At 40.7% G+C, this 288,358-nt stretch overlaps 1 protein-coding gene across 1 annotated transcript; it reads left to right on the top strand.

Annotated features, from left to right (window-relative positions):
• Positions 1-48,630: 48,630 nt before the first annotated feature.
• Positions 48,631-248,178, top strand: KCNJ3 (potassium inwardly rectifying channel subfamily J member 3). Its single transcript, XM_030580728.1, has 3 exons — positions 48,631-50,406; positions 66,881-67,097; positions 246,285-248,178. Exons 1-3 carry the CDS (start codon positions 49,720-49,722, stop codon positions 246,869-246,871), a joined length of 1,491 nt encoding a protein of 496 aa, XP_030436588.1. The 5' UTR covers positions 48,631-49,719; the 3' UTR covers positions 246,872-248,178.
• Positions 248,179-288,358: the final 40,180 nt, after the last annotated feature.

Raw genomic sequence — 288,358 nt, 5'->3', positions numbered from 1 at the left:
GTAAAATACAGAGAAATCAAAATGAAGTATGAAAACAAAATACAACACAAGCAAAAAGGAAAAAAATTAATGAACTAAACCAAAATGAGAAACAAGTACCAAGAACATACAGTGCACAAGATATGAACTGAAAGGAAAGAGAAATCACTGACCTTGGAAAACTGAAAGTACGATATAGATGAATAGTTTGTCTGAAGGCTCTGGGAACAGGTAAGTTTATAATGTAAGCTATCCAGTCATAGAATTATAGAAATGTAGAGCTGGAAGGGACCTTGATAAATCATCAAATCCAACCCTCTGTGCTGAGGCAGGACCAAATAATCCTAGACTGCTGTTAAGTAGATTTCATATTTATAACACAGTCTTAGGTATCTATCCTACTTGACTTCTTATTTTGAGAAGGTGAATCTTGTAAAGTGGCCAGGGAGTTCAGCTGGAGTGTTTTATTAATAGTTTAGCCTGATATTTCCAAAGGAGCCTAAGGGAATTAGGTGCCCAAATCCCAATCAAAGTTAATAGGAGTTGAATACGCAACAGCCTCACATTTCAAGGGTACTCAGGGTATGCTGATCCCTTTGTTAAAATGAAATACTGTAATTAGCTTAGAGGGATGCTGACAACCCCAAATATAATCCTCCCTCCACCACCAAAATCATTCTTTATGGAAATCTTAGATCCCACGTTTGGTCCTAATATAAAGTATTACAGCCAGCTCACTGTATAAACACCGGGAAGAAAGGTCTGTCAGCATTGCAGCTGTAACAGCCTGACAAGGATGCAATGTATAGTAGCTGCATCACTGCTGAAATTCTCATTTACCTTTAAACTTATGTTTAAATGAATTTTCTCCAAGGCAGTTCACAATAAAATATTCCTTGTTATGTGCTATTTTTAGACGATCCATGGAAATGAATGGAGTGGGAGCGTCTAGCTAATCACTTTTTAAAAGCCTACCATTATTCTGGCTTTTGGTGGCCTATGTACAATGAGTTTGGTGGCCTAAGTTGTGGTTCCTTGTCATGAGGTGAACCTCATGCCTCAGGGCCTACTGCCTACTGTGAAGTTGCCTGCACCTGTCTCTGAAGCATCTGGTACTGGCTGCTGCCAGAAACAGGATACTGGCCAGATGGACATATGGTCTGATCAAGTATGTCAGTTCCTGTAGTCACATAACAATAATGCCACTAACACACATGGTATTGGCAGTCTTTGCATTGGCAAGTACTCGACATTATTAGCTTTGACGTCAAGGGGATTACTTGTGTGTTTGACAGTTAAGTGCTGTGCTGGATCAGGGTGGGTAGTATTGTAACCTCACATGGGATTTCTCATCTCCTGGAGCTCCAGTCTGAGTGTGCAGGGGGCTTTCTACAACTAAGTTAGCAGCCAAAGCCCCTTGACTCTATTCTCAGTATGCTTGGAGTCAGTGGTGGGGAAAGAAGAAATTAGAAATCCCTATGGGGGCCAATAGAGAGGTTTCTGTCTGGGGTGATCAGGATGAACAGCCCACTGGACCAATGACAAGTTAGGGCTGCACAGCCCCAGCATGTTGATGGGAGAAGTGGCAGCCTGACTTTAGAAACAAAGAAAGAGAGTTTGAGTTTGCAAGCTGCAGACAGAGTGCAATTCAGTGAGTCTTTGATTTACCTTTTTCCCTCCTGTGTTCTGGACTTTAAACTTCTTGTCAGCCAGGAGTATTGGTATTGATTTCTTAAGGGATAGGATGTCATGGCCAGTATGTTGGAGGCTGAGTCTAGTGGTTTGTAACCTACTTCAGAAAAGTCATGTTCACGTTCCTGGGAAATATGCATGGGGTCAGGCACTTATTTGGGGCATGAGAAGTCAGGCTAAAGCCAGAATACTAGGAATCAGGCAGGTCAGAGTCTGTAGTACCAGGCAAGGGGTCCAAGCATCAGCCCAATAGCACCCAGTTGTGCAGACAACTTCCCATGCTACTTTTTGAATTTAAGTAAGAAGCCCTGGCCAAACAGATATCCTAGTGTTCCTCCAATCAAGGCCCAAACCCTAGTACAATGGGCTCAAACATATGGGAATTACTTCAATATATTGAAAATACAACAGTGTAATGGTATATATAGTAATCTGGTTGTGCATTATTCAAATAGAGAGAGAGAATATGGAGTGGCCAAAGGTCATGTGGCTCATATGTTTGTCCACATACACATATGCAGATGTCCCAACCATATATTGAACTGAGTACCTTACCTGTGAATTTACTTGTATATGAGAAAAGTTAGTGGTTTAGGTTTACAGATTACAGGAGTTAAATTTGTTAATGTTGCTAAGTGATAGGGGAAATGTAAAAGCAAATGGAAGAACTTACCTGGGACATTTTTAAAAAAAATGAAGAACATTAAGAGGAAGAACACCTGAAAGAATGAAAAGAGAAACAAGTGAAAGGGAGAAGGAAATAAAAGTAAATAAGATCCTTGAAACCAAAGCTGCCTACATAATGAAGCTGGAACTCAGAACTCAATGGACAAAGAAAAGGAGACTAGAAGAATAGAAAAGTGATGGAGAAGACCAAATACCATATAAACACAAAGGGGAAAAAAGCATCTGCTTTTGTCCTAATTCACAAAGTAGCCTGCTTTAAAACGAGAACTTATAGTTCACAAGAAACTACTTAAAAAAATTCTAGGGTAGCATGCCCCCTGGCATCCCTAGATTAGATTAGACATCACTCAAGTACTACTCTGTGTTTCTCATTCTGGAAGAAACTAATGTAGCTGCACTGCAGGGATACAACCATCTATATTCTTTCTACTTCTATTTTTGATCAAAAACTGTACACTTCCATAAGAGAGAAAAGGGAATACATAGGTATATTCTATTGTAGGTGTACCCCAGGGGAGGTTTCTTTGTGACTATTCTAGAAGAAACAAAATAACGAAAATGAAATTTAATCCTAGGTTCTATTTTTCATGAGGAAAAAAGCAAGATTACTCCTGATAGCTGTGCATACTTATTTCCAGAGGTCTGTAAAACTGCCTACTCTGTTAAAGAAAGAAAGAACTTTTTTGGAATCATGGTATAGATCATGTAGTAGACTTTTGCACTAGCCTTTTATATTTGGAAATGGAGACAAATCTTGCTTTTGTTTTCAGCTGTGTAAACGCATAGTTAGTCTATTTGCTTCCAATGGAGTTACTCCACATTTACATGAATGTGAAGGAGAGTAGAATTTGGCCTGTGGTTTAAATTCTACATAGGTTTGAGAGTGGCTGGATATTTCACATGTGTTGCCTGCCCACTATACCTGGCTCAAACTAATGCTAATACCTCAGTTTTGTGGGCAGAAATGCACTTATCCACTTTCAAAAAGCGGAGGGAGGGAATATCCATAAAATATGTTTATATAAGGTATTTTTACATTTCATGGGGACATTAAGTATTAGGCCTTTTTCTTCCAGTGCAATTCAAGAGTAACTCCTGTGATGTAAAATTGGTTTAAGTGAAAAGAGAATCAGGACTACTAGAATTACCCCAGATTTACCATGAGTGCAACTAAAAGCAGAATGTGGCCACATCAGACAATGTGGTAAACTGTTACGTTATTTCAATGAACAGAAAAGTCTGATGACAAAGTTCTCTTCAAAAACCAACCATCATACTTAACAAACACAGCAAACACACACAGAGAGAGGGATTACAGCTAAGGAATTACACAGAGAGACAAATGTATGAAAAATATAATGAAATAAATCTGGTTTTGAACAACCATCAAGTGCATTGTGAACTAGCCCACATAGCATGTGACTGGGAGGATGTAATGTATCTATAATATATTCACAGCTGTGCCTCTCCAATCAATGTATATTTTTATGTAGGGATTTTTTTAACTTGTAATGTAGCTTTATGATTACAGTTCCTAAGAAAGGAAACATGAGGTTATTCATTGGATGGAGTAAGGGTGCCAAGGAGTGTTCACCACCACATGCTGGAATCTGTGATACCATAGGTACTTCTCCGACTTGAATAACCAGATAGTTTTGGTAACAGTTGGTAAATGGTGACCTCCAGTCGCTGCACACTGGGGGAGTTTTTAAAACTATTACAGAATTTCTTTCGGATAAATAGACCCATTTATTACAAAGATAATATTTTTATTGTTTATGTCATGAAACAGGCTGAATTACCTGTCAGAGGCTACTTAGTCAATTTAGAAAATTTAAAATAAAAAAAAAAGTTTTTGTATTTTTATGGGAAAATTTTTTGCTTATGCTTAACTTCTAGCAATTTAATTTTAATTTTCAGGAATATCTAGAGACTCTAAATAAGAGACTAACAGATATGAAGCTAGTCTCAGCTTCATTTCAGGCAATGGTAATTCTTGTTAACTGACTTCAAAGGGTAGTATTCTGCTCAGGCATCATTGTCAAAGCAATGTCAAGACTGCCTTGAAATGATGTTGCCTTGCACTGTGCATGACCTACAAGGATCTTATTACTGTCACTGGAAGAAAATATCTACTATTTTTCAGCCTCAGTAACAACCTTCCTTTAGCCAACAGCATTTTCTTGTGATAAGATGATCTCTCGGTACCTGCACTTGTTATCTTAGAGTAAATTGGGAAAATGCTGGTTTACTAATATATCAGATGTGCAAATTGGAAAGTATTTGGGTACCTGTACTCAGATAATAGCCTTTTACACCCAACTTTTCCCAGGTAAAAATTCTTCACTGCATTTCAGCTTTAACTTCTCAACTGGAATCAACTAATATTAATTCTACTACAATGTTTGTAGAACATTTACTTTGTTCATTCCATTTTCTGATTTCAACAACATAGGTATATTTTTCCCCTATCCACCCACTGATTATCTGTAAACATTTGTGAAATGGTACCCTAAACTTTGTGTAGGTTAAAAGTTTACACCATTCATACTTAGTCCTTTTCACTTCCCATAAGTGATTCTTTTTGTATGATGTTTTATTTTAAATATGCCATATGATGCCCTGTGTTGTAGTAAAGTACTAACCCAGTAATGATTTACTGGAATGTATATCAGTTGCAATTTCTCAAGTGATCACGAAAAGGTATAAAAATACTTTGTCAAGAAAATAAAAAAAGTTCAGAAGCCATGCTAGCTGTGAAATATGAATTTGGTAGTGGTTTCTGGTAATTAGGGGGTAGTACTGTTGTATTAATTTTGATGAAATAAATGGGCCAAAGATGTTAATATTATCCAGTCCCTGTCCAACCTTAAAGAGTGTTAAACGAGGTTTAGGGTTTGGTATACAGAGACCTCAGCCTGCTTAACACCATGGCAAACACCACGAAACATCCTTTTAATCTTTTATTAAAGATAAAGAACAGAAGGAAAAACAGTTTAAAGCATCTGAAGTGTAAAATATTAAATAAGGCTTTCATTTTAATGTTTCCTGTCCCCTTCCCCTTTAGCTGGAGAGAGTTTTGGAAGGAAAAGCTCTCTTCTTTGACCAGTCTCTTAGATGGTATCAAAGATGGTAATAATTGTCCTTTTGGGTAAAAGAGAAGTTGCTATAAACTGGAGTTGTTGTTGCCGCTGCTGCTGTTAAAGCCCAATTCCATATGATCTCAGAGGGTGTTTGGAATTCAACCAGCACTTGTAGAGGTGGTGTTGTCATTTGGATCCCTCTCTCACTCCTGATCTGACCAGGACATCTGTTATAACCTTATTCCCAGATTCTGGACCTTAGCGTCCAAAATATGGGGGTTAGCATGAAAACCTCCAAGCTTAGTTACCAGCTTGGACCTGGTACTGCTGCCACCACCCAAAAAATTAGAGTGTTTTGGGGCACTCTGGTCCCACTGAAAAAACCTTCCCTGGGGACCCAAGACCCAAATCCCTTGAGTCTCACAACAAAGGGAAATAATCCTTTTTCCCTTCCCCCCTCCAGATGCTCCTGGAGAGATACCCAGACACAAGCTCTGTGAAACTACGCAGAGTGATTCCCCCTCTCCGTTCCCAATCCTGGAACAAAAGCACTTTCCTCTTCACCCAGAGGAAATGCCAAATCAGGCTAGCAATCCAACACACAGCTTTCCCCTTGATTTCTTCCTCCCACCAATTCCCTGGTGAGTACAGACTTAATTTCCCTGAAGTAAAGAAAAACTCCAACAGGTCTTAAAAGAAAACTTTATATAAAAAAGAAAGAAAAAATACAAATGTTCTCTCTGTATTAAGATGATACAACACAGGGTCAATTGCTTAAAAGAATATTGAATAAACAGCCTTATTCAAAAAGAATACAAATCAAAGCATTCCAGCACTTATATTCATGCAAATACCAAAGACAAGAAACCATATAACTTACTATCTGATCTCTTTGTCCTTACTCTTAGAAACAGAAGACTAGAAAGTAGAAAGTACTTCTCCAAAGCTCAGAGAAGCAGGCAGGCAGACAAAAGACCCTTACACCAACTTCCCTCCACCCAAAGTTGAAAAAATCCGGTTTCCTGATTGGTTCTCTGGTCAGGTGTTTCAGGTGAAAGAGACATTAACCCTTAGCTATCTGTTTATGACACGCCCCCCAAATTGCAGACAGTGGGGAAGCTCACTGGCGGCAATTTCCTTCTAGAACTTGAAAATAAACAGATTAATACAACACATGCACCTTTACATATACTACTAAGTATATAAGTAACAGACTTTTACATTTTAGAACACTTTTTAACTACTGGATTCTGGGAAACTCTCACGGGAGAGTGCATCAGCAACTTTGTTAGAAGCTGCTGTGATGTGTTGAATTTCAAAATTAAAATCTTGGAGAGCTAAACTTCAACGAAGAAGTTTTTTGTTGTTCCCCTTGGCAGTATGAAGCCACTTTAGTGCAGCATGGTCAGTTTGTAGTTGGAACCGCCGTCCCCAAACATATGGGCGTAGCTTTTCCAGGGCGTACACAATGGCATAGCATTCCTTTTCACTGACTGACCAGTGACTTTTCCTCTCAGACAGTTTCTTGCTGAGAAACACGACAGGATGGAAGTTGTGATCTGTTGCTTCCTGCATGAGCACTGCTCCTATACCACGCTCAGATGCATCTGTGGTTACTAGGAATGGCTTGTCAAAGTTCGGGGCCCTGAGCACAGGGTTAGACATGAGCATCGCCTTAAGCTGGGTAAAGGCCTCTTGACACTCATTAGTCCACTTAACGGCATTTGGCTGGGTCTTTTTGGTTAGGTCGGTTAATGGGGCAGCGATTTGGCTGTAGTGTGGTACAAATCGCCTGTAGTATCCGGCCAAGCCTAAGAAGGATTGGACCTGTTTCTTTGACCTTGGGACAGGCCACTTTTGGATAGCATCCACCTTGGCCTGTAGGGGGTTTATGGTTCCTCGACCCACCTGGTGCCCCAGGTAAGTCACTCTGTTTTGGCCTATTTGACACTTTTTGGCCTTAACAGTTAGTCCTGCCTGCCTGATGCGCTCAAAGACCTTTTCCAGGTGTAGTAGGTGTTCGGGCCAGGAGTCTGAAAAAATGGCCACATCATCGAGGTAGGCAACTGCAAATTCTCCCAGTCCAGCTAGTAGACCGTCTACCAGCCTCTGGAAGGTGGCGGGTGCATTTCGAAGGCCGAAAGGAAGGACATTGAATTCATACACCCCCGCATGGGTGACGAATGCTGACCTCTCCTTGGCGGGTTCATCTAGCGGTACTTGCCAGTACCCCTTGGTTAAGTCTATTGTAGAGATGAACTGGGCACGTCCCAACTTTTCCAATAGCTCATCAGTGCGTGGCATTGGATAGTTGTCCGGACGAGTTACCGCATTTAGCTTACGGTAGTCCACGCAAAAGCGTATTTCCCCATCTGGTTTGGGTACCAGAACCACTGGAGATGCCCATGCACTGGTAGATGAGCGGATTATACCCATCTGTAGCATGTTCTGGATCTCCCGTTCTATAGCAGCTTGGGCATGAGGAGACACCCGGTAGGGTGGGGTTCTGATTGGGTGAGCATTACCTGTATCAATGGAGTGGTATGCCCGTTCAGTCCGTCCTGGGGTGGCTGAGAACAATGGGGCGAAGCCAGTGCACAGCTCCTTGATTTGTTGCCGCTGCAGACGTTCCAGGGTGGTTGAGAGGTTCACCTCTTCCACGCCACCGTCTTTTTTCCCGTCGTAGTAGACACCGTCAGGCCACTCAGCATCATCTCCCTGGACTGTAAACTGACAAACCTGTAAGTCTCTGGAATAGAAAGGCTTGAGAGAATTAACATGGTACACTTTAGGCTTTAGTGAGGAATTGGGAAATGCTATGAGGTAGTTCACAGCTCCCAGGCGCTCTTGGACCGTGAATGGCCCTTCCCATGATGCTTCCATCTTATGGGCCTGTTGCGCCTTCAAGACCATAACCTGGTCTCCTACCTTGAAGGAACGTTCTCTGGCATGTCTGTCATACCAGGCCTTTTGCTCTTCTTGAGCATCCTTTAGGTTCTCTCTAGCAAGGGCTAAAGAGTGTCGGAGGGTGCTTTGTAGGTTGCTTACAAAGTCCAGAATGTTAGTTCCTGGAGAAGGCGTAAACCCCTCCCATTGCTGCTTCACCAACTGTAATGGCCCCTTAACCTCGTGACCATACACAAGTTCAAATGGTGAAAACCCTAAACTGGGATGTGGTACAGCCCTGTAGGCAAACAGCAACTGCTGCAACACTCGGTCCCAATTATTGGAGAATTCGTTGATGAATTTTCTTATCATGGCCCCCAAAGTTCCATTGAACCTTTCCACCAGGCCATTGGTTTGATGGTGGTACGGGGTGGCAACCAAGTGATTCACCCCATGAGTTTCCCACAGTTTTTCCATGGTCCCTGCCAGGAAATTAGACCCTGAATCTGTAAGGATGTCAGAGGGCCAACCTACCCTGGCAAAGATGTCTGTTAGGGCCAGGCACACAGTGTTAGCCCTGGTGTTGCCTAGAGCTACTGCTTCTGGCCATCGGGTAGCAAAGTCCACTAAAGTCAGTACGTACTGCTTTCCTCTGGGCGTCTTTTTTGGGAAAGGGCCCAGAATATCCACAGCTACTCGCTGAAATGGGACCTCAATTATGGGGAGTGGCTGGAGAGGGGCCTTGACCTGGTCTTGAGGCTTTCCCACTCTTTGGCATACCTCACAAGACCGGACATACTTGGCAACGTCCTTGCCCATCCCCTCCCAGTGGAAGGACTTCCCCAACCGGTCCTTGGTTCTGTTCACCCCAGCATGGCCACTGGGATGATCATGGGCTAAGCTTAAGAGCTTCCCCCGGTACTTAGTTGGAACCACCAACTGTTTTTGCGGCTGCCATTCTTCCCGGTGTCCACCAGAAAGAATTTCCTTGTATAAAAGTCCTTGGTCTATAACAAACCGGGATCGATTAGAAGAGCTGAGAGGCGGTGGGGTGCTCCGTGCCGCCGCCCAAGCTTTCTGAAGGCTGTCATCTGCTTCCTGCTCAGCCTGGAACTGTTCCCTTGAGGCTGGGGTCACCAGTTCTTCCTCAGACTGTGGACTTGGGCTTGGTCCCTCTGGAAGCGATGTAGGTGATGGGGTTGTTTTCGTTGCTGGTGAACCGCTCTCCGCTGGTGCACCTGAGGGTATTTCAGGCTCTGGCTGAGCCTTTTGGGTATGGCTGTCTTTTGCTTCTGCCAGTTCTGGCTTGCTGGCGCCCTCTGGCGTTGAGTTTGAAGATGTGGTTGCACTTGCTGGTGCTGGTTGCTGTTCCAGTTCCGGGCCTGGGACTGGAGATGCTGTGGCTGTTTCAGTGGTAGGCATGGAATCCGGGTCCACTACCTCTGTCTGGGTCTCTGGTAACACAGACGGGGCGTCTGTGGACGGCTCAGGAACAGGAATGGGTCTGGAAGCTTGCCTGGTTTGGCTACGGGTAACCATTCCCACTCTCTTGGCCCGCTTCACTTGGTTGGCCAAGTCTTCCCCCAGTAGCATGGGGATAGGATAATTGTCATAGACTGCAAAAGTCCACATTCCTGACCAGCCTTTGTACTGGACAGGCAGTTCAGCTGTAGGCAAGTCTACAGCTTGTGACATGAAGGGGTAAATGGTAACTTTGGCCTTTGGGTTGATGAATTTGGGGTCAACGAAGGATTGGTGGATAGCTGACACTTGTGCCCCCGTGTCTCTCCACGCAGTAACCTTCTTTCCGCCCACTCTCAAATTTTCCCTTCGCTCCAAGGGTATTTGAGAGGCATCTGGGCCTGGGGATCTTTGGGGTGATGGTGGTGTAATGAATTGCACTCGCATGGTGTTCTTGGGACAGTTGGCCTTGATATGTCCCAGTTCATTACACTTAAAGCATCTTCCATCTGATGGGTCACTGGGCCGAGGTGAGTTACTGGAGACTGGTGAGGTTGAAGAGTAGGGTATCTGTGGCTTTACTTGGGTGGTATGGAGGGTCTTTGGCTGTCCTCGGTTGTAGGGTTTATGGTCTGTGTGCCCCCTGGGGTAATCGTTCCCCTTGACAGTAGCTTTTTTGCTTTCTGCCAGTTCCATCCATTTGGCTCCAATCTCCCCGCCTCAGCGATAGTTTTGGGATTTCTATCTTGTATGTACCGTGTGATGTCTTCAGGAACACCATCCAAGAACTGCTCCATTTGTATGAGGAGGTTCACTTCTTCCAAGGTTTGAATGTTGTTTCCTGTTAACCAGGCCTCATAGTTTTTTGCAATGTAGTAGGCGTGTTTGGGAAATGACACCTCTGGTTTCCATTTTTGGGTTCTGAAGCGCCGACGGGCATGATCTGGGGTTATCCCCATCCTGTATCTGGCCTTGGTTTGAAAAAGTTTATAGTCATTCATTTGCGGCTTGGGCATTTCAGCTGCCACCTCTGCTAAAGGTCCACTGAGGTGTGGCCTTAATTCTACCATGTACTGGTCTTCGGGGATGCTGTACCCAAGACAGGCTCTTTCAAAATTTTCCAAGAAGGCCTCGGTGTGATCCCCTGCCTTGTAGGTGGGAAATTTCCTGTGCTGTGGAGCAATAATTGGCGCCGGGTTGTTAGGGTTGGCTGGCACATGCAGCCCAGCTTTTGCCATCTCCAGTTCATGTTTTCTCTGTTTTTCCTTCTCTTCATTCTCTTTTTGTTGTTTTTCCATTTCTTTTTGTTGTTTTTCCATTTCTTTTTGTTGTTTTTCCATTTCTTTTTGTTGTTTTTCCATTTCTCCGCGGTGGGCTGCCTCATCTTCTGCTTGTTTCCTTCGGTAGGCCACCTCTTCTTCTTCTAGTTTTCTTTTGTGTGCTGCCTCTTGGGCTGCCTGTTCTCTTTGGAAGGCTGCCAGTTTGAGGCTTTCTTCCTTTTCTTTCATCTCCATCTGTCGCCTGTGTTCAGCGTCTTTGATTTGTTCTTCGGCGTCAATCCTTGCCTTAGAAGTCATGGTTCCTGTTTTCTTGTGTTGGGGTGCCCTCCGATGTTTATCTTCTGAACTGCAGGCTCTCTGATGCCTCCTGAAGTCTGCCTAGCAACAGTGCTTTTTTCCTTTTCTCTCTCTAGCTAATGTTCAATTAAGGGAAACCAGAAAAACCACTTTATCTGCATGCATATAAGTGCTGGTACTTGCCTCCTAATGGGAGGGCTATTGCATGACAAAAGACCCTTAACAGTCTTCTCGCTTAATATGCAAACCACAAACTGCTAGAGAGCAGAGAAAAAAAAAATTCTCTCTGGTTCCCTTTTAAAACCAAACTGTTTCTCTCTGCTAAAAAGCCCTTAGCAGAGAAAAGAAAAATATAATATTCCTACTGGCTTCTGGATTCTGTCTATATCCCGCCGCTGCTACACCATGTTATAACCTTATTCCCAGATTCTGGACCTTAGCGTCCAAAATATGGGGGTTAGCATGAAAACCTCCAAGCTTAGTTACCAGCTTGGACCTGGTACTGCTGCCACCACCCAAAAAATTAGAGTGTTTTGGGGCACTCTGGTCCCACTGAAAAAACCTTCCCTGGGGACCCAAGACCCAAATCCCTTGAGTCTCACAACAAAGGGAAATAATCCTTTTTCCCTTCCCCCCTCCAGATGCTCCTGGAGAGATACCCAGACACAAGCTCTGTGAAACTACGCAGAGTGATTCCCCCTCTCCGTTCCCAATCCTGGAACAAAAGCACTTTCCTCTTCACCCAGAGGAAATGCCAAATCAGGCTAGCAATCCAACACACAGCTTTCCCCTTGATTTCTTCCTCCCACCAATTCCCTGGTGAGTACAGACTTAATTTCCCTGAAGTAAAGAAAAACTCCAACAGGTCTTAAAAGAAAACTTTATATAAAAAAGAAAGAAAAAATACAAATGTTCTCTCTGTATTAAGATGATACAACACAGGGTCAATTGCTTAAAAGAATATTGAATAAACAGCCTTATTCAAAAAGAATACAAATCAAAGCATTCTAGCACTTATATTCATGCAAATACCAAAGACAAGAAACCATATAACTTACTATCTGATCTCTTTGTCCTTACTCTTAGAAACAGAAGACTAGAAAGTAGAAAGTACTTCTCCAAAGCTCAGAGAAGCAGGCAGGCAGACAAAAGACCCTTACACCAACTTCCCTCCACCCAAAGTTGAAAAAATCCGGTTTCCTGATTGGTTCTCTGGTCAGGTGTTTCAGGTGAAAGAGACATTAACCCTTAGCTATCTGTTTATGACAACATCTCTCATGATCAGGATGATGAAAGCCCAGAATCCCAGGAAACAGTGAGGTAGCAGCCAGGACCCCAAGATGGTGAATCTCGCTCCAGTAGCCTCCATCTTTTTCCCCCTCAAAATGTCTTTATTTAAGGACCCACAAAGGGAGTGGAGAATGGAATAGCCCACCCCCTCATTATTTTGTCCACCAATTAGTCCTAATATCTGACACACTAATTTTGGTTTATTAATTTCCAGTTCCACATCTTCTGGTTTTTTTTTTTACCAAGTAGGATTTTAAGATAGTCATTGAGTTATATCAGTAGGCCTTTTTGTTTAGATTAATTCAGTTTTTTTGTCTCCCTTTCATACTTTATGTTGTTACAGGTTATTGTGACATTTTATTAATTTTTATGTACTTTTTACAGTTAAGCTTCCAATTAGGGTACATTTTTCATCCCCATTATTACAACAGTACCTCCAGTACAGCACGTTTAGGAAGTTTTTTCACATGCTCCATGGATGACTACTGTTCTATCATCCTTCTGACACACAGTTATTACTTTAAAATGTAGAAGAAAGAGTGTTGCTTTCTGAGCCTCTAATTACAGAGCAAATACAGATATAATCATAATTACGGCTCATGTATCTTTAGGACAGGGTGTAGACTTGAGTGTCGTCTTATGGCTCAACTAAGGAACAAACGATAATTGTCTTTCAGTTTTACAGGCAGAAAACAGTCTAATGCTTAAGTTGTAACTTAAACTCATGAAAGCAAAGAAATTCAATTAATTCTGTCATTCAGTGCTTTTCCCTTATAGTTGTACTTTTGCATTTTCAAGATCTCCCATATATACCAAATGTGTTGCAACACAGGCAGCAATTGTTAACTACAAAGATGTATGTCTTCTCAGTGATGAATGGCAGGATTTAAAGAACAATATTACCAGCTCTGATTGGCTGCTTCTTAGGATGAAAGCAGTAGATCTTAATGGCTCCAAAATGGATATGATAGTATATTGTGTAAAGGAATACAGTCCTAATTTGGAGTGGGAGGTTGACTTCATTTCTCTAGTGAATCCTCTGAGTCTGATCTCACTTAAACTGGCTCTATGGCAGTGCAGCTCAATGGAACTCAATGGAGCTACTCCTGATTTACACCAGTGCAACTGACAGCAGAATCAGACTTTTCATCTGCTAATTATTCATGTTTTGGCCTTTTACCATCAAAATATCCAAATCAACTTTTTTTTGAATTTTATTCTTCCCCTTTTCCCCCACCCCCGATAATCCAAGAGATGCTAAGTATCCATAAGGAACTAATTTCTGTGGCCTAACTGTAACTATTTGCAGTTGGTATTAGCATTTCCATTACAAACTAAGATGATCTGCATACAGCTCTAATTCACTGGAACAAGTTATTATAATGGAGTAGACAAGTTGTGATTTATAAAGTAAATTCAGAGTTAAGGTTGCTATGGTTTTATAAGCCTGTTGCTGTTTGCATATGCACTCCTTTCATAATATGATGAGATAATACAATATGAAATATTACTGGTAAGTTTTTATTGTACAAATATGAGTTAACATGTAAAATGGTAAAATATTTCATACATTGTTTATATTACATTTCCAGATTATACAGGTTTGATAATTAAATTTTCAATGTCAGTATTCAAAATTTAACCCCAAAATTGTGTGTGTGTACAAATGTTCATGGACGCAGAATCCATATTTTTGTAGATAGCTTAGTAACCAATCTACATATGCCAAGCCCTGTCTGTTTTACCAAATGCAGATTTTGTTTGCGTGACACGGTGCAGTTGTGGGGACTGGCTTTCAGGCTGGTTGTAAAACTGGTTCCACCATATGAGAGCATCACTGTCCAGTTGTCCAACCACTGATGTGGTCCAGCAACATGTCTAAAACTTGTTCTGTGGGGACTCATAGGTAGAAAAGAACTAGAAGTAAGGTGGTGCATATTTAGACAGATAAATCATTGAATTATTCAATCAAGATATTTCAACATAGAAAAATATTACAAATGGAGTGTCTGTCCAGGAACATGCTTTCTCACTATTTATCTATCTATCTAGGTAGTTATATGTGAAATACGTTTCCTCTTTCTCTCTTTTTCTTTCTCTCTCTCCCCTCCCACATAAAGATGCAGTACCTGTTTTCATTAAAATTAGAACAGTGATGAGGCTGTGCTAAGAGACCTAGTCACCAAAAACCTGAGCAGCTTTTCAATTTTGGACTGTGAAACTATAAACTGAAAGCAAGATACCTTTTAAAGCTTGCGGAGGAGGTTGAACAGCAGTGACTGAATCCTTCTGGCACAGATACATAACTGTAACTGTTTCTTTTGGCTGTTCCAGATAAACAGGAACAAGATGAAATGGAAAGGAATGGCTTAGCTAGACAGAACAAAGAATGTAAGAGACTGAAAACAGAAAATTGTTGTTTTTGCAATATACATTATATAATTATCCCTCAGTTTTATGGTAACCCAGATGCAACTTATGGTCCCTTGTCTTCATTGTTCAACGAAGACCAGGAATAGACAAGCTATGACAGCCTTATTTACTTCATTTCAGAAGAGGCAAATGTGATCACTGGGTGGGCTCTACCCCAGCACTTGTATTTTTCTTCCCTGATTGAAGCATTTCTCTGAACCTTAGTGTTCTTATATAAATATAGCAATAGCATCACAAAAGATTTGTTTGATGAAAGGAATGAGACATAATATACAGTGTTACTTTAATTATACATGAACCTCGCCAGCGGTATATTCATTTAAGGGGACTTGAACTAAGGCCCCAGTATAACAAAACACTTAAAGGTGTGTTTAAGCACACGATACTGCTGACATGCTTAAAGTTAAGCCTATGTGCACCCCAGACAGATCCCCACCAGAATTAGCAAGAGGGAGCAGTGGACTGAGTGATCTCCCTAAGGCCCTGTCAGCTTTGAAACTTGCTCCCCCAGTCTGAAACACTGATAGTTTATCAACCTTCAGTACATTCACCAAGGCCCATTTATGAAGGTCTATGAGGGATCTTGTGGGAGATAGTAAAGATCATATGTATATTTTCTGATATGTGTTAATTATTGGTGAAAAGTGGGATTGCAGGAGTAGCCTGGTTTTATAACTATATTTTTTAGATTACTCAAGGAACACCTAGAGTGAAGGCTACAGGATACTTTTCACTGAATGTACAAATCAAAATAAATAATCTTCTGAACATTTTAAACAACTACAAACAGATTGGATGACTTAGGGTTCTGAAAACAGCCCTTCTGGGTGACATGGGATCTGTTACAAAACTCCCACTGACTTTAATGGGAACAGGATTAGGCCCTGGATTACTCAAGGTCTGATCCTGGGAGATGCTGAGCTCCTCTTGCAAGTTGCTGAGTTCTCTCAACTCCCACTGAAGTCAAGTCACTTCTCAGAGGAAGCATTCAGCACCTCTGGACTGGGCCAATACACAATAAGCAGAGCCGTATTAAAATAGCTGTGAATGTAAGTCAGACCATAGGAAAAAATCTTACTTGCATAGAAGAATAAGTATGACCTCCTGAAATGATTAAATTGGCAGGCACTCTGCTTACACTGTCTAGGAAGTAAAATTCTTCACTAGGTTATTGCCTCTTTTATAGACACTCTGGGCCAGATGTTAAGCTGGGTATATTCCATGGAGCTCTATGAAACTGAGCCAGTTTACACCAATGAGGATCTGATCCCATGCTTTCGTGCACTGTGGTTGTCAAGTGTTAAACACAGACTCAGAAAGATACTGACACTTACCTGGCCTCCTCATTTCTGGAGAAATATGTCAAAACTAAAATATAGTCACAAAACGAAAGAAAACCACCTTGTTGTTCTAAGAACTGCTCAGTTCCTTTGGAAAACTGAACTGGGTTCCATATTTTCCTTAGACTAAGCTGAGAAAAAGTCTGTAGAAAAGGATAAATTGCATTCTGCCACTCTGACCAAACAGTATAGATAACAATATATGAGAGATACAGGCTTTCCCATTTTGCACTGAGCTCTCATATTATTGATATGGATGATACTATAATACTTTGCCCTTTATAGTGTGTCTCAAAACGCTCTACAAATATACAATAGAGTATGCCTCTCAACACCCCATTGAAGTAGAGGATTATTATTAACCCCATATTGCAGCTGTAGAAGTGGAGGCAAAGAGAATTCGTTCACCATCTTGACCAAGGGCAGAAAGAAAGCCGGATGTAAGTCCTGAGCGAGTCTCAGAGGGGAGGGATAGCTCAGTGGTTTGAGCATTGGCCTGCTAAACCCAGGTTTCTGAGCTCAATCCTTGAGGAGGCCATTTAGAGATCTGGGGCAAAAATCTGTCTGGGAATTGGTCTTGCTTTGAGCAGGGGGTTGGACTAGATGATCTCCTGAGGTCCCTTCCAAACCTGATATTCTGTGATTCTGGTCTCTTACACCTTCTATGCGTATGTCTACACTGCAATTAAACACCCACAGCTGACTCAGGCTTACAGGGCTTGGACCAGTGGGCTGTTTAATTGCTGTGTAGATGTTTGGGCTTGGGCCTTTGAGAGGGAGAGGCTCTGGGACCCCAGGACTGGGAGGGGGGAAGGGTCCCAGAGCCAAAGGTCCAGTCTTAGCCTGAATGTCTACTCAGTAATTAAACTGCTCTGCAACCTGAGCCCTAGTCAGCTGACATGTGCCAGCCACAGGTGTTGAATTGTCATGTAGACATCTCCTTACTGACTTTACATTCTCTTACTGACTCCTCAGGCTATTTTAACAGCAGTGCATCAGCTGGAGGTTGCAGTTCACTGGCCACACTCATTTTCCTCAAAGCCATTCCCTCGAAATATCTGCTATGCAAGGAGGATGCAAAGGGCATAACATAAAGCTACTCAAGCAGGTCCTGCACCATGCAGAGATGTCTCCATGCTGTGGAAAGCTGTAGGATGCTAGTTAAGTTAGCTGTAAAGCTGCTTTTCAGTGGTCAAAATCTGTCTGTGTACATGTAGAATTAAATTCTACTTACTATGCAAAGGCAGTTTTGGAGGCAATGAAACACATTTTTATGACACAATTAATGTGAGATTGCCTATGTCTGAGAATACAGGCTTGCATGCTATGAACTAGGTATGGACCTACTTTTAGGGAGAAGAGGAGGAGTAGGAGTAATATAAACAATTTGTGTGTCCTTCTCCACTAAGTATGTGGCAGAGTGCAGAGACGATATTCTAAAGTTGGTCCTGGTAATATGTAATTATATAAAACCAAGTGATGCTCACATTTTTGTTTCTAATGCTAAGCTCCAACTATATATACACAAACACACAATATATTAATGTACTACTAATTAATTGACCTGATAGTCAAAGGTTCTGGACACCCAGAGGCTCCTAGTAAGACAAATAGTGTCTAACAAAGAATGCCTTGATGTGGAATGAAGGGCCTATTTTTAGGTTCCCACATTATTAATTCTTAACTATTTTTTGCAAATAATTGTTAAGATTCTGACTGCCATTTCCATTGAACTGGCAACCAATAATATTTATGTTCTTTACAGGGTCTGTTCACTGAGTTTTATGTGAGAAAGGACAATAGGGTCAGACACACAATACAGTGCATCGCTTTGAGCCTATCCCAGAAAGAGAAGAAAAATCCACATAGCTAAGCTTCTTTGAAAAATGGTTCTTGTATCTATAAATAAAAATCTTATTGTAGCGAGGAGGCCTCACTCCCCGCCGCGCCTAAGAGGGACAAGCCAGAACAGGTGCGGCAGTGGGCGGAGCCCTCACCGCCTGTCCCCGTCCCCCGGAAGTCAAGGGGCGGGACAGGAAGTATAAAAGCCCAGGTCTGGTGCTCAGTTGGGTGGAGGCTGCCGGAGAGGACAGACGCTGGTGCCCGAGCTACCGCAGGGCCCAGCCTGCCCCGTGCTCGGTACCCGGAGGAGCGCTGGCCTGACCTTCCCCATGCTCGGTACCTGGAGGAGCACTGGCCTGACCTATCCCGTGCTCGGTACCCGGAGGAGCTGCCTGAGCTCCACGGCGCCCGGCATCTAGAGGAGCTGCCTGAGCTTCCCGATGCCCGGCATCTAGAGGAGCTGCCTGAGCTTCCCCATGCCTGGTACACAGAGGAGTGGCCTGGACTTCCCGACGCCCGGTACCCTGAGGAACCCATGGTCTGGGACCCACCAGACGGAGCCGGAGGATGGCAGGTACCCAGTGAGGGGGAGATTGGAAGTGGCCCAGGGGTAGCCGACCCCAGTCAGGCTGTAGATATACCTGAGCCTATGTCAGTGTGTTGCGGCCAGGACCCCCACTGACTGCAGCGGATCCTTGCTGCTGCTAGGGCCCCGGGCTGGGACGCAGTGGAGTGGGAGGGCCTGCGTCCCCCCTGCCACCCATCCACGGGTGGCAGACTCCCCCTCCCCCATGGACTGAGGAGACCTTTTGTACCGGTTACCTTGCTGTTCAGCCCCTGCTCGGGGGCCTAACTCGTAGCTGTGTTGGTTGCCCCGCCCTGAGCCCGGGCCTGGGCTGTACAAGCCGCCACTGTGTTTGCTCAGCCCAGCTAAGAGGCCTGAGCTTGAACTGCTTGGGGCCTCGCCCCGCTCCAGGGCCCAGTTTATAAACTCACTGATTACTGCTCAGCCCTGCCTGAGGGCCTGAGCTTATTAACTCTGGGAAGCCAGACGGTTACTGCTCAGCCCTGCCTGAGGGCCTGAGCCCATTAACTCTGGGAAGCCAGACTATTACTGCTCAGCCCAGCCTGAGGGCCTGAGCCTATTAACCCGGGGAAGCCCAACTATTGTTGTTCAGCCTTGCAGAGGAAGGCCCGAACTCCCCAGCGACTCAGCATTGTTGCCTCAACCCTGAAGCCAAGGGACCCGGGCCGACAGTGTGTGGCGAGCCGGTGTGGCTCCCCTCCGCCCCTCAGGGAGGGTTGAGCCCTGGTCCCACTCTTGTACACATATATTCTAGATGTTGAAGGTGGAGCAACATATTATATTTTCTTTGTTAAGAATATGAAAGGTACTACTTCTTCACCATGTACGTACCTCTCAGTTTCTCTTCTAAGCCTTTTCTTTTTTCATAAGGTAGAACAGGACTAATTCCCTGTAGAAACAACCATATCAGATTCATTGTATGAGTTGTATACAGAATGGAGCCCACTGAAAATTGCTGTGTGGCCATCTTGGTCTTCAAATTAAATACTTACTATGGTGATACAGGCTAAATATCTGAGCACTTTAGGCACTTTATGTATATTTGTTTGTCTTTCTACATCCTCAAAACACTTTACAAACATTAAGAGCCCATTCCTGCTCCCACTGAAGTCAATGCTTTTCAAAGTCCACAGAACCAGGAAAGGAACCCAGGAGTCCTTAGCTCCCAGCCCTGTGCTCACTTCACTGACAGTACCTTCCTAATGCTGTATTTGTTTGAGGGGGGGTTGTAAATAGTACAAAATCTGATTGCATAAGGTGACCTGTTTACTACTTTGGTGATAGATTCATATTATAAAGTTTTATTTCATGTGACATTGCTGTGGATGGCTTTCCAGCATGCTTTTTGAAAATAATTTTGCTTTGGAATTTAAGGCTTATTTTAAGTTCATTTTTAAAAGGACCAATGAAGCAAAAGATTTAACAATATCTCATGCTGGTTTGAATGAGAAATGTTTAAATAATTGTACTCATTCTGGAACATGTCAAGCAACCCACTTGAGAGCAATGGGACCAGATGTCATTTTTCAGCATGCAATAGGGCAAGAAAAATGGATAAAAACAAAGGAGGCCTTCCTAATGTGGACTAAAAATAATCTGAAAAGAGCAATAAATTTACTGAACATTATATAACATACCTAAATTACAGTAAACCTTCTGAAAATTTAGGTCCTAATTCTTTGTTATTGTCAGATATAATTTTACTAAAAGTTCTGATTTAGAAAATAGCAGCAGCCATAACATACACTGAAATCCTCACTGCAAAAAGAAAATTGATTCATAGTTACTGCTAAGAATCAAACACACACAGACTTGCACCAAGAAACAATCAGATGGGGTCACCATGTTAGCCCTTGGTACATATACTTTACATTTAAGAACGGCCAAGATTATTTGTCTAAAAAATAAGAACTAGCCTGAACATTTGCACTTACTTTGCAAGGAACACTTCTCCCTCTACTCTTTGTTGTTGGGCTCTCTCCCTGCAGCTGATGTTGCTTCTGCAGCTCCATTCAAAGGCTTCACTATCAGCAGTGCTCCAGAGTGCATAATGCATAAACCTTGTATAAGATGCAATGACATTTCTGGCACTCCACTTCCTTCCAAGGCTAAGTGCTCTACGGTTTGTAAGGATGTGTATTTGTACTCTGAGTGCACACTGAAATGCACGCTCATGGTCTTGCATATTTGAGGGCATTTGGCCCTAGTAGGCAGTACAGAAGAGAGCTTGCATTTGTGTTAATATGGAGAATGGGGGGCTGTGGTATCCGTTCAGGACGGAGATGTTTAGACATCCTAAAGATAGTTTTTGTTTTTTAAAAGTTTGGTTTTATTTTCAAAAACTTTTTCACATTTTACTTGTGCGTGCCATGATTTTGGAAAACAAAAACAACCCAGCCATTTCTGGTAAAATGTGGAAAATCTGTGGCATGTTAGCTATCTACAGAATAAGCTAGAAGTCAAGGGGCCAGATTCTGGCTCCCTTTCCAGCCATTTTGTCCCACTCTGGCATTGCAAAGAGGCCAGAAAGCTGTCCTAACTGGATAACTGAGGCTTCCCCCAGGAAGAGTGTTTCAGGGGCATGGCTAGAGTGCGCTGCACTCCAACAATCTCTGAACAATATAACAACTCCTTAGGAGTCATTCAAGCCAGCAAAATTAAGAGCTCTAAGTACTGAAGTGAACCCATTTTGATCCTTGGCAGTCCCAAGGAGCAGCGGAGTGTAACAATGATGGAAAGCCACCTTTGATGTTGCTTGCCACAGCTGCAATTACTAAAGCTGTGTCGTGGCTGAATAGCGGGCTCAAAGCCTTTATTTGTTTATTGAGGGAATCATCCAAAATCCATGACCACATTCCATAGGAAACTTGAGGCCAAACTGGAAGGAGCTGAGGGTGTGGGGGCTCAAATTCTACTTATAAATCCAGGTCCTGAGTTAGAGGAAAGATTTCCATAAGGAGTTAGGGATTAGGAGAAGGAAACACAGGACCAGCTGAATGCCCAAGTTCAGGGCTAGTTATTTTTAAATACAGAGGAAGAGTCTAAAGAGAAGACACAGCACGCTAGGGACTATCACACTAACCATGAGAGAAACAGATGACATTCTGAAGGCCCAAGGACAGAGTCTTTTTTATTCTAGTCCAAGCTGCTACATGAAACGATAGGTGACAGGGCTGCTGTGCTGTAAATGCACTGTTTTCTGGGTCACAAACTCTGCTATGAGCAAGTAAATGGAATGTACTATGTGCATATAACCAAATGAAACAGAATGAAAGAGAATTCTTTTGAATGAGTTTAGAGCATAGTGACTTCCAAAGGTACACACATTTTACAGGAACACATAAATTATGTGCATTGTGCGTGTATAAGGGCATGTCTACACTTACTGGGGATTGATGCTGTGGTGATCAATGCACCAGGAGTTGATTTAGTGGGTCTAGTGAAGACCTGCTAAATCAACCCCATATTGCTCTCCTGTTGACTCCGGTACTCCACTGGAAAAAGAAGCATAAGGTAAGTCAACGGGAAAGTGTCTCCCGTTGACCTAGCATGGTGTAGACACCTCAGAAAGTCGACCTAAGCTACATCAACTCCAGCTATGTTATTCATGTAGCTGGAGTTGCGTAACTTAGGTCGACTTGCCCCCGTAGTGTAGACATAGGCTAAGTGAGGTCTTCTCTACATTGTGTATAGATAATGGAGACAGTTGCCCATCATTAAGGTGGTGATTGAGATACATTGGAGGACCATTATGGAGAAGTCTTGCAGTGTTGTTTTTGCTGTACCAGTCCTGCAGATTCAGAGGAAGACAGGAAGTCAATCTTAGATTATAAATTTTATAATCAGGGACAGTCTTTTTGTTTTTTGTTTGTACAGCGCATAACACAATGACTGAAGACCTTTGATGCTACCACAATATAAATTATAATTAATAATAAACCTTTCACAAGCACTTAGGTCAAAATTTTGGAAGTGTGCCTAGAGTTGAACATCCAAGTCCATATTTAGGCACCTAAATAGGTGAGCTGATTTTCAGCGGTGACAAAGAAGCCACAGCCGCCAATCCATTGTTTTAAATGTTTGTTGCAGTACTCAGCAACTCTGAAAATCAATAGAGTTACTCATGATTTACATTTTGTGAGATCAGAATGTAGTTCCGTATATCTATTTCTATCCTAAGCTTGACAGGTGTATTAGTATATTACACTGACTCTAAACAAATAGTGTGACGAGCAATATAGATTATGTCATATTTTTCAGAACTGCATCAGGGCTTCAAACATGATCAATAATTACAAGCTACTAAATATTGCAGATAGACATTATTACAATGTTTGCCAAGGTCTTCATTTTTGAGAATGTAAAGAAACATTGTTAGCAGCTGAACACAGTAGCAAAGGTCTCTCTTCTTAATTATCTGTTGCTATTTCTAGACTATCAAGATGTTGTAGCACTTGGACGAATATATGTTATGTTGCACTGTGCGTTGAAGTGCATAGGATATGTAGCAATTAGGAAACTCTGAGTTACTGAGTTTGGATCAGAAATTAGCATCCTTGATGTGGTTTGAAGTTATTGCAAAGATTAAGACAAAATGCAAAATTTAAATCTAGATTGGATTTTTTCTGAAATTTAGAGGAGGAGCTAGGATCCAGATTTCTAAGTCATATTCATCTCTACTTGTTAAAGTCCTTTCCAATGGAAACACTCATGTATGTGCCATCATTATTTAGAATCTATTTGCTTATATTGATTCTTTGGTATCATGAGTAATAATATTTCTTACTATGAAATTCCCTATGTTGTTTTTTAAAGTAGCTTTAATAATAAAAAGGTTTAGCACTTATGCGATGATTTTCAACTCTAGATAACAAAGTACTTTATAAAGGTGTTCAGGTATTGTTATTCTCATTTTACAGATGAGGAAATGGAGAAGCAAAGAGGCCAATAGTTACACAATAAGTCAATGACACATCTTGACTTGCACCAAAACAATGGTTTTTGACTCCCAGTATGGTGCTCTCTCAACTGAACTATATTTGACTCTCTTTAGGCTGCTTCTTACATTAAATTGCTTACATGAAATTTTTTATTATTAAAACGCCTACTGAAGTTATAGTGCTTTCCAGCTCAACTGAAAGCCCATTGTGTCAGGAGAAAATTCATTGTAAATAGGATTGCTGTATGACAACCAGTATATTAATTCCACTCAAAAATGAATACTGCCAGCACTTCTGTTTAAGCAGAGATTTATGTAGTTACAAAAACGTTCCAAGCATTAGCTAGTGTACATGTCAAGTAGATAATTTTAAACCACTGTGACTTAATTATTTTTAGAATTGTTTTGGGGTCAAAATATTGGGCAAATATTCAATGCAGCTTGTGTAGCGGAGTGAAATTAAAGCCTTGTTTGTACTTCCCTGAGGAACAACTGAGAGCAGCCTCAAAAGTTGTAGGATGTGTTTTTAGAAGGGTTAGAGATGGAAAGATTTTAATTATCTATGCCTTTATGTCAGATTAAATTTTTGCATCAGAACATCTTTCAAACCAAATTGTAGTTTGATCTACTTTCAAATTGACAGACATTAAACCATGAACATCAATGGATGAATTAATTATATTTATTCATTTTAAACTTTTAAACTTATTTCTTCATTATTCTAGTCTATTGTATTCTATATTGGTGCTTATATTGCACTCATTATGATGGTGTCTTCCAGTAATGTGTTCAGCAACATGACAACACATCTGCCATGTGGTGTTTGTTCTCTCATTTGTTCCATGAGTAAGAATTACTGATGATAACAAAACTTTAGTAACTAAGTCTTTGCTAGCTTAACTCCACAGACTTCAAGTAAAAATTCTTCCCTGCGCTTGTAAAGGACATTGGTTTTATCAAATAAATATGGATCAAAACTCTACTGTAGTCCATTCAGAGACTAATTTACTAATTTGGTCGTATATGTCTTACTGAGCTGTGGCCTAGGAAAAAGTAATGTTTTGTCTGTAATTTCCATTTCATTAATAAAGATGGCACACTAGGCAGGAGTTCAGAAGAATGAGAGTTGGAACTGGGAAATGTGTCCTTTGTTCACTATTAGAAATGTAATGTGTAAAGGGCCCACACTGATGCTCTGAGCTGTTCAGAGTCTTACATAGAACAATAATCAGTGCAGCTGACCAGAAAATAAAAGAGGATTTAATATGCAGGGGGGTTAAAGAGCTTTTTTGTTGCTGTTTTATGTTTTGTTTTGTTTTGCTGTACATTGTGTCATGGATTTTCTCTTTTATTTTCAGTTCATATACTGGGAACGATAGATTGTTTCCCATAGACATAACAGAAATGATAAACAAATTGGAATCTAGCAATGCAGATATAACTAGTAAAAAGAAACAGATGTTATTTAAATGCAGGAGCCAATGTTAAAGATTATTATCTTGCAGCCAAACTAAAATCTCTTTCCAAGAAAACTGCAACTGGCAGAACCAAAGGAATTCCAGGTTAAGCTGCTCATTCTGTCCCTACCTCAACTCACTACTAGCCAGATGTTGGGCCTTCCTACTACTGGTGCAAGAGAATAGAACTGGGTGTAAAGTGTCTCTTTGCTCCCTTGTGCTTCTGTACTCTAATGCTGTTTGCAGCACATGAGAAGGAGCAATTCTGAAAAGCCACTACATCCCACCTCCTGGAGGTGGGCCGGAAGGGTTGGAGGTAGCTCCTCATCCTTACCGTAGTTATGTCAGATGTGTAAGATGGAGACTTAGTGCAGTTCATTCACTCCACAGACCAACTGGGAGACTAAGAGGGAAATTGTAACTCCCTGAGTCACAGTCTCCCAGCCCAAGCTGCTCCATAAGCAGCATAACAGTGCACGACCCTTTACTCTGGACAGTTTATACTCTGGCAATCTAGCCCTAAGTCTGATTCTGATTTCGCTTACTGTATTTTTGTTTTATACCCTGAAGCTCTGTTTATTTCATTGCAAACACTTCGATTTTACACCAGTGTCAGCAAGATCAGAATCAAGCCCAGAATAGTGGTTCACCTTAGATACTGCATCCTGCCCTGCAACACATAGGTACCACTGAGTGTAAGAAAGCCAGAGTCCTAGCAACACTGAGATTTTCTTTACTTTCACTGATTTAAGGTAAAATTAAACAGACATTTAAAGTGTTTTTTTTAATAAAAAGTTAGAAGAACTGTTTGTTTTTTGTTTTTGTTTTGAATTGGTGTTGAGATATAGACCTTTTCACCACCAGGTCATATCCTGAGCAGAAAATTGTTATCTCTTGCTGACATTTCACTGGCTTGTAAGGAAAGAGTCTGGTGCAATGTCCATTTCCTGGTGGACAGCCATCTACATTAGCTGTGTTGGCAGCAATTGAAACCTTGTCAGCAGCATCAGTCAAGATGAGGACTAAAAGTTTAAACCAATGCCTGCTGAAATTAATGGAAAAAACCTGAATTCATAGGCATTAGATCAGGCCTTAAACAGACAATACACCTGAACTACTCAGGGCCGGCTCCATGCACTAGCTTACCAGGCAGGTGCTTAGGGCGGCAACTCCAGAGTGTGGCAGCACTTTCAGGTATTCAGCAGCAATTCAGCGGAGGGTCGCTCACTCCGGCTCTGAGCAAAGGACCTCCCACTGAATTGCCGCAGATCGCGATCGCGGCTTCTTTTTTTTTTTTTTTTGGCCGCTTGGGGCAGCAAAACCCCTGGAGCCGGCCTTTCTCAGTCCTAGATATGGTTCCTTTCTATTAAGAATGAGACTGATGGGTAGGGTTTTGTGGGGGATGATTACACAGTCAGTGCCCACACTGTCCTGTTTTTGTGTATGAAGAGAGTACACCATTCTCTGGCACATTTCTAGAGGACAAAACCGAGAGAAAGAGACACTTTTGAACTGGAACTTGCACTGACATTGCAGTTGTTTCTTTAAAGCCATTTCTGTTGACTTTCTATCAGCTCAGATTCACAATAAAATTTTTTAAAAAATACAGATGAAAACTAATAACCCTTGACTGACACTATAATGGCTTCTTCTACAATTCTTCCCATTGCCACCAAAATAAATCACTTTGGAAATGAATTCAGCTAAACTGAATTAAGGCCACTTTAATTCTGAACAACAGTGTCCCCACAAGGATTTCATCCAGTTTAACTAGTCCACTTCAAATTCACACCTTCAGCTAATTTAAATTAACTTTCCTGCATATCCCCATGTAGAGAAGCCCTAAAATGCTAATTCTACCATTATCCTCCTTATCCCCTCACCTGCCTCATGTTTTGGGGCTGAACGCAGCACTGCCAGACTTGAGGGCTTGGACCAGGGTCTTGAGAGGAGGTAAAATATGGAGAATGGGAGGAATCCCCCATATAAAACCTCCTCTCAAATTGAAAAGTATAAAAGTTGCTAAATCAAGAAGTAATTAAGATTCATACATATCTGAACTGCAAAACCATCTCTTTAAGCCTTACTCAGGCTGATGAGAGGGGAGAAATGGGAACAATAGTTTTGGGTCCCTGAGCACAGGGACCCCCAAAAACGTCTGTAATGTCTGTGTAAATAAAGTGAAATGGAAGGGTGTGGAGCCCCAGCAAACGTGACGTACTGAGGCCACAATTTTCTCTTGAATGGCCTGCTTGGCCTGATGGAGTTTGGACATACTGCTTTCACAGACCTAAACCAATTTTTTAAAAAAACAAACAGCTTTTTGTTTGTTGATATTTTTTCAGTATAATTTCTGTATAGGTTTTGAAATTCTAAATACAAATGTAATGTGTGTGTATCAAGTTCAATGTCTGAAAAACAGGTTTTCTTATAACGTTTGTGAAACAATCTGAATTATTAGTTTGAAACAAGGCTGTAGTAATGAAAATACATTTCACTCATTCAGATAATTTGTTTACTGCAGAATTTACATAAAGAAGTTGCTACTAAATTGTCTTTTAACTGATATGACACAGCTACAATATTAATATATGCTGTAGAAAAAAACAAGTATTATAGCTAAAGTCTTATTTTACCTGTCCTGGAGGAAAGTTGTGCTTCAGTCTTATTTGTCTCTCTAGACACCATCCTTTTTCTTATCCTCGTTTTTTCCAAGTTCCAGAGTATGCATCTGAGTTCAAGTTTTGTCAGACCTGAAATGCTCTAATTTATGACAGCAGTGAGCCCCTGGCTGTCTCCTTACAGGGTGAAAGTAAAGGCAGCATACAACCTGATCACCCCCATGCCTTGGGTCTTGCACCAAGCAGATCTCAGCTAGACCTAAGGATGTAACCAATCTTTTCACAGGTTGTAACTTGTCATGATTTTTGCCTTCACAATTGGAAAGCACTGCAGTCTTTTAAAACTCCATATTAGATCTTCTCCAATATGGCTTCTGACCTCACCAGTTCACCAAAACTCTTTGACTTAAGATCATAGATGTCCTCCTGCTTCCATATTCTTGTCTTTGAGCATCTCTGCTGTCATCATTTGTCTCTTCTTTTTCCTCCCCTCTCTTAGCTTCCATAACTTCATGCTGTCCTGGCTCTCCGACTGAGCTGTCTTCAGCATCTCATCGGTGACTTTTTGTGCTGCTTCCTGTCCAGTCTGTTTGCTTTCTTTATCTTTCTCTATAAGATCTTCAGGTGGGACACTTGTCTTTCTCTGTGTTTATAATATGCTGTGTTAATTTTTTTGTGTTTGTAAAATTTTATACTATGATGCATAAATAAAATGAACTTGAAACCTGGAACAATGCATACAGGAACCTGTCTCTGAGAGTGGGAGAAATCTCTTTAGCTACAGTTAGCTGAATTGAAGCAGATTGGGGAAATTGTGCTTGACAGCAGGTGAAAAGGTGGCTTTGCATTGCCATTTACTTTTCACAGCATAGAAGTCATCGCAATTTAGAAATAAAACACAGTTAAGCACTGTTATCTAATATAATTTATTTACCATCCTGCATTCTTAAAGGATAAATTACATTGTACTGAGGCTTGCATTTTAAAGGACAATACTTTGTGTTGATGTTAGATTCCTTTCTCTGACTGCCTCTCTCTCTTTTTCTGTGCAAATGTCGGAACATGGTTTAGTATTCTGAGTGACAGAGTCATTCCCTTTCCTCACTTAGTGCCAATGATGCAGATTTTACAAGGTAAGTTATGGAGATTCAGTGACATTTAATACTTTTGTTTGAAAGAAAATGTAACCTTGTCAGGCTTGCTGGATAAATCCACTCAACTTATCTTGGCTCTGAGCTTCTGACCAGTCAGACATAACTTGGGTTTCCACACAAGATGGATTATATCACCAAGAGTGATATGCATTTATGTGAAAAAATTAATTTGTTTGTCTGTCACCAAAGAAGTCCTGCTCCATGTCGAAGTATGAAGCGTTCCAACATTTATATTATCTGTCCTCTTAAAGCATCACAGATTTGGGGTGAGATTCTGCCTGTGTGCACTGCATAGAGTACATTGCAGGGGGAAAACCAGCTTAAACAGCTAGTTGTTGATTCCTCTGGTATAATGGAATTCACTAATGGCATACTCAGCTCTACATTACTCTCTTTCCTAGTACCAGTCTAGGAGGCGTAGTTAGAATGCTGATGTTCTCTGGTGATCCCCAGCTGCTTGAATAGCCTGTTGGGGGCATCGACAGAAAATGCAACTTAGAGCAGACTTGAAATGGGGAAGCAGGTATGAAAGGTGTGAAAGTGGCATAGCTTTGTCCCTAGCCGACCCCCCCTCACCATCCAGGTGCTGCTCCAAGTGGAGCTGAGCCAGACCTTGTGGTCCTATGCCATTCTTTTCAAAAGTTGCAGTTTGTAATATTTCTCTGTCTTCTCTGTTGAGTGGCATTGTGTTTTGTGCAGTTTTACAAACTGACCTAGTGGAATGAGTTTATGCTCAGCCAAGCCTGTAACAAAGTGGTGACAGCAACTGAAGAAAGGACATACTATTAGCCAGATTTCTATTTTTGCTAGACCCTGATCTCCATTACAGCAGCGTAAATCCAAAGTAACTCCTGTCATAAACAGATAGTTAAGGGTTAATTTCTCTTTTACCTGTAAAGGGTTAAGAAGCTCAGTAAACCTGGCTGACACCTGACCAGAGGACCAATAGGGGGACAAGATACTTTCAAATCTTGGTGGAGTGCTTTTTATTTTGTTCGTTGTTCGCTTTGGGGGCTAAGAGGGACCAGACGTACACCCAGGCTTTCCCAATCTTTCTGAATCAGTCTTTCATGTTTCAAAATTGTTAAGTAATAGCCAGGCAAGGCAGATTAGTCTTATGTTTGTTTCTTAACTTGTGAATGTTTGTTTTTGCTGGAAGGATTTTTACCTCTGTTTGCTGTAACTTTGAATCTAAGGCTTGGGGGGGGGTCCCTCTAGTCTATATGAATCTGAGTACCCTGTAAAGCATTTTCCATCCTGATTTTACAGAGATAATTTTTACCTGGTCTTTCTTTAATTAAAAGCTTTCTTTTTAAGAACCTGATTGATTTTTTCCTTGTTTTAAAATCCAAGAGATTGAGTCTGAACTCACCAGGGATTGGTGGGGGAAAGGAGGGAGGATGGTTAATTCCTCCTTGTTGTAAGATCCAAAGAGTTTGGATTGGTGTGAAGCCTACCAAGGCAACCCAGGGAGGGGAAAGTCTTGGGGGAAAAGGAGGGGGATGGTTACTTTCTCCTTGTTTTAAGTTCCAAGGGGTTTTGGATCTGTGTTCCCCAGGGAAGGTTTTGGGGGAACAGGAAGTGTGCCAGACACTAAATTCTGGCTGGTGGCAGTGTACCAGATTTAAGCTAGTAATTAAGCTTAAAAGTGTTCATGCAGGTCCCCACTTTTTGTACCCTAAAGTTCAAAGTGGGGGAAAAAACCTTGATAATTCCATTGACGTTAGTGGAGTTATTCCAGTTTTATGGGGATGTAACTAAAATCACAGTCTGGTACTATTCAATTCGTGGTGCTCAATACCTGTAAACAGGCAAAATCAAAGAGCTTGAATGTGAAATACTGTCTATAAAATGGAAAATTATATGGAAATTGTATGACTGCTCCAAGAATGATTGATGTTCTTTGAGCTCAAGCCTGTCTGGTGGTTCTTGGCCTTCATTTTCCCTGCCTACTGCTGCTGACCAGCATTAGGCAATCCTCAGAAGGTATCCGTGTTCAAAATAGCTCAGAGCATTGATGTTTATGAGCTGTTGATTAGTATTCTATATGAGATACTAAACTGGAACAGCTGACATCTTTTATTTAAGCCAAAAAGTGCCTTCTGTTGCATAAAAGATTGCCCATATCCCGAAGGTGAATATTCAAAACAACTTTCCTAGTATAGCGAATCACAATGTTTAAAAAAAATTAAGCATGACTATAAAATGAAAGCACAATAAAAATATGATATAGAGCCATATCTATGGGGCAGACTCTTAGAACTGATAGACATCAAGGCACTTCATTGTTTACAGCCAATTTCTACCTTTACTGACATCCTGGGTAGTTCCATGAAATTGAGTTCCATGTGACTACACAAGGTGCTAAGGGAAAAATTGGCCCACTCTCGCCAGCCTGTAGCAGTTTATTACCATGTTATTTCAGAAGCCATTTTTTATGGTCTATTGAGGAAGAATGTAATGATACACTGAAACAATTCCAGGTTCAGTGTGTGGTCCCCCCTCCCACACACCCGATATCGTATTTCTTCTGATTTAGTCTGCAACAAAGTTTTAATGCAAGGGAAATTTAGCACTGAAATATGACTGAATTTGATCTAAAAGTCATTGTAAACAGAGAGACGTGTGGTGATGCAGATGGCTACTTGTTTGCCCTTCATAATTAAAGCATGTGTTGACGCTCCAATAAGACTAGACATGTGCCACAAAAGCACATTGATTTCAATATAGCCAGTCATCTGACTAAAGAAAAACTAACATCTGTCTACTACTGCACAACACAAAACCAGATAATGTAGATGGATAATATTCACTTATCCAATAAGGTGGTGTCTAAACTAAATGTCTGAAAACATCTTATGCTGATAAAAATAGTAAATTCGACATGATTTTTCTTTAGTATAAGTTTGCTGCTATGTACAAGAATGTCCCTCTCATACAATATACACTGATTTAGCTTGTTAGCAGGAAATATATTTTTTCAAGAATATTTCTATGCAATCAGCAATAAATAGTGAGACTATCCAAGATCTCAATAGGGCAGAAAGGGGGGAAAGGGGGAGAGGAAGAGTATGTGTACTGGGGGCGGGGGGATTAATCTAAACTAGATGAAACAACTGAAGAGAAAAAGATAAATGTGAAAAGAGAGTATATATTAATCTATTTAGCTGTCATATAAACCACCAGCTCTTTGGAAATAAACACAGCACCTAATAGAATGGGGCCTTCTTCCTCCCTGACTACCCTTGCTTTTGTTTTGTTCTTTGTCTTTTAAAAGCTAGCTCATTTCATTAAACTTATTTCTATGTACAATAAATGCTGCACTTCTTACCATCCATCAGACTCTCTAAATCATGAGACAGGCTGGTAATTTGTTGTTGGATAATGAACTGAATGTGCTATGGTTGGAATAAATCATCACTTGTCAAAAAATTGGATAAGACTCTTTAAATGTGATACTGCACTTCAGTCTGACCTCTAACTTATCCAAAATAGATGTAACAGCACTGATGACCTCTGGGAAAGAATTGTGCTGATGAACCCAGCGTGAAATAGCACTGCAGGTCTTGAAAATGGCATTCCATTAATTTTGCTGATGAAGTGTAACTTAAATGTGCAGTGTTAAAATAGTTCATAGTCGTTTTAGAGAGATCAGACCCATTGAACCAGATGGTATGTAGCATTCATAAGGAAATGTCAGGGTTATATTTGCCTGTGTCCAGCCCCTTTAAGGATTGAAGGTCTTCTGAGAAGGAGTAAAAGGGAATGGCTCTGGTTGCAGCAGCAGAGTTGTGTACGCTCTAAGGATTGAGCAGCAATAGGGCTTGTGAAAGCTGTATTTGTTTGGTGTTTTAATACTAAGTTTAATAAAACTCTAGTTTTAACACCAGTGTAATATTTGGCAAGCACAGGCAGGAGAGGCTACATTGCAATGATTTGACCTCTCCAAAAGAAAAGCCTATCTGCAGCTGCTGTAGACTGTTCCAGGAAAAGATGCCAGAGGAAATTTAATTATTTGCAAGCACTATGGCTGGGAAAGAGAGGACCTGCATATGGAGGTCGGAGGACTTTTATACCAGTTCACGGATTAGCATTTAAGAGAAATCTGACTCTCTGGGAATTTCTGAGACAAGTTGTAGTGAAACTGCAACAAAAAACTATCTTTCTTTAATTAAATATATAAGAAGCTACTTAAAAAGGCAGGAAAAATTGGAAGATCAGAGGCTGTATACATTGCTGACATTAAAAGATAAGATTTTACACCTTGTTTCTACATCAGAAAAGGAGCAAACTGGAACAAATGAAGGACAGACAATTCAGATGGTATGCTGAAAAATGAAGATTGCTTGAAATACTGTTTCAGGAAAGCATGAAAGAAATTATGGAAAATCTGTCACCACCACCCCAGCAAACAGAACCAATTGTAAAGAAAGACTTTAAAATAACAGCACAGAGTGGGGACTCCCACCTAAGCAATTTGGTGTATCAGATTGAAAGTGGCATTCAAAAGGGGTACCCTGAGGCAGAGATCATGGCAACTATGATCAGGGCAGTTTGCCCAGGACTGAGCCTCAGGGGCTACTTGGAGGGACAAAACTGATCTGAGCCTTGCAAAACTGAGGTGCATCTTAAGGTCCTATTACCAGGAAAAGGGTGCATCTCAACTTGTCCTGCAGATTTTAAGAGCCAGAAGAGACACCTCAGGACTTCCTACCCTGAGCACTTGATTTGAGACAGAAAGTATTGTTTGCCTCACAAGAAGCTGACTCTGACACAAGATATGACCCTGTCCTTGTACAAAACATGTTCCTCCATTCAGGCCTGACAGGCCTGCAAAATGACAACATTCGGACTGTAATACAACCTTACTTAAAAAGATAATTAGGTTGCAGATGAGACTTTGTTTGAGAAGCTGCACACTGCTGTAGGTGAAGAGGTGAGAAACAACAGAAGTTGGGGAATAGAGCATGTACTAAGGCAGTAACTTGTAGGTCTGTGCAATCACCCTACACAGAGCACAGGTCACAGGATAAAGCAGCACCTCCTCCCAAGAGAAAACTGATGAATGGAACAACAGTTCAGATGAACCGTGTATTTAAAGTAGGGAGAAGGAATGTAATTATCCCTGAAGGAAAAACCACTAGTGTAACATGTTGGGCTCATGCAGGCCTCGATTCTGAAAGTTTAATGGCAATATTTGAGCTAGATGCTGCTGTTCAGTGTTCTGAGGATTTGGACATAAAAAAAAAAACATTAGTCAAAATACCCAAAGGATCATCTTGCTGGATAAATATCCCTGGGAGTAACCTATTAAAACATGACATCATTTTGAAAGGACAGATTGTGCTGGGAAATTTACAGCCAATTAAATCTGAAATTCCAGAGAACATTCCACAGATAAAATCCTCACTGGTGGCATCAATGTTAAAAGGCAGAGATGTGATATCATGAATCAAAGACTGAGCCAACAAAGAGAACAACTTCTAAGAGGAGGTGAAAATCGAGCTCTTTCTGAGCAACCTAAGCAGTTGATCAAAGATGCAAAGGAAGATGGCCCAGCAGATACTGAAAGAGGAGTCCAAAGTTTTCTCCAGAGGTGATGGACACATGGGAAAGATCCCTACGCTGCAGATGCATAGCAAGTTACATGACCAGCAGCCTGTACAGAAGATTTACATCTCAGTGCCTCATCCACTATATAAAGAGGTAAAGGAATATCTGCAAGATCTCATGAACAGGGGATGAATCACAAAATCAAAGTCATCCTATTAATCACCAGTAATGTGTGTCCAGAAAAGAAATGGCAGTTTCCGTCGACTATCAAAATTTAATACCATTCCTTACTATAAATACCAGACAGACAATCCATCCCTCAAATCCAAGATGTTTTGAATGGATTACGTGATAAATCTTGGTTCTCTGTCTTAGATCAAGGGAGGACCTTCCATCCAGGTTTTGTGGCTGAAGAAAGCTGTCACTTCACACAGCCTTCATTACATTAACAAATGCACTTGCTGCCTTCCAGCAGTGCATGCAAAGTGCCTTGCAGAATTTAGGGAAGAGATGTGTATTCCTTACCTGGATGATGAGTATTCCCTACTTAGACAATGTTCTTGTGTAAAGTGGCACTATTGAAGAACATTTGAGGAATGTAAGTAGAGTATTAAAACAGTTAAGAAGCTTGGAATTAAGCTGAAAGCTTCTAAAAGTGAACTCTTTCAGATAGATACACATTACTTGGGAATGGTGGTATGTGTTGAAAGATAAATGGTGGATTCAGCTGACACATTTGGTATTCATGCTCTTGCAGCAAAACCACCAAACACCAGAGCGGGACTTTGCAAGCTGTTAGGCTTCTTTTCCTACTATTGAAGGTATTTGGGTGAATTTGATCTATGAGTGACCTCGTGGGAAGAGACTAGAAAAATTGATGTTGATTATGAAAACAATGGTTCCTAAATGCCAGTATAAATGCATCCACTAGAATCAAAGCAATAGTGTTGACATCATATTGCGGACACCCTCTCTTCCCAACTAATGGTACCCTTTTTGTGGGTGCAATTTATCATTGGAGCAGAATGCCAATCCCAGGCACAACATATAAATCCTGGTGAAGGAGCTGCAAGCGGTGTCTGTCTACTGCATGACACAGGTGTGGCTGCACACCTTCTGCATGCTGTAAGAAGAGTCTATACATACGCTAATATGAAGGAGCACAATATGGTGATCTGGGGATGGGCTTGGTGGGGAGTACAGATTGATATTTACATGGATTCAGTAGCTCCAGTACCCTATGCACATGGCACAGAGGGGCTGCAGCTGCTATTCAAGTCTACAGTAATTGCATCTTGGAGGGATGGGATGAGATTGTACTGCAGCCTCATCACTCTTGCCCTAGCTTGTGAATTTCTCCTTCTTAACTCATACTCTAATCATATGGAGTGATTTTTTTCAACCTATATGAGGATGTATCAATTTAAGCAAGTCTTCCAAAAAGAGTATGGGTACATTCTGTACATAATGTGAAATCAGTAAAATAAATTGTCACCTCCTGGCATATCAGGTACTACTATTCAGCCCATTCAAAAAGTCTACCAGGATTTAATGGTAGTGATGGACATCATGAGTTTAACAGTGTGTCGTTATAAAGGCTAAGCCAATTTGCAAAGAGAGATTTGACATACCTGATATTTTTATTCATCCCTTGCCACTCATCAATGCTCATGAAAATTGCAGAAACAAGTATCTTGTAGAGGCTAGAGAAAATATGATTTGTTCATTCTTACAGTTAATTAAGGGCTAGTCAAATGGTGGGAAAGCCTAAGGAAAGCACTGCATCTACTCCCTGATCCTGGGGCAGTGGGACTAAGGCATTTACCATGAGTTTCTCTATAGACAACAAAACCAGTAGTTATGAAACTCCACAACATTTTTATATTATATTATTATTAGTATTAGTATTATTATAGCTTTGTGGCACTGTATAGCAAAGAACACTAACCATATGGGAGCAATTCCTAACAGTAAGAATGTCATTTGGGAAACAGTAACCCTGACGCAAGGCACATACCTTATTATATTCCTTATTAATAACATAATAAAGAATAGCAACAAATGTTTTCACCAACATTACCTTACTACTCTAAGTGAGAGAGATGCAAGTTCCTTGAAGGTTTATGCATGACCCCAAAGTTCTGGAGCCAACGCCTCTTACTTGCATCTCTGCAAAGTGCTGTGTTGTAGATGTGTGTTTAACTTTTGGCTTGACAGTGTGTTTGGTTTTCACTGGAGTCTATGATAGCCTTATGATCCTTTATGACTCTGCTGGAGACTGTTACAAATGAAACCAGAGCCAATGTCAGGCTTTCTTCCTTTATGAAATAATATTTTTCTGCATCTCTGCCTGCTTTAGCTGGAATAAGCTCCTCTTTCAATATTGTCATATCTTCACAGTTGTTGATTATGAGCCTGTCAATTGGCTCAACGCATCTCTGCAGCAGAACCCAGAAAACCAAAGCAAGCCACTACCTTAGCAGTATGTGTCAATGAGATCTTTCAGGGACAGAACTACTGCAGTCATTCTGACTACAGTGCAGGGCAAATGATGCATCTCTAAGACTTCTCCTTAGGGAAACCAATTTACTAGTTCTGCACTTGAACAAAACAATCCTTAAATAGGAAGTTGTTTTATTAATTCTTTGTCTCCTGAATGAGTACTACCTAGTGATCACAAAGCTGTCTTGCCACTCTGTTCATCTTCCAGCCCCTACCCTCTGCCTATACAAAAAGAAAACAGGAGATGTAAAACAAGCCAGAGTAAGACTTAAAGAGTGCATAGCTCTTATGTCAGAGGCATGAACTACAGACCTCCTTGCTTACTTGTTTGTTCTTATCCCACTTAGAAAGTGGATAAAATATGCTAGAATCAGGGACTGGAATTGTTGAATGTAGGCCACCCTAAACCCTGTTGGGTTTTGCTGGTAACTGTTATATTGACATCCTGATCCTGTAATTAGGTATATGAGGAGGGGCCCCTGTGTCCAAGTAGAAGCCTTTGAAATGAATAGGAATCTGCTTGCATGGACCTGATTACAGATTTGATGTCCCAATTTTGTATTACATTTGTTTACATTAACAATAAATATTTCAAGAGGAACTCACATAGAAAATGACTGACAAAAAATAAAGCTTTCTGATTTTGGTGATTCATAGATTTTTAAGGCTAGACAGGACCATTGTGATAATCTAGTCTGACCTCTTGCCTAACAAATATATTTGAATATTACCCAGTAACTCCTGCATCTAGTCCAACAATTATTTGGGGTTGAACTAAAACATATTTTAGAAAGACTTCCAGACTCAGTTAGCAGAAGCTCAAACTCAGGCAGCCCAAAATTTCAGGGATCTTTCATGGTTTTTGTGTATGAAATTGTTATTAATACTTTTTGATAGTCCCAATGGTCCTCATTGTGGAATGGTCTGTCCTGCATCCTAAAACATTAGTTTTGGAATATTCTACCAACTCAATTTTAATTCAAATTAGAAAACCCCTTCGTGGATCATGAGTGACTGAATGACAATGAGGTTATTTTGTACTGTTAGAATGCAACACTATGCTCTAAATTCCCTAGATGGAATGAAGCTGCTTGTACCGCTAGCAGATCCAGCCACTGAGAAATTCCCATGGTGTAGGTTGTGGTTTTGTGTGTGTGGGGGTTAACTGTCTGTCTCCTGAAACCTGAATTTCATTCATGTATGTGCAGGAACTATGTGTAGCATCAGCAGAAATTAAGAGCTCAAGAATAAGGGTAAGTCTAAACTAGGAACATTACAGCTGCGCAGCTGCAGCTACACTGCTGTAGTGTAGACTCTTACTACAAGAGAAGGTTTTTTTCTGTCACTGCAGTAAATCCACCCCCTCAAATTCTATCTTTGATCTAGCTGTGTCTAGAGTGGGGGTTAGGTCAACCTAACTACATTGCAAAGGATGTGAAATTTTTTACAGCCCTGAATGACGTAGTGAGGTTGGCCTAAATTTTGGTATAGACCAGGCCTAAGATCCAAAGCAAGTGAACTCCAAGGTGGTTGTGTTCTGTCTCTCAGTTTATAGCATGATAGAATTCCCAAGCACTTCCATTAACTGCAGAGTTCTTGCTTGGAAAAAGGAAATTCTTTCCAGGGCATTGGTAATAGCAAAGTATTTTTTTTATTGATCTCATCTGAATGCTAATGGAAATTCTTATACATTTATGAGTTTGTCTTGGCATCCATTCCCATGACATGCTTACCTTTCTGCATATAGTAAGACAGATATACACTTTCATCAATCCATCTATTACTACCTGGAATGATGATATGGATGTGGGAAGAAGCTCAAAAAAAATGTAGGAATACTCTTACAGGTGAGAAAATTGGTACTTCCTCTTATAACAGTTATAGTAACTAGGTACAATGTTCAGCACTTTTAATCCTGCTAAGTAGGCTCTCCTTAGTATAAATGCAGTTTATATAATAATCAAAAGTCTCTGCTGTGCCAAGCAGAATGGCAATGAAATGTGTTATACCCAAAGACATATGCCAGGAGAGACTGGAGAGAGCAGCACAGGGAATGAGAAAGTGCTGGAAAGAAAGACTAGAACTATCAGGACATGAGTGAAGACTGGACGGGACAGAGGAACAGTGACCAAAGGACAAAGCATCCAAAGGTCTGATTCTGGCTTCCATCCACAAATAGGCCCACTCATTTGCGACCAAAAAGGAGCACATTTAATTCAGTCTTCCTCAAGAATCTAGGCAAATGACAATGCCATCTGCTGCCCTGGCCACAATATTTCTTTCTTGGACAAAGGTAATCAATAAGTTGGTTCTGAAAAGACTTCAGGTGCAGCTGACGTTTTCCAGTACACCAGACTCCTTACATTCAGGCTTCACACAGGGATATAATGCAGAGATGGAACATTGGACAAACTCTCCATAGTCACTTAAATAAAATCCATGATGATATTTTTATATATATTGGAGGAGCCTTTGACACAACCAATGATAAGCTCTGCTGCTGACACAGCCAGGAGACCTGACAGAGTTGCGTGGAATTGCATAGAATTCATTCCTTTTCAGACAGATTTCCAAGGAGTGAAATGGGCAGTTCTTCTTGCATGTGGATTTCCATACAACTCAGTCCTGTCCCATGTCTGGTTTATTGTACATGTCTTATACCATTTGTGAGTTTATGAGAAGTAACAGGCTTTGATGTCAGCAATGTGCTGGCGACATTCAACTTTACATTTGTTTCACATCTAATGAAAACAGGGAAATAGGTGTCCCGGTGTTTGGGAGATATAAATGCATGGATGAAAAGCAGCTGACTCAAGTTCAACTGGAAAAAGAATGCTATGGTGCTGACTGGAAGAAGAAAGCACTTTGAGGAAGTTGCTTGAAGCTATGATGTGACCTCCTCCTGAGGGTTTTTGCATTCCAGTTGCAAGGTGTGGCATGTGATCTCTGGATCCTCTTCGAATCACTGCTGCTCCTAGATGTCCAGATAAGAGCAGTGTCATCAAATGCCATTTTCTATCTCAGGCTAGCTAGAAGACTATGCTCTTTCCTACTAAAAGACCAACAAAAGTAACCTATGCTTTCTTCACCCCCAGATTAGACTTCTGCAATGCCCTCTGTGCAAAAGCGTTGAGATCATATTATGTCCTGCCCTAGAGCCTGATCCAAATCTTTATAGTCCTAAATGGACTAGAGATTAGCTATCTCAGGAACTGCCTTTCATCCCAGGCCACACTGCAACAGCTACATTCTACATTGACACAACAGCTGCTGGAACCTATGGAACTCTCTGCTGCTGGTGATCAAAATAAGTGGAGGCCTCTCTCTGAAGGTCTTCATCTGGACAATTAAACTGAGTTGCATAGCCATGAAGAGTATGGAGTAACTGGAGTGGGCTAGATACTCAGAGTATAATCCTTTTGCTTTCCAGGGTCTGAGTGTATTAGGTTGGAGGATTTCTCTGGGAGGGAATCGCTGAGATCTATGTCAAACCAAGTCTTATAATACATTTTTATTAATCATCTGAGGGAGGAGTAAACAGTATGTTAAGGAAATCCACAAATGATACTAAATTGGGAGGTGCAAATCCTAGTGAGGACAGAGAAAAAAGTACAAAAATACCCTAACATTATGTCTACACAGCAATAAAGCACCACTGGCTAGCCCATGTGAGCTGACTTGGGCTTGCAAGGCTTTGGATGTGGGGCTATAAAATTGCTGGTAGTTTTCCGGGCTCTGGCTGGAGCCTGGGATCTGGGAACCTCACCTATCATAAGATCCCAGAGCCTCGCCACCAGCCTGAGCCCAGATGTCTACACTGCAATTTCATAGCCCAAGCCCTGTGAGCCCAAGTCAGCTGACACAGGCCAGTCACAGGTGTTTTATTGCAGTGTAGACACACCCTGTGAAATTAAAAATGTAGGTAGAAAATGACAAAGTAAAATTCATTTTGCAAAAATGCAAATTAATATTAAATCAAGGGAAATAATCCAAAACACATTTACTTAGCAGCAGGGAGAATCCTATAAACCAATAATGCTGAAAGCGACATAGGAATGTTAGAAGACAGAAAATTAGATATTAATTTGCATTATGACACAGCAGCAAAACGATCACTAAATGTTTGTGCTGGATGCCTCGTTAGCATTATATTATGGGGCAGATAGTCTTTCTCCATAGAGCTCTGCTACTACATTCATTTATGGGTGCTTTATTCCCAGAATGATAGATTTACTGGAGGGAGAACAGAAAAGGAACAAATGAAATGGATCCAGGGGATGGTTAGAGGTATACACTTACTTTTTTCTCTTTAACTATTAGGGGCTAATGTGATTGGCCAGTAGGGACTCACATCCTTACATGGCTTTGGGGAGCAGTGGGCACTGTAAGGGGCTCTCTGCTCAGTTTCCTCTTCTGGTCAATTGTTTTTTCCCGAAAACCTTCACTCCCATCCCTAGTTTCTCATTTGTTGTCGTCCAGAATCAGCTGTAGCCCTCATCTACTCACCCTACCCCTGGCCTTAGTTATGGGTGGGCTTAGGCCTAATGTTTTTCCCTAGTCCTATAATAGGTACTTTACTCCTGGGGCAATTCTGTGCCCAAAAATAAAAAAAATTTGCACCAAAAAATTCTGCGCACAATATTTTAAAATTCTTCATTTTTTGTCAAAATAACGTAGTATAATCAAGTTAGTTTCAATTATTTTGGTAATTTATTTAAACCACAATATAATGGAGGGGGAGCACTGGAGGAAATCACCAAACCCTCTCTGTCTAAAAGTAATGTAGCTAGTACTGAGTCTTTACTTCTAGTTATTAGTCAACAAATATATGCAGCCATATGCTCAGTGTTACATCATAGGTAACTGAAGAGCAAGTGAGGACTGAGGACTCAAACTCACAATTTATACTGGCTACTGACCATCTCCAAAAAGGTCAGTAGCAAATAGTTCATGGAGCACATTTTAATAGGAAATGTTTTCAATCTAAAATTTTAGACCAGTTCAAATCACTAAAGCACCATAAGCATTTGTAAGGCCATACTGTCCTTTACAATAAGGCTCCTTTACACTACTCTGGCAGTTTTATACTCCTAAGGAAATTCACTAAGACCAATGGGAACAATTCACTAAGCAGGCAGGCTGCTACATTCTGCTCTGTGTGAGGGAACAAAGCCTGCCTCATGCTTACCTCTTCAGAAACATCCCAAAGCCCTACACCTATATGCCGAGTGTGCCACAATAGCAAGAGAGAAGGACAAAATGTCTTCCTCTCTTTCACATGCACAACTGCCCAGTTCCCCCCACCCCCGGTGGTGATTTATGTCTCTACTGGGTGCTCTGGGTGCCCAAACTGACCTTCTGCAGTGATGGGGATGGGGTGCATAACCAGTTTCCAGCTTCCCTTTGCTTCCCCATTGGAAGTCATTTTTCTGCGGGGAAGCAAAGAAATCTGCAGCGGCCATGAATTCTGCACATGTGCAGTGGCACAGAATTCCCCCAGGAATAGTATTCAGACATCTCTCTCCTCCCCCCTGTCATAAACGGAGTGTTAAGGGTTAATGTCTCTTATACCTGTAAAGGGTTACAAGCAGGAAACTGGACACCTGACCAGAAGACCAATCAGAAGACAAGATACTTTTAAATTCGGGTGGAGGGAAGTTTGGGTGTGACTTCTTTGTTCTTCTCTCGGAGGGTCTGAGAGAGACCAGACATTACTACAGGCTCTCTAAGTTTCTTTTCAAATAGAAGGTAAAAACAAGATGGTTTAGGCTTTTTAATTGTTTTACACTATTTGCATTTGTGGATCTGGCTGGTTAACTTTTATATGTGTAGTTGCTGGGAATATTTTGATTTGTATTGGTACTGGGGGGAAAGTCTCTTTCTGGTATCTGTAAGCTATAGGACCCTGTATATTGACATCTTGAAGTTACAGAGATAATTTTTTACTTTTTCCTTTCTTTTATTAAAAGATTTCTTTTTAGAGAACCTGATTGATTGTTTTTTCTCTGTTTCCCTTGTTTTATCCCAGGGGATTGGGATAACTCACCAGGACTGGTGGGGAGACGGGAGGGGGAGAGAGAAAATATCTCTCTGTTTTCCTTGACTCTGTTTGCTCTGTGTGGAAGGGAAGGGAGATGCCTCTCTGTATGGTGATTTAAGAGGTTAGATCAGTATCTCTCAGAATAGCCCAGGGAGGGAAATTCTGGCAGGGGGAGAGGTGGGGAAATGGCTTATTTCTCCTTGTTTTAAGAACCCAAGGGATCTGGGTTCTTGGGGTCCCCAGGGAAGGTTTTGGGGGGACCAGAGGGTATCAGGCCATGGAAAATTCCTGATTGGTGGCAGCATATCAAACCTAAGCTGGTAATTAAGCTTAGGGAAACTCATGCTAGTACCCATATTTTGGACGCTAAGTTCCAGAACTGGGAAAGAATGCTATGACACCCCCCTCCAGTAGTCCCTCCCTGCACTGGCCAATCTTGTGACCTCATAATGGCCAGATTAAAACAGCTGAATATTTATAGTTTATCTAAGAAGTAATTAAAGGAAGTGTGGGAGAGAGATGATTGTGCAAATATTTTAAAAGTGCAGTGCCAGGAGGCAAAAGGGGAATTATATAGGGTGGCAAAAGTTGTTAGGAATAATGTGAAAATATATTTCTTAAAGAGAGAATGCAGGCTGAATATTAGGAAAGGTATCCTGACAGTGAACTGAATTACATTTGGAACAATGTCCCAGTGGTAGTGGGAAACCCATCACTTGAGACATTTACAAGTAGACGACACAAAACATTGGGGAAAATAATATAGTGACAATCTGGAGTGGCAAGGGCTGGATGGCCTAATCGATCACTGCGTGATGGACTTTCATGAGGGCTGTGCACTGTCTTCACAGAATCCTGTCACGACTGTATTGTAAAGTGCTTCACAGATTTCTACCCCAAAAGACTGACCAGTTGTTACAATACTTCCAAAGTACTTCATTCCTCCTCACTTAGGAAGCTAAAATGTTTCACAGCCTTAACTGTGAACACTTACTTATTAAAAGGCAAAATGATTTAAGTCAGTATGCCATAGCTATAGACAATAAACTAGACAACTAGACAGTTGTTATATTTGTTGTTATTAGTAGGAGACAATATAAGCATATATTTAACATTAACAAAACTATTTTACAAAATAATCTCAAAATTTTTAGAAAAAATTAATTTTTAAATCTGCATAAATACATTGAATATATACAATTTTCTCAGCAACTATATACATTAAAATAATTCATATTATTTGATTTTTTTCCCCACATAATAGCCTTTGCCTATGTAACACTACGTATATGGGAAACCATCTTTATCTTTCAACCTGTGCTTATAAGGACACTGAAAATGACAGCCGAGGTGAGAAATAAAGTATGTTTTTAAGAAATAACTACATGTGATTATATCACATAACTCCTTGGAATCCTGATTGAAAATAAATGTGCTTACTATGTTCTTCAAATTAGTAATTATGTAGATATGAAGACTTAATTTTTATTTTTCTTCACTTTAAGTAATTATCTTCATTTTGGATCAATGTTATCTGTAATTTAATGCAGTTTTTGTTAATTTCCTGTTGTTTTGATAGTTTTATTTAATATTTGTAATTAATGTATAATAATATTCTGAGAAATCAAACTCAAATTTACTCATTAAAATATTTAAACAAAAGAAGGTCTCCATATTCCTCCTCTGCATGCTCTATGAGCAGGCTCAGGAGAATTTACCCAGGAGGTCTCTGCACAGGTTGTTGGGGGATGGGAAAGTAGGCTCTTCTACAGAAGTGGCTGCTGCTATTTATTTGTACTGGTAGCAACTACAAACTCCAGCCATGATGGACCAGGACCCCATTCTTCTAGGCGCTGAACAAACTGAGGACAAAAAGATGGTCCCTGTGTGCCAAAGAGCTGATAATTGAGCTGGGTGTTGTGCTCCAGGGCCAGGGAAGCAAATTGTGACACTACGCTCGCTTCACCTCTGAGCCTGTGCCTGTCCCCTCGCCGCTCCTTTGCACAGTAGGAATAGGCATGAACCGTGACAGTGGGTAAAGGCTCCCATCACCATGCCAGGGGGCAGAGAAGGGGATTTCTCTGTCTTCTCAGGACACCTGACTCAAAGGCAGGGTTGGGGACAAGCTGCCGTTGCCTGCCACCAGGGGAAGGAAAGATCTGGGGACGGGATGAGCACTGCTCTTGGCACCCTGCTGCCCTCTAGGCTCCAGGGAGGGCTGCAGCTATTGCAGACTGAGGAAGCCAGGGTCTCCGGCTATGGCTGCTGTTCACGCTGCCGCTCAACCTGCAGCACCCGCTACAGGCGAGCTCCTCGGGCCATTGGCGTTCCGGACGCGGGCAGAGCTCCGCCAGCAGGGGGCGTGGAAGAGCAGCGGCGGCTGCGCCGCAGCAGCGAAGCGTCGGTGAGTCCGGACCGGCACGCGCCCGTCGACCCAGGAGCCTAAAGGACTTTTCAGTGGGGGCACCAGTGGGCTGCTAGCCGTGCTCCCCCTCAATCTAGTGACAGCTCCCTCTGCTCTCCCTCTGCCAGGTGCTTCTCCCCTCCATTCCCGCCTTCCCATGCTTCAGCTTCGCGTAGCACAGGGCTGCCCCCTTCCCGGGGCAGGTCCCTGAGTGGCCGCGTTTGTGTCTGGAGGGGTGAGCTACAACCTCAGCTGTGTCAGGAGCCCAGCTTGTAACTGCACTCCTACTGCAGCTCCCCAAGCTGTCACCCCTTCTGCCCAGGGCCTCCAGCCCCCTGTCAGCTGCCCACTGGGTCCGCAGGCAGCGTGCTGATCACAGCTACAGGCAGGAAAGCAGGCGCCCAGCCTGGAAGACCAGCAGCAGCCAGCGCATACCAAGCTCTCCCTCAGCCTCCCTAAAAAAAGATGTTATGGAAAATAAGAGGGGGAAGCCAAAAAAAGGAAACGAACGGCTGTGGGCACTAGCAGGTGCACGAAGGGACAGCTGTGTAAAATGTGAGGGGTTAATGGGATTCCCTCAAAAAGTTATGGCGGTAAAAAATAGTGACACTGGTAAAAGGTTATCAATAGGAAATTTTATGAGTGCTTTTTTTAAACACAAAGAAGGTGTTTTTTTAAAGGAAATAACCCAGGGAATTATTTTATTGCAACCTCCACACACGTTTAAACTTTAAGCAACCAGCTATTAAGTTGTAAAAAATAAAAATGTCAGAGCAAACTGCAGCTGTAACTGTTCCTTCCAAGTACCAGAGGGGTAGCTGTGTTAGTCCGGATATGTAAAAGCAGCAAAGAATCCTGTGGCATCTTATAGACTAACAGACAGTATTGGAGCTTTCATGGGTGAACACCCACTTTGTTGGATGCATGATAGTGGAAATTTCTAGGGGCAGGTATATATACATCTGTTAGTCTATAAGGTACCACCGGACTCTTTGCTGTTTCTTTCAGTGCAACCCTAACCAGGCAGTGGTTACCCACACCCTCTGACAGTAGTTGGCCCTCATGCTGAAAAGGTTCAACTGAACTAGATGAGTCCTTAGAATAGCAAGTGTCTGATCAGTCCAATCTAAAACCATAGTGTTATCTCTGGAGCCCAACATCATCAGCTTTTTATTAGAAAAGTAAAAAAGCTCCATGGTGTCCCATTTCTGTGCTGTGAGTATATTGACCAGGTGATTGCATGAGCATTATGTTGGGAGGGGTATTGCTCTCCATCCCCTGACCTTTCATAGGGGGCATGAAGGCTGGAAAAATTCATTGTTGGGTGCTGCAGCATGGGGGTGCTTGTGCCCATCAACTGTTGAACCCTTGGGCTCAGTGGAATGCATCCTTCTGCCTCTAAGGCAGTGATACACAGACCTTAGTGATTCAGGAACCAAATTAGCAATCAGCATTACCAGAAAGACCCACAGTCTTGCGAATTAATTGTTTCCTTCACTATTGTACTATATATTCAACCACACAGTGTTTAATATCATGTGCCATAAAGAGCTGCAGGAGACACATTAAAGATCCACTTGCAGTTCCAGAACTTCAGTCTGAGTATCCCTGCCCTAAGGGTTGTTTTGCCTCCTTCCTAGACAGCTGAAAGGCCTCCCAACCTCCCCTCCCCAAGCCAATCCTGCTAGATCAGAGCAGAGGAGCCAGCCAGGAGACTGAGCTAGACTAGACCACAGGGAGGAGACTGCACCAGCCCCAGGCACTCCTGTACTCCCCTCCTTGCCACCCCCAGGAGGGAAAGAAGGGGAGCTGGCCCATGCACAGCCCCATGCCTGTGAAAAGAACATAAAAATGCCTCTACTAGGTCAGACCAAAGGTCCATTCTAGTCCAGTATCCTGTCTTCCGACAGCGGCCAATGCCAGGTACCCCAGAGGAAATGAACAGAACAGGTAATCATCAAGTGATCCATCCCCTGCCGTCTGTTTCCAGCTTCTGGTAAACAGAAGCTAGGGACACCATCCCTAATAGCTGTTGATGGACCCAACCTCCATGAATTTATCTAGTTGTTTTTTGAACCCTGTTATAGTTTTGGCCTTCACAACATCCTCTGACAAAGAATTCCGCAGGTTGACTGTGCATTGTGTGAAAAAATACTTCCTTTTGTTTCTTCTAAACCTGCTGCCTTTTAATTTCATTTGGTGACCCCTAGTTCATTCACAGGTGGGATACAAGACTGGTAGGAGAGGGAAGCTGAAACCTGGGAAAGGCGAACTGGGACTGGGAGGACCTAGCGAGGGCAAGGTACAAAGAGGAACTGGAGGGCCGGACGCATGGTGGGGGGTTGCTTTGGCTGAGGGGGACTGGGAGGAGGGGCGTTAGGGAGGCAGGGGTATTTAGATGGAAGGGAGAGTGAGAGGCGGGGGCTATGAAGGGAGGAGTGTGGGGAGACAGGGATAGGAGAACAAGGGGTAGGCAGTGCAGGGAGAACTGAGAGGGTTGGGGCACAGCAAGGGGTGTTTGAGGAAAGGGGTGGGCCGGAGGAAGGCGTGTGAGGAGAGGTGAGAGACCTGAGGGAAAGGAGCAGCTCTGGGGTGTGAGACTGCGAAGACGGAGGGAGCGTTAGGGACTATTTGAGGAGGAGGGCGGTGTATAGAGCGGAGAGGGAACATATTGCTGGGGAGCCTGGCGCACTACTGAGATACTATGAGGGTCTTTGGGTCCCTCACGTGTGGGCAAAATCGCGTGGCGACTCTCTCTTATGTTCTGCATTAGGCGGCGAACAACTCATTTGCACGGATCGCTGCCTCTACTCTTGACGATGTGCCACAATCGCAGCAGTTTGTCTGCTTCCGAGCCAGTGATCCGCAAGCCGTAAGCCGCAGCCCGCTTGCCTCCTCCGTGGCAGTTGTTGCTCTGCGGGAGGCGGGTTTGGAAGCCGCTGGGGGGAGCCCGTTGCTCTGGGGGCGCCGGTGCTGCCCGGCACTGCAGAGCCAAGTGAGGAGCAGCAGAGGTGCAGGGCAGGCGGGGCTAGCCGAGCTCCGCCGCTCCCCGCACGCGCCGCCGCGCGCACACCCCAGGGGCTGCTGCCGCCTGGCCTCGCCACGCCGCGAATCGCGCCGCCCGCTAGCATGAGGAGGAAAAAACCCGTGGAACATAATTCCCGTTCCAGCTGAAAACCTGAACGGGAGCAACCGACAGGCTGTAACCCCCGCCCCACGGTGTGCAGAGGAAGGGGAGAAGCCGCCAGCCCAACAGGGTCCTTCTTGCTGAGCTACCCGAGCCGGGCTCCGGGGGTCCCCCCTTGCTACCAGCCGCCGCCAGGGATAATGGGGGACCCGTATCTCAAGCCGTCCTGTAAGCAACAGAACCGGGGCTGAGGGGAGAGAGGAGCAGGTCCTGAGCCGCACTAGGAAGCTGCCTCCTCCTGGGGATTGGGGTGCCTGGTGCTCGCCGATCGCCTCTCCGCCCATGTGCTTGACTTGTGCCCAACTGAACAGCCGATAGTGAGACCCAGCTGGAAAGAGACTCACTTGCTGGGTGGGGGGATTAGGAAGGGCAGGGTGTCAGGAGGCTGCCCCTGCCGTTCCCCGCCTTACCAGGGGTGCACTGAGCCTGGGAAGAGATGCCTTTGTGCCCGGTCCTCGCCAAAGGATAGCACCGTGGAGGAGCAGGAAGACAGGGAGAAGAGGGGCAAGCACCTGTCCTTCTCATTGCAGGCTTTGCAGCTAGTTTGCTCGGAATACATCGGTTTTCCCCCTCTGACATACAGGTGCAGCAGAGGGAAGTGGAATAAGGGAGATACAGAGCGAGCTGCACAAAGGTAAAACGGGACTGCATGTCTTTGTGTGGCTCCTGGTTTTAAGGGGGGCGGGGAGGGAAGGGAAGTTCTGCCTATTAAATAGGGAGCGATTGGAAACTAAGGGGTTGCAAAAAGAAAAAGAGGAAGCATCTGAAAAAAGGGGAGTGAGGGGAGAAGTAGGAAGGGAAAGAAACCAGGAGGTAAGAAGAGAATCAGAAAGAGAAAGGGAGACAGAAAAGTGCAGAAGGGCAGAGAAACAGGGAAGGAAAGAGGCAGGGAGAGAGAAGAGTAGAAAAGTAGAGAGTGAAGGGGAGAGGCAGACCCTCGCCCCCTTGTGCTGTGCAAGCCTAGTGGTGCCTCCTTTCTGGTGACTCTGGCTAGCTCCTCCATATTATGTCTGCACTCCGAAGGAAATTTGGGGACGATTACCAGGTAGTGACCACCTCTTCCAGTGGCTCAGGCTTCCACCAGCAGCAAGCAGCAGCAGCTGCTCCTAGAAGAAAGAGGCAGCGATTTGTGGACAAGAATGGTCGTTGCAATGTGCAGCATGGCAACTTGGGCAGCGAGACAAGCCGCTACCTATCGGACCTGTTCACCACCCTGGTGGACCTCAAGTGGCGCTGGAACCTCTTTATCTTCATTCTCACTTACACTGTGGCCTGGCTCTTCATGGCCTCCATGTGGTGGCTCATTGCCTACATGCGGGGTGATCTGAACAGAGCCCATGATGATAACTACACTCCCTGTGTGGCCAATGTCTACAATTTCCCTTCTGCCTTCCTGTTCTTTATTGAAACTGAGGCCACCATTGGCTATGGCTACCGCTATATCACTGACAAATGCCCCGAGGGTATCATCCTCTTCCTCTTCCAATCCATCCTGGGCTCTATTGTGGATGCCTTCCTCATTGGCTGCATGTTTATCAAGATGTCCCAGCCTAAGAAGCGGGCAGAGACACTGATGTTCAGTGAGCATGCTGTCATCTCCATGCGGGACGGCAAACTTACCCTTATGTTCAGGGTAGGCAACCTTCGCAACAGCCACATGGTCTCTGCGCAGATCCGCTGCAAGCTACTTAAAGTAAGTTCATGGTCCTGTTCTTGCCCTCTCCTTGGTGGTCAGCAGCCTCATGAACCATTCATCTCTCCGCTTCACGGAGCCCATCCAACTCCTCCTTCACTTTCCTCTTCTCTCCAGAACCTTCACACCATCTCTTCCTCCTCCTCTGCATTAACACCTTTTGCACATTCCACTGTTTCCTGGAGTCCTAATGCTGCTTCTTCCTCCACAGAGCACTCACATTTCACCCTTCACCTTCTCCCCAGAATTCTCTCACCTTTTCCTGCACCTTTCCCCGTTCCTTGAAGCACTCAGACTGTCTTCCCCTTTCATCAACCTCCTTCTCCCCAGACCGCTCTCCGCTCCCCTTCTACTTTCCCACCTCTTCCAGAGAGCATTCAAGATGATTTCTTCACCTTACCACTGCTGACTTCAATACCTTCCTCCTCTTTTCTCCAGAGCTTTTCCATTCTTTTTTCTGCTTCTCCTTCCTTTCTCCTCTTTCTTTACAGCACTCTCAGCTCCATCACCTTCCTTCTGTGCACTCTCATTTCCACCTTCCTCCTCTTTCTCCATAGTACTTGCATTCCCACTCTATCAGAATTCATCTTCATTCATTCATCTTCACTTTCAAAGCATTAGATTCCCAAGTCATAGTTAACTTTTAAACTCACCTCCATCCAGCTCAGTTTTTGAAATCAACATTTTTCTTTGTTTGCTTCTTTGTGCCTCAGTCTTTGGAGTATCTTGGAAGCACAAGTGTGTTTTCTACAGTTGGCCTTTAACTTCTGCACCTTTTACACTATAGTTTGCTGTCAATACATTTCCAGTTTGTTTACTATGTCTATTCAGTACTATAATATGTGTGCATTTTATAGACAGAATAGGTAGATTCCTGCCCTTAACATTATACAGTCTACATTTTGAGCTGTTAAGTAAACCGGGTCTATTTTTAAAGAAAGCAATCTCCATTCAGAATCTCTGGTTATTGTTTTAACTTTTGTTTTTGTTTTGTCAATTTTCTGGTGTATCTTTTTTTGAATAATATTGAGGGCTAGTCACGGCGATAAGTGCAGATAGTTCATTAACTTCATGGGAGGCCTAATCTCAAGATAGTGGGTTTTAACATTGTATAGATGATTTGTAAGGAAAACTGATCATTTAACTGACATTGTAAATATAATTTAGCATCCTTATATGACCTAAAATAAACTTAGTTTCAAGTCAAATTTTGTCCAAAACCTAAAAGCAATTTAAATATTTCTAAGGTGTTCCACAAGAAAAATTCTGTGGTAAGCAGTACATATTTTAAAATATCCACCTGAAGTGTTTGCAACTCAGACATTTCAGTATTTTTATAGAGCTTGATCTAAAATCCACTGAAGTCAGTGGGCTTTGGATGAAGCCCCTAGATTATAGTAGTCTGCAAATCAAATTGACTAGAATCTGACTATAAATACTCATCCTCTAGAAAACAGATATTCACTACACTAAAATATTGAAAACTAAAAATATTTTTTTAAATATTCTCAAGGGTTATTGGTAACAAAGGTTAAGATATTGCCGCCCCCAGCCAAATTCTGCTCTCAGTTACCCCTGTGGAAGTCCTTTAAAATCATGGCAGTTCCATGGTTTTAACTAAGGCTCCAATCCTGCAATGAGAAGAGTGTTGGCAGAGTCCCACTGATTTCCAAACAGTGAGTTAAATGCCACAGTATGGTTAAATGCAGAGGCTGCAACTTTATTAAAACATTGTAAATTACCTGGCAGGGCTATTCTAGAGCAGGTTTCAACTATTCATCAATGGCTCCAGCTTGGCAGACATGAGAGTGGAAGTGAGGGAACCAGGGTCCCAACCTGTTTCCCCCACCTCCATGCAGGAGGTAGAAGAGATGAGGGGACCTCATGGTGTGTGAGACATGGGAGCGTACCCCCTCATTGTGCAATGCTATTCTTGGGGTTCTTGCTGAAGCAGCCCCTTGGGTTACATGGACCTCACCTTGGACACTTTTGAGCCCACCAACTGTACTAGAAACTTTTAAAGTCATGACTGTTATTTAAACCCTAAATCTGGGCCTCCAGGATGATGGCTGGAAGGTGAAAAATCCCACATAGAAATTTGACAGTTTTGTCTTATGGGGAAAAATCCCTTTCAGAGCCTGAAGAAAACTTGGCAATCACCTTTCTCATAAGAGATCTAGCTCAGTAGAGAAGGGTGGGCCTGGAAAAAAGCCCAACATGGCTGCTTCCAAGCACCAAACAGACACAGCCTCCACCTTATTACAGCCCTGTAGGGGAGAGATAATCAGCTGGCCCATCCTCACCCTCCATGTCCAATGGCAGCAACAGTAGTAGGCAGGACAGGCCCCTCCCCCTGCCCCACAGCACAGGGAATGGGGATGGGAAATGAGAAGAAGCAGCACCTTCCCCCTCTCCCATACACACATATGCTATGGGGAGGGAGAACCTGGGGAAGTGCAGGAGCTGTGCCCCAGCTGCTCCTGCTTCAGATCTTTCCCTCTCCCCCCCACTTGTGGGGGTGTCCCCGTTGCTCTGGACCCATCAACGATGCACACTGCCTAGCCAGATGAGCACCAGTGCAAGTGTCTCACTACATGGATTCAGTGACAGGATTGTGGCATTTGGACCTGAACAAACATTTCCAAAAGAGATTATTCTCTATTTTCAGTAGTATTTGGAGAACCAAGTCTATAGTTACATACTAATTCATGGTAAAGTCTAACCTCCACACATTGTCCTCAACTTCAGTGGATTTCTCATACGCGTCATAGGATAGAAAAATTTAAAGAAATTTAAGTTGCTTCTTTATTACCTTGCCAGGATAATTTCAGTAGATCAAAATTGAAATACTTAAGGGAGGTACTCTAACTTTCCTCCTTGGCAGCTATTTTATATATTTTTGATAATTAAATCAGACATTAGTTATATATTTTCCATATCTGGTAAAGGGGATTGTTTTCTATTATCAATAGTTTAAATTACTAAAATAAATTATGTATGAAATAACCAGGTTGATGGTGTTCATCTAGTCTTTAGAGGGCACCAAAATAAACCATGGAACTGCTTTACATTATTTGGCTCTGCTGTCCAGTTAGAGGTCAGACTACTGATCTTAGCCTAACCTTATATTTAAATTAATTATTGTAAGGCGTTCAGCCCTGAGGTACATTTCAATAACAGTGCTGGTCTGTGAATTAAAAAGTTCTCCCTTTGTGTAATTTTGGCATGTCTCTGCAAAGGATTATAAAAGCTGAAGCTGCTTTTAGAACTTGCCATGATTCCACAAAGCTTAGCAGATATTACCAATGTGAGTGCAAGAGTCCTTAGTCACTTTTTATGTGTGGTTTAGAAGAGTGAGCCAGTCCATGAGGGAGATTTATTGTGCAAATTTGTTGAATATAAATATTTCTGTGAAGAATCTTGTATTAGTATCAATTTAAATAAAACACCAAATGCATCGTAATATATGGAAATAAAATCACATAAAACCAGGCTACAATTAAAGGCATTATATTAAAAATTGTACTGTAGAATGTTCATGCATACTGTGCCACACAAACAGTAACAGTATGAGAGTTTGTGCATTATAGTAATTTTGGGCAGGATTGTGTCCCAGAGCTGACATGCATAGAGAGTGCTCTCCCCGCACACATTTATCCCTGACTGTGGAAGGATGAGGTGGTTTGTGGAAATATGTCCTTCCTCAATTTTTCAGATCTGGTGGAGAGCTCTCGGTGAGAATGGGGATGTGTGTGTGGTGTGAGCAGGAGCAGCGCCAGGGTTTTTGGCGCCCTAGGCGGGGGTCCTTCCGCGCTCCTGGTCGTTGGCGGCAATTCTGTGGCGGGGGGGGGTCCTTTTGTGCTCCCGGTCTTCAGGGCACTTCAGCGGCAGGTCCCGGAGCGAGTGAAGGACCTGCCGCAGAATTGACGACGACCCGGAGCGCAGAAGGACCCCCCGCTGCCGAATTGCCGCCCTCCCAAATCCTGGTGCCCTAGGCAACTGCCTAGGTCGCCTAAATGGAAGCGCCGGCCTTGGGAGTGAGCTAAAGGAGAAGGGTAAGTTAGGGGCCAGAAAATGGCTAGAAGCTATGTACACTGATCCCAGCTAACTCTGCAGGGTATATTCTGAAAAGTTTGTGAATCTCTTTTCACCATGGATCGTCCAACATGCGCAGGTTCTGGGAGCTGAGCTCAGAGCATGCTGGACAAAACTTGGCTCCTAGACAGAATTATTCGACAAAAAATTCTGCAGTGAGAGTGATCTTGTAGACAAAGGAAAACTTTAACAAAGAGGACTGAAATGTGTAAAGTCTCTTTGAAAAGTTTTCCATTCCAGTATAGTATTTGGAAAACATTTTTCTCTGATTTGTGAGACCTATGTTGGATTTTCTTTATCTGAGGAACACAGGCGATTCATTTTAGAGATTAGTGAAACATTAGACTCATAGACTTTAAGGTCAGAAGACCATTATGATCATCTAGTCTGACCTCCTGCACAAAGCAGGCCACCGAATCCTACTTATCCACTTCTATAACAAACCCCTAACCTATGTCTGAGTTATTGAAGTGTTCAAATTGTGGTTTGAAGACCTCAAGCTGCAGAGAATCCTCCAGCAAATGACCGATGCCCCACGCTGCAGAGGAAGGCGAAAAACCTCCAGGGCCTCTGCCAATCTGCCCCGGAGGAAAATTCCTTCCTGACCCCAAATATGGCGATCAGCTAAACCCTGAGCATGTGGGCAAGACTCACCAGCCAGCACCCAGGAAAGAATTCTCTGCAGTAACTCAGATCCCATCCCATATAACATCCCGTCACAGACCACTGGGCATACTTACCTGCTGATAATCAAAGATCAATTGCCAAAATTAATTGCCAAAATTAGGCTATCCCAGCATACCATCCCTTCCATAAACTTATCAAGCTTAGTCTTAAAGCCAGATATGTCTTTTGCCCCCACTACTCCCCTTGGAAGGCTGTTCCAGAACTTCACTCCTCTAATGATTAGAAACCTTCGTCTAATTTCGAGTCTAAACTTCCTAGTGTCCAGTTTATACCCATTTGTTCTTGTTTCCACATTGGTACTAAGCTTAAATAATTCCTCTCCCTCCCTAATATTAATCCCTCTGATATATTTATAAAGAGCAAGCATATCCCCCCTCAACTTTCTTTTGGTTAAGCTAAACAAGCCAAGCTCTTTGAGTCTCCTTTCATAGGACAGGTTTTCCATTCCTCGGATCATCCTAGTAGCCCGTCTCTGAACCTGTTCCAGTTTGAATTCATCCTTCTTAAACATGGGAGACCAGAACTTGCACACAGTATTCCAGATGAGGTCTCACCAGTGCCTTATATAACGGTACTAACACCTCCTTATCTTTGCTGGAAATATCTCGCCTGATGCATCCTAAAACTGCATTAGCTTTTTTAACGGCCATATCACATTGGTAGCTCATAGTCATCCTGTGATCAACCAGTACTCCAAGGTCCTTCTCCTCCTCTGTTACTTCCAACTGTGTCCCCAATTTAAATTCTTATTATTAATCCCTAAATGCATGACCTTGCACTTTTCACTATTAAATTTCATCCTATTACTATTACTCCATTTTACAAGGTCATCCAGATCTTCCTGTATGATATCCCTGTCCTTCTCTGTGTTAGCAATACCTCCCAGCTTTGTGTCATCCGCAAACTTTATTAGCACATTCCCGCTTTTTGTGCCAAGGTCAATAATAAAAAGGTTAAATAAGATTGGTCCCAAAACTGATCCCTGAGGAACTCCACTAGTAACCTCCTTCCAGCCTGACAGTTCACCCTTCAGTACGACCCGTTGTTGTCTCCCCTTTAACCAGTTCCTTATCCACCTTTCAATTTTCATATTGATTCCCATCTTTTCCAATTTAACTAATAATTCCCCATGTGGAATCGTGTCAAATGCCTTGGGATAAAGTAATAAGATTGGAATTTCAAAGTTATCTCTACAGCTGGTTTTAAGAAAACCTTCTATTAAGATGCTCATTTGATGGAAAATGGCTTTTTCAACAAATTAGAATTTTTCACAAAAATCTAAGTTGTTGAAATCTTCTTTTTTTTTCTTTTTGCTGAAAAAACCAAAAAACTCAAACTAAAAGTTCTGGAAAATGTTTAGTTTTGAGGTTTTTTGACAAAACCCCAAAGATTTTGAAGAATTTTGACAAAAGTGAAAAACATGTCATTTCTGTTGACTCCTTTCTCTCCCCACCCCATTTCCTCTGCCTTAAATATATATTTCCCAGCCTTCTCTGGTTAACTCTGCCCGTCATCATAAAGTTCATTTGAGACCACTTGCAAACTACAATTCTATTGTTTAAAATAATGTAGGGGCCAGACTCTTATACTCTTGTTCAGATTGAGTAGCACCTTGGCTTTGGTAGGACCTCTTGTGGAATAATGGATTATATTGCAGCTGTGAAATGTAAAGATTCTGTAGTGTAACATTAGGGGTATCCTGACCCTAGTTCAGGTACCAAGGGGAGCATAGTGATTAACATCGTATGCAGAGTAGAGTGATTTCATTTCATATCATGATCTGGACACCCACAGAACATTCTACAGCTTTGGCTAGACTTTCTCTGTCTTGTGCTGAGTGGCTGTTTGCTCCGACCCTCTCCCTTCTCCTCCCTCACAATTGCTTCACCTGAGCTTCAATCCACACCTGCACTTCTTATCTTCTTTCCTGCTTTGTCTCTCTCCTTCCTTTGAATATTCCCTCTCCCTTCACTTTTCTTTCCATTTTAGCTTATTCCTCTTAACTAAACCAAACCCCCTTTCTCCCCTCCTCCTGCCTGAAAAAAAATTGTGGAGCTAACATGTTTGCCACCTTCACATTGTTCACTCTGTTTCTTTGTTATACTCTTTCCCTCACTCTGTGTCTGTCTTGTCCAGGGGCGGCTCCAGGCCCCAGCAAACCAAGTGCATGCTTGGGGTGGCAAGCTGCGGGGGACACCCTGTGGGCGCCATGAGGGCGGCAGGCAGACTGCCTTCGGCGACTTGCCTGCAGAGGGTCTACTGGTCCCGCAGCTTCGTAGGACCTCCCGCAGGCAAGCCGCCGAAGGCAGCCTGCCTGCCGTGCTTGGGGCGGCAAAATTCCTAGAGCCGCCTCTGGTCTTGTCTAGTTATCCTGTACGCTCTTTGGAATGGGGATTGTCTGCTACTCTGTTTGTAGAGTGTCTAGCCCAATGGGGCTCCATTCTTAGTTCATTCTTAAGGCACTACTATAGAAGACTTCATTATTAATAATAAATTAGCCTCAGACTTCGTCAAGCAAATTTGAAAAGATCATTGTAACATCTTATTAATATTTATAGTGAACTAGATTATAAATGTTGGGTTTTTAAAAATGCAAATTAAGGCTCTGATCCTGGAAACATGTGAGTTGGTAGGTAACTTTATTCCTGTGAATACTTCGGTTGGACTCATAATGTGCTTAAAGTTTAAGCATGTGCAAAAATGTTTGCAGCAGTAGCCGTTAAAACTGCATTTTTATTAAAACCAGTCTTTCCAGCATAAAATATTGTCATGTCAGAATAAAAGAGCTTCAGCATTAACAGTGAAAAGTTATTTAGACTTTCAATATATTATCAGTTATCAGTGAACTTTTTTTATGCACATAGGCCAAAAATTTCAAAAATAGCCTAAAATTAGGATCCTAAACCCATATTTAGGGAGCTGAGGGTGGGATTTTCCAAAGCACCTAAATGACTTAGGAGCACAAGTCCCATTTACTTCAAATTGCAAATCTTGATAGAGAAATATAGCCTGGTCTAAGTATTTCAGCTTCTTTGACTGGTGGAAGTTTAATATATCAGAAAGTGGCAGACATAACATGGACGTTTCACTTATTGGTTTTGTGTCTGAATTTGTTTTGCTCATAATAAAGGCAGCACTGAAACCTTGGACTTTTCCTTTTCACTACAGATGAGGATTTTAAGTGTGAAACTTATTAGTAAAAAAAAAAAAAAATCCATGTAAATCTGAAATTCCACTAACATTTACTACCAAGACTAATGAAATTCTACCAACACTACACACAGTTCGGAAACTAATTAAACAACCACAAAACAGCTGCATTAGCAGTTTAAAGTGGTAAGAAGGTAAAGAACTAGAAACATGGAAATAAAAAAATCTGATTTAAATATAATCAGTTTAAATAAAAAAATCATTATTTAAAATGTTTTAAAAGTCAAGTTTTAAATTGTTTTTTTAAAAATCACTATTTTTATCTCCATTGACCAGCTGCTGATCCATTAGGACAAGTGGCTGAGGAGGGACAGGGAATGGGTGGCCTTGCTCCTTCAGCCTACCGAGTTGGTCAACCATTTGGGAGGAGGGTGCATGCTATCTATTGAAAGGGTGCAACAAATTGCTCCTCACTTCCAGTACAACCGGGATGCTCCTGATTCTATTCATGGGTTGGTGATATTACATTCTACTCCTTATTTGGGATGTACATATAATGCAGTAAAGGATCAAGAGGTTTGCAAGACTACTAAGTATCATGCATCGGAGAATACTGAGAATATCCTGGAAATCTCAATAAATCAAAAATCCTGAGCTGAACCCTCTCAAGATCAAAAATCATGAAGCAGAGCTCAAAACCTCATGAGATTTGCCCCACAAATCATGAGATTTTTAGAAACATCATTAAACCATGTTTTTTAGTCTGGCTTATGCCTTTTTAATTCCCCTCTACTCTTCTGGGTATGTGTGTGAGATAGTTTCAGCTTGAAAAGTAAACCTTTAATGCACACAAAATGCATGCCTCTTCCCGGCTGCTCAGATGGAGATTCCGCTTACCATCGCCTCACTGCTAAACTGTGGCAACTTCCAGACATTTCCTTTTAATGTCTTAACTCTCTTCTGCCTTGATGCCCCCTGGAGCTTCTCTTCTTTCCTGGACCCAGCAGCACCACTTCTTCAGCCCTCCCCTTTGTTGCTTTGCTGCCCCCCAGGATTTCTCTGTCTGGATCCCAAGCAACACTGTGTTCCTCTGGCTGTTTGGGAGGACTCCCCTTTTCCACCACTACCACCAGGCTGGGAGAGCTGCCATCTGATACCTCCATCTCCCACCCCATCACTGTTCTCTGCAGCCCCTTCAACCTCCCTCCTCTCCCAATTCCCTCTGCAACTCCTAAATTTGCGTCCTTCTCTTCCCCCCTGCTCCCCCTGCCCATAGCCTTTATTAAGGACAGCCTCACTGAACACCACGTGCATCTGTACTGTAGGGAAATGACCATCTTGCTGGCTTCTGCCTCAATCGCAGTAATAGGAGATGGTGGCCATTTTGAATATTTATGAAAATTAATAAGTTGTCAATGTCAGCCTTTCATTATTTTTTTCTGATAGGCAAGTGAACACCCCCGAATCGCTAGTCAAGATAAAATGTAGAGAGGTGGCAATACTGCACTCTCATTCAGCTGCCCCTTGTGATGTATCTCAGCTGAGATTGCCTGTGTCCATCAGGGTTATAGGAGTTGCTGCTGCTGGCCACCAAGGGCTGCTGTATAACCTGCCAAGCAGGCAGCCAGGAGGCCTCCATACCTACTCTCTTCCTGGCCTCCCCCATTGGATCCAGGGGGAGATGCCACTGGGAGGGTTTAGGCAGTGGCTGAAGGTGAGGGGAAAAGCCCAGCTTTATCTCAGACAGCTCCATACAGCAACCAACTATCCCCTACAGCAGGGGCTCTCAAAGTGGGGGTGGGCTCAGAAGGTTGTTATGGGGGGGGTCACAAGCTGTCAGCCTCCACCCCAAACCCCGCTTTGCCTCCAACATTTTTAATGGTGGTTAAATATATAAAAACATGTTTTTAATTTATAAGGGGAGGTTGTACTCAGAGGCTTGCTATTGAAAGGGATCACCAGTAGAAAAGTTTAAGAACCACTGCCCTACAGCCTTCAGCACGCATCATAGCTTCCTTAACATCCCCCAGACTTTCTGCAGCATGCACACCTCACCCCCCCACAGTCCCTCATCCATGACTTTTGAGTTTTGTGTAGTTCCATGCCCTACCTTAAGTGTTAAAGGCAGGTTGTGTTGCTTATAAATTGAAGTTTATGGTTGTATGCGGAGTATTTTCACCTATTCAAAGTGCATACAAAACAGTGGAGCAGCACCAATTTTGGCAGCTATTGATTTATATGCCATTGCATTGTAACCATGTCACCAAGTTAAGTACAAGACTGTATTCAGTTGCATTGTTTTTTTACATTATTGAAGTGACCACAAGACTGCTAACAAAAACAATTTCCTTCCAAAAATGTCCAGTGGCCCACCTGTATGTTTTTGGCAAAAATAGTGTTCCTTTGAGAAGCACAGACAAGGATATTTGTACAGATGTGTTTTAGATGTTTGATTTGATATATTTACATAAAGCTCATTGTTTTGTGGTAGGATGTGATAGCAGAGGCAACTCCGTCACTCCTATGTACAATGGATTTAAATTCATTGTCGTATTGGAATCCTGTTTTAATAAAATGCAATAAAATCTCTTGGGCTTGTCTCACCCCGCCCTCATATTTCACAGCTAAAACTTCAGGACTATAAAATATAACCTGTGATTACATGTGAATCTGAAATACAATTTTCTTAGAGACTGGCTTTAGGATTTTTGGTATAGTTTTAAAATGTACAGGACCAATCCTGAGAGAGGACCATAACAATAAACAGGCAGTTACATCACAGAACAAACATTTTACTGATGGGTTCTGATGATGCTATAAACTGTTATGTTAAAACATGAGTATCCAACCTCAAAATGGAATTATAGCACTATCATTTAAAAATTAAACCGGATGCTTCAGAGTGCTGGACCTGTAGCTTTCATGGTTCTTGCTCTTCTACTGCTCCCATTTTGGTTAACCCTGACATTTCATAGAGAATTCCTCATTTGTGTCTCCCCCTTCCCCCAATTTCCCTTTTCTGACCCTCTGTTCCGCTGCCTATCTGACAGAGTCTTTGGGTTTCAGAGGCTTTTAATATAGAGCTGCCAGAGCAGATTCCTCTGCTGCTCAAAAGCTGGATCTTTCTCTCAAGGCAACCAGTATGACTTCCTCTGGTACCATAATTGGTCCGATTTTGTAATTCACTGCTATGTTGACTATAATACCATCAACACTACAATCCACATACACACACTTTAAATATATGCAGATACAGTTTTATTTTTGTAAATGTTAACAGTCCCAGTATAATTAATTACAGATGCCTTCTGAATTATAACAACAAAAGACATAATTAGAGGAAATAATACAAGCTGGATCTTGCCAACATTTAAGAATGTAACTCTATCAGTGTGTGTAATCCCCTTGATTTAAATAAGACTATCCATGTTAGTAAAGTAGCATGCAAGATCTGGCCTACATCAGCAATGAATAGTTTAAAAAAGTATTACAATATTACTTTAAACCAGAAACTTCATTTTGGTCACTTTTATCAAAAGTTGGTATAGGCAGATGTGCCAGGTTTTGACTTACCTTTTACTTGGAGAAAATAACTTCTCTGTTTTATAAGGTAAAGTCAACAATAAGCTGTGGTTACCAGCAAAAGCTACAGTGATCTGTGCTAGCCAGCATAGTCAGAGCACTAAGAAAGGGAAATAAAGAATCAGAGCAACAGCAGGAGGTGAGAGAGAAGAAGGGAAAAATATGGCAGAGCAGCAGGAAAGGAGGTGTATTGAGTCAATAGGAAGAGAAGAAGGAGGGTGATATATGGTAACAGAATTGCAAAGTGTTCTTTGTTACTATACATCGTATGTAAATTAGTAATCCAAAAATTATATAAAGCTTTAATTTTTTTGCGCGATCATGGCTCTATTAACAAATCATTTGCATTTCACTCAGTTTATTGCCTGAGCCACTTGATACAATTAAGCATATAAAGTTGTTATATTTAGTTACTGAAGGTAGAATAATTTTCTCTTTATAACCTGGTAATTTACGAGGTTAAAACTACTTGGAAATAAAATGGAAGATTCCTTCATATATATTATAAGGCCAGAAGGGACCATTGTGATCATCTAGTCTGACCTCTTGTATGACATTGGCGTTAGGACTTCCCTGAATTATTCCTGTTTGAACTAGAACATATCTCATAGAAAAACATCTTGATTGTCAAATCTCCAGTGACAAAAAATCTAACACAGCCCTTGATATGTTGTTCCAATGGTTAATTATCCTCTCTTTTAAAATTGTACACTGTATTTCTAATCTAAATGTGTTCCGGTCTTGCTTAAATTTACATTTTATACATATGAATAACCACATGAGTTCTTACTCATGGAAGTAAGGCCAAGGGACTACTTATGTGAGTAAGGACTCATCACCTGGGGAAAAGGTTTTCCAGAACAAACCTTAAATAAGTATCATAAACTTGAAATCTAGTCAAATTTTAATAAATGTGTTAAAAGTGGTTTATGATTCTATACCTGCCCTTGAATCCCTCTGCTAATTTTTGTGGGTTTTACCATCACATTTTCCTATTTAAAAAAAAAAAAAAAAAAAACCCAAACATTTTCCCTCCCATCCTCTGTTGCAGAGTAAATAATTTTCACAAACAGAAAGAAAACTGACAAGCTAATGCTCCAAACGTGCCTTTGCACAAGAGGAGTGCTGTGTTCATTCAGAGCCCATTGTAGGACTAAGGCCTGATCACACGTGAAACAGTAAAACTGACTGTATGCAAAATGCTGTCAAATGGACAAAATAAATAAAGTGGAAAAAATCACATTTTGGTCTGCAGTATTTTAACCAATGATTGCTACAATACCTAAGCTTACTGTAACTGAAAGAAAAACAATCTTCCCTAAATTTTGAAATATGTACATTTGAATAATAGACACACAATGCAGCCTATAAAGCAAGAGGTTAAATTAAATCAGATTAAAAAGTGTCTTTCACAGCACTGGAATGATATTTCTCATCTTTATAGTTACAGCCATAAAATATGACCTTTTTTTTAAAGTGTAAAGCTTGGAAGGTTTACGTTTTTTAACCAATGTTGCTGCCTTATACAGGTAGATTAAGATAATCAAAAATGGAAAAAAAAAGTGGCAGTTGTCATCAACATTTTGAAATCTGTGAATTTTTCCAAACTGCTTGAAAATAGATTCCATTTGAAGCTTGATCTGCAGAATTGTCTTTGATATTCCAATTCTGCTACCTACCAAATAGCTTTCATAATGACTTGACATTAAACCTAGAAAGCTTGCATCCTGTTTCCCTTGTTCACTAACAAACAGAATCATGCAAAAGAATAACATGAAGGAGGACATATGACCTGTTTTTGATAAAAGGCAGTTTTAGCTGTTTGTGTTAGTCTTGTGATATATTTTAAATATAAAACAAAGCTTAGAGAAAAATTGAAGGGCTTGTCAGTATTGCCATGCAGTTTGAACTGCGGGGCTATGAACAGCATTGTGCACCAAAGTGCGGCACTGTAACTCCCTTGTGTGGATGCTGCTGGTGCAAACTAAAAGATTCCTAGTTCATATTAATATAATCCTCTTCAAACTGTATTACATTAATGTGAAGTAGAAACCTTTTCACTCACACTTGCGACATCCACAAGGGACTTTGAGTGTAGCACTTTGGTGTACACTGCTATTCAAGCCATCGTAGTCTGAACTGCAGGGCAGTGTAGAAGTGCCCTGAGAATCTATGCATCATATAATAATAACCCCTACAGGCTTTATTTGCAACTTACAATTACCAGTGTACATTTAGATATAGTGAAATTTACCCAGCTTCTTAAGAGACACAGTAGTTCCTAATACTGCAGAACTGCCATGGTTACACTGCATGAGACAAGGACAGAGGATGCCATACTCCTTGCATGCAATAGAAATGGGCTCCACCACTGCGTTGTGAAGGGCAGTGTGAGTGTGGTGTTTTAGTGGCAAGCCTAGCTAGTGCGTTTGAGATTATACAGTTGCTAGTTCAGGTGCTGAAATAAACTTTGAAGGTCATTATTAACTTAAATATGCAGATTTGTTTAAACAAGGTTTATTTGAGCTGAGACTTTGAACTTCAGCATTCAGCTCAGAATATTTTTACAGATTTGTTATGAGATTTTTTGAAACACAGTTTATAGGAAAGAAGTTGACAATCATTAACTACAACAACAAACACGACTCTCTACTCTGTGATTATGCAGTTATGCACACTGAGTATGTAGTATAGAGGGAATACTTTAAAATATGTTTTCTACTCACTTTTACACTGCCATAAGCATTGTCAATCAGCTTCCATACACCTGCATTTCATGGAGCAGTCCATCTACATTTAAATGCAGTAGATTTATGTGTAACCCTTCTGCCCCTCTGAGTTGGCAGCAACAAGGGCCGGGTTCAGTATCTAGGGGTTCCGTTTCAATAACCCAATGCCAAACCAGCTCGAGCCCCCACCCAGTGACCTGGGAAAATCTTACACCTACCCCTAGGCGCCTCAAAGAGGCAATGCTTCCCCTCTCGCAAGCAAAGAGTCTCGGTGTAGCAGAAAAGATTTAATACATGAGATAAACAACAAACACTAAATTGGGAAAAACACCTCAACTAGAGTTCATAGACCAAACCGTGAGCAAAGACCCACCCCGGGAAATTGGGCTGTGTCCTCTTTCCTGGGCTCTTGAGTCCAGCAACCACCAAATCACCCACAGTCCCAAAAGTCTCTGTCCTGGGTCAGTGCAGCCCCAAAGTTCGAGAGTCTATCTGCAGAGGTCTCCCCCCCCCAGCCTGGTAGAAAGGGGCACCTTATGTGGTCCGGGGCCAACTGCCCTGCCTCTCTGTGGGTTCTGCTCCCGCCTTCTCCACGAACTGCTCCGCTTTACCAGCCACTCCACTCTGCTCCTCCAGCTGTCCTCAGAAACTGCTCTGCTCCGCCAGCTGCTCTGCTCCACCAGCTGTCCTGTGAGCTGCTCCAGTTGTCCCTGCAAACTGCTCGGCTCTGCTCGCTCTGTGGGCCGCTCCACCCATCTCACAGCTACTCCGCTCTGCCAGCCACTCCGCTGCCACCAGCTGTCCAGTGATCCGCTCCAGCCGTCCCCACAACTGCTCCACTCTGCCAGCAGCTCTGTTCCACAGTATAGCTTTGGGCTTCCCACTAGTTAGCACAGTACTCAGTGCTCTCAGCTCAGTGATTTTAGCTTTTTAGTGATTGTCAGCTCTTAGTGATTCCAGCTCATAGTAGGGGAGCCCCAGTGCTAGTGCACCATTAGCCCAAAGTGAGTTCAGCTCAGTAACCTGTATTTAAATTCTTAAGGGAATAAAAAAAATCAACTCTGACATTACACAGTGGAGAGAGGAGGGGCTAGAACTGGTGCTTCTGGCTCCACAAGGAGACTGCACCACTAGGCACAGATACCTATTCCCAGCCTCTCTCAATTCTCTGGGTTTTGGAACCCATGTCACTTGTCTAGCAAGTACCACCCAACTGAGGGTGAGCAATTTGTCACCAAGCAGTCCCACAGCTTGGCAGTCTGGGATAGGGTAGGCGTGCCTATGCAAATACACTCGCTGAAATTCTTTCCACCAGATGTCAGTGTAGAGCTTATCCTGACTCTGCTTACATATGTAATAAGTTTATTATAATAGAAGGCCTATACGTGGCCTTGTGACTCTTTTTGGTCTTCTGGATACATTCTATAGCATGCAGTGGTTTTATAGTACATTTTAACATATATACACCAGTGCCAATAGGTTAAACTTGTAGGAGGGGCAATGTAATACACTCTGGCTGCACAGATACTCATTAAGGGCCTGAATCTGCCTCCCTGAGTCTCGGAGTAGTCTCTTACATGTGAATAGTCCTATGGACTTGATTGGAACCACTTGCCTGATAGTAGCAGGGCTCTAATTAAGGGTACTTTTAGAATTTCCTTTCTGCTGTTTTTGTGGCTTTTCAATGAACTCTTGCTGCTTTTCTCTGGGGCCCTCTAGTCAAACATGCACATTTACACTCTAGCCTGAGCTATGGGAGGAGCTGCCCCTGCATGAATACTTCTTTTGACTGAGTGTTCTGTAAAATGAAGGCTGTGAATGAGCTGCAGAATTGGATTAAAGGCACATTTATTTTACTGTGATTTTATTTCCTAACTTTTCAATGTGGCAGTGCCCCAGGTGTCCTGGTGGCAGAACCACCACTGATGGACACCCACTTCTGTAATTTGTGTTAACAGACATTTTGGGGCCAGGCATTTTTCCAAAGCTCATGAGTTAGCTGTAATTATAGTAAGATGTATATCGTAAATAATTCATGCATGTTCCGTATGAACAACATTGGGTTTCTGCCTGGTTTTCTATAACATAGCTGCATAATGATTTGTTTGGATTTTGTCTTGGATGATTGATAGTGCAAAGTGTTGGCAATGATGTGAATTGCTGTCAGGTTGTCTCGAAAATTGCTGTACTAGTGGTGATTTTTTCTCTTTTTTTTCTGCATGCTTGTCTAGTCTCGGCAGACACCTGAGGGCGAGTTCCTCCCTCTCGATCAACTTGAACTGGATGTAGGTTTTAGCACAGGGGCAGATCAACTTTTTCTTGTTTCCCCACTTACAATCTGCCATGTGATTGATGCCAAAAGCCCCTTCTATGACCTCTCTCAGCGAAGCATGCAAACTGAACAGTTTGAGATTGTCGTCATCCTAGAGGGCATTGTGGAAACAACTGGTGAGTGAAAAAACCAACAACCCAGCAAAACATATGTTTGTATATAGTTTATAATTGTGTTGCGTTTTCCAAAGGTGAAATAGATTTTTACAATGGCTTTTACTCTATTGTAGTAGAATGTTGTTAATGCATACAAGGTTACTATACACCTATTTTCAGATGAACTACATATTATTTGAGCGATTGTTTTGAAAATTAAAATGTATGTTTTAATATGCATCTGCATGCCCAAGAGGGTTGATAAGCTAATAAAATAACAGTAAATATCTGTAGAAATTGATTCAGCTGCTCAGTTGTGCCTGTATCAGGCCTTTTGGAATGTAGAAAATAAATGACAATGGATGTAGGTCTGCTCTCATTGCAGTTTTTACTGTAGAATAATGTATTTTATCCTTGCTGCAAGGTACATGCATGATTGTGTTGGAGTTACTAGTGGACAGACTCACCAGTAGGCTTGTGTGCATGCCAATAAGCATAACTTCAATGGGAGAATATTTACAGATAATACATTTAGGAAAATATTCTATTTACTATTTTTTTCAGTTCATATTTTGTTTTTAAATATTTTTGTACTACCCAAATGTAATAGGGGAAAATGTTTAAAGAGAAACTTTTGATATTAGATTCCTTCTAAAGGAGAAAAGTGCACTGTGTGCATAAACAAGGGAGTATATTTTATGAAGAATTTATGGCACTAACTGTATTTTTAATCCAAACATACTGTTTTAATTCTGAACATTGTCAGCACTAATGTAATTTGAATACACCTTCTTTGGTTCCAAAAAATACCAGTTTTTTGAGGATGGAATATTGGATAATATAGGGCCATGAGCATGTGGACAAGAGTCAACGTGCACAGGGTTGTGGCAGGATAGAAGCCAGGGGACCTAAGCTCGCAGTCCTTGAATAAATTTAGTACAGCTTCCACTGAAGTCAGTGGGAGCAGAAGTAGCTCCTCTGTCCTTATTCAACTAAAACTCCTGCTAATGTTAGTGAGTGTTTTGCTTGTGTAAAATCTTAAGGACTGACACTTGGAATGTCTATATAAACAGAACTACTATGCATATGCTATTTATTAGAGATTGGTGATATTGGAAAAAAATTCTGCAAATAATCATTGGAATTTTTAAACTTGCTTTGGCTTTGTTTTCACCCCCTTTTTAATTCAATGTTTGTAAATATTATAGTCTTAAAATGGTCTTCATGTTATCAAAAATAAGCTGCTGGGAGTATGATCTTATTCTGAAAACCCTAACTCACATGAATTTGCAGGATCAGGAGCGAGATTTATAGAAGTAGTCAAAAGTGAGATAAACATAATGAAAAATAATATATATGGATAAAGCATGAAAAAAATGAAAGAGCTTAGAGTACAATAGAGAGAATGTGAGCAGAAGATAGAAGAGGAGAAGCTCAGAGAGAAAGCAACCCAATTCTTGAATTAACTAGTTAGAGATGAAGCAGAATTAGACTATTAGAGTTTGAGAATGGAGAAGAAACAGCGGAATGCATCAGGGAAAGCAGGCTGTGAGAAATTAAATGGGAAAAGGATGGTACTGTAAGAGGAACTAAGAAAGAAAAAAGGGAGGGCCGATTTCATACAAAATACATTTGGCATCAGCACTATGGACAGTTTTTACCGTGAATCTGGTCTATAGAGAAGAAAGGATAGAAGAAGTGATACAAATAAAGAACTGAAATAAAAAGGCAGTCTGGTCTAGTTTCTGGTGCCAAACATATTACTTATAGGGATTTACAACATGTTCCTGGATTGAACAATAAACTGTGTTTCCACTACATTAAGTGAAAATTAGAAAGTTTCTCTCTTGCCTTTTACATTTTAAAAAAAAATCCTTCTCCAGTTTTTTTCCTTCTTTTCCTTCCTACTATCCCTTCCCAAAAATATACTACAAGATAAAAATTAAACAAGTTTTCATTTTTAAAACTGTCCTGTAACATTTTTAAGCATACCAGTTCTGATCTTCTCTCAGGACCAGATTATCACCTACCTGGGAAAAACAGAGTTCCCACTTACTGTCTTCTGAGTTTTTTGGGATGAGAGGCAGGATTTGCCTACACACAGACCTGGAAAAGGGCTTACCCCTCTAAATCTCGGGGATACCTGGCAGAAGCCAGGGCTGTGCACATGGACATCCTTTCCTATGCACTAGTTTCTTGTGATTGCACTTGTCTTGTGATTGCTCCTGAATCTTTCCTTGGGAAGGAGGTCAGTTACAGTGGAAGATGCTACCTGTGTAAGGTAACAGTAACTGATTCAGTATTATTTTGCCTGGGTTTCTGGGCTGATGATGCTGTGGAAAGGTTGTCACGCTCTTACCACATGGTTTTCACATAGAGGGGCTTCTGTGATCTCTGAGACCATAAAACATCACTCAGCCTCTTTCACATGTTGGAGGGCTTCTCCACACCATTTGGGTTCCCCCCACAACACATAGCTTTAGATACTGCACGCTGACTTTTTTACTTATTGGATCCATTTACTGGCCTTTTTAATGGTGTGTTAATTATAAGTTTAACTGAGATCATTGGATTGTCTTTCACCAGTGTGAGCTCTTCCTCGCTCCAAGGAAGTTACTGATGTAATATTTTCAGTAAGGGGAGTAGACTTGGCAACACACCCTACTGCCTTCATATGGTAAATTGAGGCTAATGAGGAACTCCCTTTCTGCTTTGATTTGGGGACAGCATCAGCCCACACATTTGGCCTTAAGAGCATAACTTTAAGGGAAAGGATCCTCTTTTGAAAATATAAAAATTATGTTGCTATGACTTCTGTTCATATAGATGTCACTTCTGCAATGTCATCTAATGGTCACAGTTGAATCATAACAAAGATGCAGGAAACTGTAGTATACAAACTCCTTTGGAAGAGTGACTGTATTTCTTCAACACAGAAATGTACAAAAGCAGTCTTAGGGAAACAATATGGGTTAGGACAAAAGTGACAGATTTCTCTGTCTGCACTAGCAATATGTGTTTTCATGAGGCTTCCCAGCAGATATGGTCTGAAGCAGGAATTTTTCCTTCAAATTTGGACAGCAGGTGCAGCTTGATGTATGTTTACTATAATAAGTGTATCTTAAATTGAAGAGTATCTCCGCTATTCCAGTGGTATTCCTAACTAATATGATGTAAATGATGATGACTATGGTTCCTAAGTGCCCTGCTGCCCAGCTTCAGTTATTGTGAGAGGTTGGGATTTCTCCTTGAAGAACCAGGTAAGGGTTGTATAAAAACTACTCCTTTAATTTTAAAATTCAGTAGAGAAACAAGTGGCTAAAACCAAAACAACCTTCCCCACCCTTTGGGTTTCAACCCTACAAAATACTCCTATCTATGTTAAAAGTGATCTGCTAATCTACAGCTCAGACAAGCATTAAGACTCCTGGCCTCACTGAAATCAGTAACGAAATTCCCATTGACTTCAGTAGGGCAGGATTTCAGCTCAGGCATAACCTACTGCTACAGCTAGGTTTCTGCTTGCTCCTTTGTTATTTTTAGTAGTTGCTTGAGCGCTTCTCCTAGCTGTTCAACTCAACCCTCTTGATTCTGATCTTGAGAGTTGCTGACCAAAGTGGATTGCAGCTATATAGCATCTACCAGGATCAGTCCATACAGAATTGAGGAACAATAATTCCTATTTAGAAGGATTGAAATCTTCCTGCCAAACAACCCCTGGAACCATGAAAAACTACAAACCACAAACAACATAATTGTATATTACAAACATTCCTATAGTAAAATTTATAATCTGTGATGTATTCTGTATATTGTGAATAACAGTTGCAACAAAATGCTACCCAGTTACTAACATACATATCCCCAGAGGCCACATCTAAAGTCAATGTTCATGTTACTCACCCAGCTTTTGGGTGTGTCTGTATCACTTGGAGCCTCAAAGTGGAAGTAGGACACCAAAGGAAAATAGCAGTTTCCTGTGTCGCTGCCTGCTTTGTTAGTAATGGTTTCATGGTCTGAAGAGGAGGATGTACTTCTGTATAAGTTGGTCTTGACACATGTAGCAGTGAATGTATGAGGTGGCCTTGGAAAAATGCCATTCCCACTAACACACATGCCTGCTAAATTTTGCTGAATGTAATGTAACAGCAGAAAGGAGGATACAGGTGAAAGGCAGCGGCTCCACTGGCAGCTACATTAGTGGCTGTAATACCACTAGTACTGCAAGAAGACATACCTGCAGGTGGATGGGGTCTGTGAAGAAACAGTCTGCCACTTTTCCTTCACAGAACTCAACCTGGCTAGAGCTTTTTCTGCTCTGGGTTTTGGGCATCTTTCCTTGCCAGCAGTGTATCATCTGGGGGTTTATTCTAATTGCTTCTTCCCTCATGTAGTGTAGGAGCAGTGCCTTAAGGCAAGAAGTGGCCTTCTGACAAACAACACTTTTGGGTGAACTGGTCCCTAAGCCTCAGCCCAATATGCTCACCTACAACAAAGTGACATTTTGTGCCTTGCTGAACAATGATGGCCCTAAGGGAGTATAGGAAGACAAACAGTGCTAGTGAAAGTGGGTATATTGGAATGTCTGAGACAATTCCCTTTATAGTCCCTGTTTAAACATTGCTGTTCCTGGTGCCTTCTGTAGGATCAACAGCCATGGACTTCACTCATTTGTCCACGAAATTCTCTCAGTGAGGTGCAGGTTCCCAAAACATGATTCCACTGGAATCCCTCTCAGACTTTCAGAGCCTTCCCTCAATTTAAAGCTCACCAGATTTCTTGACCTGTATCTTGGTGGGTTGTCCTGCTGCTAATGATGCACATCTTTTTGGATGAGAGCTATAAATTGTAGGTATCCCTAAAGTGATACCAGTATCTCTGATAGAAAACAAGACTACATCCTAGACTGTTACATGCACGTTTGCTGAATCATAATATTCAGAAATATCCTTGTTATTGGAGGAGGATTTGTAATGTTAGAAATAATTCAATTTGTTAACAAATGAATCCTTTTTTGTGGAAAAATTAGCTTTTACATAATTTCTTCACCCTTTGGTCTTGCTCACACTTTCAATATGGATTTCTGTGTTTTCTTGAGAGTACATTATTATTACCTTACATGATCCTTGACTAATAAGCCTAAAGAGTGGATTGGAGCTCTGTATCAAGGATGGCTGTTAGCTATCCTGGCTCTTGTATTATTCCACCTCTAAATACGTACCTTTACTATTAGGGAAAAATCTCAATAATTTCATACAGACTGGGTTGATTGTCTCAGGAATGAGAGAAAATGAATAAGTTTTATATAAATTGTTTCCAAGGAATTAAATTTGACAGTTTTGGCAAGACAACATTTAAGTTAGGCACAGTAGATTCAAGGAGTAAGAGTAACCACACCACACAGGTTTCTTTGAGTATATACTAATACAGTATTTCAATCTCATTTTCTCATTTAGTAGTAAATATTAGTGAAATAGATTCATTTTACTTATATTTGTGGAAAGAGTATAGTATAAAAACTTGTTTTACTTTAATGTAGTAAAATACATATCAGGGCACCTTCCTGGCTTTTAAACACATACATTATTGTAAATGTTGGCAACGAGGGCTAGAAATTGCTTCTAAATGCTAGCAGGTCTTTCAGAGCAGAAGTGGAGATTTCAGTAGGATTTTATATATTTTGCAACCCTCCCTGCAGAATTTTTCAGGCAAAAGGCTTTTAAAAAACCCTATGTTGTCAGACTATTTGGAATCATCAGTAAAATAGTGTTAGTTGCCTCCAATGTACTGCTTAAATGATGCAGGAATAAACAATGGAAGTTTTAAAATGTCCTGCTCTTTATGAATATACACACTGAAAAGAGCATCAGGCCAGTGGAATATTAAGCAAATAGCTGGAATGGTTCTTGTTGTCTAGAACTAGAATTTCATTTTCTATTATATGCAAAGTAAAGCTTCTTTTCAGCATTTTTCACAAATGTCTTGTGAAATTCAGTGAACAAGTCATTAAGTTTTGTGTTTGAATGAACATGGTTTGCAGATCACACTAGATGGAACTAATGGCAGTATTGGAAAACATCTTGTGATATGCCTCATGTGACCTATCCTAATCAATCTTTGTCAGGCTCGACAGATAGCACAGAACAACTTCAATACTTGTGACTGTTTAGATGGGGAAAAATTGCAATGTGTGTTGATGAAGTTCAGATGAACTTCAGGCGTTTTTGTAAATGACATTGGTGGCAGAATTTGAACCAAAGCATATCCCCCCTCTCTTTTTTTTCCCCTTTGATGAGAGTTTCAATTGAATCTTTCACAGAGCTCTAGTTCAGAGAGGTTTTGTTTTATTTAGGCTGTGGCTCAGTTTAGCTAATTTTTACTTTCACTACTTATCTATCTTTGTCATAAAATGTGTGCTTCTTCTTAATGTGAAGTTTTTGCTGATTGAAACCAAATACTGTCTAACTGTTACAAATGTCTCCTCTCAACAAATACCCTTCAATAAAAATGAAATTTCATGGTGTCCAAGATCTGGTGAATCAAGTTTTTGAAGAGTAGCTTTACATGCTTAATACTTTCACCTGTGCTTTCATAGAAGTCCTTACTTGGTTGACTAAAGAGTTTATTGCTTATCCAATTTATTGATTAGCCAGTAAACTTTACTGCTGCAGTAAAGAAAGGTGGAAAGTATGCAGTATGCCAAGTTTTCTTGTTAAAAAGAATACAGAAATCCTAAACTTTTAAAAAATATACATTTGATAGATCAGTAATTTTAATTGGTTAGCATCAACATTTCATTTCAAGTCTGCATTTAGTGTAAGTTCAAGACCTTTATTTTTGATGTTGGTCATATGTCATATATATGATAAGTCTGTGAATTCCATTATAATCTTCAGTGATGATAATATGAGGTGAAGGTTAGTAGTTTAATGTTTCATTTTAAATGTAATGAAGGATGAAACATTTTTGCTATGTCAAATGAACACATGAGAAGCAATGATTCAGTGATAATCCTTATTGTCCGAATCCGAGCCCCACTGAATTCAATAGCAAAAAGTCTTATTGACTGCAGTGGAATCAGGAATATGCCACATATCTCAAAATGCACATGTAGAAGGGACTGCTTTTTACTACATGTTAATTACCACAGTGATTGCATGATTGAAGATAAGCAAGGGAGTAAAATTTCTTATTCACTAGGATTTGTCTCTGTTGCTACTCTGTCCAACATTGTGTCCCCCTTTTAAGTTCCCACAATGTGGGAAGTGTTCTTGAAGAACTGCTGCCTTAAAAGTCAGCAAGAGTTTTTCTGAAGGAGTTGCAAGCAAGGGATTGGGATAGTGTTTTTTGAAGCTACATTTAATCTAGGTGTGGGTGTCAGCCACTTAGGAAAGAAGCCCCCCATCCCACAGAACCTATTTCCATGCAATGTGGGATTGAAGAAAGAAAGCAGGGCATGGTCTTAACTATAGAATACAAACCTTCCCATCCTTCTCTGTCCAAGTTGCAACCTGTCTGATAGCTGATGGAATGATAAGGGGCGTTATCTTTTTGCTGTAATGGGAAAACCATTTATTAAAATGTTGTTGAATTTGTTACCCCATCTATCCTGGCAAATGGTTGGTTCCTTTTTCCTAAGGCGGAGTATCCAAAAGTCAAATATAAGGCATATGCAACAATGTACTATGCACCTGTTCACATGTTACATAATGCCTTTTTATTATTCTGGTGTTTCTCTCTGTACACAAAGATCTTCTCTGTAGCCATTAAATAAACTATTGTTTGCCTAGAGAACTGCTTTTTTAAAACTTTAAAATCTGACTCTAATTTCAAATTCACAGTTATCAAAATATTTTATTTTTAGTTCAGATGCCTCACTCTCTTCAGAGGATCAGCACAGGGGTGAATTTCAAACGCAATGCATTTATATTTAGAATAGTATATTGCTTTTCTTCTGTTTTGCATCTACCTTTTTTTATTTTCAGACTGATTTTACATGTCAGCACAGAAGATATGATAACATAGTATATCTGAATTTCAAAACATTAAGCAGACCTGTAACATAGTTAGTTTTCTGAAGCTGCTTTCTTTTTTTATAAAATTGACTTGCAGACAGTCATTACCATGGAGAAGAGATCACTTCAGAAACAATAAAATTATCACATGGGGGAGTTGTGTTTTCCCCTTCAGTTGTGAAGAGCTCACAAACTAATCCTTTGTGGTTCATATTAGACTCTTATTCCAGTGCATTTGTTAATACTAACACGACACAATGAACAGAAAAGGCCTTGCTTAGTACTTATTGTTTCTATAGCTTGAGTTTAAATGGAAATTCAACCCATCTGCCTAACTCATTCAGATTTCTTTGTGCTGGGAGACTACAGGATTGGTCCCTATGTTCACAGTACTTTTCAAGAGCGTATTGAGATTAAATTTACCATAAAAAAGAACAAAAACTGAGTTCTATAAATGGGTGGTTTATAGGATTAGGCCCATGGAAGACTTCTACCTATTAAAATCATTCCATTTTAATAATCTAATTATAATGAATGAAGTAAAAAAAAATCCTTAGTTGAGAGAGTGTAAATTACTAAAGCTACTGTGCTGTTTTTAAAGACAAGAATTCTAGTGAACATTTGAAGAATCTTCATTTCTACTATGTATTCAGCATTCTCTGTCATCTCATTGATACTGATATGCCAGATATTGCATCATAGAAAAATCCAGTATATGAGGTTGAAAGGAAGAACGTTATTTCCTTTGGAAAAAAAAAGGCAAAACAAAAACCTGTGTGAAGGAAAATATGGAATTCCAATTATATTAAGAAAAATATGAGAGAGTTGGAGTCACGAGAAAAGTATCAGGGGAACAATGTAGCACTCAGGTTTTTTTAACATTGTGTTTTATATTTTGAGACTTTTCCCTTTTTTAATTCTTACAGACATTTATTTGAAAAGATCTTTAAAAATGAAAAGTTTTCCTTTAATACATGGGCTTAAGCAGAGTTGGAAATAAAACTGTTTTAAATGTGAAATTAATGTGCATGACTTTCTTCCTGTTACTTCAGGGTGACACAGTACAAAATGCTCAGTGACAATACTACAACAATGTACCCTGTCAACAAACAGGGAGAGCCATCAGAGAACAGCTTTATGATCCAAAAAAATAGAGAATACAACAAAGCAGAAGACTTCTCACAGTTGCTCTCGGCACAATGCTGTTATAGAAGGCTAGACTAGGTTAGTGTTTGAGAAGAGGTGATGGGAATAGGTGGGAAAGCTGTCCCAATTAAACAGGGACGGATAGAAAAATTAGAAGAGTTTTCTCCTTTGGGAAGGGAGGCAGGACTCCAATTATGGGGAAGTGGGGTAAAAGAGCATAAAAAGTGCAAAGTACAAATATATGTATCTTCTGAACCTCTGTGCAGACCAGTACATATCAGTATACCTTTTCTGTTCTAAAGGCTGTAACCAGAATGGCTGGAACACTGGAAGATGCACAGGGAAGTAGACTTAGATGATCATATTTATGTCTCTCCTATCTGTAATTTTTAAGTTATGAATTATCAGGAGAAAATCCAAGTTGGTGGTCTTTCTGTGGCAGCTCTGTAAATCCACTGCACTCTTCAGCTAATAGTTGAATTATGAATTTACTGTAATTCCTTCCTGTCATGCAGGGAAATATAACCCCTTTGTCAGGTACTTTTCCATCCACCCACTCATCTGTGAGACAGAAGCAAAATAAATTAGGCAGATCTTCCATTTCTTTATTCCCATCTGCTAAAGCCTAGTCTGTCACTTTTTTAAGAGGGTCTATTCCTGTTACCTTCTGTCTAATGTTAATGCATTTGGAAAGTGCTGAACTGTGATCGCCTTTATTGAAAGGACTAATAGACTCTGAGTATGTAATCGTATCTGGCACATCACAATAATATATTTGGTGGTTTCATGATGTGACACTTATATTGCAGAGGATGCAATCCTTTTTGTCCTTGAAAAGCTTTTGTGTAATTATTACTCATCTCCCAATTCTGTTCCTTATCTCACATGTTGTTACAATACATGTTTAAATTGTGGATAAAAGCCTATGCTTAGGAAATGCTTTGGGAACCTGAAAAAGTAGGTTGCCAACATTTTTGGATTATTCAAAGAAAGCTGCAAAACAATTCCATGTGGCTCTGCCAGCTTCATCAACCCTATCTCAGATGCCTACTTCTGAGATGTTTGGGGCCAAATTTTGTTATTACTGCTGTAAATCTGGAGTAGCGCCATTGAAGTTATGGTGTTATTCTAGGTTTACATTGATGTAACTGAATGATTAGTACTGCCTTCATTTTTTCTGTTCTTTCTCTTTGGTATTTGAAGGTCAGCTTAGCATTACTTTGCTTCTCAAAGATTGTGCAAAATTTGAAAAAAAAAAATAAAAAAAAAATAAAAAAAATAAAAATAAAAAAAAAGGAACAGCTAAGGTGCTCAAGAGTGGCCATGACTCGTGAGGGTAATTTCTAATAGTTAAGGACCTGAAAATCATCATTTGATTGATATATATATATAGTCTCCAAAGTATTAAGATACCCTCATAGACGATGTACAAGTTTTTAAAGTGCCCACAAAGCATTTCTTTTCAAATTTTACTGAAGTGCTGTCCCATTTTTATGAAACGTTGCTGTAATAAAGATTGTTTTTAGACATCTGCTGTTAATATAGGAATAGCAAAACGTCAAGAAATTGTTGCTGGAGAGAAATAATGTTTGAGTCTTATATTGGATTTCCATCAGAGGCCTCAATTGCTACATATACTTAGGCACTCATATCCTTTATAAATTGCAGTATTATCCTGCAATTTACTGATAAGCTACTGAAAGTGTTACAAAGTGAGCATTTCATCAGAATGTGAAACACGTCGGCACCTAGTAGGAAACTGGTTCATGAATTCATTCTTAAAGCTTATTAAATGTTGTTTTTAAAATGTTTAAACAATATCTTCTGAGCACAGAAATCAAACAACCTGTCACATATTAATAAAAAAAGTTAGAATATATTTTTCATTGTTTATAAAAACCATGTTTTCTGAATGATGAAAATTTAGATATCCCCTTCAAAGAGCTTTCTCAAATATAAATTCCTTTCTAATAAAAAAAATGCCTAAGTGATCAATGAAGTGCAGTGCAAATGTGAAAGCTGCGCATAATTTATATAAATACTAGTCTTGTTTTAAAATATGTGAGGCACTAAGTATTGTCCTCAAGGTTACTCTCTTCATATTGTTGCTTAAAACTTAAGGAACTTAAAAAAAAAAAAAAAACTGGTGACAAGCAAATACAAACAAATTGTATTTCCCATTGTTTCTATTTTATTATCCAAGTTGTCATCTCCAGCACAGACTCGGGCACGATGGAGAGGGGCAGGGGAGTTTGTAAAGCACTTGGAGATTTGCAGATATAATAAATGCTAAATGTTTATTATTGATTTCAGCACAAAGAGACACATACATTGTAAGCAACTTCATAAATCCTAAGTAGGGTTCTGAGCCTTCCAGGTGCTGAGTATCTCTTGAGAAATACCCCGTACATTGTTAGTTTGGGAGCTAAATCAGGAAGGGTGGCCAGGGAGAAGCTAATTAGTGTAGTAAGAAATGTGCCACCAGCTGTCTCAAGGACTAGATAAATTCTACTTTGTCCCTCTACTTTTTAATAGACATTGGGCACTAACGTACATACATATACATACACAATTTTTTTTACATTAGTAAATCTCAAAGAGCTTTATAAAGGAGGTAACTATCATTGTCACCACTTTACAGATGGGGAAACTGAGGCACCACCATGAATTGACTTACCTAAGGTCACACAGCAGACCACTGGTAGAGCCAAAGATAATACTCAGGCATCCTGAATCCCAGCCCAGTGTGCAATCCACTAGACCAAATTGTTTCTCATTAGAGTTTTTGTTGTATGCAGTGATGTTACTTGCGCGTTGTCCTAGTGGCAGAAAGTTTCAAGAAGCTGGGACATAGTAGGCAGCCCAAGCCACCTGCAACTTCACTTGACCAGAGAGACATGGTCTGTCTAGTAATGTCCCAAAAGTTGGCAGAGCTGGCTTAGGAGGAGGTGAAACTATGCCCACTAAGAGATGTGCTGATTCAGCATTTTACCTGAGTCCTAGAAAGAACTCAGAGCTGCTGTTCTCTGCAGGCTGATCCATAGTAGGAGGTGGGGATGGTGGTATTGCTACCTGCCTTGTCTCTAGCCTGTCCTTTTAGGGGGCCAGGTTATGAAGAAAGTTGTGAGGAACCACATAATTGGAAAGTCTTGAATGTCACTGATTCTTGTCAGTATGTTTTACGCTAGAATATGTGACAGAGATAGCAATGTTTTCTGTGGTTGATGATCTCACAAAGGCAATGACTGGATATCCTTTTTGATTATTTTATATCTGTCAGTAGTCTGATTGATTTTAAAGAGGACTATGATGGGGTGGATAGGATCACGTTTGATTATTTTCATCCTACCTTTCAAAAATAGTGCTGACGTCAGTGATGTTTCTTGCTATATAGGATTTATTGTATGGGTTTTTCTGGGTTCCCTCTGTCACCTGTCTTATTTAATGTTATGTGAGGCTGTTCAGGAGATGATGAAGTGGTCTGTGATACTATCAGCATGCAGATGCACAGCTGTACATCTTTTCATTGAATAGAGAGATTGCAGTGCTTGCACAATTTTTCTTAGTGAGGCTGTACTTGGACTTTCAGAAAGCCTATGACAAGGTCCCTCACTAAAAGCTCTTAAGCAGATTAAGCAGTCATGGGATAAGAGGGACAAATGGTCAATTTCAGGATGGAGAGAGGTAAATAGCAGGATCCCCTAAGGATCTGTAGTGGGACCAGCGCTATTCAACATATTCATAAATGATCTGGAAAAATGGGTTAAATAGAGAGATGGAAAAGTTTGCAGATGATACAAAATTATTCATGATAGTTCAATTCAAATCTGACTATGGAGAGGTACAAAGAGAGATCACAAAGGGAACTGGGTGACAGGGCAACAAAATGGCAGATGAAATTCAGTGTTTATAAATGAAACTAATACATATTGGAAAACATAATCCCAACTAAACATAGAAAATTATGGGGTCTAGCTTAGCTGGTACCATTCAAGAAAGAGATCTTGGGGACTGTAAGGGTCCGGTGCTGGGGCTTGTCCCTCTCAGGCGCAGCGTGGAGCCAGGGCGCATCCCTACAGGCAGCAGTCCGTGTAGGCCGAACCCCTCAGCAGGGCTGAGGGAATAAAGGGTCTGTAAACAAGGCAGAATCCCAGCCTTTCAGCAGGCTGAGCAAACACCAAGTCTATAAGCCTGGCCCTGGGGCAGGGTGGGGGCAGTAAGCCGTTCAGGCTCAGGCCTGTCAGCAGGCTGAGCAAACACAAAGTCTATAAGCCCGGCCCTGGGGCAGGGTGGGGGCAGTAAGCAGTTCAGGCTCAGACTCTTAGGCAGGGGCTGAGCAGCAGTCTAAACCATAAGTCCATACAGAAGGCCTCCCCAGGCCAGGGAGAGGGGGAAGTCTGCCACCCTTGGAAGGGTGGCAGGGGGGACGCAGGCCCTCCCACTCCACTGCGTCCCAGCCCGGGGCCCTAGCAGCGGCAAGGGTTCACTGCAGTCAGTGGGGAATCCTGGCTGCAACACACTGACATTGGGTCAGGGTCTCCTAGAGCCAGACTGGGGTCGGCTACCCCCGGGCCACTTCCAGTCTCCCCCTCTGTAGGTACCTGTCCTCTGCTGGCATTGTCCGGCGGGTCCCAGACCATGGGCTCCTCTGGATACTGGGCAGCGGGAAGCTCCAGCAGCTCCTCCAGATACTGGGCACGAGGCAGGTCAGGCCAGCGCTCCTCTGGGTAGTGAGCACGGGGCAGGTCAGGCCAGCACTCCTCCGGATACAGGGCCCGAGGCAGGTCGGACCAGCGCTCCTCCGGGTAGTCAGCGCGGGGCAGGTCAGGCCCGGCGGGAGCTCAGGCACCAGCGTCTGTCCTCTCCGACAGCCTGCGGCCAACTGAGCGCTGAGGCCGGGCTTTTATACTTCCTGTTCCGCCCCTTGACTTCCGGGGGGCAGGGACAGGCGGCGGTGACTCCGCCCACTGAGGCACCTGCTCTGGCTCGTCCCTCTCAGGCGCGGCGGGGAGCCAGGGCGCCTCCCTACAGGGACATTTTGCATAGTTCTCTGAAAACATCCACTCAATATACAGTGGCAGTCAAAAAGTTAACAATGTTAGGAAACATTAGGAAAGGGATAGATAATAAGACAGTAAATCTCATAATGCCACCATAGAAATCCATGGGATGCCTACACCTTGAATACCCTATCTCAGAAAAGATATTAGAAATGGAAAAGGTACAGAGAAGGTCAGCAGAAATGACTAGAGTATGGAATAGCTTCCCTATGAGGAGTGATTAAAAAGACTGGACCTGTTCACTTTGGAAAAAGAGACGATGAAGGGAGGAATATGATAGAAGCCTCTAAAATCATTAATGGTGTAGAGAAAGTGAATAAGGAAGTGTTATTTATCCCTTCATATAACACAAGAATCAGGGGTCACCTAATTAAATAAATAGGCAGCAGATTTAAAACAAACATAAGGAAGTGCTTCTTAATACAGCACAGAGTCAACCTAAGGAACTTGTTGTTGGGGATGTTGTGAAGGTTACAAGTATAAGTGGGGTAAAGAAAGAATGTAGATAAATTCATGATGGATAGCTCCATCCCTGGCTATTAGCTAGGATGGTAAGGGACACAATCCCATGCTCTGGGAGTTCCTAAACCTGTGACTGCTGGTTGCTGGGATGAACAATGGGATGTATCACTTGAAAACTGCCCTGTTTCTGTTCGTTCCCCCTGAAGCATCTGGCATTGGCCACTGTTGGAAGACACAATCCTGGGCTAGATGGACTATTGGTCTGACCTAATATGGTCATGCTTATGTTCTTAATTGGGCAGTTAACAGGATTTTAAGATCTTGCCGATTCTAACAACATCTTATCCAGGTAAAACACTTACTGAGGTATTGAGACATATGTCTGCTGAAAAAATATGCTTTCTTTTCTATATTCAGAAAAAAATATAACTCATTGTGTGGTTTTTATTTATCAGGTTTTCCCAGTGTTTTTTTTTTCTTGGACTTCTGTGTTGTTGTGAATTATTCTAAAGTATTTATATTTGAATATTTTGAATATAAAATGCTAAATGAAAACTTTATTTTACAAAGCTAAAAGGGAAACAATGTATATTAGGAGAAAATAAAAAAGTTCGAACTATCGAAGATCTAGAATGGAAGTTGAGTGGGTGGACTCGGTGGTTGGAGCAAATGGTGTGCCTACTGGTTACAATCAGCTGTTATTGATCACTGCTTTTTACATAGTTAAAGTGATAGGAAACAAGCAGCTGAATGGATGAAAGTAGTGAAAATAGATAATTCTTCTAAAATAAAATGTAAATATTTGAAGGTAATGCTATGGAGCCAAATAAAGATTTATGCTTGTCTGAAATGCAGAAAAAATATATTTTTTTGATTTGTGAGGCCATTTTCATGAGGAAATGTAATTGTGAATGGAGAATTGTCATTGAGCCAGTGTGTTTCTAGTCTGCTCCCACAGGGGTTGGTTCTTGGCTCTACACTATTAAACATTTTATCCATTTTCTGTAAGAAAACATAAAATCATCCCTGATAAAGTTTGCAAGTGACACAGAAATTGGGGGAGTGGTATATAATGAAGAGGACAGGTCACTGATACCGAGCAATCTGGGTTGCTTGATAAACTAGGCACAAGCAAATAATGTGCATTTTAAAACAGCTAAATGTAAATGTATACATCTAGGAACAAAGAATATAGGCCATACTTACAGGAGAGGACTCTATCCTGGGAAGCAGTGAGTCAAAAACATTTGAGGATTATGTTGGGTAATCAGTTGAACATTAGCTCCCATTGTGATGCTGTAGGTAAAAGAGCTAATGTGATCCTGGGATCCATAAACAGGGACATCTCAAGCAGGAATAGATACCTGTATATACTTTACATATATATTTGGCTCTGGGGCAACTGCTGCTGGAATACTGTATCCAATTCTGGTGCCCATAATTGAACAAGGATGTTAATAAATTGGAGAGGGCTCAGAGAAGAGCCATGAGAGTGATTTAAAGGATTAGAAAACATACCTTATATTGAAGGACTCAAAGAGCTCAATCAATTTACCTTAACCAAGAGACGGTTAAGGGGTGACTTGATTACAGTCCATAAGTATCTATGCGGGGAACAAGTATTTAAGAATGGTCTCCTAAATCTAGTAGAGAAAAGTATAACACGATCCAATGGCTGAAATTTAAAGCTAAACAAATTCAGACTGGAAATAAGGCGTAATTTTTTAATGATGAGAGTAATTATCCATTGGAACAATTACCAAGGGTTGTGGTGGATTCTCCATCACTGGCAATTTTTAAATGAATATTGGATGTTTTTCTGCAAGATACGCTGTAGGAATTATTTTGGGAAAGTTCTATGGCCTGTGTTATACAGGAGGTCAGACTAGATCAGAGGTTCCCAATGCGGTGCCCGCAGGCACATCTAAATGTGTGTTGCATTAAAATAATGGAAAATGTGAAAGTAAAATCATGGAGGACAGGACAGTTGAATTCAGAATTTTGGGGGTTTTATATTACTTTCACACCAGTTAAGCCAGCTCAGCATCAATTAAATGTGTGTTTTGCACATTCAGTTGTTTTGCTCAAAATATATAATGGGGTAGGTGCTGAAAAAGCAAATAATTTGATGAAAGTATATTGTTATCTAGAGGTAGATGCAAAAACAGTAGTATCTAGTTGGCAGACAAGGGACGTTATTGTTATCTTGTGTTTTACTTACAGAATTGCAAGCTTTTCATTTTGGACAGTGTTTGCATTTTAATGTTTGAAGCATAAATATGCTAATAAGGTGAATTATATAACGTTTTGTGTTTCACTTAATACAAGGTTCATGTATAGGTTATTCCCTTCACTTTTTCCCCCCTCAGACTGATGTTTGGCTTGTTTTTCTGGGTAGGGAATAGCCATAACAATCCTGATGAGACAAAAGAGAGAAATGATAGCAAAGAGATTTTAATATTATGAGTTACAGTCTTTTGGAGCTTTCCTTTTACCTTACATGACCTGAATGCCTGGAAACCAGTCATGTCGTTTAAAAACATTTTGTGCATCCTTTAATCCAATGGTATTTAACCCTCTGGGACTAGCCTTCATTTACTGATTCTGAGGCATACATAACATTGACCGTATGTGGTGTGTGTATACATGTATTTCAGTTTTTTCATGGGCAAGTATTGAAGTGATAAGCATGAGTTAGTAATCACTGCGGGACTGACTTGTGCAATGATCCAGAAAACTTAGGCGCACTAAACTGTGATCTCTGATTGTATCATAAATCTGAGCAATGCTTGCAGCAAGTAGAACATATCTAACAGGAAAATATTAATTCCCAGATCCCTAAGCACATGTGATTTATATCCCTTGTGCAAATGAAGCATTTTTATTTTCTTTTTAAAATATTGTATCTTAATGTAGCTTAAAAGGAGTGCAAGTTAACCTTTAGGTAATTGTAGTAAAATGAAAGCACAGCCATGGCAGGCAATGATTTATTGCATCCTGCAAAATCCATGAACATTGTTTAGACATTTGTATAGAGGAGAAGAATACTTCCATTTCCTCACAAAGTGATTTTAATGCTATAGTGGCTATTTTTATCTCTTCAGTGCTGCAATGCTCATGTCACATTCTGTGTGGGATGCATTTTTATCACATTAACATTGAGAATAATCTTGAAGGTGTGGATTCTACTTTGCAAATAAAGTATTGAATTGCTCCCTTCAAGGGAAAGGAAAACTCCACAAGGAGATCTGTGTGAAATTTCTCTTCTATCATCCTGTCCTTGATGGGAGTATAAATTGGAGCAGCGTGAAGTCATGATTTTACTCTTCTTGTATACTGTGTTTCTTGCTGCTTTTCACAAGTGTGAACTGTAGATTTCCTTGGCAAAAAATACAGAAAGAGTATTTTTGGCTAAAATGGCATCCTAATATGTGTATAAAGAGAATAGCTTCTATGTAGGCTTGGAAAGATTCTGTTTAAATGGTTAGTCATCAGTAAATGTCAATTTTATCTGATATGCAGAAATTGACAGAAATGCATCAGTATAATCAGGAAGCACAGCCCTCCCTCTGCATCTTTCACCTACAGGGATATAGTATCCTGTTCCTCACATGTGTATAGGGCCCCCCCTGGAATCCCACTGTCACTGGCCCCATTTGCTCACTCACCAGCTGGGCGGGGCCTAGTGGTGAAGGTGCAAATTTTCATCGCTACTTGTTGGGTGCAACCCTCCAGGAGGGACTTAAACCATTTTAGTGCCTGACCCTGGACCTGACCCACCTCTCTCACGTGACACAGCAGAATCTTATGGTCAGCAGTGCTGAGAGCTGCAGAGACGTCAAGGAGGATATCCTCTATCTGTTAACTGCAGGAAATCATTCATCAGTGTCACCAAGACAGTTTTAGTTCCATTTCTGTTTCGGTTGTCATCTGTAAGTTCAGGTAAATAAGAGTTGTTAAACTTCTGTTTATCAAACGTATTCTCTTAAAGTCTGCATTACGGCATCTGTTGGGGTCCGGGTGGAATTGGTTAACCACCATGTAGGAATTGAGTCTAACAAATAAGTTTTTTATAATTGGCTATGAGATTGTGGTCCAGCCATTATATAGTAATTTGTTTTCAATGTTAATGTGCTTAACCATTCAGATTCTGGATTAGATTGATTTTGATAAAATTCTTTAGTTGGAATTTATAATCAAATGGCCAGCCATCTTTTTAGAGTTCTTAGGATCTGTAAATATTGATTTTTTTGGTATTTAATGATTTAACTCCAATCCTATATTGAGACTAACTTCATTGGTTTGTTGAATTGATCTGATAGCTGTAATACTTTTAGTTTAGTTTAATATTATTAACAGTAGCTTTGTTTGTTTTCCTGTTTTGAATTTTAATAAAATAAAACAGATAAAATAAAACATTTATTTCAATAAAGCAATGTGAGTATAGAATCTTTGAGGTGGGATACCAGCTTGTCAACTTAAAAGCGTGATCAGTTCCCCCTAATTAGTCTTTGGTTTCCCAATGACTTAATGAGTTACAGATTTCATTATGTGAGCACGGGAAAAAGGCATAACAATACTAAGAGTATTCCTGCATTGGAGTGGAAGGTGTCTCCTTGAGCTGGCAAGCACATACCCTGCTAGCACCAAGTGTAGCCATGGCAGTGTGAGTGGTGGGAGGCGCTAGCGTCCTCAAGTACGATCTCATCCAAAACCCTAGCTACATACTCAGGAATGTTAGCCCCTCCCACCACTCGCACTGCCTTGGCTACCCTTCTATTTTTCGCATACTAGCTCAATCACAGAGAACTGGAGTATGGCTCCTTGAACTGAAAATTATATCTTCCAACTCCAGTGTAGACATACCCTAAGGTTTCCATTGAGATGGACACTGACCACTAGCAATCTTACAAAAGCAGTGAGCATTGCAGGGATCAGACATACTATTCCCTTTTTGGAATGGGGTAATGCCAGCGTATCAGTGTTCTCCTTTTTGATTTGTAAATTTTCATGAGACTTTCTTTGAGAAATACGGAAAATAAAACTAGTAAGTACAGTGATGCAATTTTGTTGGTGCCTTGCCTCCCACATCTTGGCAAAGAAGTGGGGGAAACCATCTTGACTAGATAGGTGATTCAAGAATTTGAGCTTTATTACATTAGCTTCTCCATTTCTGCACAGAACCAGTCTTTCTTTCACCACTCCTTTTTTCTGGGTGGTGGTGGTTTCCATTGTTGAAATTAGAATGCTTAATAACGTTGTTCATCTCTAAACAAAAATCAGTCACATGACTAAGGTAGGTGTGAGAAGCTATAGAGACAGTGTTATGACCTCTTGCATAGACCAGCCAGATTGAATTTCTTAAGTGATGCATCTCTTTATATGGTAGCACAGTTAGTTGTGTCCACTGACGAGTCTTTGATTAGAACAGATTCTCGTATTCAATATGTTGCAGCGCATGCCAGGTTTAGCATTAACAAACCTGAGTTACATATCAGCAGGAAATAGTAAATCTTTTATTGTATTTGGATCTATGTCCTGGCAAAAACTTTGCATTAGCTGCTCATAAGGATTTGGTGTTTTCAGTAGTTAAGGTCTCTGCTATCTGTCATCTATCAAAAAGAAGCAGTAGCTTGAAAACTGACAATGCTATGCCCAAGTGAAAACTATTTGAAGAACTGTCAACCTTCAATCCCTTTTTAACAGGGATGGTGAAGCCAAATCCCAAGGGCTATTGCTGGAAACTTCAAAAGTCAGGTTTCACCAGTTGTGCATGGCAAAGGGCCAAAGAGATTTATTTGTATATTGTTGATCAGTAACACAGTAGTATCATCTGTGATGATAGAACAGTAAAATTTTGTTGTGAACAGGGAGTCAGTTAATACTTTGCCTTTTTTCCCTATGGAAATATTTCTGAGTCCTTTGTTCTGGTGCGACACAGCCTACAGAATCTCGCACATGCTGGTGCATACAATGTATTATGCGCCACATAGACTACAGTGTGTGGAAGGTCAGGAGTCATCTGTAACAGTGTTTTCTTAATGGTGAGTCCTAGGAAGGTTCTAGATTAACCCATCACTGTGAGTGAGCCTGCCTCGCACTCATCCAACAGCAGCCTTCTGTCCTACAGGCTGGGCCTGACTTCCTATTCCAGGCATTGCGACCTGGTGCAGGGGTTCGCGGCACCGCTCAGGTTTGAAAGCTCACCCGTATCATTACAAATGCCCTTTTGCTTTGTTTCTTCCTTCAGGTCAACATGCTGTTGCAAAGAGCATCATTGATTTGATCACTCTGCAACCACCACTGCCTCAAAGATTGGAGTGCTTTGCCTGGACTGGCAGGGAAAAGAGGGTGTGGCTCCTTTAAGGGTCTCCCCTTCCCTTGCGGGTTGGCAGACAAAGTGGCTGGGATTGGGAGACAGGGAAAGGCATCACCTGAACTAGTGGTTGGCCAAATGGGCACCTGGGCACCTGGAGGAAGGTATATAAACTCTGTCCCTCCAGCTGGAGCCCCCTCTCATACCTCAAGTATCAGAGGGTAGCCGTGTTAGTCTGGATCTGTAAAAGCAGCAAAGAATCCTGTGGCACCTTATAGACTAACAGACGTTTTGGAGCATGAGCTTTCGTGGGTGAATACCCACTTCCTCAGATGCATCAGGTTGCATCTGAGGAAGTGGGTATTCACCCACGAAAGCTCATGCTCCAAAACGTCTGTTAGTCTATAAGGTGCCACAGGATTCTTTGCTGCTCTCATACCTCGATTATCAGCTCCTATCTGAGGAATTGTTGTGGGACCATTTGTTGCTCTGCTGTGGGCGTTGCACTAGTGTCTTTTTTGTGTACCGGGAAGACATTTTTCCTCAAGGCCATATTGGCTGAGGTGAGAGGGGAAGGTGCTTTTTGCCTTCCCCACAGCAGCTTGGACCCAGTGGGGTAGGTCAGGAGGTAAGGTTCCAGTTGCTGCAGGTGATAGGTGTCCAGTTCAGGTGCTTGTCTGGTTTCCTGATAAACCAGAACTAGAAGTGGACTTAGGGAAAGGTGTTCCCTAAAAAGCTGTGGAGTAGGAGTTGGGGTTGCTAAGGGAGACAACCCTCTCTCCCCAGACTCTTAACTCTCATAGGAGCGGCATGTGGAGGGGTAGGGGGATGACAGCAGCCCTCTAGCTGGTGGAAACAAGGAAGGAATCATGACGTGCACATTATTGTTGGATAGTTCCCAGATATGTCAGTTAATAAGGCTGCAGCCTAACTAAAACACATTTCTTGCATCTTGTCTTTCTTTCCTGTATTTTCAGGACAAACACTAGCGCTAGCCAAAGATTCCAATGGAAGCCAGTGAAGGGCATGGTGTATTAATTTAGATGGAAAATATATAGGCCCAAACAGTCAAAGGTGTTAACATAACCTATCACTTTCCAACATTTAAACAAGGTTTGGGGCTTGGTAACAGAGGCCTCAGCCTGCTTAGTACATGGTGCAAACACCATTAAAAATCCTTTAAACCTTTTATTAAAAGTACAGGGGAGAAAAAAGGAAGAACAATTTAAAGCATTTGAAATGTGAAATATTAACTAAGGTTTTGATTTTAATAACATCTTTTTAGCTGGAAAGAGGTTTCAGAAGGAAAAAAAACCTCCTTGTTAGCCTTTTAGATTATTTTAAAGATAGCAATAACTGTCCTTTTGTGGAAGAAGAGAAGAAATTAATTGAGATGGGCTGGAACAGTTGTTGCTGTTAAAGTTTGATCCCGTTTCCTAGAAGAGAAAATGAGAGAGAGGGAGAGAGAGAGAGAGACGCACACACATATGCACGCACAGACAGCAAAGATAGAAAATTCAGCATCTATGTCTGTTGTAAATTGTCACTTGTAACCTCACTGCTGGAAAAACACAAGCACAGCACATGATTTTATCAGCCACTTTAAGACCTGGCAAACTTGTGTCAGCATTGGGATGTTTAAGGCATTGCTTTTACCTTCCTTTTTCTGACCACATGGTCACAGCGGTTTTGGCTTGCTAAGCCACTCTTTTTAGAGAGAAGAAAGAACAAGAGAGATAGGAAGGAAAAGGAGATACTGCGGTGAGAGGGACAAACAAACTCTCACATCCCAGGTGGTGTTGGGGATTTAGTTGGAGTCCATGGAGGTGCAATGTCATATGGGTCTCTCAGTCTGGCCCAGTCTAGTCGGGACATCTCTCGCAAATAAGATGAAGACGGCCCAAGGTCTCCGGATGGGTTGGCGTGGTAGCCATGAAGCTCGTTCCAGTAGCCAGTCTCTATCTTTAAGGACTCCAAAAGGGAGTGTTGGGTGGAATAGCCCATTCACTCATTATTTTGTCTGTCAATAAATTTTTGGTCCTCAATTCTTGTTTACCAGAAATGATCCTAACAAAGTCCTTTAATTATATCAGTAGTCTTTTTGATGGGACTAACTCATTCTGTCTGTGTCTCTTTGACACCTTTTCTCATTAATATTTGTTGTCATAGATTATTGTGACATTTTATAAACTTTCAGTTTTCACGATTGAGCTCACCATTAGAGTAAATGTTTAAGTCCAATTATACAACAGGAGGAATGCAAATCCCTTCATTGGGTGTAAAGTCAAAATATACACCTCAGGGAGAGTCTGCTGTACTCATTAATTAAAACTGTAGCTCTTCTTCATTAACAGATGAAAATTAACTGGGATAAAATAGTATATGTATTTCAAAAGAAAAACATACATAAGTCACCTACATGGGAAGAAATATTTGATAATGGGCTCTTTAATGTAGTAGAGAAAGGTATTACACAATCCAATCACTGGAAGCTGAAGCTAAGCAAATTGAAACTGAAAATAGAGCATCATTTTTTAACAGTGAGGGTAATTAACCAGTAGAACAATTTACCAAGGATTGTGGCTGATCAGATGTCTTTCTGAAAGATATGCTGTAGGAATTGTTTTCAGAAGCATTGTATTATACAGGTCAGACTAGATTATCACAATGGTTCCTTCTGGCCTTCTAATTTATGCATATAATTACATCTTAGATTTGAAATAGGATATACACAGTTTGAGTTTATTTCTGTCCACTGTTGTTGAACTGTTCTATTAAGTATGATAGATACTGTTATTACGTGTGAAAAATATTTTTCTCCCTGCCATGAGATGTTTGTTTGTTTCATATTAATGTACAGTATCCAAGGAACATTGTTTAATCTAAAAGCTCAAACTCTGCAGTATGCAACTGATGAACCACATTGAAGAAACCTCAACCTGACTACCAGATTTGTCCCTGCAAAGAAGTGTGAGCTCAGAGATAGAATTTAGATGCCAGATTACTTGAATGTACGTTTTTAGGGTTTTATATTATATATATAGATATAGATATAGATATTACTCCTGAGGGAATTCTGTGCCAAAAAAATTAAAAATTCTATGCACAATATCTAAAATTCTGCAAAATATTTGATTTTCAATTATTCTGGTAAGTTTTTTCAAAATACCCGTCAACAAGAAATACAAACAACACAGAAGATTCATGAAATGTTTTTTGGCAAATAGATTCCTTACTAGGCATCTTAGCACATCTGTATGGCTTCACAGAGCAGATGGCAAGACTGATATTTCCATCTATGTCAAGGACAGAAGATATTAAGGATATGTCTATGCAACAAAGAAAAACCTGTAGTAGGCCCATTCTAGCCAACTTGGGGCTCAGGCTGTGGGGCTGTTTCATTGTTGTGCGGACTTCTAGAGCTGGAGCTTGGGACCCTCCTACCCTGCAGGGTTGTAGAGCCTGGGCTCCAGCCCATCACTGTACAGTCTGGGTCCTGGGGGAGTTTGACTTAGTGGGATAGGGGGGAGGTCTGGGTTCAGGCGGCTTGGTAGGGTTGTCCACACGCAGAGGGGTGGGGTTTGACAGGGTAGGAGTTCCAGTTCAGGGGGGATTAGTGGGGAGGTGGTCAGGGGGTGGGGGTGAGCGTCTGGATAAAGAGGGTGGGGCTTGGCAGGGGTGGTTTGGATTTGTGTGGGAGTCCAGAAGCATGGAGGTTGGGTAGATGGGGGCAGGCCCCATACAGTGACCATGGCAGGGGAGCGATGGTGGCAGAAAATGGATGAAGAGTGTGTGGAGTTTTCTGGAGCCGGGGGAGGTTCCCGGAGTGAGTTTGACCTGTCCTCAGCCCCAGCTCCAGCCCCAGCCCTGAGAATGGCTCGTGAAGGGGAGAATAGACTTCTGCTCCCTCCTTCCTGCCCACCACTTAGCCAGGCCTAGGAGCTGGATCCTGCGGTGGGGTAGGATCCGCTGACTGGGGCATCTCTAGCGCTGCCCCTCTCCGTCTCCAGGCGCACCAAAATATCAAGTGAGAGGAATAGAGTCTTGCATGCATACCTAGCCCCGCCCTCCGAAGTAGTGATTTACATCTCCTCCAGCTGTTCCTGATGTGCCCTTCATAAACAGATAAGTAAGAGTTAATAGAACAGAAGTACTTCATACCTCTTTTGCCTCTAAAGGGTTAACAAGATCAGTGAGCCTGGCTGTCACCTGACCAGAGGACCAATCAGGGGACAGAATACTTTCAAATCTTGAGGGAGGGAAGTTTTTGTGTGTACTGTTAGTTTTTGGTTGTTGTTCACTCTGGGAGCTCAGAGGGACCAGACGTGCAACCAGGTTTCTCTCCAGTCTCTCCGATAAAGGCTCTTATAAGTTCAGAATAGTGGGTACTAGGCAGATAAGGCGAGTTAGGCTTATGTTTGTTTTCTTTATTTGCAAATGTGTATTTGGCTGGAAGGAGTTCAAATTTGTATTTTGCTGAAAGGATTCTAATGTGTACTTGTATACTTAGGCTGGGAGGGTATTCCCGTGTCTATAGCTGAAAGACCCTGTAATGTATTCCATCTTAAATTTACAAAGATAATTTTTACTGTTTTTTCTTTCTTTAATTAAAAGCTTTTCTTGTTTAAGAACCTGATTGTTTTTTTTTATTCTGGTGAGACCCCAGGGGACTGGGTCTGGATTCACCAGGGAATTGGTGGGGAGACAGGAGGGAAGGGGGAGAGAAAGGTTAATTTTCTCTCTGTGTTAGGATTACTTTCTCTCTCAGGGAGAGTCTGGGAGGGGAAGAGAGAAGGAGGGAGAGAAGGTGAATTTTTCTCTCTGTTTTAAGATTCAAGGAGTTTGAATCACAGTGATCTTCCAGGGTAACCCAGGGAGGGGAAGCCTGGGAGAGGCAACGGTGAGGGAAAGGGTTTACTTTCCTTGTGTTAAGATCCAGAGGGACTGGGTCTTGGGGATCCCTGAGCCAGATTTTTGGGGGACCAGAGTATACCAGGCACTGGAATTCCTGGTTGGTGGCAGCAGCGCTACAAGTACTAAGCTGGTAATTGAGCTTAGAGGAATTCATGCTGGTACTCCATCTTTTGGACGCTAAGGTTCAGAGTGGGGAATTATACCATGACAGCCCCCTTCCCTTGGGACCACTACCTGGGAGGTGCGCATGAATCAGTTATTCTGCAGAGAAAGACTAAAATCTGTGGGGCACATTGATTCTGTGATTGCGGAGTGGTGCAGAATTCCCCCAGGGGGAATGTGCCAGGGCTTGGATCTTTAGTTATGGGGTGAGCGCTGTGGCTGTAACCAGGAACAGGGAGTTCCGGTACATCCTCATAGCTAAAGCTCTGAGACCCGGCGACTGCCATCGGGCTGAAGCCCTGATCCCCGGGACTCCCCATGGGGCTGAACTGTGGGTCTGAAGGTGAGAATGGAGGCACGGAGTTGAAGCTGGGGAACGGAGCTGCAGGACTGAAGACCGGTGTCCCAGGGCTCCACCCAGGTCTAAAGCCCAAAGCACCGATGCTTCCAAGGATCAGAAGCCCCAAGCCTCTTCCTCCCTACCCCCGCCGAGTCCTAAGCCCCCCACCCTGCAGCTGCAGCTCCAACCCCTGCCCCGCCATGGATGAAACCTGGAGCCCCCCGCCCTCCCCCCCCCCCCCCCCCGGGCCCTAGATTTTTTTATAGTATGTTGTGGGGATGGCTCTGAAAAAAAAGGTTGAGAACATCTGCAATACATTGTTTGCTGCTGATTTTTCTCCACTGCTGCCTGATTGATTACTTCTGGTTCTACATGACCAGTCAGTCCATAACTCTGGTGGTTGTTTCTTTGAACTTCTACTTTAATATCTTTTATTGGATCAACTTCTGTTGGTGAGAGAGACAAACTAGTTCTGTGTAACTTGAAAGTTTGTGTCTCTCACCAACAGAAGTTGGCTCAATAAAAGAAATTACCTCACCCACCTTGTCTCTCTAATACCGTGGGAATGACATGGCTATAACACTGCATATACGGAAAATTCTGTCAGTTAGAAATTTTTCATTGGTTCCTAAATTGCATGAGGCTTTGTAAAATGAATAAACTGCTCATGAGTTCAGAGCAGGCATTTTTACAATTATAAAGAAAATAAGATCTTCATAGATTTAAACAAACACATGCAAGCAGATTTCTTTCCCACATTGCTCCAGCAGGCATATGGAAGTATCCTGCTAACTGACATGAATCTGTCTTTAGAAGAGATTCTAAGTTAGTGTAATGAACAGATCATTAAGTATTTAATTTTTCCTTCTCTACATTGATTCACTAACTGTTTACTGCAGTTCAATATGTGAGTCTTGATTTATGTAGTGTAATCTGTAGAAATATAAATCAAGTGAGCCTGCTGTCTTCAAGCATAGTTTACAAGCTTCTATTCAGCAAAGCACTTAAGCACAAGCGTAATCTTAAGCATGTGCTTCAGCCCATCCCAGGATGGAGTGATTTAAATCAAAGTGATATAGGTAATTTATCTTATTCATGGTTTAAATCAGCAAGCAGAACATTTGATTTAAGTAATTGATTTTAATCTTGTTTTGTATTCACACCTTTTAGTTATTTTCTTAAACAAAGGGTGATTCACATGTTCATTTGCAAATAACTATAGCCTTTACACTAAATTTCGTGCTGCTTCTTGCTAAGCAGGAGGATACATCACATCTATACATATTTACTTAAATCATTATATAGCTTAATTTACCTATTCAGAGTCTTACTTTTATATCTATTATTATGTTAGAAAAATGCCAATGATGCATTTCTTATTTACTAGATGACTAATTTTTTACTTGTCATGTGTCAGTCTCTATTGGATGGAAATTCAATTAAAAATGCCCCAGAACAGAATTGTAATTGTTTTTATTATTATTAATCTACCTTAAATATGGTAGAAACATAAGGAAGGAAAAGATTATCTAATAATTTATCAAACATTTAAAAATAACTGGTTAATTTAAACAAAGAAAGTGTTATCTGTAGTTAGTGCAATGAACCGTTTGTTTCTGGTCAGTATGTCCTTCAGGGTTTTAGAACTAGTAGATCTCATCATTTCACACCAAGTTTTCATTCATAGATTGAAAGAGGAAAATGAGCTTTCCTGTTTTTTCAGCTTCCAATTGGTTTCTTACCTTTGAATGAACTAGTCATTGAACTGAACTGATTGAATAAACTGAAATGAAGAAAATATTCTCTTTGTACCTGTAGAAGAGGCTACTGCTGTCCAAATCTGTTTTAGCACTTCAGCAAACTGAGGTGCTCAGCCAGTGACTTCCACCAGGTCAGTGGTTTGCTTTCTTTAAAACTTGTCAGCAAACATGTACCACTTAATATGATTTTTTGTATTTTAATTAAAAGATTTTAATAGCTTATAAGTAGTGTAGGCCTTATAGAGATTGTCAATTTCTAATTCAGTTTTTAATAGGTTTATTTTTAATCAATAAATCTGTATTTAATTTAAATAAAATCGGATTATAAAATGAAACTTTTAATTTTTTTCAGTAATCATTTTGTATGTACTGTGGTCCATTCTTATTCAGCGAAGCACTTAAGCATGTGGTTAACTGTTTGGCTGAATTAGGAATACGTTGTGTATCTTTTTAGAAAAAAATAGTGTACTTTAACATTATTTACTGAACTTGCTATGAGTAGAATACATAAGTATTGAAAATATAGTACTGGGTTGTAGTAAAGATGTCTGTCTTTTTTTAATTGTCCATTTTAAAAAATGCTATACCTGTTGTATTTCAACTGGTTATTATTCTTCTAAATATTGTACTTAGTGAACCATAATAGGGAATCATTTGCAGAAAGTTCCAAGAATGCCACGTTATATGGATGGGACATGTCTATCTGAATTGCTCCAACTTCCCCTGATGTTTACCTGGATTGTTATTAGCAGTGGCTGGCAATGATTTCCATCCAACTATAAGGGAGAAACACTGGAGGATAGTTGAGTTAGAAGAGAGCATCCAGACTTCTAAGAGGTCTGTGTTTGCCAGAGATATTAATCGTATACTGGGGATTTACCTGAATTGTTATTGACTAGAATGATAGTGGCAATTTCATTTGAACATGAAGAGGGAAGCCCATGTTAAAATCTTTCAGGTGTTTGCATGCTTTTAGAATTGTTATGGCTTTTTATGTGTTGCTGAAAAGAAAATAAGATTTTTTTCCATATGCTCTCAGTATTAATGTAGATATTTAGTTACTGTTTACCATTTTCAGATTAACATGCTTTAGAATATTTTTGTTGGTTTTTTTTGAGAGATAATTTTTCTGAAAATATTTTACTATCCGTATTGAAATGACCAAATTCAGACAATGTTTTACACATTGGTGCAATTAATCTATCACTTGCATGGTGCTTGGAGACATGAGTGTACTGAGGTTGTTGGGAAGGCCATTTCAGAGCCATGCTAGTATCTTCCATACACCAAACATTGAAATATTGCTCCGAAAGAACTGCTCTTGGTCCAGAGATGGGTGAAGCTCTAACTTTCAGGAATAAAATAGTTTTTGTGGAATTTCACCCAAGTAATCCTTGCTCATGAGAAATGCATGTGAAACCTAGTTTTGTAAGTCTTATGGAGTGAGGCTAAAAGAAAGCAAAAAATGAAACCATCCATTGGGGGACATTACCCCACAGAACTTTGTCTCCAGCTATTGTGCTTTGTATTGTGCTATTGTGTGGCAGTGGGACCTATAAGAGGAGCAAGGTAGGTCAGGGAGAAGAAGGGTAGAGTAACAGAACATGACAGGATTTCTAATTTTCTTTAGGCTTGTGCTGCTGCTGTATGGAGTTTACATGCTGAGATTTTTCTTCAGGCTTATGTTAGGTTTTTATCTAGTGTCTAAGATAGATACTACATCTTCTGCTATGCAGAAGAGACTATATTGACTGTTGGGGAAAATTAGTTTTCTATTTCAAAAGAAGAAACTCTTATTGCTCTATTTCTTTGACTACAATTTGCCTGATGATATGAGCATTTTTTGCTTCCACTCAAGACTAAAACTGGTGGTTGCTGAAATAGAAATACTCTGTAACTTAGGCCTGGTCCACACTACGCTGTTAAACCGATTTTAACAGCGTTAAATTGATTTAACGCTGCACCCGTCCACACTACACTGCTCTTTATATCGATTTAAAGGGTTCTTTAAATCGATTTCTGTACTCCTACAAAACGAGAGGAGTAACGCTAAAATTCATATCACTATATTGATCTAGGGTTAGTGTGGACGCAAATCGACGTTATTGGCCTCATTATTTTACAGTAGCTACCCACAGTGCACCACTCCAGAAATTGACTCTAGCCTCGGACCACGGACGCACACCACCGAATTAATGTGCCTAGTGTGGACGCGCACAATCGACTTTATAATATCTGTTTTATAAAATCGGTTTAAGCTAATTCGAATTTATCCTGTAGTGTAGACGTACCCTTATACAGTGCAGATCAGAATGTGTGGCAGCTCTCTTTTATGTTACTGTGCACAGGGTATAACAGGGTGTATTTTGATCCACTGGGTAAAACATTCTGCTTAGAGAGGGGAAAGTAGAAGCTCAGGGTTTTGAACAGTAGCAACTGCAGAATGGCTCTGCTGATATTCCATCGCCTTGGGAAGAAGGAATTCTGACCGCTGTGACCAATGCCTGGGCAAGGGCCTTTCAGTGCATTTTTATCTAAGTTTCTTTGCACTGCAAACCTTGGGTTGTGTAATGTAATGAAATCAGTCCTAATGGGGGAGAGAGTTGTCGCACTCAACATACTGATACTGGTTTACGTCACACCCAATGTACCCTCTGGTTGATTTTATGGATGGTATTGACAGAGTGTAGAGCAAGGTAACATCCTGATGCAGGGTTTTAGGCAGCTGTCGGGGGAGGGGTGTGTGTGTATCTGTCATAGGAGCATTGTGGGGATGAAATTGGAGGAGAAGAACCTGCATGACTCTCCCCTCCTCACCAAATAGATTATTAAAACATTATTAAGCCATTTTGATGTCTTTTAGTCATCACTGTATATTAGAAGAGGGCAGAATGGCAACAAGCACTTTTTGCTACACTTTTCCTTAGTAGCATACTTTGAGGGATTTGTTTTAGATTAATGTCAGACTCCTACAACTATTTACAGCCTTTAGAGTATGTCCCTCAAGCAAAGGGGTCTTTGTCTAGCTAGCTGGAAGAAAAGGGGCATTGCCCCTTTAGTGGTTCCCTTACATTAGCGGGGAGAAGGTACTGAATCATGCTTCCTGCTGACCAGAAAAGTGGGGGGTTAATAACATCCCATGAAGTCCTAGCAAGGCCCTTTTTTACTGGGATCGGGTTGGCAGCAGCAACCCACTCTTAAATTTGGCAGGAGGATCTGGTTCCTCCTTGATCCACTGCATACGTTATATTAGTTGCCCTTTTCCTTGTAGGTCTGGAAAGGAATTTTTCCCATACTGCCAGATTAGGGGGAGTGTTTTTTTCACTTTCCCCATAGGAGGTCTGGGACCCAGTGGGTGGAAGTAGAGGGATTGGGTTATGATGTTGCAATTTAGTATGTAAAACCTTGTGGCAGACATCCCGTGCAGGTAGTCTGTATGGAAGAGATATGGATATTGGATAAAATGGATTAGAAAAGGATTTCAAGGAAAGCATTCTTTAAGGTAGCTAAATAAGGTGGTTTGGGGTTCATATGCCTGGAATTGCGGGACGCCAACCCCCTCCTTTTACAGTGCCCTTTCACCTTATGCAAGGGAAGGATAGCTAGGCAGGGGTGATGGAACAATTTGTATAGTGGGGGTGCTGACATCCATTAGACTGTATATGCTGGAAACCACTTCAAGACAGGGTGTGGCCGCACCCCTACTTCACGCACCTTTGTAGTTGGAACCTGGCTGGGGATTATTCGAATGTTTAAGGAAAGGAGGGTGCAGCAGCGCAAAAGTAAGGGAGGCAGTACTGCAACCCCTCCAATAACCTTGTAACCCCCCCATGACTCCTTTTGAGTCAGGACCCCTACAATTACAACACCATGAAATTTCAGATTTAAATATCTGAAATCATGAAATTTATTATTTTTAAAATCATATGACTGTGAAAATGACCCAAATAGACCATGAATTTGGTAGGGATAAGAGACAGAAAACCTACATCATGATGTGATCTTCCACCTATTTCTCATCCATATTCTGTGTATGTCAGACCTGTATGTGCCAGGTCTGAACTACACTTCTACCTCAATACAACGCTGTCCTCGGGAGCCAAAAAATCTTAGTGCGTTATAGGTGAGAAACTGCATTATAACGAACTTGCTTTGATCCACCGGAGGGCGCAGCCCCGCCCCCCCCAAGCACTGCTTTACCTCATTATATCTGAATTTGTGTTATATTCGGTCGCCTTATACTGGGGTAAAGGTGTATCTGTATAATATTTAATCTAAGCTTTTTGAGAGGAGCTGTCTTTTCTTACACATCTGTATGCTTCCAAGCAAATCCAGCATTCTGTAAATAATAATTACAATCACAATCCAGATTAGGCTAATTCACAAATAACAGTTGGCGAGAGACAATGGGTCTGTACTGATGTATTTTAAAAGGTCTTGCTGTAGATACAGATTAACTTTCTTTGCTTAGTATTTATTATTGTTTCAGCTGCAGTAAAATAAAAACTTCAAGCTCATTGATAAAGAAGTTAAATATTTGTCTACTTTCACTTCAGGTACTTACAAAAGCTATGTCCTTAAAATGTGCTGTGGGTGGACAGAGGTACATTTTAATTGTTGAACATGAAATAATTTTATTGTAAAAGGGCTAGAGAAACAAGAAATAGTAGGCCAGCTCTAATTGTGTCTCTTACTGCCAGCTCAGGGATGTGACTCCCACTATTTATAGTCATGGGGGTTCTTTTACATACCTTGGGGAACACTGATTAAAACCAAGCAAAAGAATCACAATTATTAACCATAGCCATTATTTAGGAACAAGAAAATATTAAGCAAAACATATGATAAAGAGGTTACTGTAGTGATATGTTTGTAGAAGGTTATAATTTAGAGCCTCCCTCATAAGGGACAGTATTATGAACATAGGAATTTAGAGATATGTCCTGAAGGTGGGGGTTGGGAGCTCTGTATGGCTGTGTGCATATGCAGCAGTTTGCCAGAGGCCCTCCCCAGTTTGTTTTATTAAAGTTTTATTCCTTTCTCTTTCGCTGGTTTGTTATTTGGTGAACTGCAGGATCGTTACTGCTACTTATATTGAAATCTCTTTGTCTCTGTGGAGAGCTGTAGCCAGAGATTACATCTCTGAAAATGGGGCTGCCCTTAGTGAAGCACTTTTCTTTTGGTACATGTTGTTGCCAACCCTCCTGGATTGGCCTGTAGTCTCCAGGAATTAAAGATTAATCTTTAATTAAACATGGTCATGTGATGAAATCTCCAGGAATACATACAGCCAGAATTGGCAACCCTGTTGGTACGCTGAAACCAAGGTCTGATTGCCCAATGTGATTGAGTCCAAGCTTAGAGTACCACACAAAAGCAAAGGCTGTTTATTAATTAGCAAAAGAATTAGTTTAAGGGCAGGTGAGCTTGTCTGCTTATTGTTAATCACCAGACAGTTGATAGATGAGCAAAGTAAGCAATCTTAACTAAATCTTATGAAATCAAAAGCTATTTTAATCAGTTACTTAGGAGAAACCATTCAAGGAGCTGTCTTATGATAGACCAATTAACAAATATTAAGAGTCTTAAGTCCAATTAAATACCAGTATTTCTGTGTTAACCAGTGATTAGTAGCCCCTGCCTCCTCTTCAAGAATATAGGATCTAACATTGTGGTGATTAATAACAGAAATTGTTAGTATCTTAAATTACAATAGCATCTCTGAAGGGTTAAAATCCATGTGCATTTTGTAAAACAATCTCAATATTCCAATAAAATAATTACAAGAGTTATTAAATATAGTTCATAGGCAGTGTCTTAGTTAACTTTTACATAAATTGGTAAAATGAAGTTTTGAGGAGGCTTTCCTTGGATTGGTTTCTTCTTGAGTCTTTTCTATTTTTCTTAGCTATCTGTGGCAGCTTGGTTATGGAGATGACATAGTGCGTTGGTTTGAGTGCTCTGTGTCTGAGAAGGGTAGCAGAGTGTTGTGAGGGGGGCTCACTTCAAAGCTTTGTACTCTTCTCCTTCCGACTTTCTTGCAATTATAGGAAAACAAACTTCTTCCAGGCTTATTTAGTTTTATTGTTGGTTGCTGTCATCCTTTCATTGACTCAGTACTTTCATGGGTTGGCCTTAGGAGTGTCTTCATCTTATGAATATATAGTTTTGTTAATACTATGTGTGCATTAGGGTTGTAATTCTTCCTTGACAGTTTTATATTTCCTTTGTCTCTCTGGTGGGAGCATCTCAGAACATCTTTAAATATAGACATTTCACTCTCTTATTCAATCAATTTTCTAAGAGATTTCTTCAGTTTCCTTAGGTTTTACCAGGAAAGGAAATATTTTCAGAAAGTCCAAACACACCTGTTCTTTAGATAAAAGCTTTCAATTTTCAAAACAGTTTTTTAAAATTAAATAACTATTAGAGAGTCTTTAGCTTAAATAGTTATTAAAGAAGTTGTTGATTCTTTAACAATTTTGGGGGAAATGATGCTTCCTATTTACCTGAAGTGGGTGAAATAGTTGCTTGCTTGCCAGATAACTAACTAACCAATTCCCCATTCATATCAATATTCTATATTTAAATGACTTCTTATATTAATAGTCTGTTTAGCAAGGTCATTAGATTTCAGGTTGGTACATAAATTATTGTACTATTTACATAACAGTGATATTAGGAAATTATGCTGGAAGTTTTTAATATAGCTAATATATTTGCAAGTCTGCATTTCACAGAGGTGTTCACCATTTCAACATCTAAGAAGAAACAATAAAGGCTGTAAACATTTTCAACTCAACATGTGTTTCTTAGTGGCTTTTCTTCACAAAGAGGGTGAGGGAAGGGCTCACTTTATGGCTTAGCAGATAACACAGCCCTACATTCCTCTTTAGTATATGCAGAATAAGGAGCATCCTCACATTCTTATTAATGACCAGGTATTTCCTAAATCAGAGGTTCTCAGCCTTTTTCTTTCTGTGCCCTCCCCCCCCCCACAACATGCTATAAAAGCTCCATGGCCCAGCTGTGGCACAACCACTGGTTTTCTGCATATAAAAGCCAGGGCCTGCGTTAGGGGGTAGCAAACAGGGCAATTGCCTAGGACTCCATGCCACAGGACCTCCCTCCCCATGAAGCTAAGCTGCTTGGGGTCTGGCTTCAGCCATGCAGTGGGGCTTCAGCTTTCTGACCTGGGCCCCAGCGAGTCTAATGCTGCCCCAGCTCGATGGGCCCCTTGAAACTTGCTGGTGACCCCACAAGGGGCCCCAGACCCCTGCTTGAGAACTACTGTCCTAAATCATCATCTTTGCAACATTCGTTTTCTTGAGATAAAGCTTGTACCTGTACCAATCTGGTATCTCATATAAGAGGGAGATAGCCTGCTCTTGATAAGAAATTCTTTTGGTGGGTTAATGTCCAAAATATAAAATCCTGGAAAGCATACCCAATTGAGGGACTTCCTGTCATCCACAGCAACCCACTTCCCCAGGAAAAAGCCTAGGGGAAAATGAGCTTTGCTGCCTGAGTTCAAGATCGACAAATTCATGCTTCAGCAAATTGAGCTGGGAAAGTAAGTTCCAGGGGAGAGGAAACTTCATTGAGAATGCCTTTCCTCCAGTACCTTGTGTACTGCATTGACTGACATTCCCAGGAATCGCTTCATCAGCAGAAGGGCTGAAGGTTGGTTTGTTTGTTTTTTTAAACAGCTTATTTTGTGCAGAAAATAAAATTTGTGAAGCAATCCCAAATCCGCAGCAAAATGCAGAATCTTCAGTAATATTCTGGCACACTGAAGTCAATGGGAGTTTTGCCATTGACTTAAATAGGGCAAAAAATTGTGGCCCCATGCATTCACAGTGCCCCTAGTGATGGGCAAACCCCTCAACAATTGCAGGTGCGCTTTGGCTTAGATAAGCTTAGAGAAGTGAGCTTATCTGAACCTTTTGAAGTTGCCCTTGTCCTTCCTTTCCACATCCCATATTTCTTTTCTGCAGATCCCACAAGTCCTGACCCATGTCTCAATGATGGTGGTAGGAATAAAAATTGGCAAGGGCACAGGGTCTGACACTTCTCTGCTGTGCCTTGTCCAATACTTAGTTTTGCATGTTTTGTGCTTCTTCAAAGTCAGAGCCACTCCAGACTCCTGTGTTTCTTCTCTCATACAAGTGAAATTGATTTTCAATCACAAGTTAGCTCAGTAGAAACAGACAATCCTTGGTTAAGACTCTGAGATGGAATTTAGCATAGGTACCTGGTTGGGAATCAATTTAGGGGCCATGGTGTTACCAATATATGATAGGTTCAGTTTGGTTTCAGTTGTGGGCTAAGCTTCAGACTGGCTCCCCCCCCCCGTATGACATAGCTCAATTATGTAAACAGTGGATACTGCTCTTGAAAATGTGGAACAGCAAAATGGTGTCCTTTGTTATGTATGATCCTCATGCATTTTCTTCAGGGCATGCGGTGCTGTGAATTCTGCACATAATATACACTTTTTAATATCCTTCTTGACATTGTTGCCTAGTGTAGTTTTATAAATATCTGTTTCTTTGATTGCATTGGAAATTGGGTGACAAATTGGAAGATAAGTGGTTCTAAAATATTTTGTACACTTTAGTCATTTTAAACAATAAAGAAAACAAATTCTTCCAGAAAAGTAGATTCTGATGTGCTGGAGCTTTTAGGTAGCATTAGTCTATTTGACAGAAACTATGCAGGATATATAGATATAGATAGATATATAATAACTTACTTGTTAATTAGATATATCCCTAAATATGTTGATAATATGCTTTGCATAGAATATAATAAGTGGTACATTATTTATATTAAATCCTGTTGTAGATAGAGATAGACAAACCATTTTGCAAAATATTAAAACCACAGCCATTTCCCAAAACATGTTTAGTTTTGAAAAAGTTTAAATAGCTGCTCTCCTTCCTTTTCAGCTATTCAATATTCTTTCCCTGTAGGTAAGCTAGCTTCAGATTCAGACCTGCCACGTCTGCCCAGCTTAATTTGAAGATCTCATTATGAAAGTTAAGAGATCTGTTTCTTTGATGGAGTTTGGGGGAGAAGTCTGAGGTTTCCTCGCTAGAGGTGTCGGAGTGTTTTGGTGCATGGCTTTGGATCTTGATGGCTTTAAACTACATTCTCATAGGGGTTTGGGGCCTTATGGTTATGTCATAGGCATGGACCATTTCCCAGTGGTGCAGTGCATGTATTTCCTAATGACATCATCAGTGGGAGGATAAAGAAGGGAGAAATACCTACACCAATTATTTTAAATTGGTGAAAAGAAAGGAGAAATAAAGATACACATTACTCTTGTTTACCTCTATTTTCTGAAACCTTGTCCTGCCCCTGAACATTCTGGGTGTAGGCATTTTGTTTAAAACTGTACATGCTTTATCTGGCTCAGCAGCCAAAGGCTATAATCCCACAATTTGCATGCCAACTCCTTTTCCACTGCACTTCTCTCCTTCCAGCTTCTTCCCATCTTCAACAAATGTTCCATCTTAAACTGAATTTGGAGCATTGAACCAGTTCATGATTCTACAGTAAATGTTCATTTAAATTCAGCCCGGCGCTCCACTTCCCATGATACTCTTTGGACACAGAGAACCTCAAGGGTTTGACAAACAACAGCCCCATGGCAGCTGATTAGCACCCTGCCCCATATAAACCCAAGGGGCACTACAGGAAGTGTCCAGGCAACAGCATGGATTTTCTGTAGTTGCCATGATCATGCCTGCTTCTTGCTCTTGAATTCTTGGCTTGACCTCGGCTTGATTTGGATTTTGCCTCCTGACTCAGATCCTGAAACCTGATGCGGACTCTCACCCTTGGTATGAACTGTTGCCAGGACCTGACTATGAACTCCTCAGCTATTCCTAGTCAAGAGTTTGCCCCTGCTCTGACCCTTGGCACCGACTGCTCATGTTGGGATCCTGACGCTACTGAGAACAATCTTCAAATGAAAGTTTACCATAGGAGGCTCAGTTAATTAATATAAAAATACAGAAGGAAAGGGAGAAGCAGAGGAGGAAAAGAGTGGCAGTTTGAAATTGTTTCTTCTTCCTCTTCCCCATTAGTTTGGCTTCTCTTTCAGCCTGTGGCCTAGCAAACTCCGTGAAGTTGACGTCTTTTTCCCCAGAAAAAAATAAAACGTAGGCTCTTACTTTAGCTTAAAAAAAAAGATAGAAAGTGAGAGTCAGATTTATCCTTTGGGACACACATTGATAGGGCAGAGATGTTCATATGTGAGAAGGAGAGGGTGAAGCAGAGCATGTGTGTGTGCGTATGTATGAAGAAAAGCAGAGACTGAGTCATTCAGGCAGATTTGAGGAAAAGTTTTAAAGTATATAATAAAAAGAGAGTTTTGCTTGCTGTGTGAGATAAGGAAAGGAGTGGCTTCTTTGTTATTGGTCTGCATCATCTTGCCATGGAATTTTTTTAATCCTCCCTCATACCTCCATTTCTTATTTAAAAAGAAAATCTGAGCTATTCAGTTTCTGGAGTTTGCCACTCCTTTGATTTGTAGCTGCTAGATTTGTGGAGCCTGTGGCTTCTGGATCTGGAGCTATATGTGTTGGTGCATCTTGAACCTAACTGATCTTTCACTGAAATCTCCCAAACCTAGCTGTTCTTAACTCCATGGCATTCTTAACTCTGTATCTGTTCAAATTTTAAAACATACAATAAAGTTGGCATGAGGCTGCCTGGTATTGGACACAGCTAAGAGTGCCAATCTCAGGTGAGACTGCTATAAAACAGGGCACATTCCCCAAACTGGTGGTATATTCTATCATAAAAATTCACCAAGCCAGTAACAAATGTGTGCTTCCAAAATCCTGTACTAGTTATTATGAAGCCATAGAGAATCTCCTTCAGGAACTTTAGCCCCTCATGCACCACCCAGACAAACCAGACTTCTATGATAAATGATTATTAAAACAAAAAATCACATATATTAGGTGCTTCCGGTTCCAAAGAACCATGAGAGAAGGAGAGGGAGCACTGAACCAGTTTGACATACTCCAGGTCAAAATATACTTTAGATATTACCAAAAAACCAGACTGGTAGCCAGTCCTTTAGTAACTGAAAACTAAAGGTTTAAAATATAAAAAGGAAGAGAGTTATTTATAGGTTAAAAGGAACCATATGGGTACAGCTAATTTCAGAGTTTATAAATCAAGATAATATCAGTGATGTCTAATCTGCCAGTTTGTAATGAGTCTGTCTAGTTCCTCCCAAATATTGAGGTCCTTGGTCCATTGTTCAAAGGTTTTCTTTGTTAGATATCATAATCCAGAGAAATGGAGCAGGAAAGAGGAAAATTAGTAATGTCACAGTCTCCATTTTTGTATCCTGAACCCATGTGCCTGGAAAGTTACTGGCAGGAACATGGAGTCTTGGATCACGTGGCGTTGCATGGCATTGCTGAGTCATCGGGCATCCACTGTCTAAGTGCCTTCCGAGGCATCTCCTTAATGGCCCATGGCTGGCTGGTCTGGATGTAAATCTGTCTCATGGGTGTTACATGTTTGAGCTACAAACACACAGCAAAAATTCATAATGTCATACACAGTGCTAATACACACATATAAACAAGATAACATTGTTCAACAGATCACAACTTTTCCAGTGGTACCTTACAAGGCATACTTTGCATAAGATTTATCACAATTGTGCAACAATGGTGATACATCAGTGGTTATACCTTAGTATACATATGGTCATTTCTCTTTCTATATGGTGTCACGAAGACCAAGCATGGAAAATGTTAACCTCGGAGATTGTGTTTGAGAACATCATAAGCAGCTGAAATGGTGGGCTTAAAATGGAAAGTGAAACTCCAGCTTAGAGGATTCTGACATATTGGGCCTGATTCTCAGCTGGCATAGCTCCATTGACTTCTGTGGGGAATGGAGCTGAGAATTCGGCCAAAAAGGTGTTACTTATGGGGAAACTGCTAGCATGTGAGATTGGAAAGGAGAAACTGACCTCAAGCCAAATAAAGAAGCTGGATATCTGCTGGGATCAGCAAATGTTCCACCCTGCACCCTCTTCCCTACAAAGGGCCTGGAATACATACAGAAATGAGTAGGAACCTCTTGGGGTTCAGAGAAGGGAAGAGGACTCTAAAGGGTTAGACAAACATCTGAACATGGGAGTATCGACCCAAACCAAAAAAGCAGATTCTCTGAGGTTCACATTCTGACTTTTAGGTGGGAAAATTATAGTATTAATATTTCCCCCAATAGGTTTATTGTTTTTTTATTTGTTAAAGCTATGTTGTTTAAATTATCTAGTCACCTCCCACATAGCTGTGGTCTCTTGCTACATTTTGTTTTATAATAGATGAAATGTGCACCAAGAACTACAGAAGAATTAAAGTGAAAAACATAAATCTCTACTTTTTTGGCGAGTAGGACCTGCAAGTAAACAATACAATCTATACCCTTCATGCTGTTCAATGATAATTCATGTTGTGAATGAGAGAAGCCATAGCTCTGTGGTTTAGCACTCACAGAAGAAGAATGTATTTTGTCTGAGAGTTATGCAATTTGAAAGGACTAGGAAGATGTGTTTTTTGTTTCACTGATATAAACCTATTTATTCTGCTCCTCACACTCTGTTAAATGAGCAGTTTAAAATGAGACTTCTGAAGAGAAGTGTAGTTTGTACTTGTTATACAAAAATCATACTTTTTAGTTGGTATCACAGTTTTTATACATTTATAAGTGTGACTAGGGCTTTGCTTTTATTTCTAGAAACCTTTTGAATACGTGAAAGATTTTCCTGTAACTGAGAGGGGGAAATAGAGGTGAAACCTTTTAATGGAATTTTAGTGACAAAGTAAAGCTAACTCATTTAAATTACATGTGCAGTTAGAATATTATTGGTATTCTTCATTTCCTGTCTTACACCTTTTCTTTGTTTGTGCTCTGCACATGTTCCATTCCACAGTAAGAGAAATGATTTCTATTTGTGTGTGCAAATAAATTTGGCTCCCTTATATTTATAAAAGAACATGGAGGATCTGATGTAAAATTACAAATAGTCAGTTTCGCACTCTATCAATATTTTATAATAAACTCCCTGTTTATAGCAATCATCTTTCTGAAGCACACAAGGCATGTCTCCTCCTAGCTAATGTCGAGGGAGCAATATTGTATATAAACTTACTCGCTGTTTTGAGTTTTCTGTAATATCCAGACACTCAGTTGGTCAAACAGAGAAGGAAGTTTCAATTTTAACTATGAATGTTTTGCATTGAATCTGATTCTTAAAGGTATTAGAATAATTTATTTGCTACAGTATGTAATCAAATGCCAATCAGCTTTTGTTGCATGTAAATTGATTCATCTCACAGGAGAACCACCACAGGAGCAACTGTTCTCAGTTGAAATTTAGAAAAATTAGGTTTATAGGGGATGGAAAATGATTGTATTGAAATGATAGAATGAATTTTCTGTGTGTTTGGTTTTATTTCAGATAATTGTACATTCTATACTTTGTACAAAAGTTGTTCCACAGACCATAGCAACACTAGGTAGATTACAGGCTGCTATTGAAAGACTAAAGATAACAAAACATGAGCCAAATTGTTCCCTGGTGTAATTCCATTGATTTAATATCAAAGGTGAATTTAGCTTTAGGATTTTCGTACAGCTCAGTTATAGACACTTCTCCCCATTGGGAACAGTGAGAGCTCCCCAGTCCCACTGGTGCTATACTCTGTCAGGGATGCAGCATATTTCCTACTGTGTACCCCACCAATTGTTTCTCCCTTGTGCACCCGGGAGCAGCTGGGCACATTCATGGTTCTGTATGTGTAGAAAGTGGAAAATACTGGAAAGCATGTACAAATATATGAAGCCCAGGACAATGAGCCTCCTCTAATCTAAATACAGTAGTTAACAGTAAAATTGCTAGGATAAATTGTGTAGTGTCATGGTCCTTATTATATAACACACAATATAGCACATATATAGCAGATTTGTAAAAATTGTTTTCTGCCATTACATGAAACAGCACAAATGATAATGAAAGTGGAATCCTCCAACACTAAATCTTGCAGTAAATACAGTTCTTTAGTAAGACATCTTTTTACTACTGATTTGAAACCATTTCTAATCAATCTGCCAAGTCAGTTTACTGAAGCTGTGTTGATGCTTTACAGCATTAGTCAGTGCCCATCGCCTTCTTTAGTGCTGTCACTCACTCTAAGCCTGTCAAAAAGCAATAATCTTTACTACAATTTTGCTCCAGTTTTTAGAGCAGATTCATAATTGTCTATTCCTTTACTCAGTTTTCTGATCTGGGAATGTGTGTGTATGAAGTGATTTCTTCCAACATTTAGTGTGGCTTATTGGTACTGAATTGCAATAACCCAGCATGATTCTTACAAAACATTAATGCAAGTCAACTTTAAGGACATCACATGGAGTAGAGATCTATTAACATTTATAGTGGTTTCATAATCACAATGTGGAATTTGTTGAAGGGATAAGAAATTAAATTCAACAGGATTAAGGAAACATCATAAAATGATGTATGTTCCAGACTGAGAAATTATTTTACTTTCTATATACTACTGCACTGATTACTATACAAATGAAAGAATTACTGTTATTTTTTGAGCTCATGATCAGAATATACTGTTCTTGTTTAGGTTGAATAAAACTAATTGTTACAGTTATGGACAATTGCATGATATAATTTTTACCTGATGTGTATTTATAATCAAATATAACCATGTCATTAAATTTACGTAAGTTCTTCAGTTCATTATTCATTTTTTTTTATGTTGGGGAAAGCCATAGGCTTGGTAACCACCCAGACTGAGAGATCCACTTCCAGGAGTGACCAAGTTTTCTGCTCCTTTGTTGTGGTGTCAAGTTTCTTTCGGGGCTGTCCAAAATCCATATACTCCACGCTACCAAGTTCCTATCTTCTGCACAGTCCCCAGCCACGCTTCTGATACAGCCTGATATGATGATACAGAATGGAGGGCTGATTCTACATCCAGATACAGCGTTTCTGTACCTCACAGCTTGGATGTTGGCTGGCTGACATTCATGGACAGAGCCTTTTTCACAGCTGTTCAGAACATTCTTGTTTGTAGTGGAAGAGATTCCACTACATTGACTTAATCAGTGAAATGGAAGATGATCTATATCTGGACAATAATAAGCAACTATTCCCATTAGAAACCCCAATATCAGATATTCTGGATTACTTACTAGATTTGGTGTTCAAGATTCTCCACCAGTTTCATAAAGAGTCCACTAGGCAGCTATTTCTGTTCTTCCTCCTCCTACGAGGTCACATATCTTCTCACTTCCTACAGTTACTAGATTCTTTAAGAGCCTAATTCATCATTTCATAGAGTTTTAAGGCCAGAAAGGCTCCATCAGATCACTCACTGAATCTGAACTTCTCTATATCATGGGCCATTGAATTTCACCCAGATTACTAAACCCAAAGTTAGACTATATCATTTCAGTCCACAGGAGACTTTGTTGTTGTGTGCACAGGCAGAGATCAGGAGAGACCAAGGTGCTACCAATGCCTGAGGTCCCTGCAATGACAAGGAGTTGAGATATGCTCAGATGAAACCAGTAGGCAAACCGTATCTCATGCTACAGAAGAAGGTGAACCCTCCCCCTCCCCATGTCGTGGCCAATCTGACTTGGGGGAAGATTCCATATAGGCCACAGAATCTCCCCCAGAAGCTAGATTAAAGCATGGCTTTTTAAAATCTGTGTAATCCCATTTTAAAGACTCCAAGCAATGGTGTCTTTAGTCTTCTCCAGGTGAGCTGTTCCAATGAATTAATTACAGTCACAGCTAGGAAATTGCATCTTATCTGAAGGCTGAATTTATCTAGCTTCAAATTCCACATACTGGACCTCGTTATGCCAATGTCAGCAAAAAGCCTCCCTCCTTGCTCCCCTTAGTGTCAAGTATATTTTCCATCTCTAAGTACCCATACACAATGATTGTCACCTCTCAACCTTCTCATGAATAAGTTAATCCATGTCTTTTCTTCAGTTGGAGAGACTCCACCTTCAGGGACCTCAGTATTGTATTATTGAGATTAATGGGGCTGCCCTTTGAACCCATGACAACCTGTTCTTTATATCACCTGTCCATGAAGGCAGCTTTCTTAGTGGCTATCGAAAAGAAAGGGAGAGATCCCCAATCCTGGATTCTTTAGCTGCTACTGCAATAGAAATAATTAATCACTATTAGTATTGTATAGTATTGTCTATACACTTCGAGTTATAGCCTTGTTTTTAACTTTACAGATTAGAAATTATAGGTGAAGCCTATGAGACTACAAATGACACTGCAATGAAGTATCTGTGAAGGTCTTTCATCTCCATGTTGTGGCCTTCTTAGCAAAGTTTGAGCAAACTTGCTGATTTTTTTGTGAATAGGAGATCTGTTCAGTGATTGAGGTGAATCTTTTTGGAGAGGGTGATTCAAACTTTTATTTTTAAATCAGAAATAGATACTGGTACCTCTGAAAACAGAAAAGACCTTTCTGCAATTTATTTTTTTAAAAAACAAAGACCACTTGGGTTTCTTTTTTCCTGTTAGGTTTTCTTTTTTGAAAAAGGCTAAAGAATTAAGGAATGAAAGAATCCATCACTTGAGTGTATTTTTGAAGCTTAGTTTCAGTCCCTGATATTTTGATTAAATCAGTAGAAACTGTCATGCTTAATACTGAGGAAAGGTTTAGCACCCCAGATTCATTAATGCAGCTGAATCTGAGAATATTCCCTGGTTCTCTTATTTCAAACATCTTAATAAGATGATTCTCATTTTTTGAGTTGTTTCACCTACATTTTAAGCAAAGGCAGGATATTGTCAAATACTGCAACATTTTACATATCTGTGCTTTCTTAGTTTTCTGGAGAATAATAAACTTGAATATCAAAATTATAATTTACTTAAAGGACTGCTCTGCCTTTTAAATGTTGAGAACACATCAGGTTGGCTACTTATTTTTCTCTATTGCTTTGTGCCATTATAACATCTGTCTCAAGTTGCAGATTAAATCTCAGTTTTGCCCTCAGATCCATGTCTAGGATCTGTAAACACTGGACTAACAACAATTTAATGCTACCTAATTTTAGCTTCTGAGTTTAACCTTGCTGTGATTTTGTGAGGTTGTCTGCCATAGATCCACAAATTATCACACAGTAGATGTGTTCCAGGCAATTAACACGGTGGTGGATCTGTGCTTCCTCCATTTTGGTTACAGAGTCTAATTCTGTCATTGTGAAGACTCTTTTTTTCATGGGGCTGTGGATCAAGTTACTCAGATTTTGAGTCTCTGCTTTTATGGTGTGGGGGTGAGGGAACAGTGGCTTAAGGGACAAGGCTACTTTTTGGCTTTTCTGGCCAGGTTGCTTACTGTGGTTCTAGAGATGCTCCATGCCAAAACCTGTTAATTGGATCCCTGTCCTTTGTGGCTGTTGGAAGGAGAAGGGTGCACATTGTCCTTGAGGAAGCTATATTGTAGCCCCTGCATAAGCAATCATTGCTTAACATTGACAGTTTTGCCACTTCTTCACCTGCAGCACATCTGTTTTGGATGAAAATCATTGAGAAGGGTGTGGCAAGTTAATTCTGGCAATTTCTGGAGTCTTCATATTTTCCAGATCCCAGTCATTTGGATTTTAAGATGGATTTGAATAGGAATGGAGAGATCAATTGAAAAAAATATTAAAATAGCTTGTGGTAAGAAAGTACTTTACTGTCCTTCAAAACTGTGTATAAGAGATCATGTCTCTTTCACCTTTGCAATAGTGGAGCTCAAAAAAGGGATGAAGTTTGAGCAAAAGTAGTTGAATATTGTATAATCTATAAGGAGGGGGTGGTCAAACTTATTGACCCGCCGAGCTGCATACGACAGTCTTCATAAGTGCGAGAGCTGTGCCCCGGCAGGCACACCCTGCAGGGGTGAAGCCCTGAGACCCCCCACTTCCCGCTGGACAGAAACCAGAGGTGACACACACGTCAGGTCCTTCCACCCCCACCCGATTTTTGCCACATGGTCCCTCCCTGCACTGCAGTGTAGATTGCCATGTAAGAAAAATGCAGAGCTGTTATTTACCAGGCTGCACGTGGCAATAGACTGTATAGGTAAGGGATGCAAGGAGGATATGGGTCACGATGCAAACTGCAGGCACACACACAACTAAAATTAATTAATTTAAAGTTTTATTGGGGATAGTTACAAGGGGTAGGGGAGCAGCGTATGATTAGCTAATAGGGTTAATGGAACTTAAAATATACAATGGCTAAAGTATTTACTATTAAACAATATTTATAAACAAAGATGCAGTAAACAATATTTATAAACACGGATGCAGCATTTAGTAATAACCAATACTTACGAATACAAACCAACTCCTAACGACCGGCAAATGTAGAAACTCTGCTTAAAACACGTGAGCTGAGAGAGGCTTCGATGTGATCTGGCTCGGTTACGGGTGTGCACAAGGTACACAGGATTCGTTTTTCTTTCTCCTATCCTGCCTGCACATGGCAGACCAGCCTAAAATACCCACTATGACATCATAGAAGTGTCATAGGGGACGGGGCCCAAAAACTGTGTGTGTTCGTTTCTGATTGGTACAAGCAAAGTTTACACCAAGTAGGGGAGCAGGTGCCTGAAAGTCTGGCTCCGCCCCCAAAAGGTGAGGAAATGCATATAGTTCAGAATGCCTTTAACACTGAATGACAAAGGAAGAGGCCAGGGCAATACCGGTATGGGCAAGTTTTAGGATGCAGACAGGGACTTAGCTGTGGCTGCCAGAAGAAACCGTGGGAAACAGCTGGGAACTTCAGGGAGAGCCGCTGCTTTTGCTGCTGCATCTCTAAGTGGAGCTAACACCTGGGAGCTGCAGGGATTGGCTGCCAAAGGTCAAAGGGGGGTATGATTGCAGGGGCATGACTCAAGTTGTTGGGAGGGCTGAACCTCCCACTCTCAGCAGGCAGCAGTTATCTCTGGCAGAAGCCCCGATCTCCCTCCCCAGCCTAGTAGGTGGAGAATGGGAGTGGGGGGCGAGGGAGCTCCAAAAGCCACACTTTAACGGTAAAAGAGCTGCACGTTGCTCACAAGCCGCAGTTTGGCCACCCGGGTCTGTAAACTGTGCACATATTGCTGTCTGAAACAAGCAGTCTGGTGTTGCTCTAGTCAAAATAAGCTACAGCCAACTTCATGTGGAACAGTTTATGAGCCTGCATAAATGTGGAGCCAAAAGGAAGTTGTCTGGCTGTAACTAGTTGGCAAGTTCCTTCATCTTGTACTTGCGCTGAATGACAAAAGCAGGAGCAGATGACTTATTCATAGTTACTTCTAAGCCGAGTGATTCTAGCATTGGCTTTTCTCTGTGACTGTTGAAAAATATATCAGATAATGGCTCTTTTCTGTGACCAAATCCCAATAACCTTTGGTTTCTCAAAACTTCCCCTTTGGTATCTCGTACACAGTTAGGTGTGAGCTGTATGAAAATCTTTCAATTGCACGTTCAATAAAAAAAAACATTGTAGTGTTGCCCTCTATGAACATTTAATAGCACAGAGATCAATGAATGTTAAATGGTGCAATTCCACGCTAAAAGGATAGCTCATTTTACATTTTGCCCAAAACTTAGGTATTGTAAAAATAACTTTGAAAAACCTAAGATCTACGGATTTGTGGAAAAAAATATTTCCTATGGAAATTTTTTTTAAAAACAAACCAGCTTTCCTCATTCACAAACATTGCAGCACTACGCCAGTGTGAAATTGAAAGTAAGCAAAAAGGAAAGGTGGTTTGTCTATTTGCAAAAATAACAGGAGTACTTGTGGCACCTTAGAGACTAGTGAATTTATTTGAACATAAGCTTTGTCTATGCATCCTATGAAGTGGGCTGTAGCCCACGAAAGCTCATGCTGAAATAAATTTGTTAGTCTCTAAGGTGCCACAAGTACTCCTGTTCTTTTTGCGGATGCAGACTAACACGGCTGCTACTCCGAAACCTGCCTATTTGCATTTCCCAGTCTGAGAAATGGGGGGAGAACATGCAGAGGGAAAATTAGATTACTCTGCTAGTTAGTTCAGTTTCAGCGACCTGTGATAGTAAAGTTTAATATTTGTATAGCACTCACTCTCGCCTTGGTGCTTAATAAGCAAGTATGAAGACTGGGACCTTGTTCCAGCGAATTTACAGTCTTTAGTATAGTCCTGTAGCCTTAAAACTCTATTTGTCTCCCAGTGGTATATTACCTGGCAATATGTATTTTATTAGAGAACATTGAGGGCCTGAATTTCCTTTATACTCAGATTCCCTTACATTGGTCTGGCACAAGAAAGGGGTGTTAGTCTTGGAACAAATGAAAATTAGGCCCTCAGTGTTATCCAGTGGAATTCACCCAGCTATGGAAGAAACAATGGGCAGGACAAAGAGCAGTGTGAAGGAGCTTTAGTGTAAACGAAAATCTAACCCTCCATTCCTGTAAAACAGTGGTTCTCAAGCAGGGATCTGGGGCTCCCTGCTGGTCCACGAGCAGGTTTCAGGGGGCCAGCAACAGGGCCAGTGTTAGACTCGCTGGGGCCAAGGGCAGAAAGCTGAAGCCCCACCGCATGGGGCTGAAATCCCCAGTGCTGCACCTGAAGTTTGAGCAATGAATCTGTGAGAGGGTATAACACCAATGAACCGTGGCTATCGGCGGGTAGGATTGGACCTGGGACCTCTGGAGCTTAGTGCATGACTCTACTGCAGGAGCTAAAAGCCATATGGCCGTTAGCTAAGGCTGTAGAGCAGGCTCATTAATCTCTCTCTCTAAGTGGTCTTGGTGCCACTAGAGGAACAGAACACCACACCTAGGAGGTGTGTGGGTTACATGGGGCCCCAGGCAATTGCTGTGCTTGCTAGAGCTTGCTACCCCGTACCGCTGGCTCTGGCTTTTATATGCAGAAAACCAGTTCTTTTGGCACAGGTGGGCCATGGAGTTTTTATAGCATGCTGGGGGGAAGCCTCAGAAAGAAAAAAGGTTGAAAACCCCTACTGTAAAAGACATGCCCTTTCTGTAGAGCATATGGAATACTTACTCTTCCAGGACTGAACTTATCCATAACGTAAGTGGATTTTTTGAACAATATGATTTTTTTTTTTTACCTGGCAATGTACCTTTTATGTGGTGGTTCATTATGATCAGTGGACAAATGAATAGGGAGGGAATGACCGAAAGGGAGACCTGAAGTCTTTGAGGACTGAGGTACTTCTTTGGGTTCAAAAGTGAGCTCAGTCCTAGGGGCTGGCAGAGTATGGTCTACTCCAGGGGTGGGCAAACTTTTTGTCCTGAGGGCCACATCGGGTTTCCAAAATTGTATGGAGGGCGTGTTAGGGGAGGCTGTGCCTCCCCAAACAGCCAGGTGTGGCCCAGCCAATGCCCCGTATCCAATCCCCCCTGCTTCTCGGCCCCTGACAGCCCCCCCCTCCGGGGACTCCTGCCCTGTCCAACCTACCTTGTTCCCTGTCCACAGATGGCCCCCCTGGGACTTCTGCCCCATCCACCTGCCCCCCCGCTCTCTGTCCCTGACCACCCCCAGATCCCCCGCCCCTGACTGCCCCTCGCTGTCCCATCCAACCCCCCTCCTTCCTGACTGCCCCCCGGAACCTCTGGCCCCATGTTCCCTGCCCTCTGACAGCCTGGACCCCTATCCACACCCTTGCCCCCGACAACCCCCCCCGAACTCCCCTGCCCCCTTACCGTGCTGCCTGGAGCACCGGTGGCTAGCAGTGCTACAACCGCGCCACCTAGAGCACCAGGACAGGCAGCTGCACTGCCTAGCTGGAGCCAGCCTCACCACTGCACAGCACAGAGCACCGGGTCAGGCCACGGCTTTGCAGCTGTGCTGGCGGCGCAATGAGCTGAGACCTCAGGGGGAGCGGGAACAGTAGAGGCCCGGCTGAGGGCTTGGGGCCAGGCAGGAGGGTCCTGTGGGCCAGATGTGTCCTGCAGGCCATGGTTTTCCCACCTCTGGTCTACCCCAAGCTATTGGTTAAATGCCTACTATGCGAGAGATGGGAGGGTTGGGCATGTAGCACCTCCTTCTAGTATGAAGTTAATAAATGGCCTTGTGCTTAAATCCATCCCTCTATCTGTCTTCATTTGCCTGCATGTCATAATCAATATCGTTCAGGGGTTCTCGGCCTTCTGTCTGAGTCCTCCCTGCCAACATGCTATAAAAACTCCATGGCCCACCTGTGCCACAACAGCTCTTTTTATGCATATAAAAGCCAGAGCCAGTATTAGGGGGCAGCAGGCTAGGGAATTGCCCAAGGCCTCATGCCACAGCTATATTGATCAGGCTTCAGCCCCAGATGGCAAGGTTCAGGGCCCTGGGCTTCAGCCCCGTGGAGCGGGGCTTTGGCTTTCTGCCATAGTGTGTCTAATACTGGTCCAGCTTGGTGGCCTCCCTGAAACCTGCTTGCGGCCCCCTCAGGAGGCCCTAGATCCCTGGTTGAGAACCACTGACATAGTTAATGGACAAAGTGTGTAAGTATAGATTCAAATAGGCCCTTTAATTATATTAAAATACTCATCATATCTGGCAGAATTACGGATCTGGAACCTGCCCTCTGTCATCAAAATATACACTCCGGCCTGGTCTACACTACGCTTTTAAACTGATTTTAGCAGCGTTAAACCGATTTAACGCTGCGCCTGTCCACACAACGAGGCCCTTTATATTGCTCTAAAGGACTCTTTAAACCGGTTTCTGTACTCCTCCCCGACGAGAGGAGTAGAGCTGAAATCAGTATTACCATATCGGATTAGGGTTAGTGTGGCTGCAAATCGATGGTATTGGCCTCCGGGCGGTATCCCACAGTGCACCATTGTGACTGCTCTGGATAGCAATCCGAACTCGGATGCACTGGCCAGGTAAACAGGAAAAGCCCCACGAACTTTTGAATTTCATTTCCTGTTTGCCCAGCATAGAGCTCTGATCAGCACGGGTGCCGATGCAGTCCCAAATCCAAAAAGAGCTCCAGCATGGGCCATACAGGAGGTACTGGATCTGATCACTGTAAGGGGGGGAAATCTGTTCTATCACAGCTCCGTTACAGAACACGAAATGAGAAAGCATTTGAAAAAATCTCCAGACTATGATAGACAGAGGCCACAGCACAGTGCTGTGTGACAAGCGTAATGGAAAGCCAAAGAATCAAATGAATGGTCATGGAGGGAGGGAGGGGGTACTGAGGACTCCAACTATTCCACAGTCCCCGCAGTCTCCGAAAAGCATTTGCATTCTTGGCTGAGCTCCCAATGCCTGTAGGGTCAAACACATTGTCTGGGATGTTTCAGGGTATATGTCGTCAATTTACCACCACCATCCCCGCCGTGAAAGAAAAGGGAAAAAAATCGTTTCTTAACTTTTTTATATGTCACCCTATGTCTACTGCATGCTGCTGGTAGACGCGGTGCTGCGGCAATGAATTAGCAGCATCCTCTCTTCTCCCCTCCTCTCCCCTCCCTGGTGGCAGACAGTACAATGTGACTGCTGTCCATCATCATCATCAGCCCGTGAGTGCTCCTGCCTGGCCTCAGGTGAGGTCGGCCGGGGGCGCCTGGGTAGAAATAGGAATGACTCCCAGTCATTCCCAGTAGATGGTACAGAACGGCTGGTAACCATCCTCATCATAGCAACTGGGGGCTGAGTTCCATCAGCCGTCAGCCCCCCCCTTTCATGTCTAAAGAAAAGATTCTGTACTGCCTGGTCTATCATAGCAGCGGTATGCTGGGCTCCTCTCCCCCCCACCGTTTAATGTCCTGCCTGGACTATCATAGTAGCTGGAGGCTGCCTCCCCCTCATTTTATCTCACTAAAAAGTCAGTGTTTCTTATTCCTGCATTCTTTATTACTTCATCACACAAATGGGGGGGACACTGCCACGGTAGCCCAGGAAGGTTGGGGGAGGAGGGAAGCAACGGGTGGGGTTGTTGCAGGGGCACCCCCCGTGAACGGCATGCAGCTCATAATTTCTGCAGGATCTGACATGATGCAGCTGTGCTCTCTGGTTCTCTGATACACTGGTTCTCTAGTACACTTGCCTCATATTCTAGGTAGGACTGAATCTATTTTTAGATACAACATAAAGGAGAGAATGGCCCAGGGGGTCATTCCCATTTTTGTCTTTGTGCCCCAGGCCGACCTCAGCTAAGGCTGGCCAGGAGCACCCATGACAGCAGCAGATGGTACAGAATGACTCATAACCGTCATCTCCTCTCCAATTTACAATGGCACAGCAGACGGTACAGAATGACTGGTAACCATCTCTGCTCCCTTGCAATGGCAAATGAATGCTGCTGTGTAGCACTGCAGTACCGCCTCTGTCAGCGGCATCCAGTACACATACGGTGACAGTGACAAAAGGCAAAACGGGCTCCATGGTTGCCATGATATGGCGTCTGCCAGGGCAATCCAGGGAAAAAGGGCGCAAAATAATTGTCTGCCGTTGCTTTCATGGAGGAAGGAATGACATTTACCCAGAATCACCCGCGACACTGTTTTTGCACCATCATGCATTGGGATCTCAACCCAGAATTCCAATGGGTAGGGGAGACTGCGGGAACTATGGGATAGCTACGGGATAGCTACCCACAGTGCAATGCTCTGGAAATCGACGCTAGCCTCGGACCATGGACGCACACCACTGAATTAATGCGCTTAGTATGGCCGCATGCCCTCGACTTTATACAATCTGCTTTACAAAACCGGTTTGTGTAAAATCAGAATAATCCTGTAGTGTAGACATACCCACGGTAATAATTGTAATATTAAATACCTGAGTCTGGTAGCAGATCTACTGATATTTTGATGTCCCTGCATAGATCATCACACGTACCAGTTTGACTCCAAAATTGCACTCTAGTCTAAGGGCCCAAGGTTTACATTTCTAAATATTAATCTAAGCACTAGTAAATTTGTTATTTTAAGCATGCAAGCGTATTTGTAAACATTCTGAGGAATGGTAACATTTTATAATTTCTGTCTTTATTCACAAATGATCAGTCAGTAGGTACCTGAGTGATCTTGTAGGTTGCTGCTTTGGAAAAAATAAATATTTAGAATGTTGGTATTTTACTGAGCCAAACTTCATGAGCAAAGATTGTAATCAAAAGCTATAATTGTACTACAAGCAATCTTTATTTCTGTTCCGATTTTGGGGGAGAAGAGTTTCTTTTTAATTCAGTAGAAAATGGATGTTCTGTTTAAAGGGGTGTGAGGAACTGGGACTGTTCTTACTGTGGTCTGTGAATGGTGAGTGTGGGGGTGTTGGCCTGGGAGGACGATCTGCATTGGGGGGTGGGAGACTGGCTGGAGGGAGAATACCTGAGCATGTAACGTGAGAACCCAGGAAGGGGTTAGAGGCCAGGTGACACCTCTGCCTGGGAAGCTGAACAAAAGCTGGAGAGTGAGAGGAGTTTCAGGAGCTGGCTGGGGAATGGAGGGAAGGACAGACAGGGCTCTGACCTCCCAAGGGGTCTGTGATGCTCCTGGGACCCCAAGATGGACCTAACTGGGGAGGATCCTGCTGTCTGTGCCTGCGAAACCCGCTTTGGACTGTGTTCCTGTCGTCTAAATAAACCTGCTTTGCTGGCTCGCTAAGAGTCATGGTGAATCACAGGAAACCGGGAGGGCAGGGCCCTGACTCCCCCACACTCCGTGACAAGGAGGATTCCTGATCTTTTTTGAAGTGTTTTGTATGCAGCATACTGTAGCTTTTAGGGGAATTTTTAAAATTGCCTTCACTTCCTGTAAGGCTCAGTTGCTAACACTAATTTTTGGACTGGAAGAGGAACAGTTGTCCTGTCATGTCTCACCCCAGGATTTGAGCTACTTGCCAAGGCCCATACCGCAAAGTTGAGGGGTGAAAGAGGTGACCCTACATTTGGCAAAATATTAAATTGAGGTTCCTTCCATCTGTCTCATGTGCTGTCCAAATAAAATGATGAGCTGATTGCAGGGCAGGAACTGAACTTACTCCTTAAACCCTGCACCACCAACTAATTATTATCCTGAGCTAGGTTTCCTGGGCCCCTATCAAATTCAGCTTCCCTGTGGTACACCCTATCTTTGTTGGGGAGTTTGCCACCAAAAGATCTTCTAGGGAGGACAAACCACTGGAACACTTTTTATCCCCAGGCAGGAGAGGCCAACAGCATTATTTTGCTGTACAACAAACTAGGTATAGTGTTAGCAGCAGCTTCTCTCTTATTTCTGTCAAGAAGAGGAAGACAAGTAGCAGGGGTCCTTAATCTACTCATTTTCTCTTAATTCATCCTAGTCAGTAGCTTAACATGGGGATTTGACTTTTGCAATTGCTGTTTGCATCAGCCATCAGCACTCTTTGAGCTTGTGTAACCCACTAAACTTTGGGTACTTGTATAATCACTATAATTCCATTTTACAGCAGGAATAGTGAGCATGTTTGGTCTGTTTTGACAGCAGAACTCCTGTCTATGAGTAATAACACACCAGATAAATATGCAGATTTGGACTGTCATGGATGCACATACCCTGAGTTGCTTCAGTTTGGAATAAAGACACCACAATGTCAGACTAAAAATCTTTAAGTTTATAAGAGGACAGTTTGCAAATACTATGTAAGCAAAAAATAGTATCAAACATACAGATGTCTCCAGTACGAAAAGATACACAGACCACAAATCCTATGTATTTAAAACATGCACCATTGATTTGGCATTAATGTCATCACATTGTTCTGAGCTGAACAAGCAGCAAGCGCCCAGTTGTTTGAATAGGCTGTATCCTTCTCCTTGTGGCTATCTTCTTGCCGCAATTAGTAAAACCAGGCCTTTCTGCTCTCAGATTCAGCAGATCTTACAGAGTAAAGGAACAAAGAAGCTGGGAAGCAGACAATGTGTTGCATGGGTGTCTGATGGCCACTTGGCAGCTACTGAAGAGCACCCCCAGCAAGGACCTCTGAGCTTTGGACTGGGGGTTTTCACTGACGGAAAAAGAAGATAATGAGCAAAGCTCTTTAGCCCATGCCTTTCTCTGCCACTATCAGAAAACCTCTCTTTGCTGAGGTTATGTGATGAGCTTCCCAAACCTCAAATTAGTATTGCTCCTGTCTTTTGAAGTGTGTCCAGGAACACTGGTATTTTGGCTAACAATCTCTCTCTTATTAAACCATTCTAATGTCAAACTGTGTATGAGCTATTGCTGAGCTCATGACTGCTCTGTTTGTCTACACATAAACTGCACCTCCAGAATTTATTAGTCATTACTTTATTGTGAGTGCCAATGCACTGTACAAAACCAAATTCTGTTCTGTTATGTAATTGAATTCTATTGCTGACAGCAGAAAATGTCATCTTTGTCAATAAGATTTTTGGAGAAGAAAATGTGCCTCAAAGTAGCCTTAAAACTTTCCTGGAGCTGGGCAGAGAGATTCAGGTCAAACAGGATAGAGTGATATAGCTAGACTTTTCCAGCTAACGTGAATAAAAATATAGGTTTACCTCACCTAGCAGTGCTAAAAGTGCTGTAGGGAAAGATAAGCAGCTGTTTATTTGATTTTTTTTTAAAGCAAGTTTAATTCCCATTCCACAACCACAAAATGAAAAGTTGTTACTATCAGCAAAAGCCAGTCCAGTAGATACTGAATATATGGGAAATGCAGGCAGTATTTGATTTCTTTTTGAAGAATCTTATGCATATTAACTTGTGCAAACAACTTTGGTCTGTATATGGAGCCTCAGCAAACTAAAATGTCTACTTTTATGGTGTGATCAAATGGTATCGTCTGAAAGAACAGTGAGAATTATGAGCACTAGGAAATGGGTAGAATTTTGTATAGGCAGCATATATTGCAAGGGCTTTGACATTCCTATTCGTGTTTTCAGGGCAAGTACTTCTCAAGCAGAGCCCATATTTTTGAAAAGCACTTGTCCAGTAGAATTCATAGCACAGCTTCTCTCTCTCTCTCGATTTTCAAATATGGAGCTAGAACAAGCCAGAGAAGGAGACAACTTAAAATGAAGGTGAAAGAAATAAAGATGATGAAAAATAATATAAAATAGGAACCTCAATAAATGTTTAAAAGAAACCAATCAGTTCAAGGAAAGAAGGAGGGGGGAGAATAAATGAGGGAGTGAGAGAGTAATAAAGTAAAGATAAAGAAAACTTGATATAGTTTTTATTGAAATTTTATTTTATTGACAGTATGGCTTCAATTAGCTAGCAGTTTCAGGAGAATCCAAAACCTTCAGATAGCCAGGCTGCCAGCTCTGCAAACTGAATTCAGGCTTATTTTGCATAGCTGACAATTTCTATTGTAGACTACTGGGCAACTTCCCCCAAAAGAAAACTTTGTGCTGAGGCCATTAGACACTTAATGGCTTTAACTTCTGAAGGCTGTAATTTGACAGCCTCAAGGGTACAGTAGCAGTAGGACACATCAAAGTGCCCCAATCCAAACTATGCCCTTAACCATACAACCTTGGAAAGTGTATGTCAGTCTTTATAAATATCTGCACCTACTTTATCTCAAAACCTATTATAACCCTGTTTTGGGCAACAGAGGATTTCAGATAAGCTTTGCCAAATACCTTCTCCACTTGTTATATTCCTCTAGAAAATGGCTCTCGGTTTTTCTTATTTGGAAGGAGAAGTGATGATATAAATGAGGTAAAGTGCTGCTGCTGTTTAGCGTTTGTTTCTAGCACAAGTTATTAGGCAGGTCTTTTTAAAAATCCCTACCAGGGTGACTAGTAGCTTTTTCTCTGAATTTCCAGCCTTCTTTGAAAAAGTGTGTATTCCCTGCAATGGTTTCACTCTGATAAATCTATTATTTTAAAGATCTGTTTACTTTAGTGCTTTATTGTTCATTTTTATTTTTATTCATTCTCAGCTTAACTTTTAAAAACTCAGTTTAAAACTTAACTGAAAAAGAACCAAACATTTCTTCCAACTGGAAAGAGTTAAATACCTTACAATAAGAGCCTGAATCCATACTAGTCATTTCTAATCTAATGAAATATCACTGTAACTTTTACATATTTTGTATGTTGCAGTATCTCAGTTCTTTTAATTTTACATTTAGGACTTATTAAACACATTTGCACCTTCAGACATACAGATGAATACAGATGGACAATGCAAGCTTTTACTTTCCATGGTGGAGACATGTTCACAGCCTAATCTAAATGCTTGACTGAGACTAGAACCCATCAGTAGTATTAACTTTAAAAAAAAAAAGTGTAAGTTTAAAAAGAACAGGTGGCCTTTTTTTCCCCATCTAACCTTAAACTGTCACAGTATGTGAAATATGTTGCTCTTACACTGCTGAAATTTCATTTATTTCTCTTTTCCACTGTCATAAATAGATGGTTAAGGGTTAATGTCTCTTTTACCTGTGAAGGGTTAAGAAGCTCGGTAAACCTGGCTGACACCTGACCAGAGGACCAATAGGGGGACAAGATACTTTCAAATCTTGGTGGAGGGAAATCTTTCTTTGTCTTTTTTTGTTTTGTTCGTTGTTCGCTCTCAGGATTGAGAAGGATGGAATATCATTCCAGGTTTTCCCAATCTTTCTGAATCAGTCTTTCATGATTCAAAATTGTAAGTAATAGCCAGGCAAGGCGGATTAGTCTTATGTTTGTTTTCTCAACTTGTAAATGGTTCTTTTGCTGGGAGGATTTTTTACCTCTGTTAGCTGTAACTTTGAATCTAAGGCTGGGGGGCGGTCCCTCTAGTCTATATAAATCTGAGTACCCTGTAAAGCATTTTCCATCCTGATTTTACAGAGATAATTTTTACCTTTTCTTTCTTTAATTAAAAGCTTTCTTTTTAAGAACCTGATTGATTTTTTCCTTGTTTTAAGATCCAAGGAGTTTGGATCGGTGTGGAGCCTCTCAAGGCAACCCAGGTAGGGGAGAGTCTGGGGGGAAAAGGAGAGGGATGGTTAATTCCTCTTTGTTTTAAGATCCAAGGAGTTTGGCTCTGTGTGAAGCCTCTCAAGGCAACCCAGGGAGGGGAAAGTCTGGGGGGAAAAGGAGGGGGATGGTTAATTTCTCCTTGTTTTAAGACCCAAGGGGTTTGGATCTGGGTTCCCCAGGGAAGGTTTTGGGGGAACAGAAAGTGTGCCAGACACTAAATTCTGGCTGGTGGCAGGATACTAGACGTAAGCTAGTAATTAAGCTTAGAAGTGTTCATGCAGGTCCCCACTTCTTGTACTCTAAAGTTCAAAGTGGGGAAAAAACCTTGACATGGTCAGCAGCGGTTTGGGATTTCTAGGAACTAAAAGCCGGTGAGATTTTTTTTCTCTCCTTTCTAGCTGCTTGGAAAGCAGCCTGAAGGCAGAGGTGTTTAGTTTTTAATAAGGGTCTTTGTTAAGAGGAGGCTTCAAGCTGTGAGCCAGCAGACAGCCAGCGAAAGGCATTTACAAGTCGAATTGTTTTCTTTCTACCTCTCGGGCACAGCTAGTTAGAAAATCTCTGTTAACCAAGCAGCCCTGAGCTGAAGCATTCCAGTCAGTATCTGCAGAGGGGGTGCAGCCAGCACAAGAAAGCAGAAAAATGAGTGCCAAGAAAGCAGTTAAACAGGAAATGGCTAGGCTGGACACAGAAGAGAAAGCCAAAGAGGCTGACCACAGGAGAAAGCTAGAGATAAGAGAAAAAGAGATGGAGATGAAAGAAAGAGAAGAAAGGGCCAAAGAGGCTGACCACAGGAGAATGATGGAGATGAAACAAAAAGAGATAGAGATAAAAGAAAAAGAAATGGAGATCCAACAGGAGGCCTATCAGCCGGCCCTGGAATTAGAAAAGGCTAAGCAGGATGGAACAGCCAACCCTAACAACCCTTCTCCAGGTACTGTTCTCCATCCCAGGAAATTCCCCACCTGCAAGGCAGGTGATGATACTGAGGCCTTCTTAGAAAATTTTGAAAGGACTTGCCATGGGTACAACATCTCTACAGACCAGTACATGATAGAGCTGAAGCCACAGCTCAGTGGACCCTTAGCAGAGGTGGCGGCTGAAATGCCTAAGGAACACATGAACGATTATGAACTTTTTCAAACCAAGGCCAGAATCGGAATGGAGCTAACACCTGAGCATGTCGGTCGGCGGTTCAGAGCCCTAAGATGGAAACCAGATGTGTCATTCCCCTGACACGCCTACCACATTGCAAAGAATTATGAGGCCTGGATATCAGGAACAAAGGTTAACAATATGGACGAGCTGCACCTCCTAATACAAATGGAGCAGTTCTTAGAGGGTGTTCCTGAGGAAATAGAAAGGTACATCCTAGATGGGAAACCCAAAACTGTAACCGAAGCGGGGGAGATTGGAGCCAGATGGGTGGAAGTGTCAGAAAAGAAAAAAGCTACTAGCAAGGGGAGCAAATATCACAGAGGGCAAACCGAAAATAAACCATATCACCGAGGGCAACCCAAGACCCCACCTACAACCCAAGGAAAGCCCCAGACACCCTATTGTCCCACTTCATCAGTCTCCAGCAACCCACCTCGACCTAGTGACCAGTCAGCTGGGTGATGTTTTAAATCTAATGAACTGGGACATATAAAGGCCAACTGCCCCAAGAACCCCAACTGAGTACAGTTCATTACACCACCATCACACCACAGATCCCAAGGCCCAGATGCCTCTCAAATACCCTTGGAGCGAAGGGAAACCTTGAGAGTGGGTGGAAAGAAGGTTATCGTGTGGAGAGACACGGGGGCACAAGTGTCAGCTATCCACCAATCCTTAGTGGACCCCAAATTCATCAACCCAGAGGCCCAAGTGACAATTTACCCATTCATGTCAAAATCTGTAACCTTGCCTACAGCTGAACTGTCTGTCCAGTACAAGGGCTGGTCAGGAATGTGGACTTTTGCAGACTGTGACAATTATCCCATCCCCATGCTACTGGGGGAAGACTTGGCCAACCAGGTGAAGCGGGCCAAGAGGGTGGGGATAGTTACACGCTGCCAAGCCAAGCAAGTTTCCAGACCCATCCCTGTTCCTGAGCCGTCCACAAGGGCCCCGTCCGTGTTACCAGAGACCCAGACAGAGGTGGTGGACCTGGATCCTCTGCCAACGACTGCAACAGCCCCAGTGCATTCAGTCCCAGAACTGGAAAAGCAACCAGTACCAGAACCGTTGCCAGCACAAATGCCAGCACTTGCAAACCCATCTCCAACCCCAACGCCAGAGGGCACCAGCGGGCCTGAACTGGCAGAAGCAGCAGACAACCCTACCCAAGAGGCTCAGCCAGCCTGAAATATCGCATAGTGCACCAGCGGAAAGCGGTTCACCATCAGGGAAAACAATCCCATCACCTACATCGCTTCCAGAGGGACCAAGCCCAAGTCCACAATCTAAGAAGGAACTGGTGTCTCCAGCCTCAAGGGAACAGTTCCAGACTGAGCGGGTAGCAGATGATAGCCTTCAAAAAGCTTGGGCAGTGGCACGGGGCACCCCACCGCCTCTCAGCTCTTCTAACTGATCCCGGTTTGTTGTAGAACAAGGACTTTTATGCAAGGAGACTCTTTCTGGTGGACACCAGGAAGACTGGCATCCGCAAAAACAGTTGATGGTTCCAACTAAGTATCAGGGAAAGCTCTTAAGCTTAGCCCATGATCATCCCAGTGGTCATGCTGGGGTAAACAGATCCAAAGACAGGTTGGGGAGGTCCTTCCACTGGGAAGGGATGGGCGAGGACGTTGCTAATTATATCCGGTCTTGTGAGGTGTGCCAAAGAGTGGGAAAGCCCCAAGACCAGGTCAAAGCCCCTCTCCAGCCACTCCCCATAATTGAGGTCCCATTTCAGCGAGTAGCTGTGGATATTCTGGATCCTTTCCCAAAAAAAGACACCCAGAGGAAAGCAGTACATACTGACTTTTGTGGACTTTGCTACCCAATGGCCGGAAGCAGTAGCTCTAAGTAACACCAAGGCTAAAACTGTGTGCCAGGCTTTAACAGACATTTTTGCCAGGGTAGGTTGGCCTTCTGATATCCTTACAGATTCGGGAACTAATTTCCTGGCAGGGACCATGAAAAATCTGTGGGAAGCTCATGGGGTGAGTCACTTGGTTGCTACCCCTTACCACCATCAAACCAGTGGCCTGGTGGAGAAGTTTAATGGAACTTTGGGGGCCATGATACGTAAATTTATAAATGAACACTCTAGTGATTGGGACCTAGTGTTGCAGCAATTGCTTTTTGCCTACAGGGCTGTACCACATCCCAGTTTAGGGTTTTCACCATTCGAACTTGTGTATGGCCATGAGGTTAAGGGGCTATTACAGTTGGTGAAGCAGCAATGGGAGGGGTTTACGCCTTCTCCAGGAACTAACATTCTGGACTTTGTAAGCAACCTACAAAGCACCCTCCAACACTCTGTCGCCCTTGCTAAAGAAAACCTAAAGAATGCTCAGGAAGAGCAAAAGGCCTGGTATGATAAACATACCAGAGAGCGTTCCTTCAAAGTAGGAGCCCAGGTTATGGTTCTGAAGGCGCAACAGGCCCGTAAGATGGAAGTGTCATGGGAAGGGCCATTCACGGTCCAAGAGCGCCTAGGAGCTGTTAACTATCTCATAGCATTTCCCACCTCAACCATAAAGCCTAAAGTGTACCAAGTTAATTCTCTCAAGCCCTTTTATTCCAGAGACTTAAAGGTTTGTCAGTTTACAGCCCAGGGAGAAGATGATGCTGAGTGGCCTGAAGGGGTCTACTACGAAGGAAAAAGTGACGGTGGCGTGAGAGAGTTGAGCCTCTCCACAAGCTTGGAACGTCTGCTGTGGCAACAGATCAAGAAGCTGTGCACTAGCTTTGCCCCATTGTTCTCTGCCAGTTCTCAGGATGGACTGAACGGGCATACCACTCCACTGACACAGGTAATGTTCACCCAATTAGAACCCCACCCTACCAGGTGTCTTCTCATGCCCAAGCTGCTATAGAACAAGAGATCCAAAACATGCTACAGATGGGTATAATCCGCTCATCTACCAGTGCATGGGCATCTCCAGTGGTTCTGGTACCCAAACCAGATGGGGAAATACGCTTTTGCGTGGACTACCGTAAGCTAAATGCTATAACTCATCCCGACAACTATCCAATGCCACGCACCGATGACCTGTTGGAGAAATTGGGACGTGCCCAGTTCATCTGTGCAATAGACTTAACCAAGGGGTACTGGCAAGTACTGCTAGATGAACCCATCAAAGAAAGGTCAGCCTTCATCACCCATGCAGGGGTGTATGAATTTAATGTGCTTCCTTTCGGGTTGTGAAATGCACCCGCCACCTTCCAAAGACTTGTAGATGGTCTCCTAGCAGGATTGTGAGAATATGCAGTTGCCTACCTCGATGATGTGGCCATTTTTTCTGATTCATGGCCCGAACACCTGGAAAAAGGCTTTGAGTGCATCAGGCAGGCAGGACTAACTGTTAAGGCTAAAAAGTGTCAAATAGGCCAAAACAGAGTGACTTACCTTGGACACCAGATGGATCAAGGAACAATAAATCCCCTACAGGCCAAGTTGGATGCTATCCAAAAGTGGCCTGTCCCAAAGTCAAAGAAATAGGTCCAATCCTTCTTAGGCTTGGCCGGGCATTACAGGCGATTTGTACCACACTACAGCCAAATCACTGCCCCACTAACAGACCTGACCAAAGAGACTCAGCCAAATGCAGTTAAGTGAACTGATGAGTTTCAGAAGGCCTTTACCCAGCTTAAGGCGACTCATGTTTGACCCTGTGCTAAGGGCCCCAGAGTTTGACAAACCATTCCTAGTAACCACAGATGCAGCTGAGCATGGTGTAGGAGCAGTTTTAATGCAGGAAGGACTAGATCAAAACTTCCATCCTGTCGTGTTTCTCAGCAAGAAACTGTCTGACAGGGAAAGCCACTTGTCAATCAGTGAAAAAGAATGCTACGCCATTGTGTATGCCCTAGAAAAGCTACGCCCAGACGTTTGCGGACGGCGCTTCCAGCTACAAACCGACCATGTTGCGCTAAAGTGGCTTCATACTGCCAAGGGAAACAACAAAAAACTGGTGCGATGGAGTTTAGCTCTCCAAGATTTTGATTTTGAAATTCAACACATTTCAGGATCTTCTAACAAAGTAGCTGATGCACTCTCCTGTGAAAGATTCCCAGAATCAGCTGGTTAAAAATTGTTCTTAAAATGTGAAAAGTCTTGTAGTTTACATAATTAGTAGTATATGTAAAAGTACATGTGTTTTATTAATCTGTTTATTCTACAGTTCTAGGAAGAAATCACCGCCAGTGTGATTTCACACTGTCTGAGATTTGGGGGGCGTGTCATAAACAGATGGTTAAGGGTTAATGTCTCTTTTACCTGTAAAGGGTTAAGAAGCTCAGTAAACCTGGCTGACACCTGACCAGAGGACCAATAGGGGGACAAGATACTTTCAAATCTTGGTGGAGGGAAGTCTTTCTTTGTGTTTTTTTGTTTTGTTCATTGTTCGCTCTCAGGACTGAGAGGGACGGGACATCATTCCAGTTTTCCCAATCTTTCTGAATCAGTCTTTCATGTTTCAGAATTGTAAGTAATAGCCAGGCAAGGCTGATTAGTCTTATGTTTGTTTTCTCAACTTGTAAATGGTTCTTTTGCTGGGAGGATTTTTTACCTCTGTTTGCTGTAACTTTGAATCTAACGCTGGGGGCGGGGGTCCCTCTAGTCTATATAAATCTGAGTACCCTGTAAAGCATTTTCCATCCTGATTTTACAGAGATAATTTTTACCTTTTCTTTCTTTAATTAAAAGCTTTCTTTTTAAGAACCTGATTGATTTTTTCCTTGTTTTAAGATCCAAGGAGTTTGGATTGGTGTGAAGCTTCTCAAGGCAATCCAGGGAGGGGAAAGTCTGGGGGGAAAAGGAGGGGGATGGTTAATTTCTCCTTATTTTAAGACCCAAGGGGTTTGGGTCTGGGTTCCCCAGGGAAGGTTTTGGGGGAACAGAAAGTGTGCCTCTCATGGTATAAATCCCCAATCTGAACCCTTAGATTCCAAAAGATGGGGTACCAGCATGAACTCCTCTAAGCTTAATTACCAGCTTAGATCTAATAGGTTGCCACCAACCAGGACTTACAGTGCCTGGTACACTCTGGTCCCCCCAAAACCTTCCCTGGAGACCCCAAGACCCAGATCCCCTAGATCTTGACACAAGGAAAGTAAACCCTTTCCCCCACCGTTGCCTCTCCCAGGCTTCCCCTCCCTGGGTTATCCTGGAATATCACTGTGATTCAAACTCCTTGAATTTTAAAACACAGAGGAATTGCACCTCCACCCTTCCTCTCTCCCACCAGTTCCTTGATGAGTACCGACTCAATTTCCTTTGAGCCTTGACATGGGGAAAATCAATCAGATCTTTTAAAAAGAAAACTTTTAATAAAAGAAAGAAAGAGTAAAGATCATCTCTGTAAATTCAAGATCCTGTATATTACAAGGTCTTTCAGCTTATAGATACTAGAGAGAAGCCTTCCCCCAGCAAAAGTACAATTTAAAATACTTCCAGCAAGATACACATTTGCAAATACAGAAAATAATCAAAAGACTAAACTCGCTTTTTTCCTGGTACTTACTAAAATTAGAACAGAAGAGATTTTTTCAGAAAGATTGGAGGAATCTGCTTACATGTCTGGTCCCTCTCAGAACCCAGAGAGAACACAGACAAAGAAAGAACACACAAACAAAGACTTCCCTCCACCGAGATTTGAAAGTATCTTGTCTCCCGATAGGTCCTCTGGTCAGGTGTTCCAGGTTCCCTGTTTGTTAACCCTTTACAGGTGAAAGAGACATTAACCCTTAACTATCTGTTTATGACAGTGCCAGACACTAAATTCTGGCTGGTGGCAGCGTACCAGACGTAAGCTAGTAATTAAGCTTAGAAGTGTTCATGCAGGTCCCCACTTCTTGTACTCTAAAGTTCAAAGTGGGGAAAAAACCTTGACATCCGCAAACTGCTCTACATTTTTAATTCACAAAGTAGAAGAAATCTATGCATTAATGGTGCTCACACATTCCTTAATTTATATGCCTGCTTGTACTGGGGCCAAATTCTGTGTTTGAATGCATATGGATGTATCCCACTGATGTCAGTGGGAGCTTTGCATACATTCAAGGAGAGAATTTGTCCCTGATCTCCCTTTTTAATAACGTTGTTTATTTCTAAATGACTTATAAAGCAAGAATGATTATTAAATTACAGCAAAGCATTCTTACGGTATTTCTACAATGCCTGAATCAGTAAAATATTTTCTGTTACAAAGAGTCGTAAAGTTAATATTTTAATGTAAAGTTCTGGGGGTATTTTGGTTATAGTCCTTGAATACTGACAACAGACCATATTCTTTCTTCTTTGTCCAAGGAAGAGGTGGTTATGTGTGATTTCTGTATTTCTTACTATTGATAGTCCTCCTTAACCGAGCTAGTATTTTATTTACTGTATTAGCCAAAACCTTGGTTATTATGGTTACATGGTAGCTTAATAGGTCAATAGGGAGGGTATATAGTAGCATCTTACTGTGGAAAGGATTATTATAGAGTTACTCTCACTAATGCTGTAAGCTTCTCCCCCATTAGTATAGTATTTACAAATGTCGGTTAGTGGGCCTATTAACACTTCTTGAAAAGCTTTGTGAAATTCAGCAGGCTAGCTGAAGCAGAGGCTTTCCTTGGTTTTATATCTGAGTTGGAGGCCCACACCTCACCTCCTAGCATAAATGTTACCTACTTATGGATATTTTTATTTGGGGCATTATATTTTTCTTGCAAAACTCTTTAACTTCCAAACCCTAAGTCTGCCCATTTTTTTTTTTTTGATATTTGTTTTATTTATCTAAATTCTTTTTCAGTTTGAGTCTATTTAATTGCATCCTTGTATTTTATAATTGTTGAAAAAATTTCTTTGAACCATTTTATTTATATAATTGGTCCAGATTAAGTACATTCTTATCCATTTATCTTGTCTTTTGTGTCTTCTTTAATTGGGAGCATCTGCTAATTAACTGACCTCTCATTGCAGCCTTCTCTGAGTCTAGCGAACAGACCTCTGTTAATTTTATCTTTAAGTTCAAAGTATTGAAGGAGCTCTCTCTTTTTTGACAGCTTCTTTTCTCTGAGGAAAAGAAGCCAGTTTAATCACCATGAATTAATCTGGGGAAGACAATTTCTTAGGTCAAGTGAGGCTGGGCCATTGATCTTACCTTATGACTGTTCCAATTGTGCTGCATTCAGCTCATTGCAAGAGAGAATGTAGAAAGATTTGTTATATTAGGTATGATGAAGGATGTCTGGCTAAACCCTGTCCTGCTTCAGTGTCTGCTGATTCATTTGTGTCTGTAAACCATGCTGCCTAACCTATTAGCAATAATATATGTACTGTAAGCGATTCCTAGTTCAGGGTGTGTAGGGTTGGCTTCTGGAATGGAGGCAAAAGAGGCTCCACATGGCCCGTGTGCTAGACGAAATCTTGGGAGCTTGGGAATGCTGGCCAGTCAGCATCTATCTCCTCCAGCTGGCCAATGGGTGCCAGAGAGTCTCCAGGTAGAGTATCACCTTTTCAAAAGGCAAAAGTGGGAAACATGCAGTAGCTCTATCCCCCTCTGTGGCCCCTACCTCTTATCTCTGTGAGGCCTGGCCAGGTCCGAAGCCAGAGTCATGCTGTGGTAAGAACCACCCAGGAAGCCCACGACCTTCCACCTGTCCTGGGTAGGGGGCTTGGCTGGTGCTGCCCCTGAGTCTTGAGCAGACGCAGATTGGCGCTGCAGGATATCTGGGACAAATGCTGTCCAGGAATCATTCACCCTGGGACCAAGACGTTTCGGGACTGTCCCGCCCAATTTGGGACACATAGTCACCCTACTCCCAGGGGGAGGAACTACCTATTGTCCCTTGGCGACTGTCTCCATGTTTTGCTACTGAGACTCTCCCCCTTTCACTGCTGTTCCCCTCAATTTCCTCCACTTGGTGATGAGGGTGGGTGGCATCTAGCCAAGGTTTTCAAAGGAAAAGAGGGTCCATTCTGATCTTTATGGTTCTATGGCAAAGGAAATGTGTTGTAGTGTGCAACTGCTAATCTAAAACCAAAATACCTTATCTGTTAAAAATAAAGATACTAAGGGTCAAGTTTTAGCCATCTGAAATAAGTCAGCATACTGGTTTTCCTATTAACTTGAATGGGAGGAGGATGAAGTCCGTAATGAGTAGGAAAGAAGTAAGCTGGGACTAATGTTACTGCTGTATTCGCTTTTCAGCAGAAACCAACAAACCATGGCGACTAGAGATTATGCAGAAAATGTGTTCAGATTAACCTTACCTCATCAAAACACTCCAGTCCTGTTTGTTTGTTAGCATCACTTTTTGCTTTTGGTCTTAAATTTAGAATTGTAAGTTGTTTGGAGCATGGACTTTCTCTTACTATAGTTTCTTGCTTTGTACAGCACATAAGGTTGAAGAGGTCCTGATTTTCAAAATAGTGGTGTAAAGTTTAATTATTTTTTATTTTTATTCTTATTTTTATCATTAAAAAGTCTCCCTGTTTTTCCTTCATGGAATAAGTCAAAACAAGCTTAAGTGACTTTTTGCTGAATTTCTTGAAAAGGGGTAGGTAGAATAAACCTGCTGTGTGAAGTTTCCGGATGTGGAAAGGTTGTTGAATTCCAACATTATATTATGTTTTCAGAATGGTTGATGGGATTTTAAATATGCAGTTGCTAATAAATGTGTGTCTCAGTGCCAGCACCTCATGTACCATTTTGAAAAAGGCTTGAGTTACAGATAGTCCAAACTTTCCACTTTTGAGCATTTTTGTTTCTTGTCTGTTTTTTCTTATTTAATGTGTATATTTTTAATCATCAGCATAAGAAGAACATTGCAGTCAGTATTTATGGTCATTAAAGCCTACAGTGATTTGCTTTGGGGGTAAAGTAAACTCTTCCTGAATAGGGGATATAGCAGTGTAACAACTGCATTAGCAATTGTTTGTTTTTAAAATGTTGCTGCTGAGAAGATGGGCTGCCAGCACAGTGAACGTTCAGTGTTGAGAGCTCATGCATTGATTACATCTGTCCTTTTGATGTTTTGCTTTTGAAGAAAAGTAGTATCTGTTAAAGGTTAAAACCAGATTTAACTACTAGTTCATTTGTGAACACTACGCTATAATTTTCTGATGCAAAGGCTATCCCTCTAATGGCCTTTTAAATACAACTGTTTAGTGTGAAACCAGAGCTTTTAAAACTCATTTTTATTATTGACTGGTTGTTTTTTTTCATAACCACATTCTTCAGTAAATGTCTAAAATGCCACCTCATTCAAACTGTTTAAAAGCTAAATGTATGTTCTGGAAAATATTTGACCTGTAGCTTCCCTGATGCAATAATTTAGAAATTACTAGGCAGTAATGTCTAAGAACTTACAGAGCAAGCATTATTCACTTCTCTGATCCTTTTTGAACAGAATTATTTTTAGTAAATTAATTTTCTTAGATGAATGAAATAAAAATTTGGCTGCTGTTCTTAATGTTTTTTGTATTATGATAAATATTTATGTAGTCTGTTCAACATAGTTTAGTACAGTCTTACTGAAGATATGTCAGACTTTCTATACTTCATGCAAAGCCAAACACTTGAGTTTAAAAAAAATGTGAGGCAGAAGAGAGGCAGGAGATCCTCAGCTGGTGTAAACTGTTATACATTGACTTGAGTGGAGTGATGACAATTTACACTAGCCGAAGATCTGCTTGTTACCTTTTTATATAATTAAAGCAATGCACTGAGGGACATAATCTGATCTAAGACTAATAAAGTTAATGATGATGGTTTCCATGAAGTTACAGTATATTAACTCTTAGGCCCTGGACCTGAAAGCTGCTCATGTGTATAGAGTTGTTGTTATGTGTTTGTCACCTGCACAGAATTCCTGATGAGTGAGTGTTTGCAGGATTGGATTCTTAGACATAAGCTATTACATAAATTATGATATACAGAAATCATTAGGGCCCTGTAATGGGGTATATAAATCCCCTCCTGGTCTAGAGGAGGTTATCTTGCTTCCAGAGGCTCAATTAACCCCTTCCCAGGTGCACCTGTATTAGCTATTAGGTCTGGGTGAAGGACTTAAAAGCGAGGGAAGCTAGGAGGGGGAGAAGAGTAGAAAAGCTTCTGCATCCTGGGGTAAGCTGGAAGCCTGCCTGTGTGGGGCTCTGGTGAACCATAGCCTGCCTGAACCTCTGAGTAAGAGGAGAGATTATGCCAGCTTCTGGACCATGGGGTTGATCAAGACATAGGTGCCTGTGGTTAGACAGGAGGGCAGCTGCTTGCTGCAGCAGCAGCATGCTGTAATGGGGTGGCAGTAATTTGAGCCCAGCCAGGATGAAGGTTTGATTGTTTGTATATTTCTATTGCCCTTTATTAAAAAAACCAAAAACTTCTGTTGCCCTGGAAAAAGGGCTGGTCTCTGTAAAGTAGTCTGGCTGGTGATCCAGGTTGTTCCTATGGCCAGAGAAGGCCAAAGTTAGTGGGGAAAAACTGAGGCAGTGTTGGCACATCACTGTTTGGCCAGAAAGGGGTGGGCTTGAATGGTAACTTTGCTACAGGCTCCAATTCAGGCACATACATGCTTAAATGTTTCTCCAGACTGAAGCATTGTTCTTTTAGCCCACGTCCAGACTAACCCGCGGCATCGGCGGGTTAAAATCGATTGCTTGGGGATCGATATATCGCGTCTAGTCTGGACGCGATGTATCGATCCCCGAGCGCGCTTACATCGATTCCGGAACTCCATCAACCCGAACGGAGTTCTGGAATCGACATGGAGAGCCGCGGACATCGATGCCGCGCCGTCTGGATGGGTGAGTACCTCGATTTTAGAAATTCGACTTCAGCTACGTTATTCACGTAGCTGAAGTTGTGTATCTAAAATCGATTTTAATACCCTAGTCTGGACGTGGCCTTAGTGTGAACAAACTTGAAGTGTTAGAAATGTGTTGAGTATCTCTTCTGAGATGATGAGCCCTTTGTTCATTTTTAGTGCTACTATGTTTTGAGAGTGGTTCCAATATGTTCCTGTTTTGTGGATATCTGATTCACTATAAATAATGTGTGTGTAAAAATGTTTCCAATGTTTCATATTTTTATATACATGTGAATGAACAGTGCAGTACAACAGCACTGCAAGTGTGTGTGTGGTATATGTGGAAAACTTGAGGAGTTCTGTGTAGCTTGAAAGCTTCTCTTCCACCAATAGAAGTTGGTCCAATAGAAGATATTACCTCACCCACCTTCTCTTATATTTTATCTCAGATTTAAAAAAACTCTGTCTTTTAATAGCAAAATGTTTGGTGTGTTCATAGAAAGGTAGTTTCTTTACCTCTCAGTTAACAATATAAGTAAAAAAAAAGAATAGCCTGGGCACAGATTAACAAGTCCAAACAACTGTTTTAATTAAGCAATACCCGTAGTATCCAGTTCCGCACTAGATGAATTAATGATGCCAAACTTCCTAATTCTTATTCAGTCTTTGAACTGAAAATTGCAGGTTTTGGACCCTACTATGTGAACAAATAAGAGGGTTTTCCACTGTTTCTGTAACCTCTTGTGGTGGTTTTATTTATTTAGAAGGATGATGGTTATTAAATAGAAGACAATTATAAGAGTAAGGATTTTAATACTTTAAGGGCTGAATGCTCATTCTGCATGTAAAGATGAAGTTAAAGGGGCTCCATGTGGCCTGTGGGAATCCTCTATACCAGCGGTTCTCAAACTGTGGTTCAGGACCCCAAAGTGTGTCATGACTCTGTTTTAATGGGGTTGCCAGGGCTGGAGTTAGACTTGCTGGGGCCCAGGGCTGAACCTGATCCCAATGCTTGGGACCAAAGCCTGAGCCCAAGGGCTTCAGCCCTGGATAGCAGGGCTCAGGTTACAGGCTCCCCTGTCTGGGGCTGAAGTCCTCGGGCTTTGGATTTGCCCCCCCTTACCCCCGCCTGGGGTGGCGGGTCTCCGGTGGGCTCAGGTTTCGGTTCCCCTGCCTGGGGTCCTGTAATAATTTTTATTGTCCAAAAGGGATCACAGTGCAGTGAAGTTTGAGAGCCCCTGCATCTATACACATTCTGCCCCAACCAAGTCCAGGGCATGGAGCAGCTGTGCATTCTTGTGGCTAATACTGCAGTCTTCAGGCTGAAGTAGTGGCATCAGCAAGCTATTCTGCTCCCCGCCCCAACTCCCACCACCTGGGTATTTTTGTCCCTAGATCTGTGTAGTGTATTGACCTTCTGGCTGTTGTTGGGGAGTAACAGTGGGAAACTGAGTCACAAGTCCACTTAATGTAGGCTTAATCATTCTTTGCCTTTATCTATACAATTTTAGACAGAATTTTTGTCACTTACAGTGTCTGGACATGTTTATTGCAGAAAAATAACAGATAAGATGGAATTGGTAAACTGGCCCAGGTCACTGCATTCCAAGGCACCTGGAAGTCCTTCCACCTTCCATGATAGTCATTGCCTTCTCTGATTCCTTGCTCTGGTCCTCTAATCCGACCCTTCATTTTCTAGTCTGGTGTTTCTCCAGTCTGGGCCCATGTCTAGTCTGGTGTTTCTCTGTTTGGGCCAATGTTCACATAGGCTTTTTATCTGCATTAGATTACTTAATTCTTTATCCAATTGGCTTTTAACACAATAACGCTTTGGGTTTTAGGCAACCTGTATATTATGGATATGTGAGCTTCAATTACCCAACTTCTGCATTTTTTCCTGCTGGTTTTGCATTTTCTGGGTCATGTTATCCTGTCCTGGGTCATCCCTGAAAAAGATCTTTTTGTTGTTACATGTTTGCATGACTCGCCTTTTTTTTTTTTTTTTAAACATCAAAACCTCCAGCGCAATGTTACTTTTGTTCTGTCAGTAATAACATTATTTTAAGCAACAGAGCAAATCTATGTAAATAGGCAAAACAGCACTTATGCCAGCAAGGCCTTGGCCTAAGTGTTACCTGGTCTATACTCATTCACTACCTATAATTACAAATCATTAAAATATAACTGGCAAAGCTTTTAAGATTACCATTTAGCAATCCTTCACTTTTATATTTCAGTGTTATAAGTCAGTATATGTATCCTCTTAACCTATCTGGGGAGGGGAGTTTGGAGAACATGCTATGATTCTTTAATGTCAATGGTTCATATCTTCTTTAAACATAGTGTTTTCATTCAAAGTTCAGTTTTGTTCATGCATCATGACAAAAACATTATTAGAAATTATTTTGTGAATGCATTTTGATACATGTCTCAATTTTATGGCCTTGATATTTAGTTGCTTTTAATGATATCCCAACATGGTCTCTCTTCTGGCTTCCTCTCAACACTCCTCTGTGCTTCCATGGACCAAGCCCCTGCAGAGCAGTGTTCAGCAGGTGCACCATGCATTACTTCTCTGACCCTGTTACTTGGTTAAGAACACTTGGTAAACACTTGGCACCAAATTTTATAATCTATATTCTTTGAAGCCTGCTTTCTGCATGGCTGATATTTGGTGGTTCCACTGATTTTTGGGTCCTTAGATGCTTATTCTGTGGATGGCTCACAGAATTTATCCCTACATCTGAGATTGGGCAGTTGTTGTAGATTACATGGCTAGAAAAAAATGTAAACAATGCATTAAAATGAATTTTCTATTCATAGAACAGTATTCTCCAAGCTTAAGCATTTGAGGAAAGCCTTGCATGATGTCCTGTTGATGCAGCAGTTGTGCCACGGGACAAAGAGATACATACTCACAAAATGCTGGAAACAGAAATTTTTGGTGGTGCAAACATGGCATAGCCAGCTTTACACAACCCTTGCACCTTCCGGCAAAGGGGAGAAATGGCAGGAGAGAGCAGGTGAGGTGCACGTTGTTCATGGCCAGTAGAGGCTGTATAGGACAGCGCCAACTGGCATAATTTAGAACTGTCAGTGTCCTCTGATTTGGGGGAATAAAAAGGTGTGTTAGAGGCACTTTCTTCCTCCCTTTGTACCTCCCTGAGCTGTGCCAAGTGAAACCTTGGCTCAGTTGAGGATCTAGTGGTTTTTCACTGAGAGGTACCACATTTGTATTTTTCCATAGGTATAAATACAAACCAAGAGAGACTTCTCTGAATGAAGTAAATAGAAGCTGTGAAGTGTAATTCTAATTGCTGCTTCTTAGGAAAAGTCCTTGAAACTGTATTTTTTTTAATGTAATGACGCTATAGGAAAGTAGCCCTTTTCCCATGTAACATTAACACTTTATCCTAGAATATAGAGAAATTACCAAATACAGGTTTGAATCAATTATAACAATTGCTTTTTTATTTTCCTAATTCCCATGATTCTTCTTGCATAGTCCAGGTTTCCATTTAATCTGCAATACTTTCAGGAGGACTTAAATTTCTTTTACTATACAGACTCAGATATAAAAAAGACTTGTTCAAATCACTAGGGGGCGGGCTGTCGATTAATCTCAGCTAACTCATGCGATTAACTCAAAAATTAGTCGTGATTAAAAAAAATAATCTCCATTATTTGCAGTTTTAATTGCATTGTTCAACAATAGAATACCAATTGAAATGTATTAAATATTTTGGATATTTTTCTACATTTTCAAATATATTGATTTCAATTACAACACAGAATACAAAGTGCACAGTACTCACTTTACATTATTTTTATTACAAATATTTACACTGTAAAATTGATAAACAAAAGAGAGATTATTTTTAATTCACCTCCTACAAGTACTGTAGTGCAATCTTTTTATTGTGAAAGTTCAACTTACAAACGTAGATTGTTTTTGGTTATATCACTGAACTCAAAACCAAAACAATATAAAACTTTAGAGCCTACAAGTCCACTGAGTCCTACTTCTTATTTAGCCAATTGCTAAGAGAAACAAGTTTGTTTACATTTAGGGGAGATATTGTAAATAAAATGCAGACAGCATTGTCACCTGAAAGTGAGAACAGGCATTCACATGGCACTGTTGTAGCTGGCATTGCAAAATATTTACATGCCAGATATGCTAAAGATTCGTATACCCCTTCATGCTTTGTCCACCATTCCAGAGGACATGCTTCCATGCTGATGATGCTCATTAAAAAAAATGCATTAATTAAATTTGTGACTAAACTCCTTGGGGGAGAATTGTATGTCTCCTGCTCTGTGTTTTACTTGTGTTCTGCCATATATTTCATGCTATAGCAGTCTCGGATGATGACCCAGCATGTTGTTCGTGTTAAGAACACTCTCACTGCAGATTTGACAAAACACAAAGAATGTATCAGTGTGAGATTTCTGAAGATAGCTACAGCATTCGACCCAAGATTTAAGATTCTGAAGTGCCTTCCAAAATCTGATCTGAACAGGATGTGGATCATGCTTTCAGAAGCCTTAAAAGAGGAACACTCCGATGTGGAAACTACAGATTCCTAAGCACCAAAAAAGAAAATCAACCTTCTGCTGGTGGCATCTGACTCTGATGATGAAAATGAATATGCATTAGTCCGCACTGCTTTGGATCATTATTGAGCAGAATCCAACATCATCATGGACGCCTGTCCTCTGGAATGGTGGTGAAAAATGTCTTCTATTTTCACAGTGCAAATATTAATAATAAAAAACAAAGTGAGCATTGTACACTTTGTAGTCTGTTGTAATTGAAATCAACATATTTGAAAATGTGGAAAACATCTGAAAATATTTATATAAATAGTATTCTATTGTTTAACAGTGCAGTTAATCGCAATTAACATTTTTAATCGCTTGACAGCCCTACTAATGATTATAACACACACAAGATGAGTAATTGCAAGCTCAAGCTAAAGCTAAAAAAATAGTGGAAAATTCCATTGGTTGTTAGACTTCTGCTTAGTCTTATCTTGCTTGTTAATTTTATGAAACTGAAATGACTAAAACAACCTCATTAAAGTGAGTACAGTATAATGAAAAATCTACTTCTAAGCAGGTCAACTTTAGGGATTTTCACATAGAACTTTCATGCCTTGTGTTCTACAGGAGTTCATAGTGAGGCTGTTCTCTTCTGGAAATGCCTCGTTTGTCTGTGTGGCACCTTCAGTTAAAAGTTATGAGTGGCTTATTTTGCTCATGTGATCAATTAACTCCTTTCTTCCCAAATGACCGTGGATGGTGATCTAGGACATCTTTTGGTTTTCTTTGGACGTAATTTTCCTTTGGGGTCTGGTCATATTGCAATATATATGAGAAACTGGACCTACCTGACAGTATGCAGAGAGTAAACATCTAAGTGGTGTGAATTATGCTTCAAAATATTTGCAGGCACTAAAAAGGGAGACTGTATGAAAAATGTAATTGTTTCTTTGTATTTATGTGTTTGTATGTATTTGTTTTGTATTCCTCCATAAGTGTAGAAGATACCTAATGGGGTGAAGAGCCTGGTGGGAGGGAGGAATGGATAGAGTGCTGCCTTTGCAGTGTCACTCCCCTGTAGGGACTTCATTAAGACTATTAATGCTTATGTATTTTCCTCTGCCATAGAGCAGGCGATTCTAGGGAAAGTGGTCAACCAGGGTAGGTGACAGCCCCTGTAAAGCTTCAAACAGGACTACTCAAGTAATTAAAACAAGCAGGATTTGATACACAATTTTAGAAAAAGAAGGCATCTACGAAATTCCCTTTTTGATTTTTGTATTTTGAATGATTCTTCTATCATTACCAGTTCTGCAAATTCAACTTTCCTGTCTGTAGTTTAATTCTGATGAAATGAAAAATCACTAACTCTAATGTATTGGGCTACAGAAGATCACACATTAATCAACTCCTAGAATTACTAATGACCTCGGAGTAATTGGTATATTTCTGAGAATAAATACCCAAAGTCCACACGGGACTGAAAAATCTAAAACCATTTTGGTTCTATCATCCCTCCTCTAGAGGGATGGATTTACTGTATAGTGCCACAAGACTTTACTAGCTGCAATGTAATCAGCATGTATATGAATAAGCTATTCTGTTGGATCAAACATATTTGAACGTACAGCAGAATACAGTGAACTTTTCTTATACTTCAATAATATAGCTATCAATCTATGAGATTTAATTTGGGTATCTTGTTCCATACTTCAATCACTGGTTTACATTTCTACTGTTTTATTCCTAGAAAGGTAATGATTCATCAAATGACTGTCTGTTATTTGAGCGACGTTTGAAATATTTGACTAAACTATATCTTTGTTAAAAATAAAGATTATTTGGGAAGAACTGATGTGGGAAAAATCCCTACTTACCCAAGATGTATACAAAATTGGAGTTTTAATAAATTTCAGATACAGATTATCACACCGTTAGTTTGTAGTGAAATGCTTTTTTTGGATTCCAATATTGTGGTAAGAGTATACCAGGTTTTTGTTTAGGTTGGATGCTAAGGCATTAAGGATGTACTGTGCTAGCTGGTTGGTTGTTTTTTTCTGTGTGTGGCACTGTACTTTACAAAGTTTTTTTTTAAATTAGGAACGAGCAAAATGATACAAACTTCTCTTCAGGTGTGGGAAAGATGAGATATAATCCCCTCCCCCTTTCACCTTACCTTTGGCAGTCCATCACAGGGATGATGATGGGAATACCCAGGGTCTTCTCTCCCCACATCTTTTTCAGGTGTTGAAAAAGAGAAAGGAGACAATTCACAGTTTACACCTGTAGTGGAAGAGCTGGTTGATGGTGTCAAAAAGGCTTCTTCAAGAGGTATCTGTATATTTCAGTGTATGGGATCTGGTGCCTCTGGCATCAATCTGTTGAACTTTTCTAGTGAGCGGTATCTGTTGGTGCCAGGTGCCCCTCCACATCCCTCATGAAGGATTCCAAGGATACAAGAGGGAGAGTGGTTCCAACTGCCCTCTAGTTTTTTAACCATTGAAGGACCAGTAAGTTGGAATCATACACATGTCGGTCTTGTGTCTCAGCCTGGCATTATGTATTATAAATCAAGCAAGTCTGGACTAGGCTTCTTTAATATTAAGCACAACACCCATTGTCTTCAGCTCTGCTTCGAGGTCAAACAAAACCCAGTGTCATTGGCAAACTCTCTCTTTGGGTGGGGCGGACTAGAATCAGGAGTTCCTCCTCATGTTCCTTCTGATTTTGTTGGTTCAGGAGGCCTGCTGAAATGTTGTCATAGTTTGGTTCAAATAGCCTAGTTGTAAAATTAGCAACACTTCCATATTACTGGGCCAGTGTCTTCAGTTTGAGGTAAGAATCAGCACCCAATCGTGGATTGCCTTGGATTACGCCCTAACTTCTAGAGGTTTTGAATATTCAGGATCATCATATGAGTTCTTCCATAGGGGAAGAGTTGTCATGGAGAGGAGCTGTGATTTCAGATTCCACCCTCACATGCTCAGTCATTGTAATACTTTTAGTTTGTGGAACCATTGCATCATGTGCCACTAGGGTTACTTGTGTCTTCGTGACTGCATTGAAAGAATGTAGATTTCTTTATAGCGGTATACTCAGTTGTACTACATCAGAAATATATGCATTTTGCTGCCCACAGAGTACTGTCTGGTGAGATACAGGCCAAATGGCCTTCCATATGGGAAATGTGACTTGGTCGGGGCCTTTATTGCCATTTCCAGCCTCAAGTCACTTATGTTTTCATGTCAAACCCGTCATCTACTACTACTGGTATGAAGAGAAGAAATGGCTGGAGCCCACTGACTGTCCCCTCCTGCAGCCTTACTCTGCAGATTGGGTTTTGAGCTGGTGTATCAGCACTGTCCGTAGACTCATCCACCACTGTTATGGCCTGAATACTATTTTTTTTTTTTTTTTTTTTTTTTTTTTTGTCCACCACCATTCCTTTGCACTGAGTGGCACAGAACTGCCCATGGGTATTTTTGTGGCACTATACAAGAGTGTGTAAGTGAAGATGATTCCTCTGCATTTTGACCTTTGCTTGGCTGTGTGAGGGGAAGGAGGCAGGATTTCAAGAGAGTACATCTTAAAGTGGAAAATATTTCCTTTTCTTATACGGCTTCACTTTAACAAAAAGAACAAAATAAATAATGAAAATTCAAGTCCACTAATTATTGAAGAAAATGTTTGTAAAGACTTCTAATAATGTAAACATTACCCAAAGCCTAAGCAAGACTATACAATCTTTATAGAGAAGAAGCTTTGGAGGGCCTGATCTTGATCTGATTTTAAAGCACTAGGGAAACTCCCATTCATCTCACTGGCAAGCGAATCAAGCCCTGAATGAAAAACTCTAAGGGTTCGATCTGCGAAGTGCTGAGCACCATTATTTACAAGGTGTTGAGCACTCTCTCTTTTTGTTTGAAATCAGTAGGCATTGAGGACACTCAGGAATCTGCAGCATCTAGCCTTAAAAACGTTTGAAGGCACAGTAGGATCAGAGTCTAAACAAGGCAACTAATTGCATAATTAAATTTTGGCAAGAGAAAGATGAAAAAAATCTTAATTTGGCAAAATTGTTACATATTGGGAGGTGTTATGGAGGCTAAATCAATTTAAATATAATTTTTTGGGGGTGGGGGTGGGGGAGATAGGTATTTGTGCTGAGAGCCTTCCCAACAATTTCCAGCCAAAGTGAATTAAAAATGTATTATGCAACTGGAATGCAGAAAACTTCTTAATTGTAGTGGCATTGACGTTAGGTCCATAGAGTGGAAGAGAATCAATTACAAGCTTTGTAACTTTCACTTATTGTAGTTGCATATATTATTCATGCTTATATTACATTCTTGAAAAGTAAGCAATAAAAATAAATGATGAAATAGCTGTATACTCAGTTACAGCAACAACCTGGATCCCACAACAACCTGGATCCCGCATATATTGGTTTAATGTGACTGAACACACACGCTCCCTCCGAAAGCATTTTTAACATGATGGTCCTGACTGGGCTTCTCAGTTGCATGTCTGTAATTTTCAGTTAAAATATTTTTGGAATAAAGCAGCTGGTTTGCTGCATGCTTTAAATGTTCTGTACCTTTATAATGAACATACTATGAGCTAATTGAGTTTAAAAATCTCTAGAAGCAAGTAAACAAGTTCTTTGTTAATATTAGTTGTTATACTGAATTGTGTGTAGTTAAGCAAAGTAAGGAAAATAATTTGAGTCTTAACACTGCTATGCTCAAACATCCATATTACTGGAAATGAGGCCTTAGAAATGTGCCATAAGGGGATAATGATAAATCTTATTATCTCCAATCCAGAACTGGCCTGGTTTAAGGGTTAGTCAGATGTTTTTTATTATGGTCCACCATTTGTGCGGAAATTTTAAGGGTACTTGCTTAAGGTCTAAGTTTTAAATTCTTAATTACATATGTTAAACTTTCTATTTTTATTAACTTAAACTTTCAGGGACTCTTGCATTTTGTTTTTTTAACCGTACAAATTTCAAAACCTGTTTTAACTTTTTATCTTATTTGATGGGCAATATGAGGTTATAACCAAAAATCTGACTGAACAAAAATGTTCAAATGAGCCAATAATCTGTGATTTTTATTATGAAGGTATGCATAGTAGATCTCTGCTTTTCTATAATATTGTTATGCAAAATCTTATTATAAATGTGATTTTTAATATGGGTTATTGCTTTCATAAAGATGTAGAGTATGACAGTAAACGGTACATCCATTGTTTAGAATAGTTTCTAAATACTCTTGTGAGAGCTGCATAGTGATGTTCATTGTTATTTCATTACTTGTTGGGGATTGCCCAGATGTTACATATCATCAGCATAAGAAAGCAATGTCTATGCTAAATTATATCAGTATTCTAATACTCATTTTTGGCCGTAGGGAATGTTCTGCCCAGTTTGGATAGGAGTGTTCTGTCTTATGGACACAGTTAGATATCAGGGCCATAAGGATTGAGTGTCAGGGTAGGGTGGCAAGGCAAGTTAGTGGGAAGCTGCAGGCGCTCAATGATAAAGAGTATCCTGAAAAGTGATTGACTGATATTTCCATATTTGATTGCTATATCTGTACAGATCATCCTAGGGGAGGAGATGCAGTTGCATATCAGTTATGTACAATGGCTAAGGTGAGGTAAAACATGGGAGGTGGAGGAAGAGGGAGAAGACAGGCTATGTATTGGGAGGAACTGCAGAACTGGCTCTTTGTAAAGAAAGGCTTGCATTATGGTAGGACTGAAAGCTTTTGATCTGATCTGTTCCTGACATGCCACTCTATACCAGACTAAATGGTTAAGAATTTGGGGAGTTACCCCACCCTGATTGTGTTTAAGAATTTTCTTTATTGTGGTTGCTGCTTGATCATATTGAATTATGTGATTTTTTTTTCTATAAAGGGGACTGAGTCCTGATTTCAACTGGCCCCTGGTTTTTGTTCAAGGAGGGCGTTACTCCTTACCTTTTTCCTAAATTGGTAACTCTCCATAGGCCTTCATGTTGTTTGTGAGGTAGTTCAATAAATTGTAAAGCTCGTGGAATAACAAACTCAGTAATATATCAGGTGCCCAAGTGTGTCTGGAGATGAATAATTATGGAATTCATAGAGTTACCATTGAAGAGATAATAGTTGGGAGGTTAAGAGTGTTGCTGTGCTGTTCTAAATATTGCTCCTGGGGGCATTCAGTGCCAAAAATTAAAAATTCTACAAATTGTATTTGTCAAAATAACACTGCATAATCATGCCAGTTTCAATAATTTTGGTAATTTATTTCAAAATAACTATCAGCAAGTATGTTTGTAACAATCCAGACACACACCAAAATTAGGGTTGCCAGCTTTCTACTCACAGAAAACCGAACATCCCTGCCCCAATGCTTCCCTGAACCCACCCCCTATTCTGAGGCCCCACCCCTGCTCTCTCCATCCCCTGTCCCTCTGTTGCTTGGTCTTCCCATCCTCACTCCCTCATTTTCACCAGGCTACTATGGGGGATTGGAGTGTGGGAATGGGTGAGGGCTCTGGGCTGGGGTGCAGGAGGGTGCTCTGGGCTGGGACTGAGGGGTGTGGAGGGCAGGGGGGAGATTGGGGCAGAGGGGTTGAGGGGCGCAGGCTCCGGGCGGTGCTTACCTCAAGTAGCTGCTGGAAGCAGCGGCATGTCCCCTCTCCAGCTCCTACACAGAGGCATGGCCAGGCGGCTCTACACACTGCCCAATCTGCTGGTGCCAGCCCCGCAGCTCTCATTGGCTGCGGTTCTCAGCTAATAGGAGCTGCAGAACTGATGCTTGGGGCAGGAGCAACACACTGAGCCCCCTGGCTACATCTAGAGGCTGGAGCGGGGACATGCCACTGCTTCTGAGAGGCATTCAGAGCTACAGCAGGCAGGGAGCCTGCCTTAGCCCCACTGCACCACTGACTGGACTTCTAACAACCCGGTCAGCAACAACCAAGGTCTCTTTTTGACTGGGTGTTCCAGTCAAAAACAACCCTAACACAAATTCCTCCAGGAATAGAGATAAAGAAACCCCTAAGATAACCCAGTTCCTGTTTCTCTTCCCCCTTCTCTCCTCCCCATCCAGATCCCAGCAGGGGGCCAGACACCCACAACCCCTCCACCCAGAGCCCACATGTGGGGTCCCCCCAGCCTAGATACCCACATCACATTCCCCCCACAGCCAGCCGTGGGACCCCTCTGGCCCAGATATCTAACCGCCTTCTCCCAGAGCCCAGCTGCAGGCCCCACCCTTCCCCAGACACCCATCCCTGGTCCTCGAGCCTAGGGCTACAGAGGGAGAAGCAGCTTGATGCTTAGTCCCAGACTTGCATGGCGTTTCCTGCACATGCTGCCCTCTCCTTCCCTCAGGGCAGTCTGGGAACTGCAGCGGCCAGGAATCCTCTAGCGCCTGTCCTTTCCCCTGGCAGTGTCTTCTATGCGTAAGCTGGACTCTGCTGAGTCTAGTGATGGCTAGCAGCACTGCAGCCCATTTCTGTGGGGGAAAGGAAATTCTGCACGCACAATGTTAATTTCTGCAAAATTCTGCATTGTGCAGTGGTGCAGAATTCCCCCAGGAGTAGAATATGCTTTCATATGCTTTGTTTGGAGTCCTCCATATGGAAAGGTATTTGGGAGCACTTCTATCCTTTGGTGCTCCAGACTCTGGGTTCCAGGCCTCAAAACAGAATTAATACTAAGATGAAAAGTGAATTCTTCTTTAGCTCACTAACTGCTTTTGATTATGTCCTTGGTCACCCTTGTGTTCAGCACTTTTCTACATCAGGTTTTGCGGCTTGTATTTTTCTTCCTAGAATGTTTACTCATTTCCTGCTTTTCCTTTATAGTATATCTGGCTGAAATGGTACTTTAATTCTAATCCCCTACTTTCAGTGATTTATACTTTCTAATACAACTACTTTTAGTCTGATATTTCTCATGCTTGTTCTCAATCCAGAAGATTTTTTTTTTTAAAAGTTGATAGAAAATTCACTTAGCTGTTTATAAAGATCACATAAACAGGCACATTATGACTGAGGATACGATTTAGTCACAGATGTCACGGACGTCATGGATTCCAAAATTTTACCAGACCTGTGCGGGCTACAGCTGTCAATGGCTGCAGCCAGGGCCAGAGTCAGGATTGCGCGTGTACACACACTCACCCGCTACAGCTTTGCCTGGGTTGGAGCTAGGGCTGTTCACCCTTGCTCCATAGCTGCGCCACCCCCTCGCCACACACACACAGCTGGGGCTGCGTGCCCTCCCCTCAAACCCCCATGGATGGTGGGACTTGGGCTGTCAGTCCCTCTTCTATGGGGCTCCAGCTGTCCTCTCCTCCCTCCCCCCAGTTTTTAGTAAATTTTAAGTGGACAGGTCACCACTCCCCTGCCCTTTTGTTTGTTGCCCGTGACCTGTCCATGATTTTTACTAAAAATAACCATGACAAAATCTTAACCTAGTTGGTCATTATTAAGGTTATTTTTTTATACTTTTTAACAGCCAAGGAAAGTAAATACAAAAAAGGCAAAGTTGCACCAAGGTTTAAATTTCCTTTCATAAAATAAGGAAAATTCAGTTATGTTTCTCTTAGCAATGTTACTTCTGCCTCTCAACACGGTGGTCTTTCAATTACCTGAGCATCACACAATACTGAGCAGTATTGCACGAGTAGACATAATTTCCAGTATATTGAAATGGAAAGGTACTGCGTTCTTTTCTATACTATTCCACTGATAAAAATTTGGGCCCTGATCCTACAAGGTTTTAGCCACATAAGTAACTTTACTCATGTGACTAGGCCATTGAACTCAGTGGAACTGCTCTCATACTTACGTGTCTGCAGGATCAGGGCACGTGTAAGTAGGTTACGTGGAAAAAATATGATCAGATTTTTCACATGCCGAACACAACAAAGGACATACAAAAGTCACAACAAAACAGAAGGATTGCCTTGCATGGCGTAAGGGATCCACCTTCATAGTTTTCTAGGAATGTTGCAAATTTGAAAGAATTCTGATATGATGTCAGAAAAATCATTTCAGGAGTTAATAATCCAAATCTTTGTTATCTTAGAGCAAAGTCCTGATCTAACGAAATTGAACAATCACAAAAACCTCATTAAAATCCCTTTGCCTGCATGACAGTAAATGTTTTATCACTATGGCTGAATACAATACCTACTATGTGCTGTACATAAACAGAAAACTTGGCAAGATGTAATCATTCCATTAGTTTAATTGCTGAAGTATTTGAGAACAGTCAGAGGAAGATGAACTGCTTTTTTTAATGTAAATGTAAATTGTAAGAGTAGATTTAATCCATAATGTAAACTTCCTCAACTCTTGCTCTATTTTCTTACTCGTACTTACCCAGTATAGTGAATGCTGTCTTTGTTTAATAATTTAAGATGTCAACAATTCAATTTAATGTTAATAAAAATTACTATAGCATTTTGTATTAGTACATACTTTTACTAAAACTGTGGTGCAGCCCCCCATTTTAAATGTATAGAAAAGGTAACATTTTGTTACAGATGCTGTGGTAACATGCATTTATTTTCTAAACCTTAAAATGAATTAACATATCCAGATTCTGCACTCATCCTTTGCAACCACATGAAATGTAACATGGAGACACAGGTGTAACTTGGGTCAGAATCTTATAATAGAAACAAATTTAAGTGAACAATGCAGAACTTTTGTACATAAAAATAAATTGGATAAACTCTCAGTCCTTACTCTTTAGTGCTCTGGTGAAACACTGTACTAGTGATAGCATCAACATTCTGCTCAACTGAAGAGACTGAGCATATTGTGATTAGCCAGTGATGTGCTGCCAGAATGTTAATGAGGGACTCTCAAAAATATATTCTCTTGTTGTTTTTGATTAAACCCCCTCAGCTAGGTAAGTATGCACCATTTGGGGCACTAATAAACCTCAGTGGAGTCTTACCTCCCACAGATTACCCATTATCTAGCAGATAATTAGGTAGCTTCAGAGAGATTACTTGCATGCATGCTTGCATGCATGACTAAAAGAATCAGAGGTCTGGAAGAGACCTTGAGAGGTCATCTAGTCCAGTCCCTTGCGCTCATGGCAGGACTAAGTATTATCTAGACCATCCTTGACTGGTGTTTGTCTAACCTGCTCTGAGATTCCACAGCGTCCCTAGGCAATTTATTTCAATGTTTAACCACCCTAACAGATAGGAATTTTTTCCTAATGTCCAACCTAAACCACCCCTGCTGCAATTTATGCCCATTGCTTCTTGTCCTATCCTCAGAGGTTAAGAAGAACAATTGTTCTCCCTCCTCCTTGTAACAACCTTTTATCTACTTGAAAACTGTTATGTCCCCTCTTAGTCGTCTCTTTTCCAGACTAAACAAACCCAACTTTTTCAATCTTCCCTCATAGGTCATGTTTTCTAGACCTTTAATTATTTTTGTTGCTCTTCTTTGGACTTTCTCCAATTTGTCCACATCTTTCCTGAAATGTGGCTCCCAGAACTGGACACAATACTCCAGTTGAGGCCTAATCAGTGTGGTGTAGAGTGGAAGAATTACTTGTGTCTTGCTTACAACACTCCTGCTAATACAGGGGTTCTCAAACTGGGGGGTCAGGACCCCTCAGGGGGTTCTGAGGCGATTACATGGAGGAGGGGGTCATGCGCTGTCAACCTCCACTCCAAATCCTGCTTTGCCTCCAGCATTTATAATGATGTTAAATATATTTAAAAGTGTTTTTAATTTATAAGCGGGGTCGCACTCAGAGGTTTGCTATGTGAAAGGGGTCACCAGTAAAAAAAAGTTTGAGAGTCACTGTGCTAATACATCCCAGAATTATGTTGGCTTCTTTTTTTTTTTTCAAACAGTGTTACACTGAAGGGTCATTTTACCAAAACAAGCTGCAGCCACTAATTGAATTTCTCTCTGTTTGCCTCAAAACATGAAGCATGTATCAAAGAACCAATGATTTTTGCTATGTATTCAGTGTCATTCATGGTACATGATACCCACTTGATCACTTGGGTTTGAATAACCAGGAGTAAATAGAATATATGCTTCCGCAGATTCTCTGAGGAGCAGAGACTAGAGTACCACAGCTGCTGCTGTGTTCAGAGCAATGGTGGTTATAGCAAGAAAGTAAATTTTCATTGATTTTTTTTCTGTATAAGAAAAACTGGCTATATTACAAGTAGCCCCCACCAAAAAAAAAAGCCCTCTCTGGACACTGCAATTCACCTACTTACTGCTTCTGATCTTCAGGCTGCTTTTATTAATGAACACTTGAATCTGAGCCTTGTTACCACCTATAGCACCACACCTCAGCACCTATTCTTCTGCAAACAAAGCCATGAGAGATAAAATTATGAATTTATTTATAGTTACAATGTACCACCACATCTCTTGTGCTGTTAGTCAAAGAAGATTTAGTGTTCATCCAAAAACGAAATGGATATTGGCACCCTGCCATTGTCATAAAAGCAGCATCTATTGGTGGAGCGGCTCCAGGCACCAGCACGCCAAGCGCATGCCTGGAGCGGCAAGCCCTGGGGGAGGTCTCTACTGGTCGCCGCTAGGGCGGCAGGCAGGTTGCCTTGGGCGGCATGCCTGCAGAGGGTCCACTGGTCTCACGGCTTCGGTGGACCTCCCGCAGGCTGCTGCCGGGCTTGGGGCAGCAAAATACCTAGAGCTGCCTCTGTTTATTGGCAGATCCTACTGCATGCAGACTGTGCTGATGGATGTGAACTTCCTTAAGCATGATGTCTATGATGAGGTTGATACAGATGTTAGTTCAGAATTGACAGATGCTTTCATTTCAAACACAACTCCTGCAGTAACCACACAAACTACCAGTGTTTGCACAGCTGAAAACACAGTATTCACAGTTGAATGGTTTTGAGTTTCCCAAGTATGGCAGTTAAATTTGATCCTAGCTGAAACCCGGAAACACTTCAAGTGAAGCTTGGAGGCGTTCTAAAACAATGCTGTCAATTGTCAACTGGGTTTCCCTTTGTTTGCCTTCTGTGGGAACACTGAGGCTTCCCTTTTGCCCGTTAGCCCTTAAGGGCTTGTATCTGAACCTCCTGGTTAAGGAAAACTGGGCTTCATAGTCTTTCAATACTCCTCCATAATTGGTCAGAGGGTCACAGGTGAACAGTGTGAGTGACATGCCACACATAAGGGCTCGGCTCATTGCTTATGCAGTGCTCCAAGACTTTAATTTCCAGGAAGCAAGAGGTTGGGACATAGGCCCCACCATATATGAGGCTAACAGTTCCCCTAGGTTTGTTTATCATCTACAGTATTGATTAATCTGTAATTTTTGAACTCCAACATACAATAAATTCAGGTAATGTTATGGGCATCAGTGAGCACAACCCAACTGACTGTGGGGCAAATCAGAACTCTGCACCAGCCTGGTTCACAGGAAAATCAGGACCCCTAGGATGCCTGGTACTACAGACAAAGCAATCTCGTAGTCAGCCGTTCAATTTACCATGTAGGAAGAGTGTCTGTCTTTCTGTAGCCTGGACTCATAACAAAAATAAGGGTGCCTTACAGGGAGGATTTGAAGGAGAGAAGTGGAGACTGGGTTGTGAGGCAGGATTGTGGCAGACCCTGGCTTTGAGGTCTGCTGTGATAAAACAAGCAGACCATAGATATCAAGTGCCACTGAAAGGATTTGAGCATTTTTATACAAAAGTGTGAGTATAAAAATGTAAAACAAAAAAGTACATACATATGGTCATCCTGCCCCAGGATGGCTGGTGGTGGCAATTAATTGCTAAGACAACTTTGCAGGCAGCGCTGGATGCTGCTGATCTAACTGCAAGATCAGTGTCATAATACAGAGAGCCTCTTGGTTGGTTGCTTCTGAGATTTCAAAAGAAGTCCAGGCAAAAATAGAGGACTTATGATTTGTTTAGCTCAAAAACTAATGAGGTGTTACTCACTGAACGATACACAATCAACCCACCATTGTTTAGGGCTCTCTGCCCATCACACAGTAGGAAACAATTCAAATCTCAGATGACTTTGAGGCAAAGACCAGCTTCTTAGTAGTTTTACTATCAGAAACTGACCAATTCTTCTAAGAGACCATGTTTTCAGAAAAGAAAGGCAGCCCCCCCCCTGCAGATTTCCTGTTTCCCTGCAAAAAATGGTGGGGAAACAAAGGGAAACTGCGCCTGGGGGGGGAGGGCGGGGGACAACGATGGGTGCAGTTTTGGGGAAGGGATTGCCTGCCTCCAAACAGATGTGAGGTATGGGGAGGCCCATGGGGTTATATACCCCTGTGCCCCCCCGTCGCATTCTGCAAGCACAGAGCTGCCCATCTGAAGGAGGCTGACTCTGCAGCTGAACGCCGCCTCCTGAATCCTCGTGCCACTCTTGTTCCCATTGTGTGTGTGGGAGCCTTCCTGTTTTCTATTCTATGAAACAATGAGTGCCCTCAGTGGGGCTGGGTAAGGGGGGTGGCAGGGGAAGAGGCAGTAGGGAAGGAAGTAGGTGGAATAGGGCAGGGGCAGGGGAATGTGGGAGTGAGGGGAGAGGAATGGAGAAGAAAACGGGATAGAAGAATCTCGAGGGGGTGAGCAGGAGCCTGGCATGTGGCAGCCCCTTGGCAGCAGCTGGTGCTCCCCTGTTAAGCAGGCTCATCGGACCCTCATTCTGGCAAGCCCTACCCCGCTACACCTGGACCCCTCCGATGAGTTCCCCGCACCCAGACCCCCATTCCACTGATCTCAACAAGCTGCACCTGGACCCCCACCCCATCAAGCCCCACTCCCCCAGCACCTGAGCCCCCCACACCCAGACACCCCCCCAAAGAGCCCCATCTCCCCACACCAAGCCTCTCCTACTGAGTTCCAACCCCCTTCACCTGAATCCTCTGCACAGTCCCATTGCCCCTGCACCCAGACCACCCCAATGAGCCCCTGTGCATCCAGATCCCCCACTGACCCACCTGCACTCAGATTGCCCCACACAGAAACCTCTCGCCCCACACCTCGATTCCCCCCCCCCCACTAATCCCCTCCACACTTGGATACTGCTGGGCTAAGCCTGCCTACCCACACCCGGTGTACCTAGCACAGAACTGTTTTTTGTGCAGGCCCAGCCCTTGAACTGTGTCAGGGTCAGGTGCAGTCTCACTGCTGAGTCTCTGAACCAGGGAGGTAGGGGCTTCAGGGTCATCTCCTACCTCAGTGCAGTCAGTGATCTGTGCTCCGCACTGCCATGCTGGAGCCACGTTTATTGACATAAATTTTGCAGAATTCTAAAATGTGTGCGTGTCATAAACAGATAGCTAAGGGTTAATGTCTCTTTCACCTAAAAAAAAAAGTAACCTGAAGCCCCTGACCAGAGGACCAATCAGGAAACCAGACTTTTTCAGATCTGGGTGGAGGGAAGTTTGTGTGTGAGTCCTTTGTTCTTGGTCTTCTGCCTGTATGCTCTCTCAGCTATGAGAGGATTTCTATTTCCTGCTTTCTAATCTTCTGTTTCCAAGTTGTGAGTACAGAGTTCATAAAAACAATAAGGGTTATTGTTTTTTTTCTTTTGTCTTTACATGTCTATAGTTGCTGGAGTGCTTTGAATTGTATTCTTTTTGAATAAGGCTGTTTATTCAATATTCTTTTAAGCAAATGACCCTGTATTTGTCACCTTAATACAGAGAGACCATTTTTAATGTATTTTTCTTTTTTTTATATAAAGCTTTCTTTTAAGACCTGTTGGAGTTTTTTCTTTAGTGGGAAACTCCAGGGAATTGAGTCTGCAGCTCACCAGGGAACTGGTGGGAGGAAAAAGTCAGGGGGAAATCTGTGTGTGTTAGATTTACTAGCCTGACTTTGCATTCCCTCTGGGTGAAGAGGGAAGTAATTCTGTTTTCCAGGACTGGGAATGGGGAGGGTGGAGTCCCTCTGTTTAGATTCATGGAGCTTGCTTCTGTGTCTCTCTCCAGGCACACCTGGAGGGGGGAAGGGAAAAGATTTATTTCCCTTTGTTGTGAGACTCAAGGGATTTGGGTCTTGGGGTCCCCAGGGAAGGTTTTTGGGGGGACCAGAGTGCCCCAAAACACTCTAATTTTTTGGGTGGTGGCAGCTTTACCAGGTCCAAGCTGGTAACTAAGCTTGGAGGTTTTCATGCTAACCCCCATATTTTGGACGCTAAGGTCCAAATCTGGGACTAGGTTATGATAGTGCGTACTTTTTAATTTTTTGGCACAGAATTTTAATTTTTTTGGTGCAGAATTCCATCAGGAGTAAATTAACCTGGTACTTTCCTGTGTGTGTAAATCAGCATCTTTGAGACCAGCGCAGTTCTAGGAACAGTACTGATTTTTATAACCATTGTTTAAGAGCCAGCAAAAAGAGCTGAACAGTTGTTTCTTATGAGTCCTGCAAAAAGCGACAGTGTCAAGTAATTGTATATAAATTTTATTTTATTGTTTTCATCAGTTTCTTGCTGTCTGTAGTGCTTAAAAATACCACATTCCATTAATAATCCTGTCATTTTCCACTCGATAACCCTCAAGATTTTTCCTGTGTCACATACAGCTGAAATTGCCACTGCTGTCTTTTTTTTATAAACAGAACTATCAAGTTACATAAGACATTCTCCTGCCAAAACATTTTTGTGTTTTGAACCAGTGTCATCAATTGATCTGAACACAGCTCTGGGAATGGAGAATAGCAGCTGTACAGCTAGCAGTTGGAGCAGTAACTGTAGTCTGTATGGCTATCAAAAATGGTGGTCCCTATTTTAAAACTTAAAGTGATTTTTTTTACAGTAGCTGTGGAATACAGTGATTGCATCTTTCCCATATCTGGAAAATGGGTAGTTCAGAATCCTTTCTAGAGAGAACTTTTTGAGCATGTTTTGGGAGTCCATTGCCCCTAATGTCCTACACAGCGGTTCTCAAACTGTGGGTCGAGATCCCAGAGTGAGCTGCGACCCTGTTTTAATGGGTTTTGCCAGGGCTGGCGTTAGACTTGCTGGGGGACAAAGCTGAAGCCTGAGCCCCACCTCCTGGGTCCAAAGCCCAAGGGTTTAAGCCCTGGGTGGTTGGGCTTAGGTTACAGGTCCCCTGACTGAAGCTGAAGCCCTGGGCTTCAGCCTTGCCCTCCCACCCCCAACACCTGGAATGGTGGGGCTTGTGCCTTCGATTTCCCCCTCCTGGGGTCATGTAGTAATTTTTGTTGTCAGAAAGGGGTCATGATGCAATGAAGTTTGAGAACCCCTGTCCTAACACAATGCCCAAACTGTCTGACATGTCAATTCTTGAGATTAGTCTGGGAGGTTGCCTGGAGACACAGAGGCTTAGCAGTGCAAGGAGAGCCTGTAAGAATGAGGTAAAGTCTCCTGGTCAGTGCTATATTTTGTTGTAGTTGCTTGAGGGAGTTCCCCTGTACTCTTTGTCAATTTTGTAGGAAAATAGACCCTTTTATACTGTTATTTCAGAAGAAAGGAATCCTTCAGCTGCAACTGAGTGATTCAGGAGAAGATAAGTGTTTCTCCCTCTTGGGTAATTAAACACAAGCAAAATTGGTCAGACTGTGCTTGCGACTAGGGCTCATCTATATCTCCATGTGGAATTGGCATGTGTTTGTGTTTGTAGCTTGTAAGTCTTTTTTGCATCAACTGCTTTTAGCAGTTCTAGAGTTTCTGCAGCATGAGGTGCAATGCCTGGAGTGGCTTCTCTGGGGAGAATATACTTGAATATGCAAGCAACCTAGATTTTATTTTTGTGGTGTTCTGATAATTCTGATGCATAACCTTTCTCTTGATGAGCTATGGAGCCAACATCCGTTGCCTACCAAATTTTACACTCAGAAGCCTGTAAATATATTGGGCCTGACTGTGCTTTGACCTACAGCCAAAGTAGCATAAATGAGCTGTTAAGCCAGCAGATCTGACCATAAAATAACCCAGATGTAGACTGATTTTTCCCCGGTTCGCATACGGCAGGCAAAACGGCTCCATGGGCTCTCCAAGCCCTTTCTTACCATTGGCATATGGGACTCCTAGTGGGTGTGGCTCCTTTCCAGTTAGTTTCAGCTGCCTGAGTGGCTCTTGGGGCCAGGGCAGCTTATTGTAAGTTAGAGCCGCTCTAAGGCTTTTACAATGAATATGAGCAGCTGATCCCAGAATACAGAGAAGGTTGAAGGAGGCATTAAGTAGAGCTTCATATGACGCTTGGTCCATAAAATATCTGAGATGCTTTGAAAACTTGTTCTCCCATTGCTGTTAATTTATGTAACTCCATAAGTTAGTGAACTTTGCTCTGCCTGCTCCCAAGGACATTCCTCTCTCTCAGTGCTTGCTTTCTACAGAACATCTTTTGAGAGGATGTGAAGACGATTATTTGTTGCCTGTATCCTCAACATTATTTTCCCTTGTTAAGTTTATTTTTCTTTTGCATACCAAAATATTCCCAAGTATGGTTTTCATTTGTAGTGAAGTGCTCAGTCATCACAGAGTGAAGTATTCTCTAGTATTTAAGGCATTTTCACAAAGCTAAGACATTGTTACAACTGCTTGGACTGACAAGAGAAATTTGTACCCTGGAGCATCATGTTCGCTGAGCCCCATCCTCTTCCATTTCACTTTATTTTTACATATATTTTTGGGGAATAGCCTAGACTCAAGGCTCAGGTACAACTGCCCCCCCCATTATCTTCTTCTCCTTAGCCATGCCGTATGGGTTTGTACACCCAATACTTTAATTCTCCAAAAAATAATAGGATTAAATCCACTTAAAGTCAAAAGGAGCAGATTATGCTATGGTACCAGCTGAGTTGGAGTTCCAGATTGAATATAAATTGACATGTTAGATTGTGCACCTGTTTTTAATATTGTAAATATATCCTCGATCACAAAGACACATGCCATATCTTGTTAATAACAAATACAACTAAACACAATTCTTCATAGTTATTATAGTGATGATTGCTACTGGAAACAGAAAGATCATCCATTAACCCAACAGACAGGCGCTCAGTTATTCAGTGAGATGCTGCATTGATATACAGGATACTGAGGGGGTACTGGAACAATTTTTATAGTGGAGTCTTGAGAGCCATTGAACCAAACACTGAACCCACTTCAAGTCAGGAGGTTCCAGCACCTATAGATACTGATATAGATAACTTTTTAGTTAGGTTTTTAGTACACAAAAAAAATCATTAATCATTTCTAGAACACTTTTTTAATAAATATTTTTGGGAAACTGTAAAACCTTTAGAAAAATGAAAGATGTTTCTGTTTTGAACTAGGGTTGTCATGTGATTAATTACCCTGTTAAACAATAATAGAATATCATTTAATTAAATATTTTGGATATTTTCTACATTTTCAAATATATTGATTTCAGTTACAACATAGAATACGTGTAGAGGGCTCACTTTATATTTTGATTATATTTGCACTGTAAAAAAGTAGTATTTTTCAATTCACGTAATATAAGTACTGTGGTACAATCTATCAGGAAAGTTGAACTTACAAATGTAGAATTATATACATAAAAACTATTCAAAAATAAAACAATGTAAAATTTTACAGCCTGCAAGTCCACTCAGTCCTACTTCTTGTTCAACCAATTGTTCGGGCAAACAAATTTGTTTACATTTGCAGGAGATAATGCTGCCCACTTCTTGTTTACAATGTCACCTGAAAGTGAGAACATTCGTTCTCATTGGCATTGTTGTAGCAAGTGTTTCAAGATATTTATGTGCCAGATGCGCTAAAAATTCATGTGTCCCTTCATGCTTCAACCACCATTCCAGGGGACATGCGTCCATGCTGATGACAGGGTCTGTTTGATAACAATCCAAAGAAGTATGCACCGACGCATGTTTCTTTTCATTATCTGAATCAGATGCCACCAGAAGAAGGTTGATTTTCCTTTTTGGTGGTTCGGATTCTTTAGTTTCCTCATCAGAGTGTTGCTCTTCTAAGACTTCTGAAAGCATGCTCCACACCTCTGAGATTTTGGATGGTGCTTCCGATTCTTAAACCTTGGGTCAATTGCTGTAACTATTTTCAGAAATCTCACATTGGTACCTTTTTTGCATTTTGTCAAATCTGCAGTGAAAGTGTTCTTAAAATGAACAACATGTGCTGGGTCATCATCTGAGATTGCTGTAACATGAAATATATGGCTGAATGAGGGTAAAACGGAGCAGGGGATGTACAATTGTCCCCCAAGGAGTTCAGTCACAAATTTAGTTAATGCGTAATTTTTTTAATGAGCGTCATCAGCATTGAAGCATTGCCTCTGGAATGGTGGCTAAAGCATGAAGGGGCATACGAATGTTTAGCATATTTGGCATGTACATACCTACAAAGGTGCCTGTTCTCACTTTCTGGTGACGTAAATAAGAAGAGAGCAGCATTATCTCCTGTAAATGTAAACAAAGCTGTTTGTCTTAGCGATTGCCTGGAAAAGAAGTAGGACTCTATGGACTTGTAGGGTCTGAAGTTTTACATGGTTTTGGTTTTGAGTGCAGTTATGTAACACACAAAATTCTACATTTGTAAGCTGCACTTTCACGACAAAGAGATTGCACTACAGTACGTATATGAGGTAAATTGAAAAATACGATTTTTTATCAATTGTACAGTGCAGATATTTATAATCCAAAGTAATATACACTTTAATTTCAATTACAACACAGAATATATATGAAAATATAGAAAAACATCTAAAATATTTAATAAATTTCATTTGGTATTCTGTTTAACAGTGCTATTAAAACAGCATTTAATTTTTTAATTGCGATTAATTTTTTTGTTAATCGCTTGAGTTAAGTGTGATTAATCGACAGTTCTATTTTAAACACTTCACACTGAAAGAAACTTCAAAATTATGAATTTTTTCACATAGGTTATTATTTTTCAACAAATTCTGCTAGATAGGATGGTATCATCAGACTGCCAGCCTCTGAGCAATTATGCCTTTGCAAAAGAAATTGCCAAGAGCCCATTTTGGATCATACATTGATTCACCTGTTCAATTTAAATTTGAGCCCTGATTCTCCACTGTCTTGCATCTTTTATAATTACACCTCTGCAAAGTGCTACTGCTATGATTTTGTGTGTGCTTGGTGCAGGTGACTACACAAGGTGCAAGGCAATGGAGAATCAGGTATATAAAATTTAAAAACTATATCAGGTGAACAATTAAAGGGGGTAAATTCAGGCTATGCTTTATTAGATTAAATAAAAAGAAATAAAGAGTGAGATACACAATTTATTCAGAAGAGTGGATGGATTTAAATTACTGAATTTAGTCTTGGTTTAAGTCAGCAAGCAGGAAACCTAAATCTAAGTTGTCGATTTTAATCTTTTTCTGCATTTTTAATTTTTAGTTACCTAAAGTAAAGTTTGTTCTAGCTGGTTGGTATATTCATTAAAACATGCTGATTTACAACTAAATATAGCTTTTGCACTAAGGGTATGTCTATACAACCTGCTGGATCGGGTAGTCTAGATGCAATAAATTGATCCCCAAGTGCTCCCCCATCGACTTCTGTACTCCACTGGAGCGAGAGGTGCAGGCGGAGTCGATGGAGGAGCATCAGCAGTCGACTCACCGCAGTGAATACACCATGGTGAGTAGATCTAAGTACATCGACTTCAGCTATGATCGATTTCCCTCCCCCCAACCAAGTGTAGACCAGACCTAAATTTGGTACTTTTTTGCTAAACAAGGATACATCCTATACACATTTAAATAAGTTAGCTTTATATTCATTCACTCAGCTCTGACTTTTTTATTAAATTAGAAAGTGGAGAATGAATCTAGTAAATTTCTTACTTACTAGATAAGTATTTACCCTGGATTTAGGTAGAACTTAATTTGGATAGAAAATGGAATTCAATTAAAATTTTACAAAAATAGCATTTAAAAATATTTTTATTAGTTAAAATTGCCTTTAAATGTGCTGGATACATAAGGGAAAAAAAGCTTATCAAAATTTTTCATTCAAAACTGACATTAAACAAAGGAAAAATTAACTGTTGGCGAATAGATGGATAGTTTCTGGTTGCTGTGGGCCAGATTTCCAAAGGTAGTTAGGTTCCTAAAGATAGATGCCTACTGGAATTTTCAAGAGCATCCAAGCAGCTTCGGGGCCTGTTTCCCTTTGATTTCTTATCTGTGTCATTAAGTGCCTAAGCAGGTTAGGTGTCTATCTCCCATGGAAATTAGACAGCCTTATGTCCCTCAAGACTTTACAGTTCTCTCTCATCCTCTCCCACCTGGATTTTTCTCATAAATTGGAAAAGGAAAATAAGCTTTCCTGCTTTTTCAGTTCCCAACTTTGAATGAATTAGTTCAAATAAAGAATATATTCTCTCAGTATCTGATAGCTAAACTGAAACAAAAAGGAATTAAAGCGAACCAAATTAAAGCCCAACTAACTGAAACTGCTTGCATTTGGAAAAAGGTAAACACTGGTATTCCCTCCATTGTAAAGCCTGTAAATAATAGATATTTAGTTAGTGCAGGTGATATTGTGGACATTATTAAAGCTCTAGTTGACCTCAAGAGTTAAAGATGTTGTTTTCCTCTGAGATTTTAATATAAAATTTAAAAAGCAGCACTCTTTTTAGCTTATTAAAATTTGAAGAGTGCTCATTGATACAGCATATTCTATTTAAATGATTTTGATTTTAGTAATATTAGGCCTTAACATAGTTTAAAGTTATGACAACTTATGTTTATTTTTTAAAAAGAAAATTTATTTCATTTAAATAACATCCATAATTTAAATTGTTTAATTGTAAATGGATTTTTGTAAGTTACATAAAAACCAGACTGGATTCACTTTTTTTTTTTTAAATCCTTAGCCAATGAAATGGCTCAAACCCAAAATAAATTATTCAATTTCAGTTCGTCTGTATTGATTCTAAACAATTCAGATGCTTGGGATGGCGGACTGTGTCATTGACTCTACCGTGTACATATTCTCTTGTGCCTTAGGATGGCGGACTGTGTCATTGACTCTACATTTTCTCTTATGCCTCTAGTGGCAAAGAAGGATTTCAGACAGTTTCTGGGGTATGAATTTGGTGCACTCCTCTAACTGATAACATTGGATGGATTTCTCTGGAAATTTTGCTGACAGATCTCATCTCGTACCTGCCAATTTTGTTGACATGGAAGAAAAGAGCATAGGAAGACAGAAAATAAGATTAAAATTATTTTTAAAATATCAGAACATGCAACTGAAATGAAATAGAAAAATCTGTTAGCAAATACTTTTTAGTTTTGTAACTGAGAGCAAAGAGCAACCTTGATCTGAAATTTTGAAAATGAGACTATACCAATTGCTTTATTTATACAGAGGCCTACTCCCTTGTCAAAACCTTACAGTTCCATTTTTATTACCCCCAAATGGGAAAATCATATTTTAAAATTTAGATTACTGTTGTAAACATGTGTCTAGCCCCATTTTCTTATGATTTATAGTAGTTACAGTAAGTGTTTTTCACTCCTGGAAATTTAACATACTAGTAAAGAAGACTGAATGTTATAATCTTGATTGCATCTGCATTATGGGGCAATAATAGCACACAAGGATGATTTCACTTGAGAGAAACAAAGAAGTCTGCTTTGTAGTAAAATTACCTTTTCAAGACAGCACATTTTGTCAAAAATAGTTTTAATATAGACCTAGCACATTGAGGATATCTAGCTCGATTCAGTCTTGAAGAGGAAATGAAAAGGGAGTGTTGTTTATAGATTTCTAAGTGTGAAGTCCTGTCCCTTTGAAGCCAATGAGAGTTTTGCTGTTGACTTTACTGGGGTCAGGCCTTCACTTTAGGACTAAGCCCTCTACCTCAGCATGCTGTCTGCTAAAGCCTGAGTACTCAACACAACAAAGTTTGTAGGTGTTTAGATCCAACAGTTTGCTTTTGCTCATCATAAAAATACAGGCTAGCTGTGAAATTTTGAGTCCAGACACAGTTTCAGATTTTTAAAACCTCCTGTGCCAAAGTTTTGGTGGTTAAGATTTGGGATTTGTTAAGGACCTTTCTACAGATTGGGAGTTGCCTAAGTTATGAGAACTATTCCCCCTAAAATAAAAATAGTATAAACATTTTAGGTGTAACTACTGTAGAGCTGTACATCAAGCTATCCCTATTTCAAACATCATGCACTGGAGATTTATCATATTTCAATAGAAATATTGATCACGTAATGACGTGCACGCCTATTTCTTCCTAACAACTGTTTCCTTTGCTTTCAGTACATCGTTTGTAAACGATATTTTATGACAGCTATTAAAGTGGTGTCTCCTTTGCCTTCAGGAATTTTCCTCATAAAGAAGCTGTTCAGATATTTCATTTATAGGCATCAAGAATTACTTAAAGATGTGTAATCAGTATTGGCTTCCTTTGTATTTATCTTAAATGGTTGGAGAAGTGTCAGGCAAACTGATGTTTAATTAGCTACCTTAACACTTGCTTTTTTTTTCATTTGACGTGATTCCAGTGAGTTTCACTGTTTGAAAGACTATGGAGCATCTGGTAACAAGAGTTTAAATAAGTTGCAAGATTCTGCATAGGCATTTTTTATTCTTCACAACATTTTATATTCAGATTTTCGTTAAATAATTTTACGTCAAGTAAAATATTATGCTAGTTAAGTGGTAAGGTATATATGTGGCTGTTGATTCTTTAAAGACAAAGATAACTTAGGATATACTATATGGGTGAAATGCTGGCCTTATTGAAGTCGCTGGAATTTTGCCTTGATTTCAGTGGGGCCAGGACGTCACCCTAGATATACAACATGAAAACAGTCTGATTGGAATTATGGATAAGTTAAGCATAATTGTCAACTGCTAGATCATCTAGTCCATATCTGTGCCAATGCCAGCTTGTTCATCATGTAAAATTATCTGATGATTTGTCCAGTCTGTTTTCCAGTGCTCAAGTAATAGGGCTTTTACCAGACTATACAAAATATGTATTTCCTCTTATGGTATGTCTACACTGCACACCTCTAGTGGTGTCATGTAGGGCAAGAATAGCTACAGGCTGCAGTGAAAAGTAGGCCACTTCCATGTGTGGTGTGTACCTACACAAGCCTTTCCGTGCTGTCTCCTTCATGCCAAAGCTTTTCCACACCTGAGAGGATTGCCAGAGCCTTTCCCTGCAGCAGGGGAAGGCTCTGGCAGTGCGGAGGTTACAGTTGCTACACTGCTAAAAACAGCAATGTGGACAGGGGAGGCACTGCTTGTGCATGTAGGGTACATATCCATAGAGTTCAAGCATGTCTTTACTTGCCTACGCGGTGCCTCACCATATACACTGCTATTTGTACCCGTTCTTGGAGGAAGAGGGCATGTAGTGTATGTACTCTACACGCTGCTGAAGAGTGTGCAGTGCAGACATATCTTTGAGATATGCCTGCACTGGGGCTGGAGATATAATTTCCAGCTTGGGTAGATATATCTTCTTTAGCTCTGGTTGAGCTAACAGCAGTGTAGTCACAGATGCATGGTTGGTGGGATGGGCTAGTCACTTCATATGTGTACCTAGGGTCTCCCTACTTGAAAAGAAATATTAACTTATAAAGCTATGCTATTTCATCATACCAGGCGAAATCAGTGTTGTTTCGTTGTGGGAAATGCAATCCTCATTGCTGCATACAAATTTGAATTTTAGGCTTCTAACTCAAACTGCAAATGTAACAAGAAAGATGAATTATCCCACAATGAAATAAACAGTCAAGGATAGCACAACTGTGTGTGCCCTATGCAGTGACTTAATCTAATCAAATACTTCTCAAGTGTCTGGTAAAAGAATAACATCCCAAAGCATAATTTGGATATATTTATATTTAGAGAGAAACTCTCTGGGATCTTATCTATAGCTCTTATTTTGCTAGATTCTCCCATGTTGTAAATTGACTTAGCTGTTTTGGTTTCAATGTTAATTGAATGTTTCATTATGAAATAGCATAGTGCTATATTTAAACTCCTTGCTAGAAAAAAAGTTATATTAAAAATATACTAATATATGTTTCCCAGGGCATTTGATTAGTCCAAAGGCTTACTCCTTGAAAGACATAACCTATCCACTTTTCATATATGGCTAGGGCAAGTTATTTTAATACACAATATATATTTAATTCACAATATAAAATTTTCACTAAAAGTAATCTCAAGATAAAAATTTGATAATGCCTTCATTCAGCCATTTTCTGTGAATGAATCACCATCACAGTAAAGAGCTTTTGCATTTTTAAAACATGCAAAGCATGTCTACCGTTTATACACGTACTCCACTAGCCCTTTTTATGGCTCCTGTTAAAGGTTAGAAGAAGGGTACAAAGACTAATGAATGATCATGTGACAATTTTTAAAAGTTACTCAGGTTTTCCCTGCTTTCCTACATGTACCACAGCATTGAGAGGTTAAATAGAAGAGATACAGAAATGGATCTCCTCACTAACATTAAAGAAAAGGGATCATATAATTCCCTTAAGTTTCATGACACAAAGAGAATGAAAGCTGTAATTTTGATCTAGCGTCTCTAATGCCATCGACAACAACACATTATTGTTTCCATCTTAATGAACAGAGGCACCTCGGTCTCAGTGAGGTCTAAAATCGAATTCCTATAGGAATTAATGTTGACATTATCAGTAGTTTTTCTGCATATTTTGCTCCTGTTTTATGACATCCCCCTGTTTGGGAGTAGGAGCAGAGAGGAAAGGAGTGGCAGTATGGCTGTGACCACTATGCTGCTGGGGGAAGGAGGCCCAGAACAAGTGCAAAGGCACCTGCTCTTCCACAAGCACACTAGAAAGAGAAATACTTTCCTGTGTAGCTTTGCTTTTTCTGCATGTTTTTCCACTTGATGTAGGCCCCCAAATCACACCTTTTTTGTTTTTAAGAACTAGTCCCCTTACAGTAAAAACTTTCAGTGTAGTCATAAGTCATAAAACACTGAATGGCATAAGGGTCAACTGGTCCTAATCCTAGTGTGATTAAAACATTAAGTGTATTTCTTCCTAGTTTGTTTCATATTATTCATTTAGTTCCATTCTGCATATTCACCTCCCATTGGCCAATTTGTCTGGAGCTGGAAGGAATTTGTGTAATCTACTCTGGCTGAGCAGTGCGTCTATCCTTCCTTCTCCCAGTGCCCAGCTGATCACTGGGACCAGAAGGAGAGTGAGAGGTGCTCCTTAAGTAGATGCAGTGTACTGAATGGGGCCCCCAAGAGATTTTTTGGGGCTGAGGAGGTAAAGAAGGCTTGCAGGTCTGGGCTACCTACTTTGGCTAGGTCTGGGACAAATTAACTGGTGCTGATTTACCTAGTCTTGTTAGGTTTTCCTAGAATTCTGTGAAGTTCTCTAGCTTTGAGTGACAAAAATAATGATGTGTATATTGTCCAGCTGTCTAGAGTAATGAGTGCCACGAATGTGAGTACCAACCTTTGTCTGGCGTTGAGTTTGATGATGTGGTTGCACTTGCTGGTGCTGGTTGCTGTTCCAGTTCCGGGCCTGGGTCTGGAGATGCTGTGGCTGTTTCAGTGGTAGGCATGGAATCCGGGTCCACTACCTCTGTCTGGGTCTCTGGTAACACAGACGGGGCCTCTGTGGACGGCTCAGGAACAGGAATGGGTCTGGAAGCTTGCCTGGTTTGGCTACGGGTAACCATTCTCACTCTCTTGGCCCGCCTCACCTGGTTGGCCAAGTCTTCCCCCAGTAGCATGGGGATAGGATAATTGTCATAGACTGCAAAAGTCCACATTCCTGACCAGCCTTTGTACTGGACAGGCAGTTGAGCTGTAGGCAAGTCTACAGCTTGTGACATGAAGGGGTAAATTGTAACTTTGGCCTTTGGGTTGATGAATTTGGGGTCAACGAAGGATTGGTGGATAGCTGACACTTGTGCCCCCGTGTCTCTCCACGCAGTAACCTTCTTTCTGCCCACTCTCAAATTTTCCCTTCGCTCCAAGGGTATTTGAGAGGCATCTGGGCCTGGGGATCTTTGGTGTGATGGTGGTGTAATGAATTGCACTCGCATGGTGTTCTTTGGACAGTTGGCCTTGATATGTCCCAGTTCATTACACTTAAAGCATCTTCCATCTGATGGGTCACTGGGCCGAGGTGAGTTACTGGAGACTGGTGAGGTGGAAGGGTAGGGTGTCTGTGGCTTTACTTGGGTGGTATGTGGGGTCTTTGGCTGTCCTCGGTTGTAGGGTTTATAGTCTGTGTGCCCCCTGGGGTAATCGTTCCCCTTGACAGTAGCTTTCTTGCTTTCTGCCAGTTCCATCCATTTGGCTCCAATCTCCCCCGCCTCAGCGAGATCTTTGGGTTTTCCATCTTGTATGTACCGTGTGATGTCTTCAGGAACACCATCCAAGAACTGCTCCATTTGTATGAGGAGGTGCAGTTCTTCCAAGGTTTGAATGTTGTTTCCTGTTATCCAGGCCTCATAGTTTTTTGCAATGTAGTAGGCATGTTTGGGAAATGATACCTCTGGTTTCCACTTTTGGGTTCTGAAGCGCCAACGGGCATGATCTGGGGTTATCCCCATTCTGTATCTGGCCTTGGTTTGAAAAAGTTTATAGTCATTCATTTGCTGCTTAGGCATTTCAGCTGCCACCTCTGCTAAAGGTCCACTGAGTTGTGGCCTTAATTCTACCATGTACTGGTCTTCGGGGATGCTGTACCCAAGACAGGCTCTTTCAAAATTTTCCAAGAAGGCCTCGGTGTGATCCCCTGCCTTGTAGGTGGGAAATTTCCTGTGCTGTGGAGCAATAATTGGCGCCGGGTTGTTAGGGTTGGCTGGCACATGCAGCCCAGCTTTTGCCAACTCCAGTTCATGTTTTCTCTGTTTTTCCTTCTCTTTATTCTTTTTTTGTTGTTTTTCCATTTCTTTTTGTTGTTTTTCCATGTCTCGGCGGTGGTCCGCCTCTTTGGCTGCCTGTTTTCTTTGGTAGGCTGCCTCTCTTTCTCTCTCTCTTATTTCCATCTCTGTTTGTTTTATTTCCAGTTGTCGCCTGTGTTCAGCTTCTTTCATTTGTTCTTCGGGCTCCATTTTTGTCTTGGTAGACATGGTTCCTGTTTCTTTGTGTTGGGGTGCCCTCCGGTGTTTATCTTCTGAACTGCAGGTTCTCTGTTGCCTCCTGAAGTCTGCCTAGCAACCGTGCCTTTAGCTAATCTTGAATGTTACGTAAACCTGAAAAAAACCACTTTATTTGCATTTATATAGGGCTGGTAATGACTCTCAATGGGAGTGCTATTGTGTGACAAAAGACTCGTGATAGCACCTTAACGACTTCTTGCTTAACATGCAAGCCACAAACTGCCAGAGAGAGCAGAAAAAAAAATTCTGTCTGGTTCCCTTTTAAAACCAAACTGTTTGTCTGTGCTAAAAAGCCCTTAGCAGAGAAAAGAAAAATATAATATTCCTACTGGCTTCTGGATTGTGTCTATCTCCCAACCACTGCCACTCATGTTATAACCTTAGTCCCAGATTTGGACCTTAGCGTCCAAAATATGGGGGTTAGCATGAAAACCTCCAAGCTTAGTTACCAGCTTGGACCTGGTACTTGCTGCCACCACCCAAAAAATTAGAGTGTTTTGGGGCACTCTGGTCCCCCTGAAAAACCTTCCCTGGGGACCCCACGACCCAAATCCCTTGAGTCTCACAACAAAGGGAAATAATCCTTTTTCCCTTCCCCCCTCCAGGTGCTCCTGGGGAGATACACAGACACAAGCTCTGTGAATCCAAACAGAGTGACTCCCCCTCTCCGTTTCCAGTCCTGGAAACAAAAGCACTTTCCTCTTCACCCAGAGGGAATGCAAAATCAGGCTAGCAAATCCAACACACACAGATTTCCCCCTGATTTCTTCCTCCCACCAATTCCCTGGTGAGTACAGATTCAATTTTCCTGAAATTTCCCAGTAAAGAAAACTTCAACCGGTCTTAAAAGAAAGCTTTATATAAAAAGAAAGAAAAATACATACAAATGGTCTCTCTGTATTAAGATGATACAATACAGGGCAATTGCTTAAAAGAATATTGAATAAACAGCCTTATTCAAAAAGAATACAAATCAAAGCACTCCAGCACTTATATTCATGCAAATACCAAAGAAAAGAAACCATATAACTTACTATCTGATCTCTTTGTCCTTACACTTAGAAACAGAAGATTAGAAAACAGAACTACTTCTCCAAAGCTCAGAGAAAGCAGGGAGGCAGAAAACAAAGACTCAGACACAACTTCCCTCCACCCAAAGTTGAAAAAATCCGGTTTCCTGATTGGTCCTCTGGTCAGGTGCTTCAGGTGAAAGAGACATTAACCCTTAGCTATCTGTTTATGACAACCTTACGGCAGCCTGTTTTGAACCAGGGCACAAACCCCAAACTGGTTGTGTGGGTCTGTAATTGGATTTCACCAACCTAGTATCAAGTGTGACTTCTTCAGGCACTGTAACAACCTTAACAGGGAGTCCCCTTGTATACTCTGGTCTATCTTGCCACCTACGCAGATTTACATTTATTATAGATGGCCCCTTATACAAAAAATGTTCTGAAATGTTCATAACTATGAAAAAAACATTATGGTTCTTCTTTGAAAAGTTTACAACTGAACATTGACTTTATACAGCTTTGAAACTTTACTATGCAGATGAAAAATGCTGCTTTCCCTTTATTTATTTTTTTAATAGTTTACATTTAACACAGTACTGTACTCTATTTGCTTTTTTGGTTTTTGCTGCTGCCTGATTGCATACTTCTGATTCCAAATGAGGTGTGTGGTTGACTGGTCAGTTTATAACAAGGCCGGCTCCAGGCACCAGCATTCCAAGAAGGTGCTTGGGGTGGCAATCTGCAAGGGGTGGCAGTCCATGTGTTTTTGCCCCCAAGCAGCGAACCAAATTGCCGCCACGGACGGCGGGGGCCAGTCCTTGTGCTGTTAGGGCAGCACGTGCGTTTCTGCGGTGGCGGCAATTCGGTGGCAGCTTCTATGTTCAGCTGTCCATGGCAGCGCAGCTTCTGTCTTCTGGCTGAAGACAGAAGCTGCCGCCGAATTGCCACCGCCGTGGAAATGTGCGTGCCGCCCTTAGGGCACATGGACTGCCCCTGCCGTCCACAGCGACAATTTGGCGCGCTGCTTAGGGCCACAAAAACAGTAGAGCCGGCCCTGGTTTATAAGTCTGGTTTTGTAATTCTGAGATTCTACTGTATGGTGAGAATAAACATTTAATATCACCTTATAACATAGAGTACAGGTGTTATAAGTAAGATTAACACATGCAGCATCCTATAAGCATTTCATAAAGTCTAAACACATTCTTATAATTCTCTAATATCTATTTTAACAATACCTAACACACAAGTGAGCCAGGCAGGTTTCCAACTATGCATTTGCCAGTGTTCGGTAAAGCTTGGGGCCTTGGCATGAGCTGGCACCTGGTCTGCTAGCAGCACATATTTACTATGGTAAAGCATCACATGCATCTGTAGAAACACATTTTTTTATATTGTGTTTTTATGGCTGCACATCAATTTTTGTTCACCTACATTATGCTAAAAGTATAGCCTTCTGTAAAGGCTTTTCCCCCATTCTGTTATTGTCTACCATAGCAGCAGCAGTGCATAGTTATAAACTTATAGCATGCCCTACGTAAATAAAAAAAATACAAGTAAAACAAGACAAGATCCAATTAATACGACTTCATTGCTCAAAGGAAAAAATAGCAACAGATTCCAGCAAAAATAGTTGAATGTTGATACTGTAATTAATCAATTTGCAAAACTTTCTGGAATTAAAGCTATATTCTGAAAGTTTTCTAGTTCAGATTAAATGCTTTATTAGTATTGAATAGATTAACTTGAGAACACCAAAAAGTAAATAATAATAATAATAATAATAAATAATGACATTCAGATAATGCAGCTTGCTATTCACAAAAGCATATTTGACAGTTATTCTAACTTAGGCTAAGATAGGCTTAGTCCAAAATAACCTGAATTTGGCAACTTTCTGAGAATGCTGCTAAAGATTTGTTTGGTGGGATTTTTGGAGAGGGCTGGAGGGTATGCTTCTCAGAATTATGAAAAGCTGGGAAAAAGCTGCTGCCTTTCGTGATGATGGTGGTGATAGGCAATGTTCCTTTTTGAATAATTGTTTCAATCGTGCTGGGATTTTGTTGTAGTATTAAGTATGTTAGGGCACCTACTCCTTTGCATAGTCACTTTATTATTTTAATTAACATAGATAAATGGATCTAAGCAGTAAACTATTATACCCAGCAATAACTGCAGCAATTATATTAAATCTATGGAAGTGAGGTATAGAGATGCTTACTATGGTGATGGTGGAGAGGGGATCTTTTAGAACTGAACTGCTAACTCAAACAATATAATAGATTCTACACTTCCTGGCCTCTCCCATCCTAACACTTCTCACACAGCACCAGAAATGTCAGATAAAATTAAGACCGGTTTTATAGTTAATGCAAGAGTGTTCAAAAAGTTTCTTCACTCTGCCCAAATTCACTTAATGAGTGAGAGGGTTAGGAAGGCATAATGGGGAGATAATTGTAGGTGTTAAGTAACTAAGATAAGAACACATTTATAGTCACATGCAATAATGGAAGGAGAAAGTATGGGTCCTAGTGGGACATAAAGAGGAGTCAAAAACTTCCTGTTAAGCAGGATTATGGGTGAGCTTTCAAGCATCTGTTTTTGTGCCCCTGAAGCTCTTTAAATAAACTGAGGAGAGAAAAGTCCAATTTAAAGACAAAACAAAAAACCCTTTGTTTTGAGTAAACTTGTTGGTATGATGAATGAGCCCTGGTACTTGCTGAGAACAGATGCTGTTCAAGGTTTCCTCAAATTAGCCAATGCTTTGTCTGTATTTGGCATTGTTTTGTTTTTTTTTTAAGATAGAAGTCTTATCAATATAAACCAGGGAAGTCTGAAACTAGACACTCTACCAGTAAGACTTATCTTTTGAATTAAGTTCCCTGCTCCTCTACATGGTCACTATAAATGCTGTTCCCAATTATTGAATGTTAGCAACTATTTTTCTTTGTCATCTTGGTGCCCTAGCCAGAGGTCTGCTAATGGTAGCAGCTGGTACACTTCCTGCTGCCAGGGGCCTTTCCCAGGGTCTGTTCTGGCAGAGCTCTGGCCAAATCTGGCACACCATAGTTGCATGTAAATTGCTATGTTAGGTTGATTAGGATGGCTGTGTGTTGTTTTGGCTACTTACAGTTGACTCTAAAGCTTTAATGCATGCTGTTCTTGCTGTTAGAAACCGTGCTGGATTGAGGTAGATTTGTAGCAACTGGGTATCTGTTATCACCAACTAAAAGCTTGATGGTCTTTTTTTTTTTTAACTGCCTTTCGTGCAAGGACTTGTCTAGATGCCCAAACAGGTGGTTTGCCAGCCAGTTAAGTCTTAAGTTCTCACTTGTACTCGTATGGAGCTTGATCTATTTTAACGTCTGATTCCACATTTTGCGCTTTGCAGAAAGGATTTATCCCTTCAAAACTCCATGTCAGAACAGTATTGACAATGTGCTGTGACCGTTATACTACCATTTCTTTCTTGTGTAATGAAAATGAGGTTTTTCTCACCTGTTTTTGCTATGCAAAGACCTAGCCAGTGACTCTTAAAATGTCATACTGCCTTGAAATGCAACATAATCAATGGAGGACATAGACGCTTTACAGTTCCCTCAAGCACTAGACGCCAACTGCAAAAGAAAGAGCAGACAAATTAGCACAACTGCAGGCTATATAGTATCTTCACTTTCTGCTTGTCATTGAGTGTCTACCGAGGCTTCTAAAAAAAAAATACACAACCACGAGCAGGTACAGTAATTATAGGTCAGTGAATAAGACTCAGGACAGACTTCAGATGAGAAATATTTAAAGATTTAAAAAAAGAATGCTCACTATTGTAGTTTATTTTGGTTCAATACTTATTTAACGCTGTTCCTCCACACGTTAACATCAACCTTAAGTTTTTGTTCTTAAAAGGAGTACATCATTGGTAACGTGACCATTATATAAAGATACTGTGGAAACTTAGGAACACTGCCACATTTTGTTGAATCCTTTCAGTATGTGAAAGTCAAGAATTTCCTGCATGTGCTCTCAAAATCTGTTTTTCTGTTGGCAGTGAAGGATTTCAATTTTATTCTCAGGCATGTTGTTTAATATTTTTTGTTTTTAAGTCATCGACTCTAGCCTTTTTAATGGCAAATTTATGCAAGACTGTACATATCAGAAATTGTTAAAACTCAGTGTCTTAACTTACTTTCCAGTTGTAATTAGTTTGGTTTATGAGAAATGATTCTTCTCTGTTGAATCATACACTGTATAATACAACAGTTTTGTAGTTTCTTTGTGATACTTGTCATGTAACACAGACTGATCCTTACTTGCAGTAACCAGACAAGGGTCAGTGCCACAAATGGTTCCCAGCACTTTGTAAACTTACAATCAGCAATTTTGGAGATGGATGACTGTACCTTCTCCTTGACCTACTTCCTATTTTTTTCCTCTAGTGAGTACCATTATAGCTGCTAATTAGTAATTACGTTCTGGTCTTTACCCAGGGCTGTGATCACACTCCATCCTCACTGTTATCATTAGACCTTGGTGCATATCTAAGATGTTGTTGTGTAAATGTTTAAGTATGTTTACTATTTACGACAGACTTTATTTTTTCCTGTCTTATGAACACACAGCTTCAGAGACATGCAGAGAAGCTTATTGAAAGGAGCAGTTCTCAGAGAACATAGAGAGGACCAGAGTAGTAACTACATATACGAAGTCTGTTGAGGGTCCTAGCTCAACCTGACAGCAGATTATGCAGAAGTGTCAGGATGGCAGATGAGTGGAGGGCTGTGGAGCTATATGACTTTGTTTTATGTAGTAATTTTAAAGAAGGTTCTGGTTGTCCAAAATGAAAGTTTACACTGTTAGGACCACACTCACAGTAGTAGATTGCTGTGTCTGGACCAATCAATTTAGATTAGATTCTAGAAACAATTTATCCCATTCATAAAGATGTTTTAATCTATATCCAGCAAAGTATCATGATGTACTGTGACATCCACTGTTTGTACTCTGATAGAATTGGGTCTCCTGATTAAACCCATTCAAGAAGAAAAATTGATTTTGTGAAACAAAAGATAATATAATAAGGACATGCAAACAGTAATTGTATAATAATTCCATGATGTATATAGATACTAATACTGTCCTGTTTTTTCATCAATCTGAGATGTGCAAATGCACAGGCAAAAATATTGTCTAATGTGCTCAGATAACTTTTGCAGCTGAGTACATGGATGAAAAGATAGAGGTCTCTTTTAGCACTGACAAATCCCAGGTTTTATTGAAAATCATTGTAAAATAATAGCATAGTAGCACATGCAGATTTTGCATACATTTATGGATGCATTTGTGTACATATTTGTAGGAAATGTGTAAAGCTGTAGGGAGTCAGAGAAACAATCACACAGAATAACATTTTCAAATGAGCTCAATGGGAGGTAAGCACCTAACTTGTTGAGGTGCCTTGAAAATTCTATTAAGTCCCTATCTGCATCTTTGAGCACCCAAATTACTTCTGAAAAAAGGGATTTAGGCTCCTAAGTTACTTATGTCCTGATATTTTTTTCCAGAGGTCTTTAGCTACCTAAAGGTGCAGATTGATTTCACCTATTAGAGTTAAGGGCTAACCTGCACAGGTGATTAGTGGGATTTTCAAAAGCACTTGTCTGTATCCTAAGCATCTAAATACTGTAGAAAATCTGGGCCTGTAATACATGAAGGGGGGTGGGGGTAGCACCCTTTTATGAACACCTGGCCAGCCAGTATCTATAATATCCCTCTTGTAGCTGTTCTCTAATTGCTCTACCTGTAAAGGGTTGTCTCACTGCTATGCATAGGTAAAAGGAAGTGAGTGTGCACCTGGCCAAAAGAGCCAATGGGAAGGCTAGAACTTTTTAAAATTGAAAAGACTCCCCTTTTGTTTGTTTGTCTGTCTGTCTGTCTGTCTGTCAGTTCTCCTGGGGAGAGGGGATGGGCAGCAGCTATGCTGAAGGAAGCTTGGGCCAGGTATGAAAAAATCATCAGTATCATACCTAGAAAACTACTCATTTAAAATCCCAGATATGTAAGTAGATCAGGAAATGTCTAGGAAGACATGATTAGGTTTGTCTCTTTTATTTTATGTCTTGATGATTCCTCTGTGCTAACCCCGGGTGCTTTTGTTTTGCTTGTAACTTTAAGCTGGATTTCAAGAAAGCTATTCTTGGTTCTTAATCCTTGTAGTTGCTCTTTTAAAATCTAGCAATAGCCTGAGTTCCTGGATGTATTTTCTTTCTGGTTTTTTATTAATAAAATTTACCTTTTTTAAGAACAGAATTGGATTTCTGTGTCTTAAAAGGTTTGTGCACATGCTGTTTAATTAGTTTGTGGCAACAGCTGATTTCCTTTTCATTTTTTCTTTCTCAGCTCTTCCCTGGGGGTGGGGGTGGGTGAAAGGGCTTGAGGGTACCCCACAGGAAGGAATTCCCAAGTGCACCTTCCTGGGCTCTCAAAGGGGTTCTGCACTTGGGTGGTGGCAGCATCTACCAATCCAAGGTCAGAGAAAAGCTGTAAGTGGCCAGTATTATATGGTCTGGAGTGGCCAGTATTAATTTTTAGAATCTTTGCGGACCCCACCTTCTGCACTCAAAGTGCCAGAGTGAGGAATTAGCCTTGACAGGCCCTGAGGTACCTGAAATTTACCCCACATTCAGAAGAACACTGTTGGGTACAGTCAGTATCATTTCCCATTGCTCCTATGTACCTGGGGTGAAATTATTTCATTCAGGGGGCTCAGAGAACAGATTACGTGGATCCAGTAAGGTGAGTGATTTAAAATCAAACATTCACTGGAAGAATTAAACATACTAATGGGCAAGACTGAATGTTTGAAAGAGAATCTTTGTGTCCTGACTGTTTTTCAAAGAAGTGGCCTCTAACTGATAAAGGATCAGAGTCAGCAGGTGGGAGTTGTCGCTCCACTATCTGGCTCTGGAAGTAGACAGCTGAATGTGAATCAAACCCAGCTGGGAACAAAGTAACTGTTTAAACTGTCTACTTTTGTGTCCAGTGTCATGTTGGTATGTGTGGTTTATTTATTTATTTATTTTTGCAATGCATTTCTGTAGATAGGGACCAGATTCAGTCAGTGACTCAGGCCTACTGCTCATGGGTTTCTGTATGTTTTCTCTACTCAGTTTTAAAATGTATATTTTGTGTAATCTAGAGTCTAATCATTAATAATTTTGTCTGAACTGATCTGCATTCATGATTTTGTCATTGGATGTAATGTCTCTAATTTTTATTGTTGTTTTTTGCCTTTTACTTTCTTTAGAAAATTAGTCATTTAAGGTAAAAAAAAAATAGGAAACGAGATCTCCAAATACTGTCTGTTTTGAACGTTTGTTTAATTGTATAGGTTCTTAGGATGCATTAGTAATAAAAATAATACTGCATGTTTACTTATAAAAAGTCATACTTCCCTAAGAATAAGGTAGCTATCTGAAGAATTTCAAAAATTCATCCTGCCCCTTTAACATAGGTACAGTATTTGAACTAGTATAAAAATTCACCAATAATTTCCTGCTCAACAGTTGATAACTCTCCACTTAACTATCCCTGTGAAGAAAAGGATAATTGCATATTGGGCTAAATTATGTCATGTAGTATTTACAGTGCTTAGCCTGCTGCACTCTAGGTACTACACACAAACCCTTGTAAATGGACAAATTTCCTTTTTCTGAAGTAAAATCTTCATTGCTGACCTGCAGAGATGATCTTCTTCCCTTTAGCCAAGCTGGTATGGGTTGATACCAGTTTAGGCATTGGGATTTCTTTCCTAATAGATTTTAAAGGTATATCTGATGTCCTTAACCACTTTGGATTCAGTCCAGGATCCTGCAACCAGCTCTTCTTGTATTTTGCTGTGGCACTGAGCCAAAAATGCAGTTACTATCTTAAAAACCCATAAAGTTGGGCCAGCAAAGCAGCAACTCTTCTCATGATTCAGTTAGACTTAGATTACTCTGATAGAGTATCTACAATCATTTATTTCTCTTTATTTTATCCTAAAAATATTTAAACTCTGTTTCCAGATGAGCTGGAGAAAAGAATTAGGAACAAGCACTGGCAGGGCTGGCTATGGCTTTTTCGCCAGCCCAAGCAAAAAAAAAAAAAAAGAGGAGTGGGGCGGCCGGAGCAGCAAAGCAGGAAAACAAACAAACAAAAAACCCTACGGCAAAGGAAGGGGAGAAAAAATGTTGCATCCGGAGCAGCAAAGCAGGGGAGAAAAACAAACAAAAAACCTGCAGCGCGGCAGGAGCCAAGGTGCAGGGGGAGTCCCTGCGCTGCAGACATGCCCCGGCTAGTGGAGGGGAGTAGGAGGGGGAGGGAGAGAGAGAGAGAAATGGGGCGGCCAGGGCTTCAGCGGGGCGCCCACCACGCAGCTCTGACCACTGTGCCCTGCGCCGCTCCAGTCAGTGGGGAGGGAAGGACGCGGGCTGCCCGGTTTGCTGCAGACCTGGCACCAGCTGGGGCAGACGAAGCGCCCAGCCCACTCTCAGCAGGGAGCTCCCCTCTTCCGCACCACCGCCCCTTACAGGGCGGCCGGATCGGCAAACCAAAAAAAAAAAAGTGGCTGTGCTGCCCTAGGATTGGGCGGAATGCCGTCCCGTAGAATCTGCTGCCCCAAGCACGAGCTTGCTCGGCTGGTGCCTGGAGGCAGCCCTGAGCACTGGCCATCTGTGAGGCCTAACAAACTTGGTAATAGCTGGTTGCTCAATAAAAGAATATAAGTTCAACCTTAAACCTTCTAAAAACAACTTAAAGTTAACAAAAGAAAAGTTTAAAATATATTCAATTGGGGTACAGCCCAACTGAAAAAGGATACAACCTAAAATGGAGGACAAAACACCAAAACGTGGTGGTTGGAAGTCACTTGTAGTATTACACTAGAAGAATATGAGCCTCATCAGTAGATTGATATGTAGAGGCGTGTAGGCATCATCTAATACACATATATGACAAGGATTATCAGGAAGTGTCTTACTTGTAGGTCCTTTGAGGCTCCATGTCTCTGCAAGGTTAATGCCTCATAGGGCCACCACTCGTGCTACACCAGCTCCCTATCTCAAGCTCTCAAAACTATACCAGAATCCTTAATTTTCTTGTAACCTTGTTTCTTTTCTGACATGCATCCAGAATGCTGAAATCTTTTCTTTAATGTAATATTTCTGTTGAAACATAATTCACATCAGTATAGTAATTCCTATTGCTGCTGTGAAGGATTTGACTTGAGGGCTAATACATGCCATTCAAAACTATATTTATTAAATTGGCTGTAATGAAAGTTTATTGTATCTAGAAGCATTCGGGAATACTTTTTGTAATGTGATTCTGTATTTCTTTGAAGATGACCGGAGGTCCTGGAGTTCAGACTCCCATTTTCACAATAAAGTTTAAATCGGTGCATCAATAATTAGTCCAGTTACATAGCACAGGGTGTATATCTACCAGTGAGCTTTTTTGTATTTTTCAGAAGGGAAATCCTCTGGCTTTAAAATTGCGCTTTGACAGAGAGAAGTGCAGTATCTCATGGAAACCATGCAAGGCTTTCCTACCTGCTGTGCTTAATTTCAGAATTCAATGCTATCATTAAAGTTATCATTCTCGGGGGAAGGGAATCTATTTGCTCTTTTATCTGTGTGCCTTGTTGCACCAATTTTTCTCAAAACTCATGTTTTCAGAGTGAATGCCCTCAGGAACCTCAAGAATTTAGGGTCTTTGGTTTGCTGTGTAAATTGATTCTATTTATGCATGATGTGAAATATGTCATTTTCTCCCTGCAGAGTGGCGGGGGTCTCCCTGCCAAGACCTCTAAAAATTCCAGTTTTCTCAATAAGCCTACTCTCTGCCTTGAATTGTAGCACTCTTCTTCTGGCATAGGTGGACTGAACAGCAACAAGATTGATTCTTTGCAGTCAGTCAATGCTGCTTTTTAATTTGCTCTTGGGGTAGATGGATCTTTGCTGAGCAGTTCATGATTCTCTCTGCACACAGGCCAACTGAACAGCATTCATGGCACTCGCACAAAATTTTTTTCTTGGGTTTAAGTGCTGAGCAGCATGATTTAGAAAACATGATATTAGCATACATACATTTTTTAGGGGACCATAGCCTATATAGGAGAATTATACCTGTATTTTGAGGGGCACTTGTGATAATCCTGGAAATGCACATATTCATAAATGACCAGTACCAGTAAATGTTATTGGCACTATTTTCAAACCTAGATGCCTAACTTAAGGCACCTGTTCCAATTGGATGCTGACATTGGGACCTGTGTGCTCAAATAATCATATTAGCCATTCGGTCAAATGCTGCTGTTACATCGGTATAAATCTAGAATAACTATTGAAATCTTGGAGGCTGAAATCAAATTGACATCTATGTAATAGAGAACAGAAAATTTCTTCTGCATGCTAATTTAAGAAACAAAAGGTAGAATTAACCACCTTAACGCAAGTGTCACAATTGAAAAACTGGGATTCTAGTATTACTGTAAAAAATTTCTATTGACATAAACTTAACTATTATAATTTATCATCATACATTAATATCATTGCTTATAATCTTAAGCAAAAGTTGGATCAGCATATCTGTTATAAAGGCAATCCTTCTTCCTATAGTTTATATTTTACTGGTTTTACTTAAATCTGAAATTGAAGCTGTTACAGTCTATTGGAAGCACAATATTATGCAGAAATAGGTATACGTATTAATTCACTCAACAGATCAGAAGAGCAGAAAAAGGTAGAATGCATTTGATTGTTTAGACATAATTATAAATTTGTAATTAGAACTGGTTGAATATTCTTCAGATTCATTGTTTGATTGTGTGTGTTTATCATCAAATAATAATGTTTAGCCAATTTTATTAAAACAGCTCTAGTATTTAATTGAGAAGGGAAGAAAATACCCTGGCTCTCAAGAAACTCAGTGAAGTACTTCACTGATATGCAGGAGACAGGGCATACAGTCAGGACTAACCAAAGAGAAGTGTCTTTCCTATCATAGTTGCAATGAAGGCCATGTAGGTATATCCAGGGGCAAAATTTTGCTCATTACAAACAGAGAAATATATATTTGGACATCTATTGAACTCTAGCCAGGATTTCAGTTCAGCTTCCCTGCATTTATTATGTACGTTTATAAAATGTCATCTAAAGTGAGTGAAGTCATACCTTTGCTATTGTGTCTTATTAACGTTAGTAAACACCCCTTCTCCAAATGCTAATAACATTTGCTACTGTAGGTCAACGTTCTTTCTTGGTATTTTCTTTTGTAACTGCCACCATTATTAAATTTTACTCATGTTATTCATTAAAGCGGTCTTCTATGTAATTCTCTTCATCACTGCTTCATGAATATCTTTTCATACAGTCTCTTGGAGCCTAACACTTCGCTTTTTCTGTATGTGGCTTCTTGGCATACAAGGTGAATTTCATTGATTTTAAAAATACCAACTTTCCCTGTCTCCAGGACAGGGTGAATTTATAAAGTTCTGAGATTTTTATGCTTTGAGACCTTCTATAATATCTCATGGCACTCACAGGCTTCAGAATTCTGTAACTATCTCTGATGGATCTGGCCTACTTACAAAAAGTGTTTGGTGTTCTTTTGTACTAGAATTTCAGACTTCAAAGGAGTAAAATTTAGCTTCCTTTTCCTGGCATAAATAGCTTGAGATTATGCTTGTGGTATCATTGCACATTAAGTGGCACAAGCAAAAGTAAAGAAGACGGAAGGCAGCCAGGTCATTCAACAACAAGAGTGAGATGTTCAGAAAGAACGAATTTCTTTGTCATCATTTGAGAAGAAAAAGAAGGGAAATTTAATAACCACTTTGGAACCTTATCTCCTTTTCCCACTCTGCACTCATTGCAGTGCTTTGATAGGAGTTGGAGTCCTCTTCTTCTCTTGTGAAAGATCATTATGCTAAAAGGGAAGTAAACAGGATATGCTTTCAAACTGAGGTATGCAAACATATCATCTGCTACTTTTAGCAAATCACTAGGATCAGGAGAAGTATTTAGATTTGAGAATTGCATTAGATTTTAGTTACATCTTCCATCTTGAAAAGATTATTTTTTAAGTTAATACAAGCTTTATATAGCCACAAGCTTGCCACGGCTAACTGCATTTGTTGTTGCTTTGCTGAGCCTCAGATCAGGTCAGCTGTAAGTCTTTTACTTGTAATAGCTCACCTTGTTGTGCCTATGAAGGAAGACTTGTAGATTTTTAATCAGTCTGCTTGATGGGGAGAAAAATGGGCATATTGTCTTTCATTGACAGACCTAAATGCTGCTGATCTGTTAGTGTCCTTAGATTCTTCCACCTTAGGTGACATGCTGTTCCTTAATGTACACTGCAGCAACCTAGGAGAGAGATTTTTATATTGAGATTGCAAATTTATTATAAAGATGTCACCAGTTGGTTTAAAATACATTGGCTCTGTATTAGTTTTTATTTATAGGATATGATGGAGGCCATCAGCCTTGCTCATTTAAGTGGTCTCAAAGTCTCAGGATAGTTTGAAACCTTTCCATAATTCTCCAAACAATGTCCAAATCAGCCTTCCACAGTCTTTAATGGTAAAGAGCGGGCATGCTCACTGTAGTTGACACGTGGACATGCTCTCTGTACTTACAGCTTCTGAATTTTATGTAAATGTAGGTTATCAAATTAACCTGAAATTATATATTAGCAGCCAGATTCTGCCACCCTTACAAGTCTTCCCATTAACTACTTAATGGAGAAAGGTATTCATCAGCATTAGTAAGTGAGACTGAATTAGAACCTAAATGAACAGACCACCGGTCACTGATGTCAAAAGTCACATTTGCCTGATCATTAGAACCAAGAAACCTGATTCTAATCTTACAACTGATGTAAATTAGAAGCCAAAGGAGTGTATGGAATAGTGTAAATGAGTTCACAGGCAGGCTCAATAAAGCTTAGGCAGGAGAGAGAGATCAAGGACTGAGACACTAGAAGTCACACCATGCAAATTCTACAACACGTTGAGTGTAGCATGGGATGCCTCGTACGGAACCAGGCCGAGTGTAACTTACTTTTGAACATGAGTTGGAGTAATAAATATTTTGCATTTCTGTAGTACTTTTTCACCTAAGCATCTAAAAACACTTTACAAACTTTAAGCCTCATAACATCTGTGCGAAAAATACAGGCTACTTAGCATTACTTCACCCAGCAGGGTAATAAAGTTGGTGGTTAACAGCACAGAATAACAGTACGTAACATTTTAGGATTAGCAATGAAGAGTAGGAGAAAAATTTAGGTAAGTAGAAAACAATCACTTGATTTAGAATTTGGCCAGAATACTAACCATTTCAAAAACTGCCATAGGATCTGTAGGCCAAAATTTCCAAAGAGGCTTTAACTTGGCCTTATATATGCACCTTAATTTTGGATATGTAAATTAGTTAGCTTCTGTGATTTGAATCTACAAATGCAGGTTTTTCCAAGAACAACAACTGATGCAGTGTAGAATTAGAAGCCGCTTGGAAAATGTGGTCTTCTATTACCAATTGAGTGGACCTTGGTTTTGTGATTTTGTCTGAAAACCTCAAGTTTTTCTTGGAGTTCAGTAAACCAAGTATTGACCTGGCCTTACCCTGTTTAACTTGTGAGATCTGATGGAACCACAGCCAGAGGTGGTTTGGCTTCGGGCCCAATGTGAAATTTATCTCAGTAGTGTTTAAGTGGATTCACAACAATGAAAAATATATGTAGTGAGTAGTCACTGAGGTTATGATAGTCTGCTTGCTCAGGTACCTTAAATGTCTTTAGCCTTATGATTTTCTTGGTATGTTTGTTTACCAGAATTTTCTTAGGGAAGGTCTACACTATCACTTAAGTCCATCTAACTTATGTCACATGGTGGTGTTAAAAAGCCTCCCTCACCTCCTGAGTGATGCAAGCTTTGCGCTGTCCATGCTGGTGCTCTCTCGCTGACATAGCTCCCACTTCTCGCTGAGGTGGAGAATTATGCGGATAGGAGAGTGCTCTCCCATTGGCATAGCGCATCTTAGCCATATATGCTACAGTGACACAGCTGCATCGGTGCAGCTATGCTGATATAGCGCTGTATGGTAGACTTTTCGTCTCAGGTGGTGTCAGTTATGTCACATTGAAAAAATTGCAGAATTAGAAATAAATTAGTGAAGTACTCCATTCAATAGGTAGTCTTTGTGAAGCAGAAATCAGCACTTTAGATTTGTGCAAAAAGCAGGTATTCTTTAGAACAGTGAGCTATATGCAGGGAGGGGGGAAAAGGGACTCTTGTCATAGGGCCTGATCCAACTCCCGTTGAAATCATCGCATTGATTTCACTAGAAGCAGCATCAGTTCCATGGTGAGCTTACCCATCTTTGCGTGGTATTATCTAATAAGAAATAACTCAATGTTGCTTTAGAGTGGGAGTGAGTCATGGACTTGGTTTTAAATTAAACCGGCATTTGTCCTAATTTGAAAAGTACAAAATCAGTCTGCTTCTAGCAATTATTTCTTTACCAAACAGAGCCCATTGTAATGCACTGTGTTTTTTTTAAATACTAGTCTGGTGATGAAAACACACAGCAGCAATACAAATTGTGGCTGACTTGAAATCATCAAGCCACATTTCTTTTAGAACAAATAACTAAAATTACTGTCATAGTTTAAATGATCTCAGGATGGCCTCAATCTGTCCAATAGGGTAGATTTACTGCAAAACCTTTTATGCATTGCATTTCTTCAATGCAATTTGAGTTATACAATGTATATAAATGTACAGATAATTTTCTGAAAACCGTGTGATGGAAATATCGCAGATTTTCTATTAAAACATGTTTAAAATTAAGTCAATATTATTGTAATGTTATCTTAATGGCTTTAACAGATCTTGATCAGTGTATAGAGAATATAGACTGAAAAATCCTGTGTTCTGCTCAGAATGTACAATAATGTGTAACCTGAGTTGCTGCTAATTTATCTATTGATGTTTTTCCTGTTGGCTGAAAACAAGTACCTACATAAATGATTTGTTGAGAACCTTTATAAAGGGAGGCAGATTTTGTATTCAAACAATGTCTCTTGATTCAAGTAACTAAGGATTGTAAAGTACAGTATATTTGCAAATCCATTTAGACTACAGTTTGAATTATAGTAAGAGGCAAGACCATGACAACATAACATGTATAATAAATCATACACAGATACACAGATGTAGACGCATTCTGAGTAGTGGCATGGGATATGCTAGTAGAGTTAGTATTAGTGACTTATTTAATTGAAAACATGAATCAATAAGATCGACTGTACCGGATCAGACCACTAGTCTGTCTAGCCAGTAAATCTATCTCTGACAGCGACTGATGCCAGATGCTTCAGAGGGAATAAACAGAATACTGCAATTTCTAGTGATCCAACTCCTGTCATCCAGTCCCAGTTTCTGGTAGTTGAAGGTCTAGGGAAACCCAGAGCACAGGGTTGCATCCTTCACCATCTTGCCTGATAGCCCATCCGTGGACCTATCCTCTTTGAATGTATCTAATTCTATTTTGAATCCAGATATACTACTTCCCTTCGCAACATCCCATGGCATTGAGTTATACAGGCTGACTGTGAATTGTGTGAATAAATATGCCCTTATGTTTTAAATCTGCTGCTTGTTAATTTTATCAGGCGACCTCTAGTTCTTGTGTTATGTGAAAGGGTAAATAACACTCCCTTATTCACTTTGTCCACCCCATTCATGATTTTATACACCTCTATCATATCCCCCTTAGTCATCTCTTTTCTAATCTGCAGTCCCAGTCTCCATATGGAATATGTTCCATATCCCTAATAATTTTCATTGTCCTTCTCAGCACCTTTTCATATTCTCATATATTGCTTTCTTAAATGAGGTTACCTGAACTGCATGCAGTATTAAAGGTGTGGGCATACAATGAATGTATATTGTGGTATTATGCTACTTTCTGTTTTATCTACCCTTTGCCTAATGGTTCCAAACATTTTAGCTTTTTGGACTGCCCCTGCACATTGAGCACGTTTTCAGGGAGCTATCCATGATGACTCAATAATGCTTTCTTGAGTGGTAACAGCTAATTGAGACTCCATTTTATAGCTAGGGTTACTTTTTACAGTGTGTATTACTATGCACTTATCAACATTGAATGTCATCTGCCATTTTGTTGCCCAGTCATCTAATTTAGTGAAATCCCTTTGTAACTCTTCACAGTCAGCTTTGGACTTATCTATTTTGAGTAGTTTTATATTGTCTGAAAATTTTGTCACCTCACTGTTCACCCCCTTTTCTAGATCATGTACGAATATGTTGAACAGCACTGGTCCCAGTACAGGTCCTTGGGGGATCCTGCTATTTACCTCTCTTCATTGTAAAAACTGACCATTTATTCCTACCCTTTGTTTCCTGCCTTTCAGCCAGTTATTGATTCACAAGAAGACCTTCTCTCTTATCCCATCACTACTTACTTTGCCCGAGAGCCTTTGGTGACAGACTTTGTCAAAGGCTTTCTGAAATTCTAAGTACACTATAGCCACTGGATCATGCTGGATAAATTGGTGAGGCATGATTTCCCTTTCAAAAGCTGTATTGACTCTTCCCCAACATATTGTGTTTATTTGTGTCTGATAATGTTGTCCTTTACGATAGTTTGAAGCAATTTGCTTGATACTGAAGTTAGGTGTACCTGCCTGTAATTGCCTGGATCGCCTCGAGAGATTTTTTTAAATAGGCATTACATAGCTACCCTCTAGTCATCTGGTACAGAGGCTGATTTACATGATAGGTTACATACCACAGTTCTGCAATTTCATAGTTGAGTTCCTTCAGAGCTTTGAGTGAAAACCATCTGGTCCTGGACTTATTATAGTTTAATTTATCAATTTTTTCCAAAGCCACCTCTGACACCGTGGTCTGGGACATTTCCTCAGATTTGTTACCTAAAAAGAATGGCTCAGGTGTTGGGATCTCTGCCATATCCTCTGCAGAGGAGACCAATGCGAATAATTTATTTAGCTTCTCTATAATGGTCTTGTCTTCCTTGGGTGCTTCTTTAGCACCTTAATTGTCCAGTGACCCTAATGACAGATTGACAGGCTTCCTGCTTCTGATGTACTTAAAAAATAACAGCAATTTTTTATGTCCTTAGAATTTCAAGAGCAATTAACTTTCTTGGCCTACTGTATTATACTTTTAGCCTTGACTTGCCAGAGTTTATGCTGCTATTTTCTTCACTAGGATTTGACTTTCACTTGTTAAAAGTTGCTTTTTTGCCTCTAAATAACTTTTACTCTGCTGTTTAACTAGGGTATTTTTTTTATCCTCTTACTATTCTTTTATTTACAGTATACATTTAAATTGAGCCTCTGTTATGGTATTTTTAAGTAGTCTCCATGCAGTTTGCAGGCACTTCACCCTGATAACCGTTCCTTTTTAGTTTCTGTTGAACTAGCTTCCTAATTTTTGTGTAGCTCTCCTTTTTGAAGTTAAATGATGATAATGTGATGGGTTTTCTTGGCATTTACACACCTACAAGGAAGTTAAATTTAATTACATTATAGTCACTATTACTGAGCAGTTTAGCTATATTTATCTCTTGGACCAAATCCTGTGTTACACTTAGGACTAAATCAAGAATTGGATTTCCCCTTGTGGGTGCCAGTACAGCTGCTCCTGGATGCAGTTATTTTTGGTGTCTAGAAATTTTCTCTCTACATCCTTTCCTGAGGTGACATGTACCCAATAAATGAAATCCCCCATTATTATTGAGTTTTCTGTCTTTGTAGGCCCTCTAACATTTCACAATCGCCATCACTTCCACACATTGAGACTCTGCAGTTTTGCCTTTCTAACTCACCCTGCATGCAGAACTGGAAGAATTTCAGAGAATGCTACCATGGAGGTCTCTTACCTAGCCTAAATCAGGCCTCTAAAACCTCTCTCCCATAGTTTCTTACATCATTCATATCTACATGTACCACGACCAGTAGCTCCTCCCTGGTGCTGCACATAGGTTTGTCTAGATGTCTTGTGAGATCCACAGCCTTTGCACCTGACAGGCAATTTACCACATGGTTCTCCTGGTCATCACAAATCCAACTATTTATATTGTGACAAAGTTCCTGCTCTACCTTGGTGGGTCCTGCGCTTATTGGTGGATTTGTTCACCTGAACCCACAGTCTGGGTCAGCTCCTCCTGTGTCTGATCAGGAGTTGGGAGGTTTGGGGGGAACCCAGGCCTGCCCTTTACTCTGAGTTCCAGCCCAGGGCCCTGTGGATCACAGCTGTCTATAGTGCCTCCTGTAACAGCTGTATGACAGCTGCAACTCCCTGGGATACTTTCCCATGGCCTCCTCCAAACACCTTCTTTATCCTCACCACAGGACCTTCCTCCTGGTGTCTGATAATGCTTGTACTCCTCAATCCTCCAGCAGTACACACTCTTTCTCTTACTCTCAGCTCCACACACACAAACCTCACTGACTAACTGGGAGGCTTTTAACTAGTTCCAGCCAGCCCTTGATTGGCTGCAGGTGTTCTAATTAAAGTAGCTATCTCCACTGCCTTCTAAAAAGATCTTAATTGGCCCCAGGTGTCTTGATTAACCTGGAGCAACTGCCTTTTGGTTACCATGGTGCTAGGGATTTGGTTAGCCTGGGGCTAACATACCTGTTCCTTACTACTTTACTGTAGCCGTCTGGCATTGCCCCATCACATTAATTACTTTTATCTGCCTCTTCCTAGTTTAAGTAGAGTCAGGATGAGCTCTACCCTGACATCTGGTGGTGAATTGTGGCGAGTTGTGGAAAAGAACTTCAGGGGCTGATCTTGTTTGCATAGGCGCTCCCACCCCGCCTAGCATGAGCCCAAATGGTCACTTTGGCTGCTGTGGGACCCCAGGTTCTCTGTTATTGGGGCAGGAAGAATTAAGCATTACCCTGATTATGTGAATCAAGGACAATGAAATTGTTTTATGACAGAGGGACTCATCATCAACTAAGTAGCACTCGCTAGACAAGGGACATGGGTTTCAAAACCCAGTGAATTGAGAGAGAGGCTGGGGACAGGTATTTGTATCTGATGGCATGGGCCCCTTTTGAGGGCTTGAAATACTAATTCACCACCTTCTCTCTTTACTGAGGTATATCAGAGCTAATTTTAATTCCATTAGGAGTCTAGTTACAGGGTACTGAGCTGAATTCATTTTGGGCCAATGGGCTAGCACTGAGGCTTCCCTACTACAAGCTGAATGAACTCACTAAAGAGCTGAAATCACTGAGTGCTGGGAGGGGGCCTGAAGATATGTTGCTGAGCAGCTGGTGAAGCAGAGCAGTTTGCAGGACAACTGGAGCAGCTCGTGGGACAGCTGGTGGAGTGGCAGTTGGCCTTGGACCACGTAAGGTGCTCCTTAACATTACTGCCCCCTTCTCCCCCCTGCTCCCTTCCCCCAGGCTGGGAGGTAAAACTCTGCACATAAACTTTTGAACTCTGGGACTGCACTAACCAGAGACAGTTGGGCTGTTGGACTTTTGGGTGATTTTTGAGTTGCTGGACTTAAGACCCTGAGGGGAAAAGGATACTGCTAAACTTACGGGGAGGTGGGAGGAGGCTTTTGCTCATGGTTTGTGTTATGAATCCTGTTTGTGGTGTTTCCCCAACATAATGCCGCATTGTTTTCCTCCTTTATTAAAAGGATTTTGCTACACTTAGACTCCATGCTTGCAAGAGGGGAAGTATTGCCTCTTAGAGGTGCCCGAGGGGTGGTATGTAATTGTCCCAGGTCACTGGGTGGGGGCTGAAGCCGGTTTTGCATTGTGTTATTGAAACGAAACCTCTAGATACTGAACCCAGCCCTAGTTGCTGCCAACTCAGATGGGCAGAAGGGTTACGCTAGTAACTGGGGCTACCTCTCCAGGAGGGGTATCCTCAGTGCAAGAGGATACCGTGACATCATCTAGACAGAGGCTCCCAGCGATGGGATTGTTTTCCCTCCACTCCAGTTTAATGTTCTCCTTTACTGGGACTTTAACCCTCCTTAACAACACAGAGGCTGTCACACTGGGAGTGGGACCATTCTATTTTGTCCCTGAAAGTCTTCCTTATCTACCTCTCTGTCTCCCTTAACTCCTCCAGTTCAGCCACTCTGACCTCAAGAGCTGGTGCTGTGTCTTTGAGAGCCATGACAGAGTGCCAGGCATTTAGGTACACCGGCCCCTTGCTCTGCAGCAATCATGCAGCCTTATTCCACCACCTAGATACTTAAGAACTGCAGAGGGGACACTGAGGCACCAACACAGTATTCAGAGAAAACATTAAGAACATTCCCAGTTTGTCACAACTTACCCTGCCTGCATTATTTTAATTCTTGCTAGTTGTAGATTTTTTTGGCAGAGGGGAGGAGGGCATTATTGGCCTACATTTAGAGTATGGTTGTTAGGTGTATCTGCCTCTTGCACTCCATTGCAAAACTCCCGGGTTCGCTACCTCCTGTGATTGCTTACGAGTTGTCTTTTTAATCCTGTGTTCTCCCTGATTTAGCCCCAACTCCTTGTCAAGGGCCACTAAAGGGGTTAGGGATCAAAGGATGGTGGGCTTGGTCCTCATTAGTGAGCTCTCAGCCTAGCCTGACAGAGCCCCCCCAACAGACCACTATAATTTTTAATCAAGCAAGCAAACAGACATAATAAACAAACAGAGAGACTCACCCCAGTCGTTATGTAGTCTCTCCTCCTTCACCTGGAAAACTCCCTCACAAAACTCCCTTGTTTGCTACTCCCATAGGCCAGCAATCAACAGCAGTCATCTGTTTGACTTTCTTACAAAAAGCAGTACATAATTAGCATATTGTTATCTACCCATTATCTCACTGACACTTTCTCAACAAACTGCATTGCCTAACAAAGGTGGCAATTGTTCCATGTGTGCCCAGAGAACATATTTAACAAAAGTTGCTTCTTTCCTCTGAAATGGAACACAGAGCCTCCATACGTTATAAGGGGATTTCTTATTCTGGTATGACTATGACTAATGATTAATAAAAATACGTATGCCCTGAGTCTTTTTAAATGGAGGCTCTTATAATGTTTTTGCACCTACATGCACTGTATTAAGTTACTTTATGTTCTCTCTTTGCATGAATTAATTATAACGGGGAAGGAAGTTGCATAAAGAAAAGAATATTGTTAAAGAACCCATGACTCAGCTCTTCCCTGTCAGGGTTTGCTCCAGGAAAACCTTGATTTCATAATATGAAAAATAATTGGAGAAATTAAAAGTAACTATATGACACATTAGAAATTGAGGGTTAACTGTAAACTATTAGTCTTTTTTAAATGGACCTCTATCCAGGAGTCCACAAATTTTGACAGTGCAGCGGTGTATATGCATACACACCATATTTGTCTGTAGAAACCAGGTAGCTAAGCATACCTATACCTTGCTTGCTTTAAGTAAATGTTTGAAAGCAAATATAGAGGTCTGTTTGACTGTTTGGCCCTGAGAATATAATTAAGAAGAATGAGAATGTACCGGGACAACTTTCCAAGCAGAAACGCAGCTCTCTGGAAGGGGAGAGGAGTGAGATTTGTATTTACCCTCTTTGTGGGTTCATGTTTTATATCTTTTTCTGGTGGTAGGAGATTAAATTTGAGGGGAGAATATAAAGGCCCAGAACAGAATTGGTTCAGACTGTGTGGTATTTTTTTGTTCAAGATTATGGTGTTAAATCCAAAGCATCTTAAATGACCACAAGTGGTCAAGACTTTGATTGTACATCTCTTTTGAAAATGTAGCACAGTACAAACTGTAGCACAGTACTTAGAATCATGCAGATGGTTTAATTATGGATTCAAAGAAAAGAAGGCACCTACTGAAACAGCACCACCACACCCTGTGCAGCCTACCTTAAGGTCCTCCCTCCTAATATGGATCAACATTTATCTTGCTTAGTTATGAGGTCTGGCAAGCTTACAGCCCCATTATAGGTGAAGTTCACCCTTTTCAAAGTTCTAGCAAAGGACCTATGCATCCCTTAAGTCCTCCCTTAAGGTAGTAAGGTAAATGCTGAATATTGTGGGGGTTGAAAATATGATTGAAATGGAGCATTATACAATAGAAAATTACTTTGCAATGTTGTGTTTGTCATCTTATCCCTCTTCCTCATTACACAGCTGAAATTCTAACACAAATTCAGTGTATCTACATACTACCCAATTCAGGCAACTCTTTTTATCTTCTCTGAAACTCAGTACTAGTTGAAGATTGTTTTTAAATTATTATATTAGCTTTCTGTTTATTCTTCAAGGAAGTGTGTGTGTATTAGACCTTGTAACTAAAACTATTTATTTTCTTGAAGAATCAACAGAAAACATTCTAGTTTATTTTTTTTCTTGGAAAATATGCCTGTTTCCTTCTCTTCTTAGGGTAGGGACTAGTATTTTATGCTGAGAAATGAACTCCATGTTCTAACACAAAATAATGGGGCAATTTATTACTCTACTTTTTATAGTCATAGCTACCAAGAGCTACTACTAATTATGTCCCACTGGGTTTCCATGTTTCAGCTGTGGCTCTTAGAAAAGTTACAGCAGTTCAGCTAATATTAATATTAAAAGGTATTCTTAAAAAATCTTAACTTCATCATCTTCTGTTTGAGCCATGTTCATATAGTTAAGTTTCTCCTAAGTCTGCCTTGCAAAATTGATAATTCAATTCAAATAGCATGCATTGTTGGTTTTGGACTCCAATATATGTAGAGCTGTTGGCACAAAAAGGAGGATGAGAATGTAGAGGTGTTGCCTCCTTTATTAATAGACTTAAAAAATTACAACAGAGTTGAAACTTTTATATTTGTATTTTATTTGATAAAAATATGACAAAACTGAGTCATATTCTCACTGATCTATGCTTCAATGTATAGTCATAGCTACCAAGAGCTATGCTTCAATGTATCAGTGAGAAATCTGGAAAAGGGAGAATAGAGAATTTGGAAAGGGAGAAAACCCCATGTGAAAGTATATTTGGGAAATTGTATCTGCAGTCTCATCCCTTCGTCATTGCTCTCTGTGCCCTAAAGACTAGGGGCCAGATCCACAAAGGTACTTAGACATTGCAACACCTACCCCCTAGGTGCCCTGCCACCTACAGAAATCCTCAGCCCTGAGTTAATTGCAAGGCTCCCTGTGTATTGTATGTCTATGAAAGAGATCCTCAGAATTTAGCAAGCTGAACAGGGAGCCAGCTGAGCAGGGAGCCACCTAAGCTATCCAAGAGTGAAATACACACCTACAGGGTCAGGACAAGCTGGCAGGATAAGTCATTCTCATTTGAGAACCCCCCCAGGGCTTTAGCAGATTTGTGCTGCCTACTGGTGAAAAATAAGGCATCTGGTCAGTTTGGCAGTGATTTTAAGAAAGGCACCTAAAGAGGCAGTTAGGCCCTGATAGCCTTCGGCCCTAATATGCATGCAAAGCCCTGGTTGACTTGCTTCCCGAAGTGGCAGTCTTTGCAAACTGTTTGACTGAAAGTGAGAGGTATTTTTCTAGGGATGGTGGGGCTTTTTGTATTTTAGGATTTTTTTGCCCGTATTTCAGGTTTAGCATTCTTATTGTCATTGCTACACATGCACCATTTCAAACAGGCATGCCCAGGAATCCAAACCTCATCTCACATGTTGACTAAAGTAATCTAGCTCATTTTGTAAAAGAAGAAAATTTAATGCCATGATCAAAGAAAAGAAAAGCTAATTCATCTTAAGTTACACGAAATATGTGGTGCAGCATGTAAGGCAGGCTTCTGTGAGGAAATGTTCACAATAATCATGAATTAAAATAATATAAGAAGATTTTTATAAGCTTGGTGCAGTCATTCATGCTGTGGAAATTAAACACCAGTAAAAATTATTGATTTAAAGATAAGAAAATTCTGTTCAAGATCTCCTATTAAAATCAAATTTGTTTATTTTTATTTTTCACTTTAGAAATATTAAAGGTAGAATTTGGTGGGAAAGATCTCTCTCTCTTATTTTGGAAATTAAATGTACTTTATTTAATGCATTATAATAGGATATACAGACTCCTGTCAAATCATGGAATTGTAGGACTGGAAGGGACCTCAAGAGGTCATCTAGTCCAGTCCCCTGCATTCATGGCCGGACTAAGTACCGGTATTATCTAGACCATCCCTAACAGGTGTTTGTCTAACTTGCTCTTTAAAATCTCCAATGATGGAGATTACTTTTCTTCTTTCTTCTTCGGCTGTCCCTCAATGAGAGGATGATGTCCGCCAAGGGGGTTCATTGGTGGGTTTTTAGGTGTCTGAGGAGCCCAGTTTATGCCCTGCAGATTTTCCCACAGAAGTAACAGGTGTAATCTTGGAGGAAACATAGTTGTTGGCTGAACTATTGTGCCCTTTCTTTCCTCCTTTGTTGCTTCTCTGTCTCATGAGCATGTCCGTTCTTCTCAAGTCAGCTGTGGGTTGGTGTATGGTGTGGCGCCACTATGTTCTGTTCCACGCTGAGTCCTCCGAGTTTGCTGGGTTGATTCCTCCTTTTTAAAGGGGTACTTTCAGTATGTCTTTGAAGCACTTCTGCTGCCTTCCACGAGCCCTTCTTCCCTGACTTAACTGTGAGAAGAGTACATGCTTCGTGAGGCAAGTGTCAGGCATACGTACACACTTGCCAGCCCAGCAAAGTTGGAGTTTCATGACCTGCATTTCTTTACTGCTGTGAGAAGAGTACATGCTTCGTGAGGCAAGTGTCAGGCATACGTACACACTTGCCAGCCCAGCAAAGTTGGAGTTTCATGACCTGCATTTCTTTACTGCTGATGTTAGTATGTCAGTCTTCTCAGCGGATCCTGAGAATCCTCCTGAAGCAGCACTGTTGGAACCACTCCGACCACCTGAGATTGTCTGTAGGTTACCCAGGTCTCACACCCATTGAGAAGGGTGGGGATGATAATTGCCTTGTAAACCAAGATCCTGGTTTACTCCTGCTTGCAGATCCCTATAATTGAAGACTTGTTTGAGTAGTCTTCCGAAGGCTGTGCTTGCACAGCTGAAACTGTATTCAGTACAGGATCTGATGGAGATTCCAGAACCTGCCTAGGCAATTTATTCCAGTGCTTAACCACCCTGACAGTTTTTCCTAATGTCCATCCTAAACCTCCCTTGCTGCAATTTAAGCCCGTTTCTTCTTGTCCTATCCTCAGAGGTTAGGGAAAAGAATTTTTCTCCTTCCTATGTGTAACAACCTTTTATGTGCTTGAAAACGGTTGTCATGTCCCCCCTCAGTCTTCTCTTCTCCAGACAAAACCAAACCATTTTTTCCATCTCCCCTCATAAGTCATATTTTCTAGACCTTTAATCATTTTTGTTGCTCTTCTCTGGATTTTCTACAATTTGTCAACATCTTTCCTGAAATGTGGCGCCCAGAACTGGATATAGTACTATTGTTGAGATCTAATCATGTACATATCTAAAACTGGCACCATAAATAAAGGGACAAAACACAGAATGAATAACTACAAACCTACAAGGACAGTGTGTTGACTTTAAAATATTAGGTGTGACCTACTGATTTATGGCTAAAGCAGTTTAAAAATTATTTTCACTAATAACAATGTTAATGTTGCCTTGTTGCTGCTTTTAATCCATTCATATGTATTTATCATTCTCCTACATATCCTGATCAAGCCACTGTTGTTCTCAGTGGGAGCTGATGGGTATAGATGACTTCTGAAAATCTCTTACATTCATGTAGATGTCAAAAATGGGAGCTAGCCTCTTCTGAAAATCTGGTCATGAATGTAGGTGTCTAAAGAAGAGCCCTAGGGTGCTGAACACTTTTGAAACGCTGAACCTATAACAGTAGTATGTATTTGGTGTAATTTTAGTGTACATGTAAGCATTAACAAATAATGTATAATGTATTAAATGTAAATACAAGTGTTCCATTAACAATCTATGAGCCAGAATGTGACACACACCCTGCAACTCCCAACAGGGAGCATTTACTAACACAAATAGGCAATGGAGTTGCTCTCATAAATTACTGCTCACAAATGTGATTTATAGGGCGAGATATTGAACCTGTCATTTTAATGACAACACCCTTCTCTTCTATGACATCCCACTCAAAATAAAAAGAGTGGATCCTAATGTGCAATATATCAGTTAGTTACTCAAAGGTAAGCGGAAAGTCTGTCGTAGCTCTGCGACAAGCACCCACACTTGAATAGCAGGGGGCAGTAGGACACCAAAACCAATACAGGGACTCTTCATTAAAACAGTAAAGGGTATTACCAGTCACAAAAGTCTGAGTCCCCAGCCCAGGCATTGGCATTTGAACTTGGGAAACACTGCATAACAATTTTTAGTATAAATTAGCTGGACTGCTTTTTAAAGAATTACTGGTAATCTTACTGCTTCACATCTAACCACATATCCTCTAATTTTATGAAAGTTTGACAAATCAAATTAGTCTCCCTGAATGAGGTACACTTCAATTTTGTCTGGAAGCTGTTTGTTTCTGGCAGTGTATATATATATGCCCATAATGTACATATATAAAGGCACTGTACATAAAGGGATAAATAAAGGTAAGCATTGTTACTTCCCCAAACATCTACAATCTGGTGATGGTGCTTTATTTTCCAGTACCCAGCATGACCAGAATTGACAGAACCTGAGTCAATTTAGTCATTATGAGCATTAGTTTCTTAGAAGAACTTTTGTGCCTTACAGTATTTTCAAGAAGTTTTCTCAATTAATATCAGACTACTGAATACCATGCAGCAAAGTCTGTGTTTAGTTCAAAGGATCCCCGGTGATGTACTGCGAATGAAGTCTAAAAACATGACCCTAGCTGTACTCTATTGGGAGATGCTCATTATGATAGAACTGGTAGTTAAGAATGCCGTTTAAGTAGAAAAAGAGCATCCGAACATATGGTAGATGCAGATGAAATAGTTGCAGATGAAAAGCTAGTGGAAACACAAGATCAGAGATTATTGGTCTCTTGTAGCAGGAGATAATAGAATATTCCCTTCAAGATATAAATTACTATTTTGGGATCCTTAGGTTAAATTGTGAAGGTGAACTTGATAATCTTAAAAGTTTTGCATAAACACTAATATTTCTAAGTATCTGTAATGTTTGTCATCTTAAGGAAGGAGGGAAGACATGCAGGTCCAAATTCCGTCCTCAGTTACTATGAAGCCAGAGATATTGGGCATGGGTATATAGCCTGTAAGCCATCGAACTACATTAGAAAAACTGACCTATGGTTCTTAAATACAATGAGATTTGTCGCACAGTACTTCAGGTTCTATATTTCTGGTTCAGGATATCAGATTTTGAATGCTAGCTTCTTGGGTTGAAATCCATGTTACAGTTTTTGAGAGCTGAGAGGTTGTCTTGTACTAAATACTTGTAGTCCGATACCAGCATTGGAAGCAATACAAAAATATACAAAATGGACGTTAAAATCTTATGGCTTATGTTTAAATAATTAAATGCAATATGTATTAAAGGAGCTATTATAATTTCCCTTGGTATGTGACTATGGTATGTGATTGAGTTCATGAACTTCTTTAAAATATCTAATCCGTTAAAGTAATACTCGTGAAGACAATTATGCATTTTGGATTAAGATTATTTGATATTTATTTTTAGAGTCAGATCCACAAGCACAGTACATTATGATCAGCTATTCTCTTCCTCGCATTGAAGCCTGTGGAGATTATTAGTGTGACTTATGTCATCCAGAATTCCAAACCTCCTGAGGTTCTAATTGTTTATTATAATCAAAGCTTTATTCACCTCAGAATTTCATGGAAGCAAATATACTGTAAAATGATTAAAACAGCATGTTTTACTTTTGCTTTCAGCAATGAATTTGAAGATTGATTTGCACAATTGCTTCATACTGCTGTATTCTAGATAAAGTGTGCATATTAATATAATTAATGACATGGCACAATGTCAAAATAATAGTATCAAACATTAGTTATGATTATCTGTCCTTTTATGCAGGAATTATTTTGCACAGGAATAAGTGGTGAATTTTCAGAACTAATTAATGGCTGATAAAGTTGCTAAACTCATATTAAACAATATTTTAGCCACTATAAATAAACTTGCTTTCTTTTGGATATTGCTTGAAAAATATAGTCTGTAGATTTCTATTATGAAGAAAAAGTCATCATAAGTGCATATGCTACTGCTTTTTTGTTCCATACTGTTTTAATGATTTTTAGCCAAATCCATCCTTTGTATAAGTAAATTGACTTCAATAATTGTTGAATGTTAACCTCCGTGAGAAGAATTCAACCAGTTATACACTCTCTCTTGAGGATATATGCTTCCACAGGGTCTGCATCAGAGTGAAGAGATTTTCAAAACATATAATACACCTCTACCCCGATATAATGCAACCTGAGATATAACACAAAGTCGAATATAACCAGTCAAGCAGTGCTCCGGGGGAGGGGCAGGCTGCGCACTCTGGTGGATCAAAGGAAGTTCGATGTAACGCGGTTTTATCTATAATGCTCCCGAAGACAGCGTTATATAGGGGTAGAGATGTGCAAGATGCTACCTTCCACTTGAACACATAATTGCATGCATATGTAATCAAAACACTGTACTACTATGTGAATTTTTGATATCCTGATCTATTGCTATTCAACATCACTATTGAAATTTCAGCTTTTTCAGTTTCATTGATTGTAACTGATCTTGTGTGTGGAAATTGTGTATTGCATATCCCTAAAATATTTAATTTAGTAAATATTTCACTATAACTAGAAAAGTAAGTCATTTTCACAACTTTACATGACAAGGATCAAATAATGAGCAGATTTTAAAAGAGTAATCTTCAGTTTGGTACAAAAAATATGCTAGTTTAGAGATCAAGAAAAAAATAACTGATGCAGAAAATTGTTTATCATGTAATTTCCCTTTGCTCAATTCAGGCTCTCTATCATTACTCCCTCAATGCTTTTTAATTAAAGATATGTCTGTTTAAAATAACTATGATAATTCAGTCATAATAATAATAATAATCAGAACTCTCTTCTTGTAAATAAACTGAAATTCAGACATTTAAATTCTGGTTACATCTTTGAATCCTAAATATCAACAATATGTTGTGATGGATTTTGTTTCTTTAACATATATTTCCAGAAAGGTTTTTTTTCATAACAGGAACCTCAAAATTGCACTAGCATGGAAAATGCTACATTAAAAAAAAAACTCCATATTTTTAGTACACATAACTGTCTCTGTGGTACTCAGTTTTTGGTCTCTGCTTCCCGCATTTTATATGAAATATATATAGTTCTGTTATACACTTTTGTGTCCTGGGGAGTTGTGGCATGTAGCAGTCAAAAGAGAGCCTCAAGTGAGTAAAATTGTGTGTATAGGCTTGGAGGATTGGGTCCCATAATAGTTACATCACATTATACCCAACTGTTTTTAAAATAAGAAACAGACAAAATATGTATGGCTGGCAGACCAGCAGTGTAACATTTTACACTATGCGATAGATAAACTTGAAAAGGAGATGGTAAAAATTCTACACCATTTTAGACAGATTTCAGTATATTCTTGCAAGTTACACTTTATTTAAAACCCGGCCCACCAGTGGTTGATGATTTTCTTTTTGTGTGTATCTGAGGTCATAATGTAGCAAAATGTACATTGCTGTTCTTTCTGTGTTTCTATGTGTCTGCTATATATGTTTTTCAACACAGAAGGACATTATTTAACACAAACTTTTCACTTTATGCGCATGCTCCATAAAACAAAAGAGAATCTCCAAATCTGTGTGTTGCCATATCTGTGTTGGATGTTGTGACTTGACTAAAGATAGGTGAAATTATTAAAATAATTCAATAATAATTTATATTATCCAAAATGAGTTTAGTTGCGTCCACATTTCAGTATAAGGTACTGTCCACTTCAGATGCAGTAACTTGCAGTCTTGATCATCCTTGTAGGGTATCAGCTCTGCAATCTTTGATTTATTCAGAATTGTGGGGGTTGGGAAGGCAGGGAAGCAAAAAGTACTTTTACCTTTTATCTTTAACTTAAATGAAATTGGTAAAGATTACGAGAATTTCTACCAACTTCACAGACCTTCACCCTGACCCTCTGGGCTGAGGGTGAAAATTTAAAAGTTGTATAGTCGTGGATCTTTAATTTGCATTTAGTTTGATAGAATCCTAAAAAAATTAGTTCTTTTGCAGTGCATAGATTCTAGAAATTAGATAAATTGATGCATTTCCACCTTTCAGCTGCTCTCAGCTAGAAGAGTGATCATTCTACTCGCTGGATTCTCGGGGATGGGTGTGGGATGGACGATCTAGTAGTATGGTGGCTTTCATGTTCTGTGCACATGGGGTGGAGGGGGCAATTTTCGCTCTAGCATGTGGTGGAAAGTCTCTTTGGACTGACTGGGGTCATAGCAGTATGATGTGAAAAAGTGTTGACTGGGCACACCAAAAGACAGACAGACAGGAAACAATGGATGTGGTTTAATTAAGCTGCAACTTAATGTCTAGGAGTACCAGTGGGGTGGAACTAATGAGGGGTGGGGCAACCCCCCATCCAGCAGCCTTTCAGTACACAAGTGGCACCTTCCCCCAGCAGGATCTCCTGTCCTGTGCGGCTGTGCCTGGTTCCCCTCTCTGAGTATTGTATGCATGGGGGCGCGGTGTTAAGCAATCTGTGCACCATGTCAATCTTGCAATACAACATGGTCAAATGGGGCCTGGCCGCCCATCCACCTCCATCATAATGGAGAGGTAGCTGGATCAACCCTGAACGGCTCTGCAATCCTACATGCTCGGTCATAATGCCCACGGTGGGACAGGTGCTTCTGCTTTTAGGTGAGTGTGGGATGAGGTTGCTCTTCAGACCACCACTAATGATCCATTACGCTTGTTCCCCTCTCTAAACCTACTGAGATTGAAGGGGAGTAAATTCCCCCACCCTCTCTGCGTACTAGTGAATGTTCCATGTACTAGGTTTTTTCATTAAGGCAGAATTGGTTGATAAAAAGAGCCCTGCAAATCCACGAGTGTCGGCTTTGTATCCATGGATATCTGCAGGCAATTTTTGTGGATCATGGATCGGCTACAGATGCACTTTTTTGTATCCGTGCAGGGCTCTATTGCTAAAGACCCAGGCTTCCTGAGATCTTACTGTACCTGAATGGTTCCTGATTGAGTCCCTGTACCAACTCTCAAATTCCACCCACCTCATAGTCTGAGTGTCTTGAAGACCTGGCCATTACCAATGTGTATCCCTGCCTGACTTGAATCCTTTGCCCCTCCCTTCACTCTTGTAGGTAATCGCCACCACTCGGACAGGAAATAGCTCCCACAGGATTATGTTCCTGTCACTTCACGAATCCAATGAGTACCACTGAATTTTCAGTCTGAGTCTGGCACCCCATCCTACCTATGAGGAAACCCTGTTGCACTGAAGGATTGTCCAACAGTCAATAAAATCTCCATCTCTTAATTTTTCCTCACTAAATTGGGTCTGGCCAGGAGAAGGGATGTGAAATTGAAATGACCGAGCATTTAGTTCATGCAAAATAATCTTGGATGCTTCAGTCCTCCGAGCTAACACCTGTGGTCTTGCCAATTCAGAGATACTGGCCTTTCTCTAACTTATTTCCAGATAAGTGAGCCTGGTGGGGTGAAACATTCTGTCTTTCGTTTTGCTGGCAGTACTCTTCACCTACAAGCCAACGTGCAATAAAGGAAACGGGCTTGTGTCCTTTTTTTAAACTCCTTTGCTTCAAACAAACCTGTATCCAGGTGGCCCATCACCACATGCAAAGCTGGTCTTAAGCAAACTGTTACACCTGGCTTTCAGTTACTCGGTCTCAGATGGGGAAGGGATTTATCCCCCCACCCTTTGGCATGCCTTCTTAGGGATTTGGCTCTGCCCATGGACTGTGTGTATCTGAGGAAACCATCTCCCCTCTTTTTGGTTAACACTGTGTTCCTTCCTCAGGGATAGCTTCCTCTCTGTGCCCTGCCTCCGTGTGTGCTGAAAGTGTCTTGACTGACCTGTCCCATAATATCCATGACCACCTTCTGTCAAGGGTCCTCTGTTATAGAGTGCAGACTCCCACGGGCTGCACACATCCCGTGCCTCAGTTCCCCAATTTTGGCTGGTGCCCCAGTTTCACCATGTGCAGGGAGGGGGAATATGATGACTTTTAGAAGGAAACAAACAGTATAGTGAAGGAGGAGGGAATAAAACATAAATCAAAGTTGGCAAAGGTTTTATTTTATAGAAAGTGCTGCCAAAACACGCAAACAATGAACAGTATGTACAATAAATATTCTTTCTTAGTCTTGAGAATCTTGTATCTGTGGCATCCATCTGGCTTTTTTCCACCTATTTTAAAGCTATTTAAAAAATGGAAAAGCACTCATTCTGACATGAATACAAAGGCTTTTGGTCTGCTAGTCATGTAAATGTATGATTGTAAAACTTCTCTTAGGTCTGTTGTGGTAATGGCAAATGTCTGAAACCATTGCAGGTTCGAGTAAGTTTTTGATCGAGTGAGGAAAATCAAAATGTGACAGATTGAAAGTTCAAAACCAAGTGGCCATTTATTGATGGGGGATAAGTTGCAACTTGGGCTGGGAAGGAACGCATTTACTAACTAACAATACTATTAGAACAAGAATATTTACACAACTTGAAACAATCTGTTTACAACCAACAACAGGAAACCAAATGATCTGTGATTAGCTGCTCACCAGAAATTAGAGCAGATACACCAAACTGAGTAAACTATATACATTAACCAAATATTGTAAAGTACAACAATTAACCACAATAGCAATCAATACAACAATTTAACTTTCATATACTATATACATAACTTGGTACCAAGTAACAACAATATATACAGTTCTGTGCCAAATAAGGGAGGGAAAAAAAGAAGAAACTAAGCAAACAGAATATTCACAGAAATTAGAATACAAATACCACACTCCACGTGCAACTGACCAGCAGTACAGACACCAAGGGCATGACGAATTGGGAGGACACAACACGAGCTGGCAAGATACACAGGAGACCCTTCTGGCTGAAAGGGTGATCAGGCCTTCCAGCTAACATGCGGAGACTCCTGCAGATCTTGGCGTGGACATGGTTTTATTCGAAGGCTCTCTTACTCGTTTCAGCATCTGATTGGTCCCTAGCTCCTTTGCCTTCCAGGTTCCGAGCTGGAGCCCTCCACGTAGACAGGATCTGCACACGGCACACTACCCTTATGCACACGGCACGCTGGTATTTTTGCACAAGGCACTAGCCTGACCCCTAGGTGACCAGGCAAAAAGAGTGGGAAAATGCACACGGCACTATAATGTTGCACACGGTACCGATGTGACCTTTTGACCAACAATTGGCCATACAGATGCCATGTTTGAGCATAGGCTTAGGGCTGTGACAGTAAATAGCAAATTGCAACTATCATCAGAATAGAGGCATTCTTGTCATGTTATTTTGGAGTGCAGGCTGCTAATGACTCAGAGTATATTAAATCTTTGAAATTGTTATTTACCTGCAGAAACCATAGAAATTTTATCACTATGCCTCCCCCTTCATAGCTCAATTGTGCCACCCTCCCACACAAAGTTATGCCTAGCCTTTGTTATACCTACTACTTGTACACATTTGTGGCAGTAGCAGCAGCAGATTCACATGGCTATGATTAGGGCTGCCAGTCTGTCACTGAGGTGATGGATTCCATGACTTTCCAGGACCTCCGTGACTTCTGCAGTGACTTTTCAGGCCACTGCACCCCTGTACCCTAGCAGCAGCAGGAGTTTGCATGTGAGAGGGGGCTTGCAGTTCCCAGCCAATGGGAGCTGCAGAGCCAGTGTTCGGGGTGGGGGCAGCGCACAAAGCCCCCATGACCACACCTCCGCCTAGCAGCTGAGGAATTTTTTGCCTCTTCTGTGGGGACGCATGGTGCCACATAGGGAGCCTGCCAGCCCCACCTGCCCCCACCAGCAGCACTGGGGTTCTGGGACACCCCCTCCCTAGAGCACCCACAGTGCCCCAGGGCACCCAAGATTCAGTCTGGGGTATATAGTACAGGTCACAGGCCATGAATTTTTGTTTACTGCCCGTGACCTGTCCATGGCTTTTACTAACAATACCCATGACTAACACATAGCCTTAGTGGTACATAAAATGGATTTCCATCTTGAATGTGCCTTGCAAATTGTCTTCCTTCAGCAAGAGTTGGAATGGGAGGATTTAGGCCAGTGGTTCTCAACCAGGGATTCGTTTACCCTCGGTGGTATGCAGGGGACTTCTGGGGGTACATCAACTCATCTAGATATTTACCTAGTTTTACAACAGGCTACATAAAAAGCACTAGCAAAGTCAGTACAAAGTAAACTTTTATACAATGATTTATTTATACTTCTCTATATACTATACACATAAATGTAAGTACAATATTTATCTTCCAATTGATTTATATTATAATTATATGGTAAAAATGAGACAGCATATTTTTTAGTAATATTGTGCTGTGACACTTTTTTGTATTTTTATGGCTGATTTTGTAAGCAAGTAGTTTTTAAGTGAGGTGACACTTGGAGTGTGCAAGACACATCAGAATCCTGAAAGGGGTACAGTAATCTGGAGATTGAAAACCACTGATTTAGGCTTCTTAAATCCCTCAAAATTTCATCTTCCAACCTCATTCTAGGTCAGCCTTGTCCTCTACTTTCTTCAACCTCAGGTTGATAAACTTTCTGTAAAAATATACCTTCTTCTGCAGGTTGGACATGACCCAATTCATATATGCAGTATATGACATTGAACTTAAATTCACAATAGAGCAATCTTTTGGATTATTTGCTAGGTGTAAATACATGTTGGCCCTCTGCATAGGGATGAATTTCACTTCTCTTCCCAGTCCTGATCACTCGGTCCTTCAGAATAATGCTAACCTCAGCATCCTGTTTGTCCTCTTCTTCCACGACCATCTCTATAATTCTTACATCTCCCCTTCCCCAGGAATCACCCTTCCTAAGGCGGTCCTCAAAGCCCCTAACTTTCCCTCCACATGCCTACCCAAAACTTGCCAATTTAAATATCTCATTTATTTTTCTGTGGTTTTTTTTTTTTTTTTTAGCCTTTGCCAAGTGCAAGCTCATTGTCCTTCCTCTTCTGCCTCTCCTTATGGTTTTATCATCTGCCATGTCTTAAATTAATTTGTAAACACCTTGAAAAAAGGACCATTTCTTTTCTGTAGTGGGAGGCAACTAACACACTTTTGAGTCACTGTTGCTATAAATAATAATAAATTGAAGTTTACCACCTATGGAGAGAAGAGAGGGCCAGTGGAGTCCCCACTCCTTATACTAGCCAGGATAGAGACTTGCTTGCTTGTTTATGTTGAATGTTCAACCTGTAATGACCACATACAAATTAGGAGTGGGAGTTAACAAATCTAAAGCTACATTAATAACCTGCAGTTTAAGTAAATTTCATGATTTTTCTTTGGGGGCGGAGAGGCGGGGATGTAACTCATGTTTTGGACACTTAAGGTTGGCAATCCTGTGGAGCAGTTTGGCTAACAAAGATATAAATAATGCTTCCGGCTATGCTAAATAACGGAAGCTTATTGTAGGACATAAGTACATGGTAAGGAAAATACCTTCTACAGACACAGTTTATGGTACCTAGTGATAGATTATTTTCTAGTAATACATACTACTTTCATAGTGTTTTTCATGTTCAGAGGTTTTTCTAAACGTTGTCTAATTAAATCCCCACAGCAGTACATTGAGGAAGTACTGTCATTCCTCTTTTTGCAAGTAGCTTTTCTTTCTCAATTTCCTTAGCTTGTTCAAGCTCACAAGGAATTAGTGTCAGAGCTAGGAATAGACCTCAGATTTTCCTTATTCCTGTGCTTAAAACTTTCTCTGAAACGAAGCAATTAAGAAGCAAATTTTATCATTTTCTCTGACCTGAAAAGAAGTGCTACATGTGTGGCAGTACTAAACAGGACTACAGATCACAATTTTCAACATATAGGTAAATAAAGAGAGTCTATCATTCCCAGAAGGGTGATCCCTTGTGTGAAATATTTCTTCAAATTCAGTTGTTTTAAATCCAACAAAGAGCTGCATATTAAAATCAATGTATTTCATTGTCCCAGCAACGTTCAAACCAGTGGGCAGTTAGAGAGGTGTAGAACAACTGAAGAATCAATTTATTCAAACGTAAAGAGCTGTTCTTCATTTTTGTTTTTCTTGCCTCAGAATTAAAACATTTTTAGTGCATGATTTTTTTTAAAAACTTCTTTAATTTCCCTTTCTGAATGTATGATTGCTGAATTTCTGTTAAGTGTTTATCTAGTTCAAAGTTCTTGATAAATTAACTGACCTGAAACAGCATTTTCTGGTCAAAAACTCTTCCAGATGGAAAATCTGGAAAAGCACAGAAAAGTACTGCATTCTTGGCTGCGTTGCTAATCTGGGATGGGTCATATTCTGTTCTCAGCTTCACTTGTGTAAATACAAAGTAACTCTATTAACTGCAGAACACAGTTTGGTCAACTAAATGTCCTGATAAAAACTGGTTTCAGAGTAAAGGACGTGCAGCAGAGAACTGCATACTCTCTTAGCTTCCCTATAGGGAGTCAAAGAAGACGAATGATTTATGAAGCTTCAAGTTTAAAGGGAGTTCACTTCCAATATTAAATTAACATGGTGATTTAGACTATTCCCTCCAGATATTCTGATATTGATCAAAGGTAATTTAAAACTGCTCACTGCTAAAATCAGAACTTGCTACTGGTATAGTGATGGTCTTTTATAGTCAATGTAGATTGTACACAATTTAAGAGCACCTGCAAATTAAAAGAAAAAAAAATTGGAATACATTTGCAGTATTTTGCTATCACAAGGAGGTATGTCCCTGTATTATAATGCCTTCTCATTAGTCTGGCAGCAGATTGAATCCTGCAAGCGTTTTCCACCATAGTGCTCGGTACTGTAGCTAGTCCCATTGATCAGACAGACCCTTATCCAGCGTGTTTTACTACATAGAGTTTTCATAACCAGGTAAACCATTCATGAGTCTTTTTAAATGGTATAAGATGTAGTACAAACCTGGGTTTAGAGAGGCAATGGAGCAGGCCTTAATGATGGCTTGAGGCTCAGTGCAGAGGTCCTCTAAATGTAAAGTATTTAAATAATTATTTTGCACGACAGCCAAAGCTGTCAACGTTTCAGAATCAAACCTACAGTCACATTATGTGGGTTCAAACTTTATCGCAAAGAGTTTGTCCCGTCCTTATTTCAAACCAATTCATATTTTTTTCTTACAACCTCTTCCCTGAGTAACATAATTTTTTCCCAGTAACTCTTCTTTGAAGATTTGCATTCATTTCCCCAGAGTTTCTCAGGTTGAAAGGGAGGGGTTTCTATTGAGACTGCGACTCAGTACAATCTACAGAGAAATCCTGTCTTTGAAAAACCTGAAGCCTATAAGCTTTTAGGTTTTCTCAGGAAAAACCAGCGTGGAATATAATAGTATCTCGGTTTCCTCTTATCTGAAAAGACTAAATACAGGATGTTTTAATCAGAGGGGAAAAAACTCTAAAATTTAAGAGAAGAAAAATAATTTGTCACATTATAAAGATTTTTGCTTCTTCTATACAGAGGCAGAGTTGCTAGTGCTATTTATATACTTGGGATGCTTCATGTTACTTTTGACATTCTGTTCTTCCTCTCTATATGTTAATTTAAATATATTGGTATTTTTCTTTAATTATCTTTATTCACATCGTTTGTTTCAGATTACTTGGGCTCATTTCAGAGCAAGACACACTCTAATGACAAAAAGCTACATCTCCCACAGAGGAGAAAATCCAGAACTGATATTGATACCTCCCTGATCCCTTCTTATAGGGAGGGAGGATTATGCTGAGTGAGCCTGGGTTTCTGCTTCAGTGTCTTGGAGGAAGAAGTTTGAAACGCTGCTCCATCCTTTCTCCCATTTAGTGTGTTTGAGTCATAAGAACGGCCATACTGGGTCAGACCAAAGGTCCATCTAGCCCAGTATCCTGTCTTCCGACAGTGGCCAATGCCAGGTGTCCCAGAGGAAATTAACAGAACAGGTAATCAAGTGATCCATCCCCTGTTGCCCATTCCCAGCTTCTGGCAAACAGACACTTTGAGCAGGGGGTTGGAGTAGATGACCTCCTGAGGTTTTCTTCCTACCCTAATCTTCTGTGAGTCTATGTAGCTATAAGACCTACAACCAGTGCAGTTAATGGAAAGTCTTATTTTTTCAGCAGTTAAAGGCCTGAGATTTTTTGAGTGGAAGGAGAAAGTTGTGTTCATGTATCCCTAGTGATTACACTGTGGCCACAGTGTGCACTATAAATAACTGTGCAGCCATAGAGTCATTGCAATTCACAAGGGAATATGGCAGATAATCTAATCTTTTCCAGCTTTATTTTCCATTACTTGTCTTAAATGATTATGCTTGGATTTATTTTGGCATAAGTGTCGGTGCAATCCCTTAGGTCATAGGTGCAATGCATTAAAAATTAAATAAATAATGCACAAATCCTTACAACAAAAACAATGCAACACATTATATAACCTTAGGCCTTGTGTTTGTTATTGAGCTCTCATGATCACTATTTTCCTAAGTGACATAAGTGAACTGCTCATGTTTGAAAGATGTATTTTTTACCCCTTTTTCTTTTACTTCTGGATTTCTTATGTGATTGAACATGCAATTGCTTAAAGAGAAGAAACCTTATATTATTGTATGTATAGCTCAAAAGTTACTGTATCATTAATTCTGTTCTGTATATATGATGACACTTTAGCAGTTCTAGTTCTATTATAAATAAAAATAGAAATTGGTTGTCTGGCAAGTAGGAGGGAGGAAATCCATTATAATTTATGCTAAACTGTACCTTTTGTTCATGCCATCTTTTGGCTGTTGTCCATTTGCAGTTAATACTAGAAAAGAGCTATGGACAGAAATATCATGAAACAAAAATAAGAATTCTGGTGAGTACTTGGACCTTCCATTCATCTAGTTATAAGCCCTCCATATCTTGGTGGTTTATAATAATTTATTTTTCACTGCTTCAATAACTTAGTCATCTTTTTTATATATTTTTAATAGAGCATACTGTATTCAGTATGTTTTAATCTTTTAGGTTAATGAAAGTCTCCTTTTTGAGGGATTCTGTCCTTTTCAAATAACACACTCCTTTAGTGCATAGCTGAGTGGATCTTCCTTGAGAGAAAATATTATGCTATGTAATATAACTGCATTGTAGAGATAAATAATTTATAACTCCTATTACTCTACATACAATGATTCCTAATGATAGTGCCATTAAATGACTAGAAAATAACAAAAGGATGAATGCTGCTGGTAATCTGTCAAGAAGCTGAATATTTTTAACATCTGAGCTCTCCAAAGTATCAATACATTGTAAATTAAAATGTGCAGATTTGTTTAGCTTTTTAAATAGCATGTGTTTGTCAGTCAAAGTAAGGACTATAAAGTGCATATCTCACAAAATTACATCGTGCTGGTGCAATGCATGTGTCAGACTATTATTTGGACAGTGCCAGCAATACGTCATTATCTTTTAAAAAATCATGATCTTAAAATGTATTGAAAATATGAGAATAGATATTTTTAGAGATTATATTTGTGTGGTATATGAAAAAGAAAGATCCACTCAATACTTCTGGATATCATTATCATTTGGGTGAGAGTGATTCAAGATACAAAATTAAATGTTTTTCATCTCACTCCATAGTTGACTGCATTCTGTATCAGAGAACAGCACTTTCAGAGTATATCCAAGAAGTCATCGATTAAATTAAAAATCATGTAAGACAGCATGTGTTGTAACTCCTGCCTGTTATCTGGCATATGGCTACATCTTCTCCCTCCCTGTTCTCTCTTTACTCCATGTTCCTTTTTTTTTTTTCCCCTCCCCTCCCCTCCACTGGCCTCGGCATTAGTTGCTTGCTGTCTTTTTACACTGTGAGTCTACTGTTGGTACTAGCAGGAAGAAACTAAGATCCCTTTCTCTGAGGGATCCATGATGACGATCTTTATGGATCAGGACATTAACTACTTTTCACTCCGGTGCTGCCACTCATTTGAGTAACATACCAGTAGTAGGAAAACTGCAAAAATTGGTGTGTGACAAATGGGCCTTTAGACATATCTGCTCAAGTATGTGATTGAAGGTGCCTGGAACCTCAACCTACACTTACCCCTCACCTTCTGTGTATAGGGTAAAACCAGCAAAGTTGATAAAATGGCCCACAAAACATTTGTGTTTCTTAATATGTTCTACATAAGAGGAATTCTGGGACAGGTCCTCAGCTAGTATAAATTGGTGTAGCTCCATTGAAGCCAATGATGTTATGCCAGTTTACATCAGTTGAGAGAGTATGGTCCTGTGTTCTTAGAAGTGAGGAAACTGCTACTGAAAAGTGCCAGTCCTGAAAAGAGAGTGTTCTTTTACAGCTGATCATTATGTGGTAAGTGAGGGTAACTCTGATAGTAATAACTAAGGCTAAGATTTTTGTCATGGTTATTTTTAATAAAAGTCATGGACCGGTCACAGGTAATAAACAAAAATTCACAGAAGCCATGACTTGACTTTTGCTTTTGCGGCTCCATGGTTTCTCTCACCACTGTGGTGGCTGGGAGCTGTGGTGTTCCCCCTCTGCCTGTGTCAGCTGAAAGCTGCAGAGGGCCCTTCCTCCATCCACAGGGCTGGGAACTGCAGGGTGACCATGATTCCCAAAGAGAAAATGGGACACTTCCAGCTGCTCGCAGAAGGCTTCTCTGCTCCCTCTCCCTGTGCGTGAAGCTCTTGCTCATTGCTGGAACCCTGAGGAGAGTCCCCTCGGGAGTCTGTCACCTGTTGCTGCTGTTGCCTGTCATTGGAATCCTGCCAAGGCCCTACTGACTGCCAGCTCCAGAGTCCTGCAGCCCCTGGGGCTGAAGCAGAGAATGTCACAGAGGTCTCTGGATTCCCTGACTTCCGTGACATAACATAGGCTTAGTAATAATCAGTCCAGTTTCTCTTTTGTAGGAACAGTACTTAAATTTGCACTGGAGCTTTCTGACTATTACTAATATTCTGTATGTGATGCTGTATGGAATCTGGGGGACACTTGAGGATATTATTAATATTAATATTGTAAAATTGAGTTATGCCAGATATACCATGTAAGGTATCTGCAAAAATTTTATGACTTGCCAGATATGGTGATCTCATTTATGTGTTTGTATCACCTTTGTATTATGAGTTATAGATATGTATGTCTGTATTTCAAACTTGTGCTGTACTTCTGGATGTCATACCCAGATAGTTTGGGCGTCAGCTCTGCCTAGCCTGCTTGATGGCCCATTAAGGACCATCAGCTATACAACTGACCCATTGAGAGAAGGCAGGTATACCTTATGACCAGGGCCAGTGCAAGGATGTTTTGCGCCCTAGGCGAAACTTCCACCTTGCACTCCACCCCCACCCTGAGGCGCCCCACCCCGCGGCAGCTCCCCACTCCCCATCCTCTACCCTAAGGCACCCCCCCAGCTCAGCTCACACCGGCTCCGTGCACGAGCACCCCGAGCACGCTGTCGCTGCTTCACTTCTCCCACCTCCCAGGCTTGCGGAGCCTAAGCTGATTGGTATCACAAGCCTGGGAGGCGGGAGAAGTGAAGCAGCTCACCCTTGCTCCGCCTCGTCCCCAAGCATGCTGTTGCTGCTTCACTTCTTCAGCCTCTCAGGCTTGCGGCGCCAATCAGCTTAGGCACTGCAAGCCTGGGAGGCGGGAGAAGTGACGCAGCCACGGCGTGCTCAGGGAGGAGGCAGAGCAGGGGTGAGCTGAGGTGGGGAGTTCTCCTGTGTGCCACCCCTTCCCCCTTACTTGCTGCAGGCGGCCCTCCCCGCGCTCCCCTGCCCCAGCTCCCTCCGCCTAAATGCCGACGGCGACCGGGACTGCCGAAGATCTGGCCACCACGGTCGCTGCCAAAGAAAATGGCACCCCCCACTGCCTAGGTCACCTAAATGGTTGCACCGGCCCTGCTTATGACTCAGCAAGGCATGCAGGGGCATGCCTACGGACAGAACTCTAAGGCCTCCAAAGCCATGTGCTGGGCAGCTTTTTTGTTTGAAACAAAGGAAGCACAGGCCACATGGCAAAAGACTATAAAAGGCAGCTGCATCTTCTCCATTTTGTCTTCAGTTCTGCTTCTTACCTCTGGAGGAACTTTGCTACAAACTGAAGCTCTGAACAAAGCACTGAATGACCCATCTAAGCTGTGCGTGTATTCCAGAGGGATTTTCAAGCCAGCAAACTCAGCAATACTGCTAAGAACCTGATATATGGACTTTTTGAAATTTTTGTATGTATGTGACTGTATTACCATTTAATATCTCCCTCTTCTTGTTTTTTTTCCTTTATAATAAGTCTTTAGTTTTAGATACTAAAGGTTGGCTGGCAGCGTGACATTTTGGGTAAGATCCAAACCTATACTGACCTGGTAACATGGGTGACCCTTTGGGTCAGAAGAACATTTTGTATATGTGAGTAGAGTTTTAAAATAACTTCTCACTGTACTGGACTGAGGTGCCGATTGGGATCCAGAGAAATGAAATGCAATAAAGGGGAATGTATTATTTATTTTTTGCTTCTTGATAACAAGGTGGGGGATCAGAAACACAGTTTGTGACTGGTTGGGGCATTTAAGCTCAGTGTAACCCACCAGTCTTGGGAGTATCTGCTCTTCCTTTTGCAGCCTGCCCTGACCTTGGCATTTCCAGTGAGGGCTGCCCTGGGCGCCCCCAGTCACACTGTGCATGTGTTAAAAATGTATTATTGTAAACACTAATAATAGCTAGTTACTTCCCTAAAAAGGATCAAGACCAGCTATCTTTAAGGCCCCAAAAAATGATGGCTATATTTAGAGAGTGATTAAAAAAGGTCCTAAAAAGAGGATAATATATTTGATCAAAAATATCTTGGCTGTCACTGCTAGGTTTTTTAAGAACTGAGAACTCCTGGGAGAAAACTGCAATTTGAACAAGCTAGGAATGTATTCAGAGTACTGGAGCATAAACAAAGCATCTAAATTGAGCTGCAAAATAAAAGGTTCAGTTTGCTATGCAGCATGATGGGAAATAAAATATAGCAGCATATTGTGATGTTTAAAGTTAGTGATCTGAATGTATGTATTTTATTCCTTTTTTACACTTTATTCGTTTAAAAAGTGGTAGAGCATCTTATAGATTTCATTAATAAAAAGTGATTAGGCTAGGCAGGACTTTCTATGAGCAGCATGCTGAAGATTTAAATTCCAAAGAGAACTAATAAGGTTTTCTTTCTCAAACAGTAAGCCATTTTACCTGAGGCATCGTGCCACATCAGCGCCATGCCTGAGACATGATAAACTGATTCATGGGAAGAGGCAGAATTAAAGCATGATCCACTCACTGCAGTTAAAAACCAACATTTTTTCTGATAATCTGGAAACTGCCATAGTTCCCCATGTTTTTAGGTTTAACTATTGTTCCTTTTTCATCCTAAAGATTCATAAGGCATTCAGAAGCCCTAATATTGTAATTCATCACAAATCAATGTATCCCACTGTGACACTGAATTTAGATTTACATTTCAATACAGTATATCTATATCTGGGATGATTTAGTTGGAGTTGGTCCTAATTTGAGCAGGGGATTGGACTAGATGACCTCCTGAGGTCTCGTCCAACCCTAACATTCTATGATTTTATGATTCTGTGATCAGCAATGACTATATGGATCTTGTATGAATTCTATATAATGATTATTGTAGTAATTGGGTTTTTTAGGGGGTTTCACTAGAATGATGAGAATCTTATTGACAGAGATCTTATCAACACTGAATTCTGAAGAACAAGCTAGAAAGCTCAGTGCTATTCCTTATTAGCTCACAATGAATAATGATTTAAAATCTTTCAACTGAGCTATCAAGCAGTTACAGAATTTCATAGAGTCCTAAACTATGTTGTAGGCCCAAACATTGTGGAAATTATAGAGCAACTGCAGGAAAGGTCCTCACAAGTCTTCTCTGGAACCGTCATCTTCCTCTTGCCAAAGACACTTTTCCTGAATCTCAATGTGGGTTTAGAACATCTAGAGGCACTAATGACATGATCTTCACTGCTCATCAGCTGCAGGAAAAAGGTATGGAACAACACAGACCACTATACCTGGGGTTCATTGACCTCACAAAAGCCTTTGACTCCATTAACAGGGAAGTGTTGTGGAAAATCCTTCTGAAGTAATCCACTGAAATTTTGTCATGATTCTTCATCTCTTTCATGATTACATGCAAGTGGTGATCCTCTGTAATGGACCTACTACAGCACCTTTTAAGGTTGACAGGCATCAAGCAGGGCTTTGTCATTGCTCGATAGTCTTTGCTGCAATGCTCTATTTTGATCACTAATAAGATCCTGGTAGGAGTGCACCAAATCTACCAAATGGAGACCGCTTCTGATTCAGAATCAAAACGTTGCCAACTTCAGTCATCAAGCTTCAATATTCTGATGATGCGGTAGTGTGTGCTCACGCAGTGAGAGAACTTCAGGTGATCATCAGTGACTTTGCTGAAGCATATCAGAAAATGGGACTGACACTTAACATACAGAAGACAAAGGTCCTCTGTCAGCAAGTTCCTGGTGCACAATTCCCAGCACCAGCAATACAGATCCACGATAATCCTGTAGAGAGAGTTCCATATCTCAGAAGCCTCCTCTCACTGGTATTGATAAAGAAATCCAGTACTGGCTCAAACGTGCAAGACAAGCTTTTGGTCATCTGAACCAAAATCAAGCTCATGGTCCATACAGCTGTTGTGATCCCTACCCTACTGTATGGGGCTGAAATGTGGACAATATTGTTGAAATATCATCAACTATATATATTTAAGATTCTCAAAATCAAATGGGATGATAGATGCATTAACATCAGTGTCCTCTTGTAAGCCAATATTAGAGCATCAAGGTGGTGATTATTTATCGTCAACTGTGCTGAGCAGGCTCTGATGTCCAGATGCCTGCTACCAGACTGTCAAAACAAGTCGTCTTTTCTCAACTCAGCCAAGATAAATGTGCTATAGGAGGGCAGAAAAAACACTGAAGGGATGTCCTCAAGGCCAATATGAGGAAATGCAACATTGATATCAACTTGTGGGAACATATAACACAGGATCGACAACAGGGGAGGAACTACTTGAGGCAGGGAACTCAGCATTTCAAGAATCAGATGTTACTGCATGTAATGGAGAAATGCAAGTGACAGAGCATTTTGTGGCTGGAACGAATACCCAAGGTTCACCCATGCTGATCAAAAACACATGTCTGCCATGTGGCAGAGTCTCTGGCTATTGATGAGGCCTTATTAGCCATCAGCAGACCTACAGATATTTTAAAACGGACAATCCATAAAAGAGAATCATCCTGGACTTTGAGGGATTCCTGATGATGAGGCCCAAATCTTGTAGCCCAGCTAAGGGTTACAGACAATTTGTAATGCAATAGAATCGGTATAGTTCTGCTGCAAGCAGTGTGGTGAGTATACAGTATATGGACCCTCTGTATGCAGCAGCACAAAGCTTTTCAGTAGCTCTGTGGACCCTACTGGAGAGAAGTTTGGGATATGGTCAGTGCCAATGGATCTGCTTCTTGTGGCTCCATATGTGTATCCCCATGATGGAGGCTTGGTGATCTGTGAGAGGATTTTTTATCCCTTCTCCTTCAGACACCCCCCCCCAGCACTTAGCACATTTACTTAATCTAAGTCCTGTGAAGAGGACAATTAGAGAGCAAAATGAGCTATGTGTTAAGTCATCTATATACTATCTAGGATAATTCTCAATATTATACAGTGCTTTGGCCATTAAAGTTTTAAGTGACTCAAGCAGTTGTGTTTCTTCCACTTAGAAAATTTGACAGCCCAATAGATCTGATATTCATCCAAAATATCCTTCTTAATCCTCTGGTTCTCAAGTTTTGTGGGCCAATGGTGAGCTGCAATTCACTTACAAGTATTTCATGGACAATAAAAAAGCAATGAAGAACATAGAAGGTGGACAAATAGTGGTAATGAGAGGAGGAGGACAATGGACAGAAGGGAAAGGGATGAAATAGGGAGGACATTTGTCCACTCGCCAACTGTGGCAATGATCTCTTTGTGAAGTACTCAGATATGGTAATAAGTTAGGCACAGTGCAAAAAATTAGATTGCAAATATTCTTATCCAGACCTGCCCCTTATATCTCAATTCCTGTACTCCCTGGTCATTCTGATTCCCAAACTGCTGCTCTCCACTCCATGTAGATACACTGTCAAGAACATCTGTTGCCCCAAATATATCAACATTGCCTCTGAATCCTTGAGTCTGTTTTTCATTATCACCTTTTTATAAAGCTTCATGTCCTCAGTTCTGAACTCTGCATCTACCTCTCTTACCTGGTCTTGTCTCATAGTGCCTTGCCTTTATGCCACCAGTCCACCAATGATGCCAGACTTGTTCACTTGTTTGTCAGTTTCTCATAAAATGACTTGATGTTCTTACTTTTGCTGCCATGGGTATAGGGCCACTACCTCTGTCCTTCAGATCTCCTCTTCTCGAGATCTACTTCTGCTCTTATAAGAAATCGGCCAACCAGTGATGTCTAGGTTGAGTGACAATGGGGGTAGCTGACTTATTTATTTATTAAAGTGGGGGAGGAGGGTATTCAAGTGATTTATAAGCATCAAGTTGTGAAATAGCATCTTCTTGTTACCATTACCCTGCTTTCCCTCACTGCTTCCCCTCTTACCGTTTGTTGCACTTGCATGTTGCGTCTTTCTTCTGGAAGGTCTTCAGGGCAGGGAACCTGACTGTGTGTGTTTGAACTGTACCTAGCACAATAGAGCATTTAGTGTTTTAATTGGGGGCAATTCTGAAGTGTAGACAGATCTATTTTATGTTTAATCTGTCAGTGGTCTTGCACATTATGTGAGGCTTTCCATTACCACCACCCCTTTCACTGCATATAAAACACCATCTGTTCTAAGGTGGTCTTTTCAGGTTCTCATAGCTTTCATTTAAATCACTGTTTTTATTAATTATTCCTGATGACCTACTCATCATAGTAATTTTTATTTTGCATCTGTCCCTGACAGTGGTACAGGGACTGAGTCTGAGTCTGCATGTAGCTTACATAGAAATCTTCTTGCATAAAAAACAATTCATTTATTTTATAAAATGCCTACCCCTTTGGAGTAAGACAACATAAAAAGGCTTTGTTGTGTTATTTTCCTGTTTTATAGACTGAGTATCACAATACATAAATGTTACCCTTTGCTATATATCACAAATTGCCGACTATAATTTTAACAAAAATATCAGTAGATGGAAACAAGGAAAACGAAAAAGGAGCTACTGCAGTGTTTTCATCTTACTCTCACAGCATTTAGAGATCTGACATGTTATGTGAATTAGAACAACTTTGTATATCATGTGATATCATTTAAATTATATTTAGTACCAATAAAGAGCTGCAGTATAGTAGTGAATACAGCTAATGCTCCCTGTCATATAACAGAGAAATGAATACTCTGCCTTAATGAAGGCTAGTTAATCTAGTAACAGCAAAACACGATTGCTAGTTTATGAAGTTCAAAGATGGGTGTAGCCTCCAATTAAGCAGAATTCACAAATCATTTACCTACTGTTTTTATTTTACAATAAACAGAGAAGGGTTGAATCCACCTGTTCAGCTGTAGTGAAAAAATCTGGTATAAAAGGATCTCAAATGAAAATCTAGTGCATAAGTGAGTGCAGCTGTTTTCTTAGGAAAGTTTCATTAGTGAATTGCAGATAATTATAATATGACTTGGTGAGTTTCATATATATAAGCACTGCATTGGATGTTTGTTCTCCATCTTCTCCTAATAAGAGGAACATATTAGAAGACACTATTCTATAACTAGGTACAGTTATTGGATAGCTTCTGTTATCTTTAAAATGTTTGTCTCTTACATTTCAGTAAACTTCTTAAATCTTCCCCATATATAAAAGTCTGTGTTGTAAATACATTGAAAAATTATGCCAGTAATAATCAGTACATTCACACACTATCCATCAGTGCATGCAGAGGTAGTCATCAATGTGAGAGTGGATTATCTATCTCAGTCCTACTGAAAAGAATCAAGTTACAAAAATGAAAGCACAGCAAGATGATACTGTTAACAAAGTATAGCATACCTAGGATGGGTAGCCACAATTTAACCCAAAGTACTTCACCGTGCTGGCTCTGATTATTCTCAGTCTAATACACAGCATGTTCTGATAACAAATTATGATAAAATATTAATGCTAGAAATAGCAAAACTTCATCAAAATAAATGGAAAATGTTTACAGTTTAGATACTGACTAGCACCTTAGAATTCCTTGGCTAGATAGACTTCATAATAACCCCTTCTGTGGGTTGCCATTCTAAAATTTAATTTCAAGGGTTTTCATGGTTAAAATCAAGTAAAGGGGTAAAAGCATCCATAATGTGAACCTCTTTGAAGACAGAGCTCTGTGAAAATTTTGTGACCTACTAAAATTTTCTCTTGGTTATGGAAAATTTTCATATTCACCTGAGTAATCGGGGACTTTGAATTTACATTTCTTTACCTCTGTTTACAATGTCTCTGTTGTTGGCCACAGAAAATACATAACAGAAAACAAAATATATACAAGTGAATACTGCCATAGCTGGTGGAAGCAAAGGGCATAGCTCACCATAGAGTCCAGCAAGGACATTGTCTGATATTTGAGTGTAGAGGAGAGAGTGTTTGAATTTCAAATACTTTGTTAACACAGAATCCAGTCTGTTAATTTCAGTATAATATTTGGTTTACAAATAAAGGACTGGATTGTTAAGGCTGTTACCCGGCAATGCAGGACTTACTGCCCTACTCAGCCCAGTCCAGATTATGACTTGTGCTTCCATAATACTCCCTGCAAGTGAGTGAGCAGGGAGGGGATTCTGGCCTCTCTCCCTTCCAATGCCATGCTGACTCCCCAGCCAGAGGAGCTGGCTGGGTGCTCACAGGGAAATAAATAGCTCTAGAAGCAACTCTCGACATCAGGGGAGGAATTCAGGAGGACTTGTAATAATTTGCCCACCACTCTGTTCCTGGGTGCAGCTATGCTTACGTAGCGCAGATGGTAAAGTTACCATCTAGGCCAAATAAGTCACCTGTCCTTTTACTTTTTCCTGTGATAATATGTTTATAATCTACTTCCATAATTTTGTTTTCTAAATCAATTATTTCCCCATGTACATGTGTGTAGTTATGATAAGCCATCATAAAGTTTATTTTCTTGGGAGTATATTATGTCATCTTAGGACATTGCAAGCAGTGAGGATTCACACCCGAAATTTAAAAAGAAAAAATCTAATGCATGCCTTTTCCGGGCTTATCTCACAATTCAGTCTTCAGTGCCTAAACTCTGTCTGCTTTAATTAATTCAAAATGTATGAGAATGTGAGCATGATCAGATAATTCTGGTTGTTGGGTTTAATGTGCAAGAAGGGTGCCTGGCAAGCATTTGTAACTAGATGCATTTCAATCCTATTATTTGGCTGAAGCAAAGCCATTGCTGAGTCTGAAGGTACGCTGAGGAACAGAGGTTGTGGTTAATAAATGAAACACCAGAAATTGAAATGTTGGTGGCACCACTCTCGAGTGGGGCTGGAGGAAAGAAGCAAAACAGGCGTAGTTGAAAGTGGTAGTTGAAGGGGGGGGGGAATGTATCATGGGGGGCAAAGTGTGGTACAAAGTGTTGGAGTTGGAATTCCTAGTTTCCATTCCAGATTTCACCACAAACACACTGTTTTACCTTGCTCAAGTCCCTTAATATCTCTGAGCATTGGTAAACTCCTCTGTGAAATGGGCATGCCTACCTCATTAGGAGTATTCTTTTACCTAAGTAATCTCAGTAAAGAAAACTTAGTAAAGCCTCTTGAGATACTCTGATGAAAGGTAGTACATATTAGTAAAACAGAAATGGCAGTTAATGAATGATATGATATTGGCTAAATTCAGTATTAATGGGATATACATATACCATCCATATAATAATATATTATGGGTTTTAGAGATTGCTTGAATAGATTCAGCTCTATATAGATACTTCAGAATTCAGGAATGTTTTGAGGCTTATAGTAAGACAAACATTTTGATTTAACTTACCTACAAATTTTGGCATAATCCTACTCCCCTTCGAAGTCAATGACAAAATTCCAAGAAAAAAGAACAGGAATACTTGTGGCACCTTAGAGACTAACAAATTTATTTCAGCATGAGCTTTCATGAGCTACAGCTCACTTCTTCGGTTGCACAGAACGGAACACACAGACAGAAGATATTTATACATACAGAGAACATGAAAAAGTGGAAGTACGCATACCAACTGGAAGAGGCCAATCATTTGAGATGAGCTATCATCAGCAGGTGTTCTTAATAAATGTGAATACAGACTAACATGGCTGCTACTCTGAAACCTGTCAAAATTCCAAGAGACTCCATTGAAGCTTTTGGGATGTTGCTTTTTTTATTCTTTTGCAACTGCAAGAAAGTACTGCATCTGAAAATGGATATTTGCTGAATGACAGCACAGTGAAAAAATTGGTGATATCATTCGCAGAAATGTTCTCTCTAAGAAATACTTTCCAGGGAAAGCACTGAGTTTTTTCAATCACCCTTAAGGTTCCATGGTTAGGTTTTTAGTACTTGTCCATGGACATTTTAATCTAGGATCATATCTGATCAGTTTATATGAAGTACTCATCATTGTAGTGACCCCACCTAATACACTATTTAACATAATTGTACTAACTAGAGTTAGCACAAGTTGCTGAGCCAAAAATCAGACCTCAGGTAAGTGGGTGCCACTCCATTAGAGTCACTGCAGTTAGATCCACTTACAGTCAGTTTAAAACTGTAGATTTACTCATGAAAATAATGATTCACGGTCATGGTAACTCACATAAACTTAATGACTCTTAGGTTATTTTCTTAGCAGTAATTTTTATTACAGTCATTTTAAAGTCTAATGATTATTAAATTCCCAAATAATTTCGAAGCTCTTGTTTTTCTATTAGGCACTTAGCTCATATTTTACTTAGAAGCAATTAGGCTAGATACACTGTAAAGACTTTGGTCAAAGTTACCTCTTCTATTTTTATTTAATTATTTGTATAAAGTGCCATCTAATCTAATTCTAATATGCTGTGCTGGAATATTTGCATAATCCAACCTGTTTTCTGCTCATTGGTGCCCATGGGAAATATGATACTGCATTTCAGTGGTGCCAAAATGCCATGAAATCTTAACTAGCTCACAAGAAGATAAAGGCTTAAACAGTCTACTGCCTGGCTGAATTTGAAGTAATTACATCCAATTTTTCAGTCATGACTGGACTCATAGATCTTCTGTTCTGAAGCCAAAAAGTTCTACCTCATTAGATGTAATAATTTGTAATTAATCATTTATAATTTGGCAAATAGATGCATTATGCAGTAATGAAATTGTTTCTTACAAATAAAGCACATAACAGAAAAATAGATAAATGTTACCGGGAAGGTAGATAACATAATCATCTATGAAGCAAAAAAGCTGGTCGAAACCCCACCCTAGTCTTCCAGAATTCTTTTTATTTTCTTAAATTAAAACGGTGAATGGAAGTTCTGTTCAATGTGAATATTTTTTCCTGCATGCCTTCCCTGTTACTCACCCCTGTGTTATGTGCCATTCTGAACAAAGGAACAAAAGATCAATATGATTGGACACAAGGGACTAAATTAATCTTTAGTGAATATACTTTTAATTAAATGGATTTACACCAGTGATAAATCTGAGTCAAGGTTTTCAAAAGCAGATCCTGGCTCTCTTCTGTCAAAGAAAGGATAACAGACATAAGAAGGGGTTGTACACACATAATCACAATGGTTAGGAAAGGTCGCATTGCCAGTGCCAACGCTGTTCCTGTCTCCTCTGCCTGCACCTGTATCCAGACCAGTGGTTCTCAAACTTTTGTACCGGTGACCCCTTCACATGTCAGGCCTCTTTAGTGTGACACTTCCCCGCCCCAATAAATTAAAAACACTTTTTTCTATATTTTACACCATTTTAAATGCTGGAGGGAAAGTGGGGTTTGGGGTGGAGGCTGACAACTCGTGACCCCACCCGTAATAACCTCATGACCCCCTGAGGGGTCCTGACCACCAGTTTGAAAACCCATGATCCAGACAGAGAGCCTAACCATGAATGCCTCTATCCAGATCCTGGTATGGATTTGCAGAGAGTTTGGCCTGCATTTCTCACTCTCGAAAGCCAGGTTGGGGGGACCGTCCTGTGTGATAGGTGTCTGCTGGTGGAATCTCAGAATGCAAGTGTGAGAGCTAAAGGAGAAGGTGGCTAGGTTGAGAAGCATCCATGCACATGAGGAATTCACTGAGAATATTCATATGAAGATGTCCAAGGCTAAGGAAGCTACTCAGCTAGAGAGGACTGCTGTTACGCCACCTGGGGAGGATGATATAGCTCTGTCACGGGAGGACACTGGCTCCTGGTTATTTCTGCCAGCAGGCTGTGCTCCATCCCTACTCCCAACCTGCCACCATAGTAATGAAGAACCATTATGCAGACATGGCAATGAGGAATTGTCCCCAAAGGTAGAGGAAGAGAAGCCATATATCTCCAGGACTGGGACGAGTACAGCCACCACTCCCAGGAGGAAACATACGAGAGTGGTGGTTGGTGACTCTCTTCTGAGTGGGACAGAGGCACGCAGATTTTGGCCTGACACGGCATTCCAGGAGGTATGCTGCCTGCTAAGAGTCTGTATCTGAGATGTTATGGAGGTATTGTTGAGGATCATCCAGCCCTCTGGCTACTACTCCATGCTACTCATCCATGTGGACACTAATGATACTGCAAGGTATGACCCTGAGTAAGTCAGAAGTCACTACAGGGCTCTGGGAGTAAGGGTGGAAGGAGCCGGTGGTGCAGGCAGTGTTCTCTTTCATCCTTCTGGTCAAGACCCAGGCAGAGACAGATGCATCCTGGAGGTGAATGCCTGGCTGCAAGGATGGTGTAAACAGGAGGGCTTGCTTGACCACAGGATGTTTGTTCTGGGACGAAAGACTGCTGAGCATAGATGGGGGTCCACCTGTCAAGGAAGAAGAGCATTATTTGAAGACTGACTGGCTAACTTAGTGATGGCTTTAAACTAGGTTTGATGGGGGCCGGAGACAAAGGGTCAGAACCTGAAGAGAGCATGGGCCATTGTAGCAGGGATAAGGGAGAGATGAGAGAATAGAGGGGGGAATCAATCAGTATCTTACGTGTCTGTATAATAATGTGAGAAGTATGGGGAATAAGCAGGAAGAACTAGAAATGGTAGTTAATAAATAAGTATAACATAGTTGCAGTGCTTAATTTGTTATGAAAGAGATGCCAGAGCTCAAACAATTAAGTAGGGGCCAGGGCTCAAGCCCTGGGTGATGTCATGGTAGGGGTTTACTACAGACCACCTACCCAGAAAGAAGAGGTGGATGAGGCTTTGTATAAACAACTAACAAAATCATCCAAAGCCAAGAACTTGGTGATGATGGGGGACTTCAAATACCCAGACATCTGTTGGGAAAATAACACAGCAGGGCACAGATTATCCAACTAGTTCTTGGAATGTATTGGAGACAGTTTTTTATTTCAGAAGGTAGAGAAAGCTACTAAGGAAGAAGCTGTTCTAGATTTGATTTTGATAAATAGTGAGGGACTGATGGAGAATTTGAAAGTGGAAGGCAGCTTGGATGAAAGTAATCATGAAATGGTAGAGTTCATGATTCTACGAAATGGTAGGAGGGAAAACAGCACAATAAAAATAATGGATTTCAAGATGACAGATTTGAGCAAAATCAGGGGAAGCAAATCTAAGGGGGGAAATTGTTCAAGAGAATTGCCAGTTTTTCAAAGAGGGCACGAGCAAATTATCCCACTGCATAAGAAATATAGAAAGTAAGGCAAGAGACCATGCTGGCTTAACCAGGAGATCTTCAATGATCTTCCACTCTCCTCTGCACTGATTAGGCTTCAACTGACCACCTTGGGAGGGGTTACAAATGCTTTGGAAGATAGAATTATAGTTCAAAATGATGTGGATAAATGATCTGAAGTAAATGGGATGAAATTCAATAAGAGCAAATGCAGAGTCCACCGCTTAGAAAGAAACAGTCAGTTGCAAACATACAAAATGGGAAATGACTGCCTAGAAAGAAGTGCTGCAGAAAGGGATCCATGGGCCATAGTGGATCACAAGCTAACAATGTTTTATGTACTTGATCTCAAAGGTCTAGAACGCATGACTTATGAGAGAAGATTGGCAGGGGGGAACTGGATTTGTTTAGTCTGGAGAAGAGAAGACTGAAGGGGGGCCCAGTTCTGGTAGCTTGGGTTTACTTCTAAGTGAAAATGACTGCTCCTCTTGTATTATTTAGTACATGATAAAGGATTTCTAGGCGTTGACATGTTAGGAAAGATTTAGAGAAGTGAATATGTATAGATTGGAAATAAACAGATTAAAATGTGACATAACCATCTGTAAATATCTGAAAGGTGTCAACATCAAAGGTGAAAGAAACTGTTCAAAGTAGTGCCAGTAGCAATAATTACAGTTTGAAATAGCATGAAGGAAAACTTAGATATTGCAGCCCTGATCTTTAGAGGCGATGAGCACCTTCTGTCTATTGACTTCTTGGCTTCAGGAATGTTGTTGTTCTTAATAGTAAGAAGAGTGAATTTAAAGAACTGGCTACTGAATTCCGTTGAAGATTCTCTATCACAAGTAAGTGGAGAACATGGAGACCTGGGAGATGGGTCAGAAATAGGAGGGAGTTTGGGCTATAATGGCAAAGAGTAAGGAGGGTCAGGGCAAAACTGGAAGGCAAGATCAAATCAGTATCTTAGATGCCTATATACAAATGTGAGAAGTATGGGTAATAAGCAGGAAGAACTGGAAATGCTAATAAATAAATAAAACTATGACATTGTTGGCATCACCGAAACTTGGTGGGATAATACACCTGATTGGAATGTTGGTATGGATGGGTACAGCTTGCTCAGGAAGGATATACTGGAGGAAAAAGGGAGGAGGTATTGCCTTATATATTAAAAATGTACACACTTGGACTGAGGTGGAGATGGACATAGGAAACGGAAGTGTTGAGAGTCTCTGGGTTAGGCTGAAAGGGGTAAAAAAACAAGGGTCATGTCATGCTATGAGTCTACTACAGGCCACATAACCAGGTGGAAGAGGTGGATGAGGCTTTTTTTAAACAACTAATAAAATTATCCAAAGCCCAAGATTTGGTGGTGATGAGGGACTTCAACTATCCAGATATATGTTGGGAAAATAACACAGCGGGCACAGACTATCCAATATGTTCTTGGACTGCATTGCAGACCTTTTTATTTCAGAAGGTTGAAAAAGCTATGAGGGGGAAGCAGTTCTAGATTTGGTTTTAACAAATAGGGAGGAACTCCATGAGAATTTGAAAGTGAAAGGCAGCTTGGGTGAAAGTTGTTATGTGACGCCTCTGCTCAAATGGGATTGTAAGATCTGTAACTTGTATCATTAAGTTCTGCAATCTTTTTGCAGACTTTGTAACTTCAGTTATTGTTAGCATAGCCTTTTAAGTTTTGTAACCTTTGCAAGCTCTGTAACCTTTTCAAGTTACCACTTGTATGAACTTCCAGGCTGTGTAGTATCCCATCACACAATCAGAGAGAGTGTGAACAAGGGAGTGTATGTGGGACTGGGCGGAGAGGAACTGCAAGGAGAAAGGAGCCCAGAGACAGGAGCCAGGTGTGTCTAATATAATTTGCCCTGAGAAGGCAATCACGGAGTGCTGTAAAGAAAAGAAGAACCTGGTATGCATGAAAGGAACTGGTCTGGGAACGCTTCTCAGTGATGGACACAGAAAGGAAACTCCGTGTACGTGACAGGAGCCACCCAGTTCCAAAATAAGAAGATGACGACATGCACACAAGCCCCTACTTCTTGACCTGCTCAGCAGCCTGGATTCGTGACTGCAGGCAGACACATCAGATCTACCATGCTTCGGCTTCTCGGCCTCCATGCTGTCTCCGGTAACTCTCCGCCTGTGTAAGTGTGTGGGTGCATGAGGGTATGAATACAGTGAATGTGTGCGTGTATGAATAAGCTTCATCTCTTTTCTATCTGACTTAACAATGGCATTGTAATAAAACTAATACAAGTATGACCCTGGATTGGTTTTTAGGGGAACAGAGGTAACAAAAGTGATCATGAAATCATAGAGTTCACAATTCTAAGGAAGGGTAGGAGGGAGTACAGCAAAACAGAGACAATGGATTTCAGGAAGGCAGCTTTTGATAAGCTCAGAGTGCTGATAGGTGAGGTCCCATGGGAATCAAGCCTGGGGAGAAAAACAACTGAGGAGAGTTGGCAGTTTTTCAAAAGGACACTATTAAGGACCCAAAAGTAAGCTATTCTGCTGGGTAGAAAAGATATAAAATGTGGCAAAAGACCACCTTGGCTTAACCATGAGATCTTGCTTGATCTAAAAAATAAAAAGGAGTCATAAAAAATGGAAACTAGGACAAATTACAAAGGATGAATGTAGGCAAACAACACAGGAATGCAGGGGCAAGATTAGAAGGACAAAGGCACAAAATGAGCTCAAACTAGCTACAGGAACAAAGGGAAACAAGACTTTTTATCAATACTTCAGAAGCAAAAGGAAGACCAAGGACAGGGTAGGCCCACTGCTCAGTGAACAAGGAGAAACAGTAACAGGAACCTTGGAAATGGCAGAGATGCTTAATGACTTCTTTTTCAGTCTTCACCAAGAAGTCTGAAGGAATGACTAACATAGTGAATGCTAATGGGAAGGGGGTAGGTTTAGAAGATAAAAATAAAAAAAGTACAAGTTAAAAATCACTTAGAAAAGTTAGATGCTGCAAGTCACCAGGGCCTGATGAAATGCATCCTAGAATACACAAGGAGCTAATAGAGGAGGTATCTGAGCCTCTAGCTATTATCTTTGGAAAATCATGGGAGACAGGAAAAGGGCAAATATAGTGCCCATCTATAAAAAGGGAAATAAAAACAACCCAGGAAACTACAGACCAGTTAGTTTAACTTCTGTGCCCGGGAAGGTAATGGAGCAAGTAATTAAGGAAATGATCTGCAAACACTTGGAAGGTGGTAAGGTGAAAGGGAATAGCCAGCCTTTTTTGGTGGTTCAGGTTCTGTAGTTTCCACATTGGAGTGTTGCTCTTTTAAGACTTCTGAAAGCATGTTCCACACCTCATCCCTTTCAGATTTTCGATGACACTTCAGAATCTTAAACCTTGGGTGAAGTGTTGTAGCTATTATTAGAAATCTCATATTGGTACCTTCTTTGCATTTTGTCAAATCTTCTGTGAAAGTGTTCTTAAAACAAAAATGTGCTGGGTCACCATCCGAGACTGCTATAACATGAAATATAAGGCAGACTTCAGGTAAAACAGAACAAGAGACAGACAGTTCTCCCCCAAGGACTTCAGTGACAAATTTAATTAATGCTTTTTTTTTTTTAAACGGACATCATCAGCATGGAAGCATGTCCTCTGGAATGGTGGCCAAAGCATGAAGGGGCATACAAATGTTTAGCATACAAATGTTTAGCATAACTGGCATGTAAATACCTTGCAATGCCGGCTACAAAAGTGCCATGTGAACACCTGTTCTCACTTTTTCAGGTGATGTAAATAAGAAGCAGGGAGCAGTATCTTCCATGAATGTAAACAGACTTGTGTGTCTTAGTGGTTGGCTGAACAAGAAGTAAGGCTGAGTGGACTAGTAGGCTCTAAAATTTTATATTGTTTTGGTTTTGAGTGCAGTTATGTAACACAAAAATCTACATTTGTAAGTTAAACTTTCACAATAAAGAGATTACACTACAGTACTTGTAAGAGGTGAATTGAAAAATATTTCTTTTGTTTATAATTTTTACAGTGCAAATATTTATATTATTTTTATTACAAGTGAGCACTGCACACTTTGTATTCTGTGTTGTAATAGATAGAAAAACATCCAAAATATTTAATAAACAATAGAATACCAATTGAAATTTAATAGTGTGAATAATCGTGATAAACATTTTTTAGTTAATTGCATGAGTTAACTGTGAGTAATCGAAAGCCTTATTTAAAATATAAATTCATATTTAAACTATTTTCTTTACCAAGAAGATTTATACCTTTTCTCATTCACTGATTTGTTATTTAAGGAACCCTGAGATCATTACAGTTATGCTATTGCTTGTGGCTTCAGTTTCAAAGAAAGGTGGTCTCTGAGTCAACTTCCTAACTTGGACTTTGCATCACAGTGTGATCAGTTGTCTGTGATTATGTCACAAGTTATTTTTCTTCCACTCCATCCAATGGAATGGAATTAGCAATCCTATAAATGTGGGTTGCCACTGTGGAGAAAGGCAAACTGGTAGCTGTAGGAGGCCTGTGTTGTTAGAGTACAGCTCCTTCCTACCCAGCATGAAAAAGAGAGTTTGATATATTCCTTGGAATTGTAAGTGAATTGAAACTTTGACTAAGGGGATGCTTAAACAAGTTGAACCTCAATACTATAGACAGGGCTGGCTCTAGCAATTTCGCCACCCCAAGCACGGCGGCACACCGGGGGGGCGCTTTGCCACTCGCCGGTTCTGCGGCTATGGTGGACCTCCTGCAGGCGTGTCGTCCCAGCAACCGGCAGAGCGCCCCCTGCTGTGTGCTGCCCCAAGCACGCGCTTGGCACGCTGTGGCCTGGAGCCGGCCCTGACTATAGGTATATTTCTGTTAATCTCAGTTCCTTGATACAGACCCTTACAACTGACTTATCTTAAGAATCAGGCTTAGACTGTTGTTTTGGGGGAGAGCATTGTCTCTGTCACAGAGTGGGTGATCCCTTTAAAGGGAGATGGGCCTCAGTCGACCTCTGAGAAACTTCCCTCATTGCCCCAAGTGGAGAGAATGAGTAGTAATGAGTAAGGCTACATTTATGTCACGGAGACCTGTGTGACATTCTCTGTTTCAGCCCCAGGGGCTGTGGGACTCTGGAGCTGGCAGCCAGCGGGGCCCTGGCAGGCGACAGAGCTCCCTGCAAGGTTCTAGCGACAGGTGACAGACTCCTGAGAGAGTCCTCAGGGTTCCAGCGATGGGTGACAACCTTGAGTGGGGGGAAGAGGGATGCCACGGGAGAGTAGCTGGGGATGTCCCATTTTCTCTTTGGGAAATATGGTCACCCAGCAGCTCCCAGCTGCTGTCGGTGAAGGGGGGCCGCCCTGCAGCTTCCAGCTGCCATGGGCAGAGGGGAAATCCCACAGCTCCCAACCACAGGAGGAAGAATCCATGGAGCCGCAGCTGTCCATGACTTTCACTAAAAATAACCATGACAAAATCTTAGTCTTAGTAATGTGTGATGTCTTGTGACTAAAATGGGATCTCTGGCTGTAAATAAGAGGAGAGGTCTGGAGAAGCATTGGGGGAAATCGTTATAGCAGTAGAATTAGCACCTGTAGAGGATCCTGGAATGAGGGCCAGGCCCAGAGAGACATCCCTGGACCAGTGTTCCTAAGGAGGAATGGGGAACTGAAGTGGATCCCAAGAGATGGAAGGCTAAAGCTCAGAGTGGGCAGGGATTTCAGAAGTGTCTGGTTTCTTTGCAGTCTTGAGTTCTACTGAGGGACTCCCTGGAGAAGCCCTGGGACCAGCTACTCTGCAAAGAAGAGTGTGATTAAAGAAGAGATGGGGAGGAGAAAGGCATGGTCAAAGAGGACTTCTGTTTTGAGATTCTATTTAACCTGGAAAGACTTTACTGTTGGCTCAGGTGGAACTGGGTGAGAGGAATCTGAAGAGGCCACCTGAGAGAAGGCAGTTTAGGGCCTGAGCAGTTACAACTGCACTTCAATGCCCTAAAAGTGTATTGAATTCAGAAAGAGAACCAGCTAGACGGCTGAGCAATGGGAATTCCTGAGACAGAGGGACAATCCTGGGGCAGTGACACTGCAATTATCTCTTATGATTTCACCCAGACAGTAGGGAGAGCTCAGGAGGCAGCAGATGGTTACATTCTCAATGAAGTGTTCTATTTTAAGAGAGGTGGTTTAGTTTAGTTTTTTACCAGAGATGGGAAGGGCAGTTTTCATTTGGACCAAGGCTTAGTCTAGGATTTTGGGTTCAGTCACAGGCCAGTCAATGGCTTGAGGTTGAATCGAGGGTCAGATTTGATAGCACAGAAATACTGGTTGCTGTTCTTGCAATATTAAACCCAAACGAGGGGTGAGTTTGTGGAAGACTTTTAGATTGTGTCAGTTTGGGACAGTTTTGGATATAGACATTAGTTTAGAATTCATATGAATTTTATTTAACTCTGTACATGTGCTCAGATAGGCAATGTTGTTGTGTATTTGACCTGACTGGTTAATCAGTATTCATGGCTTTGTAGAGTTATTTCTGTCAGGATGATATTGGGGAAAAGGAATCAGTTAAATTTTTGATGTAATCATCATTGTTTACAAAAAATGCACATGGAGTCCTGTTTCCCTGAATCCCATAGAAACATATAAACAGCAGGCATTGTCTTTGTTCAAACATCCCTAAATCTGCCACTCCACTGACCTCTGTGCCCAAGAAGCTCTGTCTCTCTGCTTCCTCGAGGGGTCATGCTCAGAACTACGTTTCTTGGCATTTTGCCTACAATTAGTATTCTAGCCCCAATTAATCTAATCAGCCTGGTTTAGCCCCACTTAAGCCATGCAATTTAGTCCCTCAGGTAATAGCCTTCACTGTCTCAAGCTGTTTAACTAAAGGGGTTTCACTGCTTATTGAATTGAGTTTGAGCATGCCTGGCACACCCATTGGCTTTTAACATAGTCAGTATAGTCTTTGTTTCAGCATAACAGGAATATTTTAAATAAATAAAAATATTAAAACACAGAATATTTTCTGCATGATATTTTGTTGTTTCCTGTGCATAGCAAAGAGAAATTCTGAAGCAGTGTAGAAAATTGCGTGCTATGGTTTATTTGCAGTTTAAATGTATATAAATAACACAACAGTGAAATAGTGTGCTTACTCCCTGTGACTTTAGAAAGAAAAGGTCTAAACAACTGCTGAGTTGCAAATGTTGTTTAATATTTCGTGAGTCTGTAGACGTATAAAAAGAATATCTGAATTTCTGTCAGTGGAGGAGGCTAGAAGAAAGCTTTGACGGTAATGAAAAATAGTAATTACAATATATTTAAATGTAATGACAATTTGAAAACAAAGTAGTGTTGCCAACTCTTACGATTTCTTCTCCAGTGATGTGATTTTTGACTGGGACTGGAGTGATGAGGGGCAGGAGGGAGCTAAAGAGTCCAACAGCTCAGGGTAGCTCCCCTCCTGTGAGCAATGGGGGCAGGACAGCACCACTGCTCCTTCGTCCTCGCCTGCAGCAGCACATGGCCTGGAAGGGGGGGTGAAGTACTCTGGAGCTGCCCCCACCAGTCTGGAAGAGGGGAAAGAGGATCCTGTTGCAGCTTCTGCCCAAGTGTTTGAGAGGGAGGTGAAGAACCTCTTGAAGGAGCGGACATGGAGGTGGATTGAACTGAGAGGTGGGGGCTGAACTGATGGGACTGAATTACTGGGCAGGGAATAGGCAGTTGTGGGAGTGAGAGCTCCTTCAGCCTGGCCCACAATCAGCTTATTCATTAAATTTGGGAGAATGGGCAACAGTAATTGTCATATACTGAGGATGAGGAGGGCAATTTAAACATACAAAAGACCAAAGCGCCCCCCCCCAAAAGTCTTATGATTTCTGGGCCAATCTCATGATTTTTGATCTCTGAAGTTTGGCAATACTGGCATTGTCTAATGAATACAGTACCTCAGCACCTGAGAAACTGAAAAAATTAAGAGGAAAAGTACTTTATATAAAAATATTGCAGGATCAGGGCCTTTATTTGTAATTTGTCGTATTCACAAACATATACAAGGAACTGACCGCTCTGACAGTAAAATTGAAACTGTTTGTAGGTCTTCAATACTAACACCTGTTGTCATGCTACTCAGACTGCTATTATTACTTGCAATGCCCTTAACAGTCAATACCTCCATCTCTCATTTGCTATAGAGATGTTGACTCTGGCCACCAATCAGCCCATGATAGCAGCCTCAATCATCTACTTGTTAAATTTTCAAACAAGCATCTTCCAGCTCTCTCCCATGCTGTCTCTCATGCTTGGGAGGAGTGCCTCATAAACATCCACAAAGCTATCTCATTATCCACCCTCAAAACTCTCCTTTGCTGTGATGTCTTCTAAAAGAACAACAGTGGTTAGGCTGTTGGGGTACCGAGACCACTGCCTGTTGTGCTGACCACTAGTGTCTCATTGTTTCCCTATGCTCATGTGTCGATCTGTCTCTCCATCTGTTGTGTCCTGGTTTAGACTGTAAGCTCTCTAGGATAGGCTCATCCTTGTTCTGTGTTTGTACAGTGCCTAGCTCAATGGGGTCCTGGTCCTAGAGCTGAGCAAATAATTGAACCAAACAGAAACATTGCACAAAAAAATTAATTTGATCTGAAATTAATTTTTTCAGGTCTTCATTTTGTCATGATTTTGGACTTTTTTTTAAACCATTTTTTAAATAATGCAAAGAAACTGCCTGTGTTTTGGAACAGATCATTTTATGTTTTGTTTCATGCCTGTTGATGCCAGAATACATTGGGCCTGTGATAGAATTAGGCCATACAATCCTCACAGTTCTTCTGTTGGTTGTGATGGAAGAAAGTTTTAAAAGACTGTAAATAATATGGCGTGGCCATTTCACACTGAAGAGTTTGTCAAGCCTGCAGACTACTTTACTGAGCCATTTGTTTTGATTATTATTTGGGGGGACAATAAAGATAACACAGACATATGCAAATTTTCAGTAATCTATTTGTTATATCCTGATAAATTTAAGCTATACATTCTAGAGTACTTTATGCAAGATTGACTACTAATTGCAATATTCAGCCTACATTTCTTCACCTATATAACTTGAAGAAAATCTAAAGCATATTAACAATGGACATAAACTTTGTATGTCAAATTCTCCTTATAAATTCTTGAGTGTGCACGCTACTTCCATGGAATTCAAAGGGATTTGTATGTATGGTTCAGAGAACGGTTAACCCTCCTGAAATGAGAGGTGGCACTTCTATGTGTCTCCACATCCTTAGTGACTGATTCGTGTCTCGTTGATTTCAGTGGGAACAGGACTATGCCGGAGTGTGTAATTAACATAAAGTTATGTATATGTGACAATGGAACATGGAAAGATAAGAGATGATTGAGGATATCCATTTGGTGCTCATCACCATAGTGTCTGAGCACCTGTATTGTATCTGGGTGCATCTTAAATAGTTGTAACATGCTGACAGTAGAGGCCTTCAGGAAGCATTCATTGGTTTGTCCACCTGGAAGGGGCCGGGGGGGGAGAGAAGATTATCAAGAATGAATTTGTGATACTGGACTTTGGGTATATTAGCAGTCTTATTATTTAATTGATAAAGTAAATTGAACTAATTTTGTTAAACTGGAAAAAATTGCATTTATACTATTCCCTTAGGCAACAATTAAAAATGTTTACTAGTCTGTAACTATAAAAAATGACCTCAAACATGATTAAACCAAGACCATTTAAAACTGTTCTGTTTTATTAGAGGCTAGATGGTCATAAACTGATATTTCCTTGTGATCTGTCTGTCCCCATGGTAACCTGATTGCACATTGTTGTTAACACACACTTCCTTACAATAGGTATAAACCAAGTTTTTATCATAGTTTAGAGGGCAGCAAAACGGAATTGAGAGAGATGATTTAGCTGGGCTTTTTCATTACCCTACGTATAAAGATAGAGCTGTATATGATGGCGAATCGATGTCAATAAGTATTCAAACAGTGTGATAAGATCAGATATTAACAATGTAAAACTGTTGTTTAAAACTCAAGGTAATGGCATTTTGCAGTGTTCCCTTTTGGGTACAAATACAAGAGAAATATGTTTTATGTTCAAGGTATCTGTACTCTTTAAAGCTGTGAGCCACAGAATCTCCCAGGATATTGTATTCCGGTTGCATCATGTTGTCCATAAACTATTAGAGCCTTTTCTCACCATGAGTGAGGTTCACGTCTGTGCAGTAGACCAGCACAAGGCCCACTGCACATACATTAGTCCCATGTAAGAGGGAATTAAATGGTACACAGGGCATGTGCCAGCTCTCAGCACAGAGATGATGTTCCCCATCTCATTATTAAACAACTTCAGGTCTAGAGATCTGCCATCACACAAAGAACCCTAATACATTTACAGGAACCCAGTGATGTGATTTATTTGGCCAAGATTTCTGCACGTTGGTGACACTGTTAACACTTTGCATGAGGGAACAGAGTCAAACATTTTGTACTATCAAAAAAGATGTCCATGAAAGCTGCTTTACAAAATGTATTATTTGACCATCTTTTCATGTTTGAATACCGGTTGCTTTTGATTCTCTATTACGTATGATAATTGCTTTCCTTGTCCTGTAGAATAGTGTGTAACAAAATCACTACAATAAATTCCCATTTATCCAAATGGCCCAGGGGACATCAACAAGTTTCAGATATCCAGGCATTCCGATGAACAGCACTGATTAGCTAACCTGGGCTACATGGGGGATGCACTGATGGATTCAGATAATGAGAATTTTCAGATAAAAGGAATTGGGATAACTGGAATTATACTGTATTTATCTAAGTTACATTTGGCCACTTTATGTACTGGTATAAGACTTTGTTCAGTTGCTTACATGGTGTGACAGAGTGTGCAATAGCACAATTACATAATATAATGGCACACGGGGAACCATTGAGAAGAACCTTTATGCTATCTCACCACAGCTTTCTTTAATGCTATGTGACTGCAAAGGAAAAATGTAGCTCCAGGAAATTCTGAAAAACAATGCATTTGGTTATAATTGGGTCACTTAAATATTTCAGTTAGAATGTTCTTTTTAGTTACTCAGTTACAGTCCTGAGTGATTGCAGCTGCAGCTACTTAAGGGGGAAATTCATTAATGAATTTTTAGCCCATAATTCTTCAGCATCCATCTGTATCCATAGTCCAATCAAGTTGGGAAAACTTTTTCCTTGGTCATAGGCAATAAACGTTTGTTAATTGTAGCCTAAAGCAGTGAAATAAATATAATTTTTTTTCAAGCGTTGCAAAACAGATTATGTTAAGAGATTAGATTAAATGCATGCTTGCCAAGATATCCATCAGATGACAGTCTTACACATGTTTTTATCATCGTCTTTCTGCCAGTACAAATCAGTGAATACTGCATGTCTTTTAGCTCTCTGCTTATCCGCAGCTCAGTTTGCTATCTGTGACCTGTCTCCTGTGAGAGGATAGAACTCCCTCATAGTTACATGGATTACTTTCATGCAGGAACTTTTTATTTCAGATTTTTATTAAAAACTAATAAAAATTAAACTAGCCAACAAAAAACAAATTCAGATCCACAAGCATCAGTTGATTTCTTTGTCCCTTAAGATTTAGGGTACTGTCTGCACAGAACCACTTTGTTAAAGCTTGGTTCAGTTTCCTTCACATGCAAACCCCTAATTTGTTTTCAGTGTTTCACGTTTTAAAAAATAAAGTAAGGATTTTTCTGCTCTTCTGTTGGTGTTTATGAAGTTTCTTTCAACGGGAGAGAAACTGCCTACATATGCCTAAACCAGGGTAATATTGTTCAACATATTCCTCACACCTCTGGCAGGTGCATTCCAAAAGGGGACAGGACCATTGTCCTACCTTTTCCTCACCCTCTTTGGCCTGGTGCATCCTGGGAGCATACGAAGAGAGTGATCAGGTGGGGACTACAATTGTGGATAGTCCTAATGTGGGCTGCACAAATGAGAGCGTGGGTCTTTGTACCATTCCTCCTCACAATCTGATCCTAGGTTCCATTCATTTATCCTTGTGTAGTGCTATTGATGGCAGTGGAGTTACACAGGTGTAACTGAGAACCTGCAGAATCATCATTACTGGTGATGATTTGCAAGATGGAAAAGATTCTGCTTCACTCTTAGAGCTCAGCTTGAATTTGCAGGGATGACAGCTATGGGGGGAAAAACTGTACTTGTAAGCTAAACACACTTGTTATAACTATCTGTGATCGCAAGCAAACCTGTAATCTGTGGTACCATGTTTGCAAAGTCATTTTTAAAGAAGAACTAGACACTAAGGATTAAGTGAGTTTAATGTTCTTTTTTTAAAACTCTCTGGGATGTTTGAATGAATGGTGCTAGGACAGTGCAAAGACTTATCTCATTTGCTCAATAATAAATGCTATAGCTATAAGTAAGCAAAAAAAAAAACCCACTTCAATTAAAACTCCTTGTTTTAACTTGTTCATAATTTTCAAGGAGCCAGTGTTGGTGTAGCTTCCTTGACGGAAATGTGTCTCATTGAAAAATTACCATGCAGTCCCCTGCTGTGTCCTATGTCCTGAGTAGGACTGAATGATAACTCACCCCAGCCCTCCTGCATCTAGCCCCTGAGTAGTTCTCACCTCTCAGGGTGCAATGCATAATAAATACACTATCTGAACCCCAAAATGCCCCATTTAGAGCTCTCAGCTCCCAGGAAGGACTGCATAATAGCATAGGAGAACCTCAGAGTTACCAACACCTTGGGAATGGAACTTGTTCATAACTCTGAACAAAACATTATGGTTGGCCTTTCAAAAGTTTACAACTGAACATTGACTTCATACAACTTTAAAACTTTAGCATGCAGAAGAAAAATGCTGCTTTCCCTTTATTCTTTTAGTAGTTTGTTTGACACAGTACTATACTGTATTTGCTTTTTTTCTTTCTCTCTCTCTGTGCTGCTGCCTAATTATGTACTTCCATTTCCAAATGAGCTGTGTGGTTGACTGGTCAGTTCGTAACTCTGGTGTTCGTAACTGAGGTTCTACTGTACACCCAACCAAACATTCCTCGTAATCTCCTGATGTTCACCTTCCTTTCTTTTTGTTTAGTGAGTATGCACTACATCAGAGAGGCCCATTTGTGGCCACTGACAGCATCTGTCTTTTTAGTAGTTTCTAGAGACAGAGTTGTTTCTGATTTCCATTACTCCAGCAGAGAGACACAACCAGGTAGCTGGACACCTACTTAAAGTGGCCAGAGCACTTTTGGAGAAACAGGTGCGAAGACAAGTGAGGAACGAATGACATATGTTTAAACGTGTACACCAGATCAGAAGCTGCCCAGAACCATTCATTGTAACAGAGCTGGAACAGACGCTGGGTAGCATCAAGTGTGTAACAGCTGCATGCTATGACAACATATTTCCAGAATTCCTGAAAAACCTTGGTCCCCGCTTGGTCCTACAGTGCATGTTACCCGACATGGAGAGAATTTTGAGCCCTGACCAAGCTCTCTTTCACTGAGGCCGTAGCACATGTGACTAAGTATTTGCGCTGACCAAATTTGTTGAAAATGGTTTCCAGAGAAACTTGAAAACAGGTGCTGTTTTCATCGACCTAACAGCAGTGTATGAGAAGGGGGCGGTGGCGGAGAAGATGAGTGCTTGGAGACAACAGAGCAATGAGTTACCCCAGGGCTCCGTGCTTTCTCCCACCCTGTTTAACCTTTACATCAATGACTTGCCAATAACGGAGTCATGAATGTTCATTTACACAGATGACATCTGTTGCAGTACCGAGGCCCAGACATTTCACAAGTTTGATGCCACCTTAAACTGGGACATGATAAAGTTAGGTGACTACTTTAGAACTTGGCACCTCTAGCCAAGCATCATAAAAACAATCTCCAGTTTATTCCATCTTCATGACACCAGCGCAACCCAAGAACTGAATGTTTATCTGAATGGTCAGAAGGTGAAGCATGAAGTAGAACTAGCCTATCTAGATGTGACCTTAGAGCGCACACTAAGTTACCATGCCCACCTGAAGCAGACAGCTTCTAAAGTTAAGTCGTGTAACAATCTTCTTTGCATGGCTTTCAGTTCTGAGCAACATTGATCTTCCTAGTATCAGATGAGAGGTTGCCGCTGGCAAGTTACTGGAGAAAGTACGTGCCAATACACGCCTGCCACTGCACAATGACCTTTTTAAACCACCAGCTGCACGTTTGCTGTCACTTTGCCCATTCTGGTGAGAGGAATGGATATCTGCTATAATCCCCAACCAGGCCCTCATCGCCGACTCCACAATCTTCCTGCCTGGTTTTGACCTGCCCTGTCACCAGTGGTCCCTGTTGAGCAGGTTCTGGACTGGGCAAGGTCTCTCTGCAGCCAACCAGGATCTCTGGAGCCTTCGTGACAGCCCTTTGTGCAGCTGCAGCACAGCACAGATGATGCACATTGACAATGAATGCCTGCTGACTAGGTTCAGTGGTGGCCTAGAAGAACTGCATCACGCCACTGAAGATGCCTATGCACACGCTCAATAAAATAAATAATTCCAGCATATTACTTAAGACTTATCTACACTTAAAAGGCGGCAGAGGTGTAGCTGCACCAATGCAGCTGTGCTGCTTTAGTGCTTCAGTGGAGATGCTACCTACACAGGTAGGAGAGCTTCTGGCATAGGCACTCCATCTTGCTGAGAGGAAGTAGCTATGTCAACAGGAGATGCCCTCCCATCAACATAGTGCAGCCTACTGGGAGTTAGGGGTATAACTATGTCATTAAGGGGTGTGGATTTAGTAACACTGACATAACTGCTAGTGTAGGCCAAGGCTGAGTTAAACTTAGATAGATGACACTGTCATTTTTGATTACACAAAAACTTCTGTTTGTAATTTACGAGTTAGTGACTCAAAAAGCTCTATGCAAGTCATCTTACAAAAATAATTAATACTGTAAAATTTGTGCTATTTTCTAGTCATCAGTGTACACTAGACAGTAACTCTTGAGCAGTTCCTGCTTTGTGGCTCACTAAGGTGCCTCTTTCATAGTAAATTAGATATAATTTGAACCGCATTGTCAAAGCCCACAGTTTTGGTGTGTTGTCAATTATCTCTTTTGTAAAGAGATCTTTTCATTTTATGTAATTTGTTAACTACACTAAACAAAGGTCAACAGAGCTGAACAACCATGTTTGTTTACAGTGATCACAGATCTAATTTCCTACGCCACTGTATTCATTTTCCATATATTGCTTACAAACACCCATCTACTAATGAGTTCCCTAGCTAACATGAGATAAAAAGAAACTGAAGTTGAAGGTTGTCGTTGGGATTGTTTTTTGGCTGTGCCTCTGTAGATAATGAACAACTGCATAATAAAGGACACAGATGGGCCACGTACTCAACCTAACTAACACTCTGCTAAAATTTATTTCATGATGCTCTGTTGTGTGATGTGATTCTTTTCCACAATAATTTCATAACAAAATTGAAAGGCCCTGGGATAAAAAGAAAACTGGTCATTAATCTAATTTATATACATAAGACATTCACTGCGTATAAATAATATAGCTTACCTGAATGGAAGATGTCCATGGTTGAAGATTTGTTGTGCAACAGGACTTTTCAATATCATACTTTCTTTCACGTTATTTTAATAAAAAGCAGAAATGACCATGAAAAGAATTAAACAAAACTGGCAGAATAATACTAGTATGATGCACTAAAGCATATCTGTTTGCATTATTATAATTAATTAATTTGAAAATGAAAGATATGTTTCCAGGAAAGACTGTTCATCAGCAAAACGGTGGATTCAGTAAGACTTTATCAGAGATTATATTCTGACAATAGGGTTTGTTTGTTTGTATCTTTCAAAGGCTTCATTTAACCTTTTTTCTCATTTTTGAGTGTTGTCCTTTGCTGCTGCCTAAACCAGGGATGTATGCTCATGTATGTGTATTTTTCTCAAAACAAATTAGCCATTCCTACTGTTCATAATAATAAATAGTGTAAAATTGCAATTAAGAGTTGCAAAACACGTTGATAGATTTAGAATGTAATTATGTTCACAGATAACCGCAAATAAAAAAGTCAAATCAAACCACCCATGGGAATCAGTTACAATGACTGATATGAAAATGTAGCTGTTGAAAATATAGCCTGTTCCTTACACTCAGTTCTCCTTATTTCTCCTAAATCTTCTGATAAAATCAGTTTTCTACCATAATATACTTTTAATTTCAAATTTTCAGGTATGTGAATAGGCATGGCATCAGGCACTGAGTTGACATTAGCAGCAAAACATTAGAGGAGGAACCCTATTTTTAAACACTTGATTATAACTTGTAACAGGAGCCAATACAAATGTTTTGAGATTAGCAAAAGCGCAGTACATAAGTGAATTACCATATAGTACTGTACAGTGCATAAAAGCGATTACAAAACAAAATTTAGCCATTGTTGAACAGATAACTATTTCCGCCACTTTTCTGGGTCCCAGAAAATTCTTACTTACTGTGCCCAGCCCCCTGGCATACAGCCTGAAAGTGTGGGGCCACTCTACCCATTAATTCTCCAGCCTGGGCTGTGTTTCTCTCAATGCTTTGCCAGTGACAAACAGCAAACTCCTCCAAGTGCTGTTCTCACAGCCACTGGCATACAGAGACACAGCCAGCGAAGTTGCATGAATGCTTTTTAAGCCACTCATGAACTGCACAGAGGGAAATGCCAGCAAATTCCCTCCAGATCCCAGCCTTGCAACCCAGAAATGTACCCTCTTACACTGTCCAAGACCAAGCTCATTAATTAGTTTGCTGCTTCATAGTGGACATGCACCAGCCTTTGTAATCTGAGCAAATTCCCCAAGCATTTTAGACAAACTCAGTGGTAAAGATAAAACATTAAAATAAGTGTACTGACTACAGAAAGATAGATTATAAGTGGTAGGCATAAAGGTCAGAGATAGTTACCTAAGAAATAAAAAGTGTAAACATTCTAAATCCTAAACTTTATCGGACTCATTAAGCTTTTCTCACCTCACTGGATGTTGCAGGCAGGTTACTGTTCTTAATACACAGGCTGAGTTCCCTTCTCAGCCTGGGACCAGCCTCAGCAGTTCAAAATCTCTGTCTTGCCAGTGTTCTTGCCGCTTTCAGAATAGATGGGGGAAGTGATCTCATGATGCTACTGGCCCCTTTTTGTACTCTCAATTCATGGGCTTGAAAAAATACTGGCCCAGGCATGTCCTGATGGGCTTTGCTGAGTCACAAATCCCCACTGTGTGGGGCTTGCATAACTGTCTCCTATTGAATTGTAAATCTCTTGTTTATAGTTCCCCTGCTGGTCAATGGCGGGTGATGGTTGTTTAACAGCCACCTGGGTATGGGTCACCGCCTTTGTTGCCACTGATGAGCTAGCTGTGGGCATCTCCTAAACTCACAACATATTTCAATAATAACCATATAGCAAAAATCTCATAACTCCATATATAATGATGATCTGTATTTTTTCACAGAACAATGAGTTTTAGAAGATCATGACCTTTTATATGATACATTACAAGGCATTTGTTGTAAAAATAAATAAATAAATAAATAACCATACACTAGTATTGGGGTTACAGGGCGTACTTTGAGGTACCTATGGGCTGACTGAATTGTGGCTAGTTTTCTTCCATGAACATATAAGTGAGCATGCTCTCTAGCAGCCTCAATTCAATTTTGCATCTTTTAGTTTTTGCCATGACTTGTGCTTCTCTTTTTATACTTCCTCTAATTGGTTTTCCATGCCTGGAATCTCTTTTGGCTCATATGTGGTCTTTGTTATAAAACATGCAGCTGCTAATAATTTCTCTACTTCTGTGCAAAAGCAGATGGAGTGGAATAAATTCTTAGTAGAATACTGTGGCTCTGAGCTCCAGGTACAGGGCTCCAGTTGAGATACTGAATGGACAATGGTAACCCAGAAAAGGGATTGGATAACCAGTTCCAGGAGTGATTCCCCCTTTGTTGTTGCCCTACACAGCCCATGCTGCTAGTTGCTCACTATTTCACAGTTTTCTCTCTGTGGCTTCACAGAAGGAAATGGCAGAATACATAGTAGAGAGTTAATGCTCTCAAAGTAAAGTAGGAGAGCCGAATCACAATAATCTGTTAAGAGTTGTGTGGATTGTGTAGTTAGATGAGCAGGGCAGGTGCATCAAATATTCAGTGAGAATGTTTGAAATTCAGTGAATATTAGGGCAAGTTCTGCAAAACTGGGATTATTTTTATGAATAATCTGGCCAAACGTACATTTCAGAAGTGTGCAGGTATTTATTGAAGTTCCTGCTTTGTGCGTGCGTGTGTGTGTGTTAATGTAAATTCTGTGGAAAAAGACTAAGAATTTGCCAGTTGGGGGGGGGGTTGTTTAACTTTCTTTTTAATGCATTTCAAAATCTAACAATGTTATATAGCATGCTGGATATGCCAATACATCAAAATATGTTATAAAAACATTATAGATATAAAACTTCTTTAAGAAAAATTTTTATCATTTGTGTGCAGTTGGTAGAATTTACATAGGCAAAACCCATTACCTGTGCGGGCGTACACTCATCATGCCGATATACTCTCACAAGTGACACGCAAAGGGGAACATGTTAAAAATATGGCCTGTAAAATGCTACATAGAAATAATAATAACAATACTTAGCATTTATTTAGCATATTATATCTTCAAGATGCTTACAAATGTGAATTGATTAATCCTCGCATTACCTGTGGGGGATTTAAGACAAAGGGCAGTTAAATGACCTGCTACATTCTGTATCAGTGCAAACCTGGGAGTTCTTGGCTCTCAAAGAAGGTTATGTTCCTTGGATAGCAAGATAACTAATCTGTGTCTAGTTCTGCATTGCAGATGGTCTGCTCTCTGAAAATATAAACAAAGTCTCTTTTATGCTGAGATGGGAGTAAACAAGAACTTTTAAACCCTCAAGATTTGGTACTATTCATTTAAACCCTGAAGAGGCAGCTTAATATTGTTACATTAATGTTTGTCACTTTCTAATTCAAATCTAAACAATTGGCCATTAAACTACATTACTATTTTATCTACAAATTTGGAAACAGAACAGCCACCACATAAACAGTCATTGTAACTGAAGTCAGGACCAGCGCCAGGGTTTCTCGCGCCCTAGGTGCATGGCCATTTCGCCGTCCCCCGCGCTGAGCCCGCGGCTCTTGTGGAGCTGCTGCAGGCATTCCTGCGGAGGGTCCGTTGGTCCGTGGCTCTGGTGGAGCTGCCACAGGCATGCCTGCGGCAGCTCCACCAGAGCCGCCTGCTGCCCCCCCCTGGCAAAATGCCGCCCCCTCAATGATCCTGGCGCCCTAGGCGATTGCCTAGGCTGCCTAAATGGGAGCGCCAGCCCTGACTGAAGTACACTGCTTTGAGGTCAATATAAAGCAATAATAGAGGAATGAGAGTGATTTTTTTTTCTCACAGCATGTTTCTGGACTTTTTAAAAATCCATGTATCTATTAACAGTCATGACCCAAACTCAGATTGCTATCTGCCCCTCTGGTAGCTGGTATCTGTGGGACAACAATGTTTAGTGCAGTTTGTTCTTTTGTTTAGTGTTCACTTCTGCAGCAGCTACATACTTCAGTTACAGAGATCAAAACAGAAATGAGCAAAAACAACTAAGAATAAAAAATTCAGTCAAGTGCTAAACAAAATAAATGTGTCTTGTATTGTGCCTGAATTGCTTGCTAGGTGGGCTGCCAAATTTAAATACATAACATAATTGGAGAGAGAAGGAGCTATCTGCTCATTCCACACTGCTATACCCATTCCCAAAGGAGCTGTGGAATTGCTGTATGCCTGTGTATGTGTAGTCCTAATACAGCTGTACTTAACTCCTGATGAATGACCACATTTACTTTACTGATATAAAGCCCAGTTATTTGGGGTCTATACAGGGCTGGGTTTTGGATTAGGCACAATAGGCTTAGGGCCCAACATTGAGTCATCATGTGATAATATCAGAATGTATGGTTTAATTTTTGATAGCCCTCATGGTTGCAAAGAAAACTTAAAAATGTGAACCAAGAATCTGTAGACAGCCAGAAACAATAGCTCTGAGAGGTATGAACTGGAATCTCAATGGGATGTTAATTCCAGAGCTCACTGTGCTGGGATGCCCTGCCAACACCATTTCAAGGGACAGGAGTCTGCATAACTCCTAACTGTCAGGGTAGTTAAACACTGGAATAAATTGCATAGAGAGGTTGGGGAATCTCCATCTCTGGAGATATTTAAGAGTAGGTTAGATAAATGTCTATCAGGGATGGTCTAGACAGTATTTGGTCCTGCCATGAGGGCAGGGAACTGGACTCTTATGACCTCTCAAGGTCCGTTCCAGTCCTAGAGTCTATGAATCTATGAATAAGAAGCATACAATCAAAAATAAAAAATTATGTATTTCAACTATTACGTTAATATGAAGAAAAAATAAATAATTATTCTATGAGAAATAGTTATTCTATTCTCAAAGTAATTTCTAGGTTTGAGCTCTGCCTAATCTGTCTGTCATTTTGGTGTAACAGTCACAGTGGTAAATCTTTGTGCTGGTACCAAGTTAGGTTCTGATCTGCAATCTTGTTTGCACATGACTCCCGTTGGAGAAGAGCAGGCTGCAAAATCTGATGAATTGTTTTTATTCAAAAATGCTTGTGACATTTGTTTTCTGTTCACTGATGAGCTATAGATTTAAATGTATTAAATGACAAAAGTAAAAATTCAATGAAAAACAGAACTGAGGTTGTTCACACACACACACACACACACACACACACACACCCATTTTCTGACCAGCTCTATATTGGAGACGCCAGTAATTTTGATTCGAGAGAATTATTTGATTGGGGATATGCAAAATGTGCAGGTAAGTGACAAAAAAGGCCTATGTAGCCATCTTTCTGATACAGGAACATATCTCCAAAATAGCTAGTCAATGATTTCAGCATTTAATTAGCACTGGTGTGTTAAATGCCTGAAAAAAGCATAACGTGTTTATATGACATATTACAAATCAAGATTCTATACATTCAAAATCAGGTTAGATTTGATTTATGTAATTTTATTTCTTAATAATTTATCAAGGCTTTTGTTCCCTTTTTTGTTGCAGGGATGACATGTCAAGCCCGAACGTCATATACCGAAGATGAAGTTCTCTGGGGTCACCGTTTTTTCCCTGTGATTTCCTTAGAGGAAGGATTTTTTAAAGTAGACTATTCCCAGTTCCATGCAACATTTGAAGTCCCTACTACACCCTACAGTGTGAAAGAACAGGAAGAAATGCTTCTTATATCTTCCCCTTTAATAGGACCAGCTGTAAGTAACAGTAAAGAAAGGAATAATTCTGTAGAATGTCTAGATGGTCTAGATGACATTAGTACAAAGATACCCTCAAAACTGCAGAAAATGACTGGAAGGGAAGACTTTCCCAAAAAACTACTAAGGATGAGTTCTACAACCTCTGAAAAGGCCTACAGCATCGGGGATTTACCTATGAAACTTCAGCGAATAAGCTCAGTTCCTGGCAACTCAGAAGAGAAACTGGTATCTAAAACTACAAAGATGATGTCAGATCCTATGAGTCAGTCTGTGGCTGATTTGCCACCAAAGCTTCAAAAATTGTCAGGAGGAGGAGCTAGAATGGAGGGAAAACTTCCACCCAAATTGAGGAAGATGAATTCTGATCGCTTTACATAACAAGAATAGACATTTAGATATTATTTAAAGTTTGAATTATTAGTCAATCCAATTTGGGCAGGAAAGCAAACTCTCTGAAGAGGGTATAATAGCTAAAAGGTGAAAGTTTCCTAAGCACTACATGCAAACTGGGACAGCAGTGTTCTTCCCAGATAATGATGTACTGTAAGTATAATGTTATAAGGAAAGACCTGAAGTCCTGACTGAGGTCATAGGAGAGCAAATATTAATTGGCATGTAGTATCACAACAAGCATGCAATAATAGTGTGCAATTTTTGCATATAGTTTTCTGGCATGATTCTTACTATATTTATATTGTATATTCTGAAAATATGTAAAGGGGCGGGTGTAATTCTCCCCTCTATTTCTTAAGGGTAAGTAGTAGGTAAAACATGAGTAGGAAAGTTTCAGGGCAAGTTATAATTTAATTTAAAGTGTATTTATTTTTTCTGATGTAAATTGTGATGTTTTGTTCAAACGAAGTAGTTATGGTGCATGTTTTCTTTCTTAAAATAAGGCTATAAGCATTAGTCAATTCCAAACACCAAATTTCTTAGCCTTAAATTATTTGCTTTAATAATGTCTTTGTTTTTTTCCCTGCCATTACAATGCTGGGAGAATTTAAAGTGTACTTCATAAGAGGTATTAGCAAAAAATTGTACTATTTAGGGCTGGGCAAAATATCTCAAAGTTTGTGTTTTAAGTACAAAATGTAAAATAAAATCATGAGATCATTTTCATGACTAATAATATTAGTGTAACAAAACATTCAAAATGGGCACATCTGCTTGATTTTCTTATGTAAGTGGTATCAGTCTGATAGGAAAATGTAAAATCGACTACTTAGACTTTGAGTGAAATTTTGTCCCAATTACATTAAAGGCAAAATACCGATTAGCTTCAATGGGGCTGGGTTTTCACTCTCCACATTTGGGACCCAGTCATGCAAACTGTTACTTGTGCATCAGTGGGACTACTTGTCTGATTAGAGACTACTCACTTGAGTAAGAGTGTGCAGGATCTTTTGCTTTAGTTTTCCAACCAAATTGGAATCTCACAATCAGAATTATTTTTTCTGAATTTTCAAAAATTGCTAAATCACTTACTGAAACGGCAAAAAATGTTAATGCGCTCTTATTGTCGACAAAGTCCATCTAGGCAACTTTCTCCTCTCTTTTAGGGGAATTTTTCTCTCTTGCTTTTTGAAGTGCAAGAGGTCAATTCTTCATAAATGTATTTTTGAACTTGTTTTATTTTTCATTTCACTTCGTTCTAAATTCTCTTGGCAGAGATGAGCCAGCCTGGGTAGGTAGTATTTTGGTACCGATCCTCTGCTTGGAGTTGTCCTAGTTCTTCCACTAAAAGTTGAACTTCTATATAGCGTACATCACAGCATCTGGAAATACTCATTCATTGATGCCATATCATTACTAGAAGTGGTGCTTTGGCATAGTATCTGTATCTGGTTTGGCGTTTCAGGAATAGGTCTGGCTTTTGGGGTATCTTCAGGCAGTGAGTATTTCTGTGTTGGCTCATATCTATTCTGTTCATAAAAGGGTCAGTGTCATTAATTTAACTATAAATGTGTAGCTGGTGCACTTTTGGAAACAGGGTCATTAAATAAGACAACAGCAAAAATAATAGTAATAATTACTATTAATCCTGATCTCAAAGTGTGGGATGTAATTTTTTTGTAATTATCCAAAAGTATGGTAGTACCACAGTGAACAGGAATCTTTTTACTTTCAGAACATACATTGTTATTTTGATAACTGTGTGGTGTTAACTGATTTCAAAGGGCGTTGGACCATCTTAAGTGAGAGAGTGCACATTCGTAGTACTGTGTAAAGAAGTAGTAATAATAGCAGATCTACCAATATCTGGAAAAAATATTTTTTTATTTTATTTTGTAATTGGTTGTAAGGAATGAAAAATAGGGAACCTACATTGCTAGAAGTGTTGATCCAAATATAACAAATGATACACAACACTGTTCACCATCTGCTAATTGTGTACTTATGGATTTCACATTTACTTACTGAGTTTTTCAGAGTTTATAATGATCTTGATCTACATTGCATGCTTGTTAGACTTTTGGCTAAACTGTCAGCTCTTTGCACATTATTTGGGGTGTGTAGTAGTACCATGCTGTAAATGCCTGGTGAGCAAAACTGTGATGCGTTAAAAGATTAATTCTGACAGCTTCATTGTCCCTTTGGTGTTGATACTTTATGACAGGCATTCTTACAAAATACATTTGACATCTGTGCCATTCAGGTCTCAAAAAGTCCTGTCAAAGCAATTTTTGGCACCTCTTATTCCATTGTGTAGGTTTCTGCAGTGTGGAATTTTTTTTTTTTTTTTTTTAAATCTTACCCTTAAGATATTAACTTTTTAGCATTTGCTTATGGGAAACTTTGGAGAAAGTTTGTGCAATATCATCAAGTATATTTTAAAAAAGTAAATAAATTATGCTAGTGGAACCTGAATACAAATGGTATGAGAATTAGAACTGTTGATAAAGTGCAAGTGAAACACAAATTACTTAGGTTGTGTCTACATGACAAAGTTTGATTGGCGTGCAGCTGCAGACTTTTGAATACACTTGGGCACGCACACACTTGGGTGCTTGTGTTGGCGCTGTGCATACTCACCATAAGTGTAAAATGGGGTGCACCAGAGCTAGGTATCCCAGTATGCCCCATGGCACCATCTGGTGCAATGCCTTGTGGGATATTTTTACTGGGCTTTGTGAAATACCAGGGATTTCTGGGAACTAGGGGTCAATTTTCCACCATGCCACTTTCTTCGTCCTTTAGTGCTTGCCCCAATCCCATAATTTTTGCACCATTTTAAAAAACTTCCACAGTCCTGCAAACTGCTTTCCTGTCTCTACCATCTCTTGCAAAAGCCTGGACCCTGCACAGCTCCGCACAATTCTCATGAGTGTTGCTAATACAAGGCGAACAATTCTCCTGTATTTGCAGAACTTGAATGAGTACTACTACAATTGCTCATGCAGTGAGGAAGATGCAGAGATGTTTAAGCACAATGACTGGATGGAGGTAGCCATAGCGGGGGGCTGGGAGTAGAGATCCAGAGCAGCTCCACATGGTGAATCTCTGTGTCTGGGCCTGAGAAACTAGTACTGATTGGTGGGATTGTATCGTAATGCAGGTTTAGGATGACGAACAGCAGCTGCAGAACGTTCAGATGCAAAAGGCCATGTTCCTGGATCTTTGTGGCAAGCTTACTCCAGCCCTCCAGTGCAGACACACCAAAATAAGAGCTGAATTGACAGTGGAGAAGCAAGTGGCAATTTGGATTCTGGAAACTTGCAATACCAGATTGCTATCAATCACTGGCCAATCATGTTGCAGTTGGAAAACCCACAGGGGGAGCCACTGTCAGGCAAATGTGTAAGGCTGCACAGGACTGTGACTTGGCAATGTGCAGGAAATAGTGGCTGGACTTTCAGCAATGGGGTTTCCAAACAGTGGTGGGGTGACAGACAGACAGATATACTTTTAAGTGTGGCTGATCCTGTGGTTTTCACAGGTCAGTGTATGTGTAGCTATGGCTCTCCTGGTTTCCCCCCAGTGTGGCGTGGTAGCAGTAAAGATGTATACCATATTGCCACTTGTTACATGGGGGCGGGTGGGTATCAGACCATGGTGTTTTCCAAGGCCTGGAAAAGCTACTGAGTCTGAGGTCTCTGGGCATATAGGTCAATAATGCTCTGTAACATCTAAGTTTGTTGTCCTAGCAAACCCATCATGTCCTAATGCACTTCCCAGTATGCCTTTTGGTCCTTTTCCTTCTCCGGCAGCAACCGCTTTCTCCATTCTTGGTCTTTCTACATTGTCACGGTCATATGTCTTCTCCAAGCCCTGTGTTTACAGTCTGAGTTTGTAGAGGATTGGAAGATCTCACAGAACATATTCTCCCTAATCCATTTCTTTCTCCTCCTGATCAGGATCAAATATTTAGCAGATCTGGAGGGGGCACCTCTCAAGACTACCAGGTCAGAGGTTGCTGATTAAAACAGACCGATATTGCATTAGATTTATACCTACAATGGAAAGGGAATGATAAGTCTAAAATCTCTCATATATTATTTCCTGTAATAAGAAATCCTGGTTGTCACTTCAGTTTTGGAGCGACTCGCTACAGCACCACTCTGCAGCTCAAGCCATGGTGAGTGGGGTTGTTCTTTTGCATGGAAGGTTTAAATGCTAGGTGCCCCTGGGTGTGGGTATAGGCAAAGTGCAGTGAATATTGGCAGTATTTTCATAGGCAGTGATAACTTTAGCTGATATCTCGGCACGGACAGCCCTACTGCCAGTGGCATCCCAAAACTACCTAGGCCCATATGCTGCACAGATAGCCTATTTACTGCAATGGTGCCAGCCAAATGCAACACAGAGTGTCATGGAAAAATCTCTCATCGGGGGTGAAGAAAAAAGGCTATCATCCCTAGCAAGGTTTGGGAGAAGATCGCAGAGGTTCTCCATGACATCACCGTTCAAATTAACAAAGTTCTCTGCATGACCCCTGCCCAACCCAGCAAACCAAAGAATAGAAAAGTGGATGCCAATTCTATCTCTGATTGCTCTTCCTCTGCCTGAGCACAGAGCAATAATCTGGTGTGAATTGTGTAACCAGACTGCCATATTACTCTCTGAATTTATTCTCTACTATTTTTTTCTAACATTATACCAGTTTTTGTTCTCTACATTTGCTGATGAGATGGGCACCCTTTTTTAAATGGTGAAGAAGAGCAAGATGGGAGGGAGATGAGATTACTGGCAATAAAAAAAGGGGAGAAATGATTATAAAGAATAATGTCTGTACACACTTACTAACACTCCCTTCCTATCAGCCAGCTCATCTGTGTTCAGATGGTGGGACTGGTTTGAGTCTGATGGAAATTTAGACTGCTTCTGGCTTGTGGCATGGTTTTTCCCCTTCTCCTTACAACAGGTATGCAATTCAGGCTCCTGCAAAACATCCACAGTAGAATGCAGGGTGCTGGCAGGGTCACTGCCAAGTATGGCCTGCAGGTCATTCTAAAAATGGCAGGTCTACAAGTTAGCATCAGATTTCTTGTTGCCTCCCTCTCCTTCTGGTATCCCTGGCAAAGTCACTTCATTTTCACACAGAACTGCTGGTCATCTCTGTTGTGCTGCAGTTTCAGTATCCCCTGTGCAATTTGCACATAGATGTCTATATTTCCACAGCTATTCCATAGATTTTACAGTCTCTTCTCCCCACAGGCCAAGGAGATCCAAGACTTCTTGTTTACTCCAGGTAGGAGCATGTTTAGTAGCATCTGTGTGCAGAGCCAGCATGGCCAGAGGCACACAACAAAGGTAGGCTGGTAGGTGTGCTTGCCAAGGTAGGCAATCAGGAAGAGTCATTTCAGAATCATATGGGAGATGCTAATAGGGAGGTGGGATGGTTAATGGATTCCAGTCTCTGTGACTGTTGGCACTGGAGTTCAAAATTGTTACGGGGACATGCATATTACGAGACAGTTGTTGGACGACTGCTAGGATCAACAGAGGTAATTCAGTATTTACACTTGCACTGCATCAACCTTAGTAGGCCCACCATGGCTTTCTGACACTCGAGGTGGTGCTGTGTGGTGGGCACTTATTTTTGTAGGAGATAGGCATTGGTTTAGACACATGCACAACTAGGGTCAACACAAGTGGACTTAAGTTGACCTAACTTTGTAGTGTAGACCAGGCCTTAGTAATCTGAAGAAATCATGCTTTGAAATTGGAAAGTACTGTCCTTTTTATGTTATGTTTGATGCTGCAAAATATTTTGATAAATATTCAGTTATGATTAATTCAAAATACCTAATTTTTTATACAAAACCTTCACCCTTCCCTGCTGGGAATAAGGCTGCTGAATCCTGTGGCATGTACTAGAATATAATGTATGTTAAGACTAAAATATTGATAAGTGCAAACAAACTTGAATAATATAGTTTGTCATTTTTTTTTAAGCAACTGAAGTTATTCTGGGTTAATATTTAATTTATTAGCATAGCCACTTCTCTCATTTCATTTTTGTTTTTGCCCAGCCCTAGTGCTTAAGCTAAAAAAGTATTTCTGACTGACTGCACAGCAGGTCTGTGTTCTCTACTGCTGAATTTATGCTTGAATTATATTGTAAATTGTATATATTCAAATTAGAATAAACTAATTGCATTTTCTGGCATGCAATCTATAATTGTATAAATGTACAAGTTTTTTTGGATTATACAAAATTACAAACTCTTGTATTCGTTAATACTGCAAGCTCAGTTTTATCTAAAGCTATATTAAACTTTAAAAAATTGTTGGGTTTAAACATCAGTGTACTTGTCATTTATCAAGTGTACCCTACGTATATTTTTTAACAAATGAATAAATATTCAGCGTTTTGATTTTTGTACAATTATTTAAATGATGAGGTGGTAATCTTATGATTTGGCATATACTATACAAAAATGACAGGTCCACTTCAAATTAGGAAACAAGAACAGGACTTCAGGTGATTCAGTTTTTAAGCAACAGTGATCACAGCAAAGAACATTTCAGGGGGGGCTTTGGGCCTGGTCCATCTCCTATTAAAGTTAGTGGAAAGACTTCAACTAACTTCAGTGGATATTGGATCATGATAACCAGCTCAGTAGAAGTTATTGCTCATAAATTGTATGATATTGCCTCCAGGTAATTTGACTTTCTGTACACACGTGCATCCCTCTATGGCACCTCATATGAGTCAAGATCAAAATTAAGTTCTAAACATGGAACCAGCAACAGGCTGTCTTTGGCACAGATAGGTGTATCATGTCTCTTTAAGAGCATTATTAAAAACTACTTCCTGTCCCCCACATGTGATGTAATTTTTAAGGTTCTTCTGGGAGGAAAACTCCTTTTCCCCAAGCCTGTGTTAGTAATAGGCCAAATACTCTTTGAAAGTGGATTCCTGATATATATTCATATTGACTTTTCTTTAATATGCAGCCCTTCTTAATAAAGCTGTTTACTTAGAAAGTTACAGGATGCGGTTTCAGTTAACCTAGATACTGTGATTAATACAGGTCCATTTCAAACAAAGTCTTTGAATATCAGACATTTCGATAGTTCATTTTCTCTTATGAGATGGATTTATATACCTACTACTTTCTAGAATTCTTGTTTCATTTTAATAAAAATACTCTACACTGAACCAAAATACCTCATACCACTATTGTAATTGTTTAAAAAAAAATTACTATATAATATGGTAGTGGGGTTTTTTTCCAAGTCATCTAAATTTGCTGGTTCAGGAAGGAGAATTAGTTTTGATATGAAGGGAATCTGTGAATCAGACTTTTTAGTTGCACTGTCACAACCTACCAAGCTGTTCCCATACCATGCTACCCAAGCCAAAAATATCTTCCTAATGCAGCCTCGGATGTTGTTTACCTGCATATGATTTGCCATCCATTGCATCAGTGTGGAGGGCCTTTATAAATAAAATTTTTCAGTTACAACGTAGTTCATTTATTCTTAGTGAGCATACCCTAATGTTCAGAAACATCCTGCTGATATCATTCCCAGATGTTTTGACCTGGTGGTGCACAAATTCTCTTTTTGCAGGGATGAAAGCAGGAACCTAATAAAATAGAAGTTTAGTGGACTTGATGTAGATCCATCATAGAACTTTCAGACAGAATGGAGCTGTCCAAAAGACTTTAAGCTTCACACTGCTATAAATGAGAATTAATTTAATGCTATGTTTGAAGGTATCATTGTTAGGCCCTATATTTCTTTACATTAACTATCATACCATCTGCACAAAAGTGGGGAGTTCTGCTTCTGTGGCCTACTCTAACTCTGAAAAAATCAGGCACAAGATGCCTCCAAAAATCAGTGGCCACTTTTGAAAACTTAAGCATTCTGAGCCTCAGTTCCCCAATAGTACAATGGGACTAACAACACTTTCCTGCCGTACGGAGGAAATTGTGGGGTCCTTGGGCACTAAAGCCATTGGCACATGCAAGTAAATGGAATCAGGTGGGTTAACTCCAAATTTTTCTGTAGTCAGCAGTTTTGGAGGGAAACATGCCACTTTTTGCAGTTACCCTGCCTCCTCTAGCCCTAGCCACTTTTTCCATGTCAGATCTTTGCTGCCTGGATATTTTGTGAAGAAGTTATATGTGAATTTTCTCCCTTTACAGGTGAGGGCAATATTTGTGGGCCATGGATAGATAGGGACAATTGTACTGAGGTACACTGTGGGAAGACTTAAACTTCTGTATTTAATGCAGAGGCTGTTTCATCTTCACATTATTATGAGAAAAACCCAATTTGCATCAAGGATTTATAGTCACAATACTTTGGGAAAAAAAACAAATATTGATGTTAATTTCATTCATCTTTTCATCCCCTTGATGCTAGAAAATGCATGATCAAGAGAGAAATTGGAACCAGAACTTTCAGATCAGGTAGGATTATTTAAAGGGGAAAATTATTTCTGGGACATTTAGGCCTTGGGTCTGAATGAGGCTTTGTCCTAGAGTAAAAGTAATGTTTGTATAACCTTGTCTGGAGGGTAGGGGCGTGGAAATTATGGGCAAACGTAATTTTGTAACGGAAAAAGAGAGAGTGGGTGAAAAATTTTGCATGACATATTTATATACACCAAGAAGAGAGTGGTAATTTTTCACTGGATGTCCACGAACATGAACTCGTTGGAAGAAAACTGAACTTCTCTCTGACTGTATAATCTAAGGGTAACATTCCAGTTTCACTGCAGTCAATGGGAGTTTTGCAACTGGAAAGTGAAAACCGCACTGCAGGCACCTGTGTGTATCATTTGGTACCTTAATACCTTTAAAAAACTGGCCCATAGTCACCTTTTGAAAGTGGAACCTAGGCTCCTAGCACTTAAGAGCTTTTGAAAATGTTACCCTGATTCAAATTACACTTGCAATAAGTACTTTAGATAGGATTTTATCTTTAATTAAAAGATGTAAACAGAACTTAAATGTTAAGACAAAAATTCTAACAGCAAAATATAACAGGCAAGTTTGGAGCTCAAAAATCTGATCTTTTTTGTTCTGCAAGATACAGTGAAACTTTTCACTCTTAAGGGAAATAGAGAATATATAGCAGTTTGGTGTTGTTACAGACATCACCTTATTAATCACCTGGTGTAAACTGATTGACTGTCATGATTTACCTTCACACTTTGAATGCAATCCATAACATTTCATTAATGGCCAAGTGCTGAGAAATCCAGGTATCTGAAGATAAACATTTTCTATACATGAAAATGATTAATTTCCTTTCTCCATTTATAAATTAGTACAATACTTTGATTTTATATACATAGTATATATAAAACTGATCATATATACAATCTCCCTTTACATTATTTTTCCCCATTTTGAACTGAAAATGGAATCCTATAATCCATAGCTTCTTTTAGCATACCAGCAATACTTACTACCTCAGCCATCTCTTACAGCTGAATCTGATGTGCTGTAAGTGTGCCTGTGGTGTTTTGAGATTGAACTGACCCCAGGAGAAACCCATGTTTTCACACACTGCTATTTTAGAGATTTACATTTAAATTTCATCTTGAAAAGGCAGAAATATTTTTCTTTAAATTGCTATTTCTACTCCTGTTATGACTTACCATTAGTAATTACATAATACTGGAAACATGCACTGTGCATTACAGAACAAATAAAAAGACACGTCTTGCCCTAGAATAATAGTTGGGCTAGATTCGGTAGTGTTCCTGTGGATTCACACTGGTGTACTGAAAGTAGAATTTGACCCTCCAATCTGAGACAGCCAACACCATTGGGCAATTGCAAATATTTGAGGCCTGCCTAATTGTCAAAAATAAACAAATATCATGGTGATAGATACAGCATAGGAATATGAACAAAATAAAAAGAATGTGTTCATAATTTGTGGATATAGACAAAATTGTTCATTTAGTCAGTTAGATACATAGTTGCACACACACAAGTCCCTGAAAGTGGCAATTGCACTTGCCCATTTTTGAAAACCAGGCCCAAAATCTCTGCTGTAGCTTCAATTAATACAATCTGCTCCCACAGAAGTAAGTGACAAAACTCTGAGTGGATTTAATAGGAGCAGGAATAGATCCAGCAGGTGAATTGCCATGGGCACAAATAGTGCTTTATAAATGAAGATGAATCCCTGCTCTGAGTCACTGGTCAATTTAAATTGTCATTTAGTAAAGCTTTCATCCAGACCTCTTTATAAATAATATTTAACCATCTATATAAAATGGGAATTGGATAGCAAGAAGTGTATGTTGGGAAGCTGATCTGAAGGATTTGCTTGATTCACAGTAAATGATTGGATTCATGAAGACATATCCAACTTAGTGATGTTGTGCCAGGTTTCAATGGGAAAACATTTTGTTATTTTTTGTCCTTCTGATTTAAGTGAAGAATTGTCCTCCCAGATTCAGTTTCTTATCATTTGTGTTAATTTAGAGTCCATCCATCCCAGTCAAGATTTGGGTTCTAGTGCGCTGGACTCTGTACCACCAACATGTTGAAAGAAACAGGTCCAGTCCTTAAGCTCTCACCATAGAACAAGAGGCAAGAAGAAGGTGTGACAAAGAAACCAAACATGATGGTAACAGAGGTGGGCAGATGTAGTTACATAGATGAGGTATGTGCACAATGCATGCATTGAAGCCTGGTGTGTGTGTCTTTTCTTTTTTTTTTTCTTTTAAAGGATAAGGAACTCAAAGTACCCACTTTGTCAGTTCCTAGGCAACCACTGAGCCATAACAGTGCACTAATTATGGGTACAACAAATTTAAGGATCCCAATTTTTAGTTACTATGGGTGAAATCATGGCCCCCACAGCTAATGACAAAGTTTCCATTAATTTAGGGTGAAATCTTGGCCCATGTGAACAACATGTATACCACAATCTATGATTTCCTGAGGTAGATCATCAACTTTATAAAGCAGGGCATACCAGGAATGGAATGTACCCATTTCATTATTTTATTTACTGGTGTTATTTCCCAGTACAAAATCAATTAAAGCTCATTTGTATCACCATGATAAGATCTGATGATCAGTGTGCTGTGGAGCTTCTTTGTAATGTTTCATAGGTATCTGCCCAGCTATACCTCAGGAAAAAAATGTTAGAGCTGAGGCTTCTAATGCAAACATAAGTGGAACTGGAAAATAGTCTTTGAAGTAACATTATGAATGAAGTGAAAAAACACATTGCATGATACTATCAAGATTATTTGTGGAGCAAAATCTGTTGTTGAAATGGGCAGATGTTTGACAAAAAGAGATCATGATGCTACAGAAAGGTATCGGTCATTTTGTGTCATAAAACATAAGACATGTTGGAATCTATTTCCTCAGACATGTACGTTACCAAATGAACTGGCGACATTTATTCAGATTAAAAAAACAAAACCTGAAAATACTGATGGGTTAAAAATATTTATTTCAGAAGAATACAGCCTGGGAGGTGAATGTGAAGGAAATTGGAGTGAAAGTGAACCACAAAACCTGGTAAAATAGTAAGCCAAAACCTAGGTTATCGGCCCAATTCTGCTCCATTAGCCTCAGTTAGGACAGAAGTAGGCCCCTAATTTTCCAAATTGTTTAATTACCCTAGAAAAGATGTTTGACCTTAGATCTAATATTTGTTTAAATAAGCACACTGAATAAGAGATTTTCTGGATGCTGATGTTAAAATATATTTAAAATATTTCTAGAATCCAATCTTTTAAATAAATGTGTACAATCACTCATGAGGATGGAATGGCGCAGAGAGTAGGGTAGAAAGAGAAGAAAAGAATCCAACAACTTTTAAATAAGGGCTCTGAGTTTGATTCTGTGTAGGAGAACAGGGACGTGCATTAGGATTGCCTCTAGGTGAGTTAGATTTCTGGGACACCATTGAGCCCCACATGAGGCCAGTGGCATATCAATGTAGCATTGACAGTACCGATTTTTCTCCAAGCACTGCCTGTGTTCATAGACCAGTTATTCAGGGAAAGACGGGTGGAGTCATGCTTTTAAAAACATTCACTATTTGTTTATGATAAACAAAATTACTATTTTCATAGATTCAAGGTAACTTATGTTTATGCATTTCACATTTCCACTTCAAGAAGAGAAAAGAAAGAAAATGGATCCTTTTATGACAGCCTAATTTTTGTGTGATTATAAGTACTATTTAACACAAGTGCAATACTGGTTTTGTTAATCTGTTTACAATACTTCCAAGTACTCTCTGATTGCTATGAAAATGAACTTGAATTATTATTCCAAAGATAAACATCTGTGCATCTTCTCCTATCAGGAGGTGAAAAGGCCCAGCCTACTCTATTATGGCATGGCTTTATAACCAGCAGGATGTCTCCATATAAATAAATCTAATGCGCTTTGATTTTATTATAGGAATCCTGGGAAAGCCTTCTTGTTGATGGAGTGAGCAGTTAACTTTTAAGTTGTGCTTCTAATGAAAGTAATTTTTTTAATCAAAGGTTTATATTCAGACATTTTTCTGTTAAATGTCTCTTTTCCTATCACCTACAAATTATATATACACAAGTATTAAACTCCATAATCATACAACAGTAAATCGGAAGTTACATATAAAGAAAGACATCTGAAATACAAAGAAAATGGTGTACAATAGTTAGTCACGTGCAGACAAAACAAAAGATGTCTCTAAACACCATAAATTCTTCATAGAGATCATAGAGCAAAAGACTTTGAGGCATATATATTAGACTTAGCAAGATAATCAGTTGTGCCCAGCAGTGATGAACATGGGAGCTATCTGTCTTAGATTTATAACATTCATAAAATTATCTCTGTGGGCTTGCTGGTGGTTTATATTTCTGGGAAAAGACTAAATGAGAATTAAATCAGGCTCAGTTAAGTTTGCAGGAACAAAATATCAATGGCTGTAGACTGTCCTAATGGCTCGTACTCAAACATGGATGTTATAATTCCTTTGAGGTTTAGCTCTGCTAATGTGAAATCAGCATGTGGTTGGTCCAATCAAGGTGTGTGGAGCTTGAAAGCAGTTAAAAAGCAGATGCTATCAAGGAGCAAACCTTGTCTCCTCATAACAAGGAGAACAGGGTGGGGGGCACCAAAGCTATCTAACTACATTAGGTAAATTTTAGATAATCCTTAAATACATATTATTAATATTGTCTTCTTGTTTTAAGTCTTCTCTGTTTAAGTTCCTATTGATAAATAATAATTTGTTTTGAGCAAACTATTCTCTGTCACTGCATTTTCTATCTGGTCATAGCTCCTGGAGTGAAGTATATGGCTGGGTCCAAAGGCAGTTGGAAATGCTGAGGTGATACAGTTGGTAAGCAAGGGATGTTGAAGCCTGGGGATTCATTCTAAAAGTGGGGTGAATCTCAGGATTCCACTGTGCAAGAAGTGCAGGTGTAGGCCTGGCACTTGGAAAGGATGCCGGGAGAGAGATTAGGGGGGGAAGTCAAAGGTACACCTAGCCCTGGAATCCTAAAACCAGGATGCAAGATAATTTTTATATATTCCTTAAGGCTGTAAGATTCCCCATTGTAAATATATTTTATACATTATTGTACTACATGCTCAGTGGGGACAGGGCGTTGACCCAAAGCCCACTGAAGTCAATACTTAAACCACTTTCCTCTTCCTTTCACCAGCTGGGAAGTTGAAATCACACTCCAAACAATGAACCAGCTTCAGTTCTCTTCCCTGGGCATTCTGTACTGAAAATATTCAGAACACCACAAAACAGAACAGTGTCACTGCCCTGCAGCTCTTAGCATGTGTTTCCAGGGCTTCACCATCCTTACAGCCCTTCTTCCAGGGTTGACACTTCCCCCAGCTGTTCTCCTGCAGGTGTTTCCCTCTCAAGGTTTTCCACCTGACTGGTGTAGAGAGCCTTCTCGGTTCCCCATCCTAAGATGCAGGAAGTCCTATACGTAATTTCCTGTAGGGCACATGACTAGGAGCCAGCAAATGACCTGCAACTATAGCTCCCAGTCTGAAATGGTCTCAGATCTGTAACAGGCAGAGTGAGATGCATGCAGGTACCCTAAAGCCCAATGCCCTGTCAGATCAGCCTCCCTGTCAAATTGTTAGTTCCATTAACTTTCCAAACACTCACATTTTCAATTTTGGTGTCATTTTTTTTACCCCTCCCCTAACATCCAAACTATTCCCAACACTTGTTGCTTCTCTATGAACGTTCTGCCCATTCACTTGGGCTTTGTGCAGGGAACCAGGAGCTCTGTAATTTACGCCTTCCTGCATGCTGTCTCTTCTGAATCAGGCTTGTTGTGTTTTACAGGAATCCTGGGGTTGATTTTATAAATGTTCCTGGTTAAATATCATCGATGGGTAGAGGTGAGTTAAAATTTTTGGTGCCAGACATCCTTTGAGCCTCACCAGTCATAGCCATTTCTGGAAAACAATGTGTCATTGTTCCCCTCATATAAGCAGAATGACCTTTTCTTAATATCATTTTTCAGGTAACCTGTTTGAATATTTTTTAAATATCACAGAAATATGCTAATAAGACCAAAGCTAACGAATTCCTGTATGTTTTATTTGAGCAAAATGTAAGACTTATAAAAACTGTATTTTATATCTGACAGTCTCCAGTGAGAGGGCCCATACTCATGGCTGCCTGCTCCCAGCAGTCATCTGTGCTAATTGCTTGACAATATCTCTGTTCCTAAGAGCTTTATTATCTTCATTTTAACTCACATTTAGACAGAAATAACCTAACATTTTTTTTTCAGCTACACACAGACCTAATCAGCTGTGTAAAGTGCACTGCAAGCAACAGAGTAGGAAAGTTGGAAAGGATTTTTTTTTAAATGCGAAGAATTCTAGTTAAGAATATTTTAATTTCTGCCTATGTGAAAGAGCATTGTAAAACCTGTAGCATGCAAAAAAGTGAAAGTTGTTTGGATGGTCTCTTTTGTTATAGTTTATTAAGTTATTACAATGGGATAAATGTGGAGTCATCTGATTTTAAACAGATTTCATTGTTTTCTACTGGAAAATAAATCGTGTACTTAAATTATGTATAAATTCATACCATGTGTGCTATAGCCTTTTAATTTGCCCTAGATAATATTGATCATCCTGAATTACACACATTCCTTTTACAAAAGAAATTTTTCCTCAACTTTTATTCGTATATGTTAAATATGTAGCATTTGAAAGCTGCATGGTGCTTAATAAATGTGCACTGTGTTTAATATATGCTCTGGACTGGACAATTTCAGTATTCATCAGTACTTGATCCTTTTGGGATTCATACTCTAGTATCCATAAATTTCTATAGGGTTATTTCTGAAACCAACTCATGAGAAGAATTTTACTCTGGACCTAGTTGTTTAAGCGGAACTTGTCTCTCCCTCTGTTTTATTTAGTTTGTTTTACTGCTCAGTTATCAATCGCTTACCTCTTATCTGCTTCATTTATCCCTAGAACAGATCAGCGCACCCCACAATTGTTTAAACACAAAGTGCAATAGGACAGGGAAAGTAAAATCTCAACCTAATGGGGCTTGAGACCTCATCTTGGGATAAATCTGTTGTTTTCTAAAACAATCATCTCTGGAATTTTCTGTACCAAAATTATTCCATTACTTTTATTCCATTTGATTATGAACTCTGTGTATGCATCTGTTTCAGACTGAAAACTCCATTTTGATTGGAAGGCTGATTTTTATTTTCCTACTGTCTGTTGACCTCCATCTTGTGCCAGAGGGTTGCTGGCACAAGGCTAACCATAGACTGTGAAACTTTGTCATTTGGATGGTCAGTCCTCGGAGATGGCAGCTGCTGCTCAGGGCAAACCAGTTTTTCAAATTTGTACTTAGTGGGGGAGAGAGAGAGGTCACCTTGGCAGTGAAATGATAAATAATCCCAAGCTCAGTTTGCTGCTTTGCTTACATCAGAGCATGGCAATAGGAAGGCCTCTTGCCATGCAGTGGAAGGGATCTTTTGTCCATTATTGTGATATCTGAAATATTCATTTGAAGCAACAACGGCATTTCTGCAACACGTTCTTTTTGCTCTCTCTTAATTTTCTATGGGGGAGAATAAACCAGCTGTCTGAGGTTCTGGACAAGATTTTGAACCCATTCAATTAGCAACATTTTGAGGCAGAGTCTCAGACTCATTGTCTGGATTTTCACACTTATTTTCATGACCAGACTCAAGAGGACTGGATTAAAATATCATCGATGGCTAGAGGTGAGTTAAAATTTTTGGTGCCAGACATCCTTTGAGCCTCACCAGTCATAGCCATTTCTGGAAAACAATGTGTCAGGAATGCTCCTGAAGTACTATTGAACACTGTTAAATCAGTTATAAAGCACTATAAATATATGCTGTGTTTTACCAGCATAAAATAATTACACATTTCAGCCTGTTATTGAATTATTTATACTGTGCTATCAGTGTGTATAGCACTTTACACACACACAAGATTATGACAATGTCCCTAAATGAACAAAAGAAGTTAGTTTGGATGAGGAGAGAGAATTACATTGCTTAGTGCATAGGAAGTAAGAGGATTTTCCAGGTGCACTATCTAGCACAAAAGAGGCACATGGCTTGGAGGAGGCACAAGGAGCATTAAGAACATGAAATTGGCCAACGAGGGCTTGGGGAAGATGTAGATGGGAATGGAGCTCAGTAGAGCCTTGGAGATAAGGTCAAGGATCATGTTTCTGGTTAAATGCCATCTGTTGCTAGAAGTGAATGCTAGTAAAGGAAGTTGAGGAGGGTCTGAGTGTTGGAGGAGAGGCATATATATGGAACAGCTGCATTTTGAATAGACTAGAGAAGCTTCAGCACTGTGGTTAGTTTCCCACCTCTTCGCTCTCTAGTCTAGGGATCGGCAACCTTTCAGAAGTGGTGTGCTGAGTCTTTGTTTATTCACTCTAATTTAAGGTTTCGCGTGCCAGTAATACATTTTAATGTTTTTGTAAGGTCTCTTTCTAAAAGTCAATAATATATAACTAAACTATTGTTGCATGCAAATTAAATAACATTTTTAAAGTGTTTAAGAAGCTTCATTTAAAATTAAATTAAAATGCAGAGCCCCCCAGGCTGGTGGTCAGGACCCGGGCAGTGTGAGTGCCACTGGAAATCAGCTCACGTGCCGCCTTCGGCACCCGTGCCATAGGTTGCCTATCCCTGCTCTAGTCTGAGACCAGAAAAGGAGGAGGCTGCAGTAGTCAAGGTGAGACATAATCAACACATAAACAGATGTAACCAGATGTGACTCACCACTGCAGCACCACCTGCTGGCTGTCCTGGGAATTAGCTCTGTATGTTAGTGCGCCCTCTTCAGATTGTGCTTTGCCATCATCACTCTTGCTCCAGGACCCATGTCGACTCTCTCCAAGGACCACAGCATCCTCTTCAGCAACACAGTCCTCTGGCCGTGCCACACCCTGTGCTCCTGCCTTCCAGGGGACCTGAAGTCCACTGTTCAGCCACTTCCCTTAGTGGCTACTGGCCACTTCCTCATGGCCCCAGCATCCTCTTCACCCTCACCACAGGGTCTCAGCCTGCAAACCCCAGCTGTCAGCCAGCTGTATCTCACTCTCCCACTCCCTGCTAACAGCACTGCTCTGTCCAGGGTGCTGGCAGTTCTTATTCCTCTGGAGACACAGTGCTTCCTCCCTGGGCTCCAAGCAGAGAACTACCCTCCTTTACCCTGTAGCTCCCTTTTTATATGGGCCTGCTTGGCCCTGATTAGTTGCTCCCTTCAGCCCTTCTCTGATTAGCTGCCTCGTGTGCAGCCTTTCTAGGGCTCTATTAACCCTTTAAAGCCCAGTGTGGAGCAAGCGCCCCATCACAACAGGGTTTTAGTGGTACGGATAGAGAGCAATGTTGCCAACCCTTGAGATTTTATCACGTCTCACGATATTCAGTGTTTTACTTAAAGCACTAACTCAGAGAGACGTGCTTGTGTGAGACTCCCAACTTTCATATTTAAAACAAAAGTTTCTACCCTCCTTTGTGATTGCAGAGAAGAACTTGAAAACCTGACCCAAGTTCTCCCTAAAGGCTTTAAAACTAAAACCTGAGCATTAAACCTGAGCAAATGGAACCTATATTTGTCATCTCTGATCCTCAAGATGAATGTCACCTGTCAATTAGCAGGCTTCCTATCTCACTCAGGGAAGGAGTCACATCTATATACTTTGAATCAACTTGTACAATGAACAAAAAATCCACTTGTATTTAAAAGCTAACTTTATTGTAATGTAAATTAACATGTAAAAAAGCTCATTATATTTAGCAACTAAAATAAGCATTTTCTGCTTTTCAAATTGTACAGTGATAGTGTTTCAATCTCCTATGAAGTCGGCAAATGCTTCAACATTTTTTCAACAAAGAGAGAAATTAATAAATTATTTGCGGCAAATTTTCCTCTCCACTCTAAACCCCTGAGTGGGAAAAGAAGGTGTGCAATTAACCTCTGTTTCCTCTCTCGGTTCAGTACTGGTGATAAGAAAAATCCCTAGGACTTGTAAATTGAGGCATGTTGGGTTGGGACTAAATGTGGAGTGCTAGGATTGAAAAAAAAATACTCAAATTAACAACTGTCATTACAGTTTAATTTCATTGTCAGAACAGGTGAGCTATCTTGTGTGAACAGCACTTTATAAAAGTTCAGTGTTTTGTTGCCTGAATTGTAAGACAGATGCAGCAATCTTCTGAAGAACTCCTGACTGGAGTCTCTGACTGAAGTGCACCAGCCTGAGGACATTTAAATATGATGCTCATGCCACTTGCAGACATATTTGGGAGTAAAAAGGAAAGCAATGCCACATAAGACAAAAGCCTGTAAGTACATATGCGAAAAGAACAAGGATCTGTTTCAGAAAACACAATATCTAAAAATAGAAGACTTCTCTCCCCCCTTCCTCCCCCCCCTCCCAAATCTTAAACTCAACAGTTAGAGGTCAGGCACATCTGGAATATATTTCTAAAATACAAGCACTCCTCCAAAAAAGCATCAAGCCTGATTCTCCATTGCTGTTCATCTTATGAATTCATTTACACCTGGGCAAAGCATTCTAAAACTGGTGTAAATGAGTGGAAAATTCTAATTTGGTAGCATTTAAGATTCATTTTGTAACTGACTACAAGTGGTGCAGGGTAGAGGAGAATTTGTATGTTTAATTTTTCTAGGAATTAACCAGAAACTACTAGTTGCTGTCTTGTCTTGCTGCTATCATGCTATTCTATTGAAACTTACAATTTATTTTACAAGTCATTTTTTTCTAGCAAATGTCAAAAAATTAGCAGCAGATTTTCAGAGTTTGCACTCGAGCTCAAGGCCATGTCATGATCTTAATGTTGTATGCTATAGCTAAACAATTTACAAGCTACTATACCTGCAGAACTAAAAAGTGACAGTATTCTCAAAGAGTTGAAAACATATGTGGAAAGTTACATCTAATGTATCTAGGATTAGCTGTGATGTGAGCTTGGGGAAATCTGCTGCTGAACAAAGCTCACATTGAAGATAAATGTCCTAAGCTTACCAAGTTTATGAGCCTTGAGTGACTTATTGTGGTCTGCAGCCAGGACACTTTAGTCTTCAGTAGCGCAAAGAGCTTGGCTTGGGCAGACCCTTATGTCTGTGTGGCACCCTTTGCAGGATTGAGGCCTAAGTCTGTGATCTTGCTATGCTGCCAGGCCTCATTAGTAAGTAGGTAGGAGACTTCCATATACATCCCATCAGGCTGTATGGAGTAGTATTTATTGTTCAGATGATTGAAAGCTTCCCTGGAATCTGACCCAACAATGAAACCAATGGATACTGTTCTGTGCATATGTATATAAACGATACATGTTATACCAATGATATCAGTGTGATAAATTACATAGGCACATATGATAAAGGTAACTGATCTCTGATCCATTAATTGATCTCTGAAAGACATAGTCTAACATTACCAAACCACTACCAGCATTTTTTTTTTAAAAAGCCATTTAAAATAAACCAACCTGCTAGGAAAACATTTCCTCTTCCTACCACCAAACATGTGAAAGTGAGAAGGGGTGCAGAAGTTGGCAGGGACCACCACCTTGTAACAGCCTCCATCAAACTAAACCTGAGAAATGTGGGTCCACCAAAGAAGGGACATAGACGTTATGACACTGACAAGCTAAACTCCCTTGAAATACAGAAAGCCTTCGTTTTGTGGTTAAACAGGTTTCAGGCACCTGCAGACCTTGATGAAGAGCAGGGGAATGCAGATGAGATCAACAAGAAGTGGAACAAAGTAACAGCAATTTATGAACAGAGCAGTGAAGCCTGTCTAGGCTACAGGCAGAAAAGGAGGAAGGAGTGGATTCCACCCAACATATGGAACGCCATAGACGAGCCCTGAAGAAAAAAGTTTTAGATACAAAATCCCAGAAGCTAAAGGACAAATATCACGAGCAATATAGTAAGGCATACCGGGAGGTCAACCACCTTGTGAGAGAGACAAATGGCATTATACTGATAATCTGGCAACACAAGCAGAGGATGCAGCTGCTCGTGGTGAACAAGGAACCGTCTACAAAATGATGCAGTTTATCAGTGGTAAATGGCAGACACCAACAAACACTCTCATCAGGAACAAACAATATAACAACCGAAAAAGAACAAGAAATGCTCTGAACAGAATTGCTGAACAGGGAGCCACCTAAAGAGGAAGCAAACATCCAAGAGGCAGAAGAAGATCTTGCTATCAACACAGACACCCCAACTAAGGAAGAGATCATTCAAGCCATCAGATCCTTAAAAATGGGAAACCTCCTGGCAAGGATAACTTGAATGCAGAATTGTTCAATGTAAATCCTAAATTAGCAGGATCTATCCTGAACCCTCTATTTACATCAGTCTGGGAAAGGGAAAAAGTGCCAGATAGGGTTATAGTGGGTTATAGATAGGGTTATAGTGAAGATACCAAAGAAAGGAACTCTCAGAGATTGTAATAACTGGTGTGGTATCACACTTTTCATTCAATCAACAAATTGGACTGAAATCAATCACAATAAGACAGATATCATGACCTTTAATATTGCCTCACTATCCCCGGTACAGATAGAGGATTGTGTTCTCACCAATGTAGAAACATTCACGTACTTGGGCAGCACCATCAGCCAGGACAGTGGAACAAGCCAGCACATTCGGAACAAAATCAATAAAGCCAGGAACACCGTAAGGAGCTTAAATACAGTCTGGAAATCATCAAAATACAACACCAAAACTATTCAAGATTTATCGGAGCTGTGTACTTTCAACACTACTTTATAGTGCAGAGTGCTGGGGAATGAGAAAGTATGATATGTCCAAACTGTCATCATTCTGTACAACCTGCCTCAGAAAAATCCTCTTGGCCCAGAAAAATCTCAATCCAAGATCTATTGACACAGTGCAGACAAGAGGATCTGAGCACCATCACTGCCAGGAAGCGCTGGAGATGAATCGGCCATCTGCTTCAGATGGAAACTGATTCCATCAGCAGAGTAGCAATAAGATGGACACCTGAAGGCAAGTGAAAACAATGCCACCTAAAAACAACATGGTGAAGAGCTGTGGAAGCCAAGCTGAAAAACCTGGGGCACAGCTGGGGAACCATTGAAAGACTTGCCAGAAACAGACAGGAGTGGAGGAGCTTCGTCATTGCCCTAAATACCAGAGGCGTAATAGGAACAGGATGATGATGATGACCACAAAACATGTACTTTCCTTACCTCCAAATTTCCCCTGCTGAATACACAAGTTGGGCAATTTTTAGTCCTAGCCCAACAGGAGCTTCCTTTGATACATAAACCATCATTGCTTTAAAGTCCAATTGTTCATGACCCTACAGGCTACAAATGAGCGCTACATGTGCTACAGGAAATGGCAGAGTCCCCTCTTTGTTATAGGACCTATTACTTATCTCTAGCCTTGGAACATTTTTATGCATAGAAAGACTAGTTATAGGTCTTTTTTCACTTTTACTCTGTCTGAGCCTCACTCAGATCATAGTAATTAAAGAACATCACTTCATAGCTGGAGGGATCCAAGAAAGTACTTCAGAATAGAGCTAATCATAATTTTTCAACATTTTATATTTTAAATTTCAGCAAAAAAAAAAAAGTTCTTTGACCAGCCCTATTTAAAAACACTTGGAAGCATAATGTAACATGGGTCATGGATATGTTACATGAGAGTTTGGTGTGGTTTTAAGTTTTTATCAACTCTCATTGGTATTACCTGCATAACTCATTCCTGATCTCACCCCAAATTGATGCCAATAAAATCTTTTATATTATGCTGCATTGATATATTAAATACTTGTGTATGTGTGTAGCGTTGGTTTCTAAAACCTTAGAAAGCCAATGTGAAAGAAATGACACTATAAAAATGTAATCTGCTTATAATGCTTAAGATTGAAATTAATAGAACAGAAAGTTTAAAAGTGGTCTGATAACTCAGAAGCCAGAACAAGTCAAAATTAGATGAAATATTGCAAAAGGGTCTTTATGGGTTTAGGTTGTATGACAGTTATGCTGTTTGTTACCACATTAAGGTAACACCCCAATATAGCACTTTGTTCCTTATATGTACGCAAAATAATACTGCTTTAGCTGGCTGGCAGTCCGTCTCTCTCTCACTTTTTTTTGCTTTGCTCTTTCTAATAGCAACTGATTTTGAAGTGCTCTCTCTTCTCTCTCCCTCTATGTGATGCACATCATCCTGCCCTTGGGCTTTTAAAAAAAAAATACACAGAATGAGAATAAGATTCTGAGGCAGTGATTTTGTTCTGCAGATTAACTTCTACTTCACCAGCACCAGTGAATCCTGTAACTACAGTGTTTGATGGCTAAGAAGAGTGACAGTCATCTGCATTTGTTAAGCTTATTATCTCTCAGTATGGACACAGTTGGATTTATGATGAAAATGCTCAATAAGCAGCAGAGAGCACAAAGAATGTGAGAGGTTAGTTCACCAGAGTTGTTGCCGATTGCTGTGAATAGTTTACTATAGCTGTAATATATATAGTGACTGGAAGTCAGGTCTAATAATATATATATATATATATATATCATAAAGGCACTTGGAGTCAAGTTAGGTGAATTTATTTCTGAGACTTACTAAGTAAGATCCAACTTTGCAGAATTTGAGGCACTGCTCCCACAATACTGATTACTGAAATTTTATTCTTGGTGCACAAAACTCATTGGCGTTATATCAGGGATAAATTTTGTTCAAGTGTTTTGAATAGTCCTTCTTTACTGAACATCCCATAGGAAAAAATCTTTTAAATAAATGCTTTAGCATTATCATGACATAAAAAATTCTTTCCCCAACTTTTTGCGCTTTCTTCATTAAGAGATGAAGATCATCATTAAAGGGCTGAGAATCTATAATATTAGACTGTGATGGGCAGGGAAACTTCTCTCCAAAACTCTATGCCAGCAAGTGTACCAGGCAGCCCTAAAACCGGTGTAGCTTTGTTTAACACTATTGAAACTAAGGCCTTGGCTACACTACAAACTGAAGTCGACAGAAGTTAAGTCGACGTACAGCCACTGCAGTAATTAGGGGTGGTTCATGTGCACACTCTGCTCCTTCTGTCAGTGGTGCATGTCCTCACCAAGAGCACTTCCACTGACTGAAGTGGGGCACTGTGAGGCACTGACAGCTGGAGCCTGTCTCTCCAGGGTGTGGAGGGAGATCTCCAGTTGTGAGCCCCACACTAGGCTGACAGCCAACAGGGGATGTAAGTAATGCAGTATCTACTCAGACAGTGTCGTCTTAATAACATCCACCTAAGTGCTATGCCTCTCGCAGAGGTGGATTTATGAAGTCAATGTAGTAGTCAGCTTACATCAGCAGGAGCACCACGGTAGTGTAGACCAGGCCTAAGTTTAGCTTCAAATTCAGCTAAGGCACTAGCTTTCTTCGGTGGAATATAGTCACATTGGTTGAGATACTGGCTCCAATGAAATCAAGGGGAGTTTTGCCATTGACTTCAGTGAAGCCTGAATTTTACCTTTTGATTATCATGTAGATTACATTAGTGTATGCTATGCAGTAGGCAATTCCCACAAACAATAGAAGACATATGCCCTTCTCTGAAGAGTGTATAACTTAAGAGAGACAAAGGGTAGGGGAAATGAATACGCCATAAAAGCATTGTGATCAGGGTGCTGATACGTCTGTATCCTATTAGTAGCAGGGCTTTAATTTGTTTTGTTTTTTTCTAAAGTAAACGTTAACTTTACCTTTTCTCATCCTTCCTCCACAATTCAAGCCCCTCATTTCCCCCCACACACTCATTGGGAGAGACATGGATGGATATGAAGCTGAGAATATTTGATTCTTTCCCTCAACAAAAATGAACTGCTCACTCTCAAGATAAATTGATGAAACAGGGTTGGCCATCTTCATGTAGACATGGAAAAAATGGACCTTTAGGACGACTATAAATGAGGTTTAGGATGGCTCCATGTGTGGACACCTTACCTCTTCTAGAAAAAAGTACTAAGTCTTAATCAAATTCATAGCTTACCTAAGTTTGGAAAATAGACCTAAACTTAAATAAGACACGGACTGAAAATCATTCTTTTTAAATGAGAAAATCCTTTTCTTAGAGGCTAGGAAAAAAATGTTTCAAGGTCTAGTATCCTTAGCTAAGGCAAAGAAGATTGCAAAATGACTATGGGCCTTAGGAAAAAGTTAAATGATAAATTTTAAAAAGGAGGCTAATGAGAGATTGGTGACGTCTCAGAGCAGACTGCTCTAGGAGACCAAGATAAGAGCAAAGCCTTGGCCCATTTTAATCCTCTCATTAACATCAGTTTTTGTCACATCTCCTGTTTGTTTCCAGCATGGGTGAAAGAAATCTCGCCTTCCTTTAAAATGGTCTCTACTCCTAACTGACTCCATAACTCTTCTAAAATGCCATTTCTCAGAAATAAGACACTTGTCATAAAACAGGCAAACACTTGTCACAATGATGAACCATTGTCTATGATTCTAAGAACTATTCTCAGGCAAAAGTTTTTAGTGCTGGACACTGTCAAGTGCATAAACTAATCGAGTTGGCCCCAATTTTAATGTCCACCAAGAGAACTAAGAATAATGCAAAGAAATAAAAATGTCCAGTTAAGGCTTGTTTAAACATCTTTTACAGTTAAATCTCCTCTGTCACCATGCATTTCATATTATAGTTCGTAGCTCAAACAACACATTATGCAAAGTCCAACAAAATCATACATTTACAAACATCTTAATTTGAAATGATTAACACACATTAGTTATATTTTTCTTTGGTGTTTTGTAAATAGAGTGATTTCTAATACATATTCATAAAAAAGTAGAAATAGCAAACCCTTATTAAAACTGTCAGCTTTAATAAGAACTGATGGTAGTTTTTCAATTCCACCAACAGATGTCATTAGCAATTTCTATCTTCGTTACACAATCAAAATATATTCCCCAAGCCTCTCAGTTTTTCCATGCTTGGTCTTGGTATCTCTTTCCCCACCCTATCAAACCTATAGAGTCTTCCTCTATTTTGTACTGTAATGTCTCAGTTTACATGTATTTGCAGATATAACTTTTCTGATGCTAGCTATGCTATGTAGAAAAAAAGCTAATTGTATATTAGCATATCATACTTGCATTTAACGAGCTTGCTAATTTCTTTTTAAACTTTGAATTGTTTATTTAGCTTTAACACCTTAAAATTAGCTAATATTTAGAAACAGAAAAATGAAAATTTCAGGCTGCAAAAATGTTTGCTTATAATGTAGAAAATTCGCTGTTTGCTGAGTAAGCCCAGCTCTTCTTTAACTATACTAGAGTTAGTGCTCCTTCATAAACAGGCCAAATCCTACCGCCCTTAGTACTGACTGAATCCAAGATTAAATTGGGACAAAATGTGCTGAGAAGAAGCAAATCTCATTGGGCCAAATCTTGAATACTTTACTCAGTGGGTAGGTGTTACTGTATTTAGAAATGTCATGTCTCCATTTCTGAGTGCTACTCATTAAGGGGAGAATTGGCAAGATTACCACCTGCCTCCCTGGCTAAAGGGGTGACACTACCATCTGTGACTCAGTTTCATGATCCTGGAATTCTATGAGACTCTCAGCTGCTGGTGAAAATTCAAATAGCAGATGCAGCCAGATAAGCAATTTTTTTTCATCTGCATCTAATTTAATGTTTCTTTCCTGTGTGGCTCTTGCTGTCGTCCATGGCTTGCCAGTGCTAGACGAGATTCCTGTAGAGTTCTCTGCACAGGATGATGATTGGCCACTACTTGGAAATTTAAGGTAGTCTAGAAAGTAGCATGCAGGGAACGTGCAACATCCATACTTAGAGAGTTTCAATGGCTCCTGATATATTTCTGAGGGGAGTTCGAGGTGGGTTTTAATCTATGAAGTCCTGATTTGGGACTGTTCTTTCCTTCTTGGCCTATACTGCCATGACTGTGATGAATGGAAGTGCTTAAATTGAAGCACACTCAATGTAACAGAGAGAGCAACTGGCAGGATGCATCCGGGGTCTTTGAGTCTGAAGTTCTCTTCCTTTGTCAGTCCAAGAGTGTTATTTATGCCCATTTTACAAATGTGTAAACTGAGGCACAGGACTATTAAGCTCAAGGCTTTTCCCACTGTTACATACACACATGCTCTAATACTAGAAAACAATGGCTCAAATTAAAAAACCAAAATACATGCAGAGACATGGATACAATCTCAAATTGCCTTGAGTCGTGCAAAGATCTGTCAGCTTTTCTTGACAGTTTGTTGACTACTGCTTTTCTGCCCTTTGCAAAGTTTGGAAGGCTTTAAATGATTTATATAACCACTATAAATATTTTGCAGTCATTTTCCTCAATAGTCATCTTACTATGAATAGTTGAAGGGAAAAGTCATGATGACTTTGTTTAAATAAGAGATAAATGTAATGCATATTTTACTTATAAACCCAGAATTACTTTTATATTCAGAAGTATCTCACCTGATGCTCCTTAGGATTGTATCCAGTATGAATGGCAGTAGAAATGAAATGAAATATTAAGACCACCAAATACAATGTCTCTTCATATTATACATACTAACCACTTAGCTGAAATATTTAGAAATGAAGAGCTGCTCATTCATTCTGAAAAACATCTGTCAAATAATGCTTATGACTCTCGCTTTTTAGTAATGGCAGCTCCAGGCACCAGCACAGCAAGCGCCTGCCTGGGGCGGCAAGCCCCAAAGGCGGGGGTGGCCAGCCGGTTACCATGAGGGCAACAGTCAGGCTGCCTTCAGTGGCTTGCCAGCAGGAGGTCCGCCAGTCCCCTGGCTTTGGCGGTGGGTACACCGAAGGTGCGGGACCGGCGGACCTCCTGCAGGTGCACCTCCGAAAGCCGCCTGACTGCAGTGCTTGGAGTGGCAAAATATATAGAGCCACCCCTGGCAGCAGGCTAATCAGAAATATGTTCGCTAAACATGAATGAAACTTGAAAAGAATGTTTTTTCTTTCACGAATTGTCGATGGTGTCCTCTCCCCAGCTGTATTTGATAAACTTATTTGGGGCAGGTATTGGGGGAGACAATAGACAGAGTGCACAAGAAATGTATCTACCTTAAACTGACCTGAAAATGACCCTACACCCTTTGTAATCTATGGCCCCTATCCTGCCAAGATTTTTGCACATGCCGAACTTTATGGATAAGTCCATATTTAATATTGGCTTAGGCCCTGACACAAAGCCCACTGCGTACAGTAGAATTACTCTTTTAGAAGCCTTGTGGTACCTTAGAGACTTAGTCTTACTGACACAGACTAACATGGCTACCCCTCTGAAATCTTTCAGACTCATCTCCCTTAAAGAATCAGTAGTTTCCTAGAATCATCACACAGTACAGTCATAGTTCAGAGCAACTGCACCAGTATTACCTCCTCTGTGGTCCACTGAGGACACTCTTAGCTCCCAGCTCCCTGTATGTCTCCACTCTGGGGTAAAGACTTGCATCTCTCTCCCTCCTGATCAGTGTTTTTCCAGCTGCACAGTTCCCTGTCTGCATTGTGATATTCCTAGGCAAGGCTGACTGGCTAAACAGCCCAGCATTTGTGCTATGCTTTCTCTTCAAAGATTATGAACAGCATAATGTCCCATCCTCATAAGTTACCACAAAGCTCTTTCTAAGTAAGCTAATTTATTATGAAGGTGAAACCATTACAGACAAAGCATATTAAAAACAATAAAAGAATCTACACACTTGCCAAAAAGCTTACCAGAGGTCACCCCAATTCCAGCCTCTGGCTCTGGTAGGTGTCAGGCCTTGAAACCTACTGAGTTTTTCCCAGTTCATAACTGTCTCCGATTCTGGCAGCAGGCCAGGCTCTTATGGTATTTTTTTGGGGGGAGAGGGGTGTAAAAGTGCCAGCTCCATGCCTTATCCTGTACCCTATTCCTCCCAGTTCTATAGATATCCCTCTCCAGGTGCTCTGTGGGGATGAGGCTAAGCTGAGGGGACCCATTCATCCCCAGTCACTATGGCTAGCCCCAGTGTAAGTTAATGACTACTGTCCGCATTAAGGGACAAATTGTGCTCCCTTTGAATGCAAGGGAGTTTTTCCATAGTCTTTTATGGGAGTGCAATTAGGCTCTAACTTACAGAGGTTCTGCTCAGTGCACAACCAACACTCTTCGCCCTGAGGGAGTTGGAGCAAGAACCCAGCAGGGAGATATCAGCATCCAGGTATTGGAAAGACCCACGATGCCACAGACACCAGAGTCTGGAAGACAGAATGGAGACCCGGTGCCTTCACATAGGTGATCTGCAGATTTCACAGGTTGAACCCTCTTTCACAGAGCTCTTTCTTGCCTCTAGTACCTATCAGGCAGAAACTCAGAGGTCAAACTCTGAATCCTTCACATATCCATGAGCAGGCAATTTGACACCACCCGCTTATGTCCTTTATCGGCTACAGTCTAATGACCATCATCTAGCTTTTCATCTTTAATAATTCAATGTCTTTCTATACTAACATGAGGATACTCCTTCCTATGTTTAAGGATGCCCATTACAAGAGTGCTCTGTATATGTAAACAGTTGATAGATGAAGTGTCTGTAGCTGGTGCCCAGGAACCTGTATCTCAGCTCCTGGGTTTTGTAGGACAAGTAAAACATCTTGTGCAAACCTAGTTAACATTTCTAAGTGTTAGGTACCGTGTTCACTTAGAGACTTAGGCTATGGCTACACTACCACTTATATCGGTATAACTTATGCTGCTCCGGGGTGTGAAAAACACACATCTGAGTGACAAGTTACTGACGTGTGCCAGTGTGGACAACGCTATGTTAGCGGGAGAGCATCTCCCACCAACATAGCTACCTCTGCCCATGTGGGGGGGGAGAGTAATTATGTTGATAGGAGAGCTCTCTCCTGTCAGCATAGAGCAGCTATACAAGAGCTCTTACAGCGGCACTGCTTCATCGGTACAGCTGTGCTGCTGTAAGCTCTCTGTTGCCATAGGCCCTGTCTACACTAAACTGTTTTCCTGATACCCACAGTGTCTCTCTGAACAGCACGAACTGAATGGTCACTGTTAAAGGGGTATATTTTCCCCGTCTATCTACAATACATAGATTTGCAAGTGATTGTTTACAAATTTTCCTATTATGAGAATTGTTTCCTTCTCTCAGGCCTCTACAGTTGCCTGAGCATTAATAGTATTAAATCAAGTCACATTTAACCCATCAGTCTGGCCTACAGGATCCACATGAGGACTGCTAAGACTACCACTGGATGGGGATTAGTAAAAGTCTGCGCTGCTGGACACTGTGCATAGTCAGACCTGTCCTTTGTGTTGCAGAGCAGCTGGAGAAAAGGTGGGATAAGGGGCAGGCAAGCCTGGACTATACGGATGAGTTCCATTCAGCAAAAGGTTAGTGATGTTGGGCTAAAAGGCTTCCAGGGAGAGAGAAACCATATGCTTAGCCAGAGAGAGAGGCAGGACAAGGCTGCAAACAAAAGATGCTGTTTCTTGGCAACAGGGCTTCACTCACTCGTGTCTCAGCTCAGCAGTCTGCAAACAGAATTGTCTGTGTGCAGTTTTGGCCACCAGTGTTGAAAGTGAAGAGCCCCGTGCATACCTTGTGTAACTAACTAAATGACACTGGAAAGTACCATCTGCCCGACACCAATCATCTTTCTGCTAGCAGGAAGCTGAGCCCTTGCAAAGGCCCAAATCCATTACGGCTTCCAAAGGGGATAACACCATTCACTGTACACTGCCTCACTCTTAACCTAGATGAATTGCAGGTAGGGGGCTAAAGCTGTCTTCTCACCCCATCAGCCCAGGTCTTCCTGCTGAAACTACCACACCTGGTAGAGGGGGTGGTGGTTATGTAACAGAACATCTATCTATTAGAAATGGACTGGCGAGCACTGACTCGTGTACAGCCATTGAATAATAATGAATCCAGTTATCACTAATTTGGCCTGCATTTGAATCCACTATGCAGAGGTAAAAGGCTTCATAGCCTATTATGGGTACCCTGTGTTTTCTAGGGTTTCTGAATTCCTCATTTTATATTACCATATCTAGGTGAAATATTCACTTCTTAAAAAGCAGGGGGAAGGTTTCCACACTTTGGACTATCATTTACAAATATTATGGCTCCAGAGTGATAATTCTAATAGTTTAATAAATCTTCCAGCAAATTTACAAGTGCCTAATGCAATGCACTAGAGGAAAAAGTTTATTAGTGAAAAGGTAATGCTTTGTAAATGAAACAGAAAATCAGTCAGCACGTCCCACATTCCTGCTCCACTATTCCCCCTAGATCCAAGGGACCTCAGAATGTGACCTTAGAAAGCTTGCTGAAAAAAAGCAGTCTCAGTTAACCCTTCTAAGAGCTCTCCTTTTCTAAAGGAGAACATGGAATGCAATGCTCCATATGCAGAACTTCATAGAGGGTATAACATGGGACCAGAGAGTCCTCTGAATAAAGCAATGTAAAAGTATACCCCATATAACATGCATGCAAGATACAAATTACAAGTTAAAGAAAAGAATCTTGTAATCCCTCCCCACTTGCAGTTCCGGAGACCAACCGGGCAGAAAAACAGGTCATTTGTTACTGAATCTGCTCTACTATGCAAGGCACCATCTAATTCATAATAGATGTTTTATGTTCAAACACATAATCTAATTAGTTGAGTAGCCCTATATGTTTTATTTTGTACTACAGCCATTAAACATTTAGGGACAAATTCATCCCTGGTGTAACTCCACTGAGTCCAATAGAAATACAAGAAGACTGGAATTTGACCATTATAGTTCACCCAACAAAGCAGAAAAGGCCACAGGAGCGAGAGAGATTGTTAGATTTCCATCCTTTCTGCTTTTGTTCTCCATTCACCAACCTTGATTATGGCTTTTTTCCCCCTCAGTGTCAAAGATAAACTGGACAGGGTTCTGGTATGCCACTGGGAACATAAATCGCCTTGAAGTCATGGGCCTCTTTTACCCCAGCAGAAAATCTTGTCTTGGGCTGAATCCTCCACGGTCAGTTCATATGGGCAGGTTGTGTGCAGCCCTGCAATTACTCAAACTCCCTGCAGCTTTCCAAACAACCCTATTTCTGAAGGTTTCTGAAGGTTTTTGAATCAGGGGTTTACTCCATCTCTCGGCATGAAGATTTATTATCTCCTCAATGCACACATCTTGCATTCAGATGGCACTGGGAATGATATGCATATATGGAGGGGAGAATAAACTTGTATCATTTAACTATGTTGTGAAGAAACTATTATATACTATTTCAAAAGCTACTGGAATTGAAAAATAAATGGACAATTGATCTGGACTAAATCTTAAGCAGAGATGCAAACAAATAGGTAAGGAAACTGCTTTGCTCCACTCACTGATTACCAGAACTATTTTCAGGTAGTTAACCTTTATTCTGCTTAATACATTTCTCCATCATTATTTTTCTGCACCTCTCAGTTTGAAGATTCTATTCCTTAGTGAGACAACCACTTAATTGAACTTGTCATGGAAATCCATGGCTGAGACTGAGCTGCACTGTTCATTTGTCATGTGACGGCAAACAATAAGGAACATAAGGCAAGGAATGTTATCTGGAACACACACACATGTGGATGAACTGTCCCTTGGCTCTCTTGCTGGATTGGCACATACTGGTTCTGCATAGATGAATGTGTGAATATGTCTATGGTGCCCTAGTTCTGTCTAAACCGGCCATATTATTCCCCCTCCATGTTTAGCTTTTAGGACAGATTCTCCAGAAATCTGCTTGCACAGCAGAGAAGTGGCACTACCTGATTCTATACCAGCCCTGTTGCAAGTTAGAGCTGCCTGTCTGGGACTGTCCACTAACTAGTGAGCACACTCCAGCCATGCCTTTCTATGCTGGGGGTACAGAGCGTGGGGTATATAAGCCAACAATTCTGGCATTACGTACTGTAGATCTGCTGGGGTGGTCCTTAGCTGGAACATTCAGGCAGTTTCCATTCTTTGTGCCAGCTGATTAGCATAAAGTGGAGTGGAACTGGGCTGTGAATCTGGCCTGTAATGGTTAATACACCTTAGATAGTTGTCCCCTCCTCCTTTCTTCGCATATTTTAAATCCCAAGAAAATCATGCACTTCTTATGGGGAGTCTGAAAGTATTGGAGGTGGAACTCATTACCCACTGCATAAAGAGTAAAACCCCACTGCATTCTGCAGCATCATCTTCTCCTATCCCCGTGGATTTTTCCATTGGCAGAGGCAATGTGGCCCTCAGTTCTTGTTCAGGCAAACTCTTATATAATGAATCCCAAAGAAGTGCCCTATGTCCTGGGGAAGACAAACAGAACACACTTTGAAGTGGACTAGCACTGCAAACCTAATGTACATATGCAGAGTCTAAACACCACAGTGATGGACACCATAGAACAGTGTTTCCTAAACTGGGCTGCAAACCACCAGTGGGTTATGGGAAGGCTCTAGATGGGTCACAGTCTGCTGTGGTGGGGAGGCCAGGGGAAAAAGAGTGGGGCTGGAGGGCGAGCTTCCCAATTCAGCATTGTGACCTGGTGCATGAGGCTGCAGCGCTACTCAGCTATGGCCTGGCTGCCCTTCCATCATGACAGAAGGGCAGCCACACCAAATCTGAGTGAGTGGCATTGCAACCTGGTGTACAAGGTCTCAGTGCCACTAAATTTGGCCCAGCCACCTTTCTGTCATGATAGAATAGGGCTGGGCCAGACCTCAGTGGCGCTGTGAGGCCACAAGCCAGGTTTCAACATGCGGCATGAGGAGCTGGGCCCAGTCCCATAGGACAGAAGCCACAACCACAGGGTGAGCATGGAGTGTGCTCACTCTCAAACCCCCCTTCCCGCCCCAGGGCTCCCCTCTGTACCAGGCCAGGATCAGGGCTGGGGTGTCAGGGTGGAAGGTGCTGCTGTGGGTGGTTGGTGCTCCATTGGCAGGGTAATGAGGCAGAGGCGAAGGATGCAGGCCTATGACTTTGTATCCTCCCCCCACCATGAATTTGGACCTTGGGTGGGTTGAGTCTGGTGGTTCAATTTAGTGAAAAGTTTGGAACCCACTGCCATAGAAACCACAGAGAGATTGTATGGAAATAATAACCACAAAAAATAAAATATTGCTTGACATCCAATACTAACTATTTCAGCCACACAGAACAAACTTTTTCAGGAATTTGGGCATAATTCCTGCTAGAATCCATTTCAACACATAACATTAGAAAGGAATCTAGATTTCTAAATTGTCCATGTACTTATCATTGGCAGCTAACAAGTATTCTGCATTGCCATAATAGTTGATGTTCCTGGCATGCAAACAGACAAATGAGATAAAAACATGAAATGCTGTTGCTAAAAGGTTGCAATGTAGGACTACTTTATTTCTGAAAATCCAGAACATTAACCCACAACAACTAAAAACAGAGAGAGCGAGCATGGGCTACTCCCTAAGGCAGAGAAGCACAACTCATTCCATCTTGCTTTAGGTGGGCTTCTTGCAGACTAGCTCCAACTGCAAGCTTCCCTATAGCCACTTAGCCTGCCAGCAGGACCAGAACTCCTCACCACACACATACACACTCTCAGAGCAATAGCTTGCAACTCCAACAACTATCCTCAGTTCATCACACTATGGGCTGCTTAGACAATCACATGGAAATGTTTTAGCAGCTGCCTGTCATAATGTGGCTATAGTCATCAACAGATGATTATCATCTATAACGTACTTGCTAGTTGTCACACTAGTGGAATAGCAGATTATACACCCAGCATGCAATCTTCAACTCCTAAGGACATCTGTCATAATGTGTGGCTATAATTTTCCAAAATAATTTATATCGTAAATACACTGCATATACACTAATAAAAGTCCCTGCTTGTTCTCTTCCTTTATTTGGCTGGAAACTGTTTGTTAGCTACATGGAGTATGTAGTCATGAAACACTATTTGAACTAGAGGTTGTTGCAGCCCACAGCACACCTCCAAGCTGGAATCTAAGCTGATGGAGAAAGCTTTTTTTTGCAAGTCATAGTATCTGCTCCTGTATTGCCCTTGTCTGAGGTCTTAAATTTGAAATCAAATTGATTCCTGTACTTCTTGTTTCCTCTCAGTGTGTGTTTTATAGCAGAAATACATTTCATGGTCTGTAATATTATCCATGCAGGGTCCAGTCGTACTATCTTTAGCTACAGGTGAAGTGGGACCACCACATTGTCAAACTATTAATGAAAAAATAGTTTAAAACTATCTGCTGGATGCTTTACGTCTCTCCAATTGTATTTCCAACAGAGAATGAAATAATCCACTGGGAGCTGCATGACCAACATCTACCAATTTTAAATGAAAGTCAGGCGGATAGATCTTTACTGGCTAGGCATATCTTTGCCTGGTCTCCACCGCAGTTGCTTGCATGGATGTGGCATCTGTGGGTTTCATTGTGCTACAGCCTAGTTTAAGCCATCTTCAGTCTTCTTACAAGACATAAGTGGAAAGGGCTCTAAAATAAAAATTGCCCAATAGCTGAATCATTTTTTTAAACTAGTTTTATAAAATTGCGCCATCTGTGGAATCTTATCTGTTTCTATGGTGACAGATAAGAACAAATGGGACACAGCCCTAGCTGTCGTCTACTTTGTTTTCAACAAGGTGTCCATTATCATCACTGAAAATACAGCACATTATTTCCCAAATATCATAAACTGAGAGTAACTAATGAGATCATAACAAGCCTTAGCATGTGAAGACTCACAGTAGCAGAACTGCAGATGGGAGTAGTAGCCTGTTTCATTAGAGCTAACAGCAATTACCGCCTTGCTCTTAGGAATTTGGGAAATAAATAGAACATGAATTTATATTTCTGAGCTAGGCCCTTGTGAATCACATAGGATAAATATTCAGGACTAGGGGACAGGAACATCCCATGATCACTAACAAACCTGTGAATTGAAAAATCCACATCTGCCCTCCATGTGTGCACGCTCACAGGGAAGTTGTTTTTTTTTATTATAGGTGTGTGAATTTTAAAAAATTGTCTAAGTTTGCTCTGCTACAGATCAGCTCATTTTAATGCCTTTTTACATGTGCTGTTGTAATGTCGACAGACCCAAGTCATTTTCATGTGGGCTCAGACCTGGAGTCTCTGAAGTTTAATGCATGAGCCTCTACTGCATGAGCTAAAGGACACCTCTCTTAGCCCACTCTAGTTAGTCTAGTTGCTGCTAGAGGGGGACAGAGTGCCACACCAAGCAGGCATGAGTTTCATTACACTCTGTGCCAGTGGTCTCCAAAGCAGGATGCGCAAGAGGATCCTTGGGGGTGCGTGGCAGGAGGCGCACACGTTTTTTTCTTTTTCGCTTCGGCAGTTCGGGCGGGAGTCCGAGTAGTGGTTTATTTTTGCGCTTTGGCAAAAATAGTAGAGCCGGTGCAGCAGGGGGTGCATGATCAAAATTTTTTACTGATAGGAGATCACAGTCGAAAAAGTTTGAAGACCACTGCTCTATGCAATTAAGACTTAATCCTGCTCTCCTCAACATCAAGGGGATTTTCCCCGTTAATGGTGAGAATTGGCTATTATACTAAGTTTCTTAAAACATCTATGGGTTTATAGATTTAGCAGGATGCTCAAGTTAGTCTTGTCTCTAGATTCACAAATTGAGTAGAAGCACTAAAAAGATTTTGATGTGCGTGAACTTTTTCTACCTATGACCTTAGAAGGAAACACAATGACTACCTTGCCTCTAGATTTTTTCTCTCTGATTTTGGATCTGTGACAAACAAGATATTTGGGAAGGAGGTATGGGATGAGGTAAGCCAATGCTGAGCCAAAAGTTAGATTTCTATGTTTCAGACCAAAATGGAAGATTTGGAATCACAGGTAGGTAGTTTACTGACCACAGATTTTGCACTGATGGTGGTGGTTCAGGCTTGCCTGCTTTAGGCCTGTGTGAAGTAGTAGATTTCTGACAGTGCAAGGCTGGATAAATTGATTTAAGAGTGTCAAAAGTATCACAAACTTCTGTGTGAACTAAATCAGTTTTAAGTCAGTTTTTGGTTAAACCAGGGCAACTTGTAATAGAGACACAGCCAAAACTTTCCTGGAACATATCCAGACCCACAACACACAAACAAAAGCCCTGTAATGCAGCTAGTTCTGCTACAATCTGGGAAGGGGGAATGCATGGAGGGGAGGGGAGTTGGCAGGTGGAGATGAGGGAGGGAAGGAGAAAGAGAAGGAAAGAAAGAAAAAAAAAGATTATTTTTAAAGACTTGGGATTCACTCAGATATTTCAGTGATCAATGCCTTATATATAACTAGATAGATGTCACTGTGAGCTGAAAGAGCAGAGGGAGGGTATTTCTAGGGCATAAAATTCTCTTGCTCAGTAAAAATATAGCTTTCCAAACATTCCCAGACTCCTGTACTGTGGAGATTGTTCAATCACTTTGTTTATTTTGAAAGCACCAGTGAGACAGGTGGTAGAATCATAGATAATTAGGGTTAGAAGGGACCTCAGGAGATGCTCTAGTCCAACCCCCTGCTCAAAGCAGAATCTGTCCCCAAATGGCCCCCTCAACGATTGAACTTATAAACCTGGGTTTAGCAGGCCAATGCTCAAACCACTGAGCTATCCCTCCCATCTATACAATACACCTAAGAACAGTATTTATGCACACATATAAAACAATTTTCTTGGGGAAGAGGAGAGTGTTTGGAGGAACATCTTATCAGGAAGATAGTGGTGCTCTATGTATGCTTTTCTTTTTCATGGGGAAACAAAGATCAGTCCATTCAAAATCTTAATCCACCTCTGAAAGACTCAGTACCTAAAAATTTTGCCTCCACATGCATACCTGGCTCCATAAGAGTTCTGTGTGTTCACATACATATAAATTGTATATGCTGTTCCTGGATTTCAAATGAAATATTTTTATCACAGAAGCCAATTGTGAACACTATACTTGACTAAAAACTTCAAGATTTGGCATATGGTATTTTTATTACTATGTAACCTAAGTGCAGACATAGTGCCCAGTATAAAACATTATTATTTAACATATTAGAAGTCACACCTCTTTCCTAATGTGGAAAATCTCAACATAGCACTCTGATTTCTCAGCAAAATTGCCCTTTGCATCAGGGTATAATTTGAACATTTGAATCTGCTAAAATTTTGAATGGTATAAATTACCACCTGTCTCACTTCAGTTTTCAAAATAAACAAAGTGATTGTTCAATCTCCATAGTACAGGAGTCTGGGAATGTTTGGAAAGCTACATTTTTTACTGTGCAAGAGAATTTAATGCCCTAGAAATAAATCGCCCGCCCCCAACACTGGAAAAGTTCAGAAACCATCAGTAATTTCAAGCACAATTTATCCTCTGGTGTCTTTGCATATACAGTAGTACATCCTGAACAAGGGGTGCCAATAAAGCTGCTCTGTACACATAAGCTTAATATCATGGTATTAGATCTCAAAATAATCTGATCACCTTTAACGCTAAGTCTCTAACCCTACAAAGGTTTATGTATGTGCTTAACTCAGTGGGACTACTCGTGCAAAATTAAGCATGTGTATAAACTTTTCCAGGATTAGGATTTAGGTGTGCTCTCTAGCAGAAAATAAAGGTTCAAAGTATCTGAACATCATAGGAGGAGAAAGAATGTCCCAGCCCAGCATCGGCAAGTGGAAGGGGAAGAATGTTCGATTGGACTAAAAGGAATGATGCTTAAACTCCCGAATGGGGGAGTGGGAAAGGAACAAAGGGACCCCTCCTCCTATATCAGTGAGGAACATGCATGAGGGAAGAGAGGGGGTTGTCGCCCATTGGCCCGCCAGGAAGTGGGGTGGGTGGCGGGAAAAGGAATTAATTGTCTATTATTCCCCCATTCCCTCAAACCTGTCCAGCCTTGCAGAAGCCATCTTACTTTTATGGTTGCCCTGCCCTCTCTGCCTTCCTATAGTTGTTCTGTGCTTTTAGGATGCTGTTGGCCTGGCTGATCTTTTCTTTTGGGGCTCAGGAAGGAATTTTTTCCCGTTAGGCCAAATTGACAAAAAAAAATGGCAATTTTTTTGCCTTCCTTGCAAAATTGTGGAGGATCAATTATGTTCCAGGGGCAGGAGGATGTATTATTGGGAGATAATATAGAAAATTGTATTCATTGCAATTTGCAGCTGGTGTCCAGGGTCATAAAGGCAAAAGGGGGGGCAGCTCCCAGATGTGCCCCCCAGTGGACTTTGTTTTTGTAAAGTAAGAAGAAGGGGAAACCTGCGGTCTTCACAAATGAACTCCACGTTGGTATCCTTTGCCTCCTTCATGAATGAGAGGGAAAGGGGATTCCAAAGAAAGTTGAGATCTACAGTGAGGCTGAGAGGGTCATTGGTGGTAATACAGTGTGTAGCCTACAGTGATGATGCTTGTTTATGTTATATAGAAATGTATTCAAATGTAAGTAAGCCCCAAAATCTATTCTTTAAAAACAGGTTTGGCAAAAGTCAAGTGAGGCCTGGTAAAATATGGTGTTTATGCAGATGTTAATTAAAATTATGCTTAATATTAAATAGCCAATGAGAAAATAGGGAATATTTAATTATGCTAGCAGAATATAGATATGGTAGAAGGTAGATTTAATGTTAATTTTAATGTTAACACCCCTTAATTAATTAAAGGGATGTTATTATCATTGATTATGAAAAGGGCAGTTTGCCAATTTTAGATAAGTGCAACCATCCATCAAGGTACGAGTAGGGACAGATTATACCTGTGTGAGGCTGGCAGACAAGGTGCCATGTCTTGCCAAAGATTTAAGCCTCAGCTGAGCACTGACAAATTCATTGCTGGAAACGAGCCTGTTTCACCTGTGTGTTAATACGGTTAAGATGGGTATTAGACTTATAACAATGCGTTTAGTGTTTAGACGTTATGAAATGCGTGTAAGTTGCTGCTTGCATTAATTTCACTTATAATATCTTTATCATTTGCTATAAAGTAATATTTCATTTGTTGCTTTGTAACTGTAAAATATGTTTGTTCTGATACTGTGAATCCAGTCAGAGGGATCATCTCCTGCCCCTTAAGAAGGCCTATCAAAACTCAATGGGCTGTTATGGGAAATTACAATAAAAAGACTTTGTTAATTGCCCTCTCAAATCCATGAAGAGGTGAGATACAAAAGGGCTCATCCCTTCGGGTTGAATTATGGAACAAGGAAATAAAAACAGCTGACAAGAAAATATTTCATCTTTTGCAGTTTGGACTCACAGGCGGGAGCGATGGAAACACCCTAAAATTGGAGGGAGCTGAGGGGCCTGAACTGTTCCCCCACCTTTCTTCCTCAGGCCCTGCCTCATGCCACTCATTCCCCCCCAAGACCCTGCCCCCACACCATCTCTTCCACCAAAGACCCCAGCCCCCACTTGCTCCTCTCTGCCCTCTCCCCTTGTTGTTCACTTTTATAGCCAGTAAAAAGTGGAAGGAGGCATGGCTTCCATGCCCCCCTGTTCCAGCATCCCTGCTCACAGGCCTGGAGCTATGAAACAGAAGCAGAGATCCCCAGGGTCAACTTGGTTTTGCCCTAAAAGACTTACAGAGCTGAAAACTCTGTCACCTTTTGAAACCATTGACTGTAACTCATTTGTATATATGTATTTGCCTACTTTAAACTTGTAATAACCCTCGTTTCTGTTCTTAGTTAATAAACCTTAGATAGCTTACATTACTTAGTTAATAAACCTTAGAAAGCTTAGATTACTTTGTGATCTTTGGCTTATAGCAACCATCTATCACTAAGCCCAGCTTGCTTGGGTGGCAAGACAGACTGGAATGCCCAGGGGGACCCTCTATGATTCTGTGGTAAGGCTGCTATAGTGCTTTAGAAGTTCACACTTGTTACTAGATTGGGGTCTCTGCCCTGCTTCGTGACAGTCTGCCCTGAGGTTGGCACTCATGGTTGTGAACCACTCCAGACAGTGTGACAACTGATTCTTCTCATCCAAGGACTCATCATCCTGGCTGCATTTCATCTTAAAACGTGAGCATTGCTGCAGTGTATGGTCTTATTGTAATGCCTGTTTGCTTACCTAGCTATTTTATATGAAGTCTTTCGTTTTATCACTCATTATGGCATTTCCAATCCTCTACTAAATTAAATTGTCTGTAACTGCCCTGGAGGTTCAAACCTTAAAGAATTCATTTATTCCTTGTCCTTAAATCAGGAACAAATAAATCAAAGGTTACAGAATGGAGTACTGCAACCTCACACTGGACCCAGCTTGGTGTCTGGTATGTGAGATTTGGGGAAGCTGTCTGTGCAATTTGTTAATTCAGCATGAGATTATGAACACTCTTTATGTATCTTTACCAAGCTGCGAATCCCATTTTCAATGTGCAGCACTTTGCCTTTGGAATTGCAGTCTGACATGGAGATAGAAAAGGGAAAAGGACAACCACCAAGCAGGAGAACTAGTTTATCTGGGGAGAGGTCACCTAGCAACAAATTCATTTGGTGAGGGTCTGGGATCACTGGGAGAGGATGACCCAGGAGTCACTTGACAGAAGGACGGTTATATTGGATAGTCAGAAGTTGATCTGTTTGCTCTCTCCCGGGATATTTTTCACCAGCATGAGAGGAGGGAGGCTGTGGCAGGAGTCAGATGAACTGGGAATGTGCTGCCAACCTGACACAAATGTTCCCTCAAAGACTTCCAAGGGAATGAAGGCAGATGCCTGTAGGGTTTATTATTTTTGTATAGTTCTGTATTTTTCATGTGATTCAGTAAAGAGCAACCACAATGTAGAACTCTGGGCAGTGTCTGTGTTCGTTATATCCTACAACTTTCACATGCCTCCTGAGAGTGTTAAACTGT

Source organism: Gopherus evgoodei, chromosome 11 (genome assembly GCF_007399415.2).
Source record: "Gopherus evgoodei ecotype Sinaloan lineage chromosome 11, rGopEvg1_v1.p, whole genome shotgun sequence".
Lineage (NCBI taxonomy): Eukaryota > Metazoa > Chordata > Testudines > Testudinidae > Gopherus > Gopherus evgoodei.
Note: the sequence above shows the minus strand (reverse complement) of the source record. Positions and strands in the feature narration are given on the sequence as shown.

Bases quoted from the DNA above. Each gene is read 5' to 3' on its own strand.
- KCNJ3 (XM_030580728.1), top strand. From the start codon at position 49,720: ATGTCTGCACTCCGAAGGAAATTTGGGGACGATTACCAGGTAGTGACC. The intron at 50,407-66,880 runs GTAAGTTCATGG...ATGCTTGTCTAG, and splicing joins TCCGCTGCAAGCTACTTAAA to TCTCGGCAGACACCTGAGGG. The intron at 67,098-246,284 runs GTGAGTGAAAAA...TTTTTGTTGCAG, and splicing joins GGGCATTGTGGAAACAACTG to GGATGACATGTCAAGCCCGA.